This window comes from Danio rerio, chromosome 2 (assembly GCF_049306965.1).
Source record: "Danio rerio strain Tuebingen ecotype United States chromosome 2, GRCz12tu, whole genome shotgun sequence".
NCBI classification, from domain to species: Eukaryota; Metazoa; Chordata; class Actinopteri; order Cypriniformes; family Danionidae; genus Danio; species Danio rerio.
In genome coordinates, this window is record NC_133177.1 from 48,421,792 (window position 1) to 48,657,003 (window position 235,212).

The 235,212-nt window shown below is 35.9% G+C and overlaps 6 protein-coding genes and 2 long non-coding RNA genes across 36 annotated transcripts in view; 4 read left to right on the top strand and 4 right to left on the bottom strand.

Annotated features, from left to right (window-relative positions):
- Positions 1-3,071, bottom strand: part of LOC141378664 (uncharacterized) — a 6,205-nt gene extending 3,134 nt beyond the window's left edge. The window contains exons 1-7 of one of the 2 annotated variants that reach the window (XM_073929519.1): positions 2,916-3,071; positions 2,544-2,650; positions 1,231-1,393; positions 991-1,072; positions 703-813; positions 333-461; positions 1-242 (exon numbers count right to left, since the gene is read on the bottom strand). The exon at positions 1-242 is cut by the window's left edge and continues 1,703 nt beyond it. In XM_073929519.1, coding sequence (XP_073785620.1) covers positions 1-242; positions 333-461; positions 703-813; positions 991-1,072; positions 1,231-1,393; positions 2,544-2,646 — 830 coding nt within the window. In that variant the 5' untranslated portion in view covers positions 2,647-2,650; positions 2,916-3,071. Of the gene's footprint in view, positions 243-332; positions 462-639; positions 814-990; positions 1,073-1,230; positions 1,394-2,543; positions 2,651-2,915 lie in introns of both variants that reach the window. The other variant, XM_073929529.1, reaches the window with a different exon arrangement.
- Positions 1-15,990, bottom strand: part of LOC101886114 (uncharacterized) — a 73,398-nt gene extending 57,408 nt beyond the window's left edge. For all 3 annotated transcript variants that reach the window (XR_012393934.1, XR_012393933.1, XR_012393932.1), the window contains exon 1: positions 15,871-15,990. This is a non-coding gene — a long non-coding RNA (uncharacterized lncRNA). The remainder of the gene's footprint in view (positions 1-15,870) is intronic.
- A 33,466-nt stretch (positions 15,991-49,456) lies between these two features.
- LOC103910115 (uncharacterized) lies at positions 49,457-57,241 on the top strand. 2 transcript variants are annotated; one of them, XR_011009391.2, is made up of 3 exons: positions 49,457-49,644; positions 49,850-56,961; positions 57,167-57,241. XR_011009391.2 is itself a non-coding variant. In XM_068218044.2 (2 exons), exon 2 carries the CDS (start codon positions 50,607-50,609, stop codon positions 56,595-56,597), a length of 5,991 nt encoding a protein of 1,996 aa, XP_068074145.1. In that variant the 5' UTR covers positions 49,457-49,644; positions 49,850-50,606; the 3' UTR covers positions 56,598-57,241. The 2 variants fall into 2 exon arrangements, 1 of the variants encoding a protein (XP_068074145.1); XM_068218044.2 differs by having other exon boundaries at positions 49,850-57,241.
- A 15,049-nt stretch (positions 57,242-72,290) lies between these two features.
- Positions 72,291-156,610, top strand: camsap2b (calmodulin regulated spectrin-associated protein family, member 2b). Of its 8 annotated transcripts, none has more exons than XM_073929865.1 (19): positions 76,232-76,800; positions 89,529-89,788; positions 102,283-102,444; positions 117,202-117,279; positions 118,296-118,437; positions 121,130-121,269; positions 125,217-125,307; positions 125,840-125,924; positions 126,011-126,036; positions 128,493-128,562; positions 128,650-128,898; positions 132,447-134,220; positions 136,766-136,902; positions 140,098-140,318; positions 143,602-143,698; positions 143,856-143,921; positions 148,026-148,135; positions 148,301-148,419; positions 152,159-156,610. In XM_073929865.1, exons 1-19 carry the CDS (start codon positions 76,635-76,637, stop codon positions 152,453-152,455), a joined length of 4,290 nt encoding a protein of 1,429 aa, XP_073785966.1. In that variant the 5' UTR covers positions 76,232-76,634; the 3' UTR covers positions 152,456-156,610. The 8 variants fall into 8 exon arrangements, with proteins under 8 accessions (XP_073785994.1, XP_073785998.1, XP_073786002.1 ...); XM_073929876.1 differs by having other exon boundaries at positions 128,496-128,562; XM_073929893.1 differs by lacking the exons at positions 76,232-76,800; positions 143,856-143,921 and adding an exon at positions 72,291-72,521.
- Positions 105,836-117,806, bottom strand: LOC101886156 (sterile alpha motif domain-containing protein 9). Its single transcript, XM_073929812.1, has 4 exons — positions 117,693-117,806; positions 108,362-113,183; positions 107,074-107,271; positions 105,836-106,757 (listed from the first exon to the last, which is right to left on the bottom strand). Exons 2-4 carry the CDS (start codon positions 113,180-113,182, stop codon positions 106,449-106,451), a joined length of 5,328 nt encoding a protein of 1,775 aa, XP_073785913.1. The 5' UTR covers position 113,183; positions 117,693-117,806; the 3' UTR covers positions 105,836-106,448.
- A 5,050-nt stretch (positions 156,611-161,660) lies between the features above and the next one.
- LOC110438586 (sterile alpha motif domain-containing protein 9-like) lies at positions 161,661-177,268 on the bottom strand. Of its 7 annotated transcripts, none has more exons than XM_073929838.1 (3): positions 176,505-177,268; positions 170,237-170,307; positions 161,661-166,481 (listed from the first exon to the last, which is right to left on the bottom strand). In XM_073929838.1, exon 3 carries the CDS (start codon positions 166,478-166,480, stop codon positions 161,702-161,704), a length of 4,779 nt encoding a protein of 1,592 aa, XP_073785939.1. In that variant the 5' UTR covers position 166,481; positions 170,237-170,307; positions 176,505-177,268; the 3' UTR covers positions 161,661-161,701. The 7 variants fall into 7 exon arrangements, with proteins under 7 accessions (XP_073785939.1, XP_073785950.1, XP_073785917.1 ...); XM_073929849.1 differs by lacking the exon at positions 176,505-177,268 and adding an exon at positions 173,419-173,559; XM_073929816.1 differs by lacking the exon at positions 176,505-177,268 and adding an exon at positions 172,402-172,439.
- LOC137490036 (uncharacterized) lies at positions 173,067-174,844 on the top strand. Its single transcript, XR_011009392.2, has 5 exons — positions 173,067-173,201; positions 174,012-174,066; positions 174,151-174,216; positions 174,374-174,423; positions 174,724-174,844. It is a non-coding gene; the product is annotated as an uncharacterized lncRNA (long non-coding RNA).
- wdr47a (WD repeat domain 47a) lies at positions 176,754-230,553 on the top strand. 12 transcript variants are annotated; one of them, XR_012394041.1, is made up of 18 exons: positions 176,754-176,961; positions 181,485-181,651; positions 183,796-183,879; positions 184,115-184,199; positions 187,083-187,870; positions 191,107-191,224; positions 196,739-196,920; positions 200,975-201,217; positions 204,387-204,444; positions 205,047-205,204; positions 208,354-208,523; positions 217,935-218,105; positions 219,428-219,559; positions 220,670-220,888; positions 222,667-222,901; positions 227,540-227,731; positions 229,203-229,303; positions 229,909-230,091. XR_012394041.1 is itself a non-coding variant. In XM_001922584.9 (15 exons), the coding sequence occupies exons 2-15, from the start codon at positions 181,494-181,496 to the stop codon at positions 222,807-222,809; spliced, it is 2,709 nt and encodes a 902-aa protein (XP_001922619.3). In that variant the 5' UTR covers positions 176,812-176,961; positions 181,485-181,493; the 3' UTR covers positions 222,810-223,486. The 12 variants fall into 12 exon arrangements, 1 of the variants encoding a protein (XP_001922619.3); XR_012394040.1 differs by having other exon boundaries at positions 229,206-229,303; XR_012394049.1 differs by having other exon boundaries at positions 227,593-227,731.
- The last annotated feature ends 4,659 nt before the right edge of the window (positions 230,554-235,212 follow it).

A 235,212-nucleotide genomic window follows, 5' to 3' on the forward strand; every position in this document is an offset into this window, starting at 1 on the left:
ATATGTTGATTTTGACAATCATTAGCACTTTCATCCATTTCTGTCATTGTCTTCTTAAGTGGTTTACCACGGATGGCTTTTTGTGCTTCTATTTTCCCTTGTACTTCTTTTGTTTCGCTTACTTCTTCTTCATCATTATCCTCTTTTTCTTCCTCTTCTTCTTCTTCACCCTCCTCTTTTTCTCCCTCTTCTTCTTCTTCCGACATTTCCACGAAAAGGGAAAGCTGTTGATCCATGTTGTTCTGAAATTCATAAACATTTGCATGTAATTACTTTGCAACAGTCTCTGCGTTATTCCAAATCAATGGTTATGTAAATAAACACTTAATTACCATTTCACATTTAGAGCATTCTTCTTCATTGTTGGATAATGATGATTCCGTCACATCATCGCAAACATTCTCTGGGATGTCCATCTCATTGTGTTGTTGAGGCAAGGAATTATCCATATTGGCTATTTCCTGTAAAACAAGTGTAAGAAATACGTAACTCTTGATTTAGTCCTGCTGTCATGTTTTCACTTAGAAAGTCAAATAAAGAAACTAAATAAATTACATAGAAACTATAACTTAGAAACATAAAATAAATAGAAACTATATACATTTACCATGACCTCTGTGGATGAGGTCTTTATGAAACTTTATGAAATAAATAGCTTTATGAAATAAATTGCTCACATTATATAACTGCAAATTTACATACATGTCTCCATGGGCAGTCAGGATCTCCATAGTCAAAGACAATTTCTTCTCCTGCAGGGATTTTTGTAGTTGCAAACGCACATAAATGTGGTCTTTTCTCACCATCACATATCTGTTGTTCACAAACAAACAAACACACACACGCACAAATAATCATCATATAAGTAGTCATGTATTGTGTATGAATATATATATATATATATATAAAATACATTATAGCTGTTTGGCTTGATGATATGAAACTGTAGGTATAAATTAATACAAGTAAATAATACAAAGATGGACTTACTATTTTAATTTTGCTGTTCGGCTTAATGTGATCATCGTTAATGAATCGTCCAAGTCGTTCTGTGTCTTTACTGCCATCAACACTGTGTGAATATAATTTATGACAAAATGATTGTAAGTTTAAAGCAAACATACAAACTATATATATATATATATATATATATATATATATATATATATATATATATATATATATATATATATATGAACAATTCATCTTATCATAGAACAATCATCTTACCAATATAAATGTCCCTGGTAGGAGTAGAAGTACAGAAACGCGGCATCTTCAGCTGAGTACTCTTTAAACAGAGCCTCTCCTTCAGATCCAGTTATGTGTCTTCCAGCATACTCAAGCAGGAATTCTCCTGGCTCAATGTCTTTGCAGGCAATTACTCCATAACCTAATAAATAGAGTATAAGTGATTATAACCCTGTGCGACACAAATATATATATATATATATATATATATATATATATATATATATATATATATATATATATATATATATATATATATATATATATATATATATATATATATATATAAACAGCAAACAAAATGTGTTCACCTTTTAGATGTTGTTATTAGAGTCCTCCAATTCACAAATAAATGTGTTTTTGCATTTGCAACATTTTAGGAAGTTTTTAGGGAAATGTTTTTTTGTCTGAACAAATGCAAACAACATCCTTACAGGTGGTACTGCTTATGAAGCCCATAACTGTATAGCTTATATGTGACCCTGGACCACAAACCAACCTTATGTTGCATGGGTATATTTTTGGCAAAAACCAAAATTGCATCGCATGAGTTAAAATAATAGATTTGACTTTATTCCCAAAAATCAATAAAACATTAAGTTATTTTCCATTGACAATTTCTTACCATAAATACATCAAAACTGAATTCATGACTAGTAATATGCATTGCTAAGAGGTAAACCAAGTTTTAGAGCTAAGTTTTAAACCACTTTTAAAATAGAGTAAACTTTTTCTCAATATTTAGATTTTTTGCTCCCTCAGATTTCTGAAGTAATTGTTTTTCTGACAAATAATGTCCTGTTTCAACAAACCATAAATCAATGCAAAGCTAATTTATTCTTATTTTTCAGAAAAATGTATACAATTGACACTTATGACTGGTTTTCTGTAAGGTCGCAATGATATGGTTTTGTGTAAGTCATATTGTTGTGAAAAAGTAAAATAGTTTATATAAAAGGTTCATACTGTATTTACAAGTGTGATTAAGTAAATGCTTATCTGTGTAGCCATATTCAGTAAAAATAGTCTACATTGTGTATGTCTAGATTTACAATGTATGTGACATCATAATACAGGAGCATTCTGGCTGGTGCAGTCTAAACAGGAAAAACACTAATTGTATAGAAATAATTTGAAAGAAAATCAATCCCAATCATACTTTAATGTTTTAAAGATTTCACACATTCCACATCCACACACTAATGTCTTTTTATATATGTTAATCAAATTCGTTGTTAGATGGGATTTACAGTCTTACAGTGCTGGAGGCAGAATCTTGAATGATAACTTACCTTTCTCTTGACTTATAACTTTTTTCTGAAAGATGTCTTTATCTGTTCCAGAAGCAATAAATTCCAAAGCTTCCTTTTCCGCACAGACTCTTCTAGGTCTCATATTCCTATGAAATATGTTAAAACATATTTAGGGTACAGTGCATTTGACCATATTGATATATTTTCTTTTACCTGTTTTCCGATTTACTTTTATTAAAAGGTGCTATATAAATAAAGCTTTACTTACATTACTGACTTACAAAAAAAATTATAATAAAAATTAGTATATAGTAAAAATTCACCAAAGCACTACATTGCATTTTTAACAAACATTTTATCATGTTAGCATTTAGATATTATTATAATATAAATTGAGAATGTGCAACTTACCTTTTCTGTCTTAAATGACAAAGTTGGATGAAATATGGCCTCAGTAGACTTTTCTTTGTATGGTCTATTTAGTAGGTTGAAAAATCTCCAATGTAGTAATCTACAAGCAGTTTTGTCCTCCAAAGTTGTTATTTGTTACTTAGCAAAAAAGTTAATGGAGGTTCTGTTAAGTACCCAGAATATATATTCACACAAACCGACCCAGCTACTGTATCTGGATCATGATTGGATAAGACTCAAATAGCCCCATTAATGTTGGTATAGTCATGCAAATTTCAGTAGGAACGAATGGGGGTTCAAAACATTGGTAACTGGTTAGTTTTAATTTGACTAATCTTATAAAATGTTAAACTGGCAGTAAATAATTAAAAAAAATGCATTTGTCATATTTTTCATAAATAAATGATAAATATCCATTTTTCATTTCCTAAAAATGCCATCTCAGTGTGGAAAGAAGGCCAAAACAAATATGTGTTTTAAACAAAAAATATATTAGTGTGGCCAAAGTTTGTCCTAAAGTTTAACATTAAATAAAGTTAGATTATGATTAAAAATTCAGTGTTCCAGCTAAGGTCCCCTGTTGGATAGGTAAACGCCGCTCAGAGCTTTAGGTCCCCACTTGGTGTGTGTTTTAGTAAAAATGCAGTAACATTCACTGAGAAATAGATCAAATGTGTGTGTGCTCATTTAAATTGGGCAGTGTATATATTTAGGTGTTTTGAAACATCCTAGAGATGTGGACTAATAAGTTGACTTAATTCCTTCATGTTTTCCCAACACAACTCTGTTGTGTGGAACCCAGCATTTTACAGTGATGGATAAATTGTAAATAAATCAGATTTCATTCCTATTCTTTGAATAAATGTTAAAAAATGCAAATATTCTGACACTACACACAACTGGGTAATTTAGTTCCTCACTTCACAACAAAACCTTTGAAACCCTTGAAAAAAAACAGTATTCAGCAGTAAAACAAATATTGAGTTTTGAGCTCCAAAATCTTTATGTTGTGTTTGTGATGCTGAGAAATGACGAATAAATGAAACATCGTTCTTAACCAGCCTAGCTTAGATAGTATGGAGCAACACATGTTCAGATGACTTTATATTTACTAATATTTCACTTGTTGAATATCTCTGAAACAACAGTGTTGATAATTATTTAAAAAACAGCAATTGCCTTAAAACATACACTGTAAAAATACTTAAAAGAATAAAAAACATACCAGCTTACCAGTAATTAGAAACAAAATCATGTATTTTTCTTTAAATAAAATACTACATACAGTCAATCGTGATAAATTGTAAATAACTCCTTCAAATAAATGCAAAGAAATATTAAACACTAAAATGACACTAAACTAAATTATTCTTTTGACTAGAAAGAAAAATTTTAACCAATCAGTTTACAGTGTACTAATGGCCTGTTTATCTGGGCTTTACTGGCGATAATGGTCAGAAATGTTGGACCATTATTGCCTTTTTAGCATATCAGTAGAGGACACAAACCAGCCAGACAGTAATGTGTGTATTGTGAAATGGGCTAAATCTAAAAAATAGAGTCAGCATGCTTGTGTTTGCTTTATAATTTAGCAAGGTAAAAAAAAGCTTTGACTCCTATTTTGAATCATCAGGCAGAAATGTTTGTAAAATAGTATGTATTATGTAACACTCTTAGTAAATATAACACACATACACACACAAACACTGCAGAGTACTATATACTTTGTCAAATAAAATACAAACCTTTAAATATATATTTGCTTATTTAATTGAAGTATGACTTGAACGGTTTTTATTTTTGTGCAATGATTCGTATGTAGATATATTTGACAGCTACTGTTATTGGCCACGTGAAAAACCTTCAGATGTAATTTACTTTTGTTTAGACGCTGACTAAAAACAAGTTTTGAAGTGTTTTGATGTTTATGTGTTATCTACATTTTCAGGGTTAAACTACATATTTGTACGATGAGTTTGAGTCAATATTGTGAAAATTGCACATTTAACTTAAACAGTTAATTTACGAATTGTGAAAATGTTTATATTATACAGAGTAATGTGTTATGCATTTATGACCAAATAAATATAAACAGTTTAAATACAAGTAAAATAATAAGTAATAGCCCTAAGGTAACTTTTTGTTTGAATTTGTGTATTTTTCATATATTTTTTGCTTGTATTCTTGCCATGATAAACATATATGTTTATATAGCAACCCATGTTCTGTTGTCATTAATATGTTAATAAACTTTAGGTAGAACGGTCAGAGATATAAACACAAAAGCAAGTGATGCAACAAAGTTTGAAAATAAAAAAATCTTAAATGATTATAAAAATTGTTTAAAATAACAATAATTAAAAAAAAATCTTGAACGACATTTATGATAAATATATATGATTATTAATGACTTCTCTATTTATCTGTCTGATTTTCCAGGGGTTTTCTTTTGACAACCACCTGACATTGTAAAGAATATGTCAACAGCGGACGCGTCATAAAAGGCTCGACTGTATGTTGCGCACGCTGTCAGCAGAGGTTCACGATGCTGCGCCAGGAGAAAGTATAAATCAGCCTTTAGTATTGAGCGGCACATGTTTGGATGACTTTATATTTACTAATAGTTCCCTTTTTCAATATCTCTGTAAGAACAGTGTTGATAATTATTGAAAAAGAAAACAGTTATTGCCTTAAAACATAAAAAGTAACTGTAAAAACTGTAAAAAGACTGAATATATATTAATTATAAAAATAAAAAAAACACAGTAATTGCCTTAAAACGTACACTGTAAAAATACTTGAGAGATTTTTTTATAAACATTCCGAAATTGGGCAAATTATAAAAAATATATTTTTTGTATGTTTTATTTGTATGCTTTATATCTATTACATGTATTACTTTCAATGTCAAGCCTAAAATATTTGCAGGTAGAACTTATTTAGCATTAAATGTTTCTATCAGAATATTTAATAATAAGTAAAGGTTTAAATCTTCATCTTTAAACAAAAAATATATTAGTGTGGCCAAAGTTTGTCCTAAAGTTTAACATTAAATAAAGTTAGATTATGATTAAAATTCAGTGTTCCAGCTAAGGTCCCCTGTTGGATAGGTAAACGCCGCTCAGAGCTTCAGGTCCCCACTTGGTGTGTGTTTTAGTAAAAATGCAGTAACATTCACTGAGAAATAGATCAAACGTGTGTGTGCTCATTTAAATTGGGCAGTGTATATATTTAGGTGTTCTGAAATATCTTAGAGAAAAAGTTTCAAAAAAGTTTCAAAAGGTCCCCTGTTGGATAGGTAAACGCCGCTCAGAGCTTCAGGTCCCCACTTGGTGTGTGTTTTAGTAAAAATACAGTAACATTCACTGAGAAATAGATCAAATGTGTGTGTGCTCATTTAAATTGGGCAGTGTATATATTTAGGTGTTCTGAAATATCTTAGAGATTTGGCCAAAGTTCTGGATTGAGTTTTTGTCAGTTTGTTCTGTTTCTTCATGTATTGCATGACCAAACTGACATTAATCTAAAGCAGATGTTTTTGATGATGTTCATTGGCAGCTTTATTATGAAAGCAGTTTCCACAGTCCACACTGCAACACGAAAATGCCGTTGTCATATTTTTCATAAATAAATGATAAATATCCATTTTTCATTTCCTAAAAATGCCATCTCAGTGTGGAAAGAAGGCCGAAACAAATATGTGTTTTAAACAAAAAATATATTAGTGTGGCCAAAGTTTGTCCTAAAGTTTAACATTAAATAAAGTTAGATTATGATTAAAAATTCAGTGTTCCAGCTAAGGTCCCCTGTTGGATAGGTAAACGCCGCTCAGAGCTTTAGGTCCCCACTTGGTGTGTGTTTTAGTAAAAATGCAGTAACATTCACTGAGAAATAGATCAAATGTGTGTGTGCTCATTTAAATTGGGCAGTGTATATATTTAGGTGTTTTGAAACATCCTAGAGATGTGGACTAATAAGTTGACTTAATTCCTTCATGTTTTCCCAACACAACTCTGTTGTGTGGAACCCAGCATTTTACAGTGATGGATAAATTGTAAATAAATCAGATTTCATTCCTATTCTTTGAATAAATGTTAAAAAATGCAAATATTCTGACACTACACACAACTGGGTAATTTAGTTCCTCACTTCACAACAAAACCTTTGAAACCCTTGAAAAAAAAACAGTATTCAGCAGTAAAACAAATATTGAGTTTTGAGCTCCAAAATCTTTATGTTGTGTTTGTGATGCTGAGAAATGACGAATAAATGAAACATCGTTCTTAACCAGCCTAGCTTAGATAGTATGGAGCAACACATGTTCAGATGACTTTATATTTACTAATATTTCACTTGTTGAATATCTCTGAAACAACAGTGTTGATAATTATTTAAAAAACAGCAATTGCCTTAAAACATACACTGTAAAAATACTTAAAAGAATAAAAAACATACCAGCTTACCAGTAATTAGAAACAAAATCATGTATTTTTCTTTAAATAAAATACTACATACAGTCAATCGTGATAAATTGTAAATAACTCCTTCAAATAAATGCAAAGAAATATTAAACACTAAAATGACACTAAACTAAATTATTCTTTTGACTAGAAAGAAAAATTTTAACCAATCAGTTTACAGTGTACTAATGGCCTGTTTATCTGGGCTTTACTGGCGATAATGGTCAGAAATGTTGGACCATTATTGCCTTTTTAGCATATCAGTAGAGGACACAAACCAGCCAGACAGTAATGTGTGTATTGTGAAATGGGCTAAATCTAAAAAATAGAGTCAGCATGCTTGTGTTTGCTTTATAATTTAGCAAGGTAAAAAAAAGCTTTGACTCCTATTTTGAATCATCAGGCAGAAATGTTTGTAAAATAGTATGTATTATGTAACACTCTTAGTAAATATAACACACATACACACACAAACACTGCAGAGTACTATATACTTTGTCAAATAAAATACAAACCTTTAAATATATATTTGCTTATTTAATTGAAGTATGACTTGAACGGTTTTTATTTTTGTGCAATGATTCGTATGTAGATATATTTGACAGCTACTGTTATTGGCCACGTGAAAAACCTTCAGATGTAATTTACTTTTGTTTAGACGCTGACTAAAAACAAGTTTTGAAGTGTTTTGATGTTTATGTGTTATCTACATTTTCAGGGTTAAACTACATATTTGTACGATGAGTTTGAGTCAATATTGTGAAAATTGCACATTTAACTTAAACAGTTAATTTACGAATTGTGAAAATGTTTATATTATACAGAGTAATGTGTTATGCATTTATGACCAAATAAATATAAACAGTTTAAATACAAGTAAAATAATAAGTAATAGCCCTAAGGTAACTTTTTGTTTGAATTTGTGTATTTTTCATATATTTTTTGCTTGTATTCTTGCCATGATAAACATATATGTTTATATAGCAACCCATGTTCTGTTGTCATTAATATGTTAATAAACTTTAGGTAGAACTGTCAGAGATATAAACACAAAAGCAAGTGATGCAACAAAGTTTGAAAATAAAAAAATCTTAAATGATTATAAAAATTGTTTAAAATAACAATAATTAAAAAAAAATCTTGAACGACATTTATGATAAATATATATGATTATTAATGACTTCTCTATTTATCTGTCTGATTTTCCAGGGGTTTTCTTTTGACAACCACCTGACATTGTAAAGAATATGTCAACAGCGGACGCGTCATAAAAGGCTCGACTGTATGTTGCGCACGCTGTCAGCAGAGGTTCACGATGCTGCGCCAGGAGAAAGTATAAATCAGCCTTTAGTATTGAGCGGCACATGTTTGGATGACTTTATATTTACTAATAGTTCCCTTTTTCAATATCTCTGTAAGAACAGTGTTGATAATTATTGAAAAAGAAAACAGTTATTGCCTTAAAACATAAAAAGTAACTGTAAAAACTGTAAAAAGACTGAATATATATTAATTATAAAAATAAAAAAAACACAGTAATTGCCTTAAAACGTACACTGTAAAAATACTTGAGAGATTTTTTTATAAACATTCCGAAATTGGGCAAATTATAAAAAATATATTTTTTGTATGTTTTATTTGTATGCTTTATATCTATTACATGTATTACTTTCAATGTCAAGCCTAAAATATTTGCAGGTAGAACTTATTTAGCATTAAATGTTTCTATCAGAATATTTAATAATAAGTAAAGGTTTAAATCTTCATCTTTAAACAAAAAATATATTAGTGTGGCCAAAGTTTGTCCTAAAGTTTAACATTAAATAAAGTTAGATTATGATTAAAATTCAGTGTTCCAGCTAAGGTCCCCTGTTGGATAGGTAAACGCCGCTCAGAGCTTCAGGTCCCCACTTGGTGTGTGTTTTAGTAAAAATGCAGTAACATTCACTGAGAAATAGATCAAACGTGTGTGTGCTCATTTAAATTGGGCAGTGTATATATTTAGGTGTTCTGAAATATCTTAGAGAAAAAGTTTCAAAAAAGTTTCAAAAGGTCCCCTGTTGGATAGGTAAACGCCGCTCAGAGCTTCAGGTCCCCACTTGGTGTGTGTTTTAGTAAAAATACAGTAACATTCACTGAGAAATAGATCAAATGTGTGTGTGCTCATTTAAATTGGGCAGTGTATATATTTAGGTGTTCTGAAATATCTTAGAGATTTGGCCAAAGTTCTGGATTGAGTTTTTGTCAGTTTGTTCTGTTTCTTCATGTATTGCATGACCAAACTGACATTAATCTAAAGCAGATGTTTTTGATGATGTTCATTGGCAGCTTTATTATGAAAGCAGTTTCCACAGTCCACACTGCAACACGAAAATGCCGTTGTCATATTTTTCATAAATAAATGATAAATATCCATTTTTCATTTCCTAAAAATGCCATCTCAGTGTGGAAAGAAGGCCGAAACAAATATGTGTTTTAAACAAAAAATATATTAGTGTGGCCAAAGTTTGTCCTAAAGTTTAACATTAAATAAAGTTAGATTATGATTAAAAATTCAGTGTTCCAGCTAAGGTCCCCTGTTGGATAGGTAAACGCCGCTCAGAGCTTTAGGTCCCCACTTGGTGTGTGTTTTAGTAAAAATGCAGTAACATTCACTGAGAAATAGATCAAATGTGTGTGTGCTCATTTAAATTGGGCAGTGTATATATTTAGGTGTTTTGAAACATCCTAGAGATGTGGACTAATAAGTTGACTTAATTCCTTCATGTTTTCCCAACACAACTCTGTTGTGTGGAACCCAGCATTTTACAGTGATGGATAAATTGTAAATAAATCAGATTTCATTCCTATTCTTTGAATAAATGTTAAAAAATGCAAATATTCTGACACTACACACAACTGGGTAATTTAGTTCCTCACTTCACAACAAAACCTTTGAAACCCTTGAAAAAAAAACAGTATTCAGCAGTAAAACAAATATTGAGTTTTGAGCTCCAAAATCTTTATGTTGTGTTTGTGATGCTGAGAAATGACGAATAAATGAAACATCGTTCTTAACCAGCCTAGCTTAGATAGTATGGAGCAACACATGTTCAGATGACTTTATATTTACTAATATTTCACTTGTTGAATATCTCTGAAACAACAGTGTTGATAATTATTTAAAAAACAGCAATTGCCTTAAAACATACACTGTAAAAATACTTAAAAGAATAAAAAACATACCAGCTTACCAGTAATTAGAAACAAAATCATGTATTTTTCTTTAAAAAAAGAAAAGAAAAAGAAAATACTACATACATCAGTCAATCGTGATAAATTGTAAATAACTCAGACTTTATTCTTATACTTCAAATAAATATAAAAAATTTAATTATTTTGACATTAACCACTAAAATGAAACTGAACACAGTTGGGTAATTTAGTTTCTCACTTCACAACAAAACCTCTGAAACCTGATCAAAAAAAAAACTATTATTTATTTAGCATTTAATGTTTCTTTCAGAATATTTAATAATAAGTAAAGGTTTAATTCTTCAAAAGTTATCATTTAAATAAAGTTAATTAAAGTTAAAAGTTTCAAAAGGTCCCCTGTTGGATAGGTAAACGCCGCTCAGTGCTTCAGGTCCCCACTTGGTGTGTGTTTTAGTAAAAATGCAGTAACATTCACTGAGAAATAGATCAAATGTGTGTGTGCTCATTTAAATTGGGCAGTGTATATATTTAGGTGTTCTGAAATATCTTAGAGAAAAAGTTTCAAAAAAGTTTCAAAAGGTCCCCTGTTGGATAGGTAAACGCCGCTCAGAGCTTCAGGTCCCCACTTGGTGTGTGTTTTAGTAAAAATGCAGTAACATTCACTGAGAAATAGATCAAATGTGTGTGTGCTCATTTAAATTGGGCAGTGTATATATTTAGGTGTTCTGAAATATCTTAGAGATTTGGCCAAAGTTCTGGATTGAGTTTTTGTCAGTTTGTTCTGTTTCTTCATGTATTTCCAGACAGACTGGAGCATGACCAAACTGACATTAATCTAAAGCAGATGTTTTTGATGATGTTCATTGGCAGCTTTATTATGAAAGCAGTTTCCACAGTCCACACTGCAACACGAAAATGCTGTTGTCATATTTTTTATAAATAAATGATAAATATCCATTTTTCATTTCCTAAAAATGCCATCTCAGTGTGGAAAGAAGGCCGAAACAAATATGTGTTTTAAACAAAAAATATATTAGTGTGGCCAAAGTTTGTCCTTAAGTTTAACATTAAATAAAGTTAGATTATGATTAAAAATTCAGTGTTCCAGCTAAGGTCCCCTGTTGGATAGGTAAACGCCGCTCAGAGCTTCAGGTCCCCACTTGGCATGAGTTTTTATAAAATTTGCATATTGTGAATTTAAAGAACAAACCACTGTAATACAATGACTTGCCTAATTAACCTAATTACCCTAGTTAAGCCTTTAAAAGTCACTTTAAGCTGAATACTAGTGTCTTGAAAAATATCTAGTCAAATATTATGTGCTGTCATCATGGCAAAGATAAAAGAAATCAGTTATTAGAAATTAGTTACTAAAATATTATGTTTAGAAATGTGGTGAAAACAATATACAGGGTGGCTAAAAATTCTGACTACAACTGTATATACATATATAATTATTTTAATTTCAAGTCTAAAATACAGTCAACATCTGGTTGATCAACCAACAAGTGGATCAAAACTTTTCTTCAAAGTTGTCCTAAAGCTATTGAATAAATATACTTTTATGATCCACTTCAAATGTTGACTTCTGTATTTGCAGGTAAAACTAAATTATTTAACATATAAAGTTACTATTAGAATATTTAATAATATATAAATGTTAAAAGTTTTAAAAAGGTTTTAGAGTTTAGCATTAAATAATGTCAGATTGTGAGTTAATGTCTGTGTTCCAGCAGTCTCTAAAGGATAGGTAGACACACTCAGAGCTTCAGGTCCCCACTTGGTGTGTGTTTTAGTAAAAATACAGGAGTGCATATTGTCAATATTCACTAAGATGTTGATTAAATGTGTGTACTCATTTAAATTGAGCAGTATATATATATATATATATATATATATATATATATATATATATATATATATATATATATATATATATATATATATATATATATATATATATATATATACTGATATATATGCACATATATAACAAACAATTTATGCAGATTAAACTCAATTATTTAGGTTTTAATGTCACTATTACAATATGTAATAATATATAAATGTTTAAAATGTTAGAGTTAAGCATGTAAATAAAGTCAGATTGTGAGTTTAGAGTCTGTGTTCCAGCAGTCTGTGTGTTTCACACTCAGTGTCTCTGCAGTCTATGAAGGTCCCCTGCTGGATAGGTAGATGTCGCCCAGAGCTTCAGGTCCCCACTTGGCATGTGTTTTAAAAAAAAATTAAAATACTTATTTTCAGTTATATTATGAAAAAAGACCTTAAAAGAAAATTTTGTATGTGATTTTTATTTTATTAAAATGAGCAGAAACCCTGGTCCCCTCTTGGCCTGTATAGAGCGACGGTCCCCTCTTGGTAGCATAGACGTGTATGTGTGTGTGTGTGTGTGTGTAGGGGGGTTACTTTCCGGTATAGATATAATCACAGCCTGTAATATATTTAACAGTCTTCTCTCTCGGTCTGTTGCGGCTTTCCGTGCCCTTACTTTATCTCGCTAAAGAGCAAAACAGCAACAAACAGATTTCATATATTGCAATTAGACACATCTGGATCCTGTCAACAACACCTGACGGATTTCAGCAATCAGCTTGAACTGGTTTGTTTTCTGCACATGATCAACTTTTTCTTTTAAACTGTAACAAAACACTGCAACATATACTGTATAATCGAAAGATGAAGAAAAACCGTAGACAAAAGCGAAACTGAAGCCCAGATTAAAGGTAATCATGCACATTTAACTTGTCACTGAGCCAAGTTTATCTTCAGCCCACATGCAAGCATCAGTTTACTGATTTAATCTAATGATGCAGTGGTTGTGATGAGAGGCTGGGTGCTGAGATGACTCACTACAGTCTGTGATGGCGACAGCGGAAAGCAGGCAAACACAAGAGGTGAAATCCAGGTGATCTTTTCATCTACACATTTAGAAAGCTGGAAATATCATGTCTGAGCAGATGGAGAGGGTTGTAATGCTAATTTATTTATTCCTCTTCAAATAAAGTGCTTTTTTCTTGATGATGCAGAACACCCATTAAGAAGAATCATTTTTGCTTCCCTTTCAGTGAACAACACTGTTAAAAGAGAAAGCTACTTTATAGGTATGGTTCTGAAAATAATATTTAACATCCACAAACAAAAAGCTCTTTAAAGTGTAAAGGGTTCTTTGGACTGGTTCCTATGTTGTTTAAGAACCATTGACTGAAAGGTTCTTTTGGGGAACCAAGTTCCTTCATGGCATGGAACTATTTACTCATCCTCAAGTGATTTATGAGTTTCCTTCTTCTGTTGAACACAATTTTCGAAAACCTGTAACCATCGACATCCATAGTAAGAAATCTATGTAAACCAATGGTATTGCAATGTAACATGGTAATGGTAAAAATACAGGTTTCCAGCTTTCTTCAAGATATCTTCTGTGTTCAGCAGAAGAAAGAATGAGACGGGTTTTGAACAAGTGAATGGTTCGTAAATGGTGACAATTTTCATTTATGGGTAAACTATAACTTAAATAATATTTTTCCTCTATAAGGAACCTTCTTTTGGTGCAAGGTTCTATTGATTTAAAAGGTTCCTCACTGAACTATCAATGCCAGTGATGCCTTTATGCTTTAATAGTGCAGAAGAACCATTTTTTGTTCCTTAAAAGAACAATGAACAGTTCTTATAAGAGTCAACAATTCTTCCATTCTTAAAATAAATAACCATTTGTTCTTTAACAACCTAAAAAACATTTGTTCCACTTTAACCCTTTAACTGCCTCCTCATATTTTAACTGTTATAAATAATGACAGTTAAAGTAATTAAAGACTGACTGTTCTAAATGGTTTACACACACAGCACTGTTGGTTTACAAAAAAAGTAATCCTGTTACACTACTACACTTGATTTTGATTCTATTGTAAAAAAAAAGAAAGAAAGAAAACAATAAATAAGATATTTTATGGCATACTTCAAAAAATAGAAAGATGATTAAGTATTCAGAAATGTTTCATTTTGAATATTTTTTCAATAAAATGGTCTAACACTTTACATTTTCAGATTTTTTTATAGTGTGTGTGTATGAATTCATTACATTACTTGTACCAAAAACTGACATATCAACCATTTGGTAGAGGTTGATATTTTAGAAATTATGGGATGTGTTGAAAAGAAAAAATGCATTGAGTGTGTTAACTAGAGACATTTGAAGTAAAAAAAAATGCAATCCAATTTTTTTTTTTTTTTTCTTGATGGGGCAGTTAAAGGGATAAAGGATCTTTCTGAAATTTAAAGGTTCTGTGTGTATTAAAGGGTCTATATGGATCCTAAAATGGCAATGGGCATCTTTTATTTGTTTCAATGGATCTTTGGGATCCTTTATGAAGCCTCTGATACCAATAACAATACATACAAATTTAATTTGTATCCATTTTATGAGCAGTTTTTTTTTTATATCTATGCAAATGTTTCCTGCACATTTGTGCATGCTTTTGAGTTATTTATTCTAGAGACAAAAATAAAATGTGTGAAAATGTATCTGTTACAGCCTGATGGCAGAATTGTAATAAACATACTCTTTACATATGACATTAATCTTACAAAGGAGCTTAACTGTACATTTTCAACCTGCTTTAATTTGTTTACAATTCATGTATTAACCTTTGAGATGCGAATTATCTCAGATATTAAAACACCTTGTACATGCAGTGCACACCACACACACATTTAACTCTCATATGAATTGCATGAATTATTAAATCACAAAAGAAAATATAGTAATATGTTATTTGAATTCAAACCAAGAACTGTATTCTTTTTTAACAATGTAGACTAATGAGATTATTGTAAATTAAGGTGAACCCCAAAGATCTTGTAAAAGAAACAATAAATATTAAGAGAACGGTCAAACCCAATTGAGTAAAGGTTTAGGAAAAAGCACCCATACTGTTTTTAATATTATATCTGACACTGAGAGGTTAAAAATAATCTTTCTCTACAAATATTTCAGCATAAGACGAACTATTATTAAAACTATATTTAACACAATATTAATAAATATAACATTGATACATATACATTTATTGTTATAAATAAACCAAATACATAAACATATGCATATGTTTTCCAAAAGCCTAACATAAAACGGTCGATAAACATGCAAATAAAGCACTTTTATGAATAAGTTATTGGTGACAGTTCGTTTTTCATGCGCAGCTGCCACCTACAGATTTTATCTTGCTTTCACGAAAAATAACTGCAACTTTTGCGTTATGAGAGTGAAGTGAAGGCTTACATACCTTCCTTAAAACCTTAGGAGGAGGTAAAAGAAGACAGTCCACGGAAGGAGTGTTTGCATGGCTTCAGAAATCTCCCCGGAACCTCCAGCTGGTCTGATCTGCGCCGGTCACCGCCGAATCGCTGTAGTTCCACTCGCGCTCTCAATGGTTTCACAAACGAGGCGGGGCTTTGAGTCCCATGACAGACTGCGCGATCTATGATTGGCCACTGCGCTGTAAGGTTGACACAATGCTGATGCTTGTGATTGGTTGTGTGTGAAGCTATTTGACGCCGAGTCCAGCGTGTGTTAGAATTTGGTGAAGGGGGGTGAATTAGTGTGGGTGGGTGGGGTCCTTCAGAAAAAAAAAAAAATGAAGACCCATATTTTCTGCGAGTCTGTCGAAATTTCCAGCTTGGAGGTGCTTGAAAAGGATTTTAACCATGAAAACAATGAAACATGAAAGATCATGATTACATTTAACAAACAAATTGAAGTATATTTTCTCATATCAACATTCTTTCACGTGACACTGATCTTTGAACAGTGTTGAAGGTGTGTTTTGCTTGATTTGCTCTTTTCTCTGCCATTATACTTCCAGTTTACCTCACTAACTCAACCAAAACATGTAAAATAATTTTGTGTTCAACACTGATGTGAAAGAAGAACCAATTTTGGTTTCACAAAATAACTAGACATGTTAATGACTTTCTAATCGTATTTTTATATTGATTTTAAAGGTGGTAAAGGTTTTTAATGGGATACGTTATGCTAATAATGAGCTTTTATTTTCAAGCGTAAGCCATTAGAAGAACTGTTTTTATTTTTTGGTGAAACAATTCTTAAAAGAACCATTATTTGGCATATTATATAATTATTTGGTATATTATATTTAATTTAAATTCTTAATTAATTTCAATAACCATAAAAAAATGTGTTAAGGGTGGCGCAGTGAGTTGGGCTGTTGCCTCACAGCAAGAAGGTTGCTGCTTTAAGTCCCAGCTGGGTCACTGGCATTTCTGTGTGGAGTTTGCATGCTCTCGTCATGTTGGTGTGGATTTCCTCCGGGTGCTCCGGTTTTCTCCACAATCCAAAGACATGTGCTTTATTTTAATGTTTCTCAACCACGTTCCTGGAGGCCCACCAACACTCCATGTTTTGGATATCTCTTGTCTGTCACATCCAGTACAGGTTTTTCAGTCTCTGCTAATGATCTGAATGAAATGTAAAAAATGTTTAAAATGTGCTGAGCTGGAGGTCTTTTAGGCAAGGGTGTAGATTTGCTTTTGATATTGGTGGGGATCTAATTTGATACAATAATCGTTGTGGAGGCCAAGATCGAAGCAAATTTTGTATTATTTGCACATGCATGATTACTATTATGGTGCACTTGTAGTGAAACTGATTTCAAGTGACTGACACTTTTCTTTGAAATGTAGCTGCTTAATATGTCCAGGTCTCACCTGAGTTCTTCACAGTTTGCCTGACTTTAAAATTTCGACAGCATTATTTTATTTTGGAGGCGATTAAATTATTGGTGGGGACATTTTAATAATCTGTGGATATTGGTGGGTACACTACCCCTCCATCCATGCTAATTCTACACTTTTGCTTCCAGGTACAGTACATGGTTGAGAAACATTGCTGTAGGTGAACTGGGTAAGCTAAATTGTCTAGTGTATGTGTGTATGTCCTGTTCCTCAAGATTGAGGGTTGAGAGTTGGCCTAGCAACTTACCTCATAAAAAAAAGGACGTTACGAAACACCAATATGGTGCAGATAAATATCAACTTCAATATGCCCCTGGGAGTAAGTAAGTATGTGTGTGAATGAGCGTGTATGGGTGTTTCCCAATACTGGATTGCAGCTGGAAGGGCAGCTGCTGTGTAAAACATTTGCTGGATAAGTTGGCGGATCATTCCGCTGTGGCGTCTCCTGATGAATAAAAGGACTAAGCAGAAGGAAAATGAATAAATGAATAAATAAACTGGATTAGGTCTAAGAAAACCAAAATTTTTCTTAATGTTTAGGACATTTTAAAAACTTTTTTTCTATTGGTATTAAGGGTGGTAAAGGATGCTAATAACAAAATCTTTATTTTCAATAATGTATGAATCATTTGTTCTTTGGTGGAAAAATTCTTAAAAGAACCATTATTTGGTATATTATATCATTATTTGATATTATATCATTATTTGATATATTATATCATTATTTGGTATATTATATCATTATTTGGTATATTATATATAAATTATATTCTTAATAAATTTCAAGAACTATTAATAAGCTTTCTGCAGTAGAAAGGAATAGGGAATTAAAGAATGAAAATGATAAAATAATTATTTAATATTGGAAAGAGGTGTTTTTAAATTCTCAAAATCTATGGGAAAAAAAGTGAAAACACTGTGAAACTCGTTTTTGGTAATTCCTAATACTTAATAATGTAACTTTACACAGTTTTGTTTTTTGCAATGTGTGTTACTCAAAGGCATGTGTTACTTGATTTGCTTTTTTCTCTGTCTGTACACTTCCTGTTTACCCCACTAGTCACGAATCTGAATGAATCTGCTATGCTTAGAGGAGAAAGAGTATTGCTATTGGGACACTTTTAAACAAAGCCATTTGTCTTCCTTCTGGTCAGGGCAGCAGAAGAAGCATTAAAGTGTCCTCCAATAGTTCCGGTGAGGCAAGTTTTTGACCATCATCTGGAATGGATTACATTTTAATTGACAATTGGTTCCCCGAGATCTATAAAACAACAAAGAGTAATGAAAAACACTAGCGGTGATTCTCCTCGGTGCTGCTTCCTCTGAACCGAGGAGCTCTGTGACACATTTCAGTGAATTATTTACAAAAGAAAAACTCAGAATAGAACGCCATCATCCTTACATGAGCAATGAGCATCACTCCTCAAAGATATGAGGCCAAGTAGATTGTAAAAATAGACATGTTAAAAATGAAAATGCTCATCGGTTACTCACCAACCATGTCCTATGATTTGCTTTCTTCCATGGAAAACAAAAGTAAGCTAAGAGTCACACTTTTATGGTTGTAATTGCTTGCAAAAAAAGTGTCCGTTTTTCACAGTATCTCTTTTCCGTTCTAAAGGAAATACATATACACTGTCTGTGATTTCAACTGTAAACAGATGCTACAGTAGAAATCTGTAACTTGGTTAACAGTAAGGTGTCTTAAAGGGCCATGAAGCCACCTTGTTTCAGCAGGGTTTTTTCTCACCTATACTTTGAAAAAAAGTCAGGAAAGTGGGCGTGTCCAGCTCTGTTTAGGGGGAGTGTCAGAGGAGGGAAAGAGAGAAGGTCCTTAAAAATTTGCATAAAAATGGGAGTGCCAGTTTGGGCACGCGCTGATTTTCACAGAGGCAAAACAAACGCACAGATACAGAGGAGAAAGACAGTGACTGTGTTCACATGGATATCAGAAGTCAAATTATTTGCCAAATTTTTATAAATGGTCGACTTTAACTGCAGTTTGGCTTTTTCGTTCAGCAATTTCATTCATGCCCCTCGTGAGATTTGATTCAAGGAGCTGCTGGAAGCGTGAATTTTTCATGCAATATTTGAGACCGCACGGCAAATGAGAGAAAAAAAACCTCCGCATTTCTCGGAAACTTAGATGCACTCGCTAGGTAGTGTAAGGAAGCTGTGTGTGTTATTCCTGTCACAAAATGCAGCGAACATCCTACACGACGGAAATAGTTTGATTGTGGTGCTTACACGTTTACACTCAGAGAGCCGCACTCACAGCCAATCCTTCAGCTCATAATATTGCAGTGATATTACCGTACGGTAAACTTTGTTAACTTAGAAATCATTTGACTAAGGTCTGTCTTTAAACACTGAAAGAATACTGCTGATGATACAAACTAACTTTGCCTCTGAATAAACAAACAAAGACCACTGATCGCTTACCAAATCTGTGGACAGGAAAATCAACACCAACTGGAGCGGCGTCTTTATTAAAAGGAGACGAGCAGCAAATCTGGATTTCACAATTTCCAGATGAGAAAAGCTCTCGGGTAAAAAAAAATGTTTGTTAGACATGTATTTCTGTTGAGCGTTGCGCGCACTGTAATCCACACGTGAGTCCAGCTGCGCTCTCATAGAGGGAAAATAAAAACAAAACCTTCACTGCAGCAAATTATAAAAGTAACACTGACAACCTGTATCTCCAAACAATTCATGTTCTCCCACTTGTTTTGGGAACATAACGTGACGTCACTCTGCCGTCTGAACACTGTATCATATAAAAACAGTCTTCGAAGCTAGCCTGCATATTAATGAAGTTGCACTGCATACACAATAGAGCGTGCTGATTGGTTTGAACCAAGTCTTACTCATGTATTAATGCAGCACATTCAGAGACGTACGAAGGTACTTCCAGGTACAGATGTCCAGTCTACAAACTGGAATACACGCTAAGATCTCATGGCCGTGACGCAGCTTCAAAAATTTGTTTTAAACCGGAAGTACGAATTTGCTCAAAATAACACAGGATAGAGATGCGCGGATGGGCTATTATTTCATCCGCAACCGCATGACAAAATTCATCATCCGTCCGCCATCCATCCGCACTAACATTTTTGACCAATTTTTAAAACCGCACCCGCCCGCCATCTGCTGATTGGGCTCTTTATTTGAATGGCTTATTCCTTTTGTTTATTAAATGAATGTTTCTTTATTGATCATTATATAATAGAGAATGACTTTAATGTAGACATGCAGTTAATCCAAACGTGCAAGTCATTAATTGACGACGCTTTGAAGTGACGCTAAAGATACGAGGACGTGTCTTTTCACTTGATTCGATTCCTCGGTCCTTCAGTCTTTTCCTTCCGTCCTTCCCTCGTAACGTTATCCCGGTGGGGTGGAAACACGAGGAAAGAAAGCAAGGAAAGGAAACGAGGATGCACAAATAAGAAATGAGAAGCACCCGAGCTCTCAGAATATCAGCAGTGAACTCCGTCTCCAATCGGCGCACAGGGACAAAAATAAATAAATAGCCTAAATTAAACGCACTGTACTATACAACTTTTTTTATTGTAGCCTAATAGAAAACGCATTGACACATCATTTCAACATGCTGCTATTTAGCCTACTACTAAATGCCTATTTCACTTAATTTTTTAGTAAATAGATAGAATAAGTCATTTACATTATAGCCTAATAATGTTTACATTTGTAGTTGTCCATAGCAACCCCAAAAACGTACCTGCTTGCCTTGCACATCTAATTAATGGGCACAGTTTTTCGACTATTTTTTATTTTTTGCTGTGGATGTTATTGAGCTTGTAGAAATCGGAAACAACAGTTCTGCGACACAGATGAACCTTTATTGATATCTCTATCAGACAATACCTATTTTATATGCCAAAAGAAACAACAGGCAGTAAAAAAATATTAACATAAATATCTTAATGTAGGCATAGGCTATTGTCGCATGCTTTGGCAAACAGTTGAAAAATTTTTAATAAAAACGTCATATCGTACCTAAGCCTTGTAGGCTCAGTCACCCCCACAATTAGAAATTAAATTAGAAAAATAGATATGCCATCCCTCTTTGAGCGAACCTGACCAGGCTAAAGTGCATGTATGACAAGTGCCCCAATAACCCATGGACTTAATCATCCCCATTCCCCTCAAACTTGAAGCATAACGAAATACTACGCCATTAAATTTGCGACAAAGAAATTCTGGCAAAATAACCTTAGCCTCGGAACGTAAAAGCGAGGCCAACATGTCTAGAATAGAATAGGCTAAACCAATATGAACGTAAAATTATCAGCTGACCGAACTCAAAAGTTTATATTGAACATATGTGTAGCCTAAATAACATAGGCTAATTGGTTTAATATGCCTGACCTTAGGTCTAGTTTGATTTTTTCTTGGCACAATGCAGGAATAAAATAGCATCTACAGTGTCAGGATTCAGACGGGAGCGCCTGCATAGCCACTGCGCCCTGCTGCACTGAAGGAGCGCTCGCTCGCAGCACTTGTTGCTGAAATGCATAGAATTCTCTTGGAAAGGTGCTGTAGTCATGGGAATGCCTGGCCTTATTTCTCCCAAAAGGAAAGTAGATTTTCCTCTGCTGATCCGTCTATACGGAAGTTTGTAGAGGAATACTTCTGTACACTTCATCCAGAATTAGTGTATCCGATTCCTCCTCCCATTCTGTGAAGTCAGTCCTAGGCTTTTTCGTTGGTGCGCCAGCTATGCCTATAAAAACTGTACAACCGCCCGCCACCCGCCGGAATTTAATTAAAATATTATTTTTTCGTAACGTCATCCGCCCGATCCGCGGTTTATCCGCGGAGTCCGCGGCTATAACCGCCAACCGCGCATCTCTAACACAGGAACAACCAATTTTCACTTTTTAGTGAAATATAGGTGTCCTAATAGTGTTTTTAGCAGTGTGGGACACATATGCGACTGTCAACAGCTCAAAAAATGTGTTTTGGTGTTTTGTGACCCTTAAAAGGGTCATGGAACCCCCCTGTCTCAGCAGAGTATTTTCACACTTCTAGTTTGAAAAAAGTCTAGAAGGTGGGTGTCACACAACCAGCGATCGCTTTCCAGAGATCGCTGGTTCTCACACAAACTCACAGGACTTCCGCATTCCCCAGGACTACACATTCATACATGCACTGCTCCCAAACACGCACGTCTGTTCATTCATCTATCCTGATTGCATCACCAGCTGAGCCTTGTCCACAGACTGATTTCAATCCATTCATAAGCCACTCATTCACGCTTCCAGTTGGCCGAGTCTTGTTTTCCCTGCGTAACATTACAACGCGTTTCCCTGTCTTGTTTCTCTGTGTTTCGATCCTAGCCTAGTACCCTTGTTAGCTAGCCTAGTTTAGCCGCCTGCCTTTTGACCTTTTGCCTCTTTAACGTTTATGATTCTGGACTGCCTTTATATACCCGTCTGCACCTGATGACCACTGCTTGCCTGACTTTGAATAAACTGCATATTGGATCTTACCTCCTGTTGTCTCCTGTCACTCCACCCCAGTCGTGGTAACAGTGGGTGTGTCCAGCTTTGTTTAGGTGGGGGTGTTGAAGGGTGAATAAGAGAAGGGTTTGCATAAAAATGAGACTTTCAGTTCATTTGATTTTCCTTCAGCTTAGTCCCTTTATTTATCAGGGGTCGCCAGAGCAGAATGAACCACCAACTTATCCAGCATGTTTTATATTGACTACAGGTATATTAGTTTAAATGAAGCAACTCCTTCAGGATTCTTATTTAAGCATGATGCTCGTCAGACTGGTCACGTGGTGGAGTTGCATTAATTTTTAGTGATATTCCTAATGTTAATCTGAGGAAGGGATTTATGTCTAACTCTTGTGAAGTACTGGCGCTTAAAGTTATGCTGCCGGATCCTTTTGTCTCATGGAATTAAAGTCATTGATGTAGATATTATACCACAAAGTGATGATATAACAGACCACTACCTCTTAATATATAAGCTGTGTTTACCTGAAATGAGCAGATCTGCACAGATGTATCGCCCTAGTAGAACTATCGTCCCATCCACTAAAGACGAATTTACAAATAACATAACAGATCTTTCTCGATTTCTAAATGCACCAGCAAACGCAAATGACCTTGAAAACCTTGATTTTCTCATCAACATCTGCTTATGGTTGTGGTTTTGTCTGCATAACTAAGCTAAGTTGTTTAGTTAGTACTTTAAGACATTGATGTCTGACTATAAATTGCTGAAATAAAGTAATTTGCTGTAAAATAAAATAAAAATTTTACTTCCCTGCTGTATTTTTCACAGTAAACTTGCAGCAACCACAGCAGCAATCATTTTTTTTGTGTGTGTAGGATTGAAATTACATGATGTTGAGTGAATTTTCCCAATTTTTTTTAATATTGCCTAATAAGCAGTATTTAATTGTTGAGCAATCAGAAAGTCCATGCATGTAAGTCCAGAATGTACATGCACCGTAAAAAATCATCCCAATCATCCCAACGCGAATAGATTAAATTAACTTAATGTTTTCATAAAAGTTGATTGAACATAAAACATTAGTTAGCATTGTCGCCTCACAGCAAGAAGGTTGCTGGTTTGTGTCCCAGCTGGGCCAGTTGGCATTTCTGTGTGGAGTTTGCATGTTCTCCCCATGTTTGCATGGGTTTCCTCCAGGTGTCCACAGTCCAAAGACATGCGCTATAGATGGATTGGGTAAACTAAGTTGGCCGTAGTGTATGAGTGCGTGTGTGAATGCGAGTGTGTATGGGTGTTTCCAGGACTGGGTTGTGGCTGGAAGGGCATCCACTGCATAAAACATAGACTGGAATAGTTGGTGGTTCATTCCACTGTTGCGATCTCTGATAAAAAAGAGACTAAGTTGAAGGAAAATGAATTAACAAATGAACATAAAACAATTAACCAAAAAAAAAAACTCAAGTATTGTGTTGTTTAGCTCATTTTAAATAAGTAGTTTGAACAAGCAGCAAAAATATTTTCTGAGTGTGTGTATCTGAATCATTTCTGAAAAATTAAGGAAAACATGCTGTGATGATTGAATAAATTGTATTCATGAGGCGCATATTCTGTACATTATAACATTTTCTGCTCAGAAACAATAAATGGTGCTTTCATTGTGGCTGCTGTTCATTTATGCAGCTGAAATTACGATTACTTTTTTAAAGAATTTAGTCAAACAATGCTATTATTGTCTCCATGTAAACTACAAAAACAAGATTTGTGGAAATGGTGATGACATCATATGCATGCACAATTCAGTACAAATGATATATGCCGTCAACTGGCATGCACAAATACTTGACAATCAAAGCAATAATTGTTCAATACATGCATGTAGTGTTTGTGTGCAAAATGACACTGGGCCTGACATGCATAGTATAGCCCTTTTCCTAAAACACTATTCAGTTGTTAAATATATATACTATATTTACAGTGGGGGAAATTAATTTTGAACACGTCACCATTTTTCTCAGCAAACAAATTTCTAAAGGTGCCTTGAATTTCCTTGAACTTGAATTTCCCCCGAATGTCAAGTGGTGCTCGCTGCAGAGCCATTTGAGGAGAGCTGAGCTCCAGCGAGGGGGAGCTTAAGCTTGAGCTCCACCTTTTTTGCACTTCTTCTACGAGTGATGTCACTGGGGGTAGGGTTAGGGGTGGGGTTGGTGTGCGCATTAAAACAGCTTACAGGAGGAGGACAGCTTACAGCTCATGCTCCCCCTCGCTGGAGCTCAGCTCTCCTCAAATGGCTCTGCAGCGAGCACCCTCTCCCGAATGTTGGTAACAACCAATGAAATTCATATATATGCAAAGAAAACAAATCTAAAAAGTTTACAAATTAAGTAATGCTGGGCGTTACGGTGGTGTAGTGGGTAGCACAATCCCCTCACAGCAAGAAGGTTGCTGGTTCGAGCCTCAGCTGGGTAAGTTGGTATTTCTGTGTGGAGTTTGCACGAGGGGCTCCGGTTTCCCCCAAGTCTAAAGACATGTGGCTTTGGTGAATTGAATAAACTAAAATGGTCGTAGTGTATGTGTGTGAATGAGAGTGCATGGATGTTTCCCAGTGATGGGTTGCAGATGGAAGGGCATCAGATGTGTAAAACATAGTGTAAAACTTGGTAGCTCATTCCGCTTTGGCGACCCCTGATTAATAAAGGGACTAAGCCAAAAAAATTCATGTATGAATTGTTATGCGGAACAAAATTAAATAACGCAGGGAAATGTATTGAACACACGTAGAACGGAGGTGTAAAAAGGCAGTAAAAGCCCAGACAGCAGCTAAAATCTCTCAGTAGTTCTTCAGCAACCCTCTGTCCTTCCTCAGTGTAAATTAATATCAGCTGCTTCAGTCCAACATCTACCATCCAGATACCAGAGTTGACATTTTAGCAAGACAGTAATCCAAAACACAGCCAAGGAAACTCTCAAATGCTTTCAGAGAAAGAAAATCAAGCTGTAGAATGGTCCACCCAAACACCTAAGTTGAACCCAATAGAAAATACTAATTAAAGATCAATTTGGATAGACGAAATCCACAAAACCATCAAGATTTTGACACACTGTTGAAGTCTGTGGAATAAAATCACACCTAAGCATTGCATGCATCACCATAAAGGCCTTTGTTTAAAGTATTAAATATGTTTCAGTAGTTCAGTTCTTTCTCCTTGTCTCATTACACACAACACATTTTTCAGATTTTTTGTTTGTTTGTATAGTTTGGGTTTTTACCAAAATCTTGTTCAATTCCATGTCAACGGCTCCTTAATAATATTATTTCCAGGAAAAAGCATGGCGTGTGCAATACTTCTTTTCCCCTCTTTCATCATCACATTTTATCTGAATCTGAACTTTGACAATGACACAAAATTCATTCATATTATAGCCCATCTCACATTCTGACTCACAGAGTTCTGCATAAAACAGCACACATTTCTGTCTATTATGTTGTCTGTCGAAACCACAATTTATAAGGATGCGGTAGACACTGTGAAAGAAAATTAATCTCTCTCCTCTTCTCACACACACACACATTCATGTGCTCAGTAGTTATTTGCAGGGTTGATAAATTCGCCCCTGCTAAAGGATAATCCGTAATGAAAGTGTTGCAGGTTTGTGCGGCGCAGGCTGGTTCCTGTCGTCTCCATGGTGATTTGACATAGACGTTTACATGTGGGTAAAAAACATTTCGCCAGGATGATATTCAGTGCTAGAATTTATTGCTAAATTTAGGCAGGACATTTTCACAGTTATCTGCCTGACACCACAGCGTACAGACCACATCGTGAATTGTGAATGATGTGAGAAAAATGTGCAATGTCCCAAAAAGCAACCACAAATGTCCTCTTTAATGGGATGGATCTACTAAAATGATTCTGTCATCAACCTTCTGTAATGTGAAGCGGGTCGCTGACAACAGGGTGCAGATCCAAATGCAGATTTTATTAACAGAGATGGTCAGGCAAGCAACGGTCACAATCAGGAGCAAACAGATGTATGTAGTCAAATGCAGAGTCATAGTCGAATAAACAGGCAGATGGTCAAAAGGCAGGCAGCAGACAGAAATAAACAAACAAAACAAAGCAAGGGTCAAAAACACGGCAAGGAAGTTGGTTTGTGTGCTGTATAAATAGTCCAGTAATCAGTCCATGAGCAGCTTCAGCTGTCTGAGTCTAATCAATTCAGACTTGGAGCAGGTGTGTGTGTGTTGCATGACCGGATCTTGTGGTCCATATACCAGCAGATTTGTAGTTCTATGAGTTCTGATTAGATTGCTGCTGATTGTGACACCTTCACTTGCTGAAAACCTAGTTTCTTTTTTCTGTCCAACACAAGGGAAGATATTTTGAAAAATGCTGATTCCTGGCACCCACTGACTTCCAGGAGAAAAAAAATACTATGGCCGTCAGTGTGAGCTAGCAACCAGCATTCTTCTAAATATCTTCTTTTGAAGAAACGCAAATAGGAGAGGAAATGATGAGGTAAAGTTTTGGACGAACAGTCTCTTTTTAATAATGAAATGCTCAATAGTTGTTTTAATAGCATGAATAACATTCTTCAAAATATCTTCTTTTGCGTTTAACAACTCAGATAGGTTTAAAACCATGTGATGGAGAGTAAATGATGAGGTAATTAAAAAAACAACAGTGAATTGCTGTATTAATAGCATGAAAAGCATTCTTCAAAATATCTTCTTTTGCATTTGCAGTTGAAATAGGTTTAAAACCACATGAGGGAGAGAAAATGATGAGGTAATTTAAAAAAAACTGTGAATTGTTGTTGTAGACATGACGTTGTTGCAGTGGGTAGAACGATTACCTCACAGCAAGAAGATCGCTGTTTCGAGCTCCAGCTGGGTCAGTAGGCATTTTGTGTGGAGTTTGCATGTTCTAAATTTGTCTTGGGGTTTGTGTGATAGAGTGTATATGGGTGTTTCCCAGTGTTGGGTGGCGGTTGGAAGGGCATCCGCTGCATAAAAAAGGTTGGATAAGTTGGCAGTTCATTCTGCTGTGGCGACCCCTGATTAATAAAGGGACTAAGCCGTAAAGCAAATAAATGAATGAATTAATTTTGTATTAATTGCATGAATAACATTCTTCAAAATATCTTCTTTTGTGTTTAACAACTCAGATAGGTTTAAAACCATGTGACGGCGAGTAAATGATGAGGTAATTAAAAATAACAGTGAATTGTTGTATTAATAGCATGAATAACATTCTTCAAAATGTCTTCTTTTGCGTTTACAGTTGAAATAGGTTTAAAACCACATGATGGAGCGTAAATGATGAGGTAATTACTAAAATAACAGTGAATTGCTGTATTAATGGCATGAATAGCATTCTTCAAAATATCTTCTTTTGCGTTTAACAGTTGAAATAGGTTTAAAACCACATGAGGGAGAGTAAACGATGAGGTAATTACAAAAATAACAGTTAGTTGCTGTATTAATGGCATGAAGAGCATTCTTCAAAATATCTTCTTTTGTGTTCAACAATTCAGATTTAAAACCTCATGAAAAAAAGAGTAAATGATGAGGAGATTTTTAAAGTGAATGCTGAATAGTTGTGTTTTCTGTAATATCTACGAAATATTCTAACAAGCAGATTGTTGGGGAAATCTTCTGTTGGATAAATTCTTTGTGCATCACTTTTAATTGGGATGACACTTAATTCTATAACTGATGTTGATACCAAAACACCATTCGCATATGATCAGAATGATTGTTCCACCTTTTGTCACTGTCATCACGTGTGAAAATCCGATCTGCTACACTTGATTACAATGGCAACCTACCAAGGCCAGGGATTTAGCAGCACTGAGTGCAGATTTCCAAATGCATGTCTGTAGTGAATAACACATAAAATCAGCACATGATTCTAAACAAAGCGGTGTAGAACATCTATTTTATGTGTGTATGTGGTTTATAAATGAAAACCTGTATAAATGAAGCAGTATCGGCAGCTTTGGCCCTCTCTGTGTGACTGACTGTGGGGTTGCCACATCTCAGAAAGGCTGCCTGATTGCTGACATGCCTTGAGTGAGGGCAGATGTTTGCTAATTGGAGTGATTAGGTCTTAATGAGGGGAGAGGGCCCTAACTAGGCGCCCACTGTTTTAGCCAATAACACATTGCTCATGTCAGCTGCCGATAATGAGAGTTACAGAAATCCCCTCTGATGATAAACAAAAGAGATTGAAGAATCAGGATTTTTTTTTACAGACTATGATGATAAATTTCAGCCAATACCAACATTTTAAATGAAAACTTAATGCAGATTTATTATTATATATATATATATTATATATATATCTCACGTTTCAGGATTGAAACAGGAACAAAAAGGGTGTGGATCCAAGTGCAGATTTAATATAGTAAAGTGCAGTAACAGTGACAAAAAATACAAAAATCCAAAGTACAAAATAACAAAACAAACAAAATCAGGAACTCAAACAGACTAAACTAAAACTAGGCTTTGACAACTAGGATAAGATACTAAACTGGATACAGGGTGACAAGATACAAGACTGGATTCAAACACATACCACAAGGAAGACAACGACCGACTGACAAACAGAGGATGAATGACTGAATATATAGTCCAGGTAATCACAGAGAACGGAGACAGCTGTGGTTGTAAATCAGTGTAGATGAGAGACCGGGTGTGTGTGCGAAAGAATGTATGGAAATGTAGTTCTAAAGCCACTGTAGTCCGCTGGGGGTTGCTGGCGAACTACAGTGGCATCTGGTGGACATACACAGTCATGACATATATATATATATATATATATATATATATATATATATATATATATATATATATATATATATATATATATATATATATATATATTTTTTTTTTTTTTTTTTTTTTATTTACTTTGTGTTTTATAACATTAGCATAAAGGGACAGTTTACCCCAAAATGAAAATTCTATTAGCTTTTACTCACCCTTTACCTGTCTCTGAGTTTCTTTCTTCTGTTGAACACAAAAGAAGACATTTTGAGGAAGGTTGGAAATCTGTAACCATTGACTTCCATTGCAGTGTTTTTGTAAACACTACAAAAAACACTACAAAAATAGAAAGAAAAATCCATAAAGGTTTGGAACAAATAAATGGAGAGTAAATGATGACAGAATTTCAATTTTGAGTGAACTGGCCCTTTAAGTTACAGAAAACTAGTTCTGATCCAGCGATGGGAAATTTGACTTCTTTCTTTCTTTCTTTCTTTCTTTCTTTCTTTCTTTCTTTCTTTCTTTCTTTCTTTCTTTCTTTCTTTCTTTCTTTCTTTCTTTCTTTCTTTTGTCTTTTTTTCTCTTTCTTTATTTTTTCTTTCTTTCTTTCTTTTATCTTTTTTTCTCTTTCTTTATTTTTTTTTCTTTCTTTCTTTCTTTCTTTCTTTCTTTCTTTCTTTCTTTCTTTCTTTCTTTCTTTTGTCTTTTTTTCTCTTTCTTTATTTTTTCTTTCTTTCTTTTATCTTTTTTTCTCTTTCTTTATTTTTTTCTTTCTTTCTTTCTTTCTTTCTTTCTTTCTTTCTTTCTTTCTTTCTTTCTTTCTTTTGTCTTTTTTTCTCTTTCTTTATTTTTTCTTTCTTTCTTTCTTTCTTTCTTTCTTTCTTTCTTTCTTTCTTTCTTTCTTTCTTTCTTTCTTTCTTTCTTTCTTTTGTCTTTTTTTCTCTTTCTTTATTTTTTCTTTCTTTCTTTCTTTCTTTCTTTCTTTCTTTCTTTCTTTTTTCTTTTTTTCTTTCTTTTGTCTTTTTTCTCTCTTTATTTTTTCTTTATTTTTTCTTTCTTTCGTCTTTTTTTCTCTTTCTTTATTTTTTCTTTCTTTCTTTCTTTCTTTTGTATTTTTTTCTCTTTCTTTATTTTTTCTTTCTTTCTTTCTTTTGTCTTTCTTTCTTTCCTTTGTCTTTTTTTCTCTTTATTTTTTCTTTCTTTCTTTCTTTCTTTCTTTTGTCTTTTTTTCTCTTTCTTTATTTTTTCTTAATTTTTTCTTTCTTTCTTTTGTCTTTTTTTCTCTTTCTTTATTTTTTCTTAATTTTTTCTTTCTTTCTTTTGTCTTTTTTTCTCTTTCTTTCTGTCTTTGGTTTCTTTTATAAATCACAGGAATAGATAACTTTCTAAAAATGATTCAACAACTGTTTTGACTTTTTTCATAAATTGCACTTGTTTTTTTACATCACATAAATGCAGCCATCCAAAAGCTTATAGACCCCAAACCTTTGTTGTAGTGGTGTGTGAATGTTTATTTGTGTGTATTTCTCTAAATATGCAGATGAAGTGAGGACTCAGGTGGATTTGAATATTTGTTTGTGTGCTCTGACACCCTGCAGCCCAACTGGCCGGGTGACATGAGTGACAGAATTATAAACCTCATCTGACACACTGGCACATGCTGATTCTTCTGTCATTGTAGGGACTTCCCATTGACTTTTACTGTTTTAGTACTATGCTAACGATTACATAATCTTTTAATTGCAAAAAAACATGTGTGCTTTATCAATTCTTTTCGATACGTTTAAGTAATTTTACTTAATTTTTTTAAATGCCAATAATACAATTAATTTTTAGTTATCTTTAGGTGACTGAATTTAAATGTTTTATTGTTTAAATATTGTACAGATTTGTTTCCTTTTTGCCTTAAATATCATATACGAAGACAAGAAAACTCAAGGATTGTGAGCGCAGCATTCGCTGTATAAATAATATAAACCAATATAAAACTATTGCATAATTCACATGCATAAATCACAACACAAGCTCATTCTGAAAAGTAGCCCTATATACATTTCTGGAGATCGTGAATTATGTAGCAAGAGGAACGTATGGCTGCACCTCTGCTTTAAAACGAATGCTATTGGACAGTATGATGCTGTTCCTTTTCTCGCTTACTAGCGGACCACTTACCTTTGCATGGATAGCTTTCTTGCTGTTACCGGTTTGTCCAGTTAGCTCACCATGTATGTTGGTGGACTTAAAATGCAGAGAATAGTTGACCATGATGATGGAGTTCGAGTCCTGTGAATAATGATTCCAGAAATCAGGTAAAACATCTGAAAATGTGGTTACAATCAGGTGAGGGCCTTTCTTTTTTGGATTTAGGGAAATGGTGTGCGGGTAAATCACTGCTTTTGAAAACACTTTTGGTTGGGTTTAGGGAAGGAGGAGGGTGGGTCAGTCGATTGGTCAGTCAGTCATTCTATCAGTCAAAGAGTCAGTCGACAGCAGCCTCTGGTTGGTTTACGCACTCACGAAGAGAAAATCAAGATCTCAAAAAGCGCACACAACTGTCTCTGGTGGATTCGCGAAAATAAAATCTGCAAAAAAAACATAGCTCCAGTGACGTATTTGGCGCTCTCCAGAAATATATATGGGAGTACGTTTTCAGATTGAGATAAACCACACTGTGGACCTAGATTAAACACAAAAGCCTAAATTAATTGAAGATGGACAAATGAGAACTTTACTGTCATAAACTTTAGAAAAACAAATTGTCAAAAAGAAAAAAGGTGCAAACAGAACAAGAACAGGAATGGTGAAAAGAGCGCTCTTTTATTATCACAGCCGTCAGTCAACACCCACTCTTTCTTTTCCATGTCATTGCATCTTTTTGTGTGCAGCGTAAGACAGTGGATATGAGTCATTTTTAAAAGATGATTAAAGCGCGTCGTCAAAAAATCAGAATCATTCACAAAATCGAATTTCACTATCAAGATCTGCGTTGTAAATGCAGCATAATAATTATGATTTTTGTCTCCAAATGAACTTTTCTGATTAATAATAGACTAGTTGTAATAAGTGTAGTGGTGTGGCTGTTTTAGTCTTGCAGTCCCTCATGTTTGCAGGATCCAAAACGCCATTGTCGTGTAAATGAATGACCAAAAAATGTCCGCATAAAAAGTTGTCTATATTTAGTGAGGATTGTTTTAGTGTACCCTGAACACTAGTTTGGTTGATGGCAGAGCCAGTTTGCAGATTATGATCAGTGTTGACAGATTTAACATGGAGGAAGAGCATGGAATGAGCATGGATTTTTTTTATCTGCAGACTGAATCCATGCAAAGGATATCAGACATATTTCATATCTTTCATTTTCCTAGCAATGACACTCTTGTTTGTGTGTCATTTGTTGTTTTCAGAAAAACATTAACGTCTTGTAGTGTATTGTTCTTAAAAGTCACGTAGTTTTTTCTAGTGTTTAGTTTATCGAGCTAATATTTACCAGCATCAATATTCAGTAGCAAATCCAGTTCAAGCTTCTTCTTTTTGATGCATTGTTTTGTTTATTCAAAGAAAAATGACAGAAGACACATTTAAGGTGACAGAGAAAGCTTAATGTGCTGCAATTTAAGAAAACACTTGCAATTACAAAAACACCAGCAAATTAGGAAAAGATCTTCATCTGTTTTAGTCCACAAATCCTCACAATGCATGCATATTAATAAAATGTGCAGCATTTTCTCACATTGCAAACGTTTTACAAAAATGTGCTGCATTTTCTTATAACACAAAAACAACGGAACGGAAATATTTCAAGAGGACCCAAAAACTTGATGAACGCCGCTATGCCGTGACTAAAGCTGTTTCTCAACATGCGTTCTTCAGCAATCTTGTGTTCTCATGTAACATCATCATCAACTGCCAAAGTTCAGTTCCAAAACTCAAGAACGGAGGAAAAACTTGGAAAAACTTCCCGGATGTGTTTTTGATATAAAGGATGCACTTATGCAGACTTGAGCACCAAACTCGCTCGAGAAGTCCCAGAAATTGTTGCGGCTGAGTAACGGAGGTGGGAAGCACAACATCTTATATAGATTTATTATTAAAGTTCAGATTTATATCTTATTTATCTCAGAAGTTTCCCTAAATGAAACAGTGAACGTAAACATTACCATGAAAATATTTATAAAGGTATAAACAAATTAACAATGTTTATTTGCTGAAATTTGTATTAAAATCGGTTTTATTTGTATTGTGCAAAGTATACTTGTAGGGTCTTTTTGCATAGTATGTATTGTGAAAAGGGGATAAACAATAAATCGTTGTATGAATGCTGTAATGTTTAAATAAGGTTCTGTTAAAAGCGTGTGAAGGTCATGTGACCATCAGGAAGAAAGCAGCATGTCATTTCTCACAGGACGCGTTCTCTGTCCTTGCGATCTCCCGAGTTCGTTCTTCTGTGGTGAGCTGGCGATATATTTTTTTGCTTGTCCAAACCACCTATTTTAAAATAAGCTGTATCAACACAATTCTTGAGATTTCATTGAAACAACTTAATTTTTTTATGTTGAATCCATATAAATTTGTTATAAGTGTTAAGTTAACTTAATCGATTTGTGTTGGGACAACAGGAATGAATTGTGTGGAGCCCTTCCTTTTTTTACAGTGTTCGGCAGGTTTTTTTGGGGACAACGTAATTGTTTTACATTCAATCCATCTACATTTGTAAAAACGCTAAAGTTATCTCATAGGGAACATAGTTTACCCCTTTTTTATGATTTAATATTAATATTATGGTTCTTCTGAGTGTGCCAGTTTAGGTTCAGTTCAAAACACAACTTTTTTTATTATAATGTGTTAAAAGTGTCATTTTGGGGGCGTGTACACAGCTCGCTGTTTTAGGGGTGTGTTGCTTTACATGTAAATTAGTTGTTGTACTTCCCGTACAATGTAACAAGGGGGCGGAGCCAAGAGCTCCCCTGCTCTGTGTTTTGGCAACAGACAGACAGACAGAGAGAAGCAACATGAGGATCAGCATTTAACCATACATGTACGACTCGGACACAAACCAAGCAGAGAGTACACAATCATTTGTGTCTTTGTATAGTTTTACAGCCAACTGTGTGCTAGTTTAAAGTTCCAAGCTTGTACACCGAGACTAATAACCACGCACACTGAATTAACTTTGACTGAGGCAAGGATGCGCCACTCAGAGCTACAACACGGAACACCAGACACGCACATTCACATGTTATTTAAAATGAAACTTTTCAGATGGAGCTCTGTGGCGCGGCAGAAATATGAAGTGTCCCGAATCGTGGCTGGGCACTGCGGACAGCCACCGACTTGAAGCACCGTTGTGTGTATCCTGATAGAAACCTATGTTTACAATTCTAAAATGCAGGCAAGTTTGTGATTTTATTTCCAATGGAGGGAGACGCACTTAAGGCAACGCGCTCTCACTTTCCAGCTGCACATAGTTAAGATCAGAGTGACCTTCTGTGACCGTATGCAATGCAGAAATGCAAACAGCTGAAGTTTAAGGTAGAAGCAATTAAAAGTACACTTGTTTGCAAACTTATCTGAAGGTACAAACAATAATTCCAATTAGAGCGATAATGTGGAGAATATTGATCTTGCGTTGAGCCCAATGAGCCTTGCATCTCAAAATAGAGCACGGGTGTTCCTTTAGTGACATTGCTTTGACTCACACCCTGAAAATGGCGGACGTGAAACAACAACTGAGAATATGGTGACGCGCCTGTCATTCAATATTGGTGGGTGGGGGGACCACACTTCTACGTAAAGTTGTGGTCGATTTTCAAAACCGCTCCAATTGGTCCACCATTTTTATGTTGTTAAATTGAAAGAAAAAATGACTGGGTGTGTTTATATCACCCCAATATGACGGTCTATACACTATACCTACACAAATGTCTGTTCAAACAGCTTAAAAAGTAGATGTTTAACCATAGGTGGCCTTTAAAGCCACCTATGGATTTGTGTTTGGACAGCATGAAGGAACTGTGCTTTTTTACAGCATCTGAATCACACACTGTGACTCCTTCATGTTGTCTAAACACAAATTGATTAAGTTAACTTGCTTGTTTTTACAAATTTAAGTGGACTTAACATACCGTAAAACAATTAAACTGTCCCCAAATAAACTCAAGAATTGTGTTGATTCGGTTCATTTTAAATAAGTAGTTTGAACAAGCCTTTTTTGAGTGCATGTAGAAAGATGAAATAACCTTAAAAACTGCTCTTTTACATGAAATAAAACAAATCAGTGATCTAAAAATGTATAAATGATGTTCTTTACTGTTCACACAAATACACACAATTTAAAATACACATTTAAAGTGCCACATTTTTAACAAACGCTGTTTTCCTTGTAATGTATTCCCATTGAAGCCTCGCAGGCCATTTCTTAAAGTCAATGATGCTCGGGATAGGTGCTGATAGCAGAATTAGGCAGCGAGCTCTGCGATATTCTCCGGGGCTGCGGGCCTGTCACACTGATGTGAAAGCGCGGCACGACGTGTGGACAAGATGCAGGCAGTTGGATGGCTGGAGGTCTGCTGTGGGGGTTATTCTGCATTGTTGTCGGCTTGGCCTACATGCTCAGCCAAGCATATTCTCTTACTGCAGACACACATCCAACATCACTGACGCATCTCTCCGTGCATCATCCTCCTTCTCCGTCTCTTTCACTCTCGTCCGAGTCAACATCTCATGATTAAGGATGCTGCCAACAGGCATTATAATGACGATCACGCTCAGGCTAATGCCATGTTGTTGCTGCATAATTTAAGCCTGTTTTAAAAAATAAATGGCAGTATTGTTGCTCGTAGCTCTGCCCTGGTCTCAAACTCACATATTAAGTACAGCAAACTCATTTTTAGCAATTGGCTTTGATGCATGTCTAAAAAGTTCATTTATTAATATTGGATATATATCAAAACAGTCATCGTCTGTAGCACAAGCGCTTATTTGGCTGCATCTTATACTAGTCTGCCACTATTTCTCACTCCAGATGGACACGCGGGTTTCATGAATTGTTTATTGTGGACACCGTAGCAAATTCTCCCTCTTTCGCTTATACATTTGTCAGTTTTAGAGCTGCGGTTGTAATTTTTAGGACTTGTATGTGTCATAAGAGCATTAAAAGAATTTCTAACATTGATTTTTTTTATTCCTGGTACTGAGCTGAGAGGTACAAGCTGCTGGATTTCATTTAATCTTAAAGGTCACAAGGTCAGCGAGAAGCAGACAATTGGAAAGCAGCTTTAAGCAGGGTTTGGGTTTGATTGACAGGGTGTTAGCCAATCAGGATTGAGTGGAGTCATGTTGATTGGATGTGTTACTAACTAGTTTTGACGACAAGAAAGGTGAAAAGTCTGTGCTGTTCTCAAACCTTCAATGATATTATATATCTGTGTAGAATCAGAAAAAAGCCATTGATTTCAGCTTTGCATTGATTATATGGTTTCACTGCAGTTAATGATAAGGTAAGGACTTGGCCTTTGTTGGACAAGACCAAAGATGCCCAAACTTTCAAATGAAGGGCTAAAAATCAAATATCATTGAGAGCTATGGGTTTAAGATAAATATTCCAAACTATTTTACATTAAAGTTGCCATGGGTTATTACTTAGTTTATTTCATAATATTCCAAAATAAATAAAAAACATTACTTTGAATAATATTAACTAATGTAGAATAACTTTTTAAATCAGAACTATTGCAAATGTACACTGTAGAAAAAACAATCGTAAAAAAAAAAGGTCAAATGACTGGCCAAACAAAAACCATAAAATTACGGTAAAAAAATTTTGTTGAAATAAAGTGCAAAAAATAATAAATCTACAGATATTTTCCTTAAAATGTTTACAGAAAAACACTCTTATTTTACAGACTTTTTCTAGATTTTTACGATCAAGTCCATTCAATAAAGTTACACGTTATTATTTCTGTGCAAATGTGTCTCTCCTACTCATAATCATGGATCAGTCCAGCAGCAAAATCAGATAAAAAAAATTTTGTTTTAAAATGCATTTTTAATTTTTTTGTTATTTTTAGTTAAATATATTAAAAATATGTATTTTTTAGTGAATTAATTTTAAGAAAACAAATTATTCAACATGTAGAGACTGTATTAAGATGCAAATGAAGAGTGATAAAAGACAGCAAGCTAAAAAATAACAGTTAAATTAAAATTAAATACACAAAAATACAAAGAATGCATATTAGGACTGCTGAGCCCCATGGCTGAAATTGCTCAGGGCCCTCAAATCAATAAATCCACGACTGTCTGTAATTCATGGTAAAATTGCATGATAGTTATCATTTTTTAAATATATTTATTTATTTATTTTATTATTATTTTTTTACATTTCTCATGCAACAATCAAAAATGTGTTGAATGTGCTAATTGTGTTGTTATGAAGAGATTTGGGTTTCAAAAGAATTTATTAATATAAAATCATTGTTTTGCATCAGTGTTATTCTAATATTCTGACATTGAGATATATTATTGCACTTTAATTTATTTTTATTTATCTGCTTTTTTCTGTTTTCATTTTCCATTTTCATTTTATAGACTTAGTCATTTAGAAAAATGTCTATAATTATTTTATTATTTTAAGTTTATTTATTTAAACTGAAGTCAAACTACATAAAAATCATGTTGTATATTTTATTTCATTTAATATTTGAAGTGCCATCTGAAATTTTATTGAAAATTTTATATATGTATCTATATCTATGTTCACTTATTTAATATTAAAGGCAACAAAATAACATATTAATTGGCATAAAATTACTTAACTTACACATAGGAGCCTAAATTTCAGAAAATTTCAGACGGTACTTAGTGGTTTTTGCATCTGAACACTTATTTACACTCATTTATTTATGAGTACGCTAGGTGCTCAGTGGTTAGCACTTTCGCCATGCAACAAGAAGGTCGCTGGTTCAAGTCCCAGCTGGGTTAGTTGGCATTTACGTGGGGAGTTTGCATGTTCTCCTCATATTCGCATGGTTTCCTCCTTGTGCTCCGGTTTCCCCCACAGTCCAAAGACATGCTCTATAGGTGAACTGAATAAACTAAATTGGCTGTAGTGTATGTGTGTGAAAGAGTGTGTATGGATGTTTCCCAGGATTGGGTTCCAGGAAGGGCATCCTTTGTGTAAAACATATGCTGGATAAGTTGGCGGTTTATTCCACTGATAAATAAAGGGACTAAAGGAAGGAAAAATGAATAATATCATGCTTTGGAAAACTTTGCTCAAAATGATTGGTTAAAAATTCTGACTAATATCTTGACAGAGGTCAGTGGCTCACTCGATATCTGTGTTATGATAGTTTACAGAACAGGTTTAGACAGTACAGCCATGTATGAATAACAAGGAATGTGAATCACAGCATGCTTGAGGTCTCTAGATCACATGGCCTTTGGCTCTCTGTGCTTTATTCTACAGAGCTATGGGACATGACGCTCAGGTCAAAAGTCACAAAAACAGAATGTCTCCTTTGAAGTTTCCATGTCATCAAAAGTTACCAAAAAAGAGCCAAAAAGCCTTATTACAAGTAGATGTGGCTTGAAAGCTTTAGAGTTTCATTTCTGTTCTTATAAGATTAAACACAACTATATCAGTGTGGTAGTATGTAGTAATGTTGTGCTTTAAAGTTTAGATACCATGTAGAGATTCAGAGAACGGATTATTTCATCTGATTTAAATGAGATTTGGAGTATTGTTTTAGTGTAATTTTTCTTCTTTTTCCCCCAAGCCTTCCTGGCAGATTTCCAGAGAAACAGCCTTCCAGATGTGACCCACACAAGATATAAAGAGTCGCAGATTGAAACATTTTTCATCAGGCGCTCTAAGATGTAGTCGATTGCAGGGAACTTTTTTTTTTTTAAACTAAAAGGCATAATGCAATTTAAATCCAATCCTTAATGACAGGTGGTCAGTGCAGCAATGCCAGAATCCTGGCTCTCTGACTCTTGTTAAGATACAAGCTCTAATACTTTGTCCAACATATAATATAGATTTCTAAACATAGTAGCTTTACTAACTCATTTCTAATAACTGATTTCTTTTATCTTTGCCATGATGACAATAATTAATATTTGACTAGATATTTTTTTATGATATTAGTATTCAGCTTTATGTGCAATTTAAAGGCTTAATTACGTTAGGGTAATTAGGCAAGTCTTTGTATAATGATGGTTTGTTCTTCTGTTGGCTTCTTCGAACATGAACCTTCAGCATGCACTGGAGTGGTTTGCTGCAGAGTGTGACACGGCTGGGATGAGAATCAGCCCCTCCAAGTCTGAGGCCATGGTGCTCCATCGGAAAAAGGTGGTTTGACATCTCCAGGTTGGAGGAAAGTCCTTACCCCAGGTGGAGGAGTTTAGGTATCTCTGGGTTTTGTTCACGAGTGAGGGAAGGATGGAATGTGAGATTGACAGGCGGATTGGTGCAGAGGCAGCAGTAATGCGTCAATGTACCGGTCCATTGTAAAGGAGCTGAGCTGAAAGCCAATGCTTTCGATTTACCGGTCAATCTACGTTCCTACTCTCACCTATGGTCATGAGCTTTGGGTCATGACCGAAAGGACAAGATCTCGGATACAAGCAGCCGAAATTAGTTTCCCTCGCAGGGGTGGCAGGGTGCACTCTTATGGATAGGGTGAGGAACTTTGACACCCGGGAGGAGCTCGGAGTAGAGCCGCTGCTCCTCCACATCGAGAGAAGTCAGCTGGGGTGGCTCGGGCATCTGTTTCGGATGCCTACCTAGGGAGGTGGTCCAAGCATGTCCCACCGGGAGGAGGCCTCGGGGAAGACCCAGGACACGCTGGAGGGACTATGTCTCATGGTTGGCCTGGGAACCCCTCGGGATCCCCCCGGAGGAGCTGGAGGAAGTGTCTGGGGAGAGGGAAGTCTGGAGTTCTCTCCTAAGACTGCTGCCCCTGTGACCCGGCCCCGGAAAAGCAGCAGAAAATGAAGGAATGACAAAATAAAACAAACAAAACTTTCTCCAGAAGACCAGTTATTATAGGAAATACTGTAGAAATTCCTCACTTTGTTAATCATCATTTGGGAAATATTTGAATAAATATTACTGAACAAAATGCAAATGACTTAATACATTATTTCTATATTTTAAATGAAAATATTGTCATTTTCAGTTCAAATAAAAATTGGTCAAATTTACATATCTGTTTCTCTGTTAGTTATTTGTTTGTTTCTTATTTACATTATTGTAGGGCCTACACAAGGCCTTTTGTAACCCAGCAAGCATTTTGTTTCGTATTTAAAAAATATAAAATTATGGTTGTCAGGTCCAAAAAAAAAAAAAAAAAGTCCAGCCCAATGTGAAATCAAAACCCACCCAAAGGGAATAAGGAGTCAAGAGACAAAGTCACTTGCTGGATTCTTAAAAAGGGAATTGTTTACCCAACACAGGTTCATTGAGAAAATGTGCCCAGGGATACATTTTTGAGAACCAAGAAATATGTGCTCACTGGTACATAAGTCTGCATTTTGTGTTTAAAACAAACACTACAAGCTGTACTTAGCATGAACATTACAAAGCGGTTTCCTGGTTTGTCTTCCTGTGTTTTGATCCTCACTTGTAAGTTTGTTCATCCCTGTCTACCGCCTGTCTTTTGATCATCTGTCTGTATTACTGACTACGACTCTGGATTTCCTGTATACACCTGTTTGCCCCTGTATTTACCATTGCTTTACTGACCTTCCTATTAAAACCTGCATTTGGATCCTGAAGTCTGCTCCCAGTGTCTCCATCGTTACTGAATGGGCCTGGGTTGAATAGATTCATGTTCTTTCAGATGTAGCATCAACACAGAGCCATAAATCATTGAGAATCGATGCAAAAAGCGTTAATTGATTATCTATGAACTATGAACTATGGCTCTTGTGCAGCTCTTGTGGCTCTTGTGCAGTAAACGCTGCTCCATCTGAAAGCTTGTGCTGGATATTTACAGCAGATCACAGACCCACTTTACTGCCCTAATTAGGACATGGGTTAAGTTGCCCCTCATCACTAGTCATCTTACCAAATAGTGACCACAACTTTAAAACTAGCATTACTCAAACCTTCAATCCACCATGAGATCTACTGATTTCTGAACACATCATCATGACATTCATCAATCGCTCTGATGCTGGGAAATCAATATCATTTCTCTGATAATGCGATGACCTCTGCATTATTGCTGCATCGTGTGTGTGTGTGTGTGTGTTGTTTACTCGGGGAACTGTGAAGCCCATGGGGGAAGCTGAGAGGTGGGCAAACAGGAAGTGACACGATTGTGTGTGTGAGCTGTGCTGTGTGGACTGACCCTAATCACAGCGGACAGTTTGCGCTTATATAAGCCGCTCAAAACAGCCAACAGGCCCGAAGCCCATCCCAGAGCAACATATGTGACTTTATATATGCGTGTACGATTGCCTTATGTGCACATGTATGTACGCATCAGTGTCCGCTTCCTTTAATGTCGCCCTGCCGATGCAAGCAACGCTGTTATTTTTGGAGCACACATTATTCAAAGCATCTCAGTTTATCCTCATCTGCGAACTCACAAAAGCATCTCGCAGTTAAAGTGCTGATCAGGAATCAGATTTTCCCCTTTCCTGGCACAAACTCAGTCATATAAACACATTCTGGCTCAGCACTCCTACACATCTGACTATTCAATACAGAAAGAAAAACGTATGAAGAATAATGCTGAGGATGAGAGGAGGTAAGCATAAGCGCTGGCTTTATCAGTGGTGAAAACATACACACACACACACACACATTCATGCAGGAGGATGAGGATTTGCTGTGGTATTTACTGAATGCTCGGGTTAACTCTTTTCATTGGGGTGTAAGTGAGTGTACTGTATGTGCGATGGTGTTTGCTGCTGACGGTGGCTTTGCATTGAGAGCAGATCTGCCCGCTGGCTTCAGCGTTTTACACACGACATTTGAGCGCGGACAAACTAAAGTCACACACCTGAGTCTTCCGCAGAGCGTTTACAATACAATCGCACAAACAGCATCTTAGCAGTATTGTTGAGGTTTGTTAATGCCTAAATAAAGTAGGAGAAATGTATAATTGAACAGAATCATGTGTAGCAATTGGTTTACTATGGGTTTTTTCTAGAATAGAAATTATAGCATTTAAGTGCTACTGCTACCATTTAAAGGTTGGAATTTGTATGTATGAATATAAAGGTGCCATATACTGCATTAGTAAAATCGTTCTCTGACATCTACATAGTAGGCTTATGTCTGTGGTAAGTTCAAAAAATCTCAAGAAACGGTTTAATAAGCTCATTTATTACTCCATAAAATACTCATAGAATCAGAAAATTCCTGATTGACCATATATGGCTCGTGTCGTGAATATTATTATGCGCTGCGTGCCACTCTTACAGACACACACACAGCATGATGTGCACTCAACATGGACAAATATAAACCCAATCAGAGAAATGTTAACCTATTTTGCTCATTAGGGGTGCGTTTCCAAAAACCATCGTTAGCCAACTAAGGTTGCAGGTTCCATCGTTACAAACATAGTTGATTTGGGCGTTCGAACGAACATTCACAAACTGCATCGCAAACTTGTATGCTTGCAACTACACCTCTGGATCTGTAGTTAGAAGCATAGTTGCTGGCTGTGTTTTATTCCCAGTTACCCCCCACCCCCGCACCCCAAAAGCCCTATTCCCTTAGAACAGGGGTGGCCAATCCTGTTCCTGGAGATCTACCTTCCTGCAGATTTCAGTTGCAACCCTTTTCAAACACACCTGTCTGTAATTATCAAGTGGATTTCAGGTCCTAATTAATTGGTTCTGGTGGGTTTGATCAGGGAAGGAGCTAAACTGTACAGGAAGGTAGATCTCCAGGAACAGGATTGAGCACCGCTGCCTTAGAACATTCTAACATTTAAACGAGGTATGATTTTTTTTTAAAAAGCATTAAAGTAATGACACTTAGCTGTAATGTAATCTGTACTGCATATGACATGGGCCTGTTGGTTAGAACATTTCAGCAGTGGTTTGCATGTGTCAAATTGTAAAAGTAGACTTTTAAAAAATAAAAAATAAATAAACAATATCCTACTTAATAATAATAATAGTAATAATAATAATCATCATCTTCATCATCATGGTTAATGTGGGCTTTTTTACTTTTTTTTTTTTTTTTAAATGGAGGCTGATTGGGCCTTTTTCTCAATATTAAGTGCACAAAGTTCAGTCTTGCATCCTTTCATTGTAAGTTCAGATTTTGCAAGTTTGATAAGAAAAACAAACTCCTGAGGACACTTCGGGTAAATCTTCAAAGGAAACAGTTTACTTTATAATGTCATTCACATCACGCTGGCTACATTGTTTCACTTAACAATAAAATGAAAACATGAAATAAGGAACTTCCTATTTTTATTTTGATATTATCCTAACTGACACCAAAAACGTTAACGCATCATGTAGCTACATATTAATATGAGCGTCATCTTCCCTGTATACATATTTATAACAAAACGGAGCTTATAACATAACTGCCTACTTTCCTTTTCAGTGTAAAAATACGAAACAAACCCAGTTTTGTTTTTTTGATGAATATCAGTTTTAATAATCAATAATAACCATTGTAAAAGTAAAACATACAATAAGTTTATACAATATAGGAAATAAAGGCGAATCAGTCAATGTGCAGAATCAGTGTACGTAATAAGACAAATCAATATATTAATTTATCTTTCCGCTCAGCCAAGACCTAAGAACAAGTAATAGATTAATAGAGTTACCTAAGAACAAATAATAGATTTAAAAGACCGAAGAGTCATTAAATAGAGACAACATGAATTTAATATCACATTTAACAACTATAGACAGATGAAATTCAGCGCAAGATCCTTAATGAACTGTCCAGAGTGCACTGCTCTTACCTGGAGAGCTGACTGCCTGCAGTGCATGCCAGAGTGTGTGTGTGGTCACGTAATGTGCGTTTTCAGTGGTTCAGTGTGGATGAAGATCTTTTCAGAAACACCAGTGTGGATGTAAATAATTTTTTGTTCTAAAACAATGTTTTAAAACTAAAACGAATTAGTGGAAACAGGGCCTAATACTGAATGTCTGTCGTAGTTTTTACTTATGGTTAGGTATAGAGCAGTACTCCTGCGTATTGTTTTTACACATATACTCTACATGGACTCTGGCCTACTTCAACAACGTTATTAAGCCATGGTGGGCGTTTCTCTCTGTCTCGCACTGAACACAGATGACCAATCGCAACAGATTGGGTCATGAGGCCAATCAACGCAGATTAGCATCTCACTAGGAAGGACAAATGAATCACTGAACAAATTATAGGCGAGTCATTGGGATAATTAGGTAAAAATAAATCATAGTATAAGACAATGAAAGTGTTTTTTTTATCTTGCATGAATATCAGCCTGTTGTTGGAGACCCCCATAACCAAAATAAGACTTTTTTATAATGCATAAAAGGCAGTGGCACCCCTAGAAAAATTTCTAGGGGGGGGCCAGAAGAGTCCACAACAAATTTTGGGGTGGCATACAAAAAATAATGAATTCAGTGCTATATTCTGTAGGAATTCAGTGTTATATACAGGGTTATATATAGTGTTATATGTTATATTTTTGTTTCTGTTATCTCACTCCTCTGACCTCTAACGCCCTATTCACACGGGGCTTCAGCGTCAACGCTTGACTGAAGGCGTGTCTAATGTTGGGGCTACAGCGATCGTCATAGCAGAGTCAGCCAATGAAATTCAGTCAGCAACAGGCCACTGTTTAGCAGGTGTATTTGCATACAGCGATCTGATTGGCTGACGCTTCAGTTGGCACTTGAAAAGTTGAGCAAGTCCCAACTTCTGCAGCAAGTAAAGCCTCTGAAGCGGTCCTGACGGATCCACAATGCAGTTCAGCAATGCCTGACGTCACCCATTCAAAGTGAATGGGAAGCGTTGACGCTGACGCCCCGTGTGAATGGGGCGTAAAGGTGCTCTGGTGACAGACTAACTCCCATGCGGAAGGTCGCCGATTCGATACCGGCTCGGAGCGGATTGGGAGTCGTAGGACTGGTGGGGTTACATTGGTGCCGTGACCCGTGAGGTGAGGTTTAGGGGGTGATTGTAACGGAGGCCAGATAGTAAGTGCTGTGCAAGTAAACCTCAATCCTCTGACCTCTAAAGGTGCTCTAGCAACAGACGCTAGGGGCCATGGTCTTTAGCCTCCTTGGTAGAGCAACTGGGATTCACACGGAAGTGCGTGAGGCGCACGGGAATGGTTTTCTGCGTACATGCGTCAGTTTGCTTTCACCAGTGTTAAAACAGCGCTGAGGGAGAGAGGCAGTAAATCAGCTACGTCAGTGGCACCAAGAATAATTTAGTGCATTTGATTTATTTATTTCATTGAAATATTGGGAATTTATATAAGTAAATGGTAAGTGGCCACCCCTTGGGGGGTCCTCTTTAAAATGTTAGATTATGTATATCCAACACAATCTCACGGGAATTCGTAACTTTTTCATTTAGTGGCTAATTCGTATGAATTTGTACGATCTAATTTGTACAATTTAGTACGATTTGCTTATCCCCCAATGACGGTTGGGGTTAGGGGTGGGGTTAGGTGCCACGCCTCTTTTTAAAAATCGTACCATTTTGTACGACTGAACTCGTACGAATTCGTACGAATTAGACACTAAACTGGCAAAACGTAAAATACTTACGTTTTCTCGTGAGATCAGGCTGGTATATCTTAGAATTGGCTAGCATATTTAACCACACCCCCCAACTGTCAGTTTTGACAACAAACAGAAATGATGAGTCTCTTAGGTTGTAATAACTCTCTGCAAACACTCAACTTTCTGAATAAAAGGCCTACTTTAACACAGCCAATCAGCTCGCAGTAGAAAAAACAAGCCACGCCCACTGTTTTGTGATTTAGTACTCCATTTCTCTGGGAGCTGCTTTACATGTTTTTCCTTTAATAAAGACATATTTGAATGAATCATAACAGATGAAATGGTGCAGCCTCTTAGTAATAAAAAACATTTCTTACACTTATGATAAAAACAATGTGTCGTCTTTGAGATTCACAGTTTGCACTATGAGTCAAAAATATGAGTGTGGGGAAAATGGGACAGAAGTGATGCTAAGGGTTTGGAAAGAGCTGATATTACATGTCAGTTCAGTTAGTCATCATGGCTGTGGCTCTTTTAATCCATCATGGTGACTCTTTCTAAGGTGTGATGCATCTCCAGTTTACACAAAGCTGCTCGTCATTCTCTTTTAGCAAGCTTTACTGCCTAAACCCTGCGTCCTGACTCCACGATCTAACAACAAAATGGATGCGTGTTTATGTGTGAGTAAACAGTTTCATTAAACTCGAGTGCCACTTAAACGCACAGTAGACTCAGTCGTTAGGAATGATAATGAATGTTTCCTAAACACGTCCTAAACAATTAGAAAAATCTGAGCCCATACCCACTTCCTCAGTTTAAATAGGAAGCACATGCAAAGTGCAAACACTTCCCCTGATGACTTACAAGGCATAATTGAGTCTACGGGGGTCACATTATAAGAGTTTTACTGTTTTTAAACATAAGATCCATTATGAAGTTAATCATGATTTCTTTTTTGTCACTGCTGTATCTTTAGTACTGCAATCCAAACGCCCTCTTTTGTGTGAAATGAGTAACAATGCTTAGTTATAGGTTTGTGGGTTGTCTGTCTGGTTCAATTTGGTTGGCGGTGTCCCATGCTTCAATAACAGGCTCTTTGTAAAAAGCCTGCATTACATTAAAAAGGGATGGATTTAAACATGCCCTTAAGCATGCTTCTATGTCAGATATTTGTTTTTCAGAAACTGGGATGGAAGGGCAGCACAACTACATGCATTCTTTTAATCTTCAGTTAAATCGAGAGTGTGTGGCATCATTAGCATGGAGAAACAAGACACAGTCTATGTCGCTATGTGCCTGCATTAAAAAAATAAATACATAATGCGTTCATAATGTGCATATAACTACTGGTGCTCATGAGGTGGGATACGGGTAGGGCTAGGAACAGGTTTGGTGGTATATGTTTAAGGGTGGGTTAAAGTGTAAGGGACGGTCCAAAGTGTAACTTAGGATGTAGTTACAGAAATGAATTACAGAAGTAATTATGGAGCCAAATCAGTCTCAAAAATAATACAATCACAAAATAAAATCCATACATGCACAGCACAATTGTAATTGTAAAAAGTAAAAATGGTGTTTTAAATTTACAAATTGGATTTGAGTATTTTTATATTGTTTTAAATTTACGAATTATATTTGCATATTTTTTTTATCGTGTTTTGAATTTACAAATTAGACTTAAATATTTTTATTGTGTTTTGAATTTACAAATTACATTTGCATATTGAATTGTGTTTTAAATTTACGAAATAGATTTGTGTATTTGTGAATCATGTTTTGAATTCATGAATTCGATTTGTGTATCTTTGAATTGTGTATAAAATTTATAAACTGAATTTGTGTATTTCTAAATCGTGTTTTGTATTTATGAATAATATTTGCTTACTTTTGAATCGTGTTTTGATTTTAAGAATTAGATTTTTGTATTTTTGAATCGCGTTTGGAATTTACGAATTGGAATTTTGTAAAGAGTATTTATGTTGTTGTTGTATAAATTTCATTTTGTATATTTTTGAGACTGATCTGGCTCCATGTGTAATTACATGCAGACATTTAATCAATCATAAGTAAAATGTAAACACATTTACACAATAAGTACATTGAAAAAAAATATATAATATAATTATAATATATATAACATAATTATATATTCAGTGTAAGTACATATTAGTTAAGGCTGCCTAATATAAAATAATTTATTTCTCAGAATTTGAAAATTCTTTTAAACATTTGGGATAATGTAAGTACAGAAGTCAGCAAATGATATACACTACACTACTGGGGGTTTTCAACCCAGTTTCATTATTGATACGTACCCCTATAGACATTTCTGGAGATTGCAAAATAAGTCCCAGGAGGTACGCTTTTTTTTAGTTTTTGATTTTGTGAGGCCACTGTGTACGTTTTTCAGATCTCAAATTTCTTTAGCAAGTGCCATTCATGCCTGCAGTCGTCACCGTAATCCACTAGAGGCTACTGTCAACTGACTGATACCCCCCACCCACCCCCTTCCCTAAACCCAACCTATAGTGTTTTCAAAAGCACTGATTGACCCAATCACCCCCTTTCCTAAACCCAACCAACAGTGTTTTCAAAAGCAGTCCAGATAAAGAAAAGCTCTCACAGCCACCTGATTTTTTACCACATTCTCATACTGCTATTTACTTGTTTATTTTATTTTTTGCCTTTTGTGATTCCCTCTTTTCTGGATTCTTTCTTCACCAGTCTCGAACCCTGTTGTCACGGTTAACTCCACACTAGGTATCAAGTCCACCGATGTACATGGCGAGCTACTGGGCAAACTGGTAACAGTGGAAAAAGCTGTCCACATGGAGTAAAGCGCTCAGCCGGTAGCATGAAAAGAAACAAAAGCTATCGGCGGCGTCATACCGCCCTGTAGTGTTTGTTTTAAAAACAAAATGCATATGTAACTCTGGCTACATAATTCATAACTCTTCAGAAATGTATACAGGAGTACGTTTCACAATGAGCCTCTGTTGGGTTTTTTATATTTAATAAAAAGAAAAAATGACATACTGTGCCTTTAATGCAAACATATACAACAAATACATAATCTCAGTTCTAAAAATAGGTCAGTTGTTAAAACAGTTATCGTTTAAAAAATACATTTTGTAAGTGACCACTAAAGCACTATATCCCTTTAAATAATTTTAGAGCATCAGAGCATGTCACGTGTTTCGGTAGCCTAGGTGACTAATAGGTTAATCAGGCTAGCAGGAGCGAAGAGAACACACGTTGCTGTGCGATTTACGGAAAAAGGAGGCTTAATCCTGCACAATTTATTTAATAGAACCCTTTGGGAAAGCGGAGCGAGGTATGTGAAGTTAATATTTAAGCCACATGAGTTCATTTGTATGTATATGTTAATCGTGAGCTCTGCCTTCTTATTAGTTGTTTCAAACTGTCTTCATATACTCCATTGTTTCACTTTCATATGTCGCTCTGTACATTATATCTTTATTTGTCGTATTATTCTGTATACAAGTTGTTTTATTGATTTTTGTTGTTTCTTTGTGTAGTTTCACGGTGCTACGCAACGAAAGTTTAATGGCTCTCGTCTTGAGCATAATAAAGAATCAAGCACCCGTCAGAAACTCTCTGTCTCGTTCATGGAAACCAAAGGGCATCTACAGTGAAACTCGCCGCTTAAAGGAACCACGCATCTGTTTCATCGAGACGCAGGCTGGCAGCTGGCAGGGTCGTGACGTCATCGCACAGGCTGATCGGAGGCTGCAGTTACCCATACAAGTCGGAGGTGGCGCGCGTGCTGTCATTCACTGTTGCAGATACAGTGGGAGACTTTGAGTGGCAAGAGAGTTTAAGAACAACATATTCCTACGTAAGCAGCATCAAGTCATCTTGAACTTAGTAATTTTAATGCTTTAAAGGAAAAGCAAATATTTTATGGACATTTGAGTTAAAGGGTTACATTTACAAAGGACTTTAAATAAAAGCAAATAAATAATGTTATAAAGAACATTTACTTTATAGTTTAAGATTTGAATTACATTATTTGAGTAGAATTTAAGAGAAGGAAAAAAAAAAGAACTTAATTTATTTTATTTAGCATTAGAAAAATTACAATCAGTGTTAATGTTAGCTGTACTTATTTGAAAACTGACATTTCCTTGTTATTCCTGTTACAAGCTAATATTTTGGATGTCATATACTGCTGTTTGCATTTATATTGATCTTGTTTGCTAATTTATTTGGGTGCTTACGTGCTAGAGGTCTGGTGAGAGTGTTATTATTCACTGCTTAAGTTCCTCTTTAATTATGGAAGCTGTACACGCTGAAGAGGCTATGGAAGATACACATAGTACACATGAAGAAGCGCATGCAGTCAAACAAGCAGATGAAATGTCACTCCCAACAGTAGAAATAAGCAACCCAGTTGTGCAGCAGGTCAGATCAAGCACACGTGAAAGAAGCTTCACAGAAAGGGGTCTGGAAATGCGTGAACAGGAAGCCAAGCGACAAGAGAAAGCTTTCCATAAAGCTTATAACAGTTGGAAAGAGACTGCAAAAGATTGTAGATCAACACTAAAAATGTTCTGTTCGCGTGAGAATCTAGAACAAATTCAGCAAGACATTCAAAATCAATGTAATCTAGTCCATCAGCATTATGAGCCAATATTGCGTAATCATGCTACGTCTCCAGACATTGTCAATCGTATGGATGCTTGTGCTGCACTGACTGCTGAAATTATTGATCTTGTGAGTAAGCGGCTGGAGACAATAGGTGAAGATTACAATGAAGAGCTTGTGAAGGAAAGAGTGAGACAAGTCTTAAATAAAGATGAATATGGATCAATCTTTGGATGCACAAAAACAAACACAGTTATGTCAGAGTCATCGCTAGGATCAGGTAATCAGTCAAAGACCTCTTCCAAGATATCAAGTAAGCGAGCTGAAGCAGAAGCTGAACTTGCAGCAAAACAAGAGCAAGCTAAAGCTATGCAGGAAATCCATGATCAACAAGCAAAGCTTAATAAAATGGAGAGTGAATGGAAGCTTTCTGAAGCTAAAATGCTAGCAGAAATAAAGCAAAGGGAGGTAGAAATGCAGCTTAAGCTTGAAGAAGAAAGAAAACGGCTGCATCAGTTGCAAGTAGACAAGGAAGTAAAAGTAGCAGCAGCTTGTGTGAAAGTGTACAATGATCTTGAAGGGATCACTCAATGTGGTGATAAAGAAATAGATTCTAGCATTCACAGATTTCAGTTAAACCCAGAAGCTGAATTGTTCTTGCCTCAGCAAACATTCAAGGCAGAGCATGAAGCCCAGCCATCTCAGAATAATGTTTCTTTAGCTCAAGCAATAGCAGACTCACTAAGCACACATCGACTGCCTGTGCCTGAACCCATGATCTTCGCTGGTGATCCATTGAAATTCATAGATTGGAAGATGTCCTTCATAGCTCTTATAGAAAGAAAGCCCCTCCCACCTGGTGAGAAGATGTTCTATCTTAAAAAGTACCTTGTTGGAGAAGCTCGTAAGGCTGTGGAGGGATATTTCTATAGAAATTCAGAGGATGCATACCATGGAGCATGGAAGGTCCTGCAAGATAGATATGGGAATTCATTCATACTACAAAAAGCCTTTAGAGACAAGCTGATGAGGTGGCCCAAAATTGGGATAAATGACCCACTTGCACTGCGAGACTTCACAGATTTCCTGCAAGGATGTGCTGAGGCAATGCCACACATTAAGGGATTATCTATTCTAAATGACTGTGAAGAAAACTACAAGCTACTAAAGAAACTTCCTGAATGGGTTGTACACAAATGGAATCGAATTGTGACGGAAGAATTAGATGCATCAGGGGACTATCCAAGTTTCAAGTGTTTTACAGAGTTCTTGCAAAAGGAAACTAGAATAGCTTGTAACCCCATTACTTCCCCATTCATGAATATGAAAAATTCAGATGAAAAGTTTCCCAAGCGAGCTAAGGCGCTCAGTACAAAGACTGACGTGAAAGAGTTCAGTTCTAAAGGGCTTAATACATCTAGCGTAAAGTCAAAAGTATCATGCATTGTCTGTAAAGATGAAAACCACAGCATTGTCCAATGTTCTGCATTTGGAGAAAAAACCATTGAAGACAAGAAGAACTTCATTCAAGAAAATCAGCTCTGTTATGGGTGTCTCAGGAAAGGGCACATTGTAAAAAAATGCAGAAGACGACATAAGTGTGGAACATGTGGCCGCAATCACCCCACATGCTTACATGAAGAAAGACATATGGTGTCTCCAAAACCATTAAATAAAACTTCAACAGAAGTACAAGCAAGTCAGGAAGTTCAGAAAGTTATGGCCCATGCACTCACACAAAGCTCTTCTGCTACTTCCAGTATTGTGCCAGTCCTTATTTCAACAGTGGAAGAGCCACAAAGGGAAGTACTCACTTATGCGCTACTGGACACGCAGAGTGACTCAACATTCATTTTGGAAGATCTTCTTGATGATCTAAATGCAGTCAAGCAACCAGTTCAACTTAGATTAAGCACTATGACAGCTGTGGATACTATAACGGCAAGTAACAGGGTTTGCGGTCTGCAAGTTAGAGGACTCCAAGCAGCAAACTCCATTCAGTTACGGCAAGCATATACAAGAGACTTCATTCCTGTTGATAAGTCCTATATCCCAACGAAGAGCACAGCACTGGAGTGGCCTCACCTAAAACATCTGGCCAATCAATTGCCACCACTGCAGAACTGCGAAGTCGGATTATTAATCGGATATGACTGCCCTTCAGCTCTAGCTCCCCTTGAAGTTATAATTGGTCATGAAAATGAACCATTCGCACAAAGAACTGAACTTGGTTGGAGCATTATAGGTCTCTCTAATCCACACCTAGACAGGCAGGGAAATCAGAGCTTTGTCCACAGAGTTGCAGTCAAGGAGATATTTGTTCCATCACCCAATGATGTCTTGAAAATTCTTGAGTCAGATTTTAATGAGAAAGGTTATGAGGATAAAAGTGTGTCTCAAGAGGATGTTCGTTTCATTCAACATCTCAGTACCAACATCAAACAGAAGGATAATGGACATTATGAACTTCCCCTCCCTTTCAAGAGTATCAGCCAACCATCACTGCCAAATAATAGAAGGCTGGCAGTTGCCCGGCTGCAGCAATTGAAGAAAAAGCTCAAATCTAACAAGCAATATTCGGATGACTACAAAGTCTTCATGAAGGAAGTCATTGACAAAGGTGATGCTGAACTAGCCCCTGAGATATCAGAAGGAGAGACTGTATGGTATATTCCACACCACGGAGTATACCACCCTCAGAAACCAGGTAAGCTGAGGGTTGTGTTCGACTGTTCAGCTAAGTTTAGTGGTATATCTCTAAACGACACTCTGTTGACTGGGCCTGATCTAATAAATTCATTAGTTGGAGTACTCTGCCGCTTCAGAAAGGAGCTAGTCGCAGTCACCTGTGATATAGAAAAGATGTTTCACCAGTTCCTTGTTCCTCCAGACGAACGTAATTATCTGAGGTTCTTATGGTGGGAGGATGGAGACTGGGAGAAAGAGCCTCAAGACTATCGCATGACAGTCCATCTCTTTGGCGCTACATCGTCTCCTGGGTGTGCCAATTTCGGTTTGAAGTACCTGGCACAGCAGTACGAAGTTAAACACCCAACAGCTTCAGAGTTTGTTAAAAGAAACTTCTATGTAGACGATGGGCTAGCCAGTGTTCGTTCAATTGATGAAGCCAAGGAACTAATTACTGATGCTCAAGCACTCTGTAAACAAGGAGGTTTACGGCTTCATAAATTCAACTCCAATAAGGAAGATGTTCTCTGCTGCATAGACCCATCTGAAAGGGATATTGTCTCTAAACCTCTCAATTTAAACCCTGAAGCAACACCAACAGGACGTGTACTTGGTGTTCAGTGGTCAACAAGGGATGACAATTTTCAATTCAACATCAACTATAAAGATCAGCCATCGACCCGCCGTGGAATCTTGTCTGTCATTAGTTCCCTGTTCGACCCAATTGGGTTTGTGGCACCATTTATTCTTCAGGGAAAGTGCATTCTGCAGGAACTATGTCGGAAAAACATTGGATGGGATGATCAGCTACCAGAAGACATGTATTCACGGTGGGAGGATTGGAAAGGTGGACTTCAAAGGCTTAAAGAAGTTGTCATACCAAGATGTTATCACCCTGACACCTTCAATGAGATCATTGAAACGGAGCTGCACCACTTCTCCGATGCGAGCAACATTGGATATGGAGCTTGCTCTTATCTTCGTTTCAAAAATGACAAAGGTAAAGTGCACTGCAGTTTGGTAATGGCAAAGGCTAGAGTCGCACCTACAAAGGTCACAAGTATACCAAGACTGGAACTTGCGGCGGCTGTTCTATCTGCAAAGATAAGTGTCATGCTAAAGACAGAGCTTGAAATGAAGATTGACAGAGAATTCTTTTGGACAGATTCACAGGTTGTTTTGGCTTATATTAATAACGAAGCAAGACGGTTTCATGTATTCGTTGCTAACCGTGTCCAACTCATAAGGGACATTACAGATCCAAGCCTGTGGTACTATATTAATACCTTAGAGAACCCGGCTGATCATGCTTCTCGAGGGTTTCATGCCTCTGACATTGCTACTTCAACCTGGTTAAGAGGTCCCAAATTTCTGTGGGAACAAGAAGTGAATCCAACACCACATACCTCTGCCAATTTGCTTGTTGGTGACCCCGAAGTTAAACCAGTCCAAACATTTGTGACCACAGTTAGTGACAGTTCCGACATTTTAAGTCGTTTCAGACGATTTTCTTGCTGGTCAATGCTTCTGAAGGTTGTGGCAAGGATAAAAAGACTTGGATTGAAACAGAAATGCTCCACTGACCATATAACTGTTGAGGAGCGTCAGAGAGCTGCTGAAGTGGTGATCAAGCTCATGCAGCAGGAAGCATTTTCCAAAGAAATGAGAATGATTGAAAATGGGATTGCTCTTCCAAATTCTAGTGCGTTGTATCAACTGGATCCTGTTTTGGACAAAGGTCTTCTTCGGGTAGGGGGAAGATTGAAGAAGTCATCACTCAGTCAAGACCTCAAACATCCTGTGATTCTACCAAGGGATAGTTACATCACCAAGCTAATTCTGTCACATTATCATGCCAAAATTTGCTATCAGGGTCGAACTCAAACTCAAATGCAGCTTAGAATGAATGGATTCTGGGTCATTGGAGGTAGCAAATCAGTTGCTAAGCTGATACACAAGTGTGTGCAGTGTCGAAGACTTAGACGACCGACAGAAGAACAACGAATGGCCGAACTTCCCAAGGAGCGTGTCGAAGTATCTGCTCCCTTTACATTTTGTGGCATGGACTGTTTTGGGCCATTTGTCGTGAAGAGAGCTCGCAAAGAATACAAGCGATACGGTCTAATATTCACTTGTCTGTCATCTCGCGCAGTTCATATTGAAATGATTGAAGATTTGTCCACAGATGCCTTCATCAATGCATTGAGATGCTTTATAAGCCTCAGAGGAGCAGTTTGCAAACTTTATTGTGATCAAGGTACAAACTTTGTCGGGGCCAGGAACGAATTCAAAGATTGCCTGAAACAAGTCGACATCAAAACTCTGGAAGTCTTTCTTGCAGAGAAACAATGCGAGTTTGCCTTTAATGCTCCTTCTGCAAGTCACACTGGAGGTGTCTGGGAACGACAAATACGAACTGTGCGCAGTGTACTTAATGCCACAATTGCACTGTGTCCTGGTAGACTTGACGATGCTTCACTTAGAACATTGTTCTATGAGGCAATGGCCATAGTTAACAGTCGCCCGCTTACAGTAGATGGCATTAATGATCCAAATTCACTAGAGCCTCTAACTCCAAACCACCTAATACTTATGAAGTCTGATGTTGCACTTCCACCTCCAGGAAAATTTGTTAAAGAAGACATGTACGCTACAAAAAGATGGCGAAGAGTCCAATACTTGGTTGAGCAATTTTGGAGTCGCTGGAAGAAGGAATACTTGCTTAACATTTCAACACGCCAAAAGTGGCACACTCCTCGCAGAAACCTCAGAGTAAATGATGTTGTAATAATCAAAGAGGATATGCTCCCAAGAAGTCAATGGCAGTTGGGCAGAGTGGTTGAAACTGTCAAAGAGAGTGATGGATTTGTGAGACGAGTAAAGGTACGAGTAGCAGAACGAAAGCTCACTAACAAACGTAATCAGACCCCCAAGCTCTCAATCATTGAAAGACCTATTCAGAAGTTAGTTGTACTTCTTGAAGAAGACTGACTGTTAGTAACTGGGATGATACACTCTCATCAGACCAAATAATTATTTCTGAAATACTTGATAGTCATGAAAAGTAAACGTGGTCATGTTATAGTTCAAAATCATGTTCTGATTAATTTCAGTTTGTTTTTTCAATTTATCATAAAATGATTGGTGGGAGTGTAAGTGACCACTAAAGCACTATATCCCTTTAAATAATTTTAGAGCATCAGAGCATGTCACGTGTTTCGGTAGCCTAGGTGACTAATAGGTTAATCAGGCTAGCAGGAGCGAAGAGAACACACGTTGCTGTGCGATTTACGGAAAAAGGAGGCTTAATCCTGCACAATTTATTTAATAGAACCCTTTGGGAAAGCGGAGCGAGGTATGTGAAGTTAATATTTAAGCCACATGAGTTCATTTGTATGTATATGTTAATCGTGAGCTCTGCATTCTTATTAGTTGTTTCAAACTGTCTTCATATACTCCATTGTTTCACTTTCATATGTCGCTCTGTACATTATATCTTTATTTGTCGTATTATTCTGTATACAAGTTGTTTTATTGATTTTTGTTGTTTCTTTGTGTAGTTTCACGGTGCTACGCAACGAAAGTTTAATGGCTCTCGTCTTGAGCATAATAAAGAATCAAGCACCCGTCAGAAACTCTCTGTCTCGTTCATGGAAACCAAAGGGCATCTACACATTTTCTTGTGGAAAAAAAAAGTTCTAGAGTCAACTTCTGGGCTCCCATTTTTGTTGGACTTTGTCATATCTTAATCTTATCATTAAGCACCAGCTGGGAAATATAGCATTGCTGCATGTTGTCTTGATAATGTTATCTGTTCAGCTTCCTCTTCACAGTGATTCAGTGGGTCAAGTTGTTAGCCAGAGATAAGTGTTGTGGCTGAGTAAACGTGTGAATCTATTCATCTTTTGGTTTCTTACAATCATTCAAATTTCTCAAAATTCTCCACTTTTCTTAAATGACTGTGCATACTGCTGGTCGTTCAGACATTGAGAGTAAATAATATGCCAAATTTGACCAAGATATTTGGATTGCAATGGATCCTATGGTCCTGAAATGTTTAAAAAGTAGTAATAATTATCATATATATATTTGCTGCTTGTCAATTTAAAGAGGCCATTTGATGCTTTGTAATATTTTCCATTTCCATTAGTGTGTGTATGTGACATGGGTCTAACACGGGAATTACAAGTTACATATATGTCCTCATTTTTCAAAAAGCTTATAAATCACTAGTATTTTTTTTAGAAAGTAAAACTGTACACAATGTTCTGTGTAGGTCGGGTTTTGGGTTTAGGGATATGGTTGGCGTCAGACTATTGTAACCTATTGTAATTTCCCTATACAATTCACAAAAACAATTCTGTGTGCACAGGAAAAAAATTACTTTTGCTTCTTGTTCAAATTTCTTATTTAAAATCTGCTATTTTAGGAATAATTTAACTGTTTGATGTTCAATCCACTTAAATTTGTACAAATAATTAAGTTGACTAAACTGATTTGTGCTGGGACAACAAAAATAAATTATGTGAAACACTGTGTGTTTTTTACAGCATTGTAAAAGATGCTGGGTTCCACACAATCAACATGAAGGAATGTAAGTGGATTGAACATTCATTTTCCTTCAGCTTAGTCTCTGTTTCAGAAATCGCCAACTAGTTCAGCATACACTGTAAAAAATGCAGGGTTCCACACAATTCATTCATGTTGTCCTAAATCGATTAAGTTAACTTAACAAATTTATGTGGATTGAACATAAAAAAAATTAAGTTGTCCCAATGAAATCTCAGGAACTCTGTTGTTTCAGCTCATTTTAATTGAATAATTGGAACAAGTAAAAAGCCCTTTTCAGATGGAATATATTTGTAGATGTTGGATTAATAGAGCTACTACAATTTTACAAGCATGAAAATTTTAACTTAAACATTAAAGCTATTCTTGTACGCCCATGAGAAAATAATGCCCTTTTAAAAAGCACTTGCTAATGATCTTTTTCAACTCTTATTTCAGAAGATCAGATCGATTGTAATACTTTTAAATCATGTGTTAAATCATGGGACCCATTGCCATTGTCTTTTTGTGTGTGTATGTCTGTCACGATATAGCTGCTTTTTTTACCCAGCGTTTACGAGAAAAGAGATTTTTGAGGAAAATGTAGGCCGCATAGAAATGTGTGAGCAGAACTGGAGCAGCACAAATGAAAATAAACACAAGTGAACTTTTAATTAGCAAGTGAAAATACATTTACTGTTCACGCATGCAGAAAAAGACTCGACTGAGCTCCTGAGGGATGTTCTCTTTCGCTCTCTTACAGTCCATGTCATTCTCTCTCACCCTGCATCTCTCTTCATAATCTAATGCTTATTCTCTCCTTTTAGAGGCTCAGTTTAGCTCATCTATTTTTTCATTTACGGAGCATTTTAGTGTTAAAATATGAAGAGTCTTTAGTGGAAACTACCTTTTTGTTGTTGTTGTTGTTTACCTGCTGGAAAATGGCTTGACTGGACAATAATATCAAGTCGTCATGACTTAAAATATGGATTTAAACTTCTTAAATTGAGTAAATTACAATTTTTATATGGATAAATCACCCAAACACATATTTCTCAACTTTTTTTTCACTCCAAAGCAGCATGAATAAACTGAAAAAATGATACTTTGAACCAACTTAAATAAATTACAGTAATTTGTTTAAGCAACAACAAAAAATTCTCAAAGTGTAATTTATCTTTGGTTCAAACATTAAAGTTTCATTTAATTTAAATTAAGAATATTTATTGTGGTCAGGAATAAAACCACATGCATGCAAAGTACAAATATTGTTTACTTTAAAGACACTTTTTTTCACTTTGGTATAATGCAGATATTTTTAATACAAACGACTGGAGGCTTAACGAAAAGAAAACTACTTTGAGGAACCCATTAGTGCTTTTAATTTTTTCTTGGGGCTTTGTTTTTTGCTTTAAAATCAGAAACCATAATTTTATACTTAATTCAATATAAAAATGTATGAAAATGTATAAAAGACACAGTATTTTTACTTTTTTCAGTGTAGTTTTTTTTTTTCTGTGAGACATTAAGGTAGAATTTAAGAGAAACGTTTTCATACACCAGTAGCCCAAGTTTGGTTAGCATTCTGCAGAATATCCTCAGGAAAAAAATTGCATATAAGTTTGGAATATACAATGACAAAAATAAACATCTTTCCATCTTAATTCCCAGTAATGTAACACATTTGGATTTGTAGAATAATAAATTCAATTTTTTTTTGTTGTTGTTGCAGATTTTTATTTCAGTATGTTGATGTTCTCAATTACAATGGAATATTGAGTAGTGGGTGGGGTTTTCTTTCTGCAAATCATTCCCTTATAGCAAACTAACGGTAAAAGGGTCATGGTTAAGATTATTGTGGCTGAAACTGACGTCAACAAAGAAAAGCCTGCCACTCCAAACACAAAACAAAATGGTCAGACTTTGATTGAAGATTATTAAAACAAACATAAATTTTTCAGTGGATTGACCTGCACAGATTTATTGTTCAACTACAGAATAACAGCATTCGCTGCAAAAGTAAACATTGTAAATTTTGACTTTAAAGTTATGTAGTCTTCAACCCAGGCTCATTCTGATTATGTACCTCTATATACATTTCTGGAGAGAGCAAAATATGTCCCAGGAGCTTTGTTTCTTTGCAGTTTTTGCTTTCACAAATTTACCAGAGTCTACTCGCAAGTGCCATTTGTGCCTGCTCTTATCGGGTAAATATACCAGAGGCTGCTGTCGACTGACTTACTGACCGATCGACTGGGCAACCCTCCCCTTTCCCTAAACCCAAGCAACAGAGTTTTCAAAAGCAATCCAGAAAAAGAAAAGCCCTCGCCTGGTTTTTACCATGTTTTCAGATTTTACCACATTCTCACCCTGTCATTTACTTGTTTATGTTTTTTTTTTTTGCCTTTTGTTTTTGTCTTAACTGCTTTCTGGAACCGTTCTATGCCCAACTCGATCCTCGCATCATCACGGTCAACTTCGCTCTGCATCACAAGTCCGCTGACCTATGTGGTGAGCCACTGGACAAAGTGGTAACAGCGGAAAAGCAGTGGTAAATGCAAGAAAAGGAACGGCATCCTACCGCCAGGTACTGTTCGTTTTAAAGACAAAATGTATATAGGGCTCTGTTTTCAGAATGAGCCTATTGTAGTCTTACACTGTAAAAAAAATCTGTAATTTTACGTTTTATTCCTAGCGGCTGGGTGGCCAGAAAAAAAAAAGTAAAATAACAGAAATATAATTAAATTAAATATACCGTAAAATAACAGATATTAAATTACAGAAATTTCCTCAAGTTAAAATTTCTGGTAAATTTCTGTAATTCAACAGCTGTTATTTTACGGTAAATTTCTGTAATTTCATGGCTGTTGTTTTAATTTTTTTTATTATAGATTTTTTTTACAGTGTACATATATTTCTATCCACAATCTACAGATAATTTATAGTATATAGTAGTATATAGAATATAGTAGTCCCCAAAAATGAAAATGACCTCATTAATTGTCCTTCATGCATTTTTAAGTCTTTATGAGTTTTTTTTTCAGTTGAATACAAAAGAAGATATTTTGAAGAATATTGGTTTCTAACACCCATTGACTTTCATAGTAGAAAAAAAAATACTATAGAGTTCATGGGTCCCAGCAACCAACATGTTTTATTTCTCAAAATATATTATTTTGTGTTCTTAATTTTAATCTTAATTTTAACCATATTTACCTCACTTGCATACTGGAAAGAGGGCAGATTTAATGGGAGAGTAAAAAGCCTGAACACGCCTATATGAAGTGTATTGCAATATTAAAGCACAAGTTGAATTATACTGGGTGTTTCAACTGAGAGCTACAGAATAGAGAGGACAATGGAGTATGGTTCAAGAGTTATAAAGTTGATCTTTCCCAGTCTTGTATTTTCTACGGAATGGATATTAAGACTGTTATGCATTTGTTTTAGTTTTTTGATGTGTATGATATGCATGTTAAATATTTCTGGATTGATGCTGAACGTCTATTTAATATACGGAGTGGTTATAGAATTAATATAAAGAAAAGAGATGCCATATTTTACGTTGCTAAAAAAGATATAAGAATCTCCTTTTTATTTGAAATCTTTTGATATTATTAGGCAAGAATCATATACACAAGTGTAATTGGGCAGAGAGGAAGCCTAATATCTCCCACTTCAAGGCTGATTTAAAAATTAATTTTGAAACTCTTAAAGCATTTCCCAGTACTGGGTTACAACTGGAAGGGCATTTGCTGCGTGAAACATGCTGATAATTTGGTGGTTCATTCCACTGTGGCAACCCCTGATGACTAAAGAAAATAAGCCAAAGGAAATTGAATGAAATAATGTATGAATGAATGAATGAATGACTGAATGAATGAATGAATGAAGGACATTCAAGTCGAAAAGCAACCAGAACTGTAAATATACTCTAAAAACTAAACTCCTCTTCTCTATGGTAATTATGTATACCCACTCTTGTTCTTTTGTTTTTATCCTTTCTTTCTTTTTGTTTATTTTTTTACATCAATTATGCTACAATGTGAAAATCATATTATAAGATTTGATATGCATTTAACAGGAAACGTTCAGCAAATATAATAATAAAACAAAACTGTGGAGTGTGGTGGAATCTCCCATTTTTTAATAAGGATTAAAAAAGTTTCCCATTTAAGAAAGCGAGCCAGATTTCTGCGTCACCACTGCACAGAGAGAATAAACTTTGGGCATATGGTCCAGACTCCCCTCTGGATTTTATTCCGATAAATACAGGTTTGTACTGGCAGTGGGGGAAGCACAAGCCCGTGTGACCCACCCTCTAACTACAGCCTTGAGGTCTGTGTGTGTTAAAAATACCCCTCAGTGACCCAAGCACAAGAGTGATCCCGTCTGCTGCTCTCTGTGCCTCCTTTCCTTTATTTTCTGCCTCACTTTTCAGCACACTGTGTGGCTCTGGTTTTTCTTGTAATATTAATGCTCGCTGCATTATTAATTAAACTTTGCAGCATATTTTATCAAATGCCCATCAAAGTGTTTTGCAGAACAACAAGAAGAAACAAATATATTTATTAGAATATTTGTATAAGATTGTTTTGTATTATTACTTTTATTCAGCAAGGATGCATTAAATTGATCACATGTGAAATTAAAAAAAAGGCTTAAAATTTTCTACAAAAATACTTTCAAGTATTAAAGTCCAAAATTTAAATTTCATATTAATTTACTCATGCTTATTCAATAGCTTGGGTACTTTGATTGTTAAAAAAGCACATACAGAAAAGTCATTCCAGCAGCTCCTGACAATATACTGACGTCTTATGATGCAAAATGGTCAGCTGCAAGAAACTCACTTCATAAAAACTCAATATATCAGCAGAAGTCATAGACTACCTGACAAAAGTCTTGTCGCCAATCCAAGTTTTAGGAACAACAAATAATAACTTCTAGTTGATCATTTGGAATTAGAAGTGGCTTATATGAAAGGCAAAGGCCTCTAGATAACGCTTATTTTACCAAAATAAAATATGACAATGTCTTGATTTTTAATTACTTTTAATTAATATTATGACAGTAAGGTCTGACTTTCCTCAGACAGAAGTCTTGTCACTTAACAGAAATATTGTACAGTATAGAATATAAAGTCATGTTGCAGTGGAAAAATAATTAAAACTGTTAATGACTCCCATGAGCTTGAAGGACTGCATCCATACATCTCTGCAATGACTCAAATAACTGACTAATAAAGTCATCTGGAATGGCAAAGAAAGCGTTCCTGCAGGACTCCCAGAGTTCATCGAGATTCTTTGGATTCATCTTCAATACACTATGGACAATTTAGCCTACCCAATTCATCTATACTGCATGTGTTGGACTGTGGGGAAAACCGAAGCACCCAGAGGAAACCCATGCGAATCCAGGGAATACATGCAAACTCCACACAGAAACGCCAACTGCCAGCACTACCTACTGCGACACTGCATCGCCCTTCCTATAAATTCCTCAAGCATTTTTCCATAAAGGTTTGTACCAACAAAGGCTCATTCTGAAAATGTAGCTCAATATACGTTTCAGCTTACCAGCTGACCGCTTACCTCCATATGAACAGCTTTCCTACTGTTACCAGTTTGTAAGGTAGCTAACATGTACGTCGGCAGGCTTAAGACGCAGAGCGGAGTTGACCGTGACAACGGGGTTTGAGTTCGAGTCTGGTGAAGAACAGTTCCAGAAAGCAGGTAAGACAAAAACGCCAAAAAATCTAAAATAAACAAGTGAATAACAGGGTGAGAATGTGTTAAAATCTGTTACTGTGCTAAAAAATCAGGGGGCTTTTCTTTTTCTGGATTGCTTTTTCAAACACTGTGGTTTTGTTTAGGGAAGTGGGTGGACGCTGGTCAATCAGTGCTTTTGAAAACACTATTGGTTGGGTTTAAGGATAGGGTTAGGGAATTAGTCGGTTGGTCATTCAGTCAGTCAACAGCAGCCTCTGGTGTATTTAAGCAAGAACAGCAGGCATGAATGGTAATCACAAGAGAAATGTGAGATCTGAAATATATAAAGGGATACGTATCAGAATGAGCCTGGGTTGTACAATTCTTGCAATTCAAAAACCATTAACTAAGACTTTTATAGAGCACTAAAGCACTCATTTTCTGTTCATTAATAGTTAGTAAGGTAGTAGGTGGGTTCAGGTTTTGGCATGGATGAGGCATGTACAATAAGGTCATACTTTATAAGTAATACACAGCCAATATTTTAATAATACGCAGGTAAGAAGCCAGTAGTTAATAGGTTAGTGTTACCAGTTGTTTAGACTACTAGTTAGTAATACCACAACAGATTTATTCAAGTACTTTGCTATATGTGTAACCCCGCCGGTCCTACCAGCTCCTACCACCCAACCAGCTCCGAGCTCGTATCGAACCAACGACCTTCCGCATGGGAGTCGGTTGCTCTACCAAGGAGGCTAAAGACCATGGCCTTTAGCATCTGTCGATAGAGCACCTTTAGAGGTCAGAGGAGTGAGGGTTACCTGCACAGCACTTGACTAGCTGGCCTCCGTTACACTCACCCCCCTAAACCTCACTCCCATCCGGGTCACGGCACCAATGTAACACTGCCGGTCTTACACCACCCAACCTGCTCCTAGCTGGTATCGAACTGGCAACTTCCCAAGGGAGTCAGTTGCTCTACCAAGGAGGCTAAAGACCATGGACTCTAGCATCCGTCGCTAAAGCACCTTTAGAGGTCAGAGGAGTGAGGTTTACCTGCAAAGCACACACTAGCTGGCCTCCGTTACATAGGCCTTCTTCAAAAAAACTATAGTAGCTATTTACTACAAATTGCTATATTGGTTATATATTGCTTTAAATTTCATATGGGTTTGTACACTATACACAATATAAATAAATGAATGACGAATAAATGAAATAGAAGATTTTGACGGTAACACTTTATTTTGATGGTCCATATGCGTATTAGTAGACTGTCTGCTTAATATGTCTTGATACTGCTCCTTCAACAGATATTTAACTGACTATAAGAAACTTTGCAAGTACACGTCAATTTACACTAATCCCAACCTAACAGTCTACTTATAATCTACTGAGAATTAGTTAGCATGTAGATGCAATGTAACCTAAATTCAACAAACGGACTGAAAATAAAGTGATAATTTCTCCACAATAGCAGCCTCCCTAAAACGCTTTAAATCAAACAGCGTTGAAAGTTAGCAGATCTTATAGAAACGTACAGTTACAGACTTAGGCCAAACAGAGGGAGTATCCGCCATAACTGACGTCAGCTGGGTCGTATCTGGAAGCATTTTGGCAGCTCTGAGCAAAGAGCACACACTGCACCGCATACATACACACATACTGACAGACAGAAAAGACACGGCCTGAACTGTCCTTTTGTGCGCTGCTTCATCTGTGTTGGGGTGGGTGAAGGGTCTGTCGGGGTGGGAAGCACACTGCCTGTGTTGTGTTTCCGTGACGGCATCTTTGTATGAATTATGCAGCACATTATGTGTGGCTTTGGAGGGTTTGGATGAAGCTGGTAGCATTTAGCATGATAATGGTGCACACTATGAATTGAACGTCATGTGAATAATCAAAGGTTGTGATGTTCGCAATCATAAAACATTCCTGAATGTTTATGCGGGCCTGGCTGGCTTTTCAATCACTCCACTGTCATATGTAGTATACATGGAGAGAAAAGGAGCAGGGAGTCATGATATTGTGAAAAATCTATATATTTCAATGCAAATCGGAGTGCTTTGTCACGTTAACGAGCTCAAACAGGAACAAAAGGTGCAGATCCAAGTGCAGATTTTAATATAATATTATGCAGAAACAGTGACAAAAAATCCAAAATACAAAGTAACAAACAAACGAGGAACTCAAACAGATTAAATTTAAACTAGACTCAGACTAAGACAGGATACTAAACTAGATTCAGGATGACAACTTGATAAGATATAAACTGGATTCAAGAAACACATACCAACAAGGACGACAAGATAGACAAATGACGCAGTAACAAACAGAGGTGGAATGATTGTACAGTCCAGGAAATCAACGGTAAACAGACACAGCTGTGATAGCAGATCAGCGTATGTGGACCGGGTGTAATGCGCGTGGTATGTATGGACTTGTAGTTTTTTGGGCGCTGTAGTTCACTCTCAGTGTCCATTGAACTACAGCGCCCTCAGGTGGTCACTGACAGTCATGACACTTTTTATCTCACTTGTTTTTTATTTTTAGGTTATTTGGAAGTACTGATAGTGCTTTAGGTGTTTTGTGTACCATTGATAATCTACTATGATCATCATTACTGACAAATGTTTTATAAATTAAATACAGTGCATATATATGGAGACCAGGGATGATTGTAACACAATTTTTCTATAGCACCTAAAACTAACTTTTATTTTAGCTACTGACTGAAACTTTTAAACGTAGTACCCACAGTACATTAGTCTACTACAAATGTCAGCTATTTAAATTTCTTAAACTATATCACAGACTTTGTGAGATGATGACAAATACAAAGGGGTCTTTTGTTACAAACTACCCCACCTCTTGGTAGGTTTTAACATACTGGGGTAAGTTGTAACAGGTAGACAACATGCACAAAAACTAAGCATACTACAAGTGATTTGCCACAACAACAGTTTTATTGTAAATAAATGACTGCAACAATACAATATATGTGAATATTGGAAGTGTACGTGCATATTGTGTGTGTTTGAGCATGCACTTGTGCGTTTGTGCGTGCATGTCTGTACTTGCACATGCATGTGTATGTGTGTGTACGTGTTTATACTTTCAAAACACGTGTTTCAACCTACCGCCACTGTCATTGTTTAGCTAGCTGTAGTAGTAGCAGGGTGCTTTGAAATTAGCAGGAGGTTGATTCCTTACTAGAGAAACAACAGTTTGACCTGACATAACTCATACAACATCATCCACAACGGTAGAGGTAGTGAACAAAATATTATATTGCTATTTATTTTGAATTTCTTACCTCAGAATTCGATTTTCTGTTGTAGCTTTTGGAGAAATTGCAAGACTGAATGGAAAATATCCATGTGTGATTGTTTAGGATACCTGCAGGAAGCTGAAAATGTTACATGAACCCTATCTTATCCCTGATTTGTAGAGCTGAGTTACAACTCGTATTTTGCTATCTACAGCTCCGATCTCCCCTAGTTTATAATCACAGGGTACATTTTTTTACCCTTTTTCAAATAGCCTGTGTAAATTCACAGCATATATATGTAATTTAAAAACTTGTGCTAATAATAAATGATCACTATTTATATACATATAAAATATTTGTAGTGTAATCTAGAAGGAATCATGAAAGGGAAAAATTGTTCAATCAAAAGACTAGATTCAAATAAATAAATGCTTCCATCTAGTGATGAAAATATAATATTGCAGGAGAATCTCCTGCTGTTGATGTAATAAGCAGTGCTCAGAATATATTACTACACCCCCACAAATCTCTCTTTTAAATTAATATTTTCTATAGCATTCTTTACAATATTTGATTTGTGCATATACAGTAGTTTAGTTAGTATTTAAGTCAAATGGGGAGCTAATCTAGCAAAATAGAGAAACAAACCAAAAAAACAACAACATAACATTTTGTTGAAATGTTGTAGTTTTTTTTTCTATATTTTGCATGAATTTAAATGTATTATCTTTCCATTTTTAAAGATGTTCTGTGACTAAAATATTATTTTAATAAATGTATATATTTAATAAATCTGTTTTGTTCAAATGCTCCAATATACAGTATATTACCCATATTCACTGAGAAATGGATAAAAATATTTATTTTCAAAATGGGGTGTACTCATATACGTATGCTGAGCACTGTGCATATTTCAGTTCTGTGTTTAATTATGTTATGCAACTTTTAATTACCTATTTAAAATTTGCTGGACTCGGAATTGGAAAAAATAATATTCTATTAAAATGTATTTATAGTTATAAAAATATGCTTAAATTAAAATATAACAATTTGATTAAAATGAATAAAAGAATTTACAAAATAATAATAAAAATGAATGAATAAATTAATACAGGTTTATAATGAACTAAAAAATGTAATAATGTATTTTAATAAAAACTAAATGTGTGAAAAATTTAGACCCATTTATAATATTAGTTTCTAGGCCTTTAGGGCAAAATGCCAAATATTGCTAGAGTAAATGTTTGTATATGTAAGCTATGACATTGTAGATTTCAGATATTGAATTTGGGGACATTTCCAAATTCGACAGACATATCAATGAAATTTCCCATATGAAATAAAATATGTTTTGTTTTTGTGTGTCCATATACTGTAGGCTTATACGTTTTTTCTTATAAGAATTTTAAAAACTGTATGCAAAACAGTCTGGTGTTAGTACTGCTAGTACACCACTTAGTACACCACTCGTAGCAAGCCTGGTGAAAAGGGGGGTTCTTTTATTCTCAAAGTGAACCTTTTTGCAGTTATACATCCCCTTTTTTCTATTTAATTATGAGATTTAAATATTTTATAGTTCTATTTTTAACTGAGTTAGCTTGTTGGGTGTCATCATAACTACACTTTTTGATGTACCAAAATATTTCCTTAAGATTCTGAATTTAAAAAATGTGAAAAAGATGCATATTTATGAAAGACAAATTTATTAAATCATATATCATTAGAAAAAAAATAGAATCTGTTAAAAGTTTTCAATTAAAACTGTAGCTGCTTGGCCCTAAAGCCTTTTTCGATGGCTTATTTTCACTATTTATGATGGACAAATTCTGGACCTTTGTCAGTGAGGAATTGGTCTTCCGAATCACCCAAACCCCCCTGGCTACGAACCTATCTCTGATTTTGTTTCCTGATTAATCCCAACCCGAACCTAAACCTAACCCTAAATCTAACCCTACCCATGTACTGTCGAATGAAAGGCATTATCTGACAGGGGTACCTTGATCAAGCTTTATATTATTTTAGCTTACATTGAATAGTGTGTGACAATGTGTCTACCTTAAATCCAATAACATTGTCTTTTATTATAGTTCCATTTTCAGCTTGTGTCTAAAACAGCAGCCTATTTTCCTCAAATGTTTCAAGCAATAATTTTAAAGAAAACAAAATGTCAATTTGCTACCGTTCAGCTATTTTACTTCCATAAAAGTTACTATTACTTATGACAATGCGCTAATAATGCACTTCTTCAAGAGCTGTAAAAAAATGTTGATAAAAAGCAGATATGGAACATTCAACTTGTGACTTTTGTCCTGTAGAAATGGTGTTTACCATTATAAAACACTTAGTTAAAACAGCAATTGCTTATTTGGCAAGTACAACATCAGCACACCATTACTTAAATTGTTTCTGTAGGCTGGGCACATTCCATAACTGTGGTAAACCTAAACTATTCCAAGTTATGTTGTTTTTAGAAGTCAGCACTGATAGCTACCTGTAGCGCAGCAGCACCCTCTGCTGGTCAAATTGGGAAATTGGGGCGTGTGTGTATATATATATATATATATATATATATATATATATATATATATATATATATATATATATATATATATATATATATATATAGTTGAAGTCAGAATTATTAGCCCAATTTTTCCCCCCGAATTTCTGTTTAACAGATTTTTTTCAACTCATTTCTAATCATAATAGTTTTAATAACTCATTTCTAATAATTGATTAATTTTATCTTTGCCATGATGACAGTAAAAAATATTTCACTGTTATTTTTTTTAAAAATATTTTTCAAGACACTTCTTTACAGCTTAAAGTGACATTTAAAGGCTTATTAGGGTAATTAGGCAAGTCATGGTATAACAATGCTATGTTCTGTAGACAATTGAAAAAATATAAAGCTTAAAGGGGCTGATATTGTTAACTTTAAAATGTTTTTTTAATAATTTTTAAAAAAAAACTGCTTTTATTCTAGCCATAATAAAACAACTTTCTCCAGAAGAAAAATATTATCAGACATACTGTGAAAATTTCCTTGCTCTGTTAAACATCATTTGGGAAATATTAAAAAAGAAAAAGAAAAAAAAGAAGCACAAGAAAGAAAAAAAATTCAAGAGAGGGGTTAATAATTCTGAATCCAACTTTATTTATATGTATATGTAACTCCACCAATTTTACACCAGGAACTTTTTGCATGGAAGTTGGTTGTTCTAACAAGCAGGCTAAAGACCATGGCCTCTAGTGTCTATTGCTAGCACCTTTAGAAGTCAGAGGAGTGAGGTTTACCTGCACAGCACTTCACTAGCTGGCCTCCGCTAGTACACTCACTCCCCTAAACCTCACTCCCATCCGGGTTACGGCACCAATGTATCCATGCCATCCAATGTATCCAATGTGTCCTACGCAACCCAACCCACTCTGACCTGAGACCATGGCCCTATGGTTTACCTGCACAACACTTCACTAGCTAGCTTCCACTGTGTTTGCCACTCCCAGGCCCAGTTTCACAAACAGAGCTTAGATTAAGCCAGGACTATAGGCCATAGTTAAATTAGGCTATTTAAGACACATTAAAAAAAATGGCCTTAGAAAAATATATTATTGGTGTGCACCTGGAGACAAATATCACACTGACATCAAGTTATTTTAAGTTGAAACAGCTCAAACTTGCAATTTAACCTTGACTAGCCTTAAACCTTCTTTGTGAAACCGGGGGTTATTGTTTCACACCACAAACCAGAAGAGCTGGGCCTTTTTAGTTACCATACATATCCCATATTTTGAAAGGTTCTTCCACCCCAAAGATGCTTTAAATATTTTTTCTTAACCCTTATGTTCTTTTGGGGATGTTTTTATCCACTCTGGGGTGATTTTGAGTCTTAATTTAGCCATAACTTTCTCTGTGTTTCAGCTAGCAGAATGATTTATGGTGACAAATCTTATTTTGACACATTTTGAGAAAATGCTTTAATTTTTAATTTTTTTTTTAAAGAAAACTCAACAATACACTCTGAGCAAATTTACTACCCTTTTGTTATGTTCGGGATGAAAACGAAAACATCCACTGAATTAAACTGCTGTAAATATGCATCAGATACATTTTTTTTTTGCATTAATCTGTTAATAATAAACCTCAGTCCTAATCAAAACTATTAAATTGTTGAGAAAATTATAGGATTTTAACTCTTTAATTGCCAAATTCAGAAATTTCATTCATTCATTTTCTTTTCGGCTTAGTCCCCTTATAAACCTGGGGTCGCCACAGCAGAATGAACCACCAACTGATCCAGCAAATCATAAACTCATAAATTATTATCATTATTTTAAAAAATCTTTTATCAAAGTCTTGGACCTGTGTAACATAATTGCCTTTGATGCATTGTTTTTTTTTAAATTCATTTTTATTTTATTCTCCCTAACTTACTGTTGGTGGCTGTTTTTGCCCTGATGACTTTCATTAATTACACATCTTTTTTATTACAAAACCATGACACCATATGATCATGCGTTTTTGATTGTTGGTGGTTTTCCCTGAAAGAGGTCAAATTTGTCAGTTTTTACTGTTGGAATAATAAAAATAAAGACTGTGTATTTATGCACCATCAAAGGTGATTATAATGTAAGTCAACAGGGCAAAAACAGCCACCAACAGTAAATCAGGGAGAAAAAAAATGTAAATCCAACAATGCATTAAAGCCAATGTTGTTACTAATTGTTGACATGTCCAAGACTCTGTTTAAAGTTTTTAAAAATTCAGTCCACAATGACTTTTTATATTGAAAATACGTCATTTTGTGTGATTTCTTTTCACCAAATCAGTGAAATTATTTGTGAATTTGCCAATTAAAGAGTTAAAATTATATAATTTTCCAAACAATTTAGTACTTTTGATCGGGACTGATATTATATATATTCATATATATATATATATGTTATATATATATATATATATATATATATATATATATATATATATATATATATATATATATATATATATATATATATATAATATTTATTTATCTGATGCATAATTACAGCAGTTTAATTCAGTGGATGTTGTTATCCTGAAAATAACAAAAGGGTAGTAAATTTAAACAGTGCACAAGGGTTAAATTATGAGCGAAATCCCTCAATCCAACTGCAGCAGGTTGTTTTCCGGTGTCCGCTGGATGGCGACATCTCACAACATTTCTCTGTGTGGACAGTACAGTTGGCCCAGATTTTGTGAAATGGAAAGACGCAAACAGGTGACCATTGGAAACTGAAATAATGAATTAGTAAATTACTATTTTTGGACAAAATCGTCATGATTCAACGCACATAAAGAGCTGACGGGCGTGATGTCATTCAGCTGGGTCAGAAGCTTGAGCAGTGAGTAACAGCAGCCAATATGGCTAAATTTAGCAGGAGAGATTCAGTCACATCTGGGTGGAAAACTCTCTCTCTCTCTCTCTCTCTCTCTCTCTCTCTCTCTCTCTCTTTCTCTCTCTCTCTCTCTGCTTTAAAACGGGCTTGCTCTCTCACACATAAAAAGCTTGTGTGAGCGTGTGTTTGTGTGATGAAAGGCTTGTGTATGTGGTTGAAGGCAATAATTACAGCTATTCTCCAGAGCTGATAGTCAGAGGTCACACCCCTTCCTGTCTGAGGAAGAGAAAGATTTATGACTCCTGCTAACACACACAACCTGCATCACCATTGCACAGATAAAAAAAAAAAAACTCTACTTTATTTAAATGTCAAAGTTAAGACTCCATGTTATCAATGTCAATGCTTATGACTTTTTTTATTTTTAAACAACCCAAATTATTAGTCATCATAGGATTTTTTAAATACTATTTCATTCTGCCTTCTCTTTTAAACTCAAACAAAAGCATGCTTATCGCATAGGCCAAGGGGTGTCCTAGAGAGTTTAGCTCTAACCCTAATCAAATACACCTGAACCAGCTAATCAAGCTCAGATATACTGTACTTGACATTTCCTGGCAGGTGTGTTAAAGCAAGTTGTAGCTTAACTCAGCAGGACGCCGGCCCTCCAGGACTGAGTTTGGAGACCCCTGACATAGGCTATAAATAGTTGGCTTAATATGTATCAATACTGACATTTTTGTTTCCATAAAATGCTTTGTGATCAAAAATCAAGGTTATTTAAGCATATATTCCACCTTTCTGAAGTTGATCAATTATTTATCAGGTGTTGTGTTGTCTATTAATGAATATAATCATGACTGAAAGCATGATATGTTTTTTGTTGTTATTTTTATACCACAAATGCTGTAAATGATGGCAACAAGTGGCTTAATGCTAGTGTACAATATGATTATTTAAAAAAAAGAGAAATATAAATAATACATTAAATCTCTGATTAATTGAACTAGAACTTGTACAGTTTTGACAATAGTTGTAAAAATTGTGAAATATGTTTGCATGAGGCGGATCATTCCCCTGATATAGAAAGGAGCAAGTAGAAAGAAAGCGAGTGAGTGTTTGTGTGATTCAAGAATGAAGGTTTAAGCTAAAATCAGAGTGAATATGGGTGAACAGAATCACTGAGAAACACCAAATTTATAACATTCACTGCTAGTATTAGTAGAACAAATGAGTAAACAATTAAATTTAAACCACTTTAAAGAAGAGGTAAATAATATCACCACAGTAACAGTACAGCAAGTAACATACACTCTAAAAAACAATGAGTTATTTATTTAACCCAATGCTTGAGTTAAACATATTTGGTGCTTTGTTGGGTTATTTTTAACCTTTATTAGGTATTTATTAATAACTCAACCAGTTGAATTAAATATTTGGTGCTTTGTTGTTGTTGTTTTTTTTAACCTTTATTAGGTTATTTATTAATAACTCAACCAGTTGAGTTAAATATTTGGTGCTTTGTTGGGTTATTTTTAACCTTTATTTTGGGTATTTATTTAATAATTCCATCAGTTGGGTTAAAAATTTGAATTTCAACAACTGATTTAACTGACACAAAACAGCTGTATTAAACGTGCATAATGTTGTTTTTGTGTTTTGTGCAATTTTGTTGTTATTTTTAACAATTGACCTCTGCGTCGTGGTTTTTATATCTGTTTTACCATCCGAGATCATCTTTTAGAAGCGTTTTAATGCGTTTGGATGTTGTTAAAATGTATTGTACATTGTGGACACTGAGTGAAGCCTTCTGCAGCTGCTGAACAGCCTCTACAGCAAACAGAGCTCCATATTCTGCACATGATTTTCTGCTTGCACAGTTTATAACTGTCTCCCCTTTGTTATTCATTGATTGTGATTCTTGATTTGTTTTAACAAAAGTTTCTGGAACTAAAATGAAATGGAAATAAAGCATTTTCAATATAATAGTAATAGTTATAGTAATTCAGTAATAGTAGCAATAGTAATACCAGAATGGAAAAAAATAACATTTAATCAAAATAACCCAATGCATTGGGTTAAAAATAACACATAGTTAGGAAGGTGCTATAATAACCTATAGTTGGGTTATATGTTGCAGTATTTTTAACCCAACTATTTAAACAAAGTAATAGATTGTAAATCTGTTCCGCTTTATTTAGATGTTACTATTGTTAAAATGATTTTCACAAATTGTGGAAATGTTTGTATGTCAAGAATGAATGTTTTAAATAAATGTGCAGGATCTGACCTTTTTTTTTATTACATTTGAGACTGACTGGAGTTAAAAAAAAAAAGTATTATTTAATTGTGCAAATGTTTGAATGAATGTTTCATGCAAAAATGAAAAGTAAGGTATTAATTCCTCACCCTTGTGTTGTTCCAATTTCCGGAAACCTTTAATTATCTTCAGAACACAAATTAAAAAATTTTCAGGTGAAATCTGAGAGCTCTCTTCCCTATGGTCACAAGAAGCTCTACGTCAAGAAAAATATTAAAAATCCCCATCAAAACAGACAATACAAAACAATATTCATATTATATTCTTATATACAATATAACTGTTTCTTCTCCTCAATGTCAGTATATTGTGCATTTAAGAAAGCACACCTCTAATGTATCACCTCATTAAAAATAGTTCATGATTTCTGTTTTATGTGCACACAAAAATATTCTCGTAGCATTATAATATGAGGAGTTTAGGTGCAAAAACCTCTAAATGCCATCTAAAATTTTCCTCTAAAATTATTTTTTTTTATCAGGCTCCTGTGTGTATGTTCAGTAATATCACTTTTATGGCAAGGAATAAGTCATTTTCTTTGTCTTTAAAGTGAAATATCACATACAAACATAAACAGGAGGCTGCAAATTTTTGATGGAAATTGCAGAAGGTTGCACTTAAAGTTTTTTTGCACCTGAACTCTTCATATTCAGATTAAACCATTAAATTAATATGATCTGTTTTGAAGATGTGAAGTCGAGAATGTTGTTGTCTATGGAGGAAAAGAGAGCTCTCAGATTTCAACTAAAATATCTTAATTTGTGTTTCGAAGATGCACAAAGGTCTCAGGACATGGAATGACATGAGGGCAAGAAATTAATAGCATAATTTGCATTTTGGGGTGAGCAAACCCTTTAACGCTTTCTGCAAGTTAAAGCCAAATAATTTAGCAACATTAAAATTATATATATTTTAAACACAGCACAGGTAATAATGTTTAAAGAACTATAGGTAGAGATGTTGTCGACATACATGGTCACACTTTACAATTATGTTTCATTAGTTAATGTATTTACAAACAAACTAATGATGAACAATGCATTTATTAATCATAGTTCACCATTTATTTACTGTTGCATGATTAGCATCCACGTTCATGCTCATTCAATGCACCGTGAGTTCACATGAACAACTGTATTTTCATCAACTAACGTTAACTAACATGACGTTAACTGTAGTAAATGTATTGTTCATTGTTTGTTCGTGTTACTAATTGTGTTAACTAACATCAACTAATTGAACCGTATTGTGTGTGTGTGTGTGTAGTAGACGAGAGGTGTGCAGAACGTCGTTTTATTTTATTTGACAGCTGTGTGAATCTGTCTCAGCCAGCAGTGCTTGTCTGCGTCTGGGCGTTTCGCGCATGCGCACTATTCCCTCTCCTTTTTTTCCAGGCCAGTGCGGCAGGCGGACCGCAGGGAGAGGGAGAGATTTTAGGAAGGACAGTTAACAAAAGTTGAAGAAGCGGAAGAAATCATGACACCAAACGGTCAGCTCATCGATCGCCTCTCCTCGCCATTCAGCGTGACATCCCTCATCATGGCGCTCGTGTCACACATGAGATATTGATTTTTGGCATCGACACCAACTTGAGGATAATATGCCGGGAAACGGATGAGAACTAACGTTACCGCAGTCGCCTGGATTTGCTTTTTGGATATTGAATCCTGTGCTCGGGGGTTCGTTTTTCCACTCGTGTAGCCTAATTAGTGTTTGAGAGGAGAGTTACCGGATCCGTTATTTTCCAGATCATATTTGAGCATGGGAATGTCGTCTCTGAGCTCATAGTCCCGCGGGAAATGATGCAGCCGCGCGTGGACGTCAAGATGGGAGATGCCGCAGAGATCAAGGAGAGCAGGAGGACCTTCATCGTGCCCTCCATCAAATCTATGGATCACTATGACTTCAGCAGGGCCAAGATATCCTGCAGTTTGACGTGGCTCATCGCCAAAGCCTTTGGATCTGGTAGGTGGCGCTTAAAGGTTTGAAAATGCACATTTTGAGTTCAGGGGAAGTTGGAGCAATTATCAAAACACTGTATCTAAATAATAATAAGACGTGATGTAATATGTGCTGGGCGTCCAAAATGATCGCATCCGTGTGTTTGTATTATATATATATATATATATATATATATATATATATATATATATATATATATATATATATATATATATATAAATAAAATGTATATTTGATACGCACATAAATAGAAACAACTATACAAAAAAGTTTGTTACATAAGTAATTTTACACATAATTTGTACCATAGGCTATACAGTTGATGTCAAAAATATCATCCTTCCTGTGTTTTTTAATGTTTAATAGAGCAAGGAATTTGTACAGTACTTTCTATAATATTTTTTTCTTCTGGTGTGAGTTGTTTATTTCGACTAAAATAAAAGCCGTATTTAAAAAAAGCAACAACAAAAAACATTTTAAGGTCAATATTATTCACCTCCTTAAGCAATATTTGGTTTTGATTGTGTACAGAACAAACCATAGACTTGCCTATACCCTAACTTGCCTATTTAACCTAGTTAAGCTTTTAAATGTCACTTTAAGCTGAATACCAGTCTCTTGAAAAAAAAAGTTATATTCCTATTGATTGTACCATACTTCTTTCAGTTTTGTATCCGTATTTGTTGTGCTGTACTGTTGTAATGTTTTTTATTTTTGCAATTAAAAAAAAAAAAAAGCGACTGTCTTAAAAAAAATCTAGTCAAATATTATGAACTGTCATCATGGCAAAGATAAAAAAAATAATTTATTAGAAATTAGTTATTAAATGTTTAGAAATGTGTTGAAAAAACTTCTTTCTGTTAAACCAAGATTGGGGAAATAAATATACAGGGGGGCTAATAAGTCTGACTTCAGCTGTACATGGTCATTATTATTAGATAAAAAACAAATAATAATAATAATAAATATATATAATATAATAAATATACTGTTTTGTCTGGAATAAGCGCTGCTGTTTACAGTTAGCTCAGAAGCGTAATTACTTGTAACTTTCATTGTGACAGCTTACTCCACATAGTGTAACAACATGCACCCCCATGCTCATTGCTTGTTTCTTCCAGCTGTTTTTTTGCAGTGACTGTGGACGGCTTCAGTTTTTTTGGTTGTTTATTCAGAAGACTTTATATAAACAGAAGCAAATGGCATTTAGTTTATATTCATTTAATAAATGTGACATCATGAGTTGTTTTAAATTTAGCATTCAGTGTTGAATGGAGGCGTACTGTACTGTTATTAGGAAACAATGGTATATTTATTGAACAGAAGAGAATTACACTACTGATTAGGGCCGCATGATATTGGAAAACTGATATTGCCATATTTAGTGTTTTTGCGATATTTTTTAATTAATTAATTAATTTTTTATTTGTTCATTTATTCATTTTCTTTGCGGCTTAGTCCTTTTATTAATCAGCTGTCGCAACAGCGCAATGAACCGCCAACTTATCCAGCATATGTTTTACACAGAAAATGCTCTTCCAGCCGCAACGAATCACTGGGAAACACCCACTCTCTTTCTCTCTCTCACACACACACACACACACACACACACACACACACTCATACACTACGGACAATTCAGTTCACCTGTACTGCATGTCTTTGAACATGTTGGGGAAACCAGAGCACCCAAAGGAAACACATGCGAACACAGGGAATACATGCAAACTCCACACAGAAATGCCAACTGATTCTGCCAAGGCTCGAACCAGCAACCATCTTGCTTTGAGGCGACAGCACAACCTACTGCAACACCGCATCACCCATGTTTTGTGCAGCCCTACTAATCTGCATAAATGTATGTCCTCTTGGGAGTCATTAATAAGAATAACAAGAAGTTCAGATCTTCAGATACATAATTTTAAGGTATTAAACGTGCACATGTGTCTCCAGAGATGCAGCATATTGAGGGTAAAAAACAGCGAGCTTGACACAAATCTGCATGGTGGTAACTTTTGCCAAGTCTGCAGAAATCATTAGCCTAGATCCCTACATAGACTCATGAAAGGCCGCAGTCTGGCTTTTGGCTCTGGGTTTGTCCCCACAGTCCATAATAAACGCTCAAAGCAGATTCCCCACTTCTGCACACAGAAATAGGATTGAATCCTCTACAGTAACTCCCCATGCAGGATGCTGGAATTAACACAAACACACACACAATCAATCTTGCTTGGACATAAAACAATGTGGCTTTTACTGCTACTACTGTACAACAGAGGGCCAAAATGAAGACCAGGCAGAAGTGTGTATGTGTAAAAGTCTGCTTCTCTCATTGAGCTAGCTAGTGTATAGTACATGAACTTTAATGTGGTTGATAAAAGATGAGTTTATGTCTGATTTTTATTGCAGATGTCATTCAATTCCTCTGTGTGTGGGTCAGTGCTGCTTGAGAATCTAATCAAACTATATGCTAAAAGCAGATACTATGGCATGAGCATACTTATTTCAAGAGTTCACACTTAGCTGATGATTTATTAAAGCTTATTTGGCATGCTGTCCCGGGAGAGAGCCTCGAGCTCAAGGGCTCCTCGAGCCCGAGGCTTCCTCCCGTTGGCAGAGCGAGAGGGGAGCCTGAGCTCGGTGGATCTCAGAACTCCCCTGCTGCGTTAGCTAAGGGAACACAAGGGGTTAGACAAATGCTTGATTGTTATGTATGTTGAATGTCTTTGGATGGTGGGAGGAAACCGGAGAACCCGGGGAAAACCCACTCGGACACGGGGAGAACATACAAACTCCTCACAGAAACACCCACCGGTCCTGTTGAACCAGGGCTGGTAGTGTTCTTGCTGTGAGGCTCACAGTGCTAACCACTGGGCCACCGTGCCCCCCAATCGGAGGAAAAGGAGAAGAATAGAGGAGGAGGGGGGTTTCCTCCAAACGAAGATAAAGTGAACTGAAAACTGTGGCTATTTATAGTAGCTTAGGGCTCATATGATTGGAAAATGCAAATGCGAGACCGGCCGTGATAAATCATAAGCACATGATCCTCTCGAAATTAGTTTATGAATAAACTTTACTTGACATTGTTGTGAAAGATAATTAATCACTTCAGATCTTATAAGTAAATATCCGGGCATCCGTTTATGCTTCTGCAGGGCTGCTGTCCTGCATATTTTAGCTTTTATCTCAATGGAACAATCTGACAAAGCTAATTGCAGTCTTATAGGCACAGTAGAAACTCCCAGACAGGTTTGTGAATTGCATTATAGGATGTTGATCTCTGCTCTGTCGAGTCAGTAGACTCTGTAGAGTCAACTTTTGATGTTGACTCCAGTTTAACAAAATCACTTTTATTGACATTTTAGTAGTTTGAAATAATGTAATGTATAGAAAAATAAGTTTGTAAAATACAGAAAATGTGCTGACAGTTTATTTAGTACTCTATAACAGTAGTCCCCGCTCACTCCTTCTAGACTCAGCCAATTGAAAATATCCTCAGAATGCTACAAGCGCACTGTGAGTCACGTGACAAGAACTGACCGGTCAGCTTCACATTTTGTTTGGAATATACACATTTCGGTAGACTTATCTCAGACAACCCTCAGGGCTTTTTAATTTTCTTCATAAATAGAACTTGTATCAGAGTTACAGCAATGTTTTGTCAGCTTGTCATCCTCTGAGAAAACAGTTGATGGTCTCATAGCAATCTATGTACAATCCCCTCCCCACCCCCGGGTAAAATTGTCAAGTATTGACTGGTCTGCAGTGATAAAAAGTTTGGGGTCCACTACTCTAAAATACAACACTTCAGTTGTCCCGAAACAGTGACTTAAATTGTTACAATGTTGCTTTTTGTTCTTGGTGCGCTTCGTTTTCACACGGCAAAGTTTCTAAACAGACCAAAAGAGTTAAAAACAAGTCTCCTCACATTGTTCAGTTTCAGGATTTATTTTGCAGAGTTCCGCTCAGCTGTCATGCATCCTTATTCTAATTTATGACGATGAGCAATAAAGACATCATAAGCAAAAAGCTGCGCTTTCATTTTGAATGGTGACACCCACAGACATTGTCACCAAGTATAAATCAGAGGTAGGACTTTCTTATACATAACAGTTGGCTTATGCATTATAGGCTACATATTACAGAGAGAAATAACAGATAAACTAAGACTGCAATTTGGTCAATTTTCCTAACAGATAAACAGCTCTGGTTGTTTGTTCAGCATGCTTTCACCTTTATATTTTACATGAAACGCACATTGCCCTACTCATAATTTTCTCTTCATATAGCCATATATATGTCTATTACATATCCATGATACATTGTGATATAGCCAGGCTCGGATCATATCACTTTCTCACTACAATTGATCCGCTCCCGGGTTTGTTTCAATCGAGCCGAGACCAACTCATTCAGGCGATCACTGACCAATTGATTTGGTGCGGATCCGAGCACAATTGCTAGATTCACATATGCCAAATGGAACCACTAACTGGGCAAACAAGACCGGTTTTAAAACAAAAGTCTAGGTGTGAAAGCACCCTCAAACTTTAAAGGTTAAAAATTGTTGGAAGAAAGGTCGAGGTCCCATAATGCAAATCAAACACAAAAAATAAAATAATGACTAACAAAATATGGAAAACTGCAAACACTTTTTCACAAATAACCATGAAAATAAAGTTTTGACATGTACATTGATAATTCCATGGCATGTGGACCATTCCAGTTGTAGTGTCATGCATATAGTACATGAATATGTTTACTCTTTAATACTGTGTTATGTATCAGAGCACCCTGGTATTTTTTGTAAGGGTGGAAACATCTCCCTGTGAGTCAGTGCTCTTCACAGCAGAATGAAACTGCTGATCAGCACAAGAAACAAACACAGGAAAATGAGCTCCATCATGGCATGGCATCCTTAGATTGAAAATAGAGTCTGGTGGATGTCTGCTCATCCAGATACTTTGTTCGGAAATGAAAAATAAACAAGGCCACAGACATCTGTTTGCGGAGCCAGCAGGCCCTCATATATAGCCATATTGTGCATGTTGTGCTGTCTTTCTCCCAGCCTAACATCTGTGGCATACTTGACATACCAAGACAGAGAGCATTCGTTCCTGTTACATCACTGAAGCCTGAGGGGTGCTGGCAGTATGTGACGCTCGCATGTGACGCTATGCACTCTTATTCTGACTGTAAACAGTTATTAAAGAGAAACGAGGCCAAACGTAAATATTATGTTACACTCAAAATTTTATTTTTGCTGCTTCTCCAAGCTACTTATTTAAGATGAGTTGAAACAACACACTTCTTGAGGATTTTAGGGGACAACTTAATTGTTTTAGATTCATCCACTTAAATTTGTAAGAACAGTTAAGTTAACTTAATATATTTGTGTTGGGAAAACATGAAAATATTGTGTAGAACCCGAACTCAGCATTTTTTTACAGTGACGAAAAATCCAAAATGAGGAATGTGAAAATGATTAGCTTGTCTATAATATAAGTGCGGTTTTAACAGCTGGAACATGCTATTTATATTTGGCAGCAGTTTATATAATTGAATCAACATTAATTAAATGAAACATGTGCAAAGTGGCACACGTTTACATTTGTTTCGAATGAGAGAGACACACGTGAGCATTTGTTAAACACATTTCACACACACACACACACGTCACTTATTTCAGCTATAGTTCAGGGCTTGAAATTAACCTTTTTGCTTGGCAGCTTTGTTACTCCTAACTTTAAAAATGTGGTCGCACTAGCCAAAATTTAGTTGCTCCCGTCAAGAATGATGTGCACCATTACTACAAGTTTTATTTTAACATATTTATTGCATTTGAAATCATCCTGACAATTAAATGAAAACAAAACAAAAAACGAACGTCTTGCGCTTAAAATGTGTATAATCAGTGGCAAACAATGTTACCTGAAAACTCTGTCACACAGATTTTACAGTGAATGGCTCTTATTCACTCTTCGAAAGTGTATCATTAATCATCTGTGTCATTTTTTGTAACTTTAGGTTGTTTCTAAAACTAAATCTGTCAGTGTGCTCTCATCTTCAGCACTTTACATTTTCACTGCTGTAGCTCCCCATCACCTGAAGCATTGACTGAATGATTGACAGCTGATATTTTATGATGGTGTAACGAGGAGTCTGACACGGAGGGATCCATTTGCAGTATAGTTATTAAACAGTTTAATCACAAAATAAGCACTTGCGTGCGAACTTGCATCAAACGTAGTTATATTGGGTCTCATGGCTGGCGGCTGGCTGTCAAGGAGTGTGATAATAGGCATGGGTCAGAGGCAGGTGGCGTGGGTCAGAGGCGAGATATCAGGATGGGTTCAGGGCAGGCGGCATGGATCAATGTCAAGGTATCAAGCAAGGTTCAAGGCAAGGCAAGGTCGAGAAACAGTCCAGGTAATACACGGGAGATCAGGCAAGGAGATAACGCTCAGTAATGTCAGCAGGGCAGAACAAGACTTCGCAAGGGAGTGAGTGTGTGAGCTGCTTATATGTGTGTGCGTGGATCATCAGTGGGATGAGCTGCAGGTGTGTGTAGCAATCAGTGTATGAGCATGATGTAATGTTTAGATGTCCGGTGATGGTGACCTCTGCTGGCCAGCGAGGGGAATGACTGGGACCGAGTCGGTGACAGATGGTGTTGTCTGGATTCAGGTTGTTCTGATTCACTTGCTGAATCTGAATAATGGTTTTTCAGGTAAACTGTTTTTAGTTGTATTTCTTTAGTATATTTTTGCTGCTCGTTTAAACTACATATTTACAGTAAGCAAATTTTTACAAACTAGTTTCGAGAAAAGCATGTGGGTGACACCAACACTGACGTGCACCTCTCAACGATGCGTAGTGCAAGCTCTGTGATTGTTCGGCTTGGTAGCAGTGACGAGTGTGGGCAGGGCTGAGAGCCATGAGCCAGATGTAGCGAGTGTTTACAAGTGTCGAGTCCCATGACGAAGCTCCAGAAGGAAACTTTTTGTTTTGTGTTTACCTTATGATTAAAGTTGTTTCCCTCTTGTGAATGTGTGAGTTTTAGCTACTTGCACATTAAGGTAGTGTTCAGAATAAACACAACACCCATGAAGAAACTCGACACAAAGGAACATAATAACTTACTGAGCGTTTAGGGAGTGTTATTGCAGAGCAACACAAACATCACTCAGAAGTAAAAATGCACGAATACGTGCAAAGCAGGTGCCATGAGTCACGCTGATCACTTAATGCAGAAGTATAAACTAACCTTTACATTGACCAGGCGGGAGCCCTGGGCTCAATTATCTCCGAGCTCAGGGTTCTCTCCCAGCACAGCATGCCAAACCTGCTACACTGTAAAAAGTGATTAGAAACTTAAAGCGAATAAACCAATTGCCTTAAAAGCAACAACTTGACTTTGCAAAAATAAAGTAAGTAAACCCATTGCAAGTTAGAACTGTTAAGTTGACTTAATTTTTATAATTATGCTGTACTCATTTAAAAAAATAAGAGTAAACTAATCACTTTTTTCCAATACACCTTTATTATGTTTGTTTTTTTCCAGCTTTTCTGTATCTAGCAAAATGACAATAACTAAAATAAATCTGCTCTTTCAGACTTCTAAATTCAATACAGGCCGTAAGTGTAGATTTTATAGACTTAATGAAGCACCAAATATGTAATTTTGTGTCAATTACAGTAATTATTTAAAAACAGACATGCTAAAATTGTCTGACACTGTAAAAAATGGAATAGTTGACTTAAAAAAAGTGAGTACAATTAATTAATTGTAAAAATTAAGTCAACTTGTTGCTTTTAAGGCAATTGGTTTACTTGCTTTAAAGGGGTGGTCCTCTACAACATCATTTTTTAAACTTTAGTTGATGTGTAATGTAGCTGTGTGAACATAAACAATATCTCTAAATGTAATATGCTCAAAGTTAAATGCAAAGGCAGACATTGGCTTTTACAGAGTTAGCTTGGCAAAGCATACAGCAAGCAAAGTTTGTCATAAACCCTTCATGCTACACACAGTCACACCGCTTATAACAGTTATAAGTTATAACAGACACCCGTTTCTTGGTGATGTGAAGCTGATCTGAAAGTCATAGCACATTATGTTAGCTGACTAATCAGAGCCTCTTGAGGGCGGGTTTTAGAGGAACTAGGAAATATGACAGCCGTTTTCATGTTAGCCAAGTAGCTGTATATAATCAAAGAAAAAATAACTTGTTTTTCTACAAATAAAGCATGAGCACACATTGATTTGCACCCCATAAATACAACCAAGTCTTAAAAATACTCTCTGGACCACTCCTTTAAGTAACTAATCATTTTTTACAGTGTAAAAGCGTAAAGCTAATGCTCAATCAACATAAAATTGTAAGAACCGTTAAGTTAGCCTAATAAATTTGCATTCGGGTGACATGAAGGGATTGTGTGGAACCCAGCATTTTTGTGAATATTTTCTGAAACTGTAGCTTGGAATATATTGCACACACAACATATGGACCATTTTAGTGTGTTGTTTTAAGCAAGAAAAGGTTTGTACAAAGTACAAGTTACAAGCAACATAGAACACGTCAGTAAAGTATGTTTGGAATGATTATTATAAGCACATGCCAAGAACATCTCAGAAATCCCTGCAGATTATCCAGTGTGTAATCTGCAGTAAAGATCTTGATAATTGACCTTATAATGAGAATATGACAAAGGAACTGAGATGTGTTTACTTACAGTAACATTTAAACTCACAAAAGCACCGAGGTGAACTTTTGCAGGGCTTTTGTGAGTTGCTGCCTCAGGCTTTTCTGGCTCTGACCCCTCACTTCCTCCCGGTGTTTGTGGTGCCTTCGAGAGCCGCTTCCTGCCTCTGTCCTGCAGTCTGGCTGGGATGAAATGAAGGGAAAAAAACCTTTCCATAAGCAGGCGGAACTTTATGAGCATGTTCAGGAAAAACTCTGAGCTTGAAAAGAAGGTGTGTGTGTGTGTGTGTGTGTGTGTGTGTGTGTGTGTGTGTGTGTGTGTGTGTGTGTGTGTGTGTTTTAAGCTTTTGGCTCTGAACTAGGAAAAGGGTTTCCATTGACGAAGCAGATTTTCATAAATGTTTGGGAGAATGTGTTCAAGTAATTACTCATGTCTCTCTAAATGTTGAAAATACATATATAGACCATCCATTTCCGTGCTTATATAAAGGAATGGAAGACACATTTTACAAAGTTTTGAGGGATGGATGGATAGAGTGGTTGGTATGGCGATAAATAGATTTTATCGAATAACTCAAATGTGAAATTTACATCGATTTGTTTGAATGAAAATCGGTTTTCACTCTTACACATTACAGTCCCCTCTGGGTTCCTGTTGTTCCCCCGCCAAACAACATAGCAGTGAGTCAGGAAGAACTCTGAGAAATGTTGCGCTCTTTGAAATAAAAAAGAATAAGGATGCACAAACAAACTCGCCATAAAAACGGCTCTCAGTCATGCATTTACCATGATGAAATATATCCCCCACACCATTACATCACCAAAAGCAGCCTGAACCATTGATACAATGCAGGCTGGATTCATGCTTTCATGTTGTTGATGCCAAATTCTGACCCTACCATTCAAATGTCGCAGCAGATATCGAGACTCATCAGACCAGGCAACATTTTTCCAATCTTTTTTGTCCAATTTTGGTGGTGCGTTGGTTGTGATGGTTGTGCATGAAAATTCCAGTAGATCAGCAGTTTCTGAAATATTCAGACCAGCCCATCTGGCATCAACAACTATGCCAGATTCAAAGTCACTTAAATCACCTTTCTTCCCCATTCTGATGCTCGGTTTGAAATGCAGAAGATCGTCTTGACCATGTCCACATGATTAAAACTGCGGTCACACTGGGCTTTTTCTCCCATAGACTTCCAATCATATGCATGCGAATGCTTCAGATCGGAAACACAGGGTCATACGTCAAGTTTCGCAAGTTGCGAATTCGCATCACTTGACTGTGTGAGACCAATCGAGTATCAAAACATGACCTCTCTGGACCGAAATTTAAAACATGGAGCAGTCGCTCGCTTTTAAAAATGTCTAATAAGCTTGTTTAATCCCGCCCCTTTTTGCAGCACCGCACGACAGAATTTCACATGCTCAAACTCTAGTGTGATCCCAGCTTTAATGTATTGAGTTGCTGCCATGTGATTGGCTAATTAGAAATTTGCATTAACGAGCAGTTGGACATGTATACCCAATAAAGTGGCAGGTGAGTGTATATATATTTTTTAATTGAACACTTAAATTGTTATACATTTTATTGTTTAACATTTTATTTTATATTTTTATTTATTTTACCTCGCATTAAAATATGTATACAATTTTTTAGTTTGTAATAAAAAAAATCTCTTGCAGTGTTGTTTTTTGAGGGAGTCACTTTTCTTCACGTTTAAAACACGTTTCCTGCGGCTGAAAAAGAAAATGAACATGCGCGCACACACACAAAGACAAACTGAAAGGAAATGACCCGGGAAGAAGAGGAATCCGTATCGCCTGTAGTCTGACTCACACTGAGGCATTATGGGATGCCAGGAATTTCCTTGGCCTTCAAGCCTCAGACATTTGGAGTCAGACTCTAGCGTTTTAAACAGAGCTGAATTGTCAGTCTGTTTGCAGATGTTGTCATCCTCATGCTGTTATTTTCTGTTCGCGTGCATCACCGCTGCTTTGTGTTTGTAGGCAATCGCTTATGACTCAGTATTTGCAGGCCTGCACCTGAGCGTTTATGTGTGTGTAATTGGGTTTGTTTGCATCTCCGTGATTGCAGTCTGTGTGTGTGTGTGACTCAGTTAATGCATGCCTGTACCTGTCTCTCTGTTTGTGTGTGTATGTGAGTCTTTGGTGCTATTCTAAAGGGCTTCAGTAAATCAGATTAAGCGAGATCCATAATGGGATTAGTCTGAAAACAGTGTGCCTCTTTTTTCAGGTGACACTTGTTGACCTCAGGTCAGTCCGTTTGACCAAGCATTGATCCTGAAGCAGATTTAAAAGCACATTGAAGGGTTTTTCACCCCAAAGTAAAAATTCTACAAATCATCATTGTATAATTCACCAATTAATCGAATACTGACACACTATAAATTATCAGAGCTTTCCACTCCAGGCATCTTAATCTTTGAGAATCCCCCCTTCCACCCCTACTAATTCCCTTTTTTGATAGGGTGGCACGGCAGCCCAGTGGTTTGCACTTTTGCCTCACAGCAAAAACACAGCTGGTTTAGCTCGTCTCCGAGCCGGTCGGCATTTCTGTGAAGAGTTTGAAGGGTTTTTCCAGATTTCCTCCCACTCTCCAAATACATAAACTATAAGTAAATTAACTACTTCAAAATAGCATCTTAAAGCCACTCTTAGTCAGATATATCTCAGCACGTTCACAAGCTGGGAAGTTCTCAAGACCTACCTGAGCTCAAACTCTCCTCTCGCCCTTCAAGCGGGAGGGAGCTCCGGGCTCAAGGATATTCTGAGCTCTGGGCTGTCTCCAGGGACAGCATGCCAAATACGCTTTATTATCAATCATCAGCTAAGTGTGAACTCTTGAAACTACTTATTTAAAATGAGCTTAAACAACACATTTCTTGCATTGTTTTGGGGGACAACTTAATTGTTTTATGTTTAAGTAAAAACTAATAACAGATATATATTTTACAGATATATTCAAATACAAAACAGTTATTTAAAATAGTAAAAATATTTCACAATGTTTCAGGGTTATTCTTGCTGTTCTTTGGATTAAATAAATGAAGGCTTGGTTTACAAAAGATCTTATTCATATAAAGATCTAATCTAATCATCTTATTTTTACTTAAATATTAGTTTTAGAACAGGGGTCACCAATCTTGTTCCTGGAGGTCTGGTGCCCTGCAGGGTTTAGCTCCAACTTGCCTCAACAAACCTGCCTGGGTGTTTCAAGTATACCTATTAAGACCTTGATTAGCTTGTTCAGGTGTGTTTGATTAGGGTTGGAGCTAAAATATGCAGGACACCAGACCTCCAGGAACAAGTTTGGTCATCCCTGTTTTAGACACTTCTGCTTGACTCACAAGAACAAACCACAATGGTTTGAGATGCAAGAATAAACCTCATTTGAACCTCATGCGTGTTTTGAATGCTGTAAACATTTTTATTGGATTGATAGTCATGTCTAAACAAACTCTAAATTAAATCATACATAATGTTATCTCATCCAAAAACTTGGATTAAGCTGCTTAAATCTTAAGTTTCTTTTTTTTTTTTATCAATTTATGAACATTTTGGAGCATCAGAGTTTTGAAGGATTAGTCTTTCAGTGGAGGGAGAGAATTGTCTTACATTTGATTGGAATATATTCATTTGTTGTCCAAAAACAAATTTCTTGTGGATTTGTAAAGAACTGAGAATGAATTTTTATTTAGGAATCAACTACATGTTTAAAGTCTCCCTGAAATCAAAGTTTTTTTGGGGGGTGTTAGATTTAATATGTGTTAAGGTTGTCAATAATCTATTGTACTACGTTTATATATTATAGCTTTAACTGTTAAAAGCTATTAGTTACTAGTTAATTAGTTAAAGTAACTAACAAGGTTATGGTAACTAATAACCTTAACTTTTCTGAATTTGATTGTTGTGCAAAAATGTGCTCCTTTTGTAAAGCTGCTTTGAAACAATCATTATTGCATTGTTGAATTGATTTTGATCGCTCTCGCTTTCTCTCTTTAGACTGTGTGCCAGTGGAGTTGGAGGACCCTTTTTACCGGGACCAGTATGATCAGGAGCATGTGAAGCCTCCTGTTGTGTCTCTGCTTCTTTCTGCTGAGTTGTATTGTCGTGCGGGGAGTCTGATTCTCAGGAGCGACGCAGCTAAACCTCTTTTGGGTCATAACGCCGTCATCCAGGCCCTCGCTCAGAAAGCCCTGTATGTCACTGACCAGGAGAGACTCGTGACTGAGAGAGACCTCTGCAAGACCCCTATACAGATGGCAAGTCTTTTACATCTTATACTAGTCATGTTTATCTTATATACAGTTGAAGTCTGGATTATTAGCCCTCCTGTTTATTTTTTTACCCAATTTCTGTTTAAAGGAGAGAAGATTTTGTCAACATATTTCTAAACATGATAATTTTAATAACTCGTTTCTAATAACTGATTTATTTTATCTTTGCCATGATGAGAGTAAATAATATTTGACTAGATATTTTTCAAGACACTTCTATACAGCTTAAAGTGACATTTAAAGGCTTAACTAGGTTAATTAGGTTAACTAGGCAGGTTAGGGTAATTAGGCAAGTTATTGTATAACGATGGTTTGTTCTGTAGACTATCGGAAAATATAGCTTAAAGGGGCTAATAATTTTGACCTTAATTAAAAAAAAAAAAAATCAAAACTGCTTTTATTCTAGCCGAAATAAAACAAATAAGACTTTCTCCAGAAGAAAAAATATTATCATAAATACTGTGAAAATTTTTGCTTGCTCTGTTAAACATAATTTGGCAAATGTTTTAAAAAAGCAAAAAAATCAAGGGGGGGGGGCCTAATAATTCTGACTTCAACAGTATGTCAGTGTTTTTATAAAGTGTGAAAAATATAATCAATTAATTTCCACTATTAGAAGCTGGCTATATTCACACACTGTTGTATAAAAATCATTTTTGCATAATAGGTCCTCTTTAAATAGCAGCATATGAGTGTTACAGTTTGACCCACTTACAGTTTGCTTGTAAATCAAATGGTTTCATCCAGTCTTCAGATTTAGAGTGTAAGGGTTTATTTTGATTGTGATGTGAACCAGTAAATACTACAGACTAAAATACTAAAGTGCCTTCATAATAATGTGTGGTGATCAGAAATGGACTGCATATTGGTAATAGTGCTGCATGATAGGGTCAAATAATTCATGTTGTGCTTGTACAGTAGGGCTGCACAGTTTGGCCAGAATTTACAATTACATGTTAAAAAAATGAACATTATTGAGCATGTCTGGGGTAAGATGAAGGAGGAGGCATTGAAGATGAATCCAAAGAATCTTGATGAACTCTGGGAGTCCTGCAAGAACGCTTTCTTTGCCATTCCAGATGACTTTATTAATAAGTTATTTGAGTCATTGCAGAGATGTATGGATGCAGTCCTCCAAGCTCATGGGAGTAATAGACAATATTAATTATTTATCCACTGCACCATGACTTTATATTCTATACCAGGGGTGGGCAAACTCGGTCCTGGAGGGCAGGTGTCCTGCATAGTTTAGCTGCAACATTAATCAAACACACCTGAACATGGTAATCAGTGTCTTTAAGATCACTAGAAATCTATAAGCAGGTGTGTGTGATTAGAGTTGGAGCTAAACTGTGCAGGACACCAGCCCTCCATGACCGAGTTTGCCCACCCCTCTTCTAAACTGTACATAATTTCTGTTAAGTGACAAGACTTTTGTCTCAGACCTTACTGTCCTGATTAAATAATTAAAAATCAAGGCATGATCATATTTTTATTTTGGTAAAATAAGCATGATTTAGAGGCCTTTGCCTTTTAAATAAGCCACTTCTGATACCAAATGATCAACTAGAAGTCCAGTTATTATTTGTTGTTTGTAAAAATTCGTTAAGCGACAAAACTTTTATCAGGTAGTGTACAATCTTTAATATGACGTTTTATCGCTTTTCTTTAGCCATTGTCAGCCAAAAACAATACCATGACAGAGGTAGTAAGGAAAGTAAGGTTAGTAATGTAATGTTGCCACTGGCTTGCATGGTTTTGGGACTTGTGGAGCTGCACATCGATGGATTTGCCCTTCAGTGTTTGGACTTTCAGCAGTGAGAAGTAAACCACACAGAACTGAGCTAAACTGAACTTCAACTCTGAAAACTGGACTAATACTGTTTCAGTTTGCTATATCTTCTATGTTAAGCTGCTTTGACACAATCTACATTATAAAAGCGCTATATAAATAAAAATGAATTGAAATAAATTGAAACAAAGTTAGTTGATTTCTCATGTAATGCTAACTTTTTAGCATATATGCTAGCTAACTGGTGGCTGACTGAAAAAAGAAAACTTCTCATCTCCCTTTATCCAACAGTCAAAAATTGATAACTGCTGTTCATTAAAGTGATCAATGACGTCCTTCAGCCTCCAGCTATGCTCCGCCCACAAAAAAAGGTCATAATGTTTGCTAATTAAAAAAGGGTCTATTAGTGTCAAGCAGAATGTAAAGCTAATCAGCTAATTCGTTCTGATTTATGAGTAAGGCTTTTAAAATGATTTTCACGCATGAAAAGGCCTTAAATGAGGTAATTATTTTTTGGTGTGGCCGTACTTTTTACAGGTTTTTCTTGCTCTGACTACAAGTCAATACAGTGAGAACATAAATCTGCTGGTAGTGGACTAATAAAACAACACGCTCTCTGTTGTTTATGGCTGCTTGGTGTTAGTTACGATGTGCACTTCATTCAAGGGTGTAGTAAGGTGTGAAGTGTATAGTGAATGAGGCGGAGAACTGGACGCTGCCATATTAGGTACTGCTGATGCCTGCATTGCAGTACTTACTCTCTCTCTCTCTCTCTCTCTCTCTCTCTCCATGTCTCTGTCTCTGCAGTAACAGTCAGTATCGTTTCAGTGCTCACTTTAGGTGCTTTAACCTCTACGACATCACAGTGCTGCTCAGTCTAGACATCTGTTTCACACACAGAGTCACACTTTCATAGTTGCAGAGTCACTCTAGTACAGTAAGCTCTAAAATACAAACACAAATCCTTGTGCTATCAGATTTGTCTTTGCTTCGACAACACAGTTTGTGTGTGTGTTTATGATTGGCAGGGTGGTTTTGGATAAGATGTGCACATGTGACATGAGGTTCAGGGGAAGGTTGTGACCTTTGTTTGTCTCCCAGTCTGTAAATCTCATTCACAGATCGATCTGTTATTTCCAAAATCACAGGTTAGTCTTTTGTCTCGGTTTGATTTTGTATGTGCACATGGGTGGTGGGTGTGTGTGTTGGCATGGCGATTAGCACTGCGGCAGTGAGTCGAGGTGTGTGTGTGTGTGACTCAATTGGAGGGGAGGGTCTGCACTGCTGTGAAAATTTCTCTGTATTCAGCATATTTGGGGAGAAAAGTGTTGACTGTGGTAGGTGATGCACTGAAGGTAATGTGCTAAACTGCATATCCTCTGTGAGGTCTGAATCTACTACTGAAAATTCTGCCATTTTACATTCTTTTCTAGTTTAGTTTAAAATGTTGCATTATAAATTTTGTCATAATTATGTAAATGAGATGCAACAAGTTAGATCCCAAAAGTGTGGATTGCTGAAGATATTAAGTGCCATTTAAGATTGCCGTAACAATAGATATACAATTTTAAAAGCTGTTGATAATTATAACTAGAGCTGCAAGATTCTGGCTAAAATGAAAAGCGCAATTTTTTTTTTTTTTTTGCTTAAAATAAAGATCACGATTTTCTCACGATTCTGTAGATGTAAAATAAAGGTATGGTGAAAACAAACATATGGCACAACCTCGATAATAATATTAGTTCTACTGGTTTCTATAAATAATTCTATTCTATATTAATCTATTCTTATAATAATGCGGATGTTGAATTATTATGTTTGAGATATATGCTTGCAATCTGTCATATTAGAAAATTTAATTCACTGGTAAAATCAGACATTTGCCATTATCAGATTATATTCAACAATATATAGGCTAGAGTAGTTATACTGACATTGTAAACATTTATTTTCATGCACAACTGTGTGTTCGCTATGAAAGAAAAAACATATCAAATGTCGTTATCATAACTCTAAAATGCGATATGATCATTTAAATGAAGTGCACACTTCGGTTTCGTTTTGACTGCTAAGTACTTGTTCATGCTTCGCACGCGGCTCCCAAACGATCACTCTGTGCCACAAACTGAATATTATTTACAACTTAGATTACCTGTTACTCGCAACATATGCAGGTAACATCATTATATTAAAACAAAAATAAAATTTTTAGGTGAGTTATACCTTATAAATACAGTATGTGACTTATTCAACATCATTTGGAGGTGTCAATGTCACTGAGCAACGTGTGTAAAACAATAAAAAGACTCGTGCAATCGCCTTTTCTTCTCTCCTGAACTTGAAAATATGATTGGCAGAATAGTAAAAATGCTGGATTAAGATCGTCTAGGGGGTCGAATCGAGATCGCGATCTTTTAACGATTAATTGTGCAGCTCTAATTATAACATTACTGAAAAAGGATATATGGTTGGAATCACTTGTAAAACTTTTTTTTGTAAATGTAAAAATACTAAAGAAACCCAACCAGATTTAAATTGCTTTTAAATTTATAGTAGCAGATGCAATATTGAGTAAATGTGCAATATTTCTAGGGTGCATTAGTAATTATAATTTACCCTTTGCTAAACCACAATCGAAAACTGCCACAGACCAATCGTGGCTTAGCAACCATGAACCATGTTAGGCCTGCACTGTTCTGGAAAAATGAAGGTTAAATAAAGGTTAATATGATTAGCCTGATAAGTTTTGGCTCAAAATACCAGACAATTTTTTCATAACTCTTTGAAACTGCCTCTTTTAGCCTTTCATCCTAATTGTGCCATTTTGGTGACTGTCGCTTTAAATTCAAATGAGATTGAGGCTCCCAGCCCTCTTTTCAAAAGAGGGTGGAGCTTTAAATGCCTATGTGTCAGCATAGCAGCAGATTCAAACTCCAATGGCAGACGGCTGCTTCTCACTCAGGGCTGTCTTTGCTAATGAGGGAGAGATTGTCACTAATGGGCAGGACTTTCCCCCTCCGATCACACATATCAACCAAACTGTTTCTACAGTCTATTTTTTCCAAAGTGTAATTATAAAAAATATAAACTATTTATTTTTACCATTAGAGGCTGGCTATATTCACATAGTGTTGCCACAACCATTTTTAAATCCTTTATAAAAGTGATTTTTGCATAATAGGTCCCTTTTAAAAAGCAGCATACGAGTGTTACAGTTTGACCCACTTACAGTTTGCTTGTAAATCAAATGATAGCGTCCAGACTTAAATAGGTTACCCATTGAATTTGTAATGAATTTAGCCTGCAAACGCCAATAAATGTATCCATTTTTAATATCATGCCCTGGATACTGCTTAAAGTTTGTATGAATGTATGTTCATTTGTGTGAGTTTGTATAGTGTGTACATGCTATTTTATTGTAAATGAAGTTAAAAGGCAAGATAAAAAGGCAGGTGAACAGGATGAAAGTACTCTTTTTCATTCTTTCCCATGCTCGTCTTCACCTTCTCTGGCTGCATTGCTTCACCCTTTAGTTGCTTTGTTAGTAGGATAGAGGACAAACACAACGGGTCTTTGTGCAGACAGAGAAAGAGAAGAAAAGTGTGTTTGCAGAGCGAAGCATGACCCCTCTGAATGTGGCAGCACACATATCAGCACGTTGTTTTTCAGTGAGAGATACCTGAGCTCTCAGAAGCAGTTTCAGACCTGCTGCTCTCAGACTCTGATGACGGCGCTCTGTTTTCAGCACAAAGTTTACGTTTTTTCATTTTAAACATTTAATGAGTTACATATATTTTGAAGCATGATATAAACAACTTAAACAGCCCCTATTATGCATTATAAAAGGTTAGAGTTTTGGTTTAGACAGTCTCCTACAACAGGCTGATATGCATGAAAAGTTAAACACTTTCATTCATCTGTCATGATCAGTCCTATCCCCCATACTCTGCTAGTGTTTGAAAGGGAATTTTCCTGGGTCCGGCGCCTTGTATATGGCAATGCTTCGAATCTATGGCCCCATTTACATTAATACGTTTTAGTTTTAAAAAGCATAACTTTTGCAACGAATACACCTTGCGTCCACACTACCCTGGAGTTTTCGAGCCCTGGAAACAGAGCATTTTGGAACCACTGAAGAGGCCATTTTGGTTTTAAAATGCTGCTGCTCCAAGTCAGTGTGGATAAGGGAAAATGGAGACATCTGAAAGCAAAGGCAGGGCTGCTGACATTCGCCTTTCGCAAAATTAAATTCACAAAGTTCAGTCTTGCATCCTCTCCTTGTAAATTCAGACTTTGCAAGTTTGACGTGGAAAACAAACTCGTGAGGAAAGAATGAGTAAATCTTCAAAGGGAACAGTGTACTTTATAATGTCATTCACATCACTCTGGCTATGTTGTTTTAATATGTTAACAATAGAATGAAGATATGATATAAGAAACTGTCAATTTTTATTTTGATATTAGCAACTTAACAGACACCAAAAATGTTGAGACGTTGTGTAGCTACATATTTATATGACCGTCATCTTCACTGTATGCATATTTAAAACAAAACATAGTCTATAACATGACTGCCTCCTTTCATTTTTATTAAAAAATATGAAACGCACCCTCTCTTTTGCTGAATATCAGTTTTAAAAATCAATAATGGCCATTATAATAGTTTAACGCACAATACGTTTTTACTATATAGGATGTAAAGGCAAGCAAATGTGCAGAATCAGTGTACATGGTTACATAAATCAATATATTAAATAATATTTGAGGTCAGCCAAAACACATATGAACATGAGAACAACAGATTCAAAAGACCAAATTCGGGGAATATGCGTTTAGATATAGACAACAAGATGAATTAAATATCACGTTTCACAAATATAGTGAGATTAGATCCAGAATCTTGATGAATTCTCTGAAGTGCATTGCTCTCACCTGGGGTTTTGTGCTCGAAGCACCCGCTGACTGCCTGGAGCTCAGACGTGCACATAGACTGCAGCACATGCCAGACTGTTTGTGTGGTCACATGATGTGCGTTTTCAGTGGTATAGTGTGAACAGAAAGCTGTTCAGAAGCGCTAGGTGAAATGTGGAAGTGGATTGTTTTTATTCTAAAACACCGTTTTAAAACTAAAACGTATTAAAGACAGGGCTTACGTCAACATGAAGCATCTAAAGTTTTGAAATCAACATGATTCATATAAACAACTCTCAGTCGACTTAGTTTTTTGAGAATCAATAATTATAGTTAATCAAACTGCACTTTCAGATTTAAAGCTGTGTTATACACGGCATGGAAGGTCATTTACAAAAACCCATAATAGGGGCTCTTTAAATGAGATATTTAAAAGTAAGATCACTAATTAAAATTACAAAAGACTTTCAGATTTTTCCCACTTACTGGTGTTATTCTGGCATTTGATTGAATATTACTTAATTGTCAGACAATCCCTGCTCAACTGGCAGCAAAACGTTCATGTTTTCACTGGCATTGCGGTTCTAAAGCGGCTGAAACCATTCGACAGCAGGTTGTCTAAATGTAGACTGAAGGTTATTTGTTTTACAGCACCAAAGCACCAGCTCTAAACCAGGAGAAGGGTCTCCAAAACATTGCAGTATCAGGGGCTGAGGATGGGGTTACTGTGATCATTGACCAATTACAAGACTAATAGTTTTGAGCATGGCAGCAGAACATGTTAATTCTTGTATTTTCTGTGTATTAGAATTATGACAAGCTTCCCAAACACGTTATTTTTCCTTTTGCATTTACACTATGAACATTTTATCATTGCTTGTAATCTCTATCTATACCATTACCAGGGGAGTCAAACTCCTGAAGGTTCTCAGCCCTGCAAAGTTTAGTTTCAACCCTACTTCAACACTTACCTGTAGGTTTCAATCAAGTCTGAAGGACTCAAATAATAGACAAATTGTTGAAGGCTCTTTTCTTAAGTTCTTATGTGTGTAACAGTGCAGATGCTTCATATTAGGGTTTTATTCATGCAAAGTTATGTTTGGTGATTCGGGGATTTGCAGCAGCCTGCAGTGTAGAGAAAACTTATCAGATAGATTCAATCTGACAGAGCCGTACAATCCTCTGCTATCTCTGATCAGCACTGTTTGAGGTTTGGGCTTGTTTCTACAATAAAAGATGATAAAAATGTGTGTAAACATGCCTGGAACCCCTAAAATAGACTTCAGTGCATTGTGTTGAGTACTATATGAACAAGAAACAGTAAGTCGGCTACGTTATTGTAAGGATCCATTCATTCAAGTTGCTTTCAGTGGACTTACCTAAGCAGAGCTTACCAAAAAAAGGAAAATTGTCATTTTCTGACTCTGTGTGTGTGTGAATCAGTTTTTTTTTTTCAGAATAGATGGAGGCTCTGTTAAAGAGATGCTGATGTAGCAGTTATAAGTAAATTTACAAAAGCCTGTGGCCATTAAAAAAAAAATACTGGTCAATACCGATCAACTGATCCCTCTCTTATAAGTACTACACTGTAGAGATTATTCTTTAACAATCAGTTTCTTGAATTTTGTGATTCATATTTTGTATTTTCCCCTGTTTATTGATGCTCTTGAATTGCAATTTGGGCCCTTGATCATTTTTCCAACAACTTGTAACCTTGAAGTTAGAAAAAGTTACTTTTATGAACATTTTTAATAGTTTAAAGTGATATATTGTCTGGGCTGGTGTTGTATATTACAGTAAAAAAAAAAAAAAAAAAACTTTTAATAAACTACCAGTACATTTTCTGTTGTTTTACAGACTTATTTCTCTCTGTATTGTTCCTTATACAATATATTATTTCAAACAACTAAAATGTCAATAAAAGTCACTTTGTTAAACTGTGAAGTTGAATTTTTAGCATCAAACATCGACAGAGCAGAGATCAACATCCCATAATGCAATTCACAATAAACAGAGAACACTTGTGAATCACAAACTACAGAAACTGCTAATTAACAGATTTTTTTACAGTACACGTAATGAAATGTCAATAAAATGGCTTGTAAATCATGTCAAGCAATGCGTTTACCTCAGGATAGCCATTTGTTACACAATTAGTTAGTCACTTAAAGGTTAGTAAGAAACAGAAAAAAATCTAATCTTGCCCATTTTCCCATGTTGTCTATAAAAGCATCATTTTTCACCTATCATTTTGACAGTCACTATGGCATAATCTGTTTCACTAGCTTACATCTTATTTACCTATATACCTATATTTTGCAAAATGACAGTATACACAAGCAGCACGTGATAACTCCATACTAATATGCAAAATGTTTGGTTGGAATAAAGGGAATGTTTTTGGACCCTGGCGATAATGTTTGGTAAGCTTCTTGGAGTTATTGTATTTCTCAGACAGACAGTAAAGCTAAAAATGCTTGTCATCTGTTAGTGTTCATAACAAAAGCTTTGTTTTTGTATTCTCAGTCCACACAACCTTTTAATATTAAGTCAGCCAGCCAAAGCACTTTTGGTGAACTGTCTTTTCTTTACAAAATCGCCATGTTTAAGATCTGATTTCATTAAAAAAACCTGTGATCTTTACTGCCTGATTGATATACGATGTAAAGTGGGTCTGAGACCGGGAAAAAAGCACTGCATTAAATTCCATTTTTCCCTGCCATGTCTTTGAAATATGAACATTCATTTTACCCCAGTATTTTCAATGGAGCTTCTGCGCTAGCCTGCTGCTACTGACGGCGCTAACATTTCCTCTGTTGTTTTATGCTTAAACTTCTAAGGGCCTACTCACACTATGCTATCTGAATCGTGCCCAGGCCCGTTTCCTGGATCGTTTGAAAAGTGTAAGTGCACTGATTCAGTGCGGTTTACTTGGTCTTTGGTGCGGTATACTTGTGTGTGAGTGCAAAACGCGGCAGAGCTCGAAACTGAGGGCGTACTCGCACTATGTACAGTTGCCTTGAACTGGGCCAAAGCATGCTTGTCCCCCCTCCAGTCTCCCCCGACGGCCCGCACTCACATTACATTCGGGTCTGGGCATGCTTACGTCATCGATGATGCACTGTTCAGTAGAGAAGCGCTCCCGCTCAGCACAGTGGAGATTTCTCATATTGTTTTAGTCGTGTGGGATGCGGTGGCACACAGAGAAATATTTTGGCTAACAGATCTGCCACTTTTGACCCTCATAAACAGTCATAAGGTCCTCATGCTACAGGTAGTAGGAGGTTTGCTGAAGGTGCGCAGCTGTCGTGCAGTGAGGGGTTTGTATCTTTAATAAACTACGACAGTTTGCGTTCATTGAACAGTAAGAATGATTAATAAATCCATATGAAACAGTCCCTTAAAAGTCACGTTTTGCTTTCAGTTTTGGGTTCAGACACGTTTTGCATTCACACACAAGCGTACCGCGCCAAAACCCAAGTGAACCGCGCTCAGGCCCACCTCTTCTAATCGGGCCAGGGCCGGCCAAGTGAACCGTACCTGAGCCCGCTTCAGCGCACTCAGACTTCTCAAAAGATCCGGGAAATGGGCCTGGGCACAGTTCGGATAGCATAATATGAGTGTGCCCTTACATTACAACATCAATTCTGTAAAAGGAACCTTATAAAATTGTTTAAAAATTCACATTAATCTTTCATCAGAAGTTTAGCATTGGCTGTTTATCATTAGCTGTCCCTATGGCCCATTGAGTTTTTATCAAGCAAACTGTCAGTTGGAGAAAAAAGCACATACTTGGCATCACATGTGTTTCTTTTGAAATTGATTTATACAGCATGTTTGGGTTTAATCTTGGCCAGGCCTAAATTCGTTATTTAGGCATGGTGAAAAGCCTAAGCTTGCTGATCTCCTTGGATTAAACTGTTATATGTTCATTTTAGTGGCTTAAGGATTTTTGTTACTAATCAGAAATCTGCACTTTCTTTAGTGCTGGTCCAAGAGATTTTAGGCCAGTCAGCGCCTGTGGACTATTTTACCACTTAGCTTGATGCTGTTTAAAGTTGCAGTTAGAAATAATAATAGAAACAACATCCTTTTTAATGGCAAGCCACAGTCACGTGGGACTTGCCTAGCCTACAAATACACAAGTAATAATGTACTGCTGCTGTTGTAATTAAGTGTTTTTTACATTGGTGAATGACATAAGGCGAGTACAAGATGGAGTTTTGGTCAGGCGTTCCTCCACCATTTCCACAGGAAAAGAGACGAGACTGAGTGGTTGTTCCATGTTGACTTTTTCTTAATAGAGTTGTAGTGCGTTTAAACAAGTATTATTTTGCTTGTTTAAAACAATGTTGAACGGTAGCAAACTAACATTTTGTCTTCTGAGCAATTTTAGCTAAAAGTATTATATTTGCATAGATGTTTATAAATGTCCTTCAGGTTAAGATGAATTTAAAGTTGTTTTTGCACCAATTCTGGAGACATTTTGAGGATTTAAGTAAGGGGATTTTCTAAAATCTCATTAATCTGTTTTAAGATTGGATGGGCTAAACTAAATACTTTCCAAAGGCTGAATGCACTGATAAGAAGCTAATTTTTTCCCTCTTGAAGCTTAAGGCTCTTTTGCAGCGCCTGAAAATATCAACTGTACAATTTTAACATAGATGCCACTTGGCTTTTAAATGTCTTAAGGTCAATTTAATTTAGATTTCATGCATTATGATGCTTTTAAACTCTCAAAACAATATGAATTTGAAGTTAATGATTGTTAATACACTATCTGGCTTTTGCATTTTTGCATTTGCAAGTTTTTGCATAAATAGTCACACCCAGCCTTTTTAATGTATAGATTTATATAATAAAATTATATAAAATACAAATGATATGCCTGGAACCTCTATGTGCGTACAATATTACATTCAGTTTCTCATGCTATTCAATTTTAGTAGCATAGCGCCCTCTATTGGTCAAAGTGACAAAGCAGATACTGTATAAAACAGTCCGTATTTGGTAGTATGGACAGTGGTAGTTCAAGATAAACCAAAAGACCATCACATGTTCAAGCACACACATTTTGCTAAGTTATGTTTTGTAGTGGTTAATCAACATTGTTGTATTCAGGGAATCTGCAGGGTCTTAAAAAGCCTTAAAATGTCTTACATTTGAAAAGCTAAATTTTAGGCCTTTAAAAAGTCGTAAAATCACCGAAATATTGTCTTGTAGGTCTTAAATTGTTTTAAACAGGTCTTGTTTTGTAGATGTAAAGCCACCCAATCGATCCAACACACATCCAATTACCAACAATACTTCTCAATTACTTTTAGCAAAACTATTTATAACTAATATTATAACAGTATGTTGTCCATACATTTCGTTTTTAAAGAGTTTTTTTAAGTTGTGTTGAATAATATTTATGTATACAACCAGGGTCTGCTTGTTTTGATACATTATTTAAAATATGTGGCTCAGAAATACCGAATGAGAATTTTTTGTTGTTTTGATGGGGCAAGTACTTTTTTTTTTTTTTTGCTGGGCCATTAAAATCCTTAGCATTTAGCCTTAAATAAGTCTGACATTTTGTTTTTCATGGTCTTAAAAAGGTCTTAAGTCGTAATTTTGACTTGGTCAGACCTTGTGTCTCTATCCCAATACGTTTGCAATGTCATGTCAGGCCTTTTGCAAATTAAGACCCCTTTAAAAAACAATTTGTGTTGAGGATTGCCAAGAAGGAACATGGTGTTGATGTTTTGTGATGTTTTTTTTCTTGTCATTTTAGAGCTCTCACCTGGCAATGATTGACACGTTAATGATGGCCTACACGGTTGAAATGGTCAGCGTAGAGCGAGTTCTAAGCTGCATCCAGAAATTCACTCCTTTCCTTCCTGAGGAAGACTTTCCTTATGATGCTGAAGAGGCTGTGACAACATGGATCAACAAGGTGAGATCCCTACAGCTTACATTATAGTAAACATATTGCCTGCGTGTGAATTTGAAGCAGTTATTAAGTTATTGAATCCCAATGAAGGGAACATTACAAACAGTACAATATAAATACAATACCGATTAAAAGTTTGGGGTCAGTTTTTTTGTTCCATGTTTTTTTTTTAAAGAAAATTATTTTGTGTATCAAGGCGGCATTTATGAAATGTAAAACAATTTGTTTTAATTGTTAAATATTTATTAAAATTTTAAACAACAGCTTTCGTATTGTATTTAGTTTCAAATGAAATGATTACTCTAGTCATTACTGCTTCTATTACTATTACCATTAATAACAATAATAATAATAATAATAATAATTAATATTAGAGTGATTTCTGAAGGATTATGTGACTCTGAAGACTGTAGTAGTGAAGCTGAAAATCCATCTTTAAAATCACTGGAATATATTATTAAATTAAATTATAAACCACTTTTGAACAGTTATTTTATAGTGTGATAACATTTCACAATTTTACTATTTGTAGTGTATTTTGATGAAATAATTGCAGCCTTGGTGAGCAGAATAAGCTTATTTTAAAACAATCTTACTTTCAAACCAAACTTTTGACCGGTAGTGTATATTTACAACAAATTTTCATTAATGTGTAAATAAATAATGAAAAAAGTTAGTTTTTTAGAGCCACTGTGTAAGTGTAATGTTTAAAAAACTGTAGAAACAATGTTGCTTTTAGAGCAAACATTCAGTGGATAATAGCATCTGTTTGTGAGTTATTAGTACTTGACAATTATTAGCCAAATATTCAGAATTATTACTGTTCTGGTGAATTTGTCAATAAATCTAGAACCAAACAACACAGAACAGAACAGTTGCATCAGAACAATTGCATATGTTTTACGCAGCGGATGCCCTTCCAGCTGCAACCCATCATTGGGAAACACTCATACACTTTCATTCACACACATATACGGACAATTTAGCTTACCTAATTCACCTATAGCGCATGTCTTTGGACTTGTGGGGGAAACCGGAGCACCCGGAGGAAACCCACGTGAAAACAGGCGGAGAACATGCAAACTCCACACAGAAATGCCCACTGACCCAGCCGAGGCTCGAACCAGTGACCTTCTTGCTACTACTCCCCACTGCGCCACCGCGCCACCTAAAATTAATTTATTCTATTTTTATAATCACACTTAATAAAAACAGTCTGCAGAAACACTTTAAATGACATTCTCCGTTTGAGCATGTCATCAAAGGGGGAACGTTCTTCCCATTAGTAACAATGTCTCCCTCATTAGCATAGACAGCCCTGAGTGAGAAGCAGCCGTCTGCCATTGCAGTTTTTGTGACATACCTGCCGAACATTATGTCAGCGACTAAGAGGCATTATAAATTTTGAGTTTTAGGATGCACAAATTAATGCTGTAGTCTCCATGGGCTACCTTCTTCTGAGCGACTTGTTTTTTTGATGTACAGTAAACACTGATAGCAGAGGCACAAAAAGTTTGACGTGTGAATTCTAAATACCATTATTTTGTTTCTGTGAATTTTCAGCTGAATATTGTGTCTCCTGCATTGATGTATATTCAGTTTGCTAACTTTATGTTGCATCTAGTTTTTCATCTTTGCAGATATAGCTTGTCATAGAATCTGATATTTCTATAAATTAACAGGTTATCAAAAGGTTAGCAAAAATGTCATGATCTGGAATGTACCAGCTCATTCTTGGTTTACCAACTCATTCTGTATGTAGTCTTTATTGACAACACTTGCTTTGACCCTCAAACACTGCAGCTGGCTTGTGTCATGCAGAGAGAAGCTTTTAATGTTAAGACAAAACTTTTATTCCAGTACCTGTACCTTATAATCTCTAAAGCTATGAAATGAATCTCTTACTTGCATCATAGCTGCAGTTTTTTGTTTGTAATTACATACAAATATGTTGTTATGCCATAATTCTCAGATATATGAAAAGCCAACACAAAATAGTGAGATAATAGTGAGAAAAAAAGTGAGATAAAGACAGACACATACATAAAAGTGTAAGCAATCCTTTTAAATTAATCAAATGAATTGTTTAAGACTCTATGGGCTCTATTTTACAGATCTAGGCATGAAGTTTAAAGCACATGGTGCAAAAGCATTAAGGGCATGTCTGATACCACTTTTGCTATTGTAAGGACGAAAAAATTCGCTCTGCAACCTGGCACATGGTCCAGCAGTGTTAAGCTTATTCTCTTAATGAGTTCTGGGAATGTTTTGTGTATAACATGCATTAAACCAATCAGAGTCTCATCTCCCATTCCCTTTAACAATCAGTTGTGTCGTGTCATGGCGCGTTTGCTATTTACTTGGCAGACTTTGTAAGTGGAAAAACTGAATGCTTCACTAGCGAGAAAACAGTTAAACAGACCATCTGCAGCGTGACGATAAAGAATAAGCCTCCTCCATTCTTTTTCCATTCCATTATCTTAGCTTTACTTTTACTCTTTACTCCTTTACTTTTACGGAGTAAGGAAAAGGTGTTGTACGCTCTCCACTGAAGACATCCATTAGCCTACATATTTAATTTAGTTTGTTAAGTGCAAAGATTTGTTTCAAACCTATTTCTAAATTCAGTTCTAATTTCCAGCAAACAAACAAATTAACAACAATAATGAACTGTGGTCAAAAAACTGAGTTATATCCAAACACACTTATGCCCCATATGGTGATGCATACGTCTCCAAAACCCGTCAGGTGGACAAATCTAAACTTGTTTTTATTCAAACAAATGTAAATATGCAAATAATAAATATTACTACTAATGATAATAACATTATACAAATGCAAATTGTCATGAATAAACTGAAAACTGCTTCCCCGAGATGAAGAAGGCATTGAGGCAGTGGTTTCTATATTTATGAAAATAATAATTTTTGCGCTGGACTTTAGACTTGCTTTCAGCTGGTCTATTGCACAGTCTATTTCAGTTCCTCAAAATAGCAACGTGCCAACAATGCGCCTTAACACACCTCTATTTTAAGACCAGCACACCCATGAGTCCACAAAGTGGGGCAAATGGATTTGCTATTTTAACAACGTGCCGCAAACGTAAAAATTTATGTTGCGCTGGTCTGAAAATAGCAACAAGTCGCGCCAAACACGTCTTGCACCTTATTGCGCGGGGTGTATGATAGGGCCCTATGAGTCAGTAATTTTTAAATGTGGATTATGAGAAAATAATTTAAGTGACTTTTGAAATTCTTTTTAAATAGCATAATGGGGGCACTTTAATAGCTTTGTGGACACAATCCAAGATCGATGCAATGTTGAAAATGAAGTATACCCATGCCTTAACTTTCCACTAAATAGGTTACCACTACATCAACACAAACCAATGGTAGCAGGTCAAAAGAGAATGTATGTTTATTTGGGATCATGTGAAATTGCATTGCATGCATTTACACATTATATAAGATTTTTCAGTAGCACTTTAGACACAATCTTTCAAAAAAACATTATAAATGAATTCTGTATCTGCAGGACATACAAAATAATTTAGTGAAATGTTTCCACATGTCAGTGTTAATTTTGACAGCAAATTCTGATTTAGTCTTAGTCTTAGTCTTTGGAATAATACACCATTTAGTTTTAGTCCTATTTTAGTCATCTGAAATCTTTTAGTCTTAGTCTAGTTTAGTTGACTAAATATCATAAGAGTTTTAGTCTTAGTTTAGTCTTAAGTCTGTTAGTCTTTGTCTAGTTTTAGTAGACCAAATATTAGCAGATTTTTCTCCATAATTCATGTAATTGTAAGTATAATATAATATATGGAAGCATATATAGAATACAGGCACATATCTAATTGTTGTAATAAAAACATTTTATTACATGTCAAAACATGAGTCTTTTTCACAAAAAATAACCACAAGACCTGCTCTCCCTGAACAATATACGTGCTCCCTGAAAAAGATATGCATTGTCCCTGAATTATATGAAACGCATATGACATTCTTTCAAGATAAAGTACAGCATTCATACTGTGTTTTAATTAAATTGCTAGTTTTAGTTTTCTTTGGAACTGTTAGTCTCCCATCTATCATCCCCATCATTAGCACAAAGTCCTCATCCTCAATTGTTGTGAGTGGTAAACCTGTCCGTCCAATCCATCTAGCTATGGCCTGCTCCTTGGTCTGTTGTTCCTTTGATTCAGTCTTGTACTTTGAAGACCTTAGGAAATCTGAGATGGCCTGCTGCTGTGTTGTACTAGTAGCATCACTAGCTTTATTTCCACCTGGCCCATGGTCATCAGACATCTTCTGTATCTATGAGAATATATAAATGACATACAAAGTTGTGATATTTTCTTCTTTCTTGCCATATAACACACACACACACACACACACACACACACACACACACACACACACACACACACACCTTTTGTCGAGTCATATATAACACCACAACATCTATTATAATAGTACTTACACATATTTATATTAATTAATTCAGCGAGACAATTCGTTTAATCAATACTATTTAAAGTTAATTTCCTTTAGCTTCAATTTTCTTCCAAGTTTAGCAGAATCACGGTGGTTTATCTTATAGGATAACCTTAACGTTAGCGTTTATGCTTACCTTGGTGTGGATTTCTGGATGAGCCGTCTGTAAATGTCGCTTCAAGTTGGTGGTGTTTTTCCCAGCGATTTTTACTCCACGTGGTTTACAGACGCTCTTGTTGTCCTTGTTGTCATATGTGAAGTTTGACCAGATGTCAATTCTTCGTTTTCGTCCTAGACCAAGCTCTGACATTTCTGTCTGTCTGTTCATGAGACGCTGCCCTCGGACCGAGTGAAAAAAACTTTAGCGTGTTGCTAACGAGAAAAGTCAACTTAAATTAACCAACGCTTTGTAACCAAGTATAATGTGTAACTAAATATAATGTATAACAAACGTCATCATAACTTGAAAACCGCGGCTTTTGTTTTGAAAATGGCTTTGCCAAGATCAACCTGCCCTCAAAAGATTCGCTCTGATTGGATTTCCCCACAAAAGGGTAGTTCTTATTGGATCTCTTCTCCATTCGTCCCGCCCCAACATTTTCCTCTCGTTTTTATTCGTTGACTAAAGTGTCAGTTAAATTTCGTCATCGTCTTCGTCATCGTATCTGACTTTTTATTTAGTTTTTATTTAGTTTTCGTCTGTAAAAAATGTTCGTTGATGAATATTTTTCGTCATTGTCTTCGTCAACGAAATTAACACTGCCACATGTAAATTTGTTTGCGAAGAAACTTAAATCTGTGATTAATGTTCATTATGAAGACATATTTTTATACTACATTGTAGGCATGGGCCAGTATAAGATTCTGACGGTATGATAACCTTGGATAGAAATATCATGGTTTCACAGTATTGTGATTACTGCTCTAAAATATATTCTTTGTAAATGTCTGGGTTAAAGACAACATTTTTCCCCTTTAGAACAAAATATTTTTTTTTGTTGAAGGATTTAAAATATTTTGGAGCAGTAAACATGTCAGGCTAAATAATTCAAATGAATCATTGACTTGCTGTTTTCCTTAGTTTCAAAAACACTGATTTCTTTACAAATTACAACAGATTCTTTGGATATCTTTTCTACTGGAGATACTGTTGTCCTATAAAAAAAAAGGAAATAAAAAAATCTTACACATACCTTAGAAATGGTTTTACAGAACATTTTGGCGGTTCTAAAACCTTGACTAGTCCAAACCGCGGTATACCTTAAAAACGGTTATCTTCCTATGCCTACTACATAGTGATGTAACTAACTAGAAATATATTTTTCTACATTCATAATTTCTTTTATTATTTATCTGTCATCTTCATATTGAATGTCATAAGCAAGTGGACCATCCATGGCAAAGCCAATGTAGAAGGACACTACCTCAGTGCTGTAGCCGCTTCTCACTCCACCTAGAAATGCAGGTCTCACAGGAATTTTAAGATTACCATACTCTGTGAAGACCTCTCCATCCTCAATAGTTCCTTTTACTCTGACAAGCTTGCTAGTTATTGGGTGTTCCTTAAAGATTTCTCCTGTTTGCCAAAGAATGTTGCGGTCCCGCACATTCCTGATAGATCTGTCAAGGAAAACCTTTGGCACAAGTCTTTGTATTCCATCAGATTTTCCCAGGAAGAAGTGAGCAATGGTTGACCTTGTTCTGTACATGTAAGAGAGGTGTTTTCTTGCTGAGCTTCTGATTTTATCAACATAAATCTTAATGCCACTGCTGTTGACATTTCTTCCTGGCCAGAGCAAGAGTATGGCCAGATAAAACGGCTCTGGATGTTGGTGCTGTGTACTGACCTCTTGCAGAATATCTTTTAAAAGCACATTGAGGTCCTCTGTGGATTTTGCTAGTTTTGATTTTGGCCAAATCAACTTAAGTATGATATGTGCAAGCAGATGATTTGTTTTGTCCTTTATAGTTTTGATGGCAGAACTCTCAAGTATGAATGAGTATTTTTCAGCGATCATTTCTACTGTCTCATTCCTATCCTCAACAAACCTGAGAAGACCTGGGAAAATGTCTGCTCTGCTTTCCTCCAGGAACATTCGATACTCCTCAATTTTCATATTCAAACTCAGTTTTGGTTTTTGATTTCTCTCTGTTTGCTTTTCTTCTGCTGATGAGCAAAATAATGCAATGTAGTTTTGGTAGTGTGCAGAGAGTTTTTTACGATTCTTTATATCTTTTCCATCATCAACTCTCTTTTCTCTCATGTAAGTGAAGTAAATTTCAAGGAAGTCAAATGCCTCTTTCACCTGTGGTTTTAAAGATTTCAGAAAATGTTCATAGTCCTTAAGAACCACAGCATATTCACTGCTGGATTCTTTTATAGAGAACTGAATGTTTTCAAAAGGCATTTTTCCTTTGAGGAAGCTCTGGATGTAATGGTCTTTCATCGGATCACCTTTCTCAAAGAGTTCCAGTTTTTTGATGATGTCAAAAACAATCATGGCTGTGTCAATCTCACCCATGTAGCCAGATATATTATATGGGCTCAACTTTCTGTGTAGTTCTTGTTCACTTTCAAGAACATCATCTGTCTTTGCCAAGCTCTGAGCTCTTCTGAAAGCTTTGGTTGCTGTGCTTGCTAACTCAAGACAATCATTCAAGTCTTCAGCTGAGCATGGTTTCTTCTCCTGCTTTTTACACTCAATCTTATGTTTTAATTCACTTCTAGCAACTTGTCCAACCGTATCTAAAGTGTAGGAGTTTTCTTTGATTGCTTTCGCACTGTTTGCCCATGTTCTAGCATCAGTAAAGTTTTTTTCATTCAGGTAGAAGTGCCTTGCTAGAGCTTGAGGTATTGTGAAGTCTTTATTGAATCTTTCTGATGCTGCAATAAAGATTTCTTGGATTTTGTTCAATCCATCTTTTCCTGAGTTTATGTCTTCTATCAAAGGTGAAAACAGAGTGTCTTTCTCATTGTCTTCTGTCTTGCGTTGACGAGTGATCAGCATGCATTTGATGGACTGAACAAGAACATCCTTTACTGCAAATGTTTTAAAAAGGGCATCACAATGCAACATCTCTAGTACTATTTCAGCCTTAGAGCAGTTATGTGTCTCCTCTAGTTGTTTCACACATTCTGTTGCAAGGTTCTGATGAACAAAGCGAATTGCTTTAAGTCCTCCATATTCCTCTGCCTCGAAATCAATCAACAAACAGGAGTAGGGCTCCATTTTCTCCAGCACTGATTCTCTTCCCCACAATGCACATTTTATACCTAGAAAATCTTCACATAAAGATCTTGAAATGGCTGGTTCAGGCACATATGTATTAAGTAAAGCCAGCATGCAGAAGAGTCGTGCTTGTTTGCTTTCAACTCTGAAATCTTTCAGAATGTTAGATGCAACATTTTCAACATATTCAGTGTCAAAATTTGATTTCATGATCATGAAACTGTAGAAGTTCTCAGTTGTGAAAGACTTTATTTCTTGAAGTTCTTTAAGCTTCATTTCAAAAGCACGTTTTTCATTGTCAGATAGCGCTGCTGTAATGTACTCACTTTCAATGACAGTATTGTAGTACCTAACTTTTGGCGTTTTTGTGCGTATACAGTTTAAGATGATGACAAATGCTCCTGTTTCTCTTGTAAATTTTCTCAAAGAGTGCTGAAGTTCAACTGTGTTTTCTGTTTCTTCTGAATCTTCCACTAGTAGCAGGACTGGTGTTTTTAAGGATTGCTCACTTTTTCCACACTTCATCAAATGAGCAACATGTTTGGCCACTTCGTCCTTTGAAACGGTGTTGTCTTTTAACACCGCACATCTGAATTCTTTTCTGAGATTCCACATCACATGCATGGCCATGGTGGTGCCTCCGCATCCGGGGTGATGGAACAGATTCACCATGACACAAGTACTTGTGGGATCTTTGATTTGAGATCTGATACTTTTCTCGAGTTTTGAGTGTTTGTCTCTCTTTATGAACGGTTTTGCTGCAGGTTGCTCTGAGAAGTAAAAGTTCCACCATTTGACTTTGCCTCCCCTGTAGAACTCGGACTCTGTTTTAATTTTAAACTCTTCAAATTCTGCAGAGCTCTCGTCATATTCATTTTCACATTCATTCTCACAGAGGACATCAAGGGATGTCATGAGGTCTTCATCTTTCTTCTGCAGAATCACTGAACTGCCCTCTGCAGATGGAAGAAGTCTCTGTGCATTTTGCTTGTTCTGTCCCAGGTTTAGTATCGTGCCATTGATTTCGCTAAGCTCCAGGTCATATATACTCTGCTGACTGATGTCATGTTCACACCTGGCATGAATGAAATCCTTCCATTTTTGAAATGAAACATTGGAAGTGCAAATACTTAAAATGCTATCTGTACCACCAAGGTTTTTATAAAACGACATAAATGTTTCAAATATTGGTTCGTTCATAGCCTCGGCAGTGGAGAGGAGGAGAAATATGACTAAGAATCGCCCTCTAGGAAGTGTGTCGGGGTTGCAGAGAAAAGAAATCATGTCTTGCACTTCTCCAGCTTTCTGTATTAGCCATTCTTTTGGTCGAAGTGGTCTGTCAGTTTCAGTATTGAGATCTTCTCTACCATTACAAAATACCCAACTTGTTTGTTTATACAAGTTGAGGTTGTTGGCGACAGTTCTTGGATCCCCATGGAACTGATTAGGTTTGTGAAGGTTTGCAACTCGGACATCTCTGTAGTTGTGGCAGGATCCATTTACTACTGAATCTGGATCAAAGTCCAGCACACAGAACAATTTTAAGGTTGTCATGAACTGAAGATGCTGCAGTTGTTCAGAGTGACTTTTGTTTGTTACAATGATGAAATAATCATAATGATTCAGTCTGTTTCCTCCACATGTCAGCAGATTCTTCAGTTTTTCCCCTTGATTTGATGTTCTTTTGCTGTCGGGTCTCTTTTCTGCCTCCCTCCTCCTCATGTCCAGAACATTTATTTGTTCATTTATTCGCGTCAGTTCATAATTCAAGTCCTTTGGATTCCCAATTTTATAAATATCTCTAGTTGCAGCTCCATCTCTTATGAACAGTGACTTTCCTTTGCTCTTTTTCCATTTATTTTCTTCATCGAGAGTCTGGATTTCAAACTGCTTTCCATTAACTATGGTGTGGGATGGTACAACATCCACCTCTATGATATATTTTCCAGATAGAGTGCCGTCAGGACAGAGAACTTCTACAAAGCGTGGTTGTCTGATGCACGCCTTGGCTTTTTCTGTATGTTCTTCAAAGTATTGTTTAATGCCCTGATTAAAATGATCAATGATAGCATCCTTCTTGTCAACACTGACCCCAATAATCTCTCCATGAACATAGTTGGAATCTTTAGAGTCAGCTACACCAAAGTGGATGGTTCCGTTAGTGCGGCTGTTCATGCAGCCAGCAGCAAAGCGAAACACTTCTTTATTGAACTTCTTCTTCATCACGGTTATATCATCTGTTCTGCCCATAAACTTATACTCGTGAACTGGATCAATCAGATTACCTGGTCCAGTCTCTGGTGGCAATATGTAGTTTTGAATGTATCGGTGAGAAGCAGAGCTCTGATCAAATGGATAGAGACTACATGAGTGCTGTAAGGATCCAGAGTTCCCCAAATAACTTTCTTTTTCAGCTAATGTTTTTGAGTCATTTGACTCTGTTGTTACTGTTGAATTTGTTTCTTTCAATGATGTACACTTTTCTGAAAGTGGAATACAATTATTTTGTGAAGGGGTTGACCCTAAGTGTTCATTTGATTTTGAAGCTTCCATCTGATTATTTTGACTGATGTTTTTCACCAAATCATTTCCAAAATTTGCTACATTTTCTATGGACTTGGATCTACTAGCTTCTGTTATTTGTGATTTTCTTTTGTCAGTATTTTTCGATTTTTGTGTTTGGTTAGTTAAAATTTTGTCTTTGTTCTCTACTGTTGTGTCTAGGCTGGCCTCTGTGTTCATTGTTAGCAAATGGTCAGAAGAATGTGATTTTTGTTGGTCCTTCAACATCTCCAGCCGTGTGATAATCTTTACAGCTGGTCCATGCTTTATACCAAGTTCCTGTAAATGTTTAGGTTGGTAACAAACCAGTTCTTCTCCAGATACCTCTTCTTCATACAGCTTGTCTGCATATTTTTTATCCACTTTAATCACCTCAGTCAGCCAGTAACGAACTTGCTCTCTTGTCCACTCCTCCACTCGATGATGATGTTCTGTGTTTTGATTTGTCGCCATGCTGAAACATACAAATAAATACAAATAAAGACTTTACATGCAGAGGGGTGTAATATACAGTATGCAAACTTAGATTAAAAAGCAGATGGCTGGAGTGCTGCAGAGGAGTGTCTTTTTATGAAAGATATATTGCATAATAGTTTGTTCATACAGTGCATCTGGATAGTATTCATAGCGCTTCACTTTTTTTGTGTTACAGCCTTTTTCCAAAATGGATTAAATTTATTTATTTTTTCAACATTCTACACACAATACCCCATATGACAATGTGAAAAAAGATTTTTTGAAATTGTTGCAAATTTATGAAAAATAAAAAACCATATGAACATAACTATTCACAGCCTTTGCTGTGAAGCTCTAAATTGAGCTCAGGTACATTCCTTTTCCACGGATCATTCTTGAGATGTTTCAGAAGCTTAATTGGAGTTCACCTGTGGTAAATTAAGTTGATTGGGCATGATTTGAAAAGGCATACACCTGTGTATATAAGGTCCCAGGATTGACAGTGCATGTCAAAGCACAAACCAAGGATGAAGACAAAGGAAATGTCTGTAGACCTCAGAGACAGGATTGTCTCGAGGCACAAGGCTGGGGAAGGTTATAGAAATATTTCTGCTGCTCTGAAAGTTCCAGTGAGCACAGTGGACTCCATCATCCGTAAGTGGAAGATGTTTGAAACCACCAGGAAACATTCTAAAGCTGGCCGGACATCTAAGATGAGTGTTCAGGGGAGAAGGGCCTTAGTCAGGGAGGTGATCATTAGCCTGATGATCACTCTGTCTGAGCTCCAGGAACTGGAGGAACTAGTCAGGATAGAGGGAAAGATGAATGCAGCAATGTACAGAGATATCCTGAATGGATTAACAATAATAATAATCTTTAAACATGGTTAAATTTGATACAAATGATGGTTATATTACAAATGACATTATAAAAGGGAAAGACAAAGAACCTAATAATTGGAAAATATTTGCGAAGAGTATATACACAGATGAATAATGAACAATGCAGCAAGAAACCCATAAGCATATAATTTAACCAGTAACTAGCTATGGAAACACAGTGTGTAAACTGTATGCGTGAGAGACAAGGATCGAGATTAAACAACTCTGTTCATCAGAAAATTCTCCCTAAATTTACTTTGAGTCTGAATTGTGTATTTAGGTAGGCAGAAGTCATTTGACCGCTATGATTAAGTTTGTTGCGCCAAATGTAGTGGTTGTGGCTGCAAATTACAGACGATGGGTAAAGTGCATATAAGGGTATTTGGGAGTTGTAGTTTTTTAAGCTTCGATCGAGTCAGTCGCACAAGTGCGCCTTAATATTTTTCCTGGTCACTCACAGTAAGTTTTAGTAGCTAGTGCATCTGAAATAGTCGCAACTCAGTACTAGGAAAAATTCACCTAATTCATCTTAAAATATGTACTTTTTATTTTAAGAAAAAATAAGTACTTTTGAGTGCGTAACAGGAGACTATGCAAGCTTGGGGACATATTAATACTTCAATAATGGACCGTTTTAGTTTAACACTTTTTACCCACATTTGTAGTTCTTATTGAATTCACATCCAACACGGAATGTATTGTAAGTTATATTAGTAGCTGGGAGTATGAATGGTTCTCACAATTTCTACTGAAATTACTAGACCATCCAGGAATCCTATTCAACGTGGTATGTTTTGGGACATACTCATTCTATTTTCGAATATTAATTAGGAAGAATAATATGCAAATTGGTAAAAAGCAGATGTTTGTATGTGAGCGAGTACACTTATGACAACAGATGCACATTTATTAGAAGTTTTGTGATTGATAAATCTCACATAGTCTAACAGGCTTTGGCTGAATGCACATCGGGATAGTCACAAAGTGCAGCACCACAACTCACAACAGATAGAGGAAACACTAGGCTGGTTATATAAGGGACCAATTCATTATTCTAGAGACAAAATAGTAAAGGGTGTGGTCCGTGAATGTCCATTGTAACTAATAAGGGTAGCTGTGGACACAAACATGTCACAAAGCAGATTTGGCAGAGCACAGAAACCTAAATCCAAAGACAAACATAAAACACAAGGAACATGTGACAGATCTGAGTCATATGGAACAAAATCAATGGCAAAAGTGTTGAAATAAAAAGTTAAATAAAATGCTTGTCGAAAAGCACTAACTGAAAAAAATAATACATTTAATTAACAACTGCTTGCATTTTAGTGAATTGCTGGGGTTTGTAATTTTAGGTCCTGAAATTTAACACCGCTGTTTGTTGTTTATGCTGTGACTATTTCAATTCAGAACACAATTTCTTACTTAAATACAATAATTCATGTTCAACTTACAGATTTCACTTCCAAAACATTCAGTTCTGATTTAAAAATGCGAAGTATAATATTCAAAAGACAATTTTTAGTTCATTTTTTTTTCACTTTAAAAACTTGCTTCCATAAATTCTGTGGTTCAACTTCGGCTGTTAAAATTCGACATTTCATTTGGGAACTGTAGGGAAAAAATAGATAGCAGATAGCAGGTTCGATAGTCTGCAGAAAGCTTTTTTCACCAGGAGGTGAAGATGGACCAATTTATGGTTTTTAAACCAGTAAATAGGTGAGGAAAAAAGCTAATAATTGTACGAAAGTAGCATTTAGTATTAGTCTTGGACTTGGACTTTAGTATTAGTCTTGGATTATAAGTATGCTAGTAAAAGGATTATGAGTAGGCCTAAAATGAGTAAATGATGTTTTGGGCATTTACAGTTGAAGTCAGAATTATTAGCCCCCCTGAATTATTGGACCACTTGTTTATTTTTTCCCCAATTTCTGTTTAACGGAGAGAAGCCTTTTGCAACATTTCTAAACATAATAGTTTTAACAACTCATTTCTAATAACTGATTTATTTTATCTTTTCCATGATGACAGTAAATAATATTTGACTAGATATTTTTCAAGACACTTCTATACAGCTTAAAGTGACATTTAAAGGCTTAACTAGGTTAACTAGGCAGGTTAGAGTAATTAGGCAAGTTATTGTATAACGTATATACGTTATTGTGTATAATATATTGTATTTTTTTTAGACAGTCGAGAAAAAATATCGCTTAAAGGGGCTAATAATTTTCCCTAAAATGGTGATTAAAAAATTAAAAACTGCTTTTATTCTATCCAAAATAAAACAAATAAGACTTTCTCCAGGAGAAAAAATATTATCAGACATACTGTGAAAATTTCCTAGCTATAAATATCATTCTCTAAATATCATTTGAGAAATATTTAAAAAAGAAGAAAAAAAATCTTTATTTTCCTCATATTTTGGGTTTTACTTTTTAATCAATTACTATATTATCAAAGACGACACATATAAGATAGTCATTCTTATATAGCCTACTTTTTCACTTTCATTAAACAGAGAACCGCTGAGACAAATATTTGATTGTGGGACATTTTTGACTTTTTAATCATTTTACCATTGGAAGATGAATGACATTTGTAATTAATTTTTTCAACTTCATTGTTTTCCATTCCTTTCCATATGAACGCTGAAGACTGGAAACACATGTTCATGTTAATTTTTTTTCTATGTAGTCATGAAAATATTTGTGTAACCTCACCCTCAGGTTGATCCAACCCTGTATGCATTTCTTAGTTCTGCTAAACACAAAGGAAGATAGTTTAAAGATTTGTAGTAACAAGTCAGATCTCAACACCTGTTTTCTCCCATAGTATTTAATTTTCACTCTATGGCAGTGAATGTGTAAGGAGATCTGTTTGCGTACTGAATTTTATTTCCCTGAATGTTCAGCACTACAAAGACATTTATACAGGACACAAACAACCTGAGTAAATTGTGTCTTTTAAATATGCAGAATTGTTTTTTTTACCAGTTTGGTACCGGTACCTACTGTACACTAACAGAGATTATAGGATTTATCTTACCAGTTTTGGTGCTACTATATGTACTGTAGGAACTCTATGCTATCCTGTTTTTTTTTTTTTTTTTTTTCAACATGCATATGTTTTATGCAGGTAAATGAACATCTAAGAGAACTTTTGACCCAAGAACAGAGAGGTCCAGATATAGGGGAAACCTGTGCAGTACAAAAGGTAAAGATCTGTTCACCAAACGTTTTATTAAATTACAAATTTTAAGGAATTTGAGTCTGTTTCACTTCTTTTGTTTTCACACGTATTATATTTACATGGAATATTATACTGGTCCGATTTTACTAGTGGTATATTAGCTGCACAATGTGAAACTAATTATATTGCGCAGCACATTATTTACATTAAACTGAGTTGTAGAATGTGTAAAAAGACCAACAGAGATACTGTATACTGTGCAATATTTTTTGCTCAGTGTTGAACAAAAAAAGGTCTGTAAACTGGTTATAAGGAATATCTGTTTTTAAATATTAAGATTAATGTTAAATATAAGAAATAAGATTTTAAATAGAACTGCAGTCTACATATTAGTGTATGTCATAGAGAAAAAAAATAGAAAAAGAAGCAGTACTTACGCTAGAAGTCGTCCATTTTTGCATTACTGGGTGCTGTCATGATACAATACAAATCACAGCTGAAGCCCTGTGTTGTACGCTTCTGTAAATGTCAGCAAACCAGTTTTATTGTGTACCTGCCTTTATAATTTTGGCCCCACCTTAGCCATGGTTAGTTCAAACACCCTAAAATAACACTTGATATCCATTAAGTCAATGCTCATATTAGCAGACAAGCTTGTATGAGTCAAAAAAGTAAATAATACTTTGATACTGTATGTTAACCACTATATTAAATGAACATAAAGTCTAAAAAGTCCTTGTGAATAAGCATCTATTAGCAATTCACCACAGCTAAAGCTTTTTTAAATAAATGAGATCACATATTGCCACGTTTTCTACTGATTATACACATAATACAATGTCAGATTTTGTTTTGCATCTGGCTTTAACTGCAATTTTTCTGCCGTATTCACATTAGTCCTGTTACTATTTGTATTGTACTTCTTGGTTGTGTTTTTGAGTTAACGGAATCAAAACTCTTTAGTTTACTTTGGATATAATGCATTTCTATTTGAAATATTTTTGTCATGTAAACCATTCTGTGTATGTAATCCACCACAGGGGCGTTACAGAAAAGATGATTCTAAAATTCGTTCAGCTCTTTGTGTCCCTCTGGTGGATAGTCTCATGAAGGACAACACGGATGGATGTGCTCTGGGTGCACTGCTGCACTTTTACTGTCCTGATGCTGTGCCACTGGAAGGTACAGTACTGCTGGAGGAATCTTTTTTGTGATGTGCACCACTTAAAATGTTTAAACTTTCCCATAGATGCTTTGTGCTATCTATCTGTTTGAGATCTATTTATATGTATAAGCAGTGGGTGAATTGAAAAAAAAATCAAGTGGAATGGGATAGTTAAGTACTTTTTTTTAACAAAGATTTATGGATTATTTTTCTTGTGAGGCCTATCAAAATGGCCCCACAATTTAAAAAATTCAAGGATGCTGGCAGATTTGCTGATTTATGAGCTTTTAAATAGAACATGAACATTCATTCCTTCATTTACTTTTCTTTGGCTTAGTCCCTGATTATCAGGAGTTGCCACAGTGGAATGAACTGCCAACTATTCCAGCATATGTTTTACGCAGCAGATTATGCTTCCAGCTGCAACCCAGTACTGGGAAACACCCATACACATTCATTTACACACACACACACACACACACACACACACTCATACACTACAGCCAATTTTGTTTATCCAATTCATCTATACTGCATGTCTTTGGACTGGGGGAAACCAGAGCACCTAGAGGAAACCCATGCCAAAACAGGAAGAATATACTCCACACAGAAATGCTAACTAGCCCAGCCGGGACTTAAACCAGCGACCTTCTTGCTACCACTGAGCCACTGTGCCACCTGAACTTGTATATATAGAAGCAAATTAAAATTTTTCAAAGGACAAGCACATGACAAGGCTTAATGTCAAGCTATGCACAAAAGTATGAACGGTTATGTCATTTATGTAAACAGACAAGCAGTGTCAAGCGTATTAAATTTTTTGAATCCAGGATTTCTATAAGAAAAAGGCATTTAAAAAAATATGATTGATCTTTTGATTCCATTTACGTATAAAACTAACAAGAAAAATCTATTTTTTTGTTTATTTTGATAAATTGGTTAGGTAGAGGAAGGGCAGTTCATTCCTTCAGCTTAGTCTCTATTTTTAATGGTTACCACAGCGGAATGAACCGCCATAGACATCAGTCTTAATTGTTTAAAGAGAGAAAAACATCAGTCACGTCAAAGTTGTCAGCCAATGCTTTACCAAAACAAGAAAATCAGAAAATAAGTATTTGATAAACAACAGAAAAAATATATATAAAATATTGTTATATTTAATTTAATAGTAGGTATAAGTTATTGACATTGGAAGATCATGTTTTGTTAGTGTTGTAAATGCAGTGTAAGGTAACTGATATAAAATATTTGTTAGAATTTTTTTTAGAAATATTTATTAATAATAATAATAATAATAATATTATTATTTTAAGGTTTATATGAAATGTATATGCATGTTTATAGAATTTAGAATGATGCTTGCTTTTTTGCAAATTTTGCACTATGAAGTTGGTCTTAAATTTCCTTCTGTGTGATATTAAAAAGTTCTTAAATATAACTTTTAACCTTAAAGTCAAGTGCTATTTTGGGGGTTTTACCTGAATTCTGCCTACCCACATTCAAAAGCTTCCCAAATCCCAAATTAATGCAAAAAATGTTGTATCATTTTAAAATAAAACCCTTTGAGTTTTCATAAAACACTGTTGAAAGTGATTAAAGTAATTGTAAATGTTGTCTGTTTCATAACACACAAGGCACTTTTTTTTTTGGTAATCTCAAACTCGAAAGTGTACCCTTTAGGCTCTGTGTGATCTAGGTTGATGTAATTAATTGTGTTGGTTCCTGCACATGTCAGTAATCATAGGAAAAAAGAAAAATGTCTCTATCATAATCTATGTAAAAGTTATTCTATTACAATTGATGGGAGAACGGAACCACTTATGGGGGTATTGTGCCAGTACGGACCTTTAAAATAAAAAAAAGGGTAAGTAAATGACATCACGAACCCGGTATCGGGTATGCAAAGTTGACTTGCATTTGGAATAAATATAAATGCCTTGACTTGCATTTATGTGCTGAATAATAGGCCATGACATTAAATTATTAGTATTAATTAAGTGGCCTACTTAATGACAATTTGTATGAGGCAGTGTGTTCCCACTCACTTAACTGTACTTTAAGTCAAAAGAGTACAACCCTTCAGCAGAGGCCTCTACAGATAAACTTCAACAAAATAGACAGCCCATAATCTGGCCCTATAGATAACAGACACACACTTCACCAAGACACAACACCAGGAAAATTACATTATCTACTAATCTTGCTCCTCATTACAGCACAAGAACAGCATTTAGATATTAAGAGCCACCTGATGGACACAGATTTTTATTTTATTTTAAATTGACTTAGTGATGTAATGGAAGTCGCTTCTAGCCTGTTTACTAGAAACTTGTTTGTAAATCAGAAGCTTTATTGATTTTAAATAAATCTAAATAATCTTTTATTATTAACCTAGTCTGTTAGGAATGGGAGTTAAAACTGACAAGTTTGAGCTATTATTCTGTATTGTGTGGGGGTGGAAGGCAAAGTAACAGACGGAGCGAGTAGGAGTGCGTGAATGTAAGTTTGACAGAGAACAGAGGAGCAGTTATTCAAACATAAACACATCCCCACCCCGTGACTCTTTTAGGATTCTGCACAAATTACATCACATGTTTTGTTCCTGCCCTTTTACACGCTCCATTGGTTTCTGCTTGTGCCCTGACTCCACCCCCTTAGATCAGTTCATAATAATATTGGCTGTCATGTGTTTGTTTCCTCCCCGTCCAGATGTCTGCATCAAAGAAACGATGTCATTGGCTGACAGTCTGTACAATCTCCAGCTGATCCAGGAGTTCTGCAGAGAAAACCTCAACAACTGCTGTCACTTCACCCTGGAGGACATGCTCTATGCCTCCAGCACCATCAAGGTAAACCTGACATACACACGCTTGATCATTTTTACTGAAATAAGGATTGATGGATTTATATCTGATCAGTATACAGTATTACAATATACAACATTTTTTCCTTTTTCAAATATTTCCCTAATGATGTTTAACAGAGCAAGGAAAATTTCACTGTATTTCCTATCATATTTTTTCTACTTATTCTGGATGTGTTGAAAAAATCTTCTCTCCGTTAAACAGAAACTGGGGAAAAACATACAGGGAGGCTAATAATACAGACTTCAACTGTATTTATTATGTTGAGATGTTTTGATGTGGTGCCATGTCGATTTTTCTCATTTTATACATTTGGTTTTCTTACTTAGTAATTAATCCTTAAATGTTTGCACTTACGTGAACAAACCTCAAACTAAAAATGATATATTAAATTTCTTGTCCTGCGTAATTTGCAGGGATCTAGTTGCATGGCTTATAGAGGAGGTCTTTTTTTCAGCACATTTCTAAACATTATAGTTTTAATAACTCATTTCTAATAACTGATTTATTTTATTTTTGCCATGATGACAGTACATAATATTTGACTAGATATTTTTCAAGACACTTCTATACAGCTTAAAGTGACATTTAAAGGCTTAACTAGGTAAATTAGGTTAACTAGGCAAGTTAGGGTAACTAGGCAAGTTATTGTATAATGATGCTTTGTTCTGTAGACTATCAAAACAAAAATTTGCTTAAAGGGGCTAATAATTTTGTCCTTAAAATGTTTTTTTTTTTGTGAAAATGTCCTTGCTCTGTTAAACATAATATGGAAAACATTTAAAAAAGAAAATAAAATTCAAAGTGTGGCTAATAATTCTGACTTCAACTGTGTGTGTGTGTGTGTGTGTGTGTGTGTGTGTGTGTGTGTGTGTGTGTGTGTGTGTGTGTGTGTGTGTGTGTGTGTGTGTGTGTGTGTGTGTGTGTGTGTGTGTGTGTGTGTGTGTGTGTGTGTGTGTGTGTGTGTGTGTGTACATACATACATACATACATACATACATACATACAGTCACCGGCCACATTATTACATTACATATTGTTATTACATATTGACATGATAGCATCATACAGTTGCTGCAGATTTGTCGGCTGGACATCCATGATGTGAATCTCCCTTTTCACCTCATCCCAAAGGTGCTCTATTGGATTGAGCTCTGGTGACTGTGGAGGCCATTTGAGTACAGTGAACTCATTGTCAAGTTCAAGAAACCAGTCTAAGATGATTTGTGCTTTATGACATGGCGTGTTATCCTGCTGGAATTAGCCATTAGAAGATGTGTAAAATGTGGTCATAAAGGGATGGACATGTTCAGCAACAATAACAGGTAGGCTGTGGTGTTGACACAATGCTCAATTGGGCCTAAGGTGTGCTAAAAAAATATCCCACACCATTACACCACCACCAGCCTGAACAGTTGATAGAAGGCAGGATGGATCTATGCTTTTATGTTGTTGATACCAAATTCTGACCCTACCATCCGAATGTTGGAGCAGAAATCGAGACTCATCAGACCAGGGAACATTTTTCCAATCTTTTATTGTCCAATTTTGATGAGCCTGTGTAAATTATAGCCTCCATTTCCTGTTCTTAGCTGACAAGAGTGGCACCTGGTGTGGTCTTCTGCTACTGTAGCCCATCTGCCTCAAGGTTGGACATGTTGTGTGTTCAGAGATGCTCTTCTGCATACTTCGGGTGTAACAAGTGGTTATTTGAGTTACTGTTGTCTTTCAGCTAGAACCAGTCTAGCCAATCTCCTCTGACCTCTGGCATCAACAAAGCATTTGCGCCCACAGAACTGCCGCTCACTGGATATTTTCTCATTTTTTAGATCATTCTCTGTGAAAATCCCAATAGATCAGCAGTTTCTGTAATACTCCGACCAACCCGTCGGTCACCAACAACCATGCCACGTTCAAAGACACTTAAATCACCTTTCTTCCCCATTCTGATGCTCAGTTTTGAACTGCAGCAGATCAACTTGACCATGTCCACATGCCTAAAATGCTAAATACATAAGGTATATGCTCACCGACTTGTTAACTTATGATATAAAAGATAGAAGCAGAATTTTCAAAGCTCACTAACTAGTTCTCAGACATTTCAACACATTGAGTAGGATGTGTTTCTCATTTTGTTTATTGTTGCAATCTTACATGGTTTCCAGGATACAGAATCTGGGCCCTTTCTCTGGTAATTTTCCACTGCTTTTCCTTTTTTTTTATTTTGACTCTATAATGAATGAGTGATTACTGGAGAATTAGTTGGAACTTCAGCAAGGCTGGTGCATGAAAGAAAAGACAAGCAGTGCATGTTTTAAATCTGACCGTTTGGATAGACTGAGTGATGGTTTGTGTGTGTGTGCGTGTGTTTAAGCTCTGCCAGACAGTTATATTGGCTAAGCAGTTTGTCAAGATAAACACAGTCCATGCGCAGCCGTTACCTCACACTTCAAAACATACTTTTTTAAGAATTGTGTTACATTTTTCCAAACTGGGGTTCATGAATGTTTGGTCTGTTATGTAAACCGTGTTTAAAACATTCAACCAATCACATGTTCTTAGCATAACACAAAGCTTATTCAGAGTTTTTCGGTCAGTCTGGCTTAAAATGTTGTGATTGCTCTAAATGAGTTCTTTTTCAGAGTTTAACCAACTATGGCGGAATAAAGGTGTCAGGACTGAATAACTGAGCAGAGAGTGCTTGGTCTGTTCTGTTCGTGTCAGGCTGTCCCAGTTGCTTTGTTTATCTTTTTTGGGTCAGAACACCCTCTAATGTACTGTAAGAGACTCTTTTCATGGCTGCTGCACTGTTGCTTTCAATAACCGCTCTGTATTAGGGTAAACGCTTATTTTCCTCTGTCATTACAGAATTCCAATAGTATTTTCAATTTCAGTAGTAAACATATGCTTGTCACAACAGAACATGACTTTTCATGTTGTGGCCCCTATATTGTGATCATAATCTAGGCTTCACTGCCGCCATATTTAGATCACATGACCCTCCTTACTATTACTTAAAGGGATAGTTCACCCAAAAAATGAAAATGAGCTCACTATTAACTCACCCTTGTGTAGTTTCAAAGCTTTATGAGTTTCTGCTGAACACAAAAGAACATGCTGTTTGTATAGTAGCTGGTACCCACTGACTTCCGTAGTATTTTTTTCCCGACTATGAAAGTCAATAGGTGGCAGCTGCCATTATATTCTAACAAATATCTTTTTTTGTGTGTATGTGTTTTGTGCAGAAAAAAATGTATTCATGAAGGTTATGAACAAGGATGGGTAAATGATGACAGAATTTAAAGTTTGAGGGGAACTATTCCATTATGCAGTATAAATTACATGTACAGTGTGTAGTGTGCAACATTGCTGTATTAAATAATATTCAGGACTCCGTTACAGGCTATAATAGAACACTGACACCTTGCGGTTGCAGAGCAGCATTACAAGAGCAGAAAATCACCCACATTTTACTTTTTTTTTTTTTTTAAATAAGAGATTGTGTAAAAATGTCTTGATTTAAGAGCAGGGTTCCCATGCTCCTTGAAAGTACTTTAAAACTTTCTGCAAGAACTGTGACAAATAATGCAAGTTTTATAAATATTTTTAAGGAACAGCATTTGAATCTGACAGTTTTGAGTTTCTGTGAACATGATGGTTTAAAATGGTCTTATTTTTTTGAAAATGACACATGATGTAAATGGTAAGTGTGAGTGAATTGTTAAGTACTTTCATGGTGCTACACTTGCTGGAGGTGTGAATTACAATGGTGCTTGATTTGAATTTAACAGTGCTTTTAAAAGTCCTTGGAAGTCCTTGGATTGGCTGTTTATGAAAGACTGGGAACTCTATAAGAATCTGCCCGATCTTCTCTGTATGGGTTTTGTTCTGAATAATTGTTTAATTACTTATTTTAATGTGTGTGTTTTCAGAGCAACTACCTTGTGTTTATGGCAGAGCTGTTCTGGTGGTGTGAAGTTGTAAAACCGTCTTTTGTTCAGCCCCGCACTGTTAATACCAAAGGTAATGTCACTCACATTGGGTGATTTCATGCTTACTGTACATGTAGGCCTGTCAGATTAATCAATATATCAACTTATTGCATAAAACATGGACATGACCCTAATAATTTTTGGTGATGCAATATATATCGCACTAATTCTAGCAACATCTCTATCTATTGGCGGTGCCGGTGTTACTTTTTTCCTTGCTCTTTTTTTAGTTAATATTTAATATTGATTATTTAGAATGCATTTTCACATTCTGATTCCAACGCCTAATTATTCAATTGTTAAAATGCTAAATTCTTAAGAATAAAATATTATGTGTTTTTTGTAAGAGTGTACATGCATCATGATGATATTTTATTGTCATTCTGGCATTACGTATATAATGAGTGGCATAAAAAGGCCTTAAAATGACAATAATATTGTTCATTGCGATAAATTTTGGTGCAATATATCATGCAACAAATAGATATTATGATATCTCTATGTACATGTCATGCAATTTATTGACCCATAGTTTGTTTATATCTTTTCTTTTTCTTTTAAAGCTTCTGACTCATCCCAGTCCAATAAAATGGCTCCCATAACCAAACAGAACCTAATCCACAGACCAGGCAGTCCTGAGCAATCTAGGTTTGTCTTTAGTGTGAGCTTTGCAGAAAGAAAATGATTGTGAGTTTTAAATCTGGTTTCATACTCAAATTTATTTTCTCTCTTAGGTCGCAACCTAACAATGATAGCTCAGGTAAGACTTCTGAAAATCATTATTTGAGTCATTATTTCATATTTCAAGCAGGCCTCTTTGTTGATTTTTGTGTGTATCTTGTAGCTCAACTGCTAAAACTTGACTCTAGTAGTTGGTTTTATTTACAGCAGGGCTATTCAATTAGTTTATCATGTGACCAGTTCATGAAAAGCATCCCAAATGAGGGGCCAGAGAGATATGACTTGCAATATAAGTGATGACACAACAGCATATAAAAGCCCATATGTGGTAGTTTTGCTCCTTAAGACACCCACATTGGCTTGTTCTACATCCAATTATAATGTTATATTTTTAAACCACATAACATCACTGTATTGTACAATGTGGCTTTTTTTTACAAACATCTTCAAATGTTGCATTTTAAAGCGCAACAAAATCAGTGCAAAGCTCAAGTAGGCTTCTTCTACATTCAGACACATTCATATGTTATGTTTTAAAACTGACGCAACAGTTATAGAATTTGGTTGAACGATTATAGTCTGAAGAATAATCCTGGTCTCACGGTTATCACGTTTAATGTAAATTGAAGCTATATATAAGCTAAGTATTTTAATGAACTGTTGTTATCATCTGCGTTCATACATACGTAATAATTTTAATAATTTGTAATAATTCGTCTAACACATCTTTTGTTTACATTACATTGAATAAACAAACTCGCGTGTGGAAAAGACGTGATATGTGAATGGCCCCCTTCTATAGTTAATCCAATGTGTGTGCGTATTAGCCTTGGTATAGGCTTAGAAGTTTAAATTAGCGCACAGTTGGCATAACTTTGTTCAGTTGCAGCAGTTTTGTTCCGTGCAACAGAAACGCAGCATTGAGAAGCCTTTACGATTAATTAACCGCGACGAATTAAAGCGGTTAATAGTGAAATCGGCTAATCATTGCATCCCTATTATAGATATCAGTGCATCGTACAAAAGGCCTTCTCTACAAACATCCACTCACTGACTCACTCTCTGCGCAGCCTTCAACTGTAGCTTGTGCTGTATTAAACAGACGCATGTCACTTCATACTTATTGCGGCTGTTTTCTACTGAACTAAATTTGTTTTTGAGGGTCACACTATTTGGAGGGCTGGAACAAATTGCCTCGGGGGTCAATTGAATAGCCCTAATTTACAGCAATACTTGAATACAATTAAAGGGCCATGAAACCCCCTCGTTTCAGCAGTGTGTTTTCACACCTCTACTCTGGAAAAAGTCAGAAAAGTGGGCGTGTCCAGCTCTGTTTAGGGGGGAGTGTCATAGGAACTAAAGTGGGATGGTGTGGGAGTGTCTATTTGGGCACGTGCGTGTTTCAGAGTCAAAACACACACACACACAAACACATATACGGGAGAAAGTGATGGTGTTTATATGGACATCTGTAGTCAAATTATTTGCCAAATTATTAAATGGTGAACTTTAACTGCAGTTTGGCTCTTTCATCCAGGAAGTTCATTCATGCCCATCGCGACAAACGAGATATTTGATTTGAGGAACTGCTTTAAGCGTGTATTTTTCATGCAATGTTTGATACTACACGGCGAATGAGAGGAAAAAAAACCCTCAGCATTTCCCGGAAACTTAGATGCACACAGCAGGTAGTGTCAGAAAGCCGCGTGCGTTATTCTGGTCACAAAATGCGGTGAAAATCCTACACGAGGTTAAAGTTTGGTTGTGGTGCTAACATGTTTACACTCGGTGCAATAGTTAGTTCGATACGAACAAACTGAATAAACAAAGAGCACTGGTCGCTCACTTACAAATCTGTAGAGACAGGACAATCACCAGCAACTAGAGCCGCGTCTTTATTAAGAGAATACTACAAGCGAATCCGGATCTCAGCGTTTGCAGATGAGAACAGCTCTCAGGTAAACAATGTTCCTCCTTAGACACGTAAGTTATTGTTGTCGAGCGTCGCGTACACTGTAATCCATGCGTGACTCCAGCTGCGCTCTCACAGAGAGAAAATGAAAACAAAACTTAACTGTAGCAAACTATAAAAGCAACACTTCACGCTTGTTTTGCCAATACAACGTGGTAACTCTTAATGAAGTTGCACAATAGAGCGTGCTGATCGGTTTGAACCAAGCCCTACTCATGCATTAATGCATCACACTGTAAGACGTAATAAGACACACTTTGGCACAGACATCCAGTCTGCACGCTGGAATACAATGCTATTATGTCATGACCGTGACGCAGCTTCAAAAATTCGTTTCAAACCGGAAGTACGATTTTGCTTGAAATAACGCAAAAACAACCAATTTACACTTTTTAGCGAAATATATGTGTCCTAATAGTGTTTTTAGCAGTGTGGGACACATATACGACTGTCAACAGCTCAAAAAATGTGTTTTGGTGTTTCGTGACCCTTTAATACCATTTTTTATGTAAACATTTAATTGATATTTTGGTAAAGTTAATGCTTATTTCTTTCTCTTTCAGCAGTTATCAGGCGGTCGTCCTCCATGTCATATGTGGATGGATGTGTAGGGACATGGCCTAAAGAGAAACGGTGTGTACCTACTGTATCACTAAATTTCTATCACTTACTCTCTGTATGTGCTTCAGATATATAAATGTTTGTTTTTCCTCATCTCAGGTCTTCAGCTCATGGAATATCGTTTGAGATTCCTCTTGATGACAGGACGAGTTCATCTTCAGGACGTGGACTGAGCCGGTCAGTGAGCACAGAAGGTTTGGGTTTTAAAGTTCACCATGCGGCCAGAGGTATGCGGAGAAACCTTTCATTCCAGCCGGTTAATGGAAATGCTCACAGCAAAATACATGAGGAGGATGGCGAAGACTCCAACAGACCGATCAGCAGGCATCGTCTGGGGACCTACACTGGGTACGTCTTTTGTGACTTTTTGTCAAATTTTGACCTGCAGTTTACTCAAAATTGAACATTTAGTGTGATTTACTCCTTGTGGTTTTGGGAAACATTGTTTGTTTTAACAACCATTGCTCATATTTTCATAAAAAATAGTCAAAATATCGCTCAATATATTTAGAAATATAGTCTGCATATTTTTTTTCCACTTGCACAATTTAGCTTCTGATGTTTTCTTAGGGTGTACTAACACTAGGCACAGTTGCCTTGAACCGTGCCGAAGCGCGGTTGTCTAAACTATTAGTTTGTGTTCATTAAAAAGTAAGAATGATTAATAAATCCATATGAAACAGTCCCTTAAAAGTGACGTCTCATCTTCAGTTTCGGGCTCAGGCACGCTTTACACTTACACTACAACCGAACTGACCCTGGCACACCTCTTCCAACCGGGCCAGAGCCGGCCAAATGAACCGCGCCTGAGCCAGATTCGGAGTACTCACACTTGTGAAACGAACCAGGAAATGCGGCTGGGCACAGTTTAGATAGCATAGTGTGAGTATGCCATTAGATATTTCATAGTGAGTAAGGATGTGTGAATTCCGTTTGGTTCTTTGTTAAATAAGTTAGAGTAATCTACTTAAGTAATCTTGAGGTAAAATGGAGACTATTAGGAAAGTGAGGAAAAGTTAGGATAAAAGTGACAGAAGGAGCTTATAAAACTGACATCGAGCATCACTACATGAACCTTAGAGCTTTTAAGAAATTCTCTAATTTTGGATATTGTCAACGTTTTGTCCAGTCTGTTGGCAAATTCGACAATCCATGTAAACTGGAAATTCCAGTTTGCTTCACTGTTAATACTCTTTTATTCGTAGCTCTAATTTGCACACCATATTAGCATTTGAGACTCTTTTATGTAGCGAATTAGCTCAAAGTAAATATAAGATTACTTTGAACTGGGCTTCAAAACAATGACTCTTTAAAACTAGAAAAATGAATGATCCCGCGATCTTTCGAACAGACAGTTGACTTTAACTATGGCTATTGCTATTAAAAATAAAGCCCACTTTTGTTTAAGCAGGGTAACAAGATCGAAGTTTAAAGCATTGGATTCATAAATATGCAAAGGCACCTTTCTTTATACACAATGAATCTTTATTGACTAATCTAACAGAAACTAACACCTAACGCAAACACACATTCATACATATTGTAGAGAAGAGTAAAGAAAGAATTTGTGAGAGTGTAATGATGGAAAAAGCTTGGATTTTATAAGACGAAACCAAGCGAAACACAAATAATCAATTTAACACTTCTATGGTTTCTTTAGGGTTACATATAGTTTACACCAGTTCAGGGGTAATCTAAGGGCTTTTCTTGCGTTTTTTGTGTGATTTGAAGAGCTCCCTCTGTTGAGCTTAGTTCCCCACGTACTGTAGTTAGATGGTGGTCAGCTCTTTTTCCTGTGAGGCTTGGAGTGGGGTGTAGTCTGTCTTTTCAAGTTTTTGAGGCGGCAAAAGGACTAGTCGTGTTGACTTCTGGGTTCGCCGCACGCTATATTTAACTAGACTCTCAACGGAAAGAAAAGAAAGGTATCAGAGATGAGAATGTCTGATCTATGTGGTTAACCCATTTTCCCAGGGTTCAAGTCTCTTCACTGGACCCTAAGCTTGTCCTGAGCTTAAACGGAACAAGTCTCTCATTTGGGGTCTGTGTCAGTTCTCATTCTTTTTCTTCTGGAGTTCTCTGGGGCACAGCCTTAGTGACCAGCTTTTATAAGGGTGGACTGTAACTCCCTCAGGAGCTTAGCAATAAGGTTGTTATAGTTGTATGGGCCTTTGTTGAAAAGCTTGGTGATTTGCATATGCATTCTGTGTGAATGTTGATTCAGAAATGTTTAAAGTTTCTTAAAATGTTAATATGTTGCATGCGTATTAACTAGGGATGTAACGGTATTGTAAATACCGTCATACCGCAATATTAAATTTTTTCGATATTACCGAAGTCGCATGACTCGGTAAAACTATAGGTCTTCAGAGAAAATTTGCTCAGGCGAATGAAGCGAACGGGAGGTAGCTGAAACTTCATTTCCCATCAGCCCCGGCGTGGCCATAATCCTTTGCGGTCTGTTGTCGCTACAGATCCAGTAATGCGGAAATGGAGTGTGCTGCTAGAAGCGGAGATGAAAAAAAGATGGAAATGATCGAACCTAAAGTGGGTGTTGTCGCCGCGCGCGTGCTGAATAGCGGTGCTGTCGCGCGCGTTCTGATCAGCTGTGTTGTGGCGCTCGTATTGTAAAGCGCCGAGGGGGGGTTGAGCGCGCATACTCGAGAGGTGTTGTCGCGCGCCTACTGAAGGGCTGGACTGGACGGAGGTTGTGTCGCGTCGCGGGGGCACTTTTGATCGTTTTGGAAGGGCATTTTCTATCCAAGACTAAAAAGGGCATGCGCACTGCACAGGTTGAGCCCTATGTGTGCACGTGCCTGCAAGTTGGGGAATACGACTAATAACAGTCATGGGGACTGCAGAAACACAGCACACTGTTCAGATTGATGCAGACATTGACTTGTACCGCAAAGAGACCTCTATCTCACTCATGGTTTGTCTTCTCAAGTGGGGGAAAGACAATGCACAACGTTACCCCACTGCTGTCAACATGGGCCAAGTCATATCTCTCTTGTCCCAGAAACCTCAGTCCCAAATGAGAGGGTTTTTTTCTGTTGCAGGGGACATTGTAAATACCCAGAGATACAATCTTTTACCAGATTATAATTATATGATAATTTTTCTTTAAACCCATCTCTATCTAAGTGAGTGATTAAATGTTGAATGTGATGAGTTTTCAACAATACTAAATTGAAACTTTATTTTTTTACATGGTTTAATAATTTTTTGTTATTAAAATTGAAGTTCCTGTTTCAAAGCTAACAGATAGATGGCTAATTTGTATGTCATTGACACTTTTGGCACTTTTTTGGAGTATTTTCAAAAGTTTTTTTTTTCCTGTAAATGATTCAATAAATACCGTACCGTGACATTTATACCGAGGTATTACCGTACCGTGAAATTCTGATACCGTTACATCCCTAGTATTAACATAAAAAGTCAACGATCGTTCAGTCCACCCTATTAGCTCTCCAGGGACATCAAACATGAACTATGTACAATCTTGTTTAGCTGTGGTAACGTTAAAACATTGATTGCAGGAGGATTAAAACATAATTTTAATACATGAGCAAGAGACTTGTTGCAAAACACCTAATTACACACAAAAAGGGAGTAGAGGTTTACATTAAAAGCTTTAAAAGCATTATTTAAGTCTTAAGCAAGTTGTAAAGAAGCTTGACCATGTCATTGTGTCCATTTAAAGCAGGCAGTCTTTCATGTCGTAAGTACCTTGGAAACATATTACACACTGACCATCCAGTCTTTTGTTGGTAGTTGAGGCTGATGGTGTATTATTTGTTGAAAAAGCAAAGTAATTATGTGTCTGATCTGCCACATTTGTAACCTTATTGTTTTGCTAAACTAAATTCACTACAATGAATGAATTTCCCATGTTTCAGGTATACAAACGGTGTATCGACAGGTAACCCAAGTCCTCCGTATGATGCTCAGCCCAGCACTCCTAGTATAGAAGAAGCCCTGAAGATCATCCATGACTCTGAGCGACCCCAGAGCAGCTTGCCGCCACCATCTGGGGACAGCGCCTTTTTCTTGCACAACCCATCTTCCTCTAACTCTGCCTCTGACCCCAATGAACCAGAGGACTCACTTAACAAGGCCAGAGCAGATGATGCTGACCTGAATTCCACGTCTACTGACATGGACACTGGAATCCACGTACGTACAGAGGACATTCAGGATGGACAGGATGAGGATTCGTCCTTGAAGGACTACTCAGACATGGACCAGGACTATGAGGCTCGTTCCTGTCCACTTCCAGACACGTCCGGCAATCCGTGCCCAAGTCTTTTAGGAACAAGATCTTTGGCAACCAGCATGGCCTCCTCATTGGGCTCAGCGATACGCATGACCAGCTTTGCCGAACAGAAGTTTCGCAAACTAAACCACGGCGATGGCCGCAGCAGTGGCAGTGGTGGAAACACACCTGAAACTGCTGAACTGAACGCCACAACTCCAGGAGCATATGGGACAGTTCGGTCAGTTACTCCTGACACACATAGTCCTGCTCGAATCACATCCCCTCGTGATCCTTCACACCTTCTGGCATCTGAAATGGTGCAGTTGAAGATGAAGCTGGAAGAGAAACGCAGAGCCATCGAGGCCCAGAAAAAGAAAGTGGAAGCTGCTTTTACGCGTCACCGTCAACGAATGGGCAGAACCGCCTTCCTCAATGTGGTCAGACGTAAAGGAGTCGTTTCGCCACTTGGGGGCAGCAGTGAAGGCCCGGATGGTCGAGAAAAGACAACCAATGATCCAGAACCCCAAAAGTCACCCTTAACTTTAAACGATTCCAATGCTAGGCTTGAGAGATGCCGACCAGATGGCGCTCCACCAAAATCTCCTCTCGAGGATGCAGGAGTAGAGGTGGACCTGACAGAGTATACTCGGTCAATTGAACGCTTGAACACGTCTCTGGGCTTCCTGCAGTCGGAGATGCAGCGGTTGGCACAACAGCAGGAGCGAATCATGCAGATGCGTGAACACCAGAGTTGGGTGATTTCACCACCAGATCCTTCACCGCGGAAACAATTTCGTGAATTGCGCAGTAGCAGTGTAGTTGGCCGAGGTTCGGTGGGATCGCTCTCTCCTATTTTATCATCCACCGGCTCTCCGCGCACTACACACCGCTCACCTTCTACAATCAAAAGGAAATCAGCATCTTTTCATGCAAGGACACCACGAACGCCAAGACCCAACGACCTTAAGGTCACTTCCTTCAGCCGCATGCTTAACACGCCGCAGTCAGTGGACAGCCTTCCTCGACTTAGACGTGTCTTACCAAGTCAGCCGCAAATCAGTTCATTCGCCTATTTGGGATCTGATGAAAGAGCTTTAAGTAAAGAGCAAAGCGATAAAGAAAAGCCATGTAAACCTGAATCCAAAGACACAGCTGCAGATCAGATGAGTGAAAAACAGAAAGAGGAAAAAAGAGGTGCTGGAGAGAGTGACAAACTCACAAAAGCATTGACATCTGAGGTCACGGCCAGTGGGAACACAAATGAAGAAGAGTCTGAGGAGAGTAAGGATTTAATTGAGGTGCCTCTCTCGGTTCTGAAGCCTCTGGATGGACATGAGTTGGAGAGCAGCAGGGAAACAGAGACTGGACTAGGATCCAAACCAGATCAGAAGATGTGCTGTGGGTTCTTCTACAAGGTGAGACTCAAATATTGCATGTTAAAGCAGTGAGGGTTTACTGACATTTTCGCTGAACTTGCTGCTTTAATTAACAGTATTAACATTTAACATCATTTGATTAACCACTGAAGACTGGAGTAGTCCTATATTAGCTTATATTAGTCATATAGCTCTTTATAAATCTTCCATCGTATAGTCCTATGATCTGCTCATATGAGGAAGGCACTGACAAAATGCAAGATATTGAAATCGTTTTGAATGCGTGCACTACTGTGCACACTTTTCCCCACACTTTTTACGACCACATGCGCTCTATGTACATTTTTATAAATAAAACCGCAGGACACACATTTGTTATTATCCTCTGCAAGTCATTTGTCCAAGTCTTCATTTATTCAGTGCTACAGCCGAGCACCTGAAGTTTAATACCTGAAAATTTCATAAGTTTAAATGATATTACAGTTTTATACGTGATTAATAAAAAACTATTAAAAAGCAGAGACAAAGCCAAAGGAAAGTAAAAGTGATAAACTGGGATGTATGATATTTTTTTTCAGGGAGAAATGTTATATTAGGCTACTCAATTCAACTGGACTTAATATTTTAAGGCCTTTAAAGGTTCACGAAACCCTCAAGTACTTTTGAGATTTTAACAGATTTGTGTGTGTTGAGCATCAGTTAAGACTATGTTAGAATCTGTTAGCTTTAATTGTGGGAAAAACTGGATAATTTTGAGCTTTTGTCAGCTAATTTCAGCTTCCGGGTTTAAAATGATTTTTGGGCGGGATCAAAATCGGCGTCGTAGCGCAGAACTGCAGGTGCAAAGATGATGCGTCGGTTTCTCATTATTATTTATAGCAGAGTTTTCTTATCCCATGAGAAGAGCCGGCTTCTTAATTATTCATGACTGCACAAGCTTTCCGAAGACAAAGCAGACCTGGCTCAGCTGTGAAATCCTACGTTGATGACTGGGTGAGGCACGTCCGCGGACCCACGGCGTGCAGTATTTAGTGTTCATGAAGGGTCGTATGTGTTTGTTTCCATGATCCACAGGGTTTGTTGCATGTTTTTCCCTGTAATCCTGTCAGGGCCGATACAGCAAAGTTGTGTGTGTGCTGCAAGCATTTTTGTCGGGAGAGCAGTACGGATTTGGAGAATGGTTGTCTTTTATCAGGAGTTATTTCACATTTAGACACATCGCCGTGCTGCTGTGTTCGCCTAAATCCTCCAGATTACCAGCAGGTCTAATGGTTAAAATAGTCAGGGCAGAGACCTGCTGCACTGAGTCTGCATTCAGACAGGAGGACTGAGGAAAAAGTCCTCATTTAGTGTTTATATGAACACGATTATCTTTATAATGATATAAATTGTGGTTATGTGTAGCTATATAAAATTACAAATGTAGCAGGGCATTAAATTGCTGTTTATTTCTTTGCATTTTAACTTTGTAAACTATAAAATCATGGTTCTCCGCTTGGTTTGTCTAATTTTGTGAATCAACTGACAACAGTTGCTCGCTCTCCTCCTTCTCCCCTGCTCTGCTGGCCACGCCCACTCCTGCCCTTTGCTCGCGGAGCTCCACGCCCACTATGATGCATCTTTTGAAAAAATTCTGAGGTGGACCTGAACCGAAAGTGGGGGGTGTCATGACCCTTTAAGCGATTTAATGGCTTAAAACAGTTCTAATTGTTGACTGACTAGTACTTTATTTATCATGTTGGAATAAAGACTAAATTACAGGGAAAAAAAATATTTTATGGACACAAGAGCACTAAACCGAGTTAGTGGCGCCATCCAGCAGTGGTGTGTGGATCTGTTCCGACATTGAAGGGAAGTAATTGATTAAATATTACTATTAAGCTGCTAATATATACTATATAAATATAGCCAGTGATCCGAGTAGAGTATAAAAGTAGATAAAGTGTGCAAGAGGGTGAATTTTGAGAACATTTGGGGAAAAAATAGAAATAAGACAAACAATGAAACCCCCAGCCGTGCTGAAAAGAGAAAAGAGGATATAAAAAAGTGGCTAAACTTCCCAAAGTCACTTCTTTTTTAGTATTCAGTTTTATATTAAAAATAGAAAGTTTCCGCTTTAAATATATATTTAAAAGTTAATAAAATTACCAAAAAAATGCTTCTACAAAGAAAAAAAGAAAGAGAACGTTTTGATTTTCAATGCTAGGCCCCCCCAAATCACTAAGTTCGTCCCTGGACACATTTGTAATTATGAATGTTGAAAACGGTTTCTGCAAAAAAAAAATTTTGTGGTACTTTTTTTTTTCTTTTTTTTACAAATTTGGCATGATAAGTACAGAAAATAGAGAAATTATTCACCTTGGAGACATTAAATTGAACAAAAAGGTGTCAGTAAAAACACTTCAAATTTTACAAAAGATAACAGAAGATGAAAGAATTTTTGAGCACCAAAAAAGCATATTCAAATAATCTAAATTAGTCTTTTGAGTTGTTTTATTTGAATTAAAATCATCTTAAATACGTGCTTTCATGACATGGACCTTCTTTGTTTTAAAAATTTTTGTTTTTCTTGGCTGTGACTCAGGATGACCTGCAGGGAGAGGAGGACATTGCACAGAAGAAAGCAGCTCTGATGGAGAAGAGGCTGCGGAGGGAGAAGGAGATGCAGATAAAGAAACAGCAACAGGAGGCTGAGATAGAACAGAAGAAAGAAGCAGCACGGTATGAATATACACCAACACTACAGAGAAAGGTCAAATGCACATAGCAACCAAATGTGGTTGTCAGGATGGCTCAATTACAGAATCTTAACTCCTTTTTTACTTAAGCTGAACAAATATTTGTTGAAGCAATGAACAAAAAAGCAAATAAGTGCAAAAGATCTAAAAGATAAATGACACTTATTAAAATTGCACATACTTCATTAACTCCATAAGCTGGGTTGTGCAAATCCAAAGAAAATATCTTAAAGGAAACCTATAATAAAAATCATCTTTTGTAAGCTGTTTGGACTGAACTGTGTGTAGGTATAGTGTGTTCACAGTCATATTGGGATGATATGAACACTAAGTTTCTTTATTTAATTTCCTGATGTTAAAATAGGAGCCTAATCCTTTTGAGGCTGACCGCAACGTGATGTAAAAGTGTGTTTTCCCTGCCCTCCAAATTGATTGACAGATGCGTATTAACATGTCTCCATAGTAACACATATAATCATATCCACAAGACAGGCCTTGCACAAAGCAACCACATTTAAAAGATCTGTTCAGCTCTCTGTGATCATCTGCACCTCAAGAATGAGTTTTATAAGTTTAAACCATTTTTAAAACAGTGCATGTTTGTAATAAAGACAGAAAAATCGTTACAAAATTCATCACCACAACCAAATGTCAAAAAAGACAGTTTAAAGCTAAACGTGCGTGTGCGTGTGCGTGCGTGTGTGCATGCTTTATAAGGACATTGTGTGTGCCTCATTGCATATCAAATAACCGCTGAGAAAGTTCTTTCTGTATTAAGGGAGATCTGCTTCCTTCTTGTCTGTCACTGTTAGGGATGCACCAATACCATTTTTTTGGAATCGATCCGATTTCGATACAAAAATTTTTAATTATCGACCGATACAGATCTGATCCCGATACTGTGCCGTTTTTTTTTTTTTATATATATATTTTTTTATTTTTACAGTTTCTATAGTTCTGGTGATAAACTCAAAAAATATATATTCTTTAGTAAAAATAACAGACCTATAAATAGGGTCAAACGGAATCTGCGGATATTTTTTGCTATTTCTGCAGAGAATTTTGGTAAAAATCTGCGGATTTCTGCCGGAATTATTTTGGGAGTATCCAGCGGAGTATCATAACTTACACTTTATTATATTAAATAAAAAGTAATAAATTACTGAATAAAAACTGAATAAATTCCGATTTGCACATTTACTCAAGTAAATAAACAGAATTTATAATGGGCAAAAAAACTGCAGAAATCTGCGGAATTCTGCGGAAAATCTGCGGAAAATCAGCGGAATTCTGCGCGCACAGATTCCGTGTGGGCCTACCTATAAGCCTACTATACATGACAGATGGCACAATCTAACTAAAACATGAAGCTAGCTTGATATTTTACTGCGGGTTTGACGCAAACCAAACAAAACCGTCTGAGGCCAGTTTTACTTAAAGGTGCAGTAGGTGATCTGCCAAAATGCTAATCGGATAGCATATTAGCTTTGGACGGCAGGGAGGCACTGTGTTTCAAAGCCACGCCTCTTGAAATCACAAGCGACACGACAGCAGACAACCCATTAACTGACAGTCTCACGTCCACGTGTCACTCATCTAGGCGTGCACGCGCGGCAGGCATTCACACGCTAACTACGGATATGCGTTAACAGAGATGCGCAAAAACCCAAATCTGCATTTGTCGACCGACAGTTTGAGTTACTTATCGGAATTATGAGAGATGTCGGCCCGACTCTATTTAATCGGATAAACATTTTTTAGTTTTTTCATTTTTTAGTAATTATCAGCACAAGGGGAAGAAATATGTGCATTAAGGATCTGTCCAATGTATTATTGAGCCTTTTCTAATTTAAAGTTTCAGGTAGGCCTACTTTGTGTGGGAATTACCCCTTTCTACTCCAGTGTTGCGGATGCGATCTGCTGATAGCGCAACAGGATTTAGAAACAGCAACAAGCTCCTTGCTGCAGGTCAAAATAAATCCATTTAATGCAAAACTAAATGCATTTCTCCATGGATTATTTAAACTAACAGAAACCGATCATCTTTTAGAAAGTTTTTCTAACGCAATTTGAATTATGAATGAATGAAGAATGATTGACAGGTGCGCTTCAGGGAAGCGCTGAACTGAACATGAGTCATTCATTTTTTTGTCAGCTTAGTCCCTTTATTAATCCGGGGTCGCCACAGCGGAATGAACCGCCAACTTATCCTGCAAGTTTTTTACTCAGCGGATGCCCTTCCAGCAGCAACCCATCTCTGGGAAACATCCACAGACACATTCACACACACACTCATACACTACGGACAATTTAGCCTACCCAATTCATCTGTACCGCATGTCTTTGGACTATGGGGGAAACCGGAGCACCCGGAGGAAACTCCATGCAAACTCCACACAGAAACGCCAACTGAGCTGAGGTTCGAATCAGCGACCTAGCAACCTTCTTGCTGTGAGGCGACAGCACTGCGCCACTGCCTCGCCCCTGAACATGAGTTTAACCACTTAAGAACAGTTAGCGGGGGAGAACCAGCTCATTTGCATTAAAATTACTGACAACAGTAACAGCTACACTGCCATAACAGCTCAAATTTCCCTGATTCAGAAAGGCATAATAAATAATCTGATGGGTGTTTTGAGCTAACACATTTTGGAGACACTAAAGACTTATCCTCAATCTTCAAAAAGGGATAAAATAGGTGCCCTTTAAAGACTATACGTGTTGAAAATGCAAAATGGAGGTATGTATTGTAATTTGTAATTTAAATGTAATTTAAAGTTTAATTAGTTTAAAAAAAAACATTTTTAACAGTCATCAGCCATCTTTTCATCTAAAAATTTTAATTAAGCTGGAATATTACAAAAAACATTTGCAAATAAAGTACCATTTCTGTCCAATGAGTCAAAGAAAACAAAATTTTCCCATCCTGATAAACTGGTGCCAAATATCAGAATACAAAAAATGTAATTGTAATTATTGGAGTTAATGAAATATTAGTATTATTTTTTTTGAACATTTGTTATTGATGACAGACAGACCACAGGTCATTTTAAAAGCTAAACCTGTTCATCCACACTTCTTGTTAGTAGAACTTGCACTGCCCAACATTAACCCATGTTACTGTGTCATTAAACTTACACAATTAAACCTGTGCATATTTGCTGGATCCTTGATTCAGAATGAAAGTGGAAGAGGAACGTCAGAAGAAGGAGGACGAGAAGGCGAGACGGGAGTACATAAAACATGAGCATATGAGGAGGAAGCAGCTAAAACTGATGGAGGACATGGACAGTGTCATTAAGCCCAGTCCTTCTGGAGCCAAGCAGAAGAAGCCACGGCCCAAATCTATGCATAGAGACATCATGGAGTCTCCAAAACCTCCAGCACGGACAGCCACAGGTACAACACCAATACAAGCTTTCAGATGAGATGTTAAACCGAGGCCTTAAATCTCTGTGATTATTAAAAATCTCATGGCATTACTGATAAAGGAGTAGAGGTGGAACCCCGGTGTCCTATGCAAAATCTCTCCCTTAGCCCTCACCCATCATGGCCTCCCAATCATACCCATCCACCGAATTGGCTCTATCACCATCTCTCCACTCCATCTATTGCTGGTGTGTGGTGAGCGCACTGGTGTCGTTGTCCTGTGGCTACCGTCACATCATCCAAGTGGATGCTGCACACTAGTGGTGGTGTGGAGAGACCCCCCTCATGATTGTGAAGCACTTTAGTTGTATGGCCTTACACAATAAATGTGCTTTATAAATACACAGTACAGTACATTATAAGCTGCTAGTGTGCATGACAGTACCCAGATAGCAAAATACACTCGGGCCAGATTCTCGCCTGCCGGAGACTTACCCCTCGGCCCGACTCCGGTTGCCGCACTCAGGCCAGAGCCAGAATCGGCCCGAGAGTAATGTGTGCTGTGGCCCGGAGCAGTCTTTATATACCTTGATATAAAACCTTTTGGAAACACATTGGTACTTGATACATGGTATTTGAACTGCCCATGATTTAATACACTCGCTTTGCTTGCCATAATGGGAGTCACCACACCAGGGCGCTCTTGACTAATAGGATTTAAGTGAGACAAAGCAGAGTAAGAGCAATTCACATTTGTTCACAAGCTAACAGGTACAGCTCGGAAGAATGCCTTGAGCTTTTAGTGTCCTTTCGGCAAGCAGAGCGAGTTTTACTGTAGCAGCCATTCAGCTTTCAATAAATAGGCAGAGAGTTTTTGACGGGTGCATTTAAAATGGTTTACTTGGATGCAATAAAGTTCATCGCATAAATCGTCATTTTCTCAGTTCTTTGTTGTATACATCGAAGCATCAAAAGACCAAAGGCACCAAAAGCACCGTAAAACTAGAGAAAACAAACAAACAACATAAAAAAATAAACAACAAACATTTACAAAACATCTAACATTTTCCAAATAAATCAAACAATAAACAAAACATACCTCGCTCTGCTTGCCGAAAGGACACTAAAAGCTCAAGGCATTCTTCCGAGCTGTACCTGTTAGCTCGTGAACAAACGTGAATTGCTCTTACTCTGCTTTGTCTCACTTAAATCCTATTAGTCTAGAGCGCCCTCCTGTGGTGACTCCAATTATGGCAAGCAAGGCGAGTGCATTAAATCATGGGCAGTTACAGTATTACAACCATTTGAATTTATATAACAGCAAACGCAGGCTATAATGTAAACACAAAGTGTAGGCGCTGCGTTTAACCTTTGACTAAAATGCACACAGCATACATATCCTATAACGAAAATAATCAAACAAAGGACAAAATAAATAAATGAATGATAAACGTTTATTGATTGCAAGAAAACAATAGTACTAAAATTTAATAAATAATTTTGTAATGCACAAGAACATCAATATAAAAACAACAATTAAACTACACAAGAAAGACACACAGGAAGATTTAAAGAAAAAATCTGAATTTGCACACATACAAAGAAGTTTTTAAAACAACCCCGTTTTCCCAATAGACTTGAATTAAAATATTGTTCAAGACACATCTTAAAACAGCTAAATTTTATAGAAACCTGAATATAGAAAGCAATTTAAGATATAGCAAGAAACATCTTACAAATACCAATGACAATCCGTAAAATGTACAAGTTAAAATTGTAAAAAGAACTGCCAAATTCTGAAGAAACATCTTGAAACATCTTTTAATAAAACATTAAAATACTAATAATAATATCCAAAAAAATATATAAATATAAAATTGCAGAATTATAAAGACAAACTTATTTTTAAATAAACTTGATCAGAATAAATTCCACATCACAAACGCATACGTGCAAGCGAGCTGCAGGCCGCACTCGGAGCCGGAGGTGCCGAAGGGCAGACGAGCTCGGGCCAATTACTACCTGCTATCTGGGTATTGTCGATGACATTTTAAACCTGCTAAAGACAATATAGAATTTGGGTAGTTTTAAACAAATTTTACCAACAGCTGAAGTCAAAATTATGAGCCCCCCTAAATTATTAGCCCCCCTGTTTATTTTTTCCCCAATTTCTGTTAAACGGAGAGATTCAAAACTCATCTATAATAACTGATTTATTTTATCTTTGCCATGATGACAGTAGATAATATTTGACTAGATATTTTTAAGACACTTCTATACAGCTTAAAGTGACATTTAAAGGCTTAACTAGGTTAATTAGGTTAGGCAAGTTAGAGTAATTAAGCAAGCTATTGTATAACGATGGTTTGTTCTGTAGACAATCGAAAATAAAATTAGCTTAAAGGGGCTAATGATATTGTCCTTAAAATGGTTTTTAAAAAAATAAAAACTGATTTTATTCTAGCCTAAATATAACAGAAGAAAAAACATTATCAGACATAATTTGAAAATGCCTATACTTTGTTAAACATCGTTTGGGAAATATTTAAAAAATGAAAAAAACAAAGGGGGGCTAATAATTCTGACTTCAACTGTATTTTAATATTTTAAATCATAATTATTTGATGTAATAGTGTAATGTTCTATAACTTTAAATACTATTATACAATTTTAATGCATTAAAACATGTAAATTGCATTTTAGACATGGGCTCAAAGAATCATTGTTTACTGAAACAGTATGTCTAGTATATACAGTTGAGATCAGAATTATTAGCCCCCCTTTATTTATTTTTTTTTCTTTTGTAAACATTTCCCAACGTGTTGAAAAAATCTCTGCTAAACCGAAATCGGGGAAAAAATAAACGGGTGCTAATATTTCAGGGGGGCTAATAATTCTGACTTCAACTGTAAATATATATATATATATATATATATATATATATATATATATATATATATATATATATATATATATATATATATATATATATATATAGATACAGTATATATATATATACACACACACACACACACAAGTATATATAGACAATTTTTACAATTATTTTTTACACTGTATATTTGAAAAATAATTGCAAATTTAATTTAACAAATATTGCACATTTTGTGTATGAAGCATTTGCAAAGTTTTGTTCTGTTTATAAGAACTATTAATTTTAACCTGTGGGTACATCTTTTTTTTTAACTCTATTAAAACTTTACACTTAAAAAAGTATGAATATTTGCCACATCAGGCTAAAAACAGGAAAAATGTGTATATGATTATGCGTAAAACTGTGTCTTTATGTGTACAGGGTCACGTCCTCGTGGATATTCTGTGTCCAGCATATCACTCGCCTCCCTGAACTTAGCAGACAATGAGAGCATCCAATCAGATAAGAGAACATCCAGGTAAGACTATGGCTAATTCACAGTAAGATATCATTCAAGTACAATGACAGTTTCTACTGAGTCCTATTGAGATGTTATATTAATCAGTACTAGGTCCTAAGTTCCTAACACTGTGTGTGTGTGTGGTGTGTGTGTTTTCTCTGTGCTGGTTGCTCAGAGGCAGCAGACTGTCTCCTGGTAGTCTGTGTTTCTTTCTGAGCTCTCCTAAAGGGAGAAAGGGAAGGTCAGTTTGCGGACGGCATCACATTCATATCATCAGCTCACAAGGGCTGATCACTGTCATTTCAGCTTCAGTGATGGACAAACTCATTCGCTTTTTACAGATCACTTCACTCGTTGATCAGCTGTTGTATAATCATTACTTCGGAATCATTTATGTGATAAAACTATCAATGGGACATCGTACAGCTTTGCAGTTCTTGCTTACGTTATTTTTTTTATTTATTTTGCTGTTTGTTGTTGGCTTTCTTATTATTTTTTTGCAAAAAACAGCTCATCTTTTAGCAGTTGTTTGAGACTCAATTTAGCATTGTGTCTTAAAGGTATAGTTCACCTAAAAATTTAAGATATAGGGCTCTATCATACACCCGGCGTAATAAGGCACAAGACATGTTTGGGTCGATTTATCGCTATTTTCAGACCTGCGCAACCATAATTATTTACGTTTTGCACCACATTGTTTAAATAGCAAATCCATTTGCGCTACTTTGTGGACTCATGGGTGTGCTGTCTAGAAAAGAGGTGTGTTAAGGTGCATTGTTGGCGCATTACTATTTTGAGTAACTAAAATAGACTGCAATAGACCAGCTAAAAGCAGGTCTAAAGTCCAACGCAGAGCGCGTAAGTTCTGAACCTTAAGTGCTCACACAATGCTTAAGACACACAGGATGTACAGCAATACACAAATATCTTTACAAATGAAAAAGAATTGAAGGATTAAAATATTACATAAATGGTTATTTTATACATAAATAAAAAAACACTGCCTCTGTGCCTTCTTCATGTCGAGCAGCATTTGTCAGTTATTCTTGACAGTTTGCTTTTGTATAATGTTATTATTATCAGTAGTATTACTTATTATGTTCATATTTATATTTGATTTATTAAAAACAAGCTTACATTTGTCCACCTGTGGGAGTTTGGATCATATTGGGCAAAAAAATAGGGCTTGTGTTTGGATATAACTCAGTTTTTGACCACACTTTATTAGTTTGCTGGAAATTAGAACTGAATTGAGCCTAACAAACTAAATTTATTATGTAGGCTAATGGATGTCTTCAGTGGAGTGCATACAACACTGTTTCCTTATCCACGAAAGAGAGAAAGAGAAAGTAAAGAGGCTGATTATAGGAGGCTCATTCTTTATCCTTGCGCTGCAGATGCTCTGTTTAACTGTTTTCTCACTAGTGAAGTGTTCAGTTTTTCCACTTACAAAGTCCGTCATGTAAATAGCAAATGTGCCATGGAGCAGCGCAACTGACTCTTAAAGGGAATGAGAGATGAGACTCTGATTGGTTTATTCTCAAAACACAGCCATAACTCATTAAGAGAATAAGCTCAACCCTGTTAGACCATTCACATTGTACAAAGCGCACTCATGTAAGCCTCTTTTTTGTTGGCTTCATTTTTCTTCTCCTAGAATAAACGAATTGAATGTAAATTTTGTATCCTGGTATATTTTACATCCATCTACTCAGTATTAATTTAATATTATAAGTGTTACGTTTATTTGCCCTAAACAACTTAATTAAAATGTAACAAGGGCACAAACTGTATTTTTCCATCATTAAAATAGCAAAAGTGGATTTGGACATGCCTTTAATGCTTTTGGACTATGCGCTTTAAACTTTGCGCCTAGATCATTAGAATAGAGCCTATCATTTTGCCTTCCACTGTATACATGGGTGTGTGTGTGTGTGTGTATATTATATATTTCTTTTCGGCTTATATATACAGTCGAAATCAGAATTATTAGCCCCCTGAAATATCAACCCCCCTGTTTATTTTTCCCCCAAATATTGTTTAAGGGAGAGAATATTTTTTCATTTCTAAACATATTAATTTTAGGAATTCATTTCTAATAACTGATTTTTTTACTATATTAATATTAGACTAGATATTTTTCAAGACACTTCTATACAGCTTAAAGTGACATTTAAAGGCTTAACTAGGTTCATGAGGTTAACTAGGCAGGTTAGGGTAATTAGCCAAGTTATTTTATAATGATGGTTTGTTTTGTAGACTATTAAAAAATATAGATTAAAGAGGCTAATAATATTGTCCTTAAAATGTTTTTTAAAAAAGTAAAAACTGCTATTCTAGCCAAAATAAAACAAATAAGACTTTCTCTAAATAGAAAAAATATTATCAGACATACTGTGAAAACTTCCTTGCTCTGTTAAACATCATTTGAGAAATATTTTGAAAAGAAGAAAAAAATTCATAGGGGGATTAGTAATTCTAACTTCAACTGTGTGTGTGTGTGTGTGTGTGTGTGTGTGTGTGTGTGTGTGTGTGTGTGTGTGTGTGTGTGTGTGTGTGTACGTGTTTTTGTGACATATCAGGACACAAATCTGTATAATGACATGGGTATGACACAGGTATTACAAAAAGGAGGTGAAATATGAGGACATTGGTGACGTCCTCATTTCTCAAAATGCTTATAAATCCTACAGAATGAGTTTAATTAGAGAGTAAAGCTGCACACAGTCTCCTGTGATGGTTGGGTTTAGGGGTGGGGTGGGGTGAGGGCAATATAATATACGGTTTGGACAGTATAAAATGAATGGAAACTTATGTAATGTCCCCACTTTTCACAAAAACAAACGTGTGTGTGTGTGTGTGTGTGTGTGTGTGTGTGTGTGTGTGTGTGTGTGTGTGTGTGTGTGTGTGTGTGTGTGTGTGTGTGTGTGTGCGTGTGTGTGCGTGTGTGTGTGTGTGTATATATATATATATATATATATATATATATATATATATATATATATATATATATATATACAGTTGAAGTCAGAATTATTAGCCCCCTTTAAATTTTTCTCTTCTTTTTTTTTAGATTTCACAAATAATGCTTAACAAAGCAAGGACATTTTCACAGTACTGTATGTCTGATAATATTCTTTCTTCTAGAGAAAGTCTTATTTGTTTTGGCTAGAATAAAAGCAGTTTTTAATTTTTTAAAAGTCATTTTAAGGACAATATCATTAGCCCCTTTAAGCTATTTTTTTTCTCTAAATTCTACAGAACAAACCATTGTTATACTTTTTCTTGCCTAATTACCCTAACCTGCCTAGTCAACCTAATAAACCTAGTTAAGCCTTTAAATGTCACTTTAAGCTTTATAGAAGTGTTTTTAAAAATATCTAGTAAAATATTATGTACTGTCATCATGGCAAAGATAAAATAAATCAGTCATTAGAGATGAGTTATTAAAACTATTGTATTTAGAAATGTGTTGAAAAAAAATCTGCTCTCCGTTATTATTTAAATGCAGACTACATTGAACTTAGATACTGCTTTGCACTCTTTTGAATACAACTCAAAACCATGTCCTAGCTACATGCAACGTGGTGCCACAACACGCAACCTGATTACCTCGGGTTTAGATTATGTGCATCATTCAGTGTTAAATGCTAACGATGTGAGTTAAATACCATTTTACATTATATTTATTGCCATACTACTGAAAGCAGCAGCAGATCTTGAAAATAAAATAACCAGCAAATGGTTTGACAATGAAAGTCAGAAGTATGACTCAATGCAAACCAACAATATCAATCACTTAACCTATGCACTTTTAATAAAGTTAAAATAGGTTAAATATGTATTAATTAGATTATAACCCTTACCATATCATTGGAGTGCATTGGCTGATATTTAATGAATGGCTGGTATATAAATGCTTCTATCGCATAGCATTTGGCTTAGACAGTCTTATCTTTTCACAATTTTTTGAAAAGCAAAAAAAATAAGAGGACTAAAACTTTCAATTTTAAATGTAAAACTATTCAATTCTATTCATTAAATAATTTGAGAACAAATGGGGCCCCCTGGTGGTTTGGAGACCTTAAGAATATTGTGTGCATTGTAAATAGGGAGGCATAATTAAACAATTCAATAAGTACACTATTTCTGCTCCATTCATCCTTTGCTTCTGTGATTTTTGCATCACAGCTTTCTGGCATCACATGTGGATTTATGCTTACTATTTTCTATTAATTTTGCAGCTTTATGGTTACATTTTCCAGCAGCAATAAAAGCTCAAGAGTTAAATGAGTATTTCAGATCTGTTTATTGTGAATGTGTGTGTGTGTGTGTTCATTGTCAGGCCGGAGTCTGCAGAGGGCTTTCTGTCACCCTGTCCTTCTGTTAGTGGAAACGGGGAAAACTGGGAGCTGGAATCAACATCATCTGCAGCATCTAACACAGAATACACAGGTAAGATGACAGTCCTGCAGTATTATATGAACCTATTATATTCCATCTGAAAAAAGTTCAACTTTTAATTTGCACGCTACTAAATGTCCAAACCTTGACCCTCCTTATTAGTCTGCTCACAAAGGTTTGATGGTTTCTCTAATTCTCATGTCTTTTCTTCTGCAGGGCCAAAGTTGTACAAGGAGCCCAGTGCGAAATCAAATAAATACATTATCCAGAACGCACTGGCGCACTGCTGCCTTGCGGGCCGCGTCAACGAGGGACAGAAGAACAAGATCCTGGAGGTCACTTTAGATCTATTATGACTTAAACTTATTATTATTTTTAATGTTATTAGTATTATATTGTAAATATAAAAACGTAAATTAAGTTACTATTTATGGTGTTTTGCCCTATAAATGGTAAAATAATTCTTATTTAAATTATTCTTTATTTTCTTATGGTAGATGTATGGATCAACATTTAAAATAGGAATAAATAGGATCAAAATTGAATAAATAGATATTTATTGTATGTAGTTTTAATATTTTTTACTCAATAAATAATTTTTTTAAATATTACATTTTTTATTAGTATAAATTAAATAATATTTTAAATTTATATTTGAATTTAACTAAAATGAATTGAGTTTAAAAGGAGTTTCCTGTTATGGAGACTGAACTTAAACTGAGTGTAAAAGACTCTTTCTTTAGGTTCTGTGCTTGTGATCAATTCGAGAGCTCAATTTTCTTAACAGGGGGTCGCGGCCTACCAGGGGGCCTCAGCAAGCTTTGTGGGGGGTCGCGTCATATTTTAAAAAAAAGCAGTGGACAATTAGGAGAATTATCATGTTGTCTTAGTTCTTTTTATCCCCTAGCTCAGTGGTCCTCAACCACCACTCTTTGGATCAATTGGTACCAGGCAGCACAAGAAATCATTAATTATTTCCGTTTTAATTAATATCTGAGTCTGACATATCCTTTATTTTGAAAAGTCTTTTATTTTGAAAAATGACCATATTCTCTCGCTTAAAGTTTTTTTGCTAAAGGAAAAAGGCCCAGTGAAGAACCCGCGAACTGAATAGATCCGCAACCCACTTGTCAGCAAATCAGGTGAATCCACCATGGCTGTGCAAGAAGATCAACTGATGGAGATTGCAAATGATGGCGACCTTTTCGGGGCCATTCGCATAACGCGCATTTCTCGAGTTTACACAAGGTTGTTGTTTCCAATGGAGGTGCGCAGCTTGCATACAATGATTGGCCAATGAAGCCCGGGCCACGAGCGCACTGCAAATCACGTAACGAGAATTGAACGTTCAGCTTGTATGGAATATTCATATTTCCGTAAGACTAATTTTCTCAGACAGACTTAGAACACACAAGCACTGCAGTCCTTTGTACTTTTCTCCATAAATAAAACTTGTATCAGAGAGTGACAGCAATGATTTTGACAGTTTATCATCCTCTGAGAAAACAGTTGATGGTCGCATAGCAACCTACAAAATGCCCACGAAACTTACGAAAGTGTTGACTGGTGCGTGGTAATAAAAAGATTGAGGACCGATGCCCTAGCTGACCAAAAATGGACATATTTGTAATTCGTTCTACACAAAAAAAGACAGAGTCTCACTGATTCCCCTCGCAGCAATCCTCACACTAATTAATAGAGCATAACAAATAACATGCAAGTAGTAAATTGTGATAGCCTATATTATTTTTTCCCTTATACACCAGGGTGAATACTGATATTTTTGTTATTGAATTTCAAATAGGGTCAATTTAAAGTTTAAAGGCTTACGTTTTTCAGTTACAAATGGCCTACGGATTGATGTTTTGCTTTTATATTTTACATTAGGCTATTATTCATTCTTTCATTCATTCATTTTCTTTTCGGCTTAGTTCCTTTATTAATCCGGGGTCGCCACAGCGGAATGAACCGCCAACTTATCCAGCACATGTTTTATGCAGCGGTTTCCCTTCCAGCTGCAACCCATCACTGGGAAACATTAGGCTATTATTTGTGCATAAACATATCTAGATGTAGTAATAAGCATACTGTTTGTTTGAGAACAACATTTTTTGTCATCATTACTACAAAATTATATGAGTAACGATAATATCGTTAAATGTGGAGGGGGCCTTACAATATTTTCCGGTGAAAAAGCGGGTCTCAGGCATAAAAAGGTTGGGAACCACTGATCTATGGTACCATAGACATCTTTCTATTATAATGTCTATGTACGATACAAATGTCTGCAGCTCCCAAGTACACCACATGAGAGCATCCTTATAACATTAAATAAATTGCAGCTGCTGAATTCAGGATTAGCACTGTTGCCTCACAGCAAAAAGATCACTGATTTGAGTCTCACCCGGGCCATTTGGCATTTCTGTGTGGAGTTTGAATGTTCTCCTCGTGTTGGCATGAGTATCCTCCGGGTGCTTCAGTTTCCCCTACAATCCAAAGACGTGCTATAGGTGAATTGGATGAAAATGAATGAATAAATGAATTCAGGAGAATTCACATCAGCAAAATGTAAATCCTATAAATGTTACACATATAAAAGATAAATAATATATAGGATATAGACTTTATGTTGTGATTCCTCTAAAAGCCTAAAATTAACATTTCTATATTATTTCTTTGTTATACTGGTTAATGCGATTCATCTGTGGTTGTCTTTACCACTCATATTAAGGTATATCTGACATGCAATTGCGAGATATAAAGTCAGAATTATGACTATATCTAAGAATTCTGACTTAAAGTCACAATAATCTCCTTTGTTGTTATCTACAGTGATTTTTTTTACTTTAATTGTTTATTCTATGAAGATATTACATAAACAATTATTGCTTTAGAGACAAAGGGCCCAATCATACATCTGATGCAATAAGCCGTAAGATGTATTTGCCATGATTTGTTGCTATTTTCAGACCAGTGCAACAGTAATTTTTACATTTTGCACCACGTTGTTTAAATAGCAAATCTATTTGTGCCATTTTTTGGACTCATGGGTGTGCCAGTCTAAAAATGAGGTGTGTTAAAGCGCATTGTTAATGAGTTACTATTTTGAGGAACTGAAATAGACTGCGCCATTGACCAACTGAGAGCTGGTCTAAATTCTAAATTTTGTAGGCTTACGGATGTCTTCAGTGAAGTGAGCTTACACTATTTTCTTATCCACAACAGTAAAGGAGTAAAGTAAAGAGTAAAAGTAAAGAGAAAGTAAAGAGGCCGAATGGAGGAGACGCATTCTCTATCCTTGCTGCAGATGCTCTGTTTAACTGTTTTCTCGCTAATGAAGCGGTCAGTTTTTTCACTTACAAAGTCTGCCATGTAAATAGCAAACATGCCTTTGCACAATGCATCTGACTCCTAAAGTGAATGTGAGATGAGATTCTGAATGGGTTATGCTCAAAACAAGGCAAGGCAAGGCAAGTTTATTTATATAGCACATTTCATACACAATGGCAATTCAAAGTGCTTTACATAAACCAGAATAAAAGAAACAAGTAAAATAAAAATATAAACAAATAATAAAAATGCGTCAAAACAAAACATAAAAACAGGTAAAATGTGATATAAAAGAATGAAGAAGAAGAAGAGAAAAACATGATAGTGTAATCTGTCGGGCGCAGCACAGTGCTCATTCAGTAAAGGCACAGCTAAACAGATGTGTTTTCATTCTTGATTTGAATGTGCCTAATGTTGGAGCACATCTGATCATTTCTGGAAGCTGATTCCAGCAGCGAGGGGCATAGTGGCTAAAAGCAGATTTAGTAGCCAAAACACACTCATAATTCATTAAGAGAATAAGCACAACCTTGTTAGACCATGCGCCGGGGCACAGAGCGTATTTTTCCATCCTTAAAATAGCAAAAGTGGATTCGGACATGCTCTTAATGCTTTTACGTCATGAGCTTTAGACTTTGTGCCTAGATCATTAAAATAAAGCCCCTAGACTGTTATTAAAACCCAGAAGAGTAATAACAAATGATTTCAAATTTCTAAGGATGTTTGTTATCATTTCCCACCCAGGAAATGGAGAAAACCGAAGCCAACAACTTCCTGATTTTGTTTCGAGACACTGGCTGCCAGTTTCGCTCTCTGTACACCTACTATCCTGAAGCGGAGGAGATGAACAAGCTGGCTGGCATCGGGCCCAAGACCATCACACCCAAAATGATCGAAAACCTCTACAAATACAGCTCGGATAAGAAGCAGTTCAGCAAAATCCCCGCCAAGACCATGTCGGCGAGTGTGGACGCCATCACCATCTATAGCCACCTCTGGCAGAACAAGAAACAAAACACAGCCAAAAAACTCCTCAAATAACACTTCTCTTATAACGCACATCCTGAATGTAAAGAGAGAAAATAGACTTCTGCAGGCTTTCCTAGATGTTCATTTGTGTTCTTCAACACACACTTGTCCCTTGTGTGTGTGTGTGTGTGCGTGTGTGCGTGCGTACGTACGTGCGTGCGTGTGTGTGTGTGTATGCAGCACTGACGGATGTGCTTTTTTTACGTGGTTTTAATTTTATGTGTTCAATTTTGTGGCCTTATGCTTGTCTTGTTGTGTCTTTTATGCAATGCTTACATTTACTGAGTTCATGAGCAAGCCATTGCATTGTTTGACGATCAATCTGCTTCATATTTGTTCTCAGAAATGCAGGAGTAAAGGAATATTTAGGGACTCGCTACACTTGAAGAAGGTCTTGAAGATGAGGATGCATTTAATGTACTGGAAACATCACAAATGAACTCTCGCTTTGTTTAATCTCTGCATTTTTTTATATTTTGGGGTAGGATTTGTAAATCTGGTTGCACATCTGTAGGCCTGTCATGATCAACAATTTCTGTTGTGCGATATATATACAGTAGTCAGCATTCCAAGTGGATCAAAAAAGTCTTTCAAAATTGTCCTAAAACAGGAATCTGTGTTGTTCAATAGAATTAGAAGGACTTTGATGAAAGGTTTTGAACCACTTCAAATGTTGACTACTATATATCACACTACAGAATATAAATACTCTATATCTCCTTGTCCACCACCATTGTGCAATATCCACCTGGATGACGCGACAGCAGCCATATTGTGCCAGACTGCACATCAAACACCAGCTGATTGGTTTAGTGGAGACAGAGTGATGAAGCCAATTATGATATGGGGATGGTTAGGAGGCCATGAGGCCAGTGGGCAAATTTGGCCTGGATGCCTTGGTTAAACCCCTACTCTTTTCGAAGGATGTCCTGGGATATTAACAACCACAGAGAGTCAGGACCTCGGTTTAACGTCTCATCGGAAAGACGGCAGTCACTGAGCAGTATAGAGTCTCCATCAATATACTGGGTCGTTAGGACCCACACAGACTACAGGTTGAGCGCCCCCTGCTGGCCTCACTAACACCACTTCCAGCTGCAACCCATGTGGTCCCCCATCCAGGTACTGATCCGGCTCAGCCCTGCTTAGCTTCGGTGGGCGACCATGTGAGAGTTGCAGAGAGCTAGCTGCCGGCGTATTGTCACAGGAAGTATTGCGATATGTGTTAAGACCAGTGGTTAAATAATGATCATACAACAGCATGATAATATACACTTTCAGGGGACAAAAGCATTTCATTCTTAAAGGGATGGTTTACCCAAAAAATACAAATTTCCTCAACATTTGCACACACTCAAGTGGTCTTAAACTTGATGAATTTTTGTCCCCTGTGACCACAAAACAAAAAATTCTAAATAATATCTGTAGGGGGGAAAAGCAGCCATCGGCATCCATGGTTTGAACAAGAAACACTACAAAATAATACCATAGATGTCAATGGCTGTTTTTATTTTCAACATTCTTTAGTATATTTTTCTTTATGTTCAACAGGAGAAAGAAACTCAAACAGAGGCCTGTATCATTAAGCCAGATAAACTGTTTAGCCAGTGGGATGATCAAATCATACTAAATTGAATGAAGTTACGAATTGCTGTGAGATTGTTGAACTAAACTGAAACTTAACTGGATATCCAGCTAATCCGGCTTGATGGTACAGGCCACAAGTTTGAAACTATTTAGTGAGTAAATAATGACAAAATTTTCATTTAATTTTTAGAGCAGGTTAGCCTTGAAGTGTAAGTTATCATGGCAACAAAGATCAATTCATGCTGAGCTACCTTTATGGTACCTAATACCCAAGATTGGTGCAAACTAAACAGCCTATTTTTTTTTTTTTAACTATTTTACGTTTTGTCAGTTTAGTGACTAATTTGTACGAGTTCAGTCGTACAAATTTTTTTTAAAAAGCATTCGTGGCACCTAACCCCGCCCCTAAACCGAACCGTCATTGGGCGATGAGCAAATTGAACTAAATTGTACGATATATACGAAGTTACAAATTTCTTTGAGATTGTGTTGAACTAAACTAAAGCTTAACTGGCTAACCAGCTAATCCGGCTTCATGGTGCAGGCCACAGGTTTGAAACAAGTGAGTGAGTAAATAATGACAGAATATTGATTTCATTTTTTAGTGCAGGTTAAACTTAAAGTGTAAGTTACCATGGCAACAAAGAGCAATTAAAGCTGAGCTCTATTGATGGTACCTAAAACCCAAGATTGGTGCAAACTAAACCAAAAACTTAACTGGCTAACTAGCTATTCTGGCTTCATGGTAGAGGCCACTGAATTGAAACAAGTTAATGAGTAAATAATGACAAGATTTTCATTTAATTTTTAGAGCAGGTTAACCTTGAAGTATACGTTACCATGGTAACAGAGCGATTAAATCTAAGCTACTTTCATGGTCCCTAAAACCCAATATTAGTGCAAACTAAACTGAAACTTAACTGGCTAACCAGCTAATCGAGCTTCATGGTAGAGGCCAAAGGAAACAAGTTAATGAGTTTTGGGTAAACTATCTCATTTAAATGGTGTAATTTGATGTTAAAAAGTAAGTAAACTGGTGATGTACAATGTAAATGCCCTTGTAAAATGGATTTAACGTTATTATTAATCAAATAACAGGTCACATAACTTCTTCCAAATCTTCAGTATTGTTCAGGAATATGTAAAAATTCTTGGTTGTTTGCATTGTTTCTAAAGGATTTTCCTAAGCTTGCATGACCACAAAGGCTGCGTAATCAGCTAACATGTTGGTGACGTTCAATTTTATGTAAACTCAATGAAAGATATACAGTAGTTTACACTTGAAGTTGATCAAAACATTTGATGAGAAACATCCTATTATAAGAACATGTGTTGTACAGATGTTCGAAAGCAAATCTGATGAAAGGTTTTACTTTGAATGTTGATTACTTGGCGGCACTGTCGCTCAGTGTTTAGCACTGTCGCCTCACAGCAAGAAGGTTGCTGGCTCAAGCCCCGGCTGGGTCAGTTGACGTTTCTGTTTGCATGTTTTCCCCGTGTTGTCATGGGTTTCCTCCAGGTGCTCCGGTTTCACCCCAAAAGGCATGTGATATAGGTGAGTTGAATAAACTAAATTGGCCGTAGTGTGTGAATGAGTGTGTATGGGTGTTTCCCAGTACTGGGTTGCAGCTGGAAGGGCATCCGCTGTGTGAACTTATGCTGGATAAGATGGCGATTCATTCCACTGTGGTGACCCTTGATAAATAAAAGGGACTAAGCCAAAGGAAGATGATTGTTGACTACTGTATATCAATGTATTGCGCGATAAATCAATACAATATATGAATTATTGTGACAGGCCTACACATCTGCTACTCCAGAGGAACGCATGTAAATTTCTCTCTTGTACGAGTCTACAAAATGGACACACGTGTGTTGTTCGGTGTCTGTCATGTAAATGAAATGGAGTCTTTAACTGAAAAAGTCGATGACTAAAATTAAACAAGCTTTAGCTTTAGAGTTAGAAAAAACATTCCTAGATTTGTTGCTATCGCTAAAGTCACGACACAGAATATCTGGGTGCCAGGTATGTTTGAAACATACACTTTAGAGAGAGTACATTTCCTCACAAAACACTGAGCTATTGAATATCATGTAATGAAGCTTTCAAAGAAATGGTGCGTATTGTTGCAAAATCATGTGATAACCTCGTTTTCTAATCATAAAGTGCATTTTAAAGAGCTGGGGTTTCGGGCAGGCTGTCGTCTGGTGAACTCGTTTTGTCTTCAGGTGCAAAGGAACGGAAATATATTTGTTATTTTTACTAAGTGAAGTAAAATCATCCTTTGAATTTATTGATGCTGTACAGATATAGTTTTACACACTAAGCATATTTTTTAAGCCATTGAATATAACTGATATTTTTCATATTAAAAAGATGATGTTTAATGAGTGCAAGTGTGGGTCGGTCCTGGATAACAGGATGTTAAGAGAGATAAAATGAGCAGTTTTCAGAGATGTTTGTTTCCACACGCTGTCTAATCTTTTTCCAGTTCATGTCCGCTGTGTTTGTTCATCATCAGCTTTGTCTGTTTGTATTTGAATGTTAACCTCGACATAAATACAGATTTACATCCAAAACATTGACTTGTTTGACCTATTTTATCTGTTGTTATGATCAAATATTGGGCGTCACGGTGGCGCAGTGGGTAGCATGATCAGTTCACAGCAAGAAGGGTGCTGGTTTGAGCCTCGGCTGGGTCAGTTGGCAATTCTGTGTGGAGTTTGCATGTTCTCAAGGGTTTCCTTCGGGTGCTCCGGTGTCCTCCACAGTCCAAAGACATGCGGTATAGGTGAATTGGGTAGACTAAAATGGCCATAGTGTATATGTGTGAATGAGTCTGTATGGATGTTTCCCCGTGATGGGTTGTAGCTGGAAGGGCTTATGCTGCGTAAAACATGCTGGATAAGTTGGCAGTTCGAATCAAATATTTTTTATCTACTTGCAATAATGTCTTGTGAAATTTGGTGTCAGTATCATAAAGAATTTAAAGCAATAGTTCACCCATTCACCCAATAAGTTTGAAACCTGTAATCACCGACTTCCCCTGTAGGAACAACAGATACTATGGAATTGGTTACAGGTTTCCAGCATTTTTCAGAATAATAATAAAACATTTTATTTAAAGGTGTCTTTTTGGCAACTCAAGGACACCGTACAATGAAACACGAGCAATAAAACAACAAGAGAAATGATATAAAATTATACACAACAACAGTGCAGATACAATTGAAGTATTAAAAGCCATCTTAAATAATTGAGCTTTGAGTCTTGTTTTGAATAATGTGAGGGAGTCAATGTTTCTGATGGCAGGTGCTAGTGAGTTCCAAAGCCGGAGAGCAGAGCAGGTAAATGCTCTGTCCATGGAGGAAGATCTCGGGGTGGATGAGGCCAGACAAATATGGAGGGGCGAGATTGTGGATGGTTTTGAATGTTAACAGCGAAATTTCAAAATCAATTGGAAAACGAACAGGTAACTAATGAAGCTGCTGCAGGACAGGGGGAATGTGGTAAGAAGGGGTTCTGGTGATGATACGGGCAGCTGAGTTCTGGACCAACTGAAGCTTATGTAGGGATTTATGAGTGAGACCAAAGAGAAGGGAGTTGCAGTAATCTAAACGAGGTGTGCAAAGGCTATGGACGAGAACAGCAGTGGTAAGAGAAGGTCAGAGACGATTAATGTTGCGTAGATGGAAGTAAGCAGACCAGGGGATGTTATTGATGTGAGAATCAAAAGATAGGGCGTTATCAAGGATGACGCCCAGACTCTTAACCTGTTTAGAGGGATAAATGGAACAGTCGTCAATTGAGAGAGAAAAGCTGTCAGTTTTGGAGTGTTGATTTGGTATCAACAAGCAAAACCTCAGTTTTTTAACTATTAATTAAGAGAGAGACAAGATTTGATTTTTGCTAAGCAGACTGTGAGGGAAGATGGTGGAAAAAAGAGGTTTTGCCAGAGGGACAGAGCTGGGTGTCATCTGCATAGCAGTAAAACTGTATGTTATATTTACAGAGAATATTACCAAGGGTAAGGAGATAGATGATAAAAAGCAGGGGCCCCAGGACTGAGCCCTGGGGAACACCTGAAGAAACTGTAAAATGCTGAGAAGTGAATGATTTGAGTTGAATGAACTAAGTGTGGCCAGAGAGATAAGATTTGAACTAGTCAAGTGGGATATTGGTGATGTCAAGAGAAGATAGTCTATTGATGAGGGTGCTGTAACATAGTGTCAAAGGCTGCACTCAGGTCAAGGAGAATGAGAATAGATATTAGTCCAGAATCAGCTGCCATAAGAAGGTCGTTGATGATTTTAATAGGGGCAGTTTCTGTGCTGTAAAGTGGGCAGAAACCAGACTGAAACTGTTCATACAGGTTGTTCTGAGATAAGTGGAGTTTGGAGTTTTTTTCAAGGATTTTTTTTTATAAATAGGTCGTGAATTATTAAAATTAGATGGGTCGGAACCAGGTTTTTTGAGTATAGAAGTAATTGCTGCAGTTTTGAAGGAAGCAGGAATAGTTCCAGTGGAAAGAGAAAGCTCGGAAAGCATTGTGAACTAAGATGCTGGTGAATATTAAATATTTTTTTATTAAAAAAGGTCATGATAAAATTAAAGAAAGCTGTTGGGTGAAGATGAGATGGTAGTGAGTCAGGGGGTTAGTAATAGACTTGTACAGTGAAAACAGATGTGGTGTTACCTTTATTGAAACATAAAATTGGAGAAATAGTTGGATTTGGTTTGAGTAATGCAGGTCTTATATTGCAGGATGTGATTTTCATGCATTTTTTGTGAACAGCAAGGCCAGTTTTTCTAACTTATTATTTTTTGTTTTGTTTTGCACAGAAAAAAAAATCTCAAACGAAGTTTGTGACAAATGAAGGGTGAGTAAATGATGACAGAATTTAAAGTTTTAAATTAAATAATCTTTAAGCACCATTCACAGATTTTTTTGTGTATTTTTGCCTCTGTCAATGCAAAGAAAACATGCAAAATACACTTTTGTTTCTTTTGTCATCATTTTTGTTATAAATTTTTCTGCAGATTTCAGTAACGCTAATCTCAAAATTCTTTTTTTTCTCCAGCACTGAGCTATAAATCTTACATCAGCAGAATGTTCACCAATTTTTTACTCTAGCAGTTTGCAGTATGTTTGAAATGTGAAGTTACATTTAAAATCCCTTCAAACCCTAAAAAAGTTTGAACCCGACTACATGCATGCATTGTTCTGATTTTTGTGTTAAATGCATGCAAATTAGCACATAAAGAAACAAGACACTTATTTTTATTTAAATATAACATTTATTTGTAAATCCAATGCAATAACTTGCACGAAAACAATAAACAGAATCTCTGTTAAAACTTACAGCTGAAACAATAGAAAAACAATGCAGAAAAAGAATAGTTTTTTAAAACTGGTGTCACCTTTGCATCTCAGGCCCCATTTAAAACGCATTAGTTTTAAAACACATACCCTACGTTTTGCTACGGTTACGCCTTTCGTCTGCACTACCCCAGAGTTTTCGATCTCTGAAAACGGAGCGTTTTGAAAATACTGAAGAGACCATTTTCATTTTAAAACACTGCTGCTTCAGGTAAGTGTGGATGGGGTCAAACGGAGACATGTGAAAACGAAGGCGTGGCTGCAGACATTTGATTGGGGCTTCTTGTTCAATATTAAGTGCACAATGTTTGTTGTCTTGCATGCTTTCTTTGCAAGTTAAGACTTCACAAGTTTGACATATACAAACTCCCAAGGACACGACGGGTAAATCTTCAAAGGCAACAGTGTACTTTATAACATCATTCTCATCACCCTGGCTACATTGTTTCACCATCTAACAATAAAATGAAAACATAATACAAGGTACTGTATATTTTCATTTTAATATTATCAACTTAACAGACACCAAAAACGTTAAGGCATCGTGTAGCTACATATTAATATGACCGTCATTTTCACTGTATGCATACAGTATTTATAACCAAAATGGAGCCTATAACATGACTGCCTCCTTTCATTTTCATTGAAAAATATGAATGAATATCTTTTGCTGAATATCAGTTTTAATAATTAATAATGGCCATTATAAAAGTTAGGCATGTAATCTTATACTGGCTCATGCCTAATAAAAGGATAACATAAAATAAGTTTATACAATATAGGAAATAAAGGCAAGCAATCAGTCAAATGTGCACAATCAGTGTACGCGGTTACAAGAATTAATATATCAACTTATCTTTGCGCTCAGCCAAAACATGTTACCTAAGAACATGTAACAGATTCAAAAGACCAAAGAGTCGTTTGATAGAAACAAGATGAAATATCACGATTAACAACTATAGTGAGATGAAATCCAGCGGAAGATTCTTGATTAACTATCCGACCTGCGCTGCTTTCACCTGGGGAGGTGCCCACATAGCACCCGCTGGCTGCCTAGAGCTCAGACGCACATAAACTTTGCAGCCCATGGCAGAGTGTGTGTGTGGATGGTCACGTGATGTGCGTTTTTAGCAGTGTAGTGTGGACGGAGAATTGTTCAGAAATGCTAGGTGAAACGCCAGTGTGGATGCAGATCATTTTCATTCTAAAATACTCAGTTTGACATGTGAAATGAATCTGAAAATTAACAGTCTAATTAGCAGAGCCATCCAAATAATAACAAAAAAAAATCCAAAACAAGGAAATGTGATCCACATACATTGTATAAGACCATATGCTATTCCATGATAAAGATAATGGAGTAACACCCCTTTTTGGGGTTGAGGGGGATTCCTAATAACTCATACTTTTTTCAATACCACCTCGGTTGAGGTTCCAATTAAGCTGTACCAATACTAAAATGTCACTTGATTTGTTACACAAGACATCAAGCCCACCAGATTTAGCAAAATAGTTAGCATTGGCAATTTATTTATTTTAAATGACTGTTGCACACTTAACATGGCTGAATCGTGGTCGTGCAGAAGCTCCTATGTTAAGGCCAGGAAACACATAGCCGGCAGTCAGCCATTGGGCAGCGTCAGGTCATCAGTGAGTGACTGTCAAGCTAGTTTCTTTGGTGTTTCAAACATCAACTCTCATAGGGTTAACGGTGGAGCAAATTGGCCTGATTCAGCATGTAGAATCGGTGAAAGAAGACTTTGATCTGCTTTTAATTTGATTTGGTTATTCAGCAGTGAAAGACGCAAAGGGTGCAGAATGCAAGCTTTTGTTTTAGTCGTCTGTCGTCCCTTTGGGGTTCATGTGCAGCTTTTCGGTTGGTTGATTGGTTTTTGTCTGTACTAGTTTTTTAGCATAAACTTGGTGTGTCCCAGGCTTCATGTAATATCTGTCCAGGTTTGATGAAGTGCGAGAGGCAAGAAGGAAAGACTTTGTTTTTTCCAAAGAATTTTTTTTTTCCTAGCCACTGTCACCACTGGCTTTCTTGGATCGGGACTTGTGAAGCTGCGCTTCGGTGGGTTTGCTCTACAGTTTTTTAACTTTCAGCAGTGAAATTTTAACCATACTGAACTTCCACTCTATAATCTGGACTTTACAAGAACTATGTTAAGCTGCTTTGACACAAATACATTGTGAAAAGCACTATATAAATAAACATTAATTTAATTAAATTTAACTCAAGGCACATAAATAGTAGAGCATCTTTATTTAGATTGTCATACAACATGATCTATCGGTCATCTTCATATTGAATGTCATAAGCAAGTGGTCCATCCATGGCAAAGCCTATGTAGAAGGACACTTTCTCAGTGCTGTAGCCGCTTCTCATATCACCAAGAAATGCAGGACGCAATGAGATCTTTAGATTTCCATACTCTGTGAAGACCTCGCCTTGCTCAATAGTACCGGTCACTCTGAGAAGCCTGCTACATATTGTGGTTTCCTTAAAGATTTCTCCTGTTTGCCAGAGTATGTTTCGATTTTTCACATTACTGACAGTTTCGGATCTGTCAAGAGAAACTTTTGTCACCAACCTTTGTAATCCATCAGATTTTCCCAGGAAGAAGTGTGCAATGGTTGACCTTGTTCTGTACAAATAAGAGAGCTTCTTTCTGGCTGAGCTTCTGATTTTATCAACATATATTTTAATGCCAGAGCTGTTGACGTTTCTTCCTGGCCAGAGCAAGAGTATGGCAAGATAGAATGGCTCTGGGTTTTGGTGCTGTGTACCGACCTCTTGCAGAATATCTTGTAAAAGCTCCTCGAGGTATCCTGGGGATTTTGCTAACTTTGATTTTGGTAAGGTCAAATTCAGTATAATATGTGCAAGCAGATAATTCATTTTATCCTTTGTAGTTTTGATGGCAGAATTGTCATTTATAAATGAGTATTTTTCAACAATCTTTTCTACAGACACTTTTTTGGGCTCCAAAAACTGGAGAAGACCTGGAAACGTATCTGCTCTGCTTTCCTCCAGAAATATTCTGCAGTTTTCAATCTCCATATTCAAACTCAACATTGGTTTCTGCTTTTGCTCTTTTTGTTTGTCCTCTGCAGAGGCACAAAATAATGCGATGTACTGCTGATAGTGTTCTGAGATCCTCTGGCGAGTCTTTGCATCTTTCGTGTCATTAGTTCCTTTTTCTTTCATGTAAGTATAGTAAATTTCAAGAAAATCAAATGCCTCTTTTGTCTGTGATTTTAAAGATGTAAGGAAAGATTCGTATTCCTGAAGAACAACAATAAATGTATCATTGGCTTCGCTTTTAGAAATTGGGATTTTTGAACAGGCCAATATTCCTTTGAGGAAGCTCTGGATGTAATGGTCTTTCATTGGATCATTTTTCTCAAACAATGGGAGTTTTTTGATGATGTCAAAAACAATCATGGCTGTGTCAATCTCACCCATGTAGCCAGATATATTATATGGGCTCAACTTTCTGTGAAGTTTTTGTTCATTTTCAAGAACATCATCTGTCTTTGCCAAGCTCTGAGCTCTTCTGAAAGCTTTAGTAGCTGTGCTTGCTAACTCAAGATAATCCCTCAAGTCTTCAGCTGTGCATGGTTTCTTCTCCTGCTTTTTACATTCAAGTTTGTGCTTTAATTCATTTTTTGCAACTTGTCCAACTGTATCTAAAGTGTAGGAATTTTCTTTGATGGCTTTTGCACTATTTGCCCACTCTTTAGCTTTAGCAAAGTTCTTCTCTTTCAGGTAGAAGTGTCTTGCTAGAGCTTGGGGAATTGCGAAGTCTTTATCAAACCTTTTTGAAGCTGCAATAAAAATGTCTTGTATTTTATTCAGCCCATCTTCTCCTGAGTTTATGTCTTCTATCAGAGGTGAAAACAGAGAGTCTTTCTCATCACCTTCTGTCTTGCGTTGACGAGTGATCAACATGCTTTTCATTGACTGAACAAGAACATCCTTAATTGCAAATGTTTTAAAAAAGACATCGCAATGCAACATGTCAAGCACAGTGTCAGCCCTGGAGCAGTTATGGGTCTCCTCTAGTTGTTTCAGACATTCTGTTGCAAGATATTGATGAACAAAGCGAATTGCTTTGAATCCTCCATATTCCTCTGCCTCAAATTCAATCAGCAAACAGGAGTAGGGCTCCATTTTCTCCAGCACTGATTCTCTTCCCCAACGCGCAATTTTAATGCCCAAAAAATCTTCACATATAGATCTTGAGAAGGCTGGTTCATCCACATACGAATTTAGCAAAGCCAGCATGCAGAACAGGCGGCCTTGTTTGTTTTCAACTTTGAAATCTTTTAGTATGTTAGTTGCAACATTTTCAACATACATGCGGTCGAAATTTGTTTTCATGATCATGAAACTGTAGAAGTTCTCAGTTGTGAAAGACTTTATTTCTTGAAGTTCTTTAAGCTTCGTTTCGAAAGCACATTTTTCCTTGTCAGACAGTTCTGCAGTAATAAACTCGCTCTGAGCAACACTTTTCTTGTGTTTGTCTTTTGGCGTTTTTGTGCGTATGCAGTTTAAGATGATGACAAATGCTTCTGTTTCTCTTGTAAATTTTCTCAAAGAGTGCTGAAGTTCAACTGTGTTTTCTGTTTCTTCTGAATCTTCCACTAGTAGCAGGACTGGTGTTTTTAAGGATTGCTCACTTTTTCCACAATTCATCAGATGAGCAACATGTTTGGCCACTTCGTCCTTTGAAACGGTGTTGTCTTTTAACACTGCGCATCTGAATTTTTCTCTGAGATCCCACATCACATGCATGGCCATGGTGGTGCCGCCGCACCCAGGGTGATGAAACAGATTAATCATAGCACAAGTACTTTTGGTATATTTGGTCAAAGATTTAATATTGTTCTCTAGTTTTGAGTGTTTGTCTCTCTTTATGAACTTTTTTGCTGCAGGATGGTCTGAGAAGTAAAAGTTCCACCATTTGACTTTGCCTCCCCTGTAGAACTCAGACTCGGTTTTAATTTTGAACTCTTCAAATTCTGCAGAGCTCTCGTCATATTCATTTTCACATTCATTCTCACAGAGGACATCAAGGGATGTCATGAGGTCTTCATCTTTTATTAGCAGAGGCACTGAACTGCTCCCTGTAGATGGAAGAAGTCTCTGTGCGTTTTGCTTGTTCTGTCCCAGTTTCAGTATCGTCCCATTGATTTCACTGAGCTCCAGATCATATATACTCCGCTGACTGATGTCATGTTCACATCTGGACTGAATATAATCTCTCCATTTATTAAAGGAATCTACTGAAGTGCAAATGGTTGCTATGTTTTCAGTACCACCAAGGTTTTTATAAAATGACATAAAAGTGTCAAACATTGGGTCATTCATGGCCTCAACCGTGGAGAGGAGGAGAAATATGACAAAGAATTGTCCTCTTAGAAGATTGTTTGAGTTGCAGAAAAACGAAATCATGTTTTGTACTTCACCTGCTTTATGCAATAACCATTCACTTGGTTTGAGTGGTCGGTCAGATTCTGTATTGAGGTCTTTTCTGCCGTTACAGAATACCCAACTTGTTTGTTTGTACAAATTGTAATCATCGAAAATTGCTCCTGGGTCCCCATTAAACTGGCTTGGTGTGTGAAGGTTTGCAACTCGAACATCTCTGTAGTTGTGGCAGGATCCATTTACTACAGAATCTGGATCAAAGTCCAGCACACAGAACAATTTTAAGGTTGTCATGAACTGAAGATGCTGCAGCTGTTCAGGGTGACTTTTGTTTGTTACAATGATGAAATATTTATAATGATTCAGTCTGTTTCCTCCACATGTCAACAAATCTTTGAGAATTTCCCCTTGATTTGATTTTTCTTCGCTTTCGGGTCTCTTTTCAGCATCCTTTCTTTTTTTGTCCAGAACTTTCACTTTTGTATTTAGTCGAGCTAATTCAGTTTGCAGGTCTCTCGGATTACCAATTTTACAGATATCCCGAGTTGCAGCTCCATCTCTGATGAAAAGTGATTTTGCTTTGCTCTTTTTCCATTGATTTTCTTCATCCAGAGTCTGGATATAAAACAGCTTTCCATCAACTATGCTGTGGGATGGTACAACATCCACCTCTATGATATATTTGCCAGAAAGAGTACTGTCAGGACAGAGAACTTCTACAAAGCGTGGTTGTCTGATGCACGCCTTTGCTTCATCTGGATGTTCTTCAAAGTATTGTTTAATGCCCTGATGAAAGTGATCAATGATAGCATCTTTCTTGTCAACACTGACCCCGATAATCTCTCCATGAACATATTGTGAATCTTTAGAGTCAGCTACACCAAAGTGGATGGTTCCGTTAGTGCGGCTGTTCATGCAGCCAGCAGCAAAGCGAAAAACCTCCTTATTGAACTTCTTCTTCATCACGGTTATATCATCTGTTCTGCCCATAAACTTATACTCATGAACTGGATCAATCAGATTACCTGGTCCCGTCTCTGGTGGTAAAGTGTAGTTTTGAATGTATCGATGAGAAGCAGAGCTCTGATCAAATGGATAAAGACAACATGAGTGTTTTAAGGATCTATCCATCTTTATGTGACTTTCACTTTCAGAAGGAATTGCTGTTGTTTTAGGGACATTTGACTCTGTTGGTTCAATTCCTTTTCCAAAATTTGTTATATTTTCCATGGAATTGGATATACTATTTTTTTCAGTTTTACCCGATTTTCTCTTTTCAACATTTTTTGATAATAGTGTTTGGTTTGTTGAAGTGCTGTCTTTGTTCTCCTCTGTTGTGTCTAGCTTGTCCTCTGTGAGGAAATGGTCAGAAGAATATGATTTTGGTTTTTCCCTCTTTAGTGTATCCAACCGTGCGATAATCCTAACAGCTGGCCCATGCTTTATACCAAGTTCCTGTAAATGTTTAGGTTGGTAACAAACCAGTTCTTCTCCAGATACCTCTTCTTCATACAGCTTGTCTGCATATTTTTTATCCACTTTAATCACCTCAGTCAGCCAGTAACGAACTTGATCTCTCGTCCAGTCCTCTACTCGAAGAGGGAGTTCTGTCTGTTGATTCACTGTAGCCATACTATAAGAAATAAAAATAATTGTAAAAAAATTATGACTTTAGCACAATACACAGGAGTCAACAGCACAGACCAAATCATATTATTTGGGCAAGTCTTCTAGAAAGACAAGACATTACTTTATGTATTGAACATAAAGGGTGCTTTCACACCTAGACATTTGCTTTGGAACCTGGTGCATTTGCCCCCTTAGCTTGATTTGTTTGGCATATTTGAACACCCCAATCATGCTCCGATCTGTGGCAAAACAATCAGTGTGAGCCTGAATGAGGTAGTCTCGGCTCGGTTAAAACAAACTCTGGAGCGAATCGACTGTAGTGAGAAAGCAATGCGATCCAGCAAACTAACGAACTATGTGTATACAAATATATACAGCTGTATGTCAGGCCTATTGTTTTGTTCATTTCTGCACTAATACAAGATATTATAATATTAGACCTATTGTTCTGTTCTTTTCTGCACTGACATCTCGAAAGAAAGATCAAAATTCTTCTGCTTCATGATCTGACTGCAGTGTCGATTCATCTGTTAATTCTATCTATAAAGCATATAATGCATAATACTAGCCAACATTTTTAAGCTCATAATTAATAATGAAAACAACATTTTTAATGTCTTATTCTAATTTTTAAATAACTAATTTAAATGTTACAAAACTGATTAGCTATAGATTTTTACAACCCTTGACAACTGAAATGAGGCTATGTATAAGAGTCTTACCTCTGATTTATATTTAGTGACTGTTTTTGGTTGTCAATATTCAAAATTAAAGCGCACCTTTTCGCTTATAATGTCTTCTCATCATCATAAATTAAAATAATGAAGTATCAGGGCTGGTGGCTGGGCGCTTTGGCCTAAAATCGATTAATTGAATATTTTAACTTGATTATGATTATTGAATGATTATTTTATTTATTTATTTATTTAATTTTTTGTCCTCATAGTTCACTGAAAAGTTTTATATGTTGTCTAAAGTCATCTCTGGCACAGCTTCCAATCATCATCAATGTAGTGCAATGTAAGGCTCAAAAATGAGTCCATCGTCCTACTTGACCAGATCAGATGTGGCTGCAAAGTGGTCGCAGAAATAGAAATCAGCCAGAGCTTTTAACAGAGTGGGGTCAGTCCGTTTAGAAACTTTGCAGTGTCAAAACTAACTGCACCACAAAAAAAACATTGCAACAATTTTAATTCCTGTTTTAGAACAAAACAATCGATCTACCGGTGTGAAAGCAACCTAAAAATATGCTTTGAGGTTCAAATGATTACACATAGATGTTCCAAAGCATGACTGATTGTCAATATAATATGAATTAATCAATGTAAACATAACAATGCAATGCAGATGATTTGATCTAGATTTTTAAAATTCAGATTCAATATGTCTATTGCTGCAGCAAAATAATAAAAAAAATTCCTTTATTAATTGTAAAACAAATTATTTAAAATAAATCTCAAAATAAATCAAATATATAATATATACAAGTAATGGATATAAATAAAAATAAATCTAATACTTTTTTTGTTTAAACACGTCCAATTTCTTGTGTAATGCCAGACAAAATAATCAGGGCGTAACATTAACACCCACCAACCCGCCAAATGCAGGTAGATTTCAGCTGTGGCTAGACAGCGACTCCCACTAGCCACTTTGGCTGGTTAAAAATAATTTCTAAATTGCCAGCGCTCGCTCGTCACTAAAAAATTCTAAATTTTAGTTTGTGACTGTTTGTCAAAGATTATTAATGGGCATAACGTTAACTGTGTGCGCGTGGTCATCCTTTCATTATCGCACATGGAGTGTTTTTCACCTGCTTTCAGTTATTTTTATTAATATGGTTTAATTATCATCCTTTACAATAACATTGTTTTAATAGGAGATTAACTCTCCATTTATGTATAGTTAACTGGTGATCTGGGACCTTTAGCCAGGACAGACTACTGTGCATAATTTTAGATACATGATAATAATTTTTTTTTTTTAAATGTCAATGGTTTTTTTAAAGAACATTTTTGTAGAATATAAAAAGTGTATGTACAGTATATTGCTATATTTTGCTTGTTTTTACACAATATTTAAATTTTGTGGCAAGGAAATAATTAGTTTGGTGGGGCTGAGAGAAAATTGGTAAATCCTTAGTGTTGAGCCCTAAAAAGTAATGTGAAATAAGACTAATTGCAATGTGACACTATGAAATCCGAACACATTTGCTCATCCTTATTGAGCAAGGTCACAACACACAGAAAAGTGAAACAAATGAGGAGACATGTGGACACAACACATAATTTAAATCAAGTAATTTTAGGATGCCAAAGTCAAATTTATGCATATAAAACATATATAACAATAAATTTGTGGCTAGTGAAAGTGGCTAGTGATTTTGGATAACTACTAGCCACAGTGGCTGGTGATCAAAAAAAGTTCATGTCAAGCCCTAAAAAATAATGATTTGCTTATTATTATATTACATTTAGAATTTTGCTGCTAAATAAATCCTAAAAGTGTCCATTTAACTTTAAGGGCTCTATTTTAACAATCTAGGTGCAAAGTCTAAAGCATTAAAGTCATGTCAAAATCCACTTTTGTTATTTTAAGAATGGAAAAACAGGCCCTTCGCCAACGTGCATGGTCTAACAGGGTTGTGCTTATTCTCTTAATGAGTTTTGTTTTGATAATATAACAATCAGAGACTCATCTCCCATTCCCTTTAAGAGTCAGTTGCATCGCGCCATGACGCATTTGCTATTTACATGGCGGACTTTGTAAGTCGCAAAATTAAATGCGTCATTAGAGACAAAACAGACCATCTGCAGTGCGAGGATAAAGAATGAGCCTTCTCCATTTGGCCTTTACTTTCACTTTCTCTCTTTCGTGGATAAGAAAACGAGGTTATACGCACAGACATCCATTAGCCTACATTTTTAATTTTGTTTGTTAAGCGCAAAGATTTGTTTTTAAAACTATTTCTAAATTCAGTTCTAATTTCCAGCAAACGATTAAATGAATAATAATGAAGTGTGCTTAAACAACTGAGTTATTTCCAAATACTCATGCTATGCCCATATGTCCAAAACCTGACAGGTGGACAAATCTAAGCTTGTTTTTATTAAAACAAATATAAATTTGAATATAATAAATACTACTACTAATAATAATAACATTATACAAAACCAAATTGTCATGAATAAACTAAAAAAATCCCCCGAGATGAAAGCATGGAGGCAGTGGTTTAATACTTATGGTTTAAATATTTTTAATATTTATAGTTTTAAAATCAATGGATTTGCTCTTCAGTGTTTGGACTCTCAGTATCGATTATTAAACCACACAGAACTGAGCTAAACTTTACTGAACTTAAACTCTGAAGGAAAATGCCTGAATGTGCAAATGTAAAACCAAATTTACCTCAATCTCTTTTCTGGACCGAAATACCTATGGGTCCACAAAGTGGCACAAATGGATTTGCTATTGAAACAACGTGGTGGAAAACAGGAATATTAAGATTGTGTTGGTCTGAAAATAGCAACCCATCAGGGCAAAAACATCTTGTGCCTTATTGCGCCGGGTGTATGATAGGGCCCTAGGTGTTGAGGTGGAGTGTTCCTTAAAAGTTTGAACATTAATAAAGTTAATTGTGGTGTGCATCCTTTATAACTGCATAGTTATACAGCATAGATGTTAAGCAGAAACATTAAAAATAGCATATAAAAATATATATACATAAAAATATACATAATAGTGTTCTGTTTATCTTACCTTTTATGTTGTATGAAAACACACTAAGCTCTGTCCATCTCCGTTTTGTTTTTCGTTGTATGTTAATCCATCTGACAAGGAAAGTACAAAACAAAATAAATATATGAGTATTTGGACTTCAGTCTCTGTGTAAAAATAACAGGATGCCATAAACTCCTGTTTTGAACCAGAGACCTTGTTAAATTGACTAAATTACATTTTAGAGCTCTCAAAGCAAGCAAACCAAAAAGGTGATTGGGGGGGCTGAATTTCTTAATGCAATTCAATTTATAGTTCATGGCATATATTGCAAATTAAATCGGTATTTAAATTAAAGCTCAAAATCTCAAAATTGATAGATGCAAGGGAAAAAAACGGCTTTTGCCTGCAATAACAAGGTTACTAATTGCAATACATGGATATGTAACCGTACTCTCTTTTGCTCTGCGTTGTGTAGTGAATGACGAGAGGACAACATTTTGAGTCTGCACAGAGAATGTTATTATGAGATCGGCAGCTTCAGCTCATTACATTAAATGTACAGTCAACAAAAATAACATTCTACAATATAACAAACTGTTTTTACATCAGTAAATATAACAAATGATTAAATTCAAACTTAAATATGCATATGTGTGTGTGTGTTAATTATGGCCAGAGCCAAATTCAATTTGGAACAGGTAACGTTAGATACCTTCTTAGTTCAAGGTAACGTAGACTAACCATATTCCGTACACAACGATGTTCCGTACAGATGACCTTTTAACGTTAATCTCTGAATAAATACTTATGGGTCGTAGGCAAGCTATATATCTGTGTAATCTTTAATTCTCACTCTTTCAGCCCCAACCACAACAGAGACATTCCTACTATATGTTTCCGAGTAAAATCAGTAAGTTTGCTACGTCCACCTAATGCGCTTGAAAACAGAAAGTGGGCAAGCTTAAAGTGCGAGTGTCGCCTGGGAGGGGAGACATTTAAAGCCCGACAATATGCTTTTGCATTTAATTTATGCATCACACGGTATTACAGTCTTTATGAAGTGAATATTATGTTATCACAAATTGTTAAATAAATTATCTTTTGTTGGATAAATGCTTTGAAATGGGGATGTTTAAACATCAATTGTGGGTAAATAACGCATGTCGCAATTCTCCGCCTGAGAGACAGGCTGCAAACGCTGTTTGGATCCTCCTTTTGCAGTAATGATGTTTATATTCATAAAAGGTCAGTCAAGTTAGCTTCAATGTGCATGAATTTAATGTGTTAATATTTTAAATTGTCATGCTGTAATAAAATAAACATGATATAAAAAGTAAATGATTTTGAAGCTATTTCATTTAAAACTTTCATAAAAGAGTTATTTAATATATCATTAACTTCAAGTTAAACACAATAATAGTATATTCTGACATAAGATTTTAATAAGACTTCAAACAATGCCCATTTTTGCCAGTAAATTAAAGTTATGCGCCCTGTACGGAACACTATTTTAGTCGTGTACGGAACACCGTTAATACCTATCATCTTCCGTACACATGCGAAGGCGGTACTTATCCCATCTTTTCTCAAAAAATACTGGTCCAAAAGACATCAATCAAGATTTGGATTGTGCAATAGGTATTCCCCCAGAGAATGAACACACAAGCATGCTTATCTGGCTTTCAATGACGGAGGAGTGGTCGTTTGAGTGCGCTGAATAGCGAAAAGTGTACGGAACATGGTTAGTCTACGTTAAAGGTGGAAAAGACCGCTCAAGCAATAGTGCAACAGGTAGGGCTGCTTGGACTATACCACCTCGTTAAGCCAGGGGGGGGCTCTTTTTGTACATTTATATTGTGAACACAAAACAATTTTATATGAACAGTAAGTAAACAGGAGGAAAATATAGTGAAATCAATATACCCGAAATAATCCTGTTACAGATATACTTGGCGTTTGAATTTCCTCAAAAGCAATAATGCCTTAAAATGTAATTTAAAGCATGTACATAATGAACTTTGCCCTTACTAATTATACTGTTTCAATCTAATGTATCCGACGAGTTTCAAAAGTCTGGACAGAGAACGACGTATTGCGTTGAAGCTTCACTGGGCCCGTTGTCTTCTTTGGTGCACTTACATTAACCTAAGCGTTCACCAGAACATAAATAGACTTAGAATGAAAACTTGAACGACTCTTACAACCTCATCCAGCCGAGCCAAAACGACAGAAAACTCCTGTTGTTCCGGGTTCAAAAAAGTAGTGATATAACGCCTGAAGTCTTCTTCTCGATTGACGTCCCTTCACTGATGGGAGCATCACTGCCACCTACTGTACATAATAGCCTGATTTCTCGATTACTTTGAAGTAATGTTCTCAAACTCAATTCTGAAGGGCTGCATCTCTGTACATTTAAGCTCCAATCACCTCAAACTGATTCCTTCATTCATTCATTTTCTTTTCGGCTTAGTCCCTTTATTAACCTGGGGTCGCTACAGCGGAATGAACCGTAACTTATCCAGCATTTATGTTTTACGCAGCAGTTGCCCTTCCAGCGGCAACCCATCATACACTATGGACAATTTAGCTTACCCAATTCACCTATTGCACATGTCTGGACTTGTGGGGGAAACCGGAGCACCTGGAGGACACACATGCAAACACAGGGAGAACATGCAAACTCCACAAAGAAATGCCAACTGACCCAGCCGGGGCTGGAACCAGCGACCTTCTTGCAGTTACCCAACAAACACACAACGTTGCCTCAACGTAGCGACCTTCCTACAACGTTGTACCAACATTGTAAAAAGGTTGAGGATTCTACGTTGTTGCTAAACGTTGTCACAACGATGTCATAAGGTTGCCATTTAAACATCATGAGGGTCGCATGCTTTAGGTTGTGCTTAGGTGGCGTGGACGACCACTGTACAACATTTACTGGTCACAGCTGAATCAGTTTAAATTTCAACAAGCCGTCGTCTCATTCATCAAAGACCGAGGAGACGTGAGTATTGCTTTATTTCTTCTTGCTAAATAAGATACGTAAATCGTGAATATTCAAACAAACCTACGATTTCGACAACAATCTGTTCCAACATTACACACACACAAAAGCCGTAATTATTACGAGCGAGTAACATTTCGGCAATCTGTTCACGGACGGCAACAACATTAAAATCATTATGTTAAATCTGTCGATAAAACATTTCCTGATTATTTACCTACGCCTTGTCTTTAGTCAAATGGACAATAATGTTTTTGAAGTTCAGTTTTCTCCATATCCATCGTGATCAGTCAGTATGATACTTTATCACACGAGCCGACCCACTTTTTACAAAACACACAAAATAACTTTTAAAAACAAAACACCTCTGTGCAGATTGCGTCCCGTTAAAGGAACAGTTCACTCAAAAATGATATGTACTCACGAATTATTTGCCCTGTAAATAGTAAGTGATTCCAAACCTTTAAGTTTCTTTATTCTGTTGAACACTTAAAGACTGTAAGCATTTGCTTTCATAGTAGGAAAACACTATGGAATTAAATAGTTACAGTTTCCAGCTTTATTTAATATATCTTCTTTATTGTTTAGCAGAAAAAAGCTATATAAGTTTGCAACAAATAAAGGATGAGGCTAAAATGGCAGAATTGTCAGTTTTGGGTGAGCTATCCCTATAAGTTAAAGTATATAAATTAATGTTCATATGCCTAATTAATATAGATAGTAATTAAAAGGTCTGCTATAGTCTAAATTTCTATTTTGATTGGTCTTTTGATGTTTTATTTAAAACCCACTCTTTTCTTTGCTCAACAGGCTATTTTTACATGGAGGTAATCTTCTATTGATAATTTCTGGATTTTAATTATGCGTAAGTTGCATAAAACTCTATTGTTTAATCACTCACTGTTGTTTTCAAATTACTCATGTAACTTGTCTTTCAAAATGTTTTCAGCTGTTGAATTCAGCTCAGATCAGTGTTGCTGTAATTCCTGATCTATGGAAAGAAGAATTGGATGAGGTAAGAAGTATACTATTTTATTTACTATTAAATGTAGTTATGTTACCTAAAACAGCATGTCCATAATGTGGAAAATAGATCATGCTTATGAAAAATTACTTTATTATTTTGTACAGCTGTTATTGAAATGACACTAAGTTTAACATTCCATTTACAGCGAGCAACGCCACAACTACAGGGCCTGTTCTTTCTCTTCTCATAATTTAAGTAAGTATTGGGAGACTAACTCTGACTTCTGTTAACTCAAACCTGTTTTCCCTGTATCTCTAAATTTATTTAATCGTATGTAATTTTACATGTAACATTAATTTAATGTAACATTAAAATAAAGTAGGCTTCATAATTACTCTGGATATTTTATATGTAATGAAATTACAATAAATGTCTTAAACTTCAATAACTTGCTAGTTATAGTCATTTCCTGTGTAGTGCTGTTGTGTCAAGCTCTGATCTGTCCTCTCTTGTTCACTGCCTATTTTGACTTGTGTCTGCTGTGGATCTCTGAAGCTGGATTATCAGTTGAATTTGTTTCTTCCTCTGACTGCTTTCTCCATACCAACAACTACGACTGGTCTTCAGCTGCGCTCCCCGGTCTGCTGTATTCTCCAGTCCAGAGCTTCACTGCCCAGTGTTTGAATTTTAATTTATATATTTATTTACATTTTAATGATTTCTTGTTTACTTTTCTTGTTTGTTTACCATTTAGTTTAATTTATATATATATATATATATATATATATATATATATATATATATATATATATAAAATCTAAACTTTATTTTATACTGTTTGCTTATAATTAGATACTGTATGTGTACTGTATGTATTAAATGTTGTGAAATATATAATAAAAAGTTTGATTATTAATTTTTGTGGCATTTTTACACTTTAAAGTTTACACATGCAGTTATTAAATTAAATGCGAAAAATAAATGAATAATATTTTATATTAAGCAATACTGGAAAAGAATTGCTGCTTATCCTGTATTCTAGGCAGTATTGATAAACTGCCACAAAAAATATTAATACAAGTAGTAAGAACGCCGCCTCGCGGTTGCTGAATGTCGCACGACAACGTTGCTACAGCCTTCTCACGTCTTACATTTCTACGTTGTGACAATGTAGCGAGCACGTAAGCGGCAACGTTGCCTTTAAAAAAATACAACGTTGTGCGGACATCGCTACAACGTAAATGTGTTTGTTGGGTAGAATGCTTACAGTAAAATGTTTTCCTCACAATAACATGTACACCATGTGGTTACCAACATCAGGGGCGGATTTAGTTTTTTGGGTGCCCTATTAAGAAATTCCAATCATGGTGCTCAAAAGTTTGTACTTTAATATATTATTAATTAATTTATTCATATCACTCATTCTCCTTTTCTATATTTCATCTTAATGCAAAATAGTAACAAGATGTAAAGCATCTTGTAAAACCTTTTATATTATTTGTTTCATCATTTCACAACTAAAATAATATATAAACAATTTTTTAATAGTTTCAATTACAATTTAATTAAATATTTGTAATTTTTTATTGCGTTTTTAAAACTAAATCTTTACCTAGTTTGACTGCTGGACTGCTCCATGATTGAGGGTGGGGGACACATTTGCGCAGAAGTAATAAAAATTAAACTTTTTTTTTACCCTAGTAATACAAAATATGATAGAAAATTGTGTTATATGTAATTTATACGTATAATTTATACTTCTAGGAATTAATTTGGGGGCGCTCAGATTTCCTGGGGCCCTAAGCAGCCACTTACCTTTGTTGGTTAAATCCGCCCCTGACCAACAATACAAGTTCAGCATATTGCACCTCCATTCATTGTTTTTAAAGACAGGAGAGATTGTAATAAAGAGACTGTTCAGACATTAATTTAACTTCATACATAATTTACTCAGGGCGTCATGGTGGTGCAGTGGATAGCACGATCGCCGTACAGCAAGAAGGTTGCTGGTTTGAGCCTTGGCTGGGTAAATTGGCATTTCTGTGTGGAGTTTGCATGTTCTTCCTATTAAGGCATGAGTTTCCTCCTGTGCTCCGTTTCCCCCACAAGCCCAAAGACATGCGCAAATTGGGTAAGCTAAAATTTTCCGTAGTGTATGAGAATGAATGAGTGTGTATGGATGTTTCCCAGTGATGGGTTGCAACTGGAAGGGCATCCGCTGCGTTAAATATATGCTGGATAAGTTGCCGGTTCATTCTGCTGTGGCAACCCCTGATGAATAAAGGGACTAAGCCAAAAAGAACATGAATGAATGAATGAATGAATTATTTACTTACCCTAGTCTATTGAAGATGTAGGTGACTTTGATTCTTCAGTTAGACACTAAAGAAGATTTGTAGCTGAGTCTATGGACTCCATGGTCCTTGGTTATTTGTATAATGCAAGTCAATGGTTACCCTTTTGAGATCAATCCCGAGGCTCTTGATCATGATGAGGTGTCTCAAATATTATTATTAGCTTTAATGCATGATCCTGATATCAAATTCACATTAAGCCTCATACGTAAGTGGTAGTGTGGGCCGGGCGGGTTTTGCGGGGTTCGTGTGCGTGCATGCGGATTGGTGGAGCGCGCAGAGGAAGCTTGTGTGCTTGACAACCAGCAAGCGGCAGAGACAACAAGAGCCTCTCGCCCCGAAACACGGAGGAATAAACCCCGCAGACAGCGCGTGTCGACACACCCTCGGCGGACACACAGAGGATTCCTGCACTTCGCGTTTATGTAGTGATTATCAGGTGAGATTTAAATCGCTGTCCGCCGCGGTTATCGCTGTTGTTTTGAGGTTAGGCGAGGCCGGGGAGGCTGCTGCTACTCCGCCTGGATGACACACTCTCTCCCCCCGCTGCCTCTGAATATGTCTGCGCTGGATGTAATATGGGTGGATGTCCGCTTTCGTTGGAGTCCTGAAAGGATGTGTTGTGGCGTATTTACGACATAATCAGTGTTGGCTGCCTGATAAACGCGTCGTAAGAAGCTCATGATGCGAGACCAGCGGTGGAAAAGCATGAGAAAGCAAATCTGCGTTTCCCCATAGCAGTGCATGTTGTTTGGGGGTGGTGTCGCGTAGTGGTTCAGTAAATTAGCTTTTAATACTTTAAAAGGAGGTTTTAAACCCAAAGCGTGCGATTATTGACATGTCATCTTTGTAATGTAGATTTCAAACAGGTCTGTAGCCGGCCTGGTGAAGGGGTGTTTTTTATCCCAAAACTGGACCTTTTTGCAGTAATTTGCCTCATTTTCTATTTTACTATGGGTTTTTAATACTACATTCTAGTGAGAGCTATTTTTTTCTGGATTAGCTTGTCGGGTGGTCATCATAATCACACTTTTTAATAATTATTTTAGGGATTTTTCACCTTTATTGTGATAAAACACAGTGGAGATTTACAGCCAGGAGAGTATGGGGGGCAGAGATAGGAAGAGGGTCGGCAAAGGTACTTGAGCCGGGATTTGAACTCTGCTTGCCGTAAGCATCTTGGTCCATTGTTGACACACTAACCACTAGGCTAATTAGCACAGACTATTTTTGATGTACCCAAAACATTTCCTAAAGATTTAGAATAAAGAAATTGAAAAAAGATATTTTTAAAAAGTATTTATACATATTATTTTTAAAATACAAATTTAATGAACAAATCTAATCAATCTAGACATGGGACGATAACCGTTTTCAAGGTATATCGCGGTTTAGAAAAGTCAAGGTTTTAAAACCGCCAAAATTTTCTGTAATACCGTTCCAAAGGTATGTGTAAGATATTTTATTTACATTTGTTTTTAGGACAACAGTATCTCCAGCAGAAAAATATCCAAAGATGCTGTTTTAAATTGTAAAGAAATCAGTGTTTTTAAAACCAATGAAGACAGCAGAAGTCAATGATTGATTTGAATTATTTAGTCTGATATGTTTACTGCTTCAAAACATTATAAATCTTAAAAAAAAAAATAGAATATATTGTTTTTAAAGGTGGAAAAAGATTTTGTTTTTTACCCAGACTTTTAAATAATATATATTTTAGAGCAGTGATCGATTGCAATACCGTGAAACCGTGATATTTTTATCTAAGGTTATCATACCGTCAGAATCTTATACTGACCCATGCCTAATCACATCTTTTATCATCAGGAAAAAAGGAATCTGTTCAAATTTTAAATGAAAAACTGCCTATTAAAGTCAAGTAGTCTATTGTCATTTATTAGGCAAATAACAAACTAGCCAGCACATTCAACTTTACTCAGAAAACAATTTGGCCACTTGAATAATAAAAAAAAAGTAAACGTAATAATTATAATTATAATACCAAAATTCATGTTTTATAATATGATGTCTTAAAGATATAACTGCGACAACTGAGCATCTTATTGAGTTATAGTTATTTAATTTATCTTTTACAGTCAGATTTTGGCTACTTGAATAATAAAAAAATGTAAATATAATAAATAGTAATAATAATAAAAATAATAATTACATTTTGTTTTATAATGTGTTTTATAATATTTAGATTAAGAATCATTTGATGACTTGTTAAAAGACTCTATTTGACGATCAGAGTGCATCCACTTAATACCAATTGTCAATACAAAGCTCTATATTTTGCCTATATTCTAAGTTTTTATTATTTTGAATTTAATAACAGTTAGTATGATTATTTGTATTATAAGGAGTCTACAGGCCAGAAAAGGTATGTTGCTTAATCTGTGCATAAATGATCAATTGTGCTAAATAGCAAGGAACTTTATTTCACTCCTATATTGACACTTTTTAAACACTTTTTTCCACAAATATTGAAGAAAACGCTCAACTTGCACTTAATTTGCTTTCTATATCAAATTATATTTGTATATTTGAAGCTGATATGGAAATTTTTTTTTTGTATTTCTGCAAGCTTATTTCGCTCTTTATTGCCCATCTCATATTAGATTATAATTGGATAAATGTTATTGTTGTAAAACCTAATATTAAAGGTGCAATAGGTAATCTGCCAATATGCCATCCGTTAGCAGATTATCTTTGAAACAGTCCCTCACCTACAGTTCAAAGCCTAACCCCTAAAATCTTAAACGCGCACATTAAAGATGACAGTACACAACCCATCACTAGATCATATCATTAGTCAGTTAAAAAAACTTTAGAGTACTTTATAATACTACAATTCTGACCAAAAAAACTGCATTATATCTAGCACAATTTAAGTTGTGTAGCAAGCAAAACTTTTCATAATGTGCAAAATTTCATGCATGCAAGGATCGCTGGTCTCGCTTTCTCACGTGCTTTGTGCTTGGTCGGCTGGCTGCTGGAAGTAAACTTATTACTAAGCTATACTTGCGTGTTATTTCAGACCAAATATTGAGAGTATTATGGTAAACATTATAGTGAGCACGTCATCGGTTGTCATTGTTCAAAAATGAACCAATGTGATGTGAATATCAAACTAACTTCAGCTCAGTAAAGCAGGCTAGGCGGAATAGCGCTATTTACTTATGATTTGTTGATAAACTAAATAAAAATCTACATTATCGATGCTGTAAAAGGTCCCTTACAAAACTGAAAATAGTGGCTGAACAACACTCTTGTTCATATAACTCATTCGAAACAACAAAATCTACATAAGCTTTGCGTGACTAAAATAGCTTTAAAACAGAAAATTACCTGTCTAAAAGAAATACTTTAGCCACTCCTTCCGCCAGCGTGCAAAAATTGGCAATATTGATTTAGGATTTTTAAAAGTTTTTATTCAGCATTTGGTTTTACTGCTCTTTCTCTCGTGTGCACGTGAACGAAGCACGCATGCACTAGTTAACAGTGGATCTGCGTGAACGGGTGCGCAGATGTGCAAGTCTACATTTGCTGACAGACAGTTTGTGCTACTTATCAGAATTATGGGAATTGTCAACTCGACACATGGCTGAACAATTTTTAGTTTTATGCCTTACCCAGAATATAAAAACACATATAAAAACACATATAAATACACTTAGATCATTTACTTTAATCATTACTATTAGACTGTGGAGAGACTCACCCGGACAAAAAAATAAATAAATAAATGTTTCTGAAGACAATCACCTACTGCACCTTTAATGAATAATTTTCACATTTATAGGATTGCAGTCCCTATGGATTTCAACAGTAATGTGAATATTGAAAGCAATGTTTTCTTTATAATTATTTGAAAGGATTGTAAATAGGTATGAAAGTATTTGCTCAATGATGAAGTATATATTCCTGAATGCAGAGGAACAGGCTGTTTTGTTTTGCTAGAGTGTCCCGTCACCTCCCATGTGTGTGTGTTTACATTTGCATTTTTCTGGTGTGTCAACTCTGTCTCATAACATTGGTTTGGTATTTTAATTAGAAGGGTTTTGCCACTTGCAGTCTGCAGGCGAAACGGTGAATGTTTTACTGTGGCATCAGAGTTTATACTGAAATAATGAATGGCAACACCATATAATTGTTCTTTAAAATGTTATAAGAGACTTCTCTTTTGAAATATATCCAGGACTTTCTCCAATTTTTATATTTAATATACTTTAATAATCCCTCTCCTTTTTTTCAAGAATCATTTGTATGTGCACGTTTAGATCTGCCTCTAAATTGACAAGCATGATCATGTAAACCCCATTTTTTTTTAGCAATTATTTTGCATTTATTTGTCATTGCTCAGAAGTAATTTGCTAAAAAAAAATGTCAAAAAGTTGTATGGAAACCCAGTAACTTTTGAATAATGATTGTTTTAGGGATTTGTTTCATTTATGCAAATGTATTTTTCATATTTATTTATTTTTTTAACTAGCATTTACTAAAAAATCTTTTTATTTGGTGCAGTGGTATAGTTTATTTCACCATGTATCACCATTTGATACAAACAGTTGTTAATATTTATAAATAATGGTTTACTTTTAATATTTACTTTTAATATTAAGACTTAATATTAATCTTTAATATTAAGACTTTAATACAATTTTTTTTTTTACCTTTCTCAGTGGTTGATATGAAATAAAATTTAGTTTTTGCTTCTCACCTTCTTTACGTTTAAAGTAAAGTGGCACATTGTTTAAATATAAGTTGGTAAGATCTATTAATTGATTTTAACCAGGACCACAATCAGGGGTGGTTAGTTGGAAAGTTTAAAGAAGGACCCTAAAATCCTTTAATTTATAGCCTAGTGTTGTTTTTAGGTTTAGGGAGTAGACATTTACTAGACTTATTAATTTACTAGATGATATATTTTATTTATTAACATTTGTGTGTGTGTGAAAGCTTGCCACCATGACGGCTGAGGAGATCATAAACGTGAAGGAGGTGGAGATCATCAAGGTGATGTTGGACTTTCTAAACTCGCGCAAGCTGCACATTAGCATGCTAGCATTGGAGAAGGAGAGCGGTGTCATCAACGGCCTCTACTCAGACGACATGCTCTTCCTCAGGTTTGTCCAAATACTTTTCAAGTGAAATCATGAATAGTTTGAATTAAGACTGCACAATACATCGTTTCAGCATCAATATCACAATGTGTGTGTGTACAATAGTCACATTGCAAAGATATGCAATGTTGAGTTGACTTTGCAGTGTAATTTTTACATTTACATGGACAAAACCTTAATGCATGTACTGTTAATTTCATTTTTCATTTTTGTTTTGTTGCATTTATCTATGCTTGTAGTTTGTTTATTGATTCACTTCCCTACAGAGTCATCCCAATCAATCGGTCAAATAATTCCGTAACACTTTAGGGACCAATTCTCACTATTAACTAGTTGCTTATTAGCATGCATGTTATTGAGAGATTGTCTGCTCATTAATACTTGTAAAGCACATGATGTTATTCTACATCTCTATTCCCAATACCTAAACTACCTTAATAACTATTAATAAGGAGCAAACTAGGAGTTTATTGGAGCAAAAGTCAAAATGGTTTGCTAAGAGAGAGAACTGAACCTTACATTATAAAATATAAAGTATAAAAAAGTAAATTGCAATATATATCGCAGAAAAACAAAACATCACAATGTCCGATTTTTCCAATATTGTGCAGCCCTAGTTTGAATTCAGTTTTAAACTGACGAATACCACCCTGCTCAGATCTCACTTGTGTTTTTTCTGAACATTCCTTCATTACTCACTGAATCTGTGCATGCATGAGAGTTTGGGTTTCATTTTTGAAACTGGGCATTTAGAAACACAGGTTTCCCATGGCTCGTGGAATTTCTGAAAGGTCATGGAATTTTAAAGGATCATTCCAGACATTTAAAGACAGTGACAATTTTTTTTGTCACTTTTTTTGACTTCAGCCCTGGTGCTTCACACTTATTGTTATGGTTAGGTTATTTTCAGCTCCATTAAATTCCTTTCACACTCATCAATTTGCAGCATCTAGAGTCAAATGGCATCACCAGACTGTACCAAATTAAGCCAAACATGTCAGAATAATATTAATTTTAAGAGCTTTGGCTTCAAAATGACCACTTGGATGTATAAAAAATAGATGACTGAAAAGCAAAATATAAAGTTTGTAAAACTACTATCGGTCTATCAAACATGGGAAGCACTTCACAGCCGCACAATGAGTACTTCTGATTTTTAATTATTATTAAAAATTATTATTTTTCTCATAGTTACACAGCAAATTTTCCCAGAGATGGGTTGTGGCTGGAAGGGCATCCGCTGCGTAAAAACTTGCTGGATAAGTTGGCGGTTCATTCTGCTGTGGCGACCCCGGATTAATAAAGTGACTAAGCCGACAAGAAAATGAATGAATGAATGAATGACACAGCAATTTAAAAAAAAAAAATTGAGTTTGTTGTCTTGTATTTTGTCAAAATATCTAAAAAAATGAAATCAAGAAACATTTTCTAGATGCATTTTCTTTTGTTCTTTATTTTGACATAAGATTATTTTGCTTACCCCACTGGCTGACTATTATTTTGCTTACCCCACTGGCAGACTATTATAAACAAGACAAAAAATGTAAGTAAGAAAAACATTTTGCAGTGTACCTATTAAAGTCATGCAAAAAATCTTTTATGTATTTTAATATTATGTTTTATTAATATTTTTAAATATTTTAATATGTTATTAATATATAAGTACTGTACACCAGCGGCATGTTTTTACATCCATTAGATGTTATGAAAATTCATCTTTTTAATCAGTGAAAGTCAGGGATGTTGATATTTGGCTCAAAGTGGGAATCCTATAAACAGAAGTGGGTTTACATCAAAGCGCAAAAAAGTTTCGAATAAACTGATAAATCCAATTCAGAAAGTGGAATCATATTTACATGTAGGTCATTGCAGATTTGACTCTCTCAGATGTAATATTTGAGTCTATTTATTGAAGCAGACACTATTAGAGTCTATTTTTCTGTTCGTGTAATTCAGACCATGAAATGTTGTTTTCATGGAAAATGTTTCTTTAAATGAATCTAAATCATAATCTGTGGAAGGTGGTATTCTCTTAGCACTGGTATATAATATATTATATATAGTCCTATTATCTAGCTGCACCCGTTTCAGGTTTAAACACTAAAGATCTCTTTTTCCTACTTTTCAATCATTCATCCCCTCTGCAGGCAGCTCATTCTGGATGGACAGTGGGATGAAGTGTTGCAGTTTATTCAGCCTCTCGAGTGTCTGGATAAATTTGATAGGAAGAGGTGAGAGATCAGCTCAAAATCTTTTAATCGAATGCAACTCGTATATAAAAGTTTACTAAGTTTACTTGGATTTGCTTGTGAAAAAAAGAAACCCCAATATCTGCACTTTAGAGTTTTTATTCAGTGTTCAGTTAATTTATAAAATCTAAAAGGAATGCCAACCAAAAATATATGTTTTTTCCAATAACATCGGACACTCTTGGTTTAACTTCACATATATGTATGCATTTTCCAGGTTCCGTTACATTGTTTTAAAGCAGAAGTTTCTGGAAGCTTTGTGTGTGAACAATGCCATGTCTGCTGAAGATGAGCCACAACATGTGAGTAACATCAGAGTCACCGTGACATGTCAGATTATATTTGATTCACTTTTTTCATTAGATAAACTACTTTTTATTAGGTTTGGAGTCCGTAAGACTTATTTTTAAACTTATTTGTTCAAATGGGAGGCAATAAAGTGAAAAAAAAAAAGTTTAGCAAGGTAATGTTTGTGTGTTTAGTGTTTCAGTGCAACCCCATGAGACACTGAATATTTAGTTACAGGAATGCATAGGGGTTAGAAAATATTTTTAAAATTATAAAAAAAAAGAGATTATGGCTGATTTCTCGAAGGATGTTTTGAAGATTGCTTTATAATAAGTCTTGTGTCATCAAGAATTATAAAAAAATGTAATAACTTATTCAGGGCCACACGGTGGCTCAGTGGTTAGCACTGTTGCCTCGAGCAAGAAGGTGAGTTGGGTGAGTTGGTATTTCTGTGTGGAGTTTGCAAGTTCCCCCCTTGTTGGCATGGGTTTCCTTCGGGTGTTCCGGTTTCCCCCATAGTCCAAAGACACACGATATAGGTTAATTGGATAAACTTATTTGTCCGTAGTGTATGAGTGCGTTTGTGTGTATGAGAATGTGAGTGTACGGGTGTTTCCCAGAACTGGGTTGCAGGTGAAAGAGCATCCACTTTGTAAAAATATGGGACAATAGTTGGCAGGTTATTCTGCTTTGGCGACCTCTGATTATTAAGGGACCAAGTTACAGAAAAATGTATGATTGAATGTCTTATTCAGCAAGGATGCAATAGCTGATAAAATTGACAGAAAAAAGTTTGTTTTTGTCTTGTTTAAAAAAAAAAATTCCTTCAAAAGAAACTTTTCCATAAAAGAAATCTAAAACAATTGCAATGGTTTCCATAAACAGTTTTAGCATATCTGTTTTTACCTTGATAATAATAAAATGTCTTTAACCAGTCTTATGTTTCACAAATCCCCGGCATATTTTTGTCAATGGCCAACAATACATAGTTTGGGTCAAAAGGGTGATTTTTCTTTTATGCCAAAAATCATTATAATATTAGGTAAAGATCATGTTTCAAAAAGACATTTATTAAATTTCCTTATGCAAATTTATCAAAGCTAAATTTTTTATTAGAATTGTTAGTATTGCTACAGTGCTCAGCATATATAAGTACACCCCTCACAAATCTATCTTTTAAATTTATATTTTTATAGGAAGCTATACAATATTATATTTGTGCATATGCAGTACATTAGATTAGTTGGTAAAAAAGCCAAATCTGGAACTTATCTAACAAAATACTAACAATAACGGTTTAAAAACTTGTACAGCCAAATTGATACGTTATAGAAAAATATTAAATACAAATTTAAAAAGAGGAAAAATCAAGAGAAGCAAAAAAATATTTTTCAATATTTAGAATTTAATTGTATTATCTTTCCATTTCTAAATACTTTTGGTGAACAAAATATTATTTTAATAAATGTATCTGTTTAATAAATCTGTTTTGTTAGCAAAATACATAGCCTATATTCAATGAGAACTGGATCAAAATATATTTATTTTTCAAAGTGGAGTGTACTTATATATGCTGAGCACTGCAAGTAGTAGACCACTTTAAATCCATTTTTTTCAATATTTGCTTCTATACCAAATCTTATAATTTCCTTACAAACAATGGAAGGGTTATTCATTCAACGTTCTGGTGAAATAAAAATCTTATTTAAAAAAATGAACACTTTAAGGTTTTGGAAATAGACAAAAAACCCAACCACTAACTTTGATTGGAAGAAATTATAAAAGTAATCCATCTGAAAAAAATAGCTTCTTGCTAGTAAATACATTGAATAACTTTGATAAGATTTGGTCTCCTCTTCTCTTATATCTTGATTCTGTAACCTAACCTGATTAATCATGCAGTGTTGACCTTACTTTCATGGTGTAATTTTTTAGTTTAATGGCTGGGGTGGGAGACCAGGGGTTGTTCGGTTTGTTTGTTGCCATCTGCGCTGACTTATTATCTTTATCTTTATCGTTTATCTTATCTTATCTTTTAAAATTGTTATGTTTTTGTTACAGTAACTATTGGATTGCTTTATAATACCATAATAAAAAGATTTAAACAAAACAATTAACACTTATGACTGGTTTTGTGATCCAGTGCCACAAATATGTTTTTGAGCAGCAAATCAGCATATTAAAATGATTTTTAAGAATCATGCAAGACTAAATTATGGAGTAATGGCTGCTAAAAATTCTGCTTTATTTCAGTACATTTTAAAATGTATTTCTCTGACATACAGGCAACTGGGTGGTTCAGTGGTTAGCACTGTCGCCTCACAGCAAGAAGGTCAATGGTTTAAGTCCTGGCTGGGCCAGTTGGCATTTCTGTGTGGAGTTAGCATGTTCTCCCCTTGTTGGCGTGGGTTTTCTCCGGGTGCTCTGGTTTCCCCCACAGTCCTAAGACATGCACTATAGGTGAATTGGGTAAACAAAATTGGCTGAAGTGTATGAGTATGTGTGTGAATGAAAGGGTGTTTCCTAGTACAGGGTTGCGGCTGAAAGGGCATGCACTGTGTAAAACATATGCTGCAATAGTTGGCCGTTCATTCCACTGTGGCGACCCCTTATAACTAAGGGACTAAGTCAAAGAAAAAAGTAAAAGAATGAATGAATGTGCTGAAATACAAGACTGTTAGTTTCAACTGTAATAATATTTCATAATAAAACTCCTTTTTTTAAATACTAGACTAAATTTGATTTTACGCAAATTTCTTTGACAATCTTGAGTTTTGACAAATTAACTTGTCGGAAAACTCATGGTAAAAGCATGTGTGAAGCGGACTTGAGCCATTTTGCACAAGACTCTTCTTTGCAGCTTTCTCACGCCTCTTTTCTCATCTGTTTGTGTTCAGCTGGAGCTGACCATGCAGGAGGCGGTCAAGTGTCTCCACGCTCTGGAAGAGTTCTGTCCATCTAAAGATGACTACAGCAAGCTCTGCCTTCTCCTGACTCTTCCCCGTCTCACCAACCATGCCGAGTTCAAGGACTGGAACCCAAGTACAGCTCGTGTTCAGTGTTTCGAGGAGTCCTGCGGTATGGTGGCAGAGTTTATCCCCGCCGACCGAAAGCTGAGTGAAGCCGGGTTCCGCGCCAGCTCCAACCGCCTCTTCCAGCTCCTGATTAAAGGTGTATTATATGAATGCTGCGTGGAGTTCTGCCAGAGCAAGGCTACTGGAGAGGAGATCACAGAGAGTGAGGTTCTCCTGGGTATCGACATGCTTTGTGGAAACGGCTGCGATGATCTCGACCTGAGTTTGCTTTCTTGGCTCCAGAACCTGTCGCCAAGTGTCTTCTCATGCGCTTTCGAGCAGAAGATGCTCAATATCCATGTGGATCGGCTTGTCAAACCAGCCAAGGCTGCCTACGCTGACCTGCTTACTCCGCTCATCAGCAAGCTCTCCCCGTACCCCGCTTCTCCTCTCCGCCGGCCACAGTCTGCAGATACATACATGTCTCGCTCTCTGAACCCAGCGCTGGATGGCTTGTCCTACGGCTTGTCGCAGGAGAAGAGAGGAGTGACGACTGATGGAGGGAAAACGTCACCCATGTCGCACTCCTTCGCTAATTTTCAACACATGAACCGCAGTGTGATGATGGAGAATTCAGGGTGTCACAGCATCTTCGAGGAGTCACCAGAAAGGTAAACGTCAACCTCTCGTATACCTGAATGAAAAATATAAACACAGTGGTCCCTCGCTATAATGCAGTTCACCTTTCGCGGTCTCACAAATTTCTTTAGTGCAATTTGACTTGTTTTTTTTACAGCACATCGTGTTCTGCGTCCAGATTAGCACATTTTGTTCTGCATCCTAATTGGCTAAAGACCACTGTCGATCAATCTCCTCCATGCCATGTCTCCTGTACAATACAGAATGGGTTCAGCTTGCCAAATTTACATACATTTTTGATCACTAGTAGTGTGACCATGTAGTACTGGACTGTATGTTTGGAAGTTTTCTCCCCAACAAACCCCATAATATCGAAACGTTCTGCATTATTAAAGGCACCCATGGTAGCACCCAAAAGGCAGAGGAAGATGATAACCATTGCTCAAAAAGTTGGACTTCTGGATATGCTTAAGGATGGTAGAAGTTACGAGGGTGTTTAAGCAAGAGAGAAAAGTGTGAAAATGTTCATGGCTGTCCGAGAAAAGTGTATAAAGTGTGTAGTGAGGGGTTTTACAGTCTTAAAACATCCATAATAATTGTAAAAAATAAAGCGGACTACTTCGCCTATTGCAGGCTATTTTTAGAACTCCCGCGATTAACGAGGGACCACTGTGTGTATGTATGTGTATATGTATATGTATATGTATATATATATATATATATATATATATATATATATATATATATATATATATATATATATATTATTATTTTTATTATTATTATTATTATTATTATTATTTTTTTTTTGAAGGTCAATATTGATGCTCCCTTAAGATGAATTTGGATACAGTGACTTGCATTTTAGATAAATTCTACAGTGAAAAACCCAAAAAGTTAAGGTAACTCAAAACGTTTGAGGGAACCGATTACAACAAACCATTTAAGTTCAAAAACTAATCCTAATGAGTACTGTGAACTTAATCCAATTGAGTAAATGAAGCAATTTGAGCACAGTAAAATACAATAAATGAAGAGAACTCGAACCAATTGAGTACTGTAAAACCAAAAAAGTTAAGGCAACTCAATCCGTTTGAGGAAACCGATTGCTACAAACCATTTGAGTTAAAAAAAAAGCTAATCTATATGAGTACTGTGAAATAACTGTATTTAAGCTGAATTAATGAGGTATTTAATTAACTCATTACCTTCAACACTGAGTTCAAAACTCTTTTCAAATGAGTAGGATTTACTTTCAGTCAATTTTGAGTTAACTACACTCATTTCCATTGATAAAGTTTACTGTTGGGTTTTACAGTGCAGTATCTTGCAAAATAACTAGTACTGTCACAAGTGCTGTCAATATCTACTGACTTCAAGGACAACACATATGCTTAATACAAAAATACACTTCATTGAACATGTACACATACGGTAGACAATTTATATACTATATAACTGCAGGTTAACTATGTTTATATATAATATCTTTAACTGTTACGGTTATTAGTAAATTAGTTAAAGTTATTGGTAAGTAATAAAGTTACAATAGCTAATATACTTAATTGAAATATATATATAATATAATTCTGAATTTGATTGTAATGCAGTAGTGTTGCTTTTTTTTGTAAAGCTGCGTTGAAATGATCATTATTGTGCAAAGCGCTATAGAAATAAACTTGAATGGAATTTAATTGATTTGAATATGGAAAGGACAAAATCAGCTTAGTTCTATAGATTCATTACACGCACATATTTGATTTGTATTGATTTTTTTTATTCATATAGATAAACCCCTTGAGATGTACCACCTCATTTTAAGGGGGTCCCACAATTAATCACATAATAATAAACCAAAAGGAAAAAAAACAAAATTACACCACATCCAAAAAAAGAAACCTTAACAAAAGGGAAAGTAGTATACACATATACATATAAATAGTACAAAAAAGATGTACAGGTCAGTGAACAAAATGACCACATAAACAACAACAGCATCCTCAGGAAAAACAAGTACAGTCAAAAGTAAAATATGACAGCAACGTTTGCTTAAACATATTCGATGCAATGGATCTAATATTTGCAGGTAAATTATTCCAATATATTAGACCTTTAAACATAAAAGCTCTTTTAGCAATAGGTTTTTTAAAGCAAGGAACAGAAAAATAAGTCTGAACAGAATGTCTTGATAATTTAAGGAAAAAAAATATTGTTGTAAATAATAAGGATTCTTAAAATGAAAACATTTAAATTAAAGCCAGTGAATATGTCGTCTTGTATGCAAAGATGGCCACCGCAGTAGATCATACATTATACAATGGTGTGTAATAAAAGAACAACCCAGAACAAATCTGCAAAGTCTATTATGTGCCATATTAAGAGGAGCAAGTTCTAATTTTGTTGCAGTCTGATAAACAATAACACAAAAATAAAAAATTGGAAATATAAGTTGAAGAGCAAATATTTGTAATGGCTTTGGAAATATTTTAAGCTGTTAATTAGTGGGTATGAGTAAGTAGTTTTAATGTTTGGTTTATACTTTAAAGGTCTGAAAACATTTCAAAGTTAAAAAAGATCGTCATTTAGAGCTGCTTTTTTCTTTTTCTTTCTTTGCAGAAACATACACTCGGTTTATATTAACAAATGTTTTAATTTGTTGTGATTTAAAAAACGAGATTGAAATCGAATTTTCAAAATTGCTAACTTTAAGAACAATGTTACATATTCATTGATATAAGTATTATTAACATTGATAATAATAAAAAATATCATTATAATGTTACAATTATTTCTGAGGTCTCACATGACACTAAGGACTGCAGTTATGGCGACTAAATTCACGTTTTAGAAATAAATGGATTTGAAGATATATTAAAATACAATTTTTTTTTCCAAATTGTTATACCATTGCAACTATAAAATAAAATGATAAGTAATAAAACAATATTGCACGATATTTTTTGTTATATTTTTGATCAATTAATGTGTGAGCATAAGGGACTTCTTTCAAAAACCTTTTTCATAATTATTGTTTATATATTATTTCTTAGTTATTGCATGGTACAGTTGTACAGTTTTAAGACTGTGTATACAAATATGACATGTGCATAGTGCATATTCAAGGTGGAATTAATTCTATGAAATTTTCAAGGGTGTGTTATAGAGCAGAATGACTTGAGAGCAAAATCTTTTGATGAGCAAAGTCATTACCGAGGTGTGTGTGTGTGTGTGTGTTTTAATCGGAAATGTTGATTATCTGGTCTTGCAGCTCCAGAACTGAAACTCCATCTGATAAAATGATGAGTTCACCCGGTCCTCAAAACTCTCGCCCGGCCTCTGCCCCAGGTCAAGATGCCCCAACACCTGGTTCTGAAGAAAAGAATGAGGTAATTTGTCAGTTGATATCTGTGGAACATTAGGTAATGCACTCAATGAATGCATGTTGTTAACAAAACACTGCACTTTTTTTTTCCTTTTGGAAATGATTTTGCAAGTCCCCTAGAGTTAAACAGTTGAGTTTGACAATTTATAAATTCATTAATTTGATTTTATAGGTCTGGCAGGAGCACTTTTAGCTCATCGTAGCTTAGCATAAATCATTGAAACAGATTAGACCAGTGGTTCTCAAACTGTGGTACGTGTACCACTAGTGGTACGCAGGCTTCCTTCTGGTGGTATGCGGAGGAATTGCTAAATAATTTGAGTAAAAAAATTAACACACTTTTAACCCTTTGACATGTACGATAACAACAGTGTGATCAGGAAATTGATTTTAATAGGCTAAAACTTTTATTTTATTTTCAATTTTCTAATGTTTGTTATGTATTCTATCATTTGAAGCTAATCCCCTCCCTATATTTGTAATAGTTGTTGGGCGCATATCCTGTATTTTTATATGTCTAAATTGACACGTATGGTTTATTGACTTGCTTTTGTAACACACAAAGCCTATAACACGCAGTAAGCAGATCTAATTTATAAATTAAATATGTAAATCCAAATCATACATTGTAAAGTTAATGTTTAGATTTCAAAGATATACAAATAAATCACATGCAATATCTATTTCGATTTTTTTTTCAAAAACATTTCATCTATGAATAGGATCACAAACAGCTCATATTAATATATGATGTCCATATTAATATATGATGTCCATATTAATATATGAGGTCCAAGGAACATTTCCAAGTTTTTTATGACTAGGCTACTATATGTTAATACTTTACATTTAAATACAGCAGTTTTCTTTTTACTTTTTAAGAACAGTGCCATTTTGATGAACTTTTAGAAGCACATTTTAGTTTAAACATTTTTTTTTTACCTGTAAGCATAGTGCAGTGTTAAAGTTCAAGCTATTTATTGTTTAAAATGACTGACAATAATAAATATTCATGATAATAGAAATTAATCTGCCTTATTTTTGAATTGTGCTGAGCTTTGGCTGCTTAATTAGGCCTACTACGCTACTGCATTTCAAAATATTATGGTGGTACTTGGAGAGACATTTTTTTGAGGTGGTACTGAGTGAAAAAAGTTTGAGAATCACTGGATTAGACCATTAGCATCTCACTCAAAAAAAATCCCATGCTCTAACACAGCGCTGTTACCTAGCTATCTAGCTGGGAACTATTTACAGGGACTGCGTAATGTCATTGCACCCGGTGTAGCCATGGTACGACAGAAAATTTCCTCGAGTATTTAGCCAGAACTTTCGATTTTCTGTCAGTCTTAGTACATAATGTAACTACAGAAGAGTCAAACGTTAAATAGGAAGTATAATGCTAATGGTCTAATCTAATTCAATGAATTATGCTAAGCTAAAAGGGCTCCCACCAGACCCAGAGATTGGCTAATTGATTAAAAAATGGTACTTAATGTGAAAAGTGGTGCTCAATGTGAAAAATGGTACTCAATGGAACTGATTCAAAAGCTGTTTAACTCTAGGGGGGTTGTAAAATGAGCTCTTTTCTTTATACCATAATTAACAATATAGAAAAACACCACTAAATGCCAAAACTGTGTATTTCACTCTGGCTTTGACTAAAAAAACAAACCTCTTAAAATTTGTAAAAGCAACATGTCAAACTCTGAAGTTCTGCTATCGGTTACTATCATCATGCTTTCTACTTGCCTGTCTGAGCATCAGAAGTTTGCATGTGTCCTCATGAACAGCCTGTAGTGGGTCATAAATAAATGGCAAGCTCAGCTACTGCTTTAGATTTATCACTTCATAGATGCAGAGGGCTTGGATTTGCTGTTGCCAAGCTGCAGTTGCTAAGCATGTGGTTGTGGGTGGATCGTCACTACAAAGATAGAATGGGGATTAATAAAGTGTGTTTTTATCTTTATAGATTGTTTAGATTTGTAGAGTTCTAGAATGTTGAACTTTATGAATTGTTCCTGTGTAGAGTTCTAGAATGTTCATGACTGTCAGAGGTTATGGTGAAAGAATTCTAGATAGTTCATCAGAAGTGCCCATTGTGTTTTCTGGAATTCTGATATTTAGTTTGCTGTAAGAGGAATATCAAAGTACAGTGGAATACTGATTTTAATTTAGTGTCGAGATACATTTGTAGGTTTAGTTAATATTAATTAGAACATTTTTACTTAGTATGTTTTATAAATGGTATGTTTAATTTTTTTTCATTTATGTATAGTTTTACATTTTTATTCTTAAATTCAAATGTATTCAGATCTTGTTTACATTTTTCAAGAGTTTTGGACAGTTTAACTGTAGTCTTCATTAATTAGTGTATTCGGAATCGGTACCATTCATTCATTCATTCATTTATTCATTCATTCATTCATTCATTCATTTTCCTTCTTGCTGTGAAGGTCGCTGAGGTGACAGTGGTAACCACTGAGCTGTCATGCCGCCGCATACAGGACCATTAAAAGTGCAAATAGCCGCACAGCTCCACACTTTCCTTCTGCTCTGTTTGACCTGTTACACACATGCACTTTAGCCAAAACAGCCCTTTTCTCTTCACACCTCTTGCCATCAAGAAACACACCCATCTTCCTTTTCTCAGTGAGCACACACACACAGCACACACAAGACGAGTTATTAGTTATGACAAGCACTTGAGTCAGTAAGTCCACATCCTGTGGTTTACAGTAAAGCCATGTGGTCTTACCAACTTTTATTCTTTTCTTTTTTGACATGACATAAAATTTAATTTAATTAAGGCTTCAGTAAATTTAGCACCTGAATCCACTCACTGGCCACTTTATTAGGTACACCTGTCCAACTGCTCGTTAACCCAAGTTTCTAATCAGCCAATCACATGGCAGCAACTCCATGCATTTAGGCATGTAGACATAGTCAAGACGATCTGCTGCAGTTCAAACCGAGCATCAGAATGGGGAAAAAAGGTGATTTAAGTGACTTTGAGCATGGCATGGTTGTTGGTGCCAGACGGAGTATTTCAGAAACTGCTTATCTACTGGGATTTTCATGCACGACCATCACTAGGGTTTACAGGGAATGGTCTGAAAAAGACTAAATATCCAGTGAGCGGCAGTTCTGTGGGCGCAAATGCCTTGCTGATGCCAGAGGTCAGAGGAAAATGGCCAGACTGATTCAAGCTGATAGAATGGCAACAGTAACTCAAATAACCACTCGTTACAACCGAGGTATGCAGAAGAGAGTCTCTGAACACACAACACGTTGCTCCTTGGGGTGGATTGGCTACAGCAGCAGAAGACCACTCTGGGTGCCACTCTTCTCAGCTAAGAACAGGAAACTGAGGCTACAATTCGCACAGGCTCACCAAAATTGGACAGTAGAAAATTGGAAAAACGTTGCTTGGTCTGAAGAGTCTCGATTTCTGCTGCGACATTTGGACAGCAGGGTCAGAATTTGGCGTCAACACAATGAAAGCATAGATGCATCCTGTCTTGTATCAATGGTTTAGGCTGGTGGCAGGGGTGTAATGGTGTGGGGGAAATTTTCTTGGCACACTTTGGGCCAATTAGTACCAATTGAGCTTTGTGTCAATGCCACAACCAACCTGAGTATTGTTGCTGAACTCAGTCCAATAAAGCACCTTTATGATGTAGTGACGAATCTGCCGCAACTGTGTGATGCTATCATGTCAATATGGAGCAAAATCTCTGAGGAATATTTCCAGTAAGTTGTTAAATCTATGCAACGAAGGATTAAGGCAGTTCTGAAGGCAAAAGGGGGTCCAACCTGTTACTACTAAGGTGTACCTAATAAAGTGGCTGGTGAGTGTAGTTCTCCCAAATTAAGCCTCAACTACTTCATCTTTGTATATCTAGAAATAGAAAATAATTGAATGTTAAGTTGGAGTATGAAAATTAACATCATTTTTTTTAAAGCTTTACTCATACTGGTACATTTAATAATTTTGTAATTTTATTTCACCTTCCTGTTTTATTGCATTCAAATGGTTTGGATGTTTTCAAAAAAATGTGGTTTGTTGCCAGTGGCCATCAGCCTTGATGTGTTGATGTGTTTGATTACAAAGACTCTGAGCTCTGAAAACAAACCAGTTTATTTCCTGTCTGGCTTTTTAATCTGGTTGTAATCGCTGTAGAGCTGTTATGTATTAAATCCTTTCAGCCGGCCAGAAAGTAACAATTCCTCAGTGTCTGTCTTCTCATAAGCTTTTAGGGTGAATTGGGAGCAACACAGTGTCCTAACTAGCGGTTTGACTGTCTGCAAACATTTAAATACCAGCCATTCATTTAAATATCAGCCACTGCACTCGAGGAAATAGTAAGGTTTACAATCTAATTAATGCATATTAAAACCTTTTATCATTATTAAAAATACATAGGCTGAGTGATTGATATTGTTGGTTTGCATTGAGTCACTGACTTTCATATTCAAACTGTTTGCTAGTTATTTTGTTTTCTAGGTCTTAGGTGAACTATCTGCTGAACCTAAGTAGGATGACAATAAATGTCGCATAAAATTGTGTTCAAACTAGAGGTCTGCATTCCCGTGGCTCTACCGCGGGACCCGACCAGATTTTTTGCGGCACGGGAATAAATTTTCGAATAAAGCGCAGGAGCGGTCAGTAACTGGTGTAGTAATTTTGGATGGGAGCGGGCGGTCTAACAATATCGCTCCCGAGTCCCGAGCGAGCGAGCACGCGTATGCGTGTTAATGAGAGAGCTTGATGCTGTGTTTAGCTTGTTTGTTGCTGTCTATACGTGTGTGTTTGTGTGCGAATGAGAGAGAGAACTTTGTGCTGTTTATGTGTGTGAATGAGAGAGAGCGTGATGCTGTGTGTGTGTGTGTGTGTGTGTGTGTGTGTGTGTGTGTGTGTGTGTGTGTGTGTGTGTGTGTGTGTGTGTGTGTGTGTGTGTGTCTGTGTCTGTGTCTGTGTCTGTGTCTGTGTCTGTGTGTGTGTCTGTGTGTGTGTCTGTGTCTGTGCGTCTGTGTCTGTGCGTGTACAGACAGCTTATTATAGGCTGTCTGGACTCTGTATGGCTGGGTGGTTTTTGTTCTGCCCCCTGCCCATTAGCGTAACGGGCGCAGCGGGTAAAAAACAGGGACAAAAAACAGTTGTCCCACTGCAGGTCAGGCAGAGGGACAACAAATGCTGAATATAAGCGGGAGAGGTGGGGTTCAGACTAAAACTTTGCAGGAGTGGGCGGGAGCGGGATTCAAAATTTAGTCCCATGCAGATCTCTAGTTCAAACTCACATTGGTAGCATGTAACACTGAATAAAGCACATAATCGGTACCTGAGGAGATGAATATTATAGCAGTTTATGGTGTTGTTTTGTTGCAACGTCACAGAAATAGAAACTGTTTCTAAAATAGAAACTTGACAGTTTTTTTAATTGTCTGATTTGCTGATATTTTGCGTGGTAGAATTGTTTGATTTTAGTCTCAGTTTATATCCGTCTTCTCTTTGTAGTTGCGGGACTCCACCGACCAGTTTCAGGAATATTACCGCCAGCGGTTACGTGTACAGCAGCATCTGGAACAGAAGCAACAGCAGAGGGAGCTCTATCAGCAGATGCTGAGAGAAGGCGGAGTCCAGCAGCATGAGGCCCCGCCCACTGCCAAGCACAATCTTACAGAAGCCTTCCTTACCAGGTGAGCCAAGCTCCACCACTAACATTACATTAGATATGGGTGATTGGGACTTATAACTATAATAATGATATTTTCTTGCATTTATTGTGATAACAATACTGTATAAAAATGATAGTTCATATGTATCTCCACAGACCATTTGTAGGTTTTAGTGTTATTATCACAAGAATGTATATTCTTATTGTGGGGAGCTTTTTTTACTGGTCTATTGTAAACAGTATCTCATTACATCATATCCAAAGTTTAGTGCTTATTCTAGAGCTATGCTTATGTACAACAAACCAGCTAAAGTTTACAAACACAGAGGAGCCAGGTGAAATCTGATGCTGTGAATAGTTAGAGAGAGGAAAAGGATGACAGGTTGAATTTCAAATGAAAGGCTAATGAGATGTAGATGAGACTGGCCTCAGGGTTTTACAGCTGGTGCATCGAGGGAACCTGAAGTGGGTGGAGTATTCCCAGAGGAAAACAAACACATACACACAGATGCTCGAAGACTGGTTTAACATTTACATGCATTTGAAACACATTAAAATAGTTTTTTATTTAGTACTAGAAGGGCAGTAATCTTATAAGTAGGTTTTACCATATCTCAACATTTTTAAAATTAATGTCATATGTACAGCTCTGAAAAAAAATTCGGAGACTAAGATTAAAATATTTGGGCGACTAAAGACAAAAATATTGAAGAAATTTTATATTATATTATATTATATTATATTATATTATATTATATTATATTATATTATATTATATTATATTATATTATATTATATTTTCTTTTTAGCTTTGTCCCTTTATTAATCAGGGATCGCCAAAGCTGAATAAACCGCCAACCTATTCAGCATATGTTTTACTACAGCGTATGCCCTTCCAGCTGCAACCCAACACTGGGGAACACCCATAAACTCTCATTCACACACATACACTACGGTCAATTTAGCTTATTCAATTCACATATACCGCATGTCCTTGGACTGTGGGGGAAACCCACACCTATTGTATTGTATTGTATTGTATTGTATTGTATTGTATTATATTATATTATGTTATATTATATTATATTATATTATAATATATTATATTGTATTGTATTATATTATTTTATATTATATTATATTATATTATATTATATTATATTATATTATATTATATTATATTATATTATATTATGTTCTATTATATTTATATTTTACATGTCTACATATTTATTTTAATTTCTTTTCTCCAATATTTCTGTCTTTGAAGTAATATATTTATTTTATTCTAATATTTAAGGTCTGAGAATGTGGACATTCATGTTATCATTTTCTGCAAATAAATGTTTTGAATGATAATATTCATATTTACATTTTGAAGACAATAGCTCAAAATTAGTGAATAGTTTCAAAAATACCACACAAATAAACATTTTATTTAATTATTTTTCCTTGAGCTGAATAAACATTAATTTCTGTGTTGTAGTTTATTGAAAATGCTTAATTGTATGATAATTAGTTCTTAATTTAATCACTTTTTAAATAAATGTTAACATCAAAACAGTAAAAAAAAAATAATAATAAATATATATATATATATATATATATATATATATATATATATATATATATATATATATATATATATATATATATATATATATATATATTTAAAAAAAAAAAAAAAATATATATATATATATATATATATATATATATATATATATATATATATATATATATATATATATATATATATATATATATATATATATATTTATAATAGTTTGTCCAAACCTTACAGGAAACATATTCAAATATATTCAACCGTTCAACTGTCCCTTTAGTCATTTTTGATCACTCTTCTCTTGTTTGGCTTTGATAGTTTTCTAGTTCTGTTGCTGTAGTTACGGCACAGTTGTAATACAGAGCCATAACAAAGGGAGGTTCTGGAACCATGCCGTGCCGTTCCACTGATGATGTCATCATTAAAGTCCTCAGCCATAAATAATGCAGCGGGACAGAGGGAAGGGGAGGGCAGATAAACATTCATTGTTCTGTCGACAGAAGCCGTACTGAGTTTTGACTGAACCCTAGTGCATTCATTTGATTATACTTGTATATTATGACAAAGTTATAAGTTTTGATGCCACATAAATAAAATGTGATCTAAAAAACACATTGGCTTTCTGCCACCTGCTTAAGGGGATTTTAAGGGGAATGCCCCCCCTTGACCACTGGGAAATGACTAGTTGTAAATGTGGGTGGTGTTTGGCAGAGATTAAGATGAATATCAAATAAAAGGCTAATGAGATGAACCTCAGGCTTCTGCAGATGGTGCCTTTAGCAGATTCACAACTTGAAGTGGGTGAAGAAATCCCCAGGGAAAAAAGGCTGAAAATAAGCTGTTTTGCACTTTGATGTTTATGTGATTAAAAAAAAAAAAAAAAACTCTGTGATCATCGGTGATGTCAGCTTAAAATTATAATCTTTTGAGCTAGTTTAAAGTTATTCCAAAGTAGCCAGACATTTAGCTTGAAATGCAAGATGTAAATCCTGTACATTAACAGTACTGTAGGATATGACCTAACAATTCAGGGAGGGAGGAGGTCAGATATACACTCATAAATCTGACATTTTTTGCATGTTTTTTTTCTTCCAGTTGTATTACAATTCACAGATAAGCATAAATGTGAGAAACTTGTATTTTTTTTTAAAAACTTGCAATTGCAAGAAATAAAATAAATATTATGTAAACACTAAATTGCCAACAATGTTTATATAAAATATATGATAGACAGGGGGTAGCGGGTAGATTTTAGCTCGGCCTCTTTGGCTGGTTGAAAATAATTTTCAAATTGCCAGCGCATTCGTCACTAATGATTAGAATTTTAGTTTATGACCATTTGTCAATATGCATACAAATGTTCTCCTAGAATCAAGAAGCAGCATGACTGACAAAAACAACAAAAGAAAGCATGTGAATACCGAATGAGAGGATGTTCATGTGCACGGTAATTATTATTATTATTATTATTATTATTATTATCGGTTCTCTTTGGTGTAGACTGAAAATAAAGCGATGCTCATTTATGAACAGTCCTGCTGTTTTAAAGCCAGGGCTTGAGATTTTTTGTAAGCAGCAGCGGTTGCTGCTTTCACTTTAACCATCATTTGAACAGATTATTAATACACCTAATTTAAACTGTGTGCACACGATAATCCTTTCATTTTCACACATAAAATGTTTTTCACCTGTTTTCTTTTGCTTAAATTAATGTTTGTTAATATGGTTTACAATGCTTTAATATGTTTTTTTGCATAGTTACTGGTGATCTGGGACCTTTTAGCCTGAACAGATCATTGTGCATAGTTTTAAAAACATGGGATTTTTTTTTAAATGTCAAATGTTCTTCAAAAGAAATTTTTTGTTAAATAAAATGTATGTATGCAGCTATATTTTGACACATTGTGGCTAGGAAATAATTAGTTGGTGGTGGTCGGAGATGAATTTGGTAAATAATTATAGTGTTGAGACCTGAAAAGTTATGTGAACTAAAACTGATTGCAATAAAAGTCATAGTGTCTATGAAGCCACAACCCACAAAAAAAGTTAAATAAACGAGGAGGCATGTGGAGAAAACTCAAAAATCAAATCAAGTAATTTAAGCATGCCAAGTCAAATTAATGCAATATATATTCCTAACAACAAAATGGTGAGTGGCTAGTAACAATGGAAAACCTAGCCACAGTGGCTGGTGATCAAAAAAGTGTCTATTACATATTACATAGTACATATCTTAAATTTGTGAGTTGATATGTTTTAATTCTGAGGAAAAATTTCAGAATTGTAAAATGAAAAAGCACTAGTTTAAACAGCCTTATTAAGTTATTGTAAGTTATTATTACCATTAAGTTGTAGATATTTCGTTTTGAATGTACACCCTCTAGTGGCGGCGATCTACACACAGTGGTTTTGAATACAAATTTTAGAATGCTTGTCTTTTTTGTCTACTACATGTATTTTATGGTCAGTAAAGTTGACTGTAAAATGTCATCTTTTTATGTGTGTGCAGGTCTATTCAGCGTCTGGAGGAGCTGAATGTGGGAATGGATGATTTAGGAGAAGAGGTGCAGGCTCTCTCTCAGCAGTGCAAAGAAGGAACTAACAGCAACGGTGAAGTTGGAGACGCTTCAGCTACACCACAGACACAGGATGGAGGTGGAGGAGCCAGCAGTGTGATGACCAGCACTCCTCAGAGGTCAGCGAGTCAATCCGGCTTTCCTCCGTCCAGCCAGTCTCCTGTACTGACCAAGAGGTGAGAGTAGGCCAGCTCTTTAAATCTTTCATCAGCTGTATCACTACGTCCTTAATTTAAGATTTAATTTGTGACACATTTTAAGCTGTAATATTAGCTTTTTTTAAAATGCAAATTAACTTAACGTTTTTCATGCACCTGTCACCTGTTTTGCAAGGTTCCCACTGGTCATGGAATTTCTGGAATATCATAGATTTTATTTAAGTTTCTATTCCTGACATTGAAAGCCAAGTCATGGAATTTTATGGATTTTTGTTGGTCATTTAAAATTTGACTTTCCATTTAGCAAAATATTTTGTTTCTGTCGCATTTCACTATTGCCTATTGTTATGATTTGTCTTTTTAGAGTCTAGAGTCTATTAGTCAATATTTAAACAGGGCTCGAAATTAACCTTTTTTTTTGGTAGCACCGGTGCTCCTAACTTCAACCACACAAAATTTTGTCGCACTCACCAAAAACTATGAGCACAGTTACTACACGGTTTATATTAACAGATTCTTTTAAAATTTTAATTGAATTGAATCAACTCTAATCAAAACTAACAAATAAACAAAAATCTGCATGCACTCACCGGCTTTGCAAGCACTGCTTGACGTGAATGAGATGAACTGAGTTACAATAATAACTGTGCTGTTCACGTCATCTTAATAGCAGTACACTGCAAAAAATTATTTTCTTGCTTAGATTTTTTTGTCTTGTTTTCTAGTCTAAATATCTAAAATTTCTTATATCAAGAAGCATTTTCTAGACAAGCAAAACATATTATCCTGTTTTGAGAAATAATATACCAATATTAAGTGAGTTTTTTTCCTTTAAACAAGCAAAATAATCTGCCAATGGGGTAAGCAAAATATTCTTGTTTTTTCTTTTGACGTAAGATTATTTTGCTTACCCCATTGGCAGATTATTTTGCTTGTTATAAGGAAAAAATCATTTAATATTGGCACATTATTTCTCAAAACAAGACAATTTGTTTTTCTTGTCAAGAACATTCTTCTTGATTTAGGAATTTTTAGATATTTAGACTAGAAACAAGACAAAAAATCTAAGTAAGAAAAGCATTTTTTGCAGTGTAGCGGTCTTTTCATGAGCTGCAATATTAGTTTCATCTCGGTGAATGCATGCTCTTTAGCAATAATGAACGCGGTGTCAATCGCACGACTCACAGCATCGTGATAATTAAATGAAGGATTAAATAACGTTAGAACATCTCATGCTTAATGCGTTGTGGCAAACACTGAAAACTGAATACCTGAAAAACACCTGAAAACTCCGTCCCACCGGCTTTACAGTGAATGCTTTAGTCATTTTCATAGCGGACTTTAACCACTGTAAGTCTTTTATCCTCTCTTCTAAAAAAGTGTAAATGCTGGATTAACGTTTATTACATGATCACTTATCAGATGTTCCATTATTTGTAATTTTAGGTGGTTTCTAAATCTGTCAGAGTTATCTTTATTCTCTCGTATCCAGACCTTTTCATTTTCGTGGCTGTAGCTCCGTGTCATCGGAACGGAGTGATTGACAGCTGATATTAACCAATCCGTTCGCGTTCTGTTCTAGAGCAGTGGACCAGTAAGTAGAGCTGAAGGCGGGACAAGCATTGCAGACTTAGTTTAATACAAGAAGTTGACATGTCAACTGTTTTAATTCCTGAGTGCTGCGATGGGTGTTTCTAGGTGCAAAAATGCATAATGCGTGAATGCCTCATAAATCCGCACATGTGGTGAACAATTTTGCTGTGAAAACTGGATGCACAACAGCAATTTTATGCCTGCACAAATGCTCCCAAATATAATTTTAGGTCGCATAGATAAATTATAGGCGCATATGTGACCAAAACGGTCACAATTTTGAGCCCTGTTAAAACATTATGATTTTGAACATCAAACAGCATAAGTTGTTTTGTTTTGCTAAAATTAATAGAAGTAAATGAGGCAGGAAGTCTTGACGCATTTATGTGAAGTTTATTTATAAACCGCTTCACGTGCTTATGATTGACCACGGCTGGTCCCGCCAATCAAATAAATCCAAAACACATAAATAACCGGATTTCCTTAGCTTAGTCATCTTTGTCTTGTAGATTCACTCCATCCACTCCGACTCCTTCCCCTTTTTTCTGGCATAGGTCCTGGCTGGCCCAGTTGGCGTATCTGTGTGGAGTTTGCATGTTCTCTCTGTGGTCTTGTGGGTATGGATGGAAGGGCATCTGCTGCGTAAAACATATGCATAATAGTTGGTGGTTTATTCCACTGTGGCAACCCCTGATTAACAAAGGAATAAGCCGAAGGAAAATTATGAATTCAGGGGATCTCTCGAGATCTACCTGACCTCAGACTCCCCTCTCTCCTGATGAAATGGGAGGGAGCTACAGGCTCGAGGATCTTCAGAGCTCAGAACTCTCTCCCGGGACAGCATGCCAAACACGCATTTACTTATAAATCATCAGCAAAGTGTGAACTCTTGAAGTTGCAATGGCTGCATTACTTTTAAGTGAAAAATAAGGTGGATAGGTCATGGAAATTCAGCTTTTTAGTATGTGAAAATCAGAGATAAGTCAGGGAATTTGACAGTTTGCATAGAGCTTCCTGATTTTGAGATTTTTTATTTGTTTAGTGTCTTTTTAGTCTGAAATAATGAAAACATTTAAAACACTTGACTTAACTTGACACTTGCCATTTGTCACACTTGGACTAAAACAACATTTTATTATGTTTGCTGTTTTTTTCTAAATGTTGGAGAGATGAAAATATACCCAAAGATGCGACTTTATCAAATGTTTTGAGTTTCTGCTAGAAATATATACAAATTAGTGCAAATTAAGTGAAAGATTTTCTTTTCGGCTCAGTCCCTTTATTAATCTGGGGTGGCTACAGCGGAATGAACCATCAACTTATCCAGCATATGTTTTACACAGCGGATGCCCTTCCAGCTGCAACCCATCACTGGGAAACATCCATACACTCTCATTCACACACAAACACTATGGACATTTTTAGCTTACCCAATAAACCTATACCGCATGTTTTTGTGGGGGAAACCGGAGCTTTTGGAAAAATTGTAATACAAAATTCTTTGCAATTCTTAATATAATTAGTCAACTGATTTACCCTGTTTACCTGCAGCATCTTGCCTTAATGTTTTAAAGGAGTTTGTTTTTACTTGCAGTGCCCAGAAAGACAAAACCGGACAGAACGATAGTTTGACCCGCTCTAAAGGCCCAGAGGTACATCATTCCTTGCAGTCTAACATAATTAGCATCGATGTTTGATACACAAGTTGCTCTGAATATTTGACATGATAAAAAATGAAAGATGTGTTGTACACAAGCTTCTCCGCGCATTCCTGCAGTCTCACTAGATTATGGTTACACTTCTACACCACATTTGGTTAGAATGAAAAATCGTTGTTTAGCTTAGCTGTGGAATATTTAATGTTTTCAATAAAGTAAAAGTAAGAATAACTGTAATTTTGCTAGCAATCAAGGTAATCATTTGCAGGACTGAAGCAGTATATTAAATATGACATTCCCCAAAAAACAAACATTTTAGATTAAAAAAAAACAACTTTTTAGATCAATAAACTGTTGTATAAAATATAGCAAACAAAAATATAGGACTTTTTCAGACCATTAATTAATATAGATTAACAGAGTTAGCATTCACTATAAAACATTCTCTCTCTGTGAAGGCTTTAGTGTTGGTTTAAATACAGCTTTTCCAGCGTCTACAGATAAGGGATTTTCAGGGATTATTTGGGATTTGACTAATGCTGATATATGATCTAATCTACGATAAGCATTCTCATACATGTATGTGTGTGTTGCAGAAAGAGAAGACTAAAGCCAAGTTTGTGATGGTCAACACTCTGGAGGACACTCAGGCAGTCCGCGCCGTGGCTTTTCACCCTACAGGAGCGTTATATGCTGTCGGCTCCAACTCTAAAACCCTGCGTGTGTGTGCTTATCCAGACACACTGGACACCAGGTCAGACTCACAAACAAGCTGCTTCAATCAGCTCACTCTGACAAGTTACTAATGCATGTGCACAGCTTTATTTCTGAACACTTAAAATAAAAAAGAACTAACTCTGCTGTTGGATAATTCATGGGGTGTGTGATATGTATGTGTGATCAGGCTGTAATTATGTTGTAGCTTAATAAAAAATTTGTTAATATTCATCAAAATTTAAAGAGCACAATGGTAGCACAAATGTCTCATATAAGATTTTGTTGTTTGTAAATAGTGTATTTATATAAAGTAAGCTATATAACTCACTAAAAAACTATTTTAACACAAGCAAAAGCTGAACAAGGCCAAATCAACACATAGAAGCAATTTCTCTCTCTCCCTTTCTCTAAAAAAACAAAACAAAACACTTTAATTCTCTGAGAACAAACATGTTACTTTGTATAATCAGAGGTGGGTAGAGCATCCAAAATCTATACTCAAGTAAAAGTACAAGTGCTTGTGAAAATTTTTACTCAAGTAAAAGTAACAATCTTAAAAGAGTTCAAAAGTATCTGATGAAAAAATTGCAAGTAAATAGTTACTAGTTACTTTTCATTATTTAAATATATATATATATATATATATATATATATATATATATATATATATATATATATATATATATATATATATATATATATATATATATATATATATATATATATATATACATACACACACATACAGCTGTAGGTCAAAATAATTTGCCCTACTGTGAATTTTGTTTCTTTTTTTTTTTTTTTTTAAAGTTTTTCCCAAATGATGTTTACCAGAGTAAGAAATTTTTCACATTATGTCTTATAATAGTTTTTCTTCTGGTGAAAGTCCTACTTGTTTTATATCGACTTAAAATCAGTTTTTAATGCTTTTAAAACCATTTTAAGGCGCCTAATTACCCTAACCTGCCGAATTAACCTAGTTAGGCCTTTCAATGTCACTTTAAGCTGCATACTTGTATCATGTAGTACTAGCATTATGTGGTGTCTTCATGGCAACGATAAAAGAAATTAGTTATTAAATATAAGTTATCAAAACATGGTTAACAGTGTAACAGGTAATCAGTTATTCCATTATACAGCACTTTCTTTAGTTGACCCATAGTTATCATTAATAAGGTTCAAATTGGGATAATATTGTCAGGACGTGTTTTTTTTAGGTTGGAGCTGTAACTCGTGTACGTTATATGTTGCAATGTCAGTTTAATGTACAGCAAGGATCGCATTACCAAACTATTCTTGTTGACATCTTGGAGTGAAAACATAGATTGAACTTGAGGCCACAGTTGACCTGGTCTGATAAACTCACTACACAGACAGCGTGAACGTCCTTCTCAGAACCGCAGAGGGCCATGGCATGACCACAGTATAAACGCACACGTCTTTCTCGGATTCAGCCATCATTCTAACTTAGGTGGGACCGTGCAACAGAAAGCGGGAGATGTTTCTCTATAGCCACCTCTTGCGACACAACCTCTCCAGTGCGGCGCCTCGCGATATTTGCAAACAAGTCATATGAATCATATTTATAATCATTTCACAGTAACGAATGAACACCGCCAAATGTAGGGAAGTAAGATTTCTCTATAATTATTTATTTGAGTAAAAGTACACATTTTTAAATGTACTCAAAGTACACGTTACCCAACAATTTTACTCACGTAAATGCATCAAAGTAAATGTGATCCGTTACTACCCACCTGTGTGTGTAATTATCACTTCTGGTGTGTATTGCTTCTTTTTGTTAAATCGCTGAATACCTCCTCAATTGTTATTTGCTTTGGACGAAAGCGTCTGCTAAATGTAAATGTAAAATATTAGAGGGATTTTTTCCAAAATATCAGCATGATCACAACTATAAGATAAATTTTATGCAACAGTTTATTAAACAAGTTAATATTGGTGTTACATTTTAGCACAATATTGTCAGTTTTGTTTTTTCTTTTGAACTTGTGTTTGCAACACACAGCATTTAAAATAGATCAAAGCTTCATTTGAATAAATGAATCAAGTGAGTTGATGCTATCTACTTGTGGTTTTGGTTTTCATTGTAAAGTATTATTTCAAATGAAAAATATATACATTCAAAATGCTGTATTAAACAAAAATGCATTATTAATGCAATTGTAAATTTGAAAACTTTTAAGTATTAAAGTTTAAGACCTAAATATCAATATCAAAAATGTGTGAGAGAACATGCGAGATCACAAAATTTGTGATAAAATAAAATGATTTAAATTGAACAGTACTGAAGACAGGTTGGATGCACCATTGAACTACAAAAAAAAAACATCTTAAGCTGTTATCTCTATGATGATCACACATGGACGGATTATTAAGATGTCTGTAAAGGCATACCTGTACAAATCTCTTTAAAGTTATTTATATTCAACTCAAATCAAACGCGGTGCTGCTCGAACTGTTCACCCGAAATGTGTTCACTCCGCCAGCTGAAATCATATCTCGCACATTGGAAGCGAACCTCTGCAAACACAGCAATGACGTCACATTCGCTGCGCTTACCAAGTTCAATAACAGAAAGCTGATTGGCTATTGCATGTTAGTCTCATTTGTAGTTGTAATACTGCAAACTACACTAGGACTAGTAAAGTAAAGAACTACAACACCACGAAAACCAAGCAACAACAACAAAAAAGAATTTAAATGAGCATTAGATGTAGCGTTACATGGACATTGGAAAAATAAGACCTGTGCAAAAATATTTAAGAACTACAACTACGGATTTAAGATTTTTTAAGGCCTGAAAGTTAGATTTTTAAATATGAGACTTTTTAGGAACCCGCGGAAACCCTGATTTAAGTTGGAATTAAATAATGGCAAATAAAAAAAGATTATATATAAAAATATTTGCACAGAAAATACTGTCTATGCCAGGTTTCAACCCATCAATAATCCAGCACAATAACAGTGAACAAATTAATGTCTAATTGTTGTTACTAACCAAATCTTGGACAAATTGTCAATGTTTGTTATTCCAAAGAAATTAAATGTTTATTTTTGTATATTTTTTGACTTGCTCTGGTTGGATCAACACAGTGGCAGTTCATTTGCATGGAATCCAGTTGATCGACGAATGTCTTTATATGGTTGTTCTGTTGTTTCTCTCAGTGGTACGGGGACGAACAAACCTCCTGTAATCCGCTTCAAGAGGAACAAGCATCACAAAGGCTCCATATATTGTGTGGCCTGGAGCCCCTGTGGACAATTACTGGCCACCGGTTCCAATGATAAATATGTCAAAGTGCTGCCCTTCAACCCTGAGACCTGCAATGCTACAGGTGAGAAAGAGAGAGACTGCAAACAAAAATACACTTTACAACAAGACATCACAGAATACACTGACACATTTTGAAGTATTTTCAAATCAGGGCTGAAATGGTAAACCACTCAATGCATGTTTTTGTTACTTAATACATGTTAGTTGCCTATGAAATATATATATATATATATATATATATATATATATATATATTCATTCATTCATTTTCTTGTCGGTTTAGTCCCTTTATTAATCTAAGGTCGCCACAGCGGATTTAACCGCCAACTTATCCAGCAAGTTTTTTAGGCAGCGGATGCCCTTCCAGCCGCAACCCATCTCTGGGAAACATTCACATACACTCATTCACACACACACACTCATACTCTGCAAACAATTTAGCCTACCCAATTCACCTGTACCGCATGTTTTTGGACTGTGGGGGAAACCGGAGCACCCGGAGGAAACCCACACGAACGCAGGGAGAACATGCAAACTCCACACAGAAACGCTAACTGAGCCGAGGTTCGAACCAGCGACATTCTTGGTGTGAGGCGAACGTGCTACCCACCCAAATATATATATATATATATATATATATATATATATATATATATATATATATATATATATATATATATATATATATATATATATTGTAGGGATAATTTACAGTTTAACCCAAAGAATGACCAGTCTGGTAGATGAAGAAGAGCCGGAGTCAGAGATTTAAATAAATAAATCAAGTTTACTGAAGATAGTTTGCAGTTTCATTCGCAGAAGCCAGCTTCAACACTCGCAATGAGTTCCTAGGCCGCTCTGCTTACAGTTTCAACAATCGAACAATTATACTCTTTACACAAGTCCAGAAAGGGTGGGATCCAGGTAAACAGTTCTCATTGGTTACAACAGAAATAGACAATTCTAAATACATGCGTCAAAGAAACATAGTATCTACTTCCAGATATGGATGGCCTTAATGCGTGCGTCAAAGAAAGCATTGTATCTGTCTCCAGATATGGATGGCGACCTGATGCCTAGAGGTGAGGTCGCCTTAAGTTATTAGGAGCTGATCTCCGACGTGTAAAAAGCTAAACCAGGAAAACAATTGACACAAACGACCATCTGTGTTAAAGACTCAAGGATGTTTCTTGTACGTTCAGCTGTGTTATCAGGCTGTTTCAAGACTGTTTCCATCAACAGTCTGCTGCAATATCTTGGCTACACACAGTCTGTCTCCACACAAAAAGGAATTACATTACTATTAATTATACTCAAAAACAGATCAATCAAACAGCTATAAAATTATAGGCAATATATCAGGACAATAAAACAGCTGTCTTCTTCTCCTCTGTATTGGACCTCCAGTCATAAGAAAAGATGGAGAGAGAGAGAGAGAGAGGGCTCCATGACCTATGACCTGGTTTGTGTGTCTCCTGAAAACAAAGTTAAAATAGACAGGCAAAAAGAGAAACAAGGACACAGAACATTTTTGCAGTAAGCAGTTTTAACTTATTCGTTAGTTAAAATCAATTCACAGTTAAATACTGAGAAACAGGATGATGAAAAGGATAAACGGTGGTCCATGATGAGACGAATTGGAAAGCAGAAATCCGAATCCTTCAGTCCCCCCTTTTGACCCGAATGGAGTCCAAACTCCGCTTCCGGTCAACCAGTGAGGTCACTAAGGAGAGTGAAAGTAATGACTCATGCTCCCTTAATAAGTTTGCAGAGTTTTCTTCACCCCTTCTTGGACAAGCTGGAACCTAAAAATTCCAGTCCCCAAGCTAAGGGCTCTTTCACTCTCCACCCACAAAAGGAGTTCACGCTTCTCATCATCGGTGGGATTAAGGGTCCTGCAAGCAGAAGTGAAAACATACAAAAAAAAAACTACAGCGGACCAAAGTCCAGAATGTGAACACAAATGCGCAAGCCCTAAAAGTCCTCCAGAAGTAAACAACTCATAATTTCCATCGATACTTCCTCTGATGCATCTACAACTTGCTCCAACTCTAAATCCAAACATACAGGCTAATTCTAGTGCTCAGAGATCCTCTGATCAGACACAAAAGGTCATCCACTCGACCTAAGCCACACAGGATTCAAATTCATGACCTGCAAAAACATCTTTATCTTCACCAGTTTTAAAACATTCATCAGCGTGTTCTGTAACTTCAAATTAGAATAATGAAGCATTTTTACATTAACACACATTAAACATGCCAGCAGCACAGTCGTCCAATTCAGCACCATTACCATGTTTAATTATCACCTTGCTGAACTCCATGTCAGTCAAGTCCACTTAAAATATATTTTTATTCAAATAATGATGTGATTGGAGTGATGCAACACATTCCTCTGTATCATTGATAGGAAGTGTACAAGCACCCTTGTCCTGGCCATAATGAGCCAAATTCACCTTCACAGTTAACAAACTAATATCAAATCCACTCTCTGGAAGCCGGGCTAAATGAATTGAGCCAGACCCTCAGTCACCTCAAAGAGACTAGATATAGATATCACCTGTTACCTAAAGACCAAGAAAGATGTAATGGTTTTTACAAACTATTAATCCAAGTCATTAACATGCAATAAGAGGGATTGTGAATCAATTTCTTTTGTTCCCACGTTTTAGGGGTTTAACAAAATCTTAGTCAAATTTAACAAAGATCAAACCTGAGTAATTCAAACTCAAGCATCTTTTAACAGAAATAAGACTTAACCTTATAATTATCTTCTCAACTTGTCATTTGTACCATTTACTTTACTCTGACTAAACCATTCAACATTGATTTTGTAAAAAATTCATTTGATTCTTACTGTCTGGTCAATTAGAAATGCTCACAGGTTAGCTATTTGCTCAAACTTTTGATTATTTGAAAACCTTTCATACATGTCATTTGACAGTGAAACCTGTTTGAAAGCATTACCAATTGAACAAGAACAGACTGAGTTAACAACTCTTTTACCACATATAATCAAGACTCTTGCTTGGATATGGACTACTAAATTTTCATTTAAAGACAGTCTAAGTTTCTGTAAAACTTGTCAGTATTTACAATAATAATATTGACTTGAGTTGACTTGACTGCTTAAAAATGCTGTTAAAGGTCACGCTGCATTTCTGTTTACTAAAATGTTAATTTTCGCTGCAGCAGTATAAATACTTCTTACTGAATTCAACCATCAGATGCAAACACTTTCATTCAACTTTATCTCTTTGTTCTACACAACATCCAAACAATTATGTTCCTCTACCATTGAGGACACACACACACAGACAGAGTGATTTACTGCAGCATTTGCCTTTAACACAAATGACTTCGACTCAATTCTCTGCTTATTTTTCCTATGCTAGAGTGAGGATGCTTTCTGGACTATTGTGGTTAGTGACTTAGCCAATGTCACTGTTTAAATGCCATCAAGTCTAAAATATTTAACATTAATATTCAGATAGCAAAGAATTAACTGTAATTAACCTTTGAACTTCTCAGTCAATTTAGACATGGGTTTGTAACCTGATATGGATGGCAGTCTTCAATTTCACAGCTATAAGCTAATAAAACTTGTTTTAAAATTATTATTATTCCAGAGAGTAATCTGAATCAGGAAAAGAAGTCATTATTAACCATTGCAAACAGAGCCGGATAACCCATCCGTTTAAAGCTCATCTCATGGTCTGCATCATCTTTTTTTTTTTTTTCAGATTCACTCAGCATTATTGACTTCTGCAATGTCTGGCATTTCGCTTATACAATCTGTAATAATATAACACTCATTCCAGAGGCTAGTGACAATATTCATACAACAGGGACGAATCATTCCCTCAGGACAATAAGCATTATTGTACCATAGATATGAATATTGTGACAGCTCATAACTAAGTTTGCTTTTGGTGTTGAACTCGCACAAATTTATTCTTAAAATTCTCTGTCCTGTTTCAACTGGATTTACATATCAAGTTTCAAAGTTTCTGTTCATAATCAATGTCTTTTCTGAGACAATCAGCTGGTGCATTTTGTTTTCTTAATATCGTTGCTAAGCAAGTCGATAACAGAAACAAAACACAACCCATGGCTTCACTCAAACAGTCTCTGTCTCTCTGTTTCATGCACATAAATTTTCAATAGTCTTAGACTATAACATTAAAATGATTACAATTCAGAATCTTTAATCATTTACCAGCGTTCCAAATGTCAAAAGTTTTTATCTCTCAAAACTCAGTTGGAACTATTTAAAGACTAAGAGAATTTCTTGTAATTATTTTACCTTAACTGCTTAATTCCATTCAGCTGTGTTATCCAAACCATCTCACAGCCAGTCTTTATCTTTAGCCAACACCATCTCGAAATTGTCCTTCGCCATGCATAAGGACCTGCATTAGTAAAATACTATGAAAAATCAGACACATCAGTTAAAAATCATCTCAGCTTCACATTCAGGAATTCTGCATTCTTAAAATTCAGACATATAAAATATCCAGTGCTGTTAAAGCAGCCAACCACATTGATATTGGTAAATTTTTAAGAAACTTTACTGTCTCCAATGGTTCTTGAAAGCCCATTGCCATTATCTTTTTACCAATCATCTCCTTCAGGGTATCATACCCTGGCATAGTCCGTTGATGCTTGTCACAAGGACAGACATGTCCTCAATAAAGGCAGGATTCTCGTGATCAGGTCTGGACGGGGCCACTGAGGCAGATTACTGTAACTTCAAACAGTTCCCCTCTAAGGATGCTTTAGGCCGATAGAGCATCACCCCAGTCCAGCACCATCTTTCACATTAAACATCCCCCTTTTCGGGTAGATGCCCCGGGGTTTACGAGGGGTCCCATGCCCTAGGTTGTTTTCCGCTTTGGCCAAGGGAAAATCTTACCCGTCTTAGGGAACCCCCCTTCGTGCCCACCGGTCAACTGCCACTCACACTGCAAGCTCCTGTGCAGGCTTCCTCCTTGATTCAGAATTTTCTACATGGGAAAGTGCAGTCAAGAACCATGAAAGCCATTGAGACTACCTACTAGAATTCAACATTGAGACAGGTTAATCAAACACTTAAATCAACTGAATATCAAGCTGAGATTATTCAGGGAGTTTAGATATCACCCTGATCCATTCAGTGTCAGGGTCTGCTACCTCAGTATAGCCATCAGGCCCTGTATGTGATGGTGGAGACTAAGGATAAGACGAAAGTTTCAAACAGTAATAAACCACTGAAGACAAGAAAAGAAATTTCCAAACAGTAATAACAACTGTTCAAATTAATTATCTCTATAGCTCAGCGGGTATATTAGTGTTTTTCAAGATGCTTTAATAAAAGCATTTTCATTTATTCATTTCTCTGTTCACTTAGTCCCTTTATTAATCTGGGGTCGCCACAGCGGAATGAACTGCCAACCTATCCAGCATGTTTTTATGCAGCTGGTGCCCTTTCCAGCCGCAACCCATCACTGGGAAAAAAACAAAACAAAAGCATTTTGCAATCTCTTATTTGTTAACTTTGATTTTTAATTACTAATACCTCTATTAGTGTATAAAAATTTAAATGTAGAATTTCTGTATTCATTCTAGCATTTCCTTTACTTTGTGATTTCCAACTGAGCACTGTGCTTATCAATTGTTATGGAACAGGCAGATAGCAGCTCTTAGCTGACATCTAATGAGAGAGAAAGAGAGTTTTGAGCAATCTAGAATGAAAATGCATGTTTACTAAATTTAAACATACATTAAACATAACATTAACTTCAATAACATAATTTCGTTGTAATATCTTTTTACATAAACCCGTCCTAAAACATATAAAACAGAGTTGACATGCATTTTCAAAGTAATGCTGGTACAGTCAACAATAGTTTTAGATCTTTCAGGGGTTAACTGCATCCATCAAAGTATTATTTGAAACCCCCATTTATGTTACATATATATTATTAAAAATACATATATCAAACCATAAAGCTGCTTGTTTGCACAGACTTACATGGCACATTTTTATTCAGACATGTCTCTGTTACTTTTACAGCCAAAACTCAGTCAAAAGTCATGGTGAGGGCTAAACCAAGATAACAGTGCAGTCACACAGAATCTTATCTTCTAAGACAAAACATAAGCTATTCTTTATTCCCATAATGTTACTGTCAGTTTCTGTGCTTAGTTTTTGCTACTAGCCCCTCAATATTTAGATTTTAGCTTTTCAATGACAATTAAATGCCAAAAGAATACTTTTTTTTTTTTTTTTCTTACAATCAGTTCTAAAATAATTTTATACCCGAGAGCTTAGCTGAGCCATTTACTGCATTCTGCTCTCACCTATTTCTTTTTATATCAGAGTTCAACACCAAAAGCAAGAAGAAATTGAGAGGGCAATCTTACCAACATTGCTTGGCTTCTGCTTGATGAATCTGCAAACCATCCCAAGATGTGCAAACTGTCTAGACCGGTCCAATCCAGTTAGGGTCATAATTTTCTCGGGATTGCTCCTGGTGCATCATTGATCAATCAACCTCACCCTGATATTTCTAGGTATCTTGTCTGACTTTTGTGGCCACTACTTTCTAATGGATCCCTATTATAATGTTATTTTTATGCAATTATTTCTTTCCCTAATAATCTGACCTACACTATTCTTATGGCATGCCTTTTGTCTGTGATGTAGTTAGATAGCAGTGGTGGAACTCAATTACAATCTCGGGTTAATTTAGTCCACTACTAAATAGAAAACCAGTCCAGGTTTTATGCCCGAGAATGTCCCAAAAGCCTCCTAAACACCCATCAAATGAGTACTCTAACTCCGGGTGAAGGAGAAGGTACACCTCTCAACTACTGTTACACTTATCAGTATTGCTATAGGTGTACCACAAAATGCACCAGCTCGCTAAGGGATTCCACAGCAATCTACCACAAAATCCTGTGAATCCACCGGCGCCTTTTATTCACGTCTGAATAAGAACCAACAACATTCATTCACGTCTGAATGAGAACCAAAAACGTTCCGTTACTACCCACTACTTCACAGACAATCCCTAGTCTTATAATTTTAAATCTTCCTACCTTCATTTTGTTGATTGATCAATGGTGTTACCAGTAAACAAGTGCCACGCGTCCTCCACCAAAACTGTAGGGATAATTTACAGTTTAACCCAAAGAATGACCAGTCTGGTAGATGAAGAAGAGCCGGAGTCAGAGATTTAAATAAATAAATCAAGTTTACTGAAGATAGTTTGCAGTTTCATTCGCAGAAGCCAGCTTCAACACTCGCAATGAGTTCCTAGGCCGCTCTGCTTACAGTTTCAACAATCGAACAATTATACTCTTTACACAAGTCCAGAAAGGGTGGGATCCAGGTAAACAGTTCTCATTGGTTACAACAGAAATAGACAATTCTAAATACATGCGTCAAAGAAACATATTATCTACTTCCAGATATGGATGGCCTTAATGCGTGCGTCAAAGAAAGCATTGTATCTGTCTCCAGATATGGATGGCGACCTGATGCCTAGAGGTGAGGTCGCCTTAAGTTATTAGGAGCTGATCTCCGACGTGTAAAAAGCTAAACCAGGAAAACAATTGACACAAACGACCATCTGTGTTAAAGACTCAAGGATGTTTCTTGTACGTTCAGCTGTGTTATCAGGCTGTTTCAAGACTGTTTCCATCAACAGTCTGCTGCAATATCTTGGCTACACACAGTCTGTCTCCACACAAAAAGGAATTACATTACTATTAATTATACTCAAAAACAGATCAATCAAACAGCTATAAAATTATAGGCAATATATCAGGACAATAAAACAGCTGTCTTCTTCTCCTCTGTATTGGACCTCCAGTCATAAGAAAAGATGGAGAGAGAGAGAGAGAGAGGGCTCCATGACCTATGACCTGGTTTGTGTGTCTCCTGAAAACAAAGTTAAAATAGACAGGCAAAAAGAGAAACAAGGACACAGAACATTTTTGCAGTAAGCAGTTTTAACTTATTCGTTAGTTAAAATCAATTCACAGTTAAATACTGAGAAACAGGATGATGAAAAGGATAAACGGTGGTCCATGATGAGACGAATTGGAAAGCAGAAATCCGAATCCTTCAATATATATATATATTTTTTTTTTTAGTGTTTAGTATTACCTGAAACTATAATAACCATGAGATAAAAACTAAAATAGAAGACAAAAACACAACAAAAGTGCTACAACTAAAACTGAAATGAAAGCCTAAAATAGGAAAGTAAAATTAACTCAAATATGTAACTAAATTCGGTAACTACTTAGTGATACTAAACTGTCATTGTCAGACTAGTGAAAAAAACTTCCAAATCACGGTTCATTTTATTGCTCTTTAACCATTTACATATGAAGATTTTAATCATAATATGTCTTTTTCAAAAAAAAAAAGAATTTTAATTTCTTAAGTAGCACTTACATAAACCACAGTTTTATTTCTTCTTGTATTCAGAATGTTTAAAAACTTTTATTGTGCACACAAAATGGAACAAGGCATTTTAAACTCATTTATCCAATTTCGAGATTTCTGTTTTAATGCAAATAAATGCATATTTAATGACAATGCCTCATTTCCATATTTAAACATTTAATAAAAGCTGTAGTTTAAAATAGTAGCAATGATGACATTGATTAGTAACACATTTACCCTATTTATCTTCAGTCTTTTTGCCTTATTGGAATAATTTAATTTTGACTATTACGCCCCAAGTCTAGGGGAAAAAACTATGGGCATAATAAACAAAATAAGGTTATGGGTGGTGGATTTCCCAAAGGAAACAAAAAAACTTTTGCCAAAAATCCCCTACGGTCGACAACCAAATGCGGACACTCAGTTGAGAGTAATTAAATCGATTTATTATTAAAAAAGTAGCAATTTAAATGAGGATCTCTTCAGGATGGCTTCTGCCCAAAATAACAAACGAAGAATCTGCAAAGTAAATAAACTAAATTACCTGTAAATCTTTAAAGGAAAATACAGGAAGCTTATCTTCTTTCCTAAACATAAACAAAATCAAAAGTAATCAAATAAATCGGCAGGCTACCCATACAAGCTCTAACTCTCAAAAAGTAAGCATATATGGACATTTCGACAGGATTAAAGATTGGTCGTCGGCCGGAGGGGTAGGGAAATTCAGGAGCTCTCCACTCCCAGCAACCGTCACACTAAAAATGAGCTCCTCGAACTCTGCCAGAAATTTAGGTTTATAGCTCTCCACGACCAGCAGCCAATCAGAGCCTGGACCACATTTACATGGGAGCCTATTGGAACACAAAAAACAAAACAAAAACGGTGGAACAAAGGAAAAGACGCAATACAGTGTGCAACAAAAATAAATAAGAAATCATTAGTCGTAACAGACTGAATGACTTTTATTTTAGATATTTAACTTCACACACTGTCATTTCTTTCGTGCCATTGATCACTCTCTCTGCTTCAGGTCCTGATCTGGAGTTCAGTATGCATGACGGCACTATTAGAGATCTGGCGTTTATGGAGGGTCCCGAGTGTGGAGGAGCCATTCTGATCAGTGCAGGAGCAGGAGACTGTAACATCTACACCACCGACTGCCAGAGAGGACAAGGCCTGCACGCGCTGAGCGGACACACAGGTACATACTAGTGTAGTCACCATACTGGAGTCACTTACTTTAATACAATACCATAAATAAATATCCATACGCGATACTACAAGGAAGTACTGGCACAATATTGATTGAAATTACATTCATGTATGTCTTTAAGAGTTGAAACATTAAGCAAGGCTCACTGAACTACTGCTCCAGTCAGATTCAGACTTTCACTTGGTCTGCTAAAATTTTACTGGCCAAAGTAAAACAGTTATAATTTAAAGCAGGGGTGTCCAAACTCGGTGTCCTGCATCGTTTAGCTCCAACTTTTTTTCAACTCACCTGCCTGGAGCTTTCTAGTATGCTTAGAAAAAGCTTAAAAAGTTGATTCAGGTGTGTCTAATTGGAGTTGAAACTAAAATATGCAGGACACCGCCCCTTCATGACCGGCCCTGATTAAAGGAGTAAAGTAACATTTGAAATTTTTTTGGTTGTTAATTTGAATCATGTAAAAGTCATATAATTTATGCCATATACTGTAGCAATTCATATTGTAATATTGGAAAAGAAACTATTAACCTAACCTATATAATATTAAAATGTTGAAGTCATGTGAACAGTCTGTAGTAAACAACTAGCAGAGCATAATTAATATCAACTGAACAAATATACAGATTGAAATAGTGCTTAACAATTTGCAGGTAGGTCTAATAGTGATGTTGTCTTTGGTTATTGAATAATATTAATCTTAGAAATGTCTGTTTCCTTTTACTTTAGACTTTTTTAAAGACAGATGTTGTGTTTTAAGATGGATGTTTGGACAATATTTTACATATCTTTGACCCATTTCTGAGGCACAGGAACATAAATTAAGAATGCAATTCTGAGAGAGAAAGAGATTTTTAGATTTTACAAATACTTTTTTAACAAGCAATTAGTTAACAATTCAATTACAAATCAGATCAATTCATTTGTACAATACATCTCATTAATAACAAAACAACCCTACATCGCAACACCAGTCTATTTCCTAAACATTAATTGCATTCATCATTTTATAATAATTAAAATCAACAATGATTCTTGATTTTACTAGGTTTATAAAAACTAATGTCCTTACCTTTCCTCTTTTCTATTTCATGTCTCTTTAACCCAATATAAAGAGACAGACAAACAGCTTGATCTGTAACCTGAATTCTGAAATGTATATGGATTTTGGAGGAACTTCTTTGTAACGAACCGCTGTAAACTCTGCATTAATGAGCAAAGTAAAACTGTAGTGGAACAGGCCACACTGTGTAACACCTTACCAAACAGCTTTAAGTGGCCTGAATGAGAATATGTGTTGTGTTTTCTCTGCTCAGGTCATATTCTGTCTCTGTACACGTGGGGGGGCTGGATGATCGCGTCTGGTTCTCAGGATAAGACGGTGCGTTTTTGGGACCTGCGTGTTCCCAGCTGTGTGAGAGTGGTGGGAACAGCCTTTCAAGGCTCAGGTGGGCTTGTATTTGACTTTTTTCAATTCATTTTAAATGTACTTTTATAGTGCTTTTCATAATAATTATCATTCCAAAGCAGCTTCACAAAAGGTGCACATCATTACATTATTATCAAACTCTGAAAAGGTAAGGAGTTGTGTAAAGGGTTTGCTGTATATAAACGTAGCTAGCCAGAAATAATATTTACATGTAATAATAATGCTTGTTCAATGAAGTGTGTTTATTTATTAAGTGTTTGTTGTCCTCGAAGATCTCGGATGGTTGGCATCATCATTTCAAGTCCTCATAGGGTTGGCATCTCTACAAAGTTCTTGAATGACTCCACAATCTAGAGGCAAATACAAAAAGAGAACAAAGAAAGGAATTAGCATAGTTGCTGTTTAAAATTTACTTGCTCAAGTGATATTAATGTAATATGAAAGAATAGATTTGAAAAGTTGAATTTAACTGTATATCCTACAGTTACGTGATGCATTGTCTTTATGCTTTACTAAAAATAAGTTTTTAATCTACTTTTAAACTGACAAAGTGTGTCTGAGTTTTTGACATTATCTGGAAAGCTATTCCTGAGTTTAGGAGCCATATATGAGAAGGCTCGACCTCCTTTAGTGGACTTTTCCATTCTGGGTACTACATGAAGCCCTGAGTTTTGAGTTCTTAAAGAGCGGGTTGGATTGTAGCAAGACAGAAGCTTAAATGCATCTAATAGCAGACCCTTACTGGGTATGCTGGTCATTTATGATCATTATCTGCTTCTAGATAGTTGATCAGATGCTGATGTGGCTGAAATTGTTGTGGTTTATTATTTTAGTAAAGTTGTTGTAGCATCTAAGATAGATTGAACATGAACATTTTTAAATACAGTTTAGAAATGTGAGAATATAGACTAAATAATAAAGGAACTTGTCAATTATTTGTAAATGATAAATAGGTTGGGATTTCACAATGATGAAAGACATATTGAGGGTGCATTATTTATTATAACAGCACAGAGTCAGTTACCTCACTGATAGTGCTGTTACCATGATTATTGAAAATACCATTACATTTGTAACGCAGGTTGGGTAGTTTGTTGATGTGTTTTATGTTGTATGTGTGATTGTACAGGCAGCCCTGTGGCGTCAGTAGCGGTGGATCCAAGTGGGCGTCTGTTGGCGACGGGACAGGAGGACAGCTCCTGTATGCTCTATGACATTAGAGGTGGACGAATGGTTCAGACGTATAAGCCGCACTCCAGTGACGTCCGGTCAGTGCGCTTCTCACCCGGAGCTCATTACCTGCTCACTGGATCCTACGACAACAAGGTCATCGTCACTGACCTGCAAGGTAAGATGTGGGATGTCTCTCAGGTCAGCCTAAGTGCTGTTGAACTGAATGTAGGAAAGCAGTCTGATAATATCGGAGGCATTATGTGAAACTTCACATGACAAACAGGACAACTGCTTTCATCACATCTGTTTGTTGGAGTAAGTGTTAAAGGGGTAGTTCATTTAGACATCCTCCTCTTGTTCCTAAACTGTTTGAGTTTCTTTCTTCTGTTGAACACAAAAGATATTTTAAAGAATGTTGCATTTAGTTCTATTATTCTTTTCCTACTATAGATGTTAATGGTTACTGATTTCCAGCATTCTTCAAAACATCTTTTTGTGTTTAACAGAAAAAAAAACACTTGTGGGTGAGTAGATTTTTACTTTTTGGGTAAACTATCTCTTTAACAACATTAACTAATCACAAAATTGATATACTGTTATGTTAATCAGCTAATGTAGTCAGTGTTTGTATTGTTGCTGTTTTGATTTTATTATCGAAACTTCAGTGAGAACACGAAAAACAAAAAAAACACATTAAAACATTTAATAGCCATCTGCATATGTAATAGACACTGGTTATGTTCAACCACTTCAAAGAAATGGCTTACATAATAAAATATTATAATAAAATATATTTTAAAAATATATAATAAAATATTATAATATAATATTTATTATAATATTATTTATTTTATTTTTTAGCAACATTTTATCTGATTTATATATATATATTTATTTATTTATTTTTATTATTATTTTTTAAAATAATTTTTATGTTTACACCTCTTGACCTTCATATACTGTAACCCAAAAATGCATTAATTCATTTATATTTTATTTGCTTAGTCCCTTAATTATCAGGGGTCATCACAGCAAAATATACCGGCAACTATTCCGGCATATGTTTTACACAGCGGATGCCCTTCCAGCCGCAACCCAGTACTTTGAAACCCATAAATTACACTATACACTACATACACTAAATTACACTTTATTTAATGCATCATGTTTTACGATCTTTAATAAGTTAGGGATTTTTTTGGGGGATGTTTATTTATACTCTGTCTTAACTCTGGTGGTGTGTTTTATAGGTTGTGTGTCTGCTACACTTGCACTTAAAAGGAATTGTTTGCCCAAAAATGAATTTACACATTATTTACTCACCCTCAAGTGGTTCCAAACCTTTTTTGAGTTTCTTTTTTTTCTGCACACAAAAAAAATATTTTGAAAAATGTTGGAAACCGGTAACCATTGACATTAATAGCAGGGGAAAAAAATATCATGGACGTCGATGGCTTCCAGTCTCAAACATTTTTGTCATATTGTACAAGTGAAGGGTGATTAAAGGATGACCAAGCTTTAATTTTTGAGTGAACTATCCCTTTAAGTGCGTTCATATGTACCGTGCTCAGTATATATGAGTACACCCTAGTTTGCACAAAACAATTTACAAACTTCACAAACATTTCAACAAAATGTATATATTTTTGTTTCTTTTGATTTTTGCCATTTTTTAAAATTTTATTTATTATTTTTCTTAAACATTTAAATTTGGGCTACTAATTTTTGAACCATTATTGTACGTTATTTTGTTAGATTAGCTCCAGATTTGGCTTCAGTACTGATTAATCTAATGTAAATGTACAAATATAATATTGTTAAGAAAATATTAATTTAAATGAGAGATTTGTGGGGGGCAGACTCATATATGTTGAGCACTGTATGTTGCAGTATGAGTCCGTAAGCTTTCAGCATGTAAATGAGTGTTTAATGAATGATTATATATGCCCACAGGTGACCTGACGAAGCAGCTGCCGTTGACTGTAGTCGGAGAGCATGGAGATAAAGTGATCCAGTGTCGATGGCACTCACACCATCTCTCCTTCTTGTCCTCCTCCGCTGACCGCACCGTCACACTCTGGACACAGGCCACGTAGAACACCGCTGACCACTACACATAGACAACACATGTACAAACACATCTGCTTCTGTCTGATACCAGTCTGTATTCATTTCATGTTCCTGAAAGGTGAGTGTCAGTGAATGGCTGAGTTCAACGCAAACCCTTTTTTATGCACATATAATGGACTGCCAGTGTGTCTGATGGCCTTGAGTCATGCTTTCCACTATAAATGTGCTTTAGGTTCATAGTCCTTTATGAAACACTGGATCATTTTATTATTTTTACAGTTATTTGATCAATAGCGGTTTCTCTTCTATTTTAATATTTGACATTTTGTGCTAAAACAGCTATAAATCAACAAATGCTTCTTTTTATTTATTTACATACTGACTAATGCAGCATCTTCCTGCACATGTGGTGAAAATATGTTACATTTTAAAGGTAAATCCAATGTTAAAGGCATAGGTCATCCAAACATTTTCATTCTGTCATCATTTACTCTCCCTTCACTTGCTCAAAAATGCTTGAATTTATTTGTTCTGTTGAACACAAAGATATTTTCTTTAAAATATATATTTTTGTGTGTTCTACAGAATAAAGAAACTCATGAAGATTTAATACCATACACAGTTGAAGTCAGAATTATTAGCCCCCTTAGAATTTTTTTCTTCTTTTTTTAAATAGTTTCCAAGTGATGTTTAACAGATCAAGGGAATTTTCACAGTATGTCTGATAATATTTTTTCTTCTGGAAAAAGCCTTATTTGTTTTATTTCGGCTAGAATAAAAGCAGTTTTTAATTATATATAACCATTTTAGGGACAAAATTATAAGCCTCTAAGCTATATTTTTTCTTGATAATCTACAAAACCATTGTTATACAATAACTTGCCTAATTACCCTAATCCGCCTGGGCTAATAATTCTGACTTCAACTGTTAAGTGATGTTATGTCATCATTTACTCACCAATTACTTATCCCAAACCTGTTTGCCTTTCCTTTTTCGCATAATCACAAAAGAAGATATTTTTAAAAATGTCAGAAACCTGTAACTATTGACTTCCATAGGTTTTGTTTATCATAATATAGAAGTTAACGATTACAGGCTTTTGGCTGACTCATAATATATTCTTTAGTGTTCAGCAGAAAGCCATAAGTGTTTAAAACCATATAAGGGAGAATAAATGACAATGTATTATTTTGGGGGGGGGGTGAATTATCTGTCTTAAGCAGGGGTGGCCAATTCTGTTCCTGGAGATCTACCTTCCTGCAGATTTCAGTGGCAGCCCTTATCAAACACACCTGCCTGTAATTATTAAGTGGATTTCAGGTCCTAATTAATTGGTTCAGGTGGGTTTGATCAGGGTAGGAGATAACTGTACAGGAAGGTAGATCTCCAGGAACAGGATTGAGCACCCCTGGTCTAAAGGGATAGTTCACCCAAAACTGAAAATTCTGTCATCATTTACTCACCCTTTACTTATCCCAAACCTGTTTGTCTTTCCTTTTTCTCGTAGTCACAAAAGAAGATATTATAAAAATGTTGGAAACCTGTAATCATTGACTTCTATTTATTTATTCTATTACGGAAGTCAGTAGTTACAGGTTTTGAGCTTTCTTCAAAATATCTTTTTTTGTGTTTAACATTGTGTTTAATTATCCGTTTAAAGGGATAGTTTACCCAAAACTAAACATTCTGTCATGACTTACTAACCCTTTACTTATCCCAAACCTGTTTGTCTTTCCTTTTTCTCGTAGTCACAAAAGAAGATATTATAAAAATGTTGGAAACCTGTAACCATTGACTTCTATTTATTTATTTTATTACGGAAGTCAGTAGTTACAGGTTTTTAGCTTTCTTCAAAATATCTTCTTTTATGTTTACATTGTGTTTAATTATCCGTTTAAAGGGATAGTTTACCCAAAACTAAACATTCTGTCATGACTTACTCACCCTTTACTTATCCTAAACCTGTCTGTTTGCCTTTTCTTTTTTCTATTGAACACAAAAGAAGAAAGTTTTTTAAATGTTGGAAACCTATAACTATTAACTTCCATAGTATTTGTTTAACCCACTATGAAAATCAATGGTTACAGGCTTTTGGCTCTCTTCATAATATCTTCTTTTGTGTTCAACAGAAAAAAGAAACTCGTAAAGGTTTAAAACCATATAAGGGAGAATAAATGACTATATATATATATATATATATATATATATATATATATATTTTTTTTTTTTTTTTTTTTTTTGTGGGGATTATCCATTTAAAGGGATAGTTCACTCAAAATTTAAAATCCTGTCATGATTTACTCACCCTTTACTATTCCCAAACCTATTTGACTTTCTTTCTTCTATATACGATATCTTCAAAAATGTTCAAAACCTGTAACCCTTGACGTCCATAGTATTTGTTTATCCTACTATGAAAATCAATGGTTACAGGTTTTAACCTTTCTTCATAATATCTTCTTTACAAAGAGATAAAGATTTTGGAACCACCTGAGAGTGAGTAAATTGTCATTTTTGGGTGAGCTATCCCTTTAATGATAGTATCTATTTTATCTGTTTCACAATGAATGGCTGAGATTAATGCACACTTTTATTTTATTCCACATATATAGTCTAATTGACTGCCTGTGCGTGTGTGTGTGCGCGATGCAATTCTTTTCTCCTCCATGCTAGACTATAAATGTGCTTTACATTCAATAACCTCTATGAAACACTGAACCGTTCATGGTGTACTTGGATAAACAGACTCAGTGGTGTCATGTGATCTATAATGTGGCCTTCCTGAGATTTTACACCCTCTCCATGTGTCCACCTTTCACTCTTCTCTGCTTGCCTGTCTGAAAATAGACGCAGTATTCAGTAATTGAGTCCTTTCTAATGTAACCGTATGAATGCGTCCAATGCTTGGTCTGAAATCTGGACATTATTATTATTATTATTATTATTATTATTATGACCTGCTGCAAATGTTGTATCCAAATTCAGCTGCTCGTGCAAATCTTCGTAAAGGAAGTCAGTGTGTAAACTGCCTTTGTGAAAGTCCATCATTGAAAGTGGTTAAAGTGTGAATTTCACTGTTTCGGCTTGGACTCTGAGCTGACGCCATGGAGTGTTGAGTTTTAAATGTACATTAATGAAGGGAATCGGTGTCTTATAAGCTTCCGGCTATATACGTAGTGCTAATGAAACGTTGATTTAAATGTTTTGGGCCACTGGCACGTAGGTTTGTTCAATTTAACAAGTGAAATCGTTTGATACCATGATCTTGCACTTTTTTTTTTGCGTGTTTTTATTATCGTTTTGTTTTTGTTGTATATATTTTCTAAAGATGTAGATTTTATTATTTAATTCATTCGGTTGGGTTGTTATCCATGTTAATATTATTTTAAATCAAAGCCAAACTAACATCTTGACAAGTTTATGCTAATGAGCAGCTCTCACATGTAGTGGAAAAACCGTGTCGTTCCTGTAATCCTTTCTTAAATCATATTTGGACATGCTGTAAGTGTCTACTACAGTAAAGGCTCATGGGACAAGCGTGCTGCTGTTGTGTCTGAATAAATAACCTTATTCTCTACTATGGCTCCGTTCACTGATTTCTAACGCTTCAGTTCGAACGCACACCTGAATCGGTTTATTTCTGTTCCTGTTAATATGATTTATTAGCGACCGCAGCAATCTCTTTAAAAGAATGACTCACACAGTGAAATTTTGAATTACTTTGGATTGTTACCTGATAAGACTGAAAAAAAAATTGATGAAAAACCTAAAATAGCAAACATTTAAACACTTTTGACCACTTCATTTAGTCTAATTTTGTTGGAGAAAAGCTTGTTTGTAACATTTCATTTGATATAATTTGTGTCTTTATTTTAATGTATTTTTGTTGGGCAGTTATAAACAAAATAAATTATACATTATTATACATAATTATAAATAATACATTTTAGGTGAAGTAAGGTCAAATTATACTTTGAGGCCTTAGGGGAATTATGAATTACATTCAAGAAGGCCTAATATAACAAAATATTTCTGACAATTTTCTGTATAATTTGAGTTATGAATTACAGTATCGCAATACTACTTGGTATCGTGATTTCAAGTATAGATATATACTGGTATATAATCATAAGATTAATTAATGATATTGCGACAACCGTAGTGGTCACAATAGCACTTCTGCCTTTTGTTTTTGCATGTTATATTTACTGTATGTAGTAAGGCTGGCCGATAAACGATATTATATCCAATCACAATGAAATTTATGTCAATAACAATAATAAGCTCTGGACTTTTTTATTCTATACTGATCTAAGAGCCATAACACAGCAGAAATGTGCACCAATGGGAATCTAGAAGTGTGTTGATATTAGAGATGTACGGAATTTTTAGCCACTGGGAATGTATTGGCCGAAAATGTTACGCCATTTAATGGACCCTGTAATTTTTGGGAGCTTCAGTCATTGTTAGAGGTACTCTTTTAAATCTGGAAGTATAACAACCTATATAAAAATATATATCGCTATCGTTTAATATGGAAAATAATTATCGAGATTGCATTTTTGCCATGTCGCTCAGTAGTATGTAGTAAACAGATAGACTGGGTTTTGATGCTGGAAGTTTCTCCGAAAAGAAAAAATTAGAATAATAAAATGGCTAAATTTAATTGCACTGAAGGAGGAAATGTTAAAAAAGGGCATGTTTTTTTTTATTAATTTATTAATTTTCCTTCGGCTTAATCCCTTTATTCATCAGGGGTTGCCACAGCGGAATGAACTGCCAACTTATCCAGCATATGTTTTACACAGCGGATGCCCTTCCAGCTGCAACCCAGTACTGGGAAACATCCATACAAACTCATACACTACAGCCAATATCTATGGAACATTGCTGTCTATGTAGGATCATGGAGCTCTAGGATTTCAAAGTGATTGGAACGCCATGAGTGTGAGTAATACATAACAGAATTATAATTTTGGGGTGAACTACCCCTTTAATGTATGACATTTTGTGCAATAACATATACACTCACCAGCCACTTTATTAGGTACACCTGTCCAACTGTTTGTTAATGCAAATTTCTAATGAGCCAATCACATGGCAGAAACTGAATGCATTTAGGCATGTAGACATGGCAAGACGATCTGCTGCACTTCAAACCGAGCATCAGAATGGGGAAGAAAGGTGATTTAAGTGACTTTGAATGTGGCATGGTTGTTGGTGCCAGACGGGCTGTTCTGAGTATTTCTGTGGGCAGTGCTGTGAGCGCAAATGCCTTGTTGATGCCAGCAGTCAGAGGAAAATGGCCAGGGAAATGAGTTTGAGCTGATAGAAAGGCAACAGTCACTCAAATAAGCACTCGTTACAACCAAGGTATGCAGAAGAGCATCTCTGAATGCACAACCCGTCCAACCTTGAGGCAGATGGGCTACAGCAGCCGAAGACCACACCGGGTGCCACTCCTGTCAGCTAAGAACAGGAAACTGAGGCTGCAATTCACACAGGCTCACCAAAATTGGACAATAGAAGATTGGAATAATGTTCCCTGGTCTGATGAGTCTCTATTTCTGCTGCAACATTTGGACAGTAGGGTCAGAATTTGCCATCAACAACATAAAGCATGGATCCATCCTGTCTTGTATCAATGGTTCAGGCTGCTGCTGGTGGTGTAATGGTGTGGGGGATATTTTCTTGGCACACTTTGGGCCCATTAAAACCAACTGAGCATCGTGTCAACGTCACAGCCTACTTTAGGATATTGTTGCTGTCCATGTCCATCTTCTAATGGCTACTTCCAGCAGGATAACGCACCATGTGATAAAGTGTGAATCCATTAACATAACATTTCACAATTTTACAATTTGTACAGTATATTTGATTAAATAAATACAGCCTTGGTGAGCAGGATGCATTCTCATAAAGCTCTTCGGTTGTCTCTTAGTTTTGTTAGTTTTCTCCGTGTTGCTGTTTGTACTTGGTGAGTTTAATACCGACAGTGCGCCAATTTGAAGTCCGAAGTCTGCTTCAGAAAAGCTTCACTCGTGCCATCTCTGTTGTATTTCATTGTGGTTGGCATACCTAAACACAATATCGTGAAGATTATTCCATGTTTGTTGTTGGAAATGTGCCGCTGAGCAACATTCCGGGTATCCGGCACGGACTGGCGCCCGGTTAGCTCGTACACTCCCTGAGGCAAGGCGGCCTGTGCCCGCTTTGGCAGGGTGCTACACAGGGCTTTGAGGACCATCAGGGAAACACGGGAGGCTGGTAGAGGGACCTGCTGCCAAGGTTATGGTGGGTGGGAGTTGCATAGCTCACTTAATTCTATTTTAAACTAAGTTTTAAACTTTAGTTTACTATAGTTTTTAAATATGGTAACTGTATGCCTGTATGTTGTAATGTTTTCTTTTGTTTTTAGCAGGGTCGATGAGCAAAGAAGACTTATTTTAACTGCTTCTTGCATTGTGGTCAATCCAGCTGCGCTTCATAGCAACACGGTCAAGACCACCGCGATTTATCGTGAGCTTGCAGATTATAATGGCTTTTTCGCTTTCTTTCTATCCATAAGTGTATATTTCAGATTGTTGTTTTCAGATAATTTTGCATGTCAAACAAAATAAAATATACCCTTTCTAAACATCTGAACTTTGTTTTTATTTGTCTTTGTCCTCCTTTAAATTTTTTTTTTTCAAATTATTTCCAGAGGGTGGCTTAACTGAGAGAAGTAATAACTAATTTCTAACAACTCATTATTTTTTCTTTGGTGACAGTGCATATAATATGTATTTTTTTACTTGTATTGTAAGATATTAGTATTCCGTTTAAAGTGCAATTTAAAGGCTTCTCTAGGTTAATTAATCACATCATTGGACAACAGTGGTTTGTTCTGTACCCAATCGGGCTAATAATGTTAACCCAGCGGTCAAAAACTTATTTTATTCCAGCCAAACTAAAAGTAATAAGACTTTCCCCAGCCAGAAGGAAAACATATATTAGGAAATACTGTGAAAATGTCTTTGGGCTGTCAAACAGGACTTGGGAAATATTTGAAAAAAAAAAAAAATTCACAGGAGGGGTTAATGACAATATGACTTTAACTGTACATAAATGTGTCTGTGTTTTAGGGACATGCAGATGATCAGTTTTCACTCCATTATTCGAACTCTGCAGCGACTCCACAGATCTCATGTGTTGTGAACTGCAACTTCTGCTCTACTCTAATCCAGACTTGAACATCTTGAGAACTATTGTGGACGTGTACATGATGTTATCCACGCTGTTTATAAAGTTTATATTGCGCAGCCATTATTGCTGGTCTGAATTAAGTTATGCAGAATGATGAAAATGTATGAAGAGTTCATTTGCAAAAGTAGATGACTCAATTTTTTGTGCTACCGAGTACAGTAATGGTGAAAAACAAAACCTTATTTATGGTAATTGCTAAAACTGACGCTTTTTTTGAGTAATTCTAAATTAACATTAAATAGCTATCCACCTAATAACAATATTACCAAAGATATGACTGTTTTTTTAAGACAGAAACTTTTTATTTTGCTCAAAACAAGATTTAAACGACACTTTACTGCCACCTAGTGGAATAAAATGAAACCTTCAGAAACAACATTGACCAAACAGATGGTAAATAACACAAATAAAACCTTAAAATGCAATTAAAATAAATATGCAACATCATATTAAACACACATGTATGAATATATTATATATTGTAAAAGCGCTATAGAAATAAAGATGAATTAAATATGTATCGTAAAATTAAGAAGGTTTTCTGTAAAACATTAAATGTCAATCCACTCCAGCTTTTTTTTTTTTTTTTTATTTATTTATTTATTTTTTTTTTATTGAAAATACAAAATCCAAATACAACAAAATGGGATTCAACTTTACAACTTGTGTGTCATATATGGAAGGCTCAACACAAAATAATATACAAAGATACAAATGTAATATACAAAAAACATTCAAGTTAAATAAATCCAAGAGTGAAAGGAAAACGCAAAATTTAAATAAATAAATAAATAAAAATTAAGTACAACATATATATCAACTATGGCAAGTTATATACTACAAATGAATTGAACATTTTTAAGGCAATTTTTGTTTTCATTTTAACCAGGGCATCTGAAAATATTTTAAGTTCTTTTTTAAATACAATAAGTAATGGAGGTGTTTTGAAATATCTACATTTATGAATAAAATATTTGGCTAACACAATTATCATATTTATCAAATCGTGCAAAGTAGAGCAATCTTTAGTAATTCCATATAGTACATCTTGTAATGTAAAAGTCAAACCTTCAGCATCCACGTTTTTTATTATCAACCAGTCTTGTACTTTTTTCCAAAATGATTGAACGGCGCTGCAAGAGAAAAATATGTGTTCTGTGTCTTCACTAAAGTGTTTACATAAATGGCATGGTGAGTTTTCTAAGTTAAATTTTAGGTGTAAGAATCTATTAGAAGGGTATATATCATTTAATATTTTAAATTGTACTTCTTTTGCCTTGGGGAGAATTGGAAATTTAAGATATGTTGTTCTAAAATATTTAACTGTATTTTTATCCACTGAATGAAATAACCTATTTCTTAATACTTGATAAGGGAAACAAGATTGGATAATAATTTGTCTTAAATGTTTATTAGTGCAAAGTTTATTATCAAATTCAATCTCACCAGTATATAATAAGGGAAGGACTGGAGTAATCTTCGAATAGGATAGGTAACTTTTCATTAACATTTTTATACCTGAGGGTATAGCATTAATAACAGTGAAAAATTGCTTTGGATGACAAGCAAATCCGTGTCTTAGAGTGAAAGTATTGTAATCTAGAATATTGCCCCTTCCATCCATTAAGTCTGTTACTGACCAAATGTTTTTATATAACCATTCTTCATAAAAAATGGATTTGTTCCTGTGTAGAATATACTTGTTATTCCAAATAGGGGTATTGTGAGGTGTAAAATTGTGTGTGTGCGCTAGTTTCCAAGACAGCAAGACTTGTTGGTGGAATGCTGAAAGCTTCACTGGGAGTTTAGGCAAGTCAAAGTCACATCTGAGAAGAAATCAGATGCCACCTAGTTTGTTAAACAAGGCACAAGGAACAGTGTACCAGAAACTTTCAGTATTACTCAAAAACCTTTGAAGCCATTTCAGTTTTAACATAGTATTCATACTTTCAAACTCAATAATATTAAGACCACCTTCTTCATACGATTTGATAATATCAGATTTTTTAATATAATGGGTTTTGTGTCTCCAAATAAAGTCATACATTTTTTGGTTACTTGTTTTTATGAATGCTGAAGAGGGAGCTAAAGCCTGAGCAGGATAAATTAGTTTTGATAGATATTCAACCTTGGATAGAAGAATTCGTCCAAAAATTGAAATATCTCTCTGCAGCCAGCAATTCAGGATACCATTAGCTTTATGTACTTTATTTTCAAAGTTTTCTTTGATGTTAATGTTTGAATCTTTTGAGATCACAATGCCTAAATATTTCACAGTTTCTTTTACTGGGATGTTAAACAGGGATAGATCTGGACTAGGGTGAAGAGCTAAAAGTTCACATTTGTTTAAATTTAATTGGAGGCCAGATGCTTTACAAAAAGAACTAATTAAAGAGATAGCTGGAGAAATTTGGTCTTTATTTTTTAAAAATAATGTGGTGTCGTCCGCTAGCTGACTAATTCCTATTGTTTTTCCGAAAATATTTAATTTCTCCACTGAATTATCAAATTTAATTTTTGTGGCTAACATGTCTACCGCTAAAATAAATAAAAACGGTGACAAAGGGCACCCCTGCCTTATTCCACGGCCAATCGGAAATCTATGTGTAGTGCCAGAAGGGAGAGATACTGAACTATTCATATTTCCATAAATCATTTTGATAATATTAACAAATTTATCACCAAAGCCAAATAATTCTAAGGACTTGAAAATAAAAGTGTGCTCAATCATGTCAAAGGCTTTCTTAAAATCTAAAAAAAGGATAAAACCATCATCCTCTATTAAGTCACAGTACTCTACCAAGTCCATCACCAACCTTATATTATTATGAATCGACCTACCTTTCAGAAAGCCAGATTGGGATTCGTTAATTAAGTTATGAATACCTTTTTTTAATCTATTAACATATGCGTGTGTGAAAATTTTATAATCACTGTTGAGTAAAGTGATTGGGCGAAAGTTATCAATCAATTTTAAGTCTTTATCAGGTTTTGGAATTAGTGTGATTAAACCTTGGTTCATACTTGGACCTAAAGATCCATCTTCAATAGATTCACGGAAAGCATCAAATAGTAATGATCTAATATCATTCCAGAAAAATTTATAAAAATTAGCGGTGAGACCGTCAGGACCAGGCGATTTATTCAATTTAAGCTTTTGAACAGCAGAGTCAAGTTCTTCAATTTGTAAATCGGCCTCACAGCCTTCTCGCCACTCATTGTTGATACGGGGAATATTAGGTAATATTTTATCAAAAAATTCATTTAAATCAGAATGAGAAAGGTTGGAAGAATACAAGTCACTGTAGAATTTAAAAACGTTCTCCCTGATTATAGTGGGGTCTGAGCATTCTGTGCCATTTATTAATAAAGAAAGTATTGAGTTATTCCGTTGTCGTCTCTTTTCTAATCTACAGAAATAAGAAGTACTTTTCTCACCTTCTTCTATCCATTTAGCCTTAGAACGTATATAGGCACCCTTAGCTTTTTTAATGTAGGGGTTGTCAAGTTCTAATTGTAAAGAGATTATTTTAGTCTTTTCTAACTCAGTTAATGTACTATCATTACAACATTTATTAATTTCGTAAATAATATTAAGTTCCTGTTGTTTCCTGACTTTGGCAAGTATTTTACTGTAATTAATAGAGAATTCACGAATTTTATATTTAAGAAATTCCCATCTGGCTTTATTAGAACTAAAATTGTTACTGTTTTTAATATCTAGAATTAGCTCCCTTATTTTTAGACAAAATTTTTCATTATTAATTAAGTCAGAGTTAAATTTCCAATAACCCTTAGTTTTTGATAAGGTATGATCTGTTTGTATTATTAAGGATATGGAACAGTGGTCTGTTAAAGGTGCTGCAGACATTGTACAGTCTTTAGCAAATAAAAGTAAGTTATCTGATAATAACCAATAATCGATTCTTGATTTGCTGGCTGCATTGGGTCTAAACCATGAGAATTGCCTAAGGCTAGGAGGAAGATATCTCCAGACATCAATTATTTTAAGGTTAGAACAGAATTTGGAAACCAAGGGATTTAGCAGAGAAGATGTGCTTTTAGGAGGATATCTATCATAAGTTTCATCCGGTACCACATTAAAATCTCCACCCACAACAATATTTTCTGTAGGGTATGATCTCTTTAAATCGGAAATTACAGAGGATATTTCCTGCAATAAATTTTGATTCAATTTAGAATTATTGTAACCATATACGTTTACCAGAATGAAAAAAAGTGCTCAATATCTAACACCACTGCTAGCCAATGTCCATTAGGGTCATATTTAGCAGAAATTATTTTCCCTGGACAGTTATTAAATAAAATTGCAGTACCAGCCGAGTGGGAGGAACCATGGCTAAGTAAAACTTTATCTCCCCATTGACTAGACCAAAACGAAGAGTCTGAAACAGTTGAGTGTGTCTCTTGTAAAAAAATGCATTGAGAACCATTACTTTTACAAAATAAGAACATTGCTTTACGTTTGACTTTATCATGGATGCCCCTGACGTTAAGTGACATGAGAGAAATTTTGAACTTAACTGGAAACATAACAAAAATAGCAAAAGATGAAATAAAATAACAGAAATTTGTTCACAAAAGAGGAAATCTCAGAACGGGTGGTATAAACCCCAAACAGTTATAACCACAACAGAGCATACCTCCCAGCCTAGCGTTACTTAACAGTCATATTTCAAACTGTCCTACCATAAAAGGACAACTACACAGTCATGCGGCGTCAATGCGCTTCCCTTCAATATACCCGAACGGTCCACGGTAGTAGGCTATCTTTCCTGCTTTTCGCGCCTGATCGATCAAAGGCCACAGCGCAGCGCGGGCCAGCCGGTCCTCCCTCGTCATATCCTCCGTGAAACGAACTCCGTGGTCGCGGCACACAGATGAATTTTTAGTAGACCTCCAAATTTCGTCCCTGTATTTACGCATTGTGAACTGCACAATCACTTGCCTGGGTTTACCTAACTCCTTCTTGCCAACTCGGTGCACTGTGTCAACAATGTCTTCTAATTTATGAATCAAATGCGGAGCAATTTCAGCGATCATGGCAATCGTTTCTTTACGAGCATTCTCCTCGGGCTTCTCTTTCATCCCGTTGATCCGGAGATTCCATCTCCTTTTGTATCGCTCTAGCTCTGACGTTCTGCTCGCCAGGTCTTTGTGTG

Bases quoted from the DNA above. Each gene is read 5' to 3' on its own strand.
- wdr47a (XM_001922584.9), top strand. From the start codon at position 181,494: ATGACGGCTGAGGAGATCATAAACGTGAAGGAGGTGGAGATCATCAAG. The intron at 196,921-200,974 runs GTGAGCCAAGCT...ATGTGTGTGCAG, and splicing joins ACAGAAGCCTTCCTTACCAG to GTCTATTCAGCGTCTGGAGG. The intron at 204,445-205,046 runs GTACATCATTCC...TGTGTGTTGCAG, and splicing joins CCCGCTCTAAAGGCCCAGAG to AAAGAGAAGACTAAAGCCAA.
- camsap2b (XM_073929865.1), top strand. From the start codon at position 76,635: ATGATGCAGCCGCGCGTGGACGTCAAGATGGGAGATGCCGCAGAGATC. The intron at 128,899-132,446 runs GTACGTCTTTTG...CCCATGTTTCAG, and splicing joins CGTCTGGGGACCTACACTGG to GTATACAAACGGTGTATCGA. The intron at 148,420-152,158 runs GTCACTTTAGAT...TTTCCCACCCAG, and splicing joins AGAAGAACAAGATCCTGGAG to GAAATGGAGAAAACCGAAGC.
- LOC101886156 (XM_073929812.1), bottom strand. From the start codon at position 113,182: ATGGCGACAAATCAAAACACAGAACATCATCATCGAGTGGAGGAGTGG. The intron at 107,272-108,361 runs GTAGTGTCCTTC...GTCCGAGGGCAG, and splicing joins GAAGCGGCTACAGCACTGAG to CGTCTCATGAACAGACAGAC. The intron at 106,758-107,073 runs GTAAGCATAAAC...ATATTCTCATAG, and splicing joins ATCCAGAAATCCACACCAAG to ATACAGAAGATGTCTGATGA.
- LOC110438586 (XM_073929838.1), bottom strand. From the start codon at position 166,480: ATGGCTACAGTGAATCAACAGACAGAACTCCCTCTTCGAGTAGAGGAC.
- LOC103910115 (XM_068218044.2), top strand. From the start codon at position 50,607: ATGGAAGCTGTACACGCTGAAGAGGCTATGGAAGATACACATAGTACA.